This window comes from Triticum urartu, chromosome 1A, assembly GCF_056163025.1.
Source record: "Triticum urartu cultivar PI428250 chromosome 1A, HENAU_Tu73, whole genome shotgun sequence".
In the NCBI taxonomy this organism is placed as follows: Eukaryota; Viridiplantae; Streptophyta; class Magnoliopsida; order Poales; family Poaceae; genus Triticum; species Triticum urartu.
Window position 1 is genome coordinate 571,255,830 of NC_141873.1, and position 238,665 is coordinate 571,494,494.

The 238,665-nt window shown below is 46.5% G+C and overlaps 9 protein-coding genes, 1 long non-coding RNA gene and 2 pseudogenes across 14 annotated transcripts; 7 read left to right on the forward strand and 5 right to left on the reverse strand.

The window, feature by feature from the left end:
- The first annotated feature begins 1,212 nt into the window (after nucleotides 1-1,212).
- On the forward strand, nucleotides 1,213-7,134 carry LOC125530635 (uncharacterized). Its single transcript, XR_015609801.1, has 3 exons — nucleotides 1,213-1,651; nucleotides 1,745-1,831; nucleotides 6,881-7,134. It is a non-coding gene; the product is annotated as an uncharacterized LOC125530635 (long non-coding RNA).
- Nucleotides 7,135-11,343: 4,209 nt separating this feature from the next.
- On the reverse strand, nucleotides 11,344-13,194 carry LOC147992875 (putative F-box/FBD/LRR-repeat protein At2g05300). The gene is made up of 4 exons (XM_087539165.1): nucleotides 13,015-13,194; nucleotides 12,091-12,855; nucleotides 11,838-11,972; nucleotides 11,344-11,742 (listed from the first exon to the last, which is right to left on the reverse strand). Exons 1-4 carry the CDS (start codon nucleotides 13,192-13,194, stop codon nucleotides 11,344-11,346), a joined length of 1,479 nt encoding a protein of 492 aa, XP_087395291.1.
- Nucleotides 13,195-30,104: 16,910 nt separating this feature from the next.
- On the forward strand, nucleotides 30,105-35,818 carry LOC125530652 (disease resistance protein RPP13-like; annotated as a pseudogene). Its single transcript, XR_015609808.1, has 4 exons — nucleotides 30,105-30,669; nucleotides 31,866-33,092; nucleotides 34,765-35,289; nucleotides 35,467-35,818. The product of XR_015609808.1 is annotated as a disease resistance protein RPP13-like (transcript).
- Nucleotides 35,819-35,841: 23 nt separating this feature from the next.
- Nucleotides 35,842-52,686, forward strand: LOC147992876 (uncharacterized). The gene is made up of 3 exons (XM_087532310.1): nucleotides 35,842-36,355; nucleotides 43,724-44,368; nucleotides 50,378-52,686. Exons 1-3 carry the CDS (start codon nucleotides 35,984-35,986, stop codon nucleotides 52,502-52,504), a joined length of 3,144 nt encoding a protein of 1,047 aa, XP_087388436.1. The 5' UTR covers nucleotides 35,842-35,983; the 3' UTR covers nucleotides 52,505-52,686.
- LOC147992877 (uncharacterized) lies at nucleotides 40,885-43,684 on the reverse strand (annotated as a pseudogene).
- A 1,578-nt stretch (nucleotides 52,687-54,264) lies between the features above and the next one.
- LOC125533164 (F-box/LRR-repeat protein At3g26922-like) lies at nucleotides 54,265-56,157 on the reverse strand (the record flags this gene model as incomplete). Its single annotated transcript, XM_087539166.1, has 3 exons — nucleotides 54,265-54,805; nucleotides 54,903-55,037; nucleotides 55,252-56,157. Coding segments are annotated over 3 exons (1,422 nt in total), but the record flags the coding sequence as incomplete, so codon positions are not given.
- Nucleotides 56,158-58,194: 2,037 nt separating this feature from the next.
- LOC147992878 (uncharacterized) lies at nucleotides 58,195-135,619 on the forward strand. Its single transcript, XM_087539167.1, has 8 exons — nucleotides 58,195-58,300; nucleotides 58,987-59,216; nucleotides 80,504-80,549; nucleotides 82,444-82,492; nucleotides 132,995-133,007; nucleotides 133,145-133,189; nucleotides 133,269-133,337; nucleotides 133,515-135,619. The coding sequence occupies exons 1-8, from the start codon at nucleotides 58,195-58,197 to the stop codon at nucleotides 133,632-133,634; spliced, it is 678 nt and encodes a 225-aa protein (XP_087395293.1). The 3' UTR covers nucleotides 133,635-135,619.
- LOC147992879 (uncharacterized) lies at nucleotides 83,853-94,231 on the forward strand. 3 transcript variants are annotated; one of them, XM_087532305.1, is made up of 7 exons: nucleotides 83,853-84,015; nucleotides 84,664-84,832; nucleotides 85,179-86,306; nucleotides 88,742-89,272; nucleotides 89,419-90,087; nucleotides 90,490-91,137; nucleotides 91,950-94,231. In XM_087532305.1, exons 3-7 carry the CDS (start codon nucleotides 85,218-85,220, stop codon nucleotides 93,903-93,905), a joined length of 4,893 nt encoding a protein of 1,630 aa, XP_087388431.1. In that variant the 5' UTR covers nucleotides 83,853-84,015; nucleotides 84,664-84,832; nucleotides 85,179-85,217; the 3' UTR covers nucleotides 93,906-94,231. The 3 variants fall into 3 exon arrangements, with proteins under 3 accessions (XP_087388431.1, XP_087388424.1, XP_087388427.1); XM_087532298.1 differs by having other exon boundaries at nucleotides 84,681-84,832; XM_087532301.1 differs by lacking the exon at nucleotides 84,664-84,832.
- On the forward strand, nucleotides 98,749-117,209 carry LOC125530642 (uncharacterized). The gene is given in 7 exon segments (XM_087532329.1): nucleotides 98,749-101,048; nucleotides 101,051-101,163; nucleotides 102,836-103,360; nucleotides 103,538-104,206; nucleotides 107,064-107,352; nucleotides 108,625-108,980; nucleotides 114,965-117,209. Coding segments are annotated over 7 exon segments (5,010 nt in total). The 5' UTR covers nucleotides 98,749-100,117; the 3' UTR covers nucleotides 117,092-117,209.
- On the reverse strand, nucleotides 118,857-120,691 carry LOC147992880 (F-box/FBD/LRR-repeat protein At2g04230-like). Its single transcript, XM_087532333.1, has 3 exons — nucleotides 119,738-120,691; nucleotides 119,500-119,634; nucleotides 118,857-119,402 (listed from the first exon to the last, which is right to left on the reverse strand). The coding sequence occupies exons 1-3, from the start codon at nucleotides 120,686-120,688 to the stop codon at nucleotides 119,022-119,024; spliced, it is 1,467 nt and encodes a 488-aa protein (XP_087388459.1). The 5' UTR covers nucleotides 120,689-120,691; the 3' UTR covers nucleotides 118,857-119,021.
- Nucleotides 135,620-135,753: 134 nt separating the features above from the next.
- Nucleotides 135,754-137,521, reverse strand: LOC125533165 (putative F-box/FBD/LRR-repeat protein At5g44950). Its single transcript, XM_087532322.1, has 3 exons — nucleotides 136,544-137,521; nucleotides 136,319-136,453; nucleotides 135,754-136,221 (listed from the first exon to the last, which is right to left on the reverse strand). The coding sequence occupies exon 1, from the start codon at nucleotides 137,462-137,464 to the stop codon at nucleotides 136,772-136,774; it is 693 nt and encodes a 230-aa protein (XP_087388448.1). The 5' UTR covers nucleotides 137,465-137,521; the 3' UTR covers nucleotides 135,754-136,221; nucleotides 136,319-136,453; nucleotides 136,544-136,771.
- Nucleotides 137,522-137,579: 58 nt separating this feature from the next.
- LOC125530659 (uncharacterized) lies at nucleotides 137,580-139,963 on the forward strand. Of its 2 annotated transcripts, none has more exons than XM_048695060.2 (7): nucleotides 137,580-137,735; nucleotides 138,339-138,580; nucleotides 138,666-138,711; nucleotides 138,946-139,007; nucleotides 139,133-139,177; nucleotides 139,258-139,326; nucleotides 139,452-139,963. In XM_048695060.2, exons 1-7 carry the CDS (start codon nucleotides 137,687-137,689, stop codon nucleotides 139,665-139,667), a joined length of 729 nt encoding a protein of 242 aa, XP_048551017.2. In that variant the 5' UTR covers nucleotides 137,580-137,686; the 3' UTR covers nucleotides 139,668-139,963. The 2 variants fall into 2 exon arrangements, with proteins under 2 accessions (XP_048551017.2, XP_048551022.2); XM_048695065.2 differs by having other exon boundaries at nucleotides 137,605-137,735; nucleotides 138,348-138,580.
- Nucleotides 139,964-238,665: the final 98,702 nt, after the last annotated feature.

Consider the following 238,665-nt stretch of genomic DNA (forward strand, 5'->3'; position numbering starts at 1 on the left):
TTGCACGCTTCATGGGCTGGACGCTCGCGGCATTGCGGTCGGCTGGTGTCCGTTTGGCAATGCGGATGTTGCGCGGCTTCCTGTTTTGTGGCAACGATGGCGGCTTCGGGCGGAGTCAGGTTTGCTGATGGTTCTTGGTAGTCGATCTCTTCCGGCGTGTTCTAGGAGTAGCCGCTCTGGCGCTGGCTCGGCCCAAGCCCAACGCTTTTCTCCTGTAATGCTCGTCGACAGAGTCGGAGCTGCCTGGTCGCCGGCGCGTGTGGCTGACTGTTTGGCATCGGCGCCGGCGCAAACCTCGACGCTTGTTTGCGGTGAGGGCTTCTTCGGTGGTCGTCGATGGTGGAGTCGGAGTCACCCTCGCGGAGGCATGATGACGATGACGCCGGGCAGCAGCCTCGACGATGCTTTTCTCCTCGGCAGCGTGTGTCCGTTCTTGTGTGGGTTGCCAGATCGCCCTGTGTGCCTTGTTTCTGCGGACCAGTTATGACGATTTTCGCCCAATTTTTCGTTTATTAATCGGGCAATTCTCTTCGAGCTTATTTAATGAATGGGGCCCGTTTCGAAAAAAAATGCTTTGAAGCTAGGATCGCCCGGCACGGGATAGCGCTGTGGAGGGCCCGCCATATAAAAATTTTGATCTTGGCTGGGCATTCTAGACAGCAAATCAAGTTCCACTTCTCATCCAGCACTGAAGATCCCGTATTTGTATGAATCATATGACCAAACTGAAAATTCCATTCAACTTGGTAAGCTGAGCGTACTGAAAAAAAATCAACTGTTCCTAATGGTTAATCACTGTCGTCATTAGGGTCCATCGACCGATAGGGCGCTTTGCTTTATGCTCAAATCAACTACGTATGTTTTACGCAAATCATGCCACTAGCAAGGTGTATTACTTTCTTGATTGAAGATGATACCACTACTAGAAAAAACCTTATACACAGAAGTTTATCAGTAGCGCGGTTTAAAAATGGGCGCTACTGCTAATTAGTAGTGGCGGGGGTATAAAAACCGCGCTAATACTAAGTTGATAGTAGTAGCGAGGGTTATAAACCCGTGCTGCTACTAAATGGTCTCCAACAATACCCCCGGGATAGGCCATAGTAGTAGCGAGGGGTATAAACCGGCGCTACTAGTAAAAAGTAGTAGTAGCGCAGGTAAGACCCCCACGCTACTACTAAGCGTGTCCACCCCGGCCCGGTCCACACTCCCACCCCACCAACCGTCCCACACCACCAACCCCCCGTCTGTCTCAGAAAAAAAAAACACGCAGCCCGAATCCCCAACCTTCTCTCCTCTCCCAACTCACTCGCCAGCTCCTCCTCCACCGCGGCCCCGATCCAGATCCCCTCCACCGCGGCCTCCTTCCACCTCCTCTCCTCTCCAAACGGCATGGCCGGCTTCCCGGGGGCCGGTGGCTACGACGCCATGGCCGGATCCGGCGATGACGAGGACGAGGAGGCCATGAAGAGCCTCTACGCTGGCGCGGCCCCCGCCCCCGCGGAGGAGTAGGAGGAGGTCGACGAGTGGTACGCCGTCGCGGTGATGATGGCAGGGGAGGAGAGGGGGATCGGGAAGGAGGGGCTGCGGAAGAGGCTGGTCAGGGAGGGGGAGGGGCCGCAGCTCCCCCGCGCCGGCGACGAGGTCGAAGGTAACACGCCCTCCTCGCTCGCTACTTATCCGGCGTGGATGGGTTCGATTGGGTTGACTTGGGCGTTGACTTGGTTCTTCGTTTGTCCCGCAGTGCACTACACGGGGATGCTGGCGGACGGCACCAAGTTCGACTCCAGCCGGGATCGCGACGCCCCATTCAGGTTCACCCTCGGCCAAGGTACCGCCGTGCTCTGAGTCTGACTGACAGTCAACTCCTCCTCCTCTGCTTCTTCTCAACTGAATCTTTTGCAGCTAGTTAGGATCGGAACTTTGTAGATTAGGGGTACACGTTTACGACTAGCAACCAGGCAGATTGGCAGCAAATCTGGCATTTACAACGCTCACGCTTACAAGGGCTCATTAGGATCCAGTTTAGTGTGATTCAAGGTTTCAAATAGCGGCTGCTACCCCCGCTATTGCGGCCGCTATTGCGGTAGCACTCCCCTAGCGCTATCTCTTTTGTGTTGCGTTATGATATAGCGGCTTTGGCATGATTCATCCGCTATTGCGTGTGTCAGAGCGATATTGCGGGCGCTATAGCGTTTTTGTGTTGCGGGAATAGCGCTCTGGCTACATAAACTTTGTTAGACACCAGTCGCCGGTGCTAGCATGTGTCTTGTCCAACCTTCAATCGTCAGCGCCTGCATGCGTCTGATGCTACTGCCCAAGCTCCAGTTCATGACTACTATTGGTTCTGCTGCATGTCAAGTTGTCAAGGAACCAAAATGCTGCTAACCCTCTACACACTGGAAAGTGGATGGCCTCTCTCGAACCAAACAAAACTGCTGCTACACGTGCTCATGTCTTTCCAAGTTGGTTAATTTGAGATGGTGCTACCGGCCAGATAGGTTATTTAATTCAAAATATTTGAGCGTAACTGTGTAAGCCTTGATGCATGAGGACCATATATTTTCTTGTAACGCCCCGGATCCGTTGCGCCAGGTGCCCGCCAGTTATTCGTCGTTGTTGCCTTGTCTTGTGCTTGCGTGTTGCATTTTGCCATGTCATCATCTGCATTTCATATCATGTCATCTTGTGCATTTCATTTTGCATACGTGTTCGTCTCATGCATCCGAGTATTTTCCCCGTTGTCCGTTTTGCAATCCGGCACTCCTATGTCCTCCGGCGCCCCTTTTACCTTGATTCGTGAGTGGCCGAAAAATGTTCTCGAAATAGGTTGAAACTTGGCATGCGGTCTTATTATAGTGTAGACAGAGCGCTTGTCAAGTTTCGCCGCATTCGGAGTTCGTTTGACTTCCCAACCATTAAACATATAGCGGCATTGTGGCCGGTTTAATTGTCGGACGTTTTCGGTCTTCGAAAAACGTTGTCGGGCCGCACACCTTCCCTCTCCTCTCAGCCCAACCTCTCTTCACAACCCACCTGCAGCCCTCCTAAACTTTCCCCTCCGTTCCGGACCGTCAGATCGCGATCGGAGGCTCCGAAACGCTCCCAAAACCCCCCCTAAACCCTAACCTAGCCCCTCCTACCTATAAATGGACACCCCCACGTCCATTTTCGGGCTAAACCTACCTCTAGCCTTCTCCTCCTTGATTTCCGCGCCAGCCCAACCATCCAGCCACCGCCCCCCTCCTTGGATCCGCCGCCGCCACTTGGCAAACCACAAGTGGCTACGCCGCCACCAGCCGCCCCTGCAATCCACTCCCGCTTCGCCACGTGCCTCCCCAGTGCCCCACCTCACCGCGGCCCGCCAGGCCCGCAACAGGCCCGCCCGAGCCCATCGGGGCCCAGGGCAGCCCGCGCGAGCCGCCGCCGGCCTCCTCCGCTCACTCGTGCCCGAGCTCCCTTGCGTGCTCGCCCGCGCCCCGATCCTCGCCGCCGGAAACCTAGCGCCGCCCCGCGCGCGCGCCGGATCCCGTCTCGCCGACCCCGCCACCGGTAAGCCTCGCCGCTGCCCCGCCAGGTCGCGCCGCCCCCGTCCGGCTGCATCCTCTCTCTCCCTGACCCCGTCTCTCTCCCTCTCTCTCTCTCTCGCACAGGGTAGCCGTTCCCATCGCCGGAGTTAGTCGTCGCCGGCCTCCTCGCCCTTGGTCTTCGCCGGGAACGGAATCCCCGGGTCCGGATCCGGCCAGATCCGGCCATCCCCGGCCTCCTCCGCCCCTCCCCGCGCCTCGCCGGACTTCCCCGAACCACCGGAGCTCCATTGCCGCCGTGTTGACTTTTTCCCCGAAGGTCGTTTTCCCCGCGTGTAATATGTCAAATTGTTCGTCTCGACGAGTACTTCATTTCATTCCATTGCATCATGTTCATTTGAGCTCATCTAGATGCCCTAATCATCGTTGCAAGAGTGCTATATGATGTTAATCTGCTGAAACTGTTATAACTTGATGATTTGTCATTTTTGTTGCATTTGATGTGTGCATCTTATGAGCATGAGCTCTACATGTGTTTTGAAGTATGTCGTGCCATCTTTGATGTGGTGCAATCCATTCTTCATGAAATGTCATGTATTGTTTGTTCCAAGCTTGCAAAGTAGCCTCCGTGATGTTTCTGATTCCAGGGACTTAGAATTTCACTAAGTCTTTGTCTGCTGTTATTTTTTATGCCATGTATTCATGTTGCTACAGTGAGATCGATGCATTTTTTGAGTATGTTCAGTAAGGATGTTTTGGACATATGGTTATGCTCTATCCATCCATGCCTCTTTTTGCATTTATGGAGCAACCTAGCTTGACTCAATCGAGCTCTACTTTTGCTATAAAATGTTCCTGGCAGATTGTTTACATGTTATGCAATTTTGCCAAGGTTGTTGTAGTTGATCCTTGCATGCTATGTTGTTGTTCTTGCCATGCCTAGCTTCTATGCCATGTCTAGTTGTTGGGTGTATGCTTAGTTTGTCATGCAATGCCTCGTAGTGAGTGCATCGAGCTCGGAAACATGCCTACTTGTTACCTGTTTATGCCATGCTCCAGTTTTTCACCAAGTCTGAATCTGTTTATGTTTTTGCTATGTTCACATGCTTGCAATTGTATTTTTTGATCCCTTTTGGCTTATGGTCAGTAAGGGACTTTTGTTCTATGTAATTGGTAGATCCATGCCATGCCTTTGTTTGCCATGATAAGTTCCTGTAGCATGTTGTTTCATAGCTCTAAACATGTTAACCTGATGTTATTTCTGCCATGTCCTAAAATTCTGCTAAGTCTGTGAACCTGTTATTAATTGCAATCTTGCCATGTCCTTTTGAGTATGTTCTAGTGATTTCTGGAGATAGCTCAGTGTTCATGTTTTGACATGCCTTACCTGTACATCATGTCCATGCCTTTTGTTTTCATGTTATGGTGCTGTAGCTTGTTGTTTTGGTGCTTGCAATATGCCTAGTTGCTGTTTTGGACAACGTGTCCTTTAAACTTGTATAGAGTGTATGTGTTGAACCGTTGCTCCGTTTTGAGTGTGCCCTATATGAAACTTGCTTGGTTTTGCATGTAGTTTCATATTATCATGTTGCATCCCTGTTTTGAGGTGTTTGCTTGATGTTTGGATGCATTTTGCATCAATGCCATGTTTAACTGTTTTGCTCATATCTTCTAGGCCGTAGCTCCGAATCTAATGAACTTTATATGTAACTTGACTAGAATTTCGTGTAGATTCTCTTGGTGCATCTTAACTTGCTGTTTAACAACTTGAACATAAGGTTTGTTCAGATCTGGACAAACTTTGAAACTTGCATATGAGGACTTACCGGAGTTGTTCTATGTTGTTTCCGGCCTCATTTAAACTTGCTTTGATGTGTTGCTCTTGTTTGCATCGTCTCTTGCCATGAGTAGCTTCATGTAGCTTTGTCATGCATCATACTTGGTTGAGAATCATGCCTTGTTCATGTGTGGCGTGTTTACCATGTTGTGTGTTTCTTCTCGTTAGTTCCCGTTTCGTTGCGATCGTGAGGATTCGTTCGTCTACGCTTGGTTCGACTTCGTGGCTTCATCGTCTTCATGGACTCGTTCTTCTTCCTTGCGGGATTTCGGGCAAGATGACCGTCACCTTGGATCTCATTACTATCATTGCTATGCTAGTTTCTTTGTTCTATCGCTTTGCTGCGTTACCTACCATTTGCTGCTCAAGCCTCCCAAATTGCCATGAACCTCTAACCTTTGTCACCCTTCCTAGCAAACCGTTGTTTGGCTATGTTACCGCTTTTGCTCAGCCCCTCTTATAGCGTTGCTAGTTGCAGGTGAAGATGAAGATTGCTCCATGTTGGATTATGTTTATGTTGGGATATCACAATATCTCTTATATTATTAATGCATCTATATACTTGGTAAAGGGTGGAAGGCTCGGCCTTATGCCTGGTGTTTTGTTCCACTCTTGCCGCCCTAGTTTCCGTCATATCGGTATTATGTTCCCGGATTTTGCGTCCCTAACGCGGTTGGGTGATTTATGGGACCCCCTTGACAGTTCGCTTTGAATAAGACTCCTCTAGCAAGGCCCAACCTTGGTTTTACCATTTGCCTCACCACCACCTACTTTTCCCTTGGGAGTCGCTCTCTCGAGGGTCATCTTTATTTTAGCCCCCCCGGGCCAATGCTTGTCTAAGTGTTGGCCCAAACCGAGCGATGTTCGGCGCCCCCTGGGCAATCAGGGTCTATGCCAACCCGACGTCTTGCTCATCCGGTGTGCCCTGAGAACGAGATATGTGCAGCTCCTATCAGGATTTGTCGGCACAGCGGGCGGTCTTGCTGGTCTCGTTTTATTACTGTCGAAATGTCTTGTAGCCGGGATTCCGAGATTGATCGGGTCTTCCCAGGGAGAAGGAATATCCTTCGTTGATCGCGAGAGCTTATCATGGGCTAAGTTGGGACACCCCTGCAGGGTTTGAACTTTCGAAAGCCGTGCCCGCGGTTATGTGGCAGATGGGAATTTGTTAATATCCGGTTGTAGTAAACTTGAAGTAAACTCTTCTAAAATACACCAACCGTGTGTGTAACCGTGAGTGTCTCTTTTCGGGGTTGATCGAGAGGAGAACACGGTTTCTGGGTTATGTCTGACGTAAGTAGGAGTTCAGGATCACTTCTTGATCATTACTAGTTGACGACCGTTCCTTTGTTTCTCTTCTCGCTCTCATTTGCGTATGTTAGCCACCATACATGCTTAGTCGCTGCTGCAACCTCACCACTTTACCCCTTCCTTTCCCATTAAGCTTTGCTAGTCTTGATACCCATGGTAATGGGATTGCTGAGTCCTCGTGGCTCACAGATTACTACACCACCAGTTGCAGGTACAGGTTATGCGATGATCATGGTGCGAGAGCGATGCTTGCTTGCGTTGAGTTTTTCTTCCGCTTCTCCTTCGATCAGGGGATAGGTTCCAGGTCGGCATCCTGGGCTAGCAGGGTGGATATTGTTTGAGTTTCTGTTTATGATTCATCCGTAGTCGGATGTGGATCTTGTATGTTGTATTGTTGTATTCATGTGATATTGTATGTATTGGATGTATCCCCACTATTATGTAATGTTGATGTAATGATATCCACCTTGCAAAAGCGTCTCCAAGATGCGCTTCTATCCTTGATGGGACCCCCGAGTTCCTTTAGGATAGGATCGCATCTTGGGTGTGACATTTCTTTAGTGTTTAGACTATACCAACGAACTTTTGACCATTAAGATAACTTGTGTGCATTTAACTTAGTGACAAAGAGCCTAACGAATCGATCGGTGCCTTTTTCTTTTATATTTGCATTGTTGTTTGTAGCTAACAGTTAATCTTGTGCATTGGTCACTCAAGTGAGGATGAGAAGTTGTTGCTCATGCATGACTCATTCAAGTGACAAAGCTAAACTCAACCCTTGGCTTGTTACGTGAGCTCAAACTAGTGACTAGTGAGTGTTTCATGTACTGAACTTGGATTTACAGCCAGAGTCACCCCACGAACAGGCCCAATGTATGTACTGTAGATCTGAAAGTCCGCTTCTCCAATTCTTCTTATTTAAATGAGGCCAACTTTGTTCAAAGCAGAGTTGAGTTGAATGAATCATTAGGTTCGCTGGGATTCCACCTATTTGTGGTGTCCTTCCTCTAGCTGCTGACTATTATTGGGAATTATTACTAGTTCATGAACTATTATTGAATGAATCATTAAGTAGTATGTGTGTATGACAGGCCTGTTGTTGTGTTCATGTGAATATCATCATACTGTCGTGTGGTAATTTCGTAGCGGATCAATGTGTTGGATGATGGATCAATCTCTATATATCTGCTGTTGAATGGTTGCCCCGTGAATGGTTCTACGCTCTGCGATGAACAGATCATTGCGCGGCATGGCTTGTCGGCCTGTTCATGTAATGTGTTTATTTTAACTCAGTTCAGTCCATTTTATTTTTTGCAGATAACGGATTGTAAACAATTTTGAGTTGCCCACAAGAGAAATAGAGGTTTGGAGTGACAATTGAAGCCGGCACAAACTGAAACTACCACGGGTTGCATGTGAAAATCCACCTTATGCATATATTCATTTATTTTTTAAGTTACTATTAAGAAAAACTCGAATATGAAAAAATCCACCTTCATTTTAATATTCTGCACGATATTGGATCATAGTTCACTTTTCATTTTATAGTTGTTTGCTTTGTGCTATTTAAATTACATATTGTAGTAAACTGAAAGATGCTCTTGTCTGGTCCTTGAATAAAATTCCACTAGGCCTATGCACCGTTGGACGGGGGTCATCCTCCTGTTCTAAAAAAATGCGCAGTTGGACTAGGTTTCCTTTTGTTCAGTTAGAATCTTGATGTTTTGTTTCCCCTATAAGTTAGCTAACTTCCCTTTTCTTGATGAAATTGTCAGGAGTGATGCTTTCTTCATATGTAATTCTATCAGAGATATGTTCGATGTTCATGCAGAGCCATGGACCATTCTATTCTCTATGACCCCGGCGACGGAGGCTGCCAGGACGGAGCCGATGGCTCCGGCCAGGGAAGGGAAGGCAGATGGCGAGTGGGTCAATGTATTTGGGTGAGAAAACCATGATGTTCTTCTTTACTTGTTTTTTGAGGAAGCTGTAGCCTCCCGCATGCGCATGGTAGATTCAGTTGTGCAAGTGGGTAGTATCTTGATTTCCACTGGACATGTTGCCATGGAGCTGAAAACAATTGATGCTTTGCATAGGTTCATGGCCCTGCCATGTGCTTGCTCATGTCTATGTCCATGAGCAACAGCAAAAACAATCATTTAGTAGCATATCGTCTTAGACCTTAGTACTTGCCCTAGCAACTGGATATACCGGACTCTATAGTGCTAGTGCACTTTCATTTTTTGTTAAATTTGTAAACCTGCCTGAGAAAACAGTAGCCGTCACTTAGCTTTTTGTTGGGTGCCTTATATAGGATGCACTTCCTCTATTACCGGACGACATCCACTAGGTTGATGATCCTAAACAGCCTGGGAGAGTGAATGCTTCAATGCTCATCACATACGTGTATGTAGAGTCTGGACTAGTTCATAATCTGTTTTCAACATTTGTACTACTAGATAAGTAGTAATTCTGAACAACTTTGTGGCTTGCAAAAACCAGATTGCAAGTAATTCTTAACATCTTTGTAGCTTGCAAGAACATACTTGAAATCAGTTGACACATGACCCCCGCGACAGAAGGCACTGATTAATGCTAATGATTTAGTAACTACAAATTTTTGTATTTTTCTTTGCCTTGTCCCGCCCAGCAATGTATTGTATTTGTCTTCCAAGACTGAACTTGGTGCCAAACATTGCGGCGCGAAGTAAACACACCACCCTGCCTGATGTGGTACTATATATAGTGAATAACCTAACAAGAAATCTGCTAAGACACAAAGTAATTTAGTTCACATATGCATTTCTGTGTTTCTTTTGGACTTTATGTTTTTCTATGCATTTGCCAAATCTATATATTTAGTTTGAATAAGAACTGAGGAATTAAGCATATATATTCGGCATGAGCCCCTTTAAATTGCTAGATGATAAGGAATCTTAACTTAATGGGTCTTGTGAATTGTAATATACTATTTAGTTTAACTGATGCAATTTGCGTACTAACAAGTTTTCACTTTCCCGACGTGGGCGCAGGGGTGATCGACGCTGACTAGCATGGCCCGATGGGCGTTGCTGTGAAGCACGGTGGCCACGTCGAACAGATGAACGTCCAGGTTTTTGACACCGGAGGTCTTCGAGGTGGAGGTCCTCGACGCCATCATCCGGGGGAAGGAGGATTCGGGTACATTGGCGTCTGAACTCGAAGCCTTGGTAGATACATCTAGAGAAGTGATTTGTTTAGGTTGGTGGTGGACCACTACGGGAGGTACTTCGATGATGGTTGTGTGTCTGATCTTAAATGGAATCCTGAGATGGTTCTGTGACGTTGGTTTGCTTTGCAATGGACGTATTACCATTCATGAATACCACATCTAACTTTTTTTTTTAATTCCTAAATTGTTAGTAGTAGCGTGGGTTAAAAGTGAGCGCTACTAGTAGTTAGGTTAGTAGTAGCGTGGGTGTTAGCTTAGTAGTAGCGCGGGTGCACCCGCGCTACTACTAATCTTTTAATAGTAGCGCGGGTTTAGCCCACGCTACTAGTAACAATTAGCTGTAGCGCCTTATTGGTAGCGCGGCTGTCCGCGCTGCTGATAGCCTAAAAACCCGCGCTGCTGCTAGCCTTTTCCCTAGTAGTGTACGGCCGGGCTGGAGCTATGCTTACTCGGGGAGTTTAGCCAGGTTTAGCTTCTTGAAGTTTTTGCTTCACCAACGTCACTCAAATACTCAAGGCTGCCTGGTTGTTTGCGTCGTATGGTATAGTATATACAGAGAGAGAGAGCAATCTAGTGTCAGGTTCGAGGAGCCCTCACTAACGTCACTCAAATACTCGAGGCTGCCTACTTGTTTGCGTCGTATGGTATATAAAATGTTGATTTTCATGGGGGCTCGACCACTGAACTAGGACAAACTGACAAACAAATTATACAGCCTTCCATTACCTTCCGAGACGAAGCCCTCGGCTGAAGTGGTAGATCCACACTGCAAGTAGTTGGTGTAAACCGGAGAAACCACAATAATATCTTGACCTGGGGAGGTGTTTGATGCACCAGGTGAAGTGATACCGATACTCACTTCCTGTAGCATAACTAGCATCAGCACAAGGAACAGGTCAGGAGGCTGCCCTGCGTTGGCAGCTCTCAACAACTTCGGCCGGCGTGCCTCTCTACACGCTGGTATCATCACTCTGCTGCTGACGAAATATACATTTACCTTCCAAAAAACAATGTCAGCAGATTGACGGCACATCGGCCAACACCAGGCTTGATCAGAGCAGTTCAACACCAGGCCGGAAAGAAAAAAGAACTCCTTGCTTGCTTCCAAGACGAGGCCACATATTTTTGTTTCGGCTGAAGTGATAGATCGGCATTACAAATAGTCGATGTGAACTGAAGAGATCACATATGTTCCACACAACCTTGCCTCTAAGTAAGGAGGGAAACATATGAGTGATACCTTAATGAGAAAGAGACCAAGTTGCATGGCTTTACAAAAAGATTTAACAGACAAACATCACATTGATGTTCAGAGGACACACAGATTTGTACTTTCTCATCACCAAATAGGCGCACAAGTTGGTTTTTCATCAGAATTGACATCATGAATAACATGTTTAACTGCCATCAGGTTCCAAAATAATACAAACTTGAACAAACTACAAACGTGAGAACTACTAGCCGCCAGCACAAAGCACAAAATTGGTATTTTCTTTAGAAGGGCACGTCCTTTCAAAGGGATCAGCTGGGTCCAAATCGTGGACACTGGACTCCATAATGTGGTTATAAGACCAATCTGATGTAAAACGGAATCGAGCGCCTCTCGAGGCCCTGTTATCCACCTGAAGCATCTTACGGTGTTGTGCAAAGAACTCCTCATTGTAATCTTCAGAATTAACCTCAAAAGTCATCAATTCCAGCACTCCAGCGTTTAGTACAAAGAATGTGGCGAAGTCAACATGTGACTTGATGCCCCGATAATGTCGCCAAACAATTGTCTTGAGACGGATGTCAAGAGATCTTATAAGATCCCGGTGTTTACGGCGCCAGCAGTTGCTTTTCCCGGGTCCAGTTGACTAAAATTGAACATAGACAAATAAAAAACCAATCATTTCAGGACAGTAAGATAGACCAAATAAGCATGGAACCATCATCACAGAAGAATTGTCACCTGAATGTATAGCTTTTCCAAGGAAGGAAAGCATCTCATCAAGTCAAGAACAACATCGAGACTAAGAGCATGCATATCAACAGCTAAAATCTTGATAGTGCGCACCGCTGTCGTCATGCTATCAACATGCAACCCCTTCATCAAGCATGAAAGATAACATTAAGACATCCAATTAGTCGGAAGTGGAGATAGTATGTTCTTCATCAGCACATGGAAATGCAGGTAAGAATGCTAGTAGGAAGGCCACAACTACCTGAATAACTGCCGAGTCAAACGCGAGTACGCTACTACAAGTAGAAGAAAGGAAGCCTAAGGCCTCCAGTTTAGGCGCATAGATCAACGATACATGTAGGCGATCACTTAAGATCAAGCTACCAAGAAAAGGGGCATTCTCAATAATGAGTTCCCCAAATTTGAGCCCTCTCCCATAACTATAAGCTTTGACACATATGCCTCTAAGGTTAATAGAGTTGATTCGGAGGCGACCAAAGCCAAAGCTGCGGTAAATAAGCAAGCATTGCAGAGCTGGGCAACCCGCAATCATGGTGTGCAGCGAGGATTCGGAGATGCCGACCCGTTTAAGCGCGAGCTTCTGAAGCTTAGGGAAGTGAAGCGGTTGGATGGTGCTGTCGGTAAGGTGGCAATCTCCGATGGTGGCAACACAAAGGGTGTCCGAGAAGCGGAAGGCGGCTGCCGGCGGCGGCTGCGGTGTTTGCGGTGGAGACGGCAACATAAATCGGTAGCAGCAAAGCTCGAGCTCATGGAGGTTGTCGAGGGCGGGGGATCTGAGCCAGGCGTCGGCTCGGTCGACGGGGAGGTGGTAGACGGGCGCGCAGAAGCGGCGGCCGGGGCCCCGGTGGGCGGCGAGAACGCGCAATATGGTGGCATTGAGGCCCTCCTGGACGAACAGGAACGGACGGTAGTCAAGGTTGAGAGGGGCGGAGCGCCAGAGGTGGCGCCACCGGGAGGCAAGGACCTGGGTGCGGGCGCCTTCCCGGGTGGGGAGGAGCGAGATGATGTGCCCGAGCATGCCGTCGGGGAGGCCGCTGAGGCGGTCCTCGTCGGGAAGCGGCGGTTGCTGGTCCTCCGCCGTAGAATCCAAGCCGTGCCAATCTGCAGTGGCCGAAACCGCCGCCTCCGTTTCCATCCCCATCGCCGACGGCCTGAGAGAGACGATGTCCACGAGTACGGCGCCGGGGAGGTCGGTGGTGCGGTCGCCGCCGGCGCCGTCGCCTCCTCCGTCCTCATCCATTCCGGGAAGGGGCGCTCCCGGGCCCTCCACTTCTATATCCGCGGGCACCAGCGCTTTCCTCTTCCTGGAGCTAGGACCAGGAGGAGCGCCTGCCTCCGTCCCCATGGCTAGCGGACTGTGCGGCGGGGATGGGAAGAGCACGCCGAGGAGGAGGGAGGCGGGGTTGGGGTTGGGTTGACGGCCCGTCGCCGGAGCCGACAGGAGCAGAGGAGATGGGCGGGAGCTCCTACTGGACGCTCTTTGCGTCAAATTGTTGACGCAACGCACAGGGAGGCAGCCCGACTGGGCCGGCCCATCGAGCTGTACCGCATGAGAAAAAAGGGAAGCAAAAAAATGAGCTAGGCGCGATCCCAGGAATCGTACTGGCGACCAAACGATTGCGAGTTGCGACCGCATGCTCCTTGCCAGTCCACCTGACTAGCGCTTTATGTATTTTGACATTGCGTAACTAAACCAACTTAGGACGCCGTACAACAAGCCAAATCTACTTCGAACACAATTTTTTTTTCAAAAACAAAACGTGAATGTTATATCAAACGCGAACATTATTAGTTCTATTTACAAATTTTGAGAAAACTCAAACATTTTTCAACACACAAACGGATTTTCGAGATGCGAACATATTATTTAGAACAGAAACATTTTTTAAACTACCCAAAAAACTGAACAGGAAAAAGTTTCAAATTTCAAACACAAAATTTGGAAACACGAACAACATTTGCACGTGAACATTTGATGAAAGTCCAGAACAAAATTTGAAAAAAACGAACATTTCTTAAAATTAGCAAAAAAAAATGGAAATGGAACATTTTCCGAAACTCCGAACAAAACTTGTAAATATGAACATTTTTTGAAATTTCCGAACAAATTTTGGAACGGGAACATTTTTTCAAACTCCCAAACAAATTTATGGAATTTACGATTTTTTTTTTGCAATTTGTGATCAAAATTTGAAAACATGAACATTTTATAAATTTGTGAACAAATTTGGAAAGCTGGAACACTTTTTGAAATTCCTAAACATTTTTCAAATGCAATTTTTTTTGAAAACGTGGACAATTTTTAAATAGGAACATTTAGTGAAACTCAGAAACAAAAATTGGAAAAACTAACATTTTTCTTAAATTTGCGAACAAATTTTACGAAGTTGTGAAATTTAGAAAAAACAAAAAGAAAAGAAACAGAGAACAAACTTTGAAGCGTGAACAAATTTTTAATGCATGAACATTTTTTGAATCTTGAGAACAAATTTTGAAACGGAGAGCAATTTTTGAAGAATCCTAACAAAGTTGCAGGTGTCAACTTTTTTAATAAGTGAACAAAAAATTAAAATCCAGTACATTTTCTGAATTTCGAAAGTTTTGAATTTATATGTGTAATGAGAACATTTTTTCGAAAGCTGAACTTTTTTTGGGAACATAAACAAAACTTGAATATTTTGAAAAAAGTTTGGAAATAAGAGAAGAAAAGAAAAATAAATAAAATAGAAAAAAAAGAAAATTTGTTGAAAAGGGAAAATTAACTTGAAAAGGAAAACTGAAAGAAGAAACATAAAACAAAAAAAAAGGAAAAAGAAAAAAAGAAAAGGGAAAAAAGAAATAGAAACAGAAAAACAAAAAAGAACCAATAAAAAACGAAAAAACCGGTTCAGGGAGAAGGTTCCCAAAACCGGTGGTAACCGCGACTGGGCCGGCCCAAATCTTCCTGGGGGTGTGCGGAGCCTCGTCAATTCGCCGCAAAATGCGGCGAATAGGGTTTTCCGAGATGGGCGGCGGCGGTTTTGGGGGAAAAGGCGCCTGGCGGATCACACAACGACGACGTAGCAGAATGAATCAAAGCCCACTCATGGCGTAGCCCGGTCGGCCCAGTCTGCTTGCTGAAGCCTTCTTTTTTTGCTCAAAAAAATATGCTGATGTTTTTTTTTTAACTCGAGGCATGCTCCTCTCCTGCTGATGTTAATCACTTCCATTAGCGTCCATCGATCGACACAGTGCTCTGGCAAAATATACTTTCGTATATTTAATACTACCTCCGTCTTGGTGAATAAGTCATTCGCGTAGTTCTAGGTTGACGATTTAACTATCTAAATATGTATTATATGTGACAAAAAATACGTATTTAGAAACTACATCATTATAGAAATCTAGTGATATGCTTTTCATGACATATAACACATATTTAATTTCTTAAATCAATGACCTAGAACCACGCAAATGACTTATTCACCTAGACGGAGGTAGTACTATTTATAGTATTTTCTTGTTGTAAAAAATACTATTTTCTTTTTAATGACCATGCCAATGTCAAAAAATGGGATTTATTTTTTCCTTTAGAAAATGATACGGCGCTCTGCCTACTGAGGGAGTTTAGCTTCTTGGTGTGAGTTTCTGCTTCGCTAGTGTCAATGAAACACACCAGGCTGCTTGCTTGCTTGTTTGCAATCAAGTGTCGCGGGTTCGTTCTGAATTTGTGACACCAGGGCATTGGCCTAGGTACGGTAGCTGATACACCATGTACTGTTCCTTTGTCTATTCACACACACAAAAAAAGTATTGTTCCTTTGTTTCTGTCAAGGTATGGAACAGTATACAGTTGGCACAGTCTGTACTCTTTTATTTATGTCTGTCTGTCTGTCTCCATCTTTTTTGTGAATAGGTAACTCTGTGCTCAACAAAGTCTGTTTGAAAAATAATAAATAATCATGCATGGCACCTGGGGATCAGTTTCCCAAACTTGGTTGGTTGCTTGGAGGCGCCATAGAAACGTACACAACACCGTGATGATCCCATGCATTGCACAGAAGCCAGAAACCACAGAGCCTCCGCTGCCTGTGGCTTCACAGCAAGCGTACGTCGTCAATGTTGATCTTCGTTCAGGGGAACATCGCTTGGGGGCGACCACTGAACCAGGACAAATGCCGGGAAGATCGACTCACTATGTTGTTTGTTGACACGACCAGTTCACCAGCGTTCGATGTTGGTGTTCCCGACAGACCAGATGCTCCACAGCAAATTGATTCACTAACAAGGGCATCATGCTTGCGATAATTGAATCCAGTAACAAGTTTACAGTGTTCCATCTTTAGAATATTTATGTCGGCACCCAGCAAATTGACAAAAAAATTATAAAGTCAAGGGGTTCTGACAGCGAATGAAATAGGAAAGAAACCTGCTTGGCCAGCAGTTCGGTGGCGCAACAAATTATATAGTCAGGACTCCTGACCCTGAAACTGTGACACATATGGAGGTTGGCTATCTTAAGTCTTACTTATTTTTTCCTACCGCGCACCTGCAATAACATCACCAACTAAGTTCAGTCTGAAAACATGTTGATACTGAACCAGAAGTTGGCTCTGAACTCTCATGTTGGACTTAACACATGAAAATGTTACAGAGGGGAGAGCGGCCAGATGATATCCAGGTAACAAGAGGACTCTGTAACCATATTGTTTTGCGATATAGGGTATCATGATGAGCCTCCAAACGCTGATCAACCACCGTATGGCACCCCAAGCCCAAGGTTTACACTCGAAACTCCTACCTAACAAAAACAAATCACAGTATTATTTGCCTCTTTTTAGAATGTGTGCATGGTAACCACTGGCACCATCTGATGATGAATAGACTTTTTGAGTAGCTCCTCAGGCTTGCTTGAGAAGTGGGAACTATGGTTGTCTCACATTCATGTTACCCTTTTTTTTGACCCCCTGACCGTAGAGTTCTACGGTATATTTTCGTTAAAAGAATTATGTACAATGAAACATTCTAAAAGGCCTTAGCCAATGCCAGCGGGTTCTAACATCATAATAAATCACAAATTATTATCTAACCAGTGCTGAATCTTGTTTACCTTGGAGGCCTTAGCTCTCGGCATGAGCACCTTGAGTCCTTCTCGCATGCAATATTTCCAGCACATAGGGTGAGCCACTGCCTGTTTGAAAATCTTGTCATTTCTCACGGACCAAATGCTCCAGCAGCCAGCAATGATGATATCAACGCCAAACTCTTTTGGGAGGACTGACAGGGCCAGACATAATTCATCAAAATTGGAAATGCCTCTTCTCTTAGCAGGCATAATTATGTTCCAACAGTGGGTGGAAAAAGAGCAGTCCCAGAACAAGTGAAGTGAGGTTTCTTCTGTCTTATCATTACACAATGCATAGTCACATGAGCTCAGAACCATTGATTTTCTTTTCAAAAGGTTCCTGGTGTTGACCCTGTCATGTAGAAGTAACCAGAAGAAGATTTTGTGCCTGAGTAAGTTTGATGCTTTCCAGAGGATTTTGAAGAGGAAGTGAGCATTGCTTTGTCCCATCAAACATTTGTACATCTTGATAGATGAGTATTCTGGTGTTGTCCATTTGTACGTCCAGCTATCCTTGTGTTCAACAGAAGGGTGGTTGTGCAGCAGATCTTGCATCTCCATGAACGGTTGGTGGGCAGCAACGGATAATGGTCTGTGAAAGAGATCTTCTCTGTTGTCTAATTGAAGCACCTGTTGCAACGTTATATCCACCTGAATGGCAAAGGAGTAAAGCTCTGGGTATTTCAGATGAAGTTGCATCTCCTGCCAAGGGTCCTTCCATAGCCTAATTTGTATCTCCAATGCCTGCCTTGCAGTTAGAGAACTGTTGAAATGTTGGGAGCAGTTTCATGATATCTTTCCACCCAAAGGAACCAATTTGCTGGACCACTATCATTGGAATGGCAAGAATGCTCATATAGAAGATAGGCATACTTGCAAAAACCCGATTTGATGAGTACCGGCTTATCACCATATGGGAGCAGTGTAGAACAGCCTTACAATCTTGTCTCAATTCTCTTGATTAGAGGAAAAAAATCCACCACCCTTGGCTTCTGGATGCTCAGAGGCATCCCTAGATATGGAAGTGGAAATGAGCCAATCTGACAACCCATTAAAACTGACAAAGCCTGCATTTTGTCCTCTGGAGTGTTGATTCCAATCATGGTTAATTTGGCATGATTCACTTTCAGACCCGTGTATGTTGCAAAGTGAAGCAACATGTTCTTAATGTGCATTAGCTGGCTAGGGATAGCAGGGAGTACCAGAACAATGTCATCTGCATATTGAATGATTGGAAAGTCTGGGCAGGTGGCATGCTTGATGGGGACTCAATGAGAGCATTGTTCATAGCTTCATTCATCATGGACTGCAGAAGGTCAACAGCTATCACAAATATTAATGGAGATAGTGGGTCACCTTGCCTCACTCCACTCTTGCAAAGGAATTGTTTGCCAGGAACTCCGTTGAGTCAAACAGAGGAGAAACCAGTGCTATATATTTGCTTGATCCAGTTGATCCATTTCTGTCCAAAACCTTTTGCTTCCATAATCTCAATGATGGTGTCATGATTAAGTAGGTCAAAAGCTTTCTCAAAATCCAGTTTGAGTAGAATTATCTCCTTCTTTGATTGATGAGATTGATGTAAATACTCATAAGCCCAAGCCAGGCAATCCTGAATACTTCTGTTGTTGAGGAAGCCATATTGATTCTTATGTATCAATCTCAAGATAAATTTTTGTAATCTGTTGGCCAACAGTTTAATGATAATCTTTAGGGTACAGTTGAGCAGTGAGATGGGTCTGAATTCACCTGGGGTGGCAGTAGAGCTATTTTTGGGAATCAAAGTGATGTAATAATAGTTGATGCTCTGAATATGTGTTTTACCCTCATGAAAATCTTGGATGAGGGAGTAGAAGTCAGGTGCCACAATATCCCAGCAAGCTTTGAGACCAGTCAGGTGCCACAATATCCCAGCAAGCTTTGAGACCAGTCAGGTGCTACAATACTCCCTCATTTTAATCTGTTGGTCAGCATTAAAACCATCTGGTCCTGGAGCTTTGTCATTGGGCATTTCTTTGATGATGTTATCAATTTCCTCATGTGTGAAAGGAGCTTCCAGGTCTTGTAGCAACTGATCTTGTTGGAGCAAAGTATGCAACAGAAGAGGATTGCTGGTTTGTTTATTTGTTCCCAATCTTTCCTTGAAAGCACTGTACAGAATAGCAGCTTTGGATTGATGGTCCTTGTGTTCAACAACATTGGAGTCCTTGAGCATAGCAATACTGTTATTCCTCATCTTAATAGTTGCTTTGGCTTGAAAGTATTTAGTATTTGCTTCACCCACCTTGATGGCTCTAAATAGTAGCTCTCTGTTTTCAATAAATTTTCTGGAATTTAAGCACTCTAGTAGGGTGATCTTTAAGGCAGTTTCTGCCTTCAGATTCTTCTCTTGATAATGGTCATGGGAGAAACAAGGCCAAGAAAATTCCGGCTGGGATCGGAAAGCTCACCCAAATGAATCCACATCAGGAGTTTAATTGATGGCACCCGCCACACCATGGGATCAAACGACAGCTCTGACCACGGTGATCTGATGCTGACGGCAGAGCCGGCTACGGGCTCCAAAGCTCAAGTGGACGATGATGCCGCCTCGCCGGAGCAGCAAGCCCAAAAACGCATTCACGATGGTGGCGGCGTGATCAAACATGACTTAATTACAAGTAGCTAGCACTCCACGTCTCCACAACTCTTCCAAAAATTTTAACCCAAAAATTCAAGCTTCGAGATTGACTGGCATATTTTACTATGCCCTAATACATACATCTCCTTATGTATGTTGAATAAAATCGAGAGTGGATTTTTTGCTCTCGGGCTCCATGGATCCTGAAATTTTCAAAAAATCAAAAATCAACCTTTTGGATTTCATAAAAAACTGAAAATAAATACAAAAATACTTGCAGATGGGTGTGAAGTTTCACCATAAAAAAACATTTTGACGTGACCCGCACAAAAAACAGAAATCATGTACAACGCATGGGCACCACCTTCAATTGACCTCTGGAATCCTTATTTAATTAGCCCCACCTTATATCGTTTCGTGTTCATCCGTTTGATTGGCGCACCTAGGTGTGGCTCCTGTGCAAATCTTAGGCCCTGTTTGGTTCATAAGTTTTAGAACTTTTTTTAGTCCTAACTTATAAGTCCCAAGTCTCCAAAAAGTCCCTACCTGTTTGGTTCCTGGGACTTATAAGTCCCTATAAGACCATATTACAACTATAAGTCATATAAAGCTCTCCTTGAGAGTCTTATTTCATAAGTTCCAAATGCGCACTTTAAGTTCCTATAAGTCCCTCCTGTTTGGTTTAGATGGAACTTATAGGGACTTTTTTAAGTCCCTAAACCAATAAGTCCCTGGAAACAAACACCCTTTAATTCTCTTTCCTTCCATATTTCTCCGTTACGTCACACTTCTTTTGAAATCTAGCCCGTGCATCACTTATTTAATTAGCGGTCTCTCTTCTAGTTTAGTCTTCACTTATTGATCCTGAGACAGTTATTTGTATCTAGAAACTCAAATCTATAATACCTAAATAATTCATCCCCACTAACATATTTCTCTTGACATGCAGCCTATCCACATCAGCAGCTCAGCCACATCAGATTTTTTTACCAGCTTACATGTGGGACCCGCCATAGTCCAGACCAGCCACGTTTGCTTTCGGTTACCAGTAGCTGGACCCACGATAGGCTGACCCATCACCCCCTTTTCCCCTGCATCGCGTCGGGCACAGCGGCGCTGTAGCCAGCTTCCCCCTCTGAACAATCCGATGCACAGCTTCGTCATAAGCTGGCCTGTAGCCTGTTGACTCTTCCTTTCTCAAGCCATGGAATCGGAAGCGAACCGTCGTTGCAATCAATTCGTGCGTCTGAACCTCCTCATAAGCTGGCCTCCCCGTCTCACATTCCTCATCTCTATCTTTCCCCAAACGTACAGGCTAATGGCATAGAAGATCTAGACTCCTCTAGGGTTGCGGCGGCCACCAACGGGGGGTATAACCAGCGGCGAGCGAGCGGCGCCATGGCTCCCGTTCCTCTCCATGCCGAACCTCTTCGCGTCGTTCGGTTTCTATTCCATCTACGGCCTGGGCGGCGCCGAGGCTGGAGCGCGCGCTATGACAGCACGGAGACAACATGGCCCGATGCGTTGGTTGCGGGGTGGTGTCCAGTGAGGTTGTTCTCTCGAGGCCGTCCGCCTCGGCGTGCATCAACCAGCTCACGGATGGCTACAACCCCGGCCTTGCTTGGCGACTGTACAAAGGCGCTGCCCGGGCGCTCCCTCTTTGTCGATCCATAGACTTTAACTCTTTTTTTTTTTAGAATTAGGCCCTCTATGTTTTTTATGCTCAGTCTGATCTTGCCTGCTCTTTCCAGGGCACTGTTCAAATGTTCCTTCCAGAACCTTCTGAGTTCCAGGTGTGTGATAGATCACACATTTGGGCATACACACGTATTCTTTGTTCTTCTTTATGTTTAGAGATGTGGTGACAACTCCCGCTCCCACTCTTTGGTAAGAGAACATTAGCTGCTTAACATCAATTTCTATTTTTTAGGGTATGGCAACCTGCAACTTTGTAAACATAGTAGACCAGAGTGGAAACCTGATCATCTTTTTGTGCCTGGGCCGCTTTTGCTTAATGGCGTCACTATTGGAAACGTAGCTGCTCTTACTAGATTTGCTTCTTCTTTTTTGATGTGATCGGAGGATCTATGCACTCTGCATAGTCTCATCTCCTTCCTCATCTATGTCAGATCCTGCTTTTGTTTGTTTGATCGTGCATGCTTGATTTCTGGATTTCTTAAGGATGCTGATGCGTGTAAATCGTTGGGCATTGGCTACATGGTTTCACCTGCCACATCTGAGGCCTTCTATTAGATTCATAGATCAGCCGACAACATATACTGAGAAAAAGAGCCTGAGACATTTGTAAGTGGGTTGAAATTCAATAATGATTCTCTCTGTTTTCACAAGGAAATATGATTGAAAATACACAGTATGATTTCTTATTGAATACAGATTAATCCTTTCTTCTAATGTCTGTACTTTTCCCCCATGAAGTGTTCATTTCAGGTCATGTTCCCTTCAACACTACTTGGAACTGATGAAAACTAGACAATGATGAAGACCATAAGTGTTACTGAATATGTAAATGATGAAGCAGGTAACTTACATATTTTTTGTTTGAACCTAACACTTGATTGTAACGAGTCATCTTTTTTGTTTGGATGCCGAAATTTGGTTGTATGTAGTTAAGCAGTTCAGTATACTATAAAAATATCCCTTTGAATGCCCCCGGATGAATTACTTATAGCCGTTCGTTAACATTTGAAGTAGGAGCTTCACTTCCTTTCAGATTTTATACTCATTATACAATTCAGAGTCTACATCCAAATCTTCTTGCATGTGTTTGTATTTCAGATAATTTTCATTTTTTTAATTCAGGTTATACACTGCTACAGTACTATTCTTTTACCTTTTTAAAGGAATATGGCAATTCATTTGCATCGTGCAATTGGATAGTTTTTGCACAATTTTTTTCAATGATTGGTGCAGCAATAGGGTTCATACAAATGCACATCTATAATACCTAAATAGTTCATCCCCACTAACATATTTCTCTTGACATGCAGCCTATCCACATCAGCAAAAATTTTTTAAATATTTTCCAGTAAAGAAAATATATTGCGCTTTAACACCTCTTTTAAGTTTGCGCATTTGAGAATTAATTTTGAGCTTATGTTCTATTATGTTTTTCCGTCAAGTGTTGTGATTGCCTTCAAAGCAGAATCTTCTTATTTGCAAACCTTGAAGGCGTGCACTGTTGACTGAAATGTTATTTATATTACTCCCATCCTTCCTTTGTTACACACCAATACAAGAAATGTATTGAGGACATTTTGATTCTCTTCTTTTTGGTCCCATTTATAATTATATTTCCTTATTTGTTCCCATTGCAATGTACTGATGATGGAATGGCCAACTCGAATTTTTTAGTTTTGTTTGATGTTGCATTGAAGCGAATAGTATGTTACTTGGGGCTCTTTTTCTGTGGATTCATGTACTAATGTGAATCAAAACCCATGACCAAAATTGACACTTCGAATGAAATATAATATCCCACAGCAACATGTAGGGCACCATGAGCCCTTCATATCACCAATTGTGCCACTTCGTAAACTATTTTGTAGCACATGCACACCTCAAAAGTGTTCCATCTTCAATGGTCCAGCATACATTCATACTCTTTATGCACCCACAATTACTGCTGAAAAAATTAGCTTTTGATTTAGGTCATTTCATTCATAGAAAATTTATTCAAAATTAATCTTTATAATCCCGCAGCAACGCGTGGGGAAATCACCTAGTAGTATGTATATAAATTGGCACAAATGAATGTAATGGAATAAGATGAGATTATTTAATAAGATGAATCAATCTTTTCTCCAACACACAATAACATCTACTTTTATTGAAACTTTCTATTTTGCATTTGAAAATTCTGATTTTCTCGGTTGCGATTATCAAGTTTCAGAGATGAAACTTTAAGCGATTCTTTTTGTCGGTCGTTTATCAGTCGCGTGGACCAAGTTTCAAGAGTTGAAACTTAATACTCCCTCCATTCCCTTATACAAGGCCACAATGAGAAATACAATATGCATCTATATAAGGCCACTAACTATAATCGAGGCAAAAATTAATAATGTTTTCTCGTACTACCAATTGTTCTAATATTTGCATGCATGTAGTCATAATGACACGGTGCTACTTCCTTCTAATTCCTTCCTTGCATGTATGTGGGCGTATTAATGATCCCAGTTAACGAAAAGAAAAGTGAACTTGCACAGCAGTCATTGAATTTTGCCTTGGTACTTGTAGTTTGAGTTTGTGGCCTTGTATAAGGGAATGGAGGGAGTATATTTTTTCCAAATTCATCAAAACATAATGGATCTTATTTGAAACCCTTGTCATGAGAAACACGAATATGAAAACAAAACTTAATTTGGAATTTTTTTTCAAAAGATATGAAAGTTTGAAAATCAAAAGAAAAAGAAAAAAAAACACTCGTGAGGGATTCGGTGCCCCCGCACTTGCGTGCCCGAAATGCTCTCGTAGATAAGTAGTATATATCTATATGTAATTTATTTTTTTAGATTTTTTTGAAAACGTAAAAATTTGATTTTTATTTTATTTTTCAAATTAAGGGATCTATGGAGCTCAAGGTCCATTAGCAATTTCTGGTATAAAATCCATCTCAATAAGATAGTTTTAGACTGATTAGTTGTATGTGTCTTGACAAACATTTCTATGAACGCTCGCACCGGAACACAAATACGGAGTAGCTAGTACTAACTCGGCGCTTTGATATTTTACAAATACTAGATGACCCATTGTGCCAATTGGCACAGAAACCAATTAACATGTTCTCTTCATATATGATGTCACATTGAATCAAATATGTGTTCATAATGCATGATTACCGATTTTTGCACTTTTCTTTATTGTGAGCCTTGCACATTTGTGGTTTTAATTAATTTTTATTTATTTTCTTGTGTCTACAGATCTTTTGGAGCATGCTAGGACGAAGCATGATGAAAGTGCCAAAAATGGATTATACGAAGGACTTCCACTATCAGGCGTTTTGGATAGGGAAAAGGTGATTTTTCTAAAGTGCTCCAAATCGAGATCTAATACCACTAGCGTCACTCTCGCGAATCCAACAAGTCCAAGAACATCAAAATCGAAGTCTGTATGAAGAAATGGCAACCAAAATATCGTAAGAGTTCAAAGCGTTCGATGGCATCTGGTACGACCGCGGACAGTCGTACCAGCTCCACACAGGCCCAAAAGTTGACCTTCCAAATATGGTTCTTCACCGATTTTGTCCTATTTGTTCCTACGCGATCCTTTGTCAATATGGAAGGGTTTGGGAGAGGATTTAGCTCACCTTAAGCCATTGGATCAAAGGAGACAACGTACATCTACGGAAGAGGCTTGGGGAGAGATCTTTATATACCTCGCCAAACCCTAGCTGCCATCGTCACCACGTCATTCATCAAAGATCAATCTCCATTGCTAGCGTCAAGAGCAAGGGTAGGGTTCCCTGACCAGGGTCGGTGTTGGCCGAGGCAGCCCCTCCCCACACGACGCAGGAGGTAGCGGAGCAGGGTTGTCACACTCCGTCGCTGGAAGGACCACTCCGATGAAGACAATGACACGGATGACAACGAAGGTGTCGCCGGCCAGGCATGTGAGGTCATTGTTTGCTACAAATTAGTTTAGACTTCTTAGGTTTAAATTGAACGGACAAAATGTCATCTGGTTTATGTAAATTATATCGACTTATGTCTGTTTCCATGAATTCCGTCGTGTTTGCATGGATTACGTCTGAATGTGTTTGTACCGCGACTAGAAATTTACGACAAGTATTGGATGATCGACTCTCGTATCACTGTCTGCAGACGCATCCGAATGCGTTCATGAGCAAAATATTTCTGTCTTGGGGGTTGGTTTTGAGGATGCATGCCCTTAGTTATTGAGTCAATTGGTTCAAAACATGTACACTACTATGAACTAATTTAAACAATAACCTATAGGCCTTTAGCTTTTCTTCTCTTATCCTTTGGTGGTTAGAGCAAACTCTTCCCTCCAGGCTTTGTCGGTGAGTCTGTGGATTCGCCTCCCCTCTGCCTACCGCTCCAGCGGTCGGTGGCGGGGAGGGGAATCCCGGTGCCTCCGCTTCGGTTAATAGTATACATTAGTGTTTTTTAGTCGTCACAGGTGCAACACTTCTTCAAGTTTTTCTTCCGAGCTAAGATCCTCCCCAAGTTCATCCATCTGGACGTAGTTACCGCATCTCCCTTGTAGATTCATGTCGTCTCCATGGGGCGGTGAGGTTAGGGTCTCTCGTCGTGTGACGAGATTTGATGTCAGGTGCTTCAGATGTATTTAAGGGTTTAACGACGAAAATCACAGCTCCAGGGAGCTGGTCCTTCGGGATACATTCACGAAAACTTCCCGACTGTTATCGACAAGGTCAAACCGGCTCTGGTAGAGGAGCGGCGGTAGCGGCGTGTCGGCGGCTCGTTCTGGTAGTGGCAGTGATTGTTCGGTGGTCTCTTAATCTCGATGTAATTTATTATTTTTGAGATACTTTACACTCACGGTGAGCTTTAGTTGTCGCTCAAATGGATGTATTTAGTGTTGAAATAGGTTCAGATACACCTATTTCAACGATAACTACTAGTATGAATCGGAAGGAGTAATAGATTTGAATCATTTTCACAGAAACAAAAACAATAACCTTTTAGATGGGTCAAGGGGACAATGTGTGAAACTGAGCCTAGCACGCTGCAAGCACGTGTACAGTTGTTCAGTGATGATTGTAGGAAAAGTTAAGGACTTGGTATAGAGTTGACCACACGCATTTCGGGATGAGATCGTGAGTGAGCCGACTGGAGCGGACTGCCTGGTGCATGTTTCCTTTTTCTTTTCTCATGCCGCATGTCTGCTGAGCTACCGACCAGACGAGCGGGGAGCGGCCGCATCTGAGGCGCATCGGATCCATTTTAATCACCGGATCACCTATGTGATTACCTGAAATATTTCAGTATATTGGATTTTTTTGGCACTGCTACGCGTCTGTCGGGTGATAAATCGATTAGATCAACCACCTCGACATCCGTCGGATGTCACCTGAAACAGCCGTTCGATCCACCGTCCTAGCTAACTGAGGACCTTTGCAACAACTAGCTTGTTGCAATCAGGGCCTGCAAAGGTCCACCGAGACAGCACCGCCACCCCGCCATGGCCTGAGCGCCTCGGCCATGGAGCACCGCTGGCTGCCGGAGTTGCCGCGCCTCCTCCGACCTAGCACCCCGAGCAGCTGCCCCTACTCCAGCACGACGACAACGAGCTCTCACACTGGGCACTCCTCTGGCGATTTCTGCAACTAGAGCTATGTTTCTAAAACATGCATCGTGTTGCAATGCTTCACCCCGTATGCTCAAATACCAGGCCCTCCTTCGACGCTTTCTACAACTGGGGATATGGTTTTGAAACAAGAGCCCAGTTGCAGAAGAAAAAATCTTCACCATAGAACCGGTTTTTTCTTTCTGAAACAAGACATCTGTTGCAAAAACTTTCTGAAATTAGATCCTGTTATTGATAAAAACTTCACCATCATCTTTTTTTTTTTCTAAAACAAGACCTCTGTTGCAGAAATCTTTTGAAATAATATGCTTGTTGCAAAAAAAAATAGCTACATGGGATTGGTAGTCAGCATGAGCGCTCGATCAAAGTCGATCTAACGGCTACGCGGGCGACAGACATTGCGCACGCATCATCCGGCTGAAGAATAGCGTTTTCCTTTTTTTTAAACTGTATATTGGATTTACTTATAGTAATTCATTTTCCAACTTTTGTTGGGATTTTTTGCGGGAAAGATGTTTCACCTAAGTGTTTTTTTTATATATAGTGGCATCTCCGACGCCCTTGTATGGGACGGAGGGATTACATATACAAAGAAGACCTTCTTTTCGAGCTCCTTCCCCGCTCCCTCGCGTCGCCCTCTCTAGGGCGACTCGGGGGCGACCAACCTCCCCGTCTGCCTCCCCCCTCCCTCTCAATCCCTTCCCTCGCCGCCGCCGGAGACGGGCGCCGGGTCCCCCGCGCGGCCGCCGATGAGGGTGGCGGCAAGGCCCTCGGTCGCGACTCTGCTCGGGCTCGTGCCTAGGGTTTGAGGCGACGGCCTCTGCTGGTGAAGGCGGCATCGTCCTGGCGGCGGGTGGCGCTCGCCGGTGTTGTTGGCCGCCTCTTCTCGGCCGCGTGGGCGGCGAGTCGAGTCGGCGGTGGATGCGGTCGCCGCGTGGAGGGATCCCCTACTGCTCTCCTTCGCCAGGTCTGAAGATGGCGCCCCCATGCCGCTGCTTCCTCCTTGTCAGTCCGGCCGGATCCGGTGGTTGACTGCGCGGATGTGGGGTTGGGAGCTCTGGATCGGAGTAATTTCTTGGCCGGCTGCAGCGGCCACAACGTCGGTGCGGCGCTCCAGGCGTTGTTTCCTTCTTGAAGGCGGCTTCGAGATCCAGCTTCCTCCCCCTCGTCCTCCCCCTGCACCCAGGTGAAAACCCACAACTTTGGTTGGGCGGCAGTGGTGCCCGGCTCCGTCACCTTCTTGAAGGCGCCGCTTTGGGTCCGCGGGGAGGTGGGACAACTGCAGTGTGTTCTTGGCGTTCTTGATGGCGGCGGTTCTCTCTTCAGTGGTGTCGCTTCGCCATGGTCGGTCGGCCTCCTCTTCAAGACATCGTGCCCTCCTCGCCGCATTGTCCGGTTTGTCTGGTGGGTCGACGCCCTCGGCCTGGGGCGAGAGGGGATAGTGGTCCCCTCTACGGCGACTTGGACGCGTCGGCGGCTGAGGGATGGTGTCCTTGGCAAGGTCCGGCTCTCGTGGTGACTGCGGTGCTCAACTCTTCACCGTGTCTTCCTGGGGCGCTCCCGTTCAGAGGCTAGTGTCTTCGGCGTGCTTCTTGCTGTAGGCTGCGGCTTGTGTTTCCGGTAGCTTGCTTGGACTGGTGGTCGCGCTCGGTGCCTCTTTCTTCTTGCTTGCTCTAGAGGGAGCAAGCCCCGTTTGCTGTGGCGCGACCCCATCAAGCCCTCTGTTAGGCCCCCAAGTTGTAGCCTTTCTTCTTTGGCCGTAGCATTTTAGCCTTCCTTCTGCGACATGTATCTGCTGCTTTGTTTATGTTTGTTGTACCTTGTTGTAATCCTAGCCGATTGATGGCTTCGTTAATTCAAAGCCGGGCAAGGTTCAAGCCTTTTCTCAGGCTCGGCCATTACCTTTCCTCTAAAAAAACATATACAAAGAAAAAAGAACTAGGGAACTAATATATTGAAACTCGACTAAAATAGAAGAGAAATCGACGTCGATAATCATGAAGTTATCCGGGAGACAAATGCAAACAATCACATCAGCACAAGGCAAAACTACGGAAACACAAATAGCTAGACCAACGGTACGTACTCCCTCCGTCTCGGATGCATCTAATACTAAAACGTGATTTGATACATCCGTATTTAGACAAATTTAAGACAAGAATTTTGGAACGGAGGGAGTACTTAATTATGTGTACCGACTCTTTCCAACACGTTAACCCAAAAATCAAATAGATGAGAAAAATGTGCTCCTCCAATCTTCCAACGTCGTTCAAAGTCAATGGAATGCCTTGTGAAACCGAGCCTGACAGCTCACTTAAACTACTCCATTGTAGATGCGTTTTAGACAAATTCAAGTCAAAACGGGACGGCCATGTGAACTTGAGCCTAGAGCCGCGTGTACAGTTGTGTGCATGATACTCTACTTGGCTACTTGCTATGATACTACGACTTGGATACTACGAGGATCTCTAACCTTCTTCTCAAATTTCCCGGCTCTCAAAAAACTGGAAATATAGAGTTAGGGATACCCTTCTCAAAATACTTAACTCCTTCTACCTTGAGGAGACGGCCCCAAAAACTTGTCTCTTTACATGAACATCTGGCTTAAAGGCATGTGAGATTTAGGAATCTGCAAAAAACACTATAAGAACATCTCTAGCAAATAACAAAAAACTCCCTCTTTAAGTGGTTATTGGGGCTTTCCCTAGATTTTTTAAAATATTGTGTGGATTGCTTTTGTAGTTTCCCAATATACATCATACATGTGAAGTTTACGTGTCGTTGGGTCATCTTTTATTTCTTTTCATTTTTCCTCCCACATCTCCCTCCCCCCTCATCTCTCTTCGATTGGGGCAGAGCAGTGGCGGTGGGGTTCGAGGCGGGTGGTAGGAGGTTGAGGCCAACCGGCGACACCCGACCTCAGTTGGGGGAGGAGCTTTGGGGACGGTGCGCAACATCTTAAGATTTTATGAAGTCAACATAGATACCTTGCAGTCGGCTGGAACGTCTCCATCCACTAAACGAACATCGCCGAAAGTCCGAAATAAATACAGTAATAATGCATGCACAAATGCAAGTTTAGAAGTTGAACTCTGGTAGGCTTAAGATACCACAATCGTTCTAACAATCCAGCCACAAGTTGGTTTGATCGGAGTTGTTTTTTCTAATAATATCATAAAAGAAAGTTATTGGAAAAATAATCGCTGGACCCTACAAAAACACATGTCTCTACAAACAAACCAACGCGGAGCAGCATACCAAAAAGTCCACAAATCACTCGCGCGAGCACGTCTATCTCAATTCTCAACGCGTCCCCATCCCCCTTTTCCCTCCGGTACAGCCTCCAAAATCGCCGCCTCCGACCGCCGAAATTTGGCCGCTCCGCCGCCAATTAACGCCGGGAACCAACCTTCCCGTCCACCGCCTGCGCGTGTGTCGGGTCGGCGGAGCTGCAAGTGGCTTGACGGTCGTGTGGTCCACGCTATCCGGTGACGGTGCCGCCCTGCCGTGATGGTTCTCGCGTGTGGCCGCCGGTGCCGCCAAGGATCGTCGGGCGAGATCCATTAGGACACGGCGTTCAGCGTGCCGACCACTCCTCTTCTCCGGCGAGGAGACTGGCCTGGGCGCCTGGTTGCCGCGCAAGTCGTGGTCACCGCCTCCTTCCTGGATCTAGTGGCTGCAATTAGCGGTACTGTCCACGGCCATCGCGGTCGCGGCACCCAGCGACCAAGCACCGAAGCACGCTTGGCAACACCCGCGTATCTTCGTCGCCGTCGAGCGGCATCCAGGTACGGCGACGTCCTGCTTGTCTGCTTTTGCCGATGTTCATTTTTTGTTACAGTGTGCGTGGTGACATCGTGAGCTGGAGGCGTTGACGTGCAAGCTAGTCCTCTGCTTCTCTGTTCCCTTTGGTATTGATGAAGCGGATTTAATTCTATTTTGACTTGCTTGCAAAAATACACAGGAGCTATATGCCTATATGGTTGTTTCTCCATTTCAGAAACCCCATTCTGTTTTGTGGAGTATGGACCTATGTGTGAGCCAATTATTAAGCGGTTCCTCTCCCAAAGTCAGCATACCCAGCCGAAAGTATTCTTGAGCCTTAACTACGAATATAATATTTTAATTACAAATGATAAGGAGATCTCAGATCTGTCTCAACCGATCGCTGCTGATAATTGGTTTGGTGCTACTGCACAAGATGTCTAGTTCAGCGCAGTAGAAGACAATTGGTATTTTGTTGCATAGTGGAACACATGCAAGTGCTAACCCATAGAGATTCAAAGCTTTTTTTGATTTTGTTTTTATTTTTTTGCAGTGGTCAGATTCAGAGTTGTTGTCTGTGTTATATACTCCCTGATGGGATTTGCGATTCAACTACTGATGGATTGATGATTCAAAGTCATTATTCTTTTACATTGTACAACTGCTTTTACATGCTGCTGGACTAGTTTTAAGAGAGTAGTAGTTGGTCCAGATTGTTTGTTTGGAGCCACACTAAATGAGGTGCTACTAGTACCTCTCTGTACAAATGTTATGCTTTGCAAATGGATAAAAACTTGCTTCAAATATACTTTTATCACAAGTTGCCATAATATTTACCATAGGAGTTTGTAGTTTTTTCGGTAACTGGCATCCAATAATAACCTATGTAATTAGCCTTGCTGGTAGAATGGAGCCGCCATTAGTCAACCTTGGTCCTTTTCCAGTGACTTGTGTAATTACAGGATTTATCTATTGACTCTTATATTACTTGGTGTCCACAAACTTATACAATTAGCCTTACGTAGGAAGTGGAAAATTAACCTGAGCATCTTTGATTCTGCAAAGTTGTAGACTATTTTGAAGTGCAAAATATTGTCAGCTTGCCTGCTTACAGGCTTTCCATTCTCTTCTACATTTTTTGTTTTTGTATTTGCTAAAGGTAGGTAAACTTTTATATTGTGTCAACCGAGTAGAGCTAACCCACTTCTGTTTCATGCAGGATCTGCGGAACTCCCAGGAGACAGAGAGCCAGAAGAGGACAGAAAGATAGAAGAGAAAGAAATCTCTGCCGGTCCCACTCCTGACCGGTTGCTTTTCTACTCTCCTTTTCTCCTGTCTCCCGGTGCTCACACTAGTATACAAGAAGAAAACAAACTCTAGAGACCTTCAGAGAACATACAATGTCCAACTTTGCGCTTGGGTTGACCAAGACGGCAGTGGAGGGGACATTGAGCAGGGTCCAGTTAGCGATCGATGAAGAGAACAAGCTGAGGGAGACGGCAAAGCAAGACCTGCGGTATATCACAGCTGAATTTCAGATGATGCAATCCTTTCTAAAGGTTGCTAACAAGGAGCGTGCTAGTAATGAAGTGGTGAAGACCTGGGTGAAGCAGCTCCGAGACCTTGCTTTTGATGTCGAAGACTGCGTTGAGTTTGTTGTTCATCTGGACAACAACGAGTCGTCCTTGACCTGGTTGTGGCGCCTGCTGCCGTCCTGCATGGCACCGCCTCAGACTCGGGACCTGGACAAGGCAGTCGCTGAGTTAAAGGTGCTCAAGGCAAGGGTCGAGGATGCAAGCCAGAGGAACACACGCTACAACCTCATCAGTGATGCCGGCTCCCAAGCCGATACCACCACGCCGACCGAGCAGGCCTCTCTGTCCACCATCAACCCATCCGCATTCCACATGCTAACTGAGGTCTGGGAGGCTGCTGGGAAGCGACGCGGCATGAGCAACCTACAGGACTTGATCATGGGTGAAGGCAGTGACCTTCAAATGATCTCCATATGGGGAAGTACGGCAGCTGATTTTGGGACAGCGTCCATTTTCAGCATGTTGTATGGCGACCCAGAAATCTGCCGAGCATTCAGAAGACGTGCATGGGTAAAGTTGATGCATCCTTTCAAACCTGACGAGTTCCTCAAGAGTTTGCTGACTCAGTTCTACGTGAGATCTCACCAAGAAAACATAGATGTAGATCATCTCACGAAGGCTGAGCTCATGCAACAAGTGAAGGTGCACAGGTATCTCATCATTCTAGAAGTATCTGATGTGGTTGACTGGGATGCCGTCCGAGAGTACCTGCCGGACAATGAGAATGGCAGCCGAATCTGTCCACAAAGCAATTAAGGAATGCACTCTTGTGCACAGGGGGCGGGGAGTACCAAGTTTCAGAGCTCAGGAGATTCTCTGATGATCAATCTCTTTGTGCCTTCTCCAAGAAGGTAATTAACCCAGAACAACATCTTCTACTTCCAAACTATACTCCATTCCAAGTACTTGAAGATTTTGACTTTTCAAGGACTCCACTGTGTATTTTGACCTTTAGTTTCTATACAAATATGTAACAAATTAATACAAAAAGTGATAAATCTGATGGCACTGTTTTCATCTAATCAATCACAGCAATTACATACTTTCTAAAACATAAATCATAATTATATAAAATAGTTGGCAAAGATAAAGAAAATTTATACCATACTTTGTGAAGTGCTAAATATCTTAGAACAGATGGGGTACTAGGCTAATCATAGGTTTGTGGTCTATTTCTTACTCGGTATCTCCATCAACGACGCTGTAAAGTTAGGTTCTCATCTTCTCAAAAGGAATACCAAACAATGGATGTAACTTAATTGACCATTGTTAGTTGGCTGTAGACATAATAGCTAGTACTCCTATATTGTTTGCAGCATTTATACAAATCATGTTGTTTTAGGTTTTGGCACATTGTTCCATGCACAGATATTCTATGTACCTTAATATAAGACGTTTTTTTGAACTGCAAAAACGTCTTATATTAAGGTACAGAAGGTAGTATATATAATTGTGATACTATGAATCTACTTTTGATGGCAAATATATGGTACCATTTCCATTGAATCAACCTAAATATCTTGTTATGTATATGAATGGTCAGACTAGAGAAGTTCACCCGCTCATTGTAGGAAATCTTCTTTCCAAAGGGATGGATTATTAATATCTATGGTTTATTCTTTGTCCATCCGTTTCCAAAGCATCCAGAGTTCTAAATATCTGGATGTCGAAATGGTTAAAATACATATGTAACAAATACATGTGGTTTATTATTTAAAAATGATGCATTCTAATTGGCTTGGACTTCGTACTCACAACGAACTAACAGCACATCGTATTTGGATTTAAGTGGTTGATTTCCATTATATTAAATGTACTATACTGAATCCAAAAGAAATATAGGCTATATTGGTAGATTATTGCAAATTTGATTTACTTATAATTATCTATATGTATCTTATGTTTATCTGGCTGTCGTTTTTATCATCTGATGGTGTTGTGTGAAATGTGGGACATCTTAAAAAAAATTCTAGAAAACAATCAAAACACTTGCACTAGTGGGAAATAGGATTTCTTACCACCATTCAGTTTTTAAAATAAAATCCAATGTAATTTTCCTAAAGAATCAAGAAGTAGACTAGGTTTAAATAATGACCTCGATATATAATCAAATTGAATTTGGTCACGTACTAATTCCTAGTCAAACCCAGGTGCACCCTGACACAGGTACTGAATAGTAGTAAAACAGAATGCATGAAGACTAACTGCTGCAATACGGGGTATCTAGTTTCAGAATTTGGTAGGATAAGTTAATCCTAGTAATAATAGGTAGAATATGTTAACTACATTATTATCAAAACTGTAATAATCCTGTAAGAACCCCCACCCCCCACCCCCCCTCACCCACCAACCCACACACCAAGAAAGTCCCAACCCTGAACCAAGAAAAGCGTGTACTTTGTGCAAGGGGGAAAAAGAGCACTTCAAGTAGAAGCTTATAATTGAATGCGCAGTTGGATTAATGGGAATTTGAAGCTTAAAGTCCTGCCCTTCTAGTTTAACAGTTATGGCCCTTACTTGCAGGCAGGGCGTCACAGTGGTATGCACGATCTTATTTGGCAAATAAGGTGTCGTGGTGTGATTTCACTATGGGGGATTAGCTATGCCAAATCATCACTCATCAATAAAATTTACACCAGCATAGTGTATAAGAGTAAACAATTCGATGGAGTTGAATTTCAACGACACAGCTGGGTGGACGTGCCCGCTCCTTTCAATTTTGGGGTCTTCTCTCGGCGCTTACTTGTAAGTTTCCGCTCAGAAGATCTTCAAGCCGAAGAAATTGCAAGGGTTGGTATGATGGAAGAGCCAGGCCTAACTCAAGAGCGTTGCAAGTTTCTGCATGAAGACGATTGCCTCGTTGTTGATCTGCAGTCCACACATGACTGGGACTTGATAAAAACTGCTTTCTTGTCCGAGCCTATTAAAGGATGTATTCTTATCATTACAAATGAATCAAGTGTTGCCACACATTGCGTAGAGGAGGAAGATGGGGTTCTCAACATCGAAGATTTGAAAGCCCACACTATGCTTCACCCCTTGATAAAGGTATGCATGCTTCCAAATCTCAACCTAAATTGAGCCCAATTCTCTTTGTCATTGACCATCTCATTGATGGGCAAAAATCATATTGATGGAGGTCGATCGGACCACCGGAGGGTCTTCCCAGCAGCATGTCGAACTCTTGCACCTATCGTTTTAATTATTATGTATCTTTACTTGTAGGATTGCCAAAACTATGGAATTAGAGGGAAGGAGGCTACTCACAGGGGTCGCCTTTTCTCCATCAGATTGGGGGAGACGCGTGAATGGTTCACAAAATTTGGACACATGTATCGGGAAGAAGTGAGGGACCTTTGGTTTCTTTTAGACAATCCTGGTGTGAGCTCGTTGTGGGGACCTGCTGGTGCTGGGTTATCAACTCTTGTTAGAATCTTGTACTACAAGGTAATGCTTAGGTCTGATGCTTCTTGGATCCGGCTTGCCTGCTCCCTTTTCATGCTCCCATCCGTGCTCCCACCTCATCCAACGGTTGTATTTTTTCCTTTTTTCTTTCTAATCTAATCATCTCCCCCCCTGATTTTAAGGGGGTGGGGCCGGGCTTTATTTTGTTCCAATCAAATCAAGCCACGTATGCGGGAGCACGGATGGGCACACGGGAGGGGAGCAGGCAAGTCTCGTCCATGCTTCTTGGGAGTGGGAATATCAAGAGAGGCCAGTTAACTGGGAAGAGAAAATTACAATGTTTAGCTGGGTTGATGTGCCCCATCCTTTCAATTTAAAAGACTTCTGTTGGCGCTTGTTACTGGATTTTCGTTCAGATGATCTTCGAGCCAAGAAAATTGCTGCAGTTGGTATAATGGAAGGCCAAGACCCAATTCAACAGTGTTCTAAGATTCTGCGTGAAGACGAATGTGTCGTCGTTATTGATGGTCTACGGTCCACCGATAATTGGGATTTGATAAAATCTGCCATATTACCTGACCCAATTACCAGCCATATTATTGTCATTGCAAATGCTGCAAGTGTTGCCACACATTGCGTAGATAAGGAAGATCGAGTGATCAAGATAAATTGTCTAGAAGCTGATATGGCCATTGGTCCCCCGATAAAGGTGTGTTAATTTCCTATAAATAGAGCTAATTCTCTACTGTGCCAATAATCTATGGATTAATTTCCTTCACATATCTATATATTTAGAAGAACTTCCATTTTATGGTGCAAATGGAGTCTGGGACTTTACTCTCCAAATTTAGTGCCTAAACTTTCTAAACCTACTCATTTAGATCGTATATATGCTTGATGATCACTTATTCAAACTAGAAATCAGAACAATGGATTATTTTTCCCGTAATGTTTGCCTAAAATTCCTACAGATCGGGGGCAACGTCGCTACTCACACTCCAGGAAAGAATAAAACAGAACACCCGCCGCCACTCCAAGCGAGCCCCTGCGCCGCCCATCCCTCACTCCCCGTCGCCGGAGGAAGGCTAAGGGCAAAGCCCGACGGCTGACGGCAGCGGCGAGGACACGCACGGCCCATGCCCACGCCTCTCCTCGATCCCTTTCATTCCTCCCCAGCCAGATCTAGATCCACTCCCGCCGCGGCCCTGAGCGCCGTGCCTCTCCCGCTCATCACCAACCTCCGGTCGGCTCCCGAGTGCGTCCCATGACCCTTCCTCGCCTCGCTGGGCTCGCTCCCTTCCCTGGCCGCACGGGACGGCTCAAGCTTGCTCCCTCCTCGTCGCAACATCCAGCTCCTCGAGAAATTGGATCTTTTGCCCCACTTTACTTCTCCATTTGATCATTTGCCCCCCCCCCCCCCCCGAGAGGCTGCCGGGTGGGGTGCTAGAAGACCCAGAGCTCAGCAATGTCCACGGGCAGAGCATTGACAGCGAGCAGGTCCAAGGGCGGAGGAGCTGGGTGGGGGGGGGGGGGGGAGGGGTAAGGAGCTGGACATTGCCGAGCTCTGGGTCTGCTACCACCCCACCCACTCCCCTCAGATCCAATTTCTCAAGTGCCCCACTACCTTTGCTCCTGATCTGTCGGCTGCGCATTCATCGTTTTGCTCCTACTGCTTCGCTGTCTGCTGATCGGTGGGAGTGGGGTCATTCGGTAGGTGTGGAGGCCGGAGAAATCCTTGCCGGTGGTCGCCAGCCGACAACGTTGATGTCTGCGGGCGCCGCATCCACCTTGGTGGCGTTGTCTTGCCTCCATCACACATATGTTTGGCCTGGAGACTGAATCCCTGCCGGCTCCTCTGCTCTGCCTCCCATCGTCCTGCCTCCTGCTCCCTTCGTGTTGATGTGTCCTTCTCGGCAAGCCCGCAATCTCCACTTCTCACCGTGAGAGCTTCCTGCAATACTATGTCCGGCCATTGCTTGGATCCTTTGTTCTCATCAACTGGTGGTCGTGTGTGTGTCCTCCATCTACCCTCCGCCATGCACCATCTGCCTTGGTTGAGATATTTTCTTTTGAGGCCTCTCTGTGAGCTTCGTTGAGATATCCCTTCCGGTGGTGAATTTAACGCTCTCTCGGTGCATGCTCGCTGAGCCGGCATCTCCTCCTCCATCCTCACCTCTCTGGGCACCCCCACCTTAATGTTGGGTGTGCGATGGCTAGGGGTTGGCAATGGTGCTGCTCCCTGGTGGTGGAACCCTGCGTTATCTTAGGTCTGTGGTTTTGATGTTGCTGTTGCGCCTTGTTGTCTTGCTAGTGCTACCTCGTAAATGGTTCGTGTAATGTAATATGATCGGGCTGCTAAAGTGCACACCTCGATTGATCTCATTGATTGGTATATATACAGGGTTACAAAACTTGTATCGCAAGTTCATCAAGTCGGTTTTAACCTTATATGGTAACCAACTATACAGGATCAATTACAACACGTGGTCGATCCGGTTGGGGATACGTAGAATCATCTAACACGCCCCCGCAGTCTGAACGTGGAGACATGCCGTCGCCGATGTGAAGACTGGATCGAAACTCGAGGAACAATGGTGTCGGCATTCCTTTAGTAAATATGTCCGCAAACTGTGATGACGATGGAACATGTAGTACACGCAGGGCTCCAATAGCAACTTTCTCGCGAACAAAATGTATATCCAGCTCAATGTGTTTAGTACGGCGATGTTGCACTGGGTTTGCGGACATGTATACTGCAGATATGTTGTCACAGTAGACGACGGTGGCACTGTCAAGCGGGCAATTTAGTTCAAGTAACAAATGACGCAGCCAACAAGTCTCGGCTACGGCTGTAGCAACTGCTCGATATTCAGCTTTGGCACTGCTGCGAGAAACCGTCGGCTGTCGGCGAGAAGACCATGAGACTAGATTGTCTCCCAAAAATACACAGAAACCGGACGTAGAGCGGCAAGTATCCGGGCATCCAGCCCAATCAGCATCCGAATAGGCAACAAGAGTGTGTGAAGAGGAGGAATGAAGAATGAGACCAAGATCAAGTGTTCCTTTAAGATAACGAAGAATACGTCTGATTAGAAGAAGATGTGGTTCTCGAGGATCATGCATGTGAAGACATACTTGATGGACGGCATATGAAATTTCTGGTCGGGTAAGAGTGATATACTGGAGTGCCCCAGCAAGACTATGATACTGAGAAGGATCAGAGACCGGTGCACCGGCAGAAGCAGAAAGTTTGGATTTGGTGTCTATAGGTGTTGGAGAAGGATTACAGTCAATCATGCCACGACGGAGAACATCAATGATGTACTGACGTTGAGATAAATGAATAGTGGAGGGAGTGCGGGTGACGGAGATGCCAAGAAAATGATGAAGAGGACCAAGATCTTTCATGGAGAATTCACGGCTAAGTTGAACAATTATTTGATGAAGAGTGGTTTGAGAAGAAGCAGTAAGAATAATATCATCTACATAAAGGAGAAGATAGGCAGTGGCCGTGCCATGATGTAAGACAAAAAGAGATGCATCGGACTTAGATTCAATAAATCCAATGGAACGAGCATAGGTGGCAAAGCGTTGGAACCATGCGCGGGGAGCCTGTTTGAGACCATAGAGAGACTTTTGAAGACGACAGACATGTGTAGGAAAGCGAGCATCGATAAATCCAGATGGTTGCTGACTATAGACTTCTTCATTGAGATTTCCATGCAAGAAAGCATTTTTTACATCTAGTTGATGAATTGGCCAAGATTTAGAAAGCGCGAGAGAAAGAACAACACGTATGGTGGCAGGTTTGACAACAGGGCTGAAGGTTTCGTCGTAGTCAATGCTGGGTTGTTGTGTAAATCCGCGCACTACCCAACGAGCCTTATGACGAGCAAGAGATCCATCGGAGTTATATTTGTGGCGAAATATCCATTTGCCACTAACAATGTTAGCACCCAAAGGGGGAGGAACAAGAGTCCAAGTGCCATTTGTCATGAGAGCATCATATTCATCTTGCATGGCTTGACGCCATGAAGGATCACGAAGAGCAACAAGATAATTATGTGGAAGAGGGGAGCCAACCGTGACGGAAAGATTAAGATGATCGATGGGACCGGGTAGCTTACCGGTTGTGCGACGAGTGCGATGTATAGGAGGTGGTGGTGGCGGGGTAGGGATAGGAGAAGGGGTTGGTGAGTTGTTGGGAGTGTGTAATACGGAGGCGGTAGGAGAAATAGGAGAGGATGGTTCGGGTGGGGGCGCTGCCGCGGCAGGAATAGTGGAGGTGTTCTTTGCCACGGCAGATGGGTCGGCTGCTGCTGTAGGGAATGGAGGAGTTTTGGTTGTCGTGGTATGAATTGGGTCAATGATTAGAGGATCGAATATGTCATGGTGAGGTGGGTTGGGAGGGCTAGGTGTTGGAGCATATGGGAAGGTGTTCTCATCAAATGTAACGTGACGGGAGATGATGATTCGCCGGCTTTCAAGATCAAGACATCGGTAACCGCGATGCCGAGAAGGATAGCCGAGAAATAAGCAACGAGTGGCACGAGGAGCTAATTTATGTGGTGTGGTGGATGAGGTGTTGGGATAACAAAGGCATCCAAACACACGGAGATCATGATACCGAGGATGATGACCGTGGAGGAGAAAGAAGGGTGTACTAAGGTTAGATGAATTGGTTGGTCTAATGTTAATGAGATAGGTGGCAGTGTGTAGAGCTTCAGCCCAAAAAGAAGAAGGAAGAGAGGCTTGAAATAGTAAGGTACAAACAACATCATTGGTTGTACGAATAGCTGGCTCGGCCTTGCCGTTTTGTTGAGATGTGTAGGGGCAGGAAAAACGGAATAGAATGCCATGGCTACCGCAGAAAACATCTAATTTAGTATTGTCAAATTCTCTGCCATTATCACATTGGATGGATTGAATAGTGAGATTAAATTGTGTAGAGGCATAAGCATGAAAGGCGACAAATGTGTTATAAACATCGGATTTTTTTCGAAGAGGAAAGCTCCAAAAATATTGAGTGAAATCATCGACAATTATTAAGTAATAGCAATAGCCAGATGAGCTGGGTACAGGGGATGTCCAAAGATCACAATGTAGACGCTCAAACGGACGAATAGTATAGGACTGTGATGGAAAAAACGGTGACCTAACATGTTTTCCTAATTGACAAGCATGACATAAAGTAGAGCCGGCTTTATTGTAGGGGATGTGCTGAAGTTGATGAAGACGCGACATGGTGTGGGAGCCGGGGTGACCTAGGCGACGATGCCAAATATCCGAAGGAGATGTGGTGACATGGGCTTCATGGCTGGCTTGGCAGACTGGATAGAGGGGACCGGAGCTATTGCATCGAAGAATCACGATCCCGGTGAGAAGATCCTTCACAGAGAAACCATAAGGGTCAAATTCGACGGAACAAGAGTTGTCAGTGGTGAATTGACGAACAGAGACAAGATTTTTGATAATTTGTGGAACGATGAGAATTTTGCGTAAATAAAGAGGAATAGATGTGCTAGTTAGAGAGTAGGAACCAATATGTGTAATGGGTAGAGTAGCACCGTTACCAACAGTGACAGATTGAGAAGCAGATGGTATTAGAGAGTCGAAGTTACCATGATCGGATGCCATGTGGGAGGATGCACCAGAGTCCATATACCACTCATGTGTGCCGGGAATCTGCATGTTGTTGAGAGCCGCTAGAAGCGCAGGGTCGACCGCCGAGCTTGATGAAGGTGACTGCAGCATGTTGGAGTTGTTGTTGGCATGGCCGTACGCAGTGTAAGCTTGAGGAGCAGTGTTGGGGCGAGGACCAAGTAGACCTGGAGCAGGAGCCTGCCACGGACGTGACTGCCAGGAAGAGAAGGGCTGCTGCCATGGAGCCTGTGTGTGTTGTTGCTGAAGATATGCCCTCGTCGGAGCACCCGTCCATGGGTTGAACTGCCACGGATTGTCGCGGCCGCGGCCACGTCCACTGCGTCCGCCACGTCCACGGCCACTGCCGCGGTTGAAGGTGGAGCCCGTTCCGCGCCCTCCAGAGCCGACGCCCCCGGAGCTGATAGGGAGAGGAGCACGTTCACTGCCAGCGCTCAGGATGATGCTGTTCCCGCTAGCCCAAAGGGCAGTGGATGCCGCGTTCTTGGCATCAGTTTTCTTCTGGCTCTCTTCAAGGATCAACGCCGAGCGGGTCTGCAGGAACGAGGGGAAGGGCACCTGGAACGGAAGAAACGAGCGGAGGTGGGCGAAACTGTCGTTGAGGCCACGCAGGAGGGTGAGGACGAGTGTTTCGTCACTGATCGTCTGGCCAACATCCACGAGAGAATCAGCAAGGGACTTGAGCTTTGTGCAGTAGTCACCGACGGTCATATCGCCTTGCGGGGTGTTCCTGAACTCCGCTTCCAGCTGGATTGCCCGGTGCTTTTTATTGTCGTGGAAGAGATTCTCGATGGCGTCGCAGATCGTGCGCGCGGTGGAGCCGGGGCGCATGACGATGCCGAAGAGGTCGATGGAGATAGAGCCATAGATCCAAGAGAGAACCGTGTAGTCGTCGCGGCCCCAATCCGAGGCCGGCGAAGTGTCGGAGGGAGTAGCGCCGGCATCGCCGATGACATGAGCTGTAAGGCCATAGCGGCCAAGGGCGACGAGGAACAGCTCGCGCCAGTTGGTGTAGTTGGAGGCGGTCAGGTCGAGGGTGATGGGTACATGAAGTTTGATGGATGTGGCATAGGTGGAAGGGCTGGGCGTGGAGGCTGCTGGGGAGGTTGCGGGAGCTTTGCCCGTCTTGGCGGCGCGACGATCAAGTTCTTCCTGGCGAGTCTGCAGGAGAGACTCGCGTTCCTTCAACTCGGCCTACAGTTCGGCATAATCTGAGCTGCTTCTCCCAACCACCTATCTCTTCTGGTAGCTAGTTGGTCTTTGTGTTGTGTTGTATCTATGTATGGGGTGTTTTGTGTTTATCTGTTCTTTTGCCCCTCTGGCTGTATGTTTTTTTGGGTCCGGTTTTCCTTATAAACTAGATCAATGTTTTTGATCCGGTCTTTCTCATAAACCGGGTCACGGTTTTCGACTTGGTTTTCCTTATAAACCGGTTCATTTTCTTTGAATAGAGATCATATTCAGGTAAGGATCCCCCCCCCCCTGGTGACATGTTAAAAAAAAATCCTATATAGATGATGATTTCCAAATATTTCAGCCTATTTTGGCTGTTGTAGCGAATAAATCTTTTTTAGTTTGAAATACAGCAATTTGAATTTCAGACGAAATTTCTTGAGTTATTTTTCCAATCAATCATACACTCTTTAATTGACCTGGATTAGATAGATGACAAGGTCTCGAATTCAGGTTACAGTTAATGTTCTCGTTTGTAAAGGACTCACCATACCCGTTAGTTTAAAATAAAGTATTATTTTTCCATAAATTTTTTGTATGAAACACACAAACTGTTTTGTTGTGCTAGTGTTATTTTCACTTCTCTTGTATGTCCATTTAAGCAAATACTTTGTACCACCTGTTCATGAGTTCGTTTTGATTCCCTGTCATTTTAACTTAAATTTATGCGCATGGCACATCTATTATGGAGAATTATTACATACTGGGGGTTTTCAAGGACTTCCGGATGGGCAAAATTCCTTATCTTATTCAGATATAATAGAGAGAAAACTTTTGTGTGACTCCAGCCAAGCGATCTTATGTTCGTATGAAAAAAGTGGAAAATAGCTAAAAGTATTTGTCAGTTGACCCAAGAAGAAAAGTAAATTTTGTATGCATCTATGTGGTCTATGCGTAGCTTGAACGGCTACAAATAAAATGTCTATCTATTTGTTCTGATTGAAGATGTACTACCTCCATTCCCTTATACAAGACCACTATGAAAAATATATTTTGCATCTAAACAAGGCCACTACAGTAATCGAGATAGAATTTAATGATGTTTTCTCATACTTGCAACTTGTTTAATACTTGCATGCATGTAGTCGTAATGACACTGTGCTACTTCCTTCCCATTCCTTCCTAAACCACAACCGGCGGGCATGGCTTGTGCTAATTTAACAGTTCTGCATGTAACTTGCAGGGTTGTGCTTCTCGTGTATTCTCCAACAGGAGAGCAGAGGCACGTGCCTTGGTCAACACATTTACACTTCTTGGGCATCAGAATCGATCAGCTGCTGACCTTCGCTGCAGTTTAGATTCCTCAGGTCCTAGTGTGTCCTCGTTGTGGGGAATTGCTGGTGTGGGGAAGTCAGCCGTGGTCAGAAGTCTGTACAGCCACCTGTTGCTTGGACTGGATCAATATTTCAAGTTTGGCAGCGGACACAACCTCACTGATCCCCGAACGGAATTTACAATGTGCAGTTGGGCAGACATGCGTCACCCATTTAATTTGACCGACTTGGCTTGGCATTTGCTCCTGGATTTTCATTCAGATGATCTTCAAGCTAAGAAAAAGGCGGCAATTGGTATCATGGAAGGGCAAGATCCGGTTCAAGAATGTCGTAGAATTCTGTGCGAGTACAGATGTCTCATTGTTATCGATGGCTTACGGTCTAGAGAGGATTGGGACTTGATAAAAGCCGCCTTCGTACCCGATTCTACGAATGCATGTATCATTGTAATTACAAATGAAGCAAGCGTCGCTACACATTGTGTAGATAAGGAAGATCGAGCGATCAATGTCAAAGGTCTTGAAGCTGACATGGCGCTCTTTCTCTTCAAACAGGTGTGTGTGCTCTCAACCATTTATTTATTAATCTTCATTGAATCAAGGTATACAAAGTTTAAAATCCCATACCGGGATAGGCATAGCGCAATGCGAATAAGTGGGCAGCATCATTGAAAAAGCGCCCATGCTTTTGAGATTATTGTGTATATTTAAAACATCAACAACGAAAATGATTTGATTTAACATGGTCCCTCCCTCATACCTACTCTTTTTACATGAGAGAAAAGAGTACATAATAGATCTGAACCGTTGATCTTATTAATTAGTGATCGATTAAGTTTTATCTTTTTATCTCACATGTAAAAAGAGGAGATAAGAGGGAGCATGCTAAAATTTGCCATGAAAAGAAGAAAATCTTGTTGACCTAGCGAAGGAATGATGTTGTAGTGGACCTGTAGAGGCAGAGCAGCTCGTGGCGGACCAGTATAGTGGCCACACTGCAGTCGACAGAGCACAACAGTGGGAAAGTAACTGGTATACTCCGCTGGTAGCGACAGCGTGAGTAGGACTTTTGCTTCTTGTTCACACTCTAGTACTAGTTCGTAATGCACATACTATGCAGTCCATAGTCGGTTCATTTGTCATATAAAAGGATCTGTAATCTCTCCTTTATAATCAAGCCATTCCTCGAGAGAAAACTTTCAGCTTCAAATCTTAGTACTACTTGTGCAAGTGTACCTGTGTGTGAGTGAATATACTCAGCTTTGGGCACCCCTATCACTCGTAGAATTTGACCCCTACCACAAATAGGGCACCCCTACCACTCATAGTGTAGGACCCCTAGCACTCACAAAACAGGCCCTAACACTCCAAATCAGGACTCCTACCACTCGTAAGGTAGAACCCCTAGCACCTATAGTACACACCTTCCATAGTAGTTTGGGCTAACAATTGGCATAAGAGATTCGTTCAAGTGGCCATGTCAGGTGACACAAAGAAGCCCTCCGCCTCGGTTGGTTCCAAGACGCTGCTAGAGACGCAACTGCGGACCGCGAGCGGGCGGCTCCAAGTCACCGCCTCCACAAGGGGAGCGCCATCGCTCGGTGAGTTGAGGCTGCAGTCTGGTACGGCGTGGCAACCGCAGTGACATCGTGGTAAGGGAGATTGTGCGCGAGATCATTGGAGGTTGTAGCGGCACGAATATCTCCTTCCCGATGCTCACTCGCTCGAACTACAACGAGTGGGCGCTGATCATGGAGTGCAAACTATAGGCGGCAAACTTATGGTTCCCCATGGAGGACGACACCGCCTCCAGGAGGGAGGACATGCAAATGGTGGCTGCGCTGATCAGCTCTACCCCAGAGGAGATAAATGGCATGCTCGCGACGAAGACGAGCGCCAAGGAGGCATGGACGTCCATCAGGACCCAGCGCCTCAGCAATTACCGCATGCACGAGGCGAGCGTGCAGAGGCTGCGGGTGTACTCCGAGAACATCATCTTCAAGGATGGAGAGCGTGTCGATGACTTCTTTATGTGGATCGACAACCTCGTGACACAGCTCCGCTTGCTCGGTGACACTGTCGATGATGAGAGAATTGTGTAGAAGTTCCTGCAAATTGTCCCCTCTCGCTTTGCTTAGGTAGCAACTGCTATCGATACTCTGCTTGACCTATGCACGCTCTCCATCGAGGAGCTCACGGTCTGGTTGAGAGTGGCCGAGGACCGCCTCAATGGTTGTCGCGAGAATTCTGGTGACAGACGACTCCTTCACACATAAAGGGAATGGGAGGTGAAGAAGCGGCAGGGTGGCGGCGGTGGCGCCTCAGGAAGCCAGGGTAACCCCGGTAGAGGCGGAGGCCGGGCTCAACGTGCCGGTGAAAGCCAGGGTAGCCCCAACAACAGAGTAGGCTAGCACGCGGTCCTGGCAACAATGACCACCAGGACAAGTCCCGGTACTGCGGCATAAAGGGCCACTGGGTCCGCGATTGCTGCAAGAGGATAACTGACGAGGCTATCGCGGCCGCGGCGAACCTCGTCCAATTTGATGTAGACGGTGGGCCAAAAAGGATGCTGGCTTGCGCCCAAACCGTGCAGGAGGGCACAACGCCTCCCACGAGCACGGTCTCAGCAATTGTCGAGTCCGTGCATGCGACACGGAGCCCATCAGCAGACTCCATCCCTATAGTGTTGGGAACTTACCCGACACCATCATTCTCGGGGCCTATTGACTGGGAGGCGATGAAGGCACATGCGTGGGAAAGCCACGCCCCAACAACCAATTCCCCAGCGACGCTGGTTCTTGTCTCGGCAACCACGGCCCATACAACGTCGGGTCCTGCAAAGTCCGTGCAAGAGTGCACGATGACTCAGGTCACGGCTCGACCATGATGTTGACTACCATCAAGTCTGTGCAGGAGTGCACGATGACTCGGGTCGGCCATACCTTGACAACCAAGTGTCGGGTTCCACCACGTTGGTAGGAGATGGCACCCCAAAAACTGAGGTGTGTGTGGCTACATCGTCCTCGACGAGGAGAGAGCTGTGACCACACCCGTGCTTGTTGGAGACAAGCGCTACGAGGTTTGGTTCCTCGATACCGACGCCATGAACCACATGACTGTTACGGTCGACGTGTTCGCGGAGCTGGACCGCTCGATCACTAGGAAGGTGCGGTTCACGGACGGCTCGATGGACGACATCCACAGGCATGGGACCATCATCTTCGCCAACAAATGGGGTGACCATAGGGCGTCCATGGATGCCTTCTTCATCAAGGCACTCAAGAGTAGCGTCGTGAGCATCGGCCAGCTCGACGAGAGGTGGTACGACATCACCATCCACCGCAGAGTGCTCTCCGTGCAAGATGAGCGCAGGCGGTTGCTCATCGAGGAAACCAAGGATCAAATCTCCTATACAAGTTTTTCATTCGCCCCGTGCATCTTGTGTGCCTCACAGCGGGCCATGTTTCCGACGCTAGGCGTTGGCATGCTTAGCTCGGACACCAGCACTTTGACAGACTGCAAGATGGCTCGTGGCGGCTTTGTGCATGGGCTATCGCACATCATGCACATCAACGAGATGTGTGATGCATGTCTTGTCGGGAAGCGCCGGCGTCTGCCTTTCCCAAGAAGGCAAGGTACCGGGCAAAGAAGCCCCTAGAATTGGTCCACGGGGAGCTTTGTGGCCTGATCACCCAGCAAAGCCAGGTGGGTGTCGCTACATCATGTTGCTCATTGATGACTACAACAGGTGCATGTGGACGATACTTCCTCGCCTCCAAGGACGAGGCGGAGCAAGCCATCGTAAAGCACCAAGCTGCTGCAGAGCTGGAGTACAACCACAAGCAGCGAGTGTTGCGTACGGTTCGTGGCGGCGAGTTCACATCGGCCAGCTTCTACAAACACTGCGATGACAAAGGGGTACAACAACATCTCACGGCCCTGTACTTCCGCAGCAGAACGACATCGTCGAGCGAAGGAAGCAGACGATGCTCAGGATGGCACGCCGTAGGTTCAAGGTAAAGTAGGTGCCAAGCACGTACTAGGAGGAGACCATGCTCACGTTTGTCTTCATCCTCAACCGCTCCTTCAGGAGGCTTGGTACGGGAGGGAGCCGGACGTCTGCGTCCTCTACACTTTCGGATGCGTTGGGCACTTGACGCCCACAACTGAAGAAGCTTGATGACAGGAGCACTTCAATGGTGTTCATAGGCTAGGAGACAAGGTCCAATTAAGGCGTGCAATATGCATGACCCAGTCGTGAAGCATGTACACGTCTTCCGGGATGTTGTCTTTGCTAGGACACATATTGGTGCTGGGAGGCACCGGGGGAGACTGCAGCAAGCAACTCCTTCACCATTGAGTTGAGTACCCGGTGTACTTCGGCTCCTGGGGAAGGAGTGTCCCGGGAAGGGCAATGTCAGGCAGAGTGATCCTGGGAACTGCAACCCCGGGAGTTGGGAGCCCGGGAAGTGTTTTATTGGGAACGCAGACCCCGAGAACATTGTTCCTGGGTACAACAACTCAAGGTGGATCCGGGGAAATTTGTGTCCCCAACGACAAGGTCGGACATGTTCGACGCCAACGACAACGTCGCCGCTCCAGATAGGTAGTGCCTTATTGGGGATCTTCTCGAGGAGACTGCGGGACAACAGTACCTTTCTGAGAACGAGGATGATGACGACGATGATGGCGTTCTGCATCTGATGGCCAACGAGGTGCCAACCTCGTTCGTGGAGTTCAAGCAAGAAGATTGTTGGCGCCGAGCAATGTTGGACGAGCTATTGTCAATCAACAACTCCACTTGGACATTCACCATGCTGCCTGCAGGGCATCGAGCTATCGGGCTCAACTGGGTGTTCAAGGTGAAGAAGGACGAGCACGGCGCCATTGTCAAGCATAAGGCACACCTCGTCGCAAAAGGTAACACACATCGCGTAGGAGTGAACTTCGAGTAAGTCTTCGCACCTGTGGCAAGGCTCGAGTCTGTTCGGCTGATCCTTGCCATGTCGGCACATCGAGGCTGGGCCGTACCCCACTTGGACGTCAAGTTGGCATTCCTTAACGGTGATCTCGAGGAGGACGCCTACATCTCCCAGCCACCGGGCTTCATCGCTGAAGGACACGAGCAGGGCGTGTAAATGCTACACAAGACCTTGTGCAGTCTCCGACAAGCCCCGAGGGCGTGGAATGCCAAGTTGGATGTGAGACTCGCATCACTTGGGTTCTCCCACAGCGCTTCTGAGCATGGCATGTACCCGCGTGGCACCGTGAACATGCTGCTCATTGTCGGCATCTACGTCGATGACATGGTCATCGCCAGGGCAGAGCCCGACGAGGTCCAATGCTTCAAGGGAGAGATGCAACGTCTCTTCAGCATGAGCGACCTCGGGTTGCTCCAATACTTCCTCGGGTTGGAGGTAAACTAGGAGCGTGGTTGCATGATGATCACGCAGGTGACCTACGCCGCCAAGATGCTGGAGCGAGCCAGCATGTCTGATGCCACACCATGCAAGCTCTGATGGAGGCACGACTCAAGCTTAGCAAGGAGAGCCCCGAAAAGCCGGTGGACGCAACGTTCTACCGCAGCATTATCAGGAGCCTCAGGTATCCCGTGCATACCCGATCGGACATTTCGTTCGCTATCAATTTCCTGAGCAGGTTCATGGAAGCCCCGAGAAGCTATCATCTCGCTACCGTCAAATACTTGCTATGGTACATCTCAGGCACGATCATGCACGAATGCGTGTATCAATGTGGTGATGGCGAGAACCAGGTCGGCTACAGCAACTCCGACCATGTTGGTGACCTGGACTCTAGGAAGAGCACCTCTGGCATACTTTTCTTCCTCGAAAGCAGTCCGATCAGCAGGCAATCAATGAGGCAGAAGGTTGTCGCAACTTCTTCATGCGAGGCAGAGTAATCGCGACAGCTACAAGGCATGTTAGGGAATCTGGTTGGCTCGCCTTCGCAGCGAGATGCTAAATCCAGACACTGCCCATGCACTCATCTTCGTCGACAACAAGGAGCGCACTATCAAATCAATCCTTAGGAATTTTTCATAAGGATTCCATTCGTGTGAATCAAATGCCCTATGTAGGAAAAATCCAAATCCTCCAAATATTCTATCAATTCCATTGAATCAAACCACTCGTGAATCTAGAACCCTGACAAGCTGATCTCCAACAATTCCAGTTGTCTTTAACACTACTAGCTAATATGCCAATAGACTCAAGTCCCAGCCGGCATATAACACCACTTGAAACCATAGTGCACAACATTAGTGTTGCCTATTTTCCTGCAAAAAAAGGTTTAGTGTTGCTATTTGATAGTGAATCTGGATTTTTATTTTTTGATATTGAGGAAAATTAGGTTCGGTCATGTAAGGCATAGAAAATAAATGCAATATTTGATTTTATTTTTCAATTTTTAATTTAAAAAATATTACTTATTTGATAGGAAAATCTGTATTTTTTTATGTTGGTACTGAATAACTTATGGTAACTACTATTTGCAAAATAGAGATTTTACACTATTTTTAGAAGCTAATGTATTTCTGGATTATAGATCACAAAGGATGGGATAGAATTGACTCCTGACGAGATGGAGCTCTCCAAAGTTACCGTAGGCAAATGTGGTGGGATTCCTAAAGTTATTGCTACTATAGGCCAACTCTTCACCAAAGAGAATGCCGCTAGAAGGCACTGGTCTGTATCGGCCACAGATTTGTTGAAGGAGATAAATGATGACTTTATGCACAAGTTGGTGACCGATCAAGAATTTCACAGTTTAAGGGATCTATTCTCTTGGATGCGGTCCTACTTTGATGGTTGCTCAGATTCCCTCAAGCCATGTATTTTCTATCTGTCAATCTTCCCTCCAGAGCAGAAGCTAAGGCAGAGGCATTTGTTGAGGCGGTGGATTGCTGAGGGTTATTGCAGGGACACGTATAATGCTACTGCAGAGGAGAATGGGAAGAGATTGTTCATGGAACTCGTTAGTTTGAGCATAATCCAACGATGTCAGAAGACGATGAAGTGCCTATACCAAGTCAATGGTTTCTTTCATGAATACATCATTTCACGGCGAATGGAAGACAACCTTGTCTTTGCACTAAAGGGGAATTGCAGCCCGAACTCGCAACATGCAGGTCAACACCTCACCATAAGGGAGGACTGGGACAGGGACATCACAGTGTTTAAGACCATGGATTTCTCACGTCTACGGTCCTTGACTGTGTTTGGGAAGTGGATCTCATTCTTCCTCTCCTCTGACATGAGTCTACTTCAGGTGTTAGATATGGCGGACACATCAGGTATACTAGATGCTGACCTTGAGCAGATAGTGAAGGTGCTACCTCGTCTTAAGTTTCTCTCTCTGCGAGGATGCAAAGAGATAAGCCATCTACCAGAATCATTTGGTGGCCTGAGGCAGCTGGAAACTTTGGATGTCAGAGACACCTCAATTGCCATGCTACCATCGTGTGTCATCAAGCTACAGAAGTTGCAATACATTCGTGGTGGCACCATCATATCATCAGATGAAGGTGATGAATCTGTTGCAAGTGTACCAACAACAAACTTAGAACAAACATCATTGCCACCGGAGGGCAGTGATGACATGGTCACAACACTACCGGAAACAACAGATGAGGTTCAGATATCAACACCACCTGAAGGTAGTGATGACGTGGTCACAACTCTGCCGGAAACTACGGAGGAGATTCAGACATCAACACTACCAGAAACGAGAACAGAGGTTCAGACATCAACATCACCTGAGGGCAATGATGACATGGTCACAGCACTACCGGAAACAACAGATTTTCAGACATCAACATGGTTGTCATGGAGCTACCGGCCATGTAGTTTGGTGTCTAGCTGGTTATCCAAGTTGCGCAGACGCCGACTTGATAATGATGGTGTTGACGTTCCTGCAGGGATTGGGAGCATGACAGCCTTGCATACTATTGGTGTTGTGAATGTCAATATTCCTAATGGAAAGGCAATCCTAAAGGAGCTTCAGAACCTTACACAACTGCGCAAGCTCCGCGTTTCTGGCATAAACAGGCAGAACATACAAGAATTGTGTAATTTCATCTCCGGCCACAAGCATCTGGAGTCCTTGTCAGTGCGACTCGATAAGGATAAGGATAAGGAGGGGTCATTTGCTTGTTTTGGTGACATGATTTCCCAGCCACCCAAGACCCTAAAGAGCGTTAAGCTGTACGGACATGTAAACAAACTGCCAATTTGGATCAAACAGCTTCATGATCTCAAGAAGTTTTATCTTGAGTTGACTATACTAGTGCCGGAGGACATGCACTTCTTTGGCGAATTGCCAGATATATATTGCTTACATCGCCTTTGTGTCAAGCCGATTCAAGATGGTGAACTCCATTTTAGCACCCTGGGAGATGTTATCTTTTGGAGATTACGGGTCCTAGAGATCAATTGCACCTCCAAGTTACTGGTAACTTTTGTAGAGCCGGTGATTTGGGAAACTGTGGTGCTGAAGATTCACTGCTCTGGTGGGGCGTCCTTGCAGATTTCTGGAGTAGAGCATCTACTTAGTCTCAAAGAACTGTGGCTGAAGGGTTCCTACAGCGACGAACTGAAACGAGAGTTACAAGAACAAGTTTCCAAGCATGAAAATAATCCTGTCTTGAAGCTAGTGCAACGACACTCGTCCTGATAGGCTCTCTCTATTCGTGTGTTGTTATTTCTGTACTTGTAAGCTGTAACAAATCCTGTAGGAAGGAGTATGTTCTGCATTGGTATCGACTTTGCACTCATATATATGAACTTCTGACAAAAAAAATGTTCTTATGTTGTCTGTATTTGTTTGTGCTCTGGCACTTATGCCGATTCTAGAATTGGACCCTTACATTTGCTATATGTGATTATTTCATTGTCATTCCGTAACATATGTAGTGGAGTTTTTGAAATCTATATATGGTTTGTGAGCGGAAGACCAGAAAACTCAAAGCGGAGATAGATTTAGTTGGGTATCCATGCATTGTGTGGAGACGATCAGACTTGAAGAAACAAATGTCTGGTCAGATTGCCAGTTTATCTTGTGACTCACTTCTTACTTAGAGTGTTTTGCTCTAGTGAAATTGCTTGCTTGTGTTTATGTGATGGTAGGGGAGATCCTGAAGCGAGATTGACTCGATTTTATCATGGGACCGTGGCCTTCCTAGGTTGCTCATAGATTATCCTGATTGACTTATCATATGTTTTGGCCTTATGATTATTGCTCATGCTAATTCTCGGGCATGATCATCCGATGAACACGTCAAACAAAAGATAGAATTATTATTTGCAGATAGATACCCTGTGCTATTGATTCACAATTGATTCAGTAACCAAGTTCCATCTTCAGCATTTACATCAGAATGCAGCAAATACAACTTCAGCACGCCTCCATGAACGCCACACTGATATCATTATCTGATGAAATGACATATTTGAACCTCCAATAACAAAGTAAGCAGATCGGCGACATGACAGCCAAGACCAGGCTTGATCAAAGCAGTTCAACATCAGGAGCATTGGACCATTTATGCTGCAAATAGAACTTGATCAAAGTAAACAGATTGCCAGTTTATCTGGCTGGTACTCCACTTCCTGTTTGGAATGTTCTGCTTCAGTGAACTTGCTTGCGTGTGTTTATGTTATGGTAGGGAGATCCTGGAGAGAGATTAGTTAACCTGTTTTTGTTAATGGCACCATTGCATTGGCCTTTCTAGGTTGCTGGTAGATTAACCTGATTGATTTACCACATGTTTGTGGTCTACAGTACTGCTTACGGTAATTCACGACAGTCGAGCAATGACCATAGCAAACAAAAACTAGAAATATTGCGTGTAGATAGATACTCTGTACTACTGATCCACTGACAAGTGCAATACATATGCACGATTGATGCAATAACAGGTTCCATGTTCAGAAGTCACACCAGAATCCAACAAATTGCCAGACAGATTATGCGGTACACGGAACTCTAGCAATGGATACAAAGGGGGCAAAGAAACAGCGACTCGACTCGGTCTTCCTGGCAAAGCATCAAGCGAAGAGTCAAAAGCAGTTCAACATCAGAACCATTGGACCATTCATGTTGGAAACAGAAATAGTTCCCTGCCTTCACAGTGAAACCCCATTCTTCTCTTCGTTCTGACTAACAAGCGGTAGATGTGCACACCAAACAGGCAAACAGCTGATGAAAACCGGAGACACCACATGATATTCTGAATGTAAAGCCAACTACAGCCCACACAAATCATGCTATTGTGCAAGGGGAAAAAACAAATTACCGATAGGACTTTTAGCACCACAGTTTTACCTTGATCTGAGGAAGTGCTTGGCACACCAGATGGAGCAATACCGATACTCAGACCCATCAATTCGCGTGGCTTCCTAAAATCGGCTTAACAGGTAACATCACACTTGACGTTCAGAAGCCACACAGGTCTGTATTTTCTCATAAAATAAGTGTACATCGTCACAAGCTGGTTTCAACAGAACTAACAGCTTAAATAGCATATTTAAGTGTCACTAGATTCCAGGATAATACAAACTTAAAAAAAGTTACAAACATGAGAACTAAACTTTTTTAGGACAAAGCATGAAATTGGTACGGATAACTCCTTTCAAAGGGATCAGCTAGATCCAAATCACGGACAGAGAAATCCGTAAAACTGCCATGAAAATGATCCGTTGTAAAATGAAGCCGAGCACCTCCTGAGGCCTTCTTATCCAGTTGAAGCTTCTCACGTTGCCGTGTAAAAAACTCCTCTTTGAAATTACTATGATAAACCTGAAGAATCATTAACTCTAGCACTCTCGCGTTTAGTAAAAAGAATGTGGCAAAGTCAACATCTGACTTGGTGCCCACATAATATCGCCAGTCAATTGTCTTCAGACGGATGTCAAGAGATCTTATTAGATTCTGGTGTTTACGGCGCCACAAATTCTTTTTCCCTGGCTTAATTGACTAACAAAACATAACCAAATGAAAAACGCCCAGTTCAGAACAATAAGCAAATCACAGGAGAAATGAACACTATGAACCATTAAGGAAGAATTGTTACCTCAATGTACAGCCTTTCCAAGCAAGGAAAGCATCTCATCAAGTCAATAACAACATCCAAACTAAGAGCAATCATACGAACAGATAAAATCTTGACAGTGCGCACCGTCTCCGTCAAGCTATGAACACGCAATCCCTTCATGAAGCATGGAAGATGACATTATAAACCATCTATAAGTGCAGAAATTACATAATTCATCACCATAAGTGCAGAAATTGATCGAGAAGGAAAGTGGTACCTGAATAACTGTCGACTATAGCGTGAGTGTGGTACTAAAATCATGTTGACTAAAATCAGATAAATGGGAAGATAGGCAGCCTAGGGTCTCCAATTTAGGTGCGGAGATTACCGATATATGCCGGGATTCAGCTGAGCCAAATAGGAGCAACTTTTCAAGACAAGGGGCATTCTCGATGATGACTTCCTCTAATCTGAGGTCTTCCCAATAAGCTTCCACACCTATGCCTCTAAGGCTGATGGAGTTGATTCGGACACAACGGAAGCCAGAGCCGCGGCGAATCAGCAAGCACTCTAGAGCGGGGCAACCATCAATCATGGTTTGTAGTGAGGATTCGGATATGGTGACATTTTCAAGCCCGAGCTTGTTAAGCTTAGGGAAGAAAAGCGCTTGGGCCATGCTGTCAGGGATGTGGCACTCTCCGATGGTGGCAACGCCGAGGGTGTCAGAGAAGCAGAAGGCAGCTGCAGGCAGCGGCGCCGGCTGCGGTATTCCCCGTGGATATGGTAAGCTGTACTTGTACTTGAAGCTGCAGAGCTCAAGCTCGTGGAGGTTGTCGAGGGCGGGGGATCTGAGCCAGGCATCGGCTCGGTCGACGGGCGCGCAGAAGCGGCGGCCGGGGCCCCGGTGGGCGGCAAGAAGGCGCGATATGGTGGCATCAAGGCCCTCCTGGCCGAACAGGAAGGGATGGTAGTCAAGGTTGAGCGGGGCGGAGCGCCAGAGGTGGCGCCATCGAGGGGCGAGGATCTGCGTCCGCGCGCCTTCCCTGGTGGGGAGGATCCAGACGATGTCCCCGAGGACGCCGTCGGGGAGGCCGCTGATGCGGTCGCCGGCCCCGCCACCTTTCGCTGCGTCCAGCGGCGGGCCCGCCGTAGCTTCCGGGCCGCGCCCTTCTTCGAGCACGGGCCGCCCGCCTCCACCTCCATCGCTGGCGTGGTAGGGTAGGGTTCGCCTCTGAGCGGAGGTACGTGGTGCGGCCGTTTGGAGAGGGAAAAAAGAAAGGGGAAGCGCCGGGCATCAGACTAGAGATGATCTCTTGGCATCAGACTAGCTAGTCCTAGACCGTCCGATCCAACTTATACCCAACGCTCCATCTGTTAGCAAACCCCGTGCATCATTTGCTGGATTGAAGCCTCAATTGGCTGGTTCTACAGTGAAACTTGCTTCCATCGGTGGATATTATACAAATATTTTGCTTCCACGGTGAAACTTGCTTCCATCTACAGTGAATTCGCCTCCATGGCAAACAAACATGTTGTTATTTTACAGATTTTACTAAAAGAAATTTGTACTTATGTGATGGTATGCTTACTTTAAAAACATTAAAATGTCCCTTCCATCGACTAGATAATTCTCTTTAACCAAATAAGACATTCCTTTAGGAATGAACCATAATCATGAGTATACATGCTTCAAAATACATGAATGTGTTTCCTGTTTGCTTAAAAATGCATAAAATTATTCATCCATAATTCCATGAACGTACTACATGCTCAAACAATCTGGTAACTCCTGCTAGCTTGCTACTTGCTACTTGCTACAGTGAATTCGGCTCCATGGCAAACAAACTTATTGTGATTTTACAGATTTTACTAAAAGAAATTTGTACTTATGTGATGGTATGCTTACTTTTACGGAACACTAACGCCCACACGTGTGGGCGTTTGCATCTCGCCCACACGCGTGGATCTGCATCCGTTTGTGGGTGCATAAATCTTGGCATGTTTGTGGTGCCACGTAGGACTAGGCTGGTGTGTGGGCATTCATCGGGTCGCCCACACGTCCGTTTCACCACACGGAGGGGCCGGTGTGGGCGTTTACCAGTTAGCCCACACGTCAGTTTTCACTCACGGACAGGGGCTGATGTGTGGGCGTTTATCAGTTCGTCCACACGCCCGTCTCCTATCCTTCACCCAAAGCTGTCACTTGCCATGTGTTTTGCAGGGTACATGACAACTGCCCTAGTGTGCTTGTAAGCAGATGACAGCTCTCTCTTTTACCCGAACATGTCAGTTTGCTATGTGTTCTATAGGGTACATGGCAAGTGCCCTAGTGTGGTTGTAAGCAGATGTCAACTCTCTCTTTACCCGAACATGTTATTTTCCCATGTCTTTTTGTAGCGCTACATGGCAACTGCCTAGTATTAGTAGGTGGCAACTCCTAAAGTTTTCAAATCATGGCAATTATAGTAAATCAGACCATACATGGCAACTGTCTACTGTTAGTAGGTGGCAACTCCTAAAGTTTTCAAATCATGGCAACTGTAGTAACCAGACCATACATGGCAACAACTGCATTTGTCCAAAAAATGGCATCTGACACTTGACCTGAGATGGCAATTGTAGTTGAGCAACCATGGCAAATGTAGTTGTCAGACATTGCAATTGTAGTACAACAACATGGCAACTGCAGTACAACAACATGGCAACTACAATTAAACGGACATTAAAGAGGGTCCGGACCATGGCAACTGCGGGGATGCGTGGTGACTGTCACGCGGGGCGTGCGGGACCGTGAGGTAGGTGGCTGAGAGAGGTCGTGTGGACGTTATCTATTTTGCCCACACGTAGGCGTGTGAGAGGGACCGCGAGGAAAAAAAGAGACATGTGGGCATTACTTATTTTGCCCACACGTAGGCGTGTGGGCTGATCCTCTTAGACACCACACAAAACGTGTGGGCAGACCCCTTAACACCCACACGTGTGGCAGTTATCGTCGTTCTACTTTTATAAACATTAAAATGTCACTTCCATCGACTAGATAATTCTCTTTAACCAAATAAGACATTCCTTTAGGAATGAACCATAATCATGAGTATACATGCTTCAAAGACATGAATGTGTTTCCTGTTTGCTTAAAGATGCACAAAATTATTCATCCATAATGCTGGTGCCTCTGCCAGCAGCCGGTGTCGACAGACCTCCCCCCAACGTCGCCACCTCGCCGCCACCGCCCATTTGTCGGTGCCTCTGCTAGCAGCCGGTGCCAACAGACCTCCCCCCAACGTCGTCACCTTGCCGTCGGGGCATCGAAACTTCTCACCCCCACCTCCTGATGCCGCCACGAGCAGGAAGCCATCTCGCCGCCCCGGCCAGCTCCTTCGTCCTGACGTCGGCACGCTCGTCAGCCACGGGCATGCCAGCCACCTGGTCCAAGGGAGGCACGCGTCTCTTCGCCGGCCAACTCCTTCATCGACGCCCGCAAGCTGTTTGATAGTTTGCCAAGGTACAAACTGGACTCCGCTGATGAGTTCTTTTTCCACAGTTTCCTTTGCGACTCCGACGATTCCTCGTTCGATGATGATGAGGAGATCTTGGCTGCCGTGTTGGTCCATCACCACCTTAGTAGCCAGCGGCCGTTGTTCCGTGGCTCGATCCCGGGGCACCTTCCGGCCGTTGGCTACCAATTTGTCCAGTGATCCTCCGAGATTTCGTTGCTGAGTAGAGTTACCCTGGATAGTGAGTGTTAGGTTCACCTGATTGATCTTTGGTCACAGAGGAGGGCACCAGGGCAATAGGCTGTCTCTCGTCGTCTGCTGCTTTGGTTGCCGATACTTTCACGGTTTCACCTGATTAGCCTAATTTTTTTGAACTATGAGTATTGCTTGGAGTATCTAAGACATCCTGTTAGAACCATTAGTTTCAACTGTCGCGCAGTGGACTGCATGATAATAGACTAATTTAAGTTAACACTCATGTGCATTAATAATATCCTCATAATATACTGAATGACCGTCGCACGCTGGGCTGCCCCATTATCCGATATAATTTTGCCTCTGACGGTGTTTCTTGATGCTCGGCGAAAAAATCAGACTGAGCATTGAACTTAATTTCACCTTCACTTTAGGTTGCTCAGAAGCTACTAATGGTGCTCCACAAGGTGCAAAGGAGCAGGAAGACATAAGAGGGGAAGCGACTGTCCCGACCTCTGAACCTGCGAGGGAGGAGCTGGTTCAGAGCGCCGTTACTTTTCTGAGACACCCGAAAGTTGTGGCCTCTTCTGATGTCCAGAGGCGTTCCTTCCTGGAAAATAAAGGGCTCACCATGGACGAAATCAAACAAATTCGACGTTTACTCGTTGAGTTCCGCTTCGGTACAACCCCGCTACACAAGACGTATAAGGGTAGTATCGTCTTTCGAGAGGAACGTATACCCACCTCCGTATGGTCTCCTACCGGACATACACAAACTTTTTTTTGAGAATTGTACACATACTCGTTTACAACAGCTGATCGCCTTCCCCTCTGGTGTGGGCCGGCCCATTTTACACTTTTTTGTGCACACTTTTTTTTTGCTAGGCCCAACATGTTGCATGGACGCGAAAGTCTTCTACCCTCTAGGTTAGGGTTTATCGCCTCTGGCGGCGTCCGCACCGCCGCCTAGAGCTTTTTCTCCGGCAAATCGCCGGGCGCCTCTCTTCGCATCTTGGATCGCGAGTGGGAAGCATGGCGACAGGAGCAGGATCGTCCTCGGAGGGTTGGTCAGGGAAGAACTTGGAGGAGATGCTGCAACACTTGGACCTCAAAGACGGCGAACTAGACGACGTGATCGTGGGGGTGGAGGAATCTAAGAACTATGCAGCAGATGCGAGATGGTTGGCGATCGCGAAGGTAAACATGACCCGGATCTTCAGCGCATCCGCTATGTTTGAGACCATGAAATCGATCTAGAGTCTAGCACATGTGCCGCAGTACAGGGAGGCAGGGGAAAACCTATTTATTTTTCAGATGTTTTGCTTGGGAGATTGGAAGAAAGTTGTCCATGGAGGTCCGTGGCTGTTCAGGGGGATGGGGATGCTGATTGAAGATTATGATGGTAAGCAAGATCCGGAATCCGTCAATTTCGATGGCCTGTTTGTCTGGGCACAAATACACAATATACCGGAGCTCTACCGGAAACTTGAAGTTGTTGATCAGCTAGCTAGACGTATTGGACAGGTGAAGGAAACACAACTATCTCCAAGGCTTTTCTATGAAGGTAACTACGTCGGAATCCGGGCTAGGGTTCTGGTGGATAAACCGCTCACGAGGGTTATTCCGTTGAACGTGGTGGGTGAGGGCAGGAAACTCCTCCCTGTCAAGTACGAGAAGATACCGTACTTCTGTCAAATTTGTGGACTCATGGGTCATAATCATGAGGAGTGTGGAGATGGAGTTTGGGAGGCAAGGACAAGCAATGGGGAAGCTGGATGCTGGCACAGAGACGGGAGACAGTACAGGAGCAGCAAGGAGGAGGCCGAGTGTAACACCCCCAATGTCATGCTACAGCAACCCTCCGTGATTAAGCTAATCATTTTTCCAAACAGTGCTTAATCACCTTTGTTCTATATCCCATTTGAAATTCCAGTCAATTCAAATTCAAGTGAAGTTTGAAGTTGATCAAAAATTGCTGGCAAAATGTTCATCATTTGTCAAAAATTCCATAACAATTTTTTTAAGGAACACAACATCACTTTTGTGGAGAGATGAGATTTAGCAATAATAACAGCACCAATTCAGCATTTTTAATGCTATCCTATTTATGAAAAATGAAAATGAATTCTTCTGGTCTCCAAAATATTTATGGCACCGTCTAAGATCACCAGGGAATAAAAAGGGCACTTCCCATATTTTTCCTAAGTAGATAGCATGCCCAATATTTTTACCCATCTTTGTTTATTAAATAAAAAAACAGAAGCAAAAAAGAGAGAAGGCTGAGGGGCACTGTGCACTTAGGCATGTCAGCCCAGTGCACCGGCCCAGCCCGACCTCACCTCCCTCCCTTCCGCCTGCTCATCCATGGCGCGCTGGCTGCACACACACCGGCCGTGGCCGCGGATGGCCACGCGCCGGCCATCCGGCGGCTCCCCGACGACCTACAAGGATGCCCGCGCCCTCCCTTAACCCTAGACACCCACAGTTCCCCCTCTCGCCCCCTCTGGCCCCAGATCCCCTTTCCCCGCGCACCTCTGACGCCACTACCGCCATGGCCGCCGTCGCCCTCGCGACCACCGTCGTCCCCATGTCCGTCCGACGTGCCCGTTAGCTTTGTCATGGACCTCCACTTCGCCTACAACCGCCACCTCGAGCTCAGAGCAGCCACATCGCCGGATCCCCGTCTTTTTCTTCCTTCGATAGCCGCTGCTTCTCTGTCGATTCCGGCTACCTCGCGCCCTCCTCGAGCCCGCTGCCCTCCCCTACAGGCGCCCAGTGAGCTCCGCCTCCCTCTCCCTCTCTCCCCGTGCTCTTCCCCGCGCCGTAGCTAGCTCGCCCGCAAGCCGAGCTTCGCCGTCCGCCATTGCCGTCGTAGGGCTCGCCACCGAGCTCCTCCGCTCGAGCTAGTAGCTCCGATGAGCTCCTAGAGCGCCATAGACCTCGCCTAGCCCTTTACTTCGCTCGCACGCGCTCTGTAGCGCCGATCCCGAACTCCGTCTGAACGCGCCGCCCGCCGCCGTCGATGTAGCGCTCCACTCCGACCGAGTTAGCCCACGGGACCGCCGTAGATCGATGCGGCGTCGAACGCCCGATCGAATGCACTCGGCCACACCCCCTCTCGCGCCCTGCGCGCGAATTCCGGCCAACTCCGGCGCGGATCCGCCGCGGATGGCCTCGCCGGCGTTGCTCCGGCGTCGGCGCTGACCTGGCACCAGCGGGGCCCGCCTCCGGGTCACTGCCCGTGGCCCCCCTGGCCCCAGTTGACCATGTTGACCGTGGTCAACTGTGCTGACTGTGCACACAGTGTCACTGACACACGGGCCCCAACGCATATTATGTTAAATAAACGTTTTTCTAAATAAAACTGATTAGTTAAGTTAATTAGTCACTGACATGTGGGGCCCAGCTGTTAATTAACCTCTTTTTAGTAAGTTTAATGCTCTGTTAATCCACTGCCTATGACAGGTGGGACCCACTGATCAGTTTGACCAGTCAGCGGGTCTGTTGACCTGCTGATGTCATGCTGACACTCTGCTGACATCATAATTCCTTTTCTGTTAATATTAATAATTCCAAAAAATGCTTTAATCTTTGAATTCATAGAAAATAAACCATGCCTCGGATGAAAATGTTTTCTATATGAAAGTTGCTCAGGAAAATCCAACGAATCCGAATACGTGGTCCGTTCATCTGTCACATGCCCCTAGCATGCTGAACTTGGAACTTCCCCCCTCTTTTCCTTTGTCCGGAATCCGCCTAATGCCGGGAATTCATCCTCGGATGTTTCCCCCTTTCGTCTGCAATGTGTAGTACCGCGTTAGAGCACGCCTAGCGCTACGTATCGTCATGTCATGCTTAGTGATACCTCTGTTTGCTATGTATTTACTGTTTCTTCCCCCTCTTCTCTCCGGTAGACCCCGAGGCCGATGATGCCCCGGTGATCGACTACGCCGACGACGACCCCTCCTTGCCAGAGCAACCAGGCAAGCCCCCCCTTTGATCATCCCGATATTGCCCATTCCATTCTCTCATGCTTGCATTAGATTTTGCTACTGTTATTGTTTGCTCCTATTCTGCTGCATAGCCTGTTTATTGTAACCTGCTATTGTTACCTACCTGCTTATCCTAAAATGCTTAGTATAGGTTGGTTAGAGACCCATCAGTGACCCCCCACCTTGTCCTTGTTGCCCCCGCTTCATCATCGAAGACCCGATCAACGGGATCGAAGACCAGGCCCCGGCACCGCACATCACTTCCCCTTAGTTGCTCGAAACTACTGGGTTACTATCGAGTACCGAGGGTGAACCTCTTCAGCACTTCTAATGTTAACCCTGTAGTGTAGTCATTTGGTCGTGGTCATCGAGGGTGATTTCCTCCTTAACCACTTCCGATACGACTCTGTCATGCAACCCCTCAAGTGTGAACCTCGAGGGTGATTCCTCTTACGTTCACCTTGATGATTACATCTAGTGGAATTCATCGGGGGTGATTCCTCGGGTTTTCCCCTTGATGTTTGGACACATAGATACTTGGACTTTACCACTGTTACTTGGAAAGATGGGTCAACCCTGAGGGGTACCCGCGCGAACTTAATTGCGAGTGATGTGGAGTCGGGCGGACCTGGAAGGTGCCCGCGAGATAATTACGAGGCGTGGCCGGGCATTCCTAGCCCTTGCCGCAAGTCCTCAAGACGGGGCAACGGGGTCACATCTTTCGTGAGTCTTTGCTTGTTACCGCGCGTTCCTAATCCACTACGATTTGGATATTTGATCCGAGGGGCCTCTGGCCTGATAGCACTAACCATCACGTGGGCATAGTATGGGCGTTCTGCGTCGTGTACATCAGCCGAAATTTAATAGACGTCAGTGACTGAGCGGCGCACGCCGGGTTGGACTGCGTAAGCGCCTGCCTTGTTGAAGGAGGTAGCTAGGTCTGCTCACCGGCCGCGTTCGCAACGTGCAGGAGTTCCCGGGGAGATGGCCCATGACCCCTGGGGGCATAGGTTTAGTCCGGCGTGTTGGCCTCTCTATTAAGCCTAGGTCGGGTTGCGGTGTATTGTTTGGCCGAGGCTGGGCATGACCCAGGAAAGTGTGTCCGGCCGGAGTTAATCGAGCATGGTGGGTAAGTTGGTGCACCCCTGCAGGGAAGAAAACATCTATCGATAGCTTGTCCTACGGTAACGGACACTTGGAGTTGTATCCCGATCGATACAACTAGAACTGGATACTTGTGATGAGAACTGGATGGTGATGAGAATTGGATTTTGATGATAACTGGATAGTATGGCTCTGGGATGCCTTTCTCGTAGGGAGTCGAGAAAGGATCTCCGGCCGAGGTTGATAACACTACTACTACTTTACTTTATGCTACTCTACTCCCCCTGTTGCTGCAAGATGGTGGTTTCCAGAAGATACTAGTCTTCGATAGGACTAGGCCTTCTCTCTATTCTGGCATTTCTGCAGCCCAGTCCACATATATAGCCTTCCTTTGATAATGTTGCATATGTAGTGTAGATCCTTGCTTGCGAGTACTTTGGATGAGTACTCACGGTTGCTTTGCTCCCCCTTTTCCCCCCCTTTCTTCTTCTTTCCGGTTGATGCAACCAGATGTTGGAGCCCAGAAGTCAGATGCCACCGCCGATGTCTACTACTACGTGGAGACCATCGACGACCAGGAGTAGTTAGGAGGTCCCAGGCAGGAGGCCTTGCCTTTTCGATCGTTGTTGCTTTTGTGCTAGCCTTCTTAAGGCAAACTTTTCTAACTTATGTCTGTACTCAGATATTGTTGCTTCCGCTGACTCTTGTGTATTCGAGCTTATGTATTCGAGCCCTCGAGGCCCCTGGCTTGTAACATAAAGCTTGTATTATTTTAATTTGTGTCTAGAGTTGTGTTGTGATATCTTCCTGTGAGTCCTTGATCTTGATCGTACACATTTGCGTGTATGATTAGTGTACGATTGAATCGAGGGCGTCACACTGAGCCTCGCGGGGTGGTCGCTTTGGAGGCCGTGGAAGAGGAAGATCAGGAAGGGGTGCACCACTGCCTCGGCAAACTTCACCTTCTCGTAAACGCTCGTCTCAGGAGGCTGGGCTGGATTCGGGAGCAGAAGATGGAGAGGAAGATGATGTGACTAGTCCGCTGAAATCGTCTGCTACAAAGGGGAAGGATCATGAAGGAGGACAGGGGGCTCACAGAAATCTGAGTTTTGCTTCGGTTGGAAACAATCCGGATGAACACCAGCAGAAATAGGGCGCGACTAGGAGCTCTGACACTGGCCATGGGGTAGTTCCGGGCCTAGACCTGGCACTTACGGCAGTACCACCACCACCTCTAGCATATGTGTCCCCCCGAGATGCCAAGAAAGCGAAGAAATCAGCATCACCATTGAAGCAAAACTCAGACAAGATGGCGTTATTGGAGGGCTCCGACTCGGGGCGCCGCCAGGCCCAATGAAAATTTTAAGCTGGAACTGTCGTGGGATAGGCGATCCCGCGAGAGTTCGTGAGTTACGTGATCTCGTGGAGATCAGTTCGCCATCTATCTTGTGTTTAGTTGAAACCCAATTACAGAAGAGTCATGTTGAAGGTTTGCGTACGTCGTTAGGGTATGATTTCAGCTTTGGTGTCGGTAGTAGTGGTCATAGTGGTGGTCTTTGTATTATTTGGAAAAACTCTTTGGATGTTTCAATAAAGAATTTTTCGGAGTATCACGTGGATGCCTGGGTCACTGAACCGGGCAAGGAGCAATGGAGATTGACATGTTTCTATGGTGAAGCTACCAAGAGCCTTCGGTATAAAACGTGGGACACCATGAAGCGTTTGAGGCGAGAGAGCACACTCCCATGGATGTGTATTGGGGACTGTAATGAGATATTGGGGCCCAAAGAGCAGCATGGACCAAATGAGCGCGACAGCTCGCAGATTGATGCATTCAGAGAAGCCATCTATATTTGCGGCTTAGCTGACCTGGGGTATCGGGGCTTGGACTGGACGTGGGAGAAGAAGGTTGCTGGAGGGAGCTACTACCGCGTTCGCTTGGATAGAGCTCTGGCTTCACCGTGTTGGTCTGCCTTGTTTCCCTTCGCCTATGTTGAGCACCTTACAGCTGCAAAATTGGATCATAGTCCAATTCTTCTAGAGACTGAGTTGATTAACACAAGTATTCGGGCAAAACAAAAACAGTTCCGCTATGAATGCATGTGGGAAAGAGACCCAAGCTTTGGAGAAGTGTTACTCGATGCCTGGACTAATGCGGGGCGGGCTCAAAGTGTTTCTGCGCTCTCTCATAAGCTAACTGCGGTGGCCGGGAAACTACAGAGTTGGGGCCGGGCGTCTTTTGGCGCAGTGCGATCCGAACTGCATCACCTCCGCACACAACTGGAGGAGTTGCGCTCGCTACCCAGCCGCGTGGGACCATCGGCTGAGGAAGATCGGGTCGAAGCCCGTATGGTCGAGCTTTGTCTACGGGAGGAAATCATGTGGCGTCAGAGGGCACGTATTCAGTGGCTAGTGGAAGGAGACAGTAACACGAAATTTTTTCATCGTAAAGCTAGCGCCCGGAAGGCAAAGAACCGGATAGTGGAGTTGCAGTGACCTGATGGAACCATGTGTAAGGAGGAGCAGGAGATGGCTAGTATGGCTACTTCTTTTTACAGTAATCTCTACGCCTCTGAATGTACGGTGGGCATTGAGGAGGTCCTATCCCATATACCGACCAGGGTAGATGCACCCATGAACATATCTCTGGACGCACAATACAGTAAGACCGAGGTGAAAGCGGCCTTGTTCCAGATGTTTCCGACAAAGGCTCCAGGGCCAGACGGTTTCCCGGCACATTTCTTTCAGAGGCACTGGGAGCTCTGTGGTGATGAGGTTACTGAGATGGTGCTTCGAGTTCTTAATGGAGAAGATTCTCCGGAGGAGATAAACAAGACGTTCATTGTTTTAATTCCCAAGATTGCTAGCCCAAAAAATTTAGCAAAGTTTCGACCGATAAGCCTCTGCAATGTGATCTTTAAGATTGCATCAAAGGTGTTGGCTAATCGGCTCAAGCTTATTCTCCCCGATATCATCTCCGAGGAACAGTCAGCATTTGTTCCAGGGCGTCTCATTACTGACAATTTCATATCTGCCTATGAGTGTCTGCACTATATGAAATCTAGGAAGCTCAAGAGTAACAGGTTCTGTGCTTTGAAGCTTATTATGATGAAACCTGCAATCGGCTCGAGTGGAATTATCTGGAGAAGGTTATGCTCAAGTTGGGGATCAGCCCACAGTTTACACAAACAGTAATGAGGTGTGTATCATCGGTTTCCTTCTCTGTTATCTTTAATGGTGGTAAGCAAGAGGAGTTCAGGCCCTCTCGTGGACTCAGGCAGGGTGATCCCATATCGCCATATCTCTTCCCATTGGCCGCCGAAGGCCTCTCTTGCTTACTAAAATCCACAACGCCAGGTGAGAGCATCAATGGTATAAAAGTGGCACCGGGAGCCCCTCAGGTAAACCACCTCCTTTTTGCAGATGATAGCCCGCTATTCTTTGATGCCACATCTGATATGGCCAACAGAGTTGAGAGTCTCTTGCAAAGGTATTGCCTAGCTTCCGGACAGCGCATCAATAAGGAGAAGTCCTCGATATTCTTTAGTAAAGGTTGTTCGGAAGGAGTGAGGCAGGAAATCAAACAAATCCTCTCAGTCCAGAATGAGAAATTGTCTGAAAAATACCTTGGCCTCCGGGCGGATGTTGGCAGATCAAAGGAAGGGTCCTTTAAGTATCTTAAAGATAGGATATGGAAGAAAGTGCAGGGCTGGATGGAGAAGGCACTTTCTGTGGGAGGGAAAGAGGTGCTTATCAAGTCAGTTGCCCAAGCAATCCCGACGTACTCAATGGCGTGTTTCAAGTTACCACGAGGCCTGTGTTAACACATCAATGGCCTCTTGAGGAAATCCTGGTGGGGATCCAAAAAGCGCGAGAGGAAGACCGCGTGGGTTTCTTTGGATGTGATGACACAGCTGAAGTTTATGGGAGGTATGGGGTTTCGTGATATCGAGCTTTTTAACCTTGCTTTGCTAGCCAGACAAGCCTGGCGGCTACTCCAGGAACCAAACTCTCTCAGTGCACGCATCCTCAAGGCTGTGTACTACCCTTCGGCTTCGATCCTTGAAGCTGAGCTGGGGAAGAATCCGTCACAGGTCTGGCGCTCTTTGGAGGAAGGCAGAGACAGGCTCAAGCTCGGGCTGATTAAGCGGATTGGATCCGGTGAGGACACTAATATTTGGGCTGATAACTGTGTTGGAAATATGCCCGAGAGGCAATAATAAAATGGTTATTATTATATTTCTTTGTTCATGATAATTGTCTATTATTCATGCTATAATTGTGTTATCCGGAAATCGTAATACACGTGTGAATACATAGACCACAACAAGTCCCTAGTGAGCCTCTAGTAGACTAGCTCGTTGTTCAACAGATAGTCATGGTTTCCGGACTATGGGCATTGGATGTCATTGATAACGGGATCACATCATTAGGAGAATGATGTGATGGACAATACCCAATTCTAAGCATAGCTCAAAGATCGTGTAGTTCGTTTAGCTAGAGCTTTTCCTATTGTCGAGTATCATTTCCTTAGACCATGAGATTGTGCAACTCCCGGATACCGTAGGAGTGCTTTGGGTGTGCCAAACGTCACAACGTAACTGGGTGACTATAAAGGTTCACTACGGGTATCTCCGAAAGTGTCTGTTGGGTTGGCACGAATCGAGACTGAGATTTGTCACTCCGTATGACGGAGAGGTATCTCTGGGCCCACTCGGTAATGCATCATCATAATGAGCTCAATGTGACCAAGTGTCTGGTCACGGGATCATGCATTACGGTACGAGTAAAGTGACTTGCCGGTAACGAGACTAAACGAGGTATTGGGATACCGACGATCGAGTCTCGGGCAAGTAACGTACCGATTGACAAAGGGAATTGAATACGGGGTTAATTGAATCCTCGACATCGTGGTTCATCCGATGAGATCATCGAGGAGTATGTGGGAGCCAACATGGGTATCCAGATCCCGCTGTTGGTTATTGACCGGAGAGGCGTCTCGGTCATGTCTGCATATTTCCCGAACCCGTAGGGTCTACACACTTAAGGTTCGGTGACGCTAGGGTTGTAGAGATATTAGTATGCAGCAAACTGAAAGTTGTTCGGAGTCCCGGATGAGATCCCGGACGTCACGAGGAGTTCCGGAATGGTTCGGATGTGAAGAATTATATATAGGAAGTGATGTTTCGGCCATCGGGAGAATTTCGGGGGTCACCGGTATTGTACCGGGACCACCGGAAGGGTCCCGGGGGTCCACCGGGTGGGGCCACCTATCCCGGAGGGCCCCGTGGGCTGAAGTGGGGAGGGGACCAGCCCCTGGTGGGCTGGTGCGCCCCCTTGGCCCCCCTGCGCCTAGGGTTAGGAACCCTAGGGGAGGGGGCGCCTCCACTTGCCTTGGGGGGCAAGGCTCCCCCCTTGGCCGCCCCCCCTAGGAGATCCCATATCCTAGGGCTAGCGCCCCCCCTGAGGACCCTATATAAAGAGGGGGAGGGAGGGCAGCCGCACCCTTGCCCCTGGCGCCTCCCTTCCCCCTTGCTACACCTCCTCCCGCAGACGCTTGGCGAAGCCCTGCCGGATCCCTGCTGCATCCACCACCACGCCGTCGTGCTGCTGGATCTTCATCAACCTCTCCTTCCCCCTTGCTGGATCAAGAAGGAGGAGACGTCACGCTGACCGTACGTGTGTTGAACGCGGAGGTGCCGTCCGTTCGGCGGTAGGATCTCCGGTGATTTGGATCACGACGTGTACGACTCCCTCAACCCCGTTCTCTTGAACGCTTCCGCTCGCGATCTACAAGGGTATGTAGATGCACTCCTCTCTCTCATTGCTGGATGAACTCATAGATTGATCTTGGTGAACGTAGGAAATTTTTTATTTTATGCAACGTTCCCCAACAGTGGCATCATGAGCTAGGTCTATGCGTAGTTCTCTTTGCACGAGTAGAACACAATTTGTTGTGGGCGTAGATGTTGTCAACTTTCTTGCCACTACTAGTCTTATTTTGCTTCAGCGGTATTGTGGGATGAAGCGGCCCGGACCGACCTTACACGTACACTTACGTGAGACAGGTTCCATCGACTGACATGCACTAGTTGCATAAGGTGGCTAGCGGGTGTCTGTCTCTCCCACTTTAGTTGGAGCGGATTCGATGAAAAGGGTCCTTATGAAGGGTAAATAGAAGTTGGCGAATCACGTTGTGGCTTTAACGTAGGTAAGAAAACATTCTTGCTAGATCACCTATGGAAGCCACGTAAAAATTTGCAACAACAATTAGAGGACGTCTAACTTGTTTTTGCAGCAAGTGTCTTGTGATGTGATATGGCCAAAGTTGTGATGAATGATGAATGATATATATGTGATGTATGAGATCATGTTCTTGTAATAGGAATCACGACTTGCATGTCGTTGAGTATGACAACCGGCAGGAGCCATAGGAGTTGTCTTTATTTTTGTATAACCTGTGTGTCATTGAAGAACGCCATGTAAATTACTTTACTTTATTGCTAAACGCGTTAGGTCGTTGGCGTGACAACTTCATGAAGACACGATGATGGAGATCATGGTGTCATGCTGGTGATGAAGATGATCATGGAGCCCCGAAGATGGAGATCAAAGGAGCTATATGATATTGGCCATATCATGTCACTATTATGATTGCATGTGATGTTTATCATGTTTTTCATCTTGTTTACTTAGAACGACAGTAGTAAGTAAGATGATCCCTCATAATAATTTCAAGAAAAGTGTTCCCCCTAACTGTGCACCGTTGCGAAGGTTCGTTGTTTCGAAGCACCACGTGATGATCGGGTGTGATAGATCCTAATGTTCGAATACAACGGGTGTAAGCCAGATTTACACACGCAATACACTTAGGTTAACTTGATGAGCCTAGCATGTACAGACATGGCCTCGGAACACGGAAGACCGAAAGGTCGAGCATGAGTCGTATAGAAGATACGATCAACATGAAGATGTTCACCGATGTTAACTAGTCCGTCTCACGTGATGATCGGACACGGCCTAGTTGAACTCGGATCATGTTTCACTTAGATGACTAGAGGGATGTCTGTCTAAGTGGGGAGTTCATTAAATAATTTGATTAAGATGAACTTAATTATCATGAACTTAGTCTAAAATCTTTACAATATGTCTTGTAGATCAAATGGCCAATGCTCATGTCCACCTGAACTTCAACGCGTTCCTAGAGAAAACCAAGCTGAAAGACGATGGCAGCAACTATACGGACTGGGTCCGGAACCTGAGGATCATCCTCATAGCAGCCAAGAAAGATTATGTCCTAGAAGTGACGCTAGGTGAAGCACCAATCCCAGAGAACCAAGACGTTATGAACGCTTGGCAGTCTCGTGCTGATGATTACTCCCTCGTTCAGTGCGGCATGCTTTACAGCTTAGAACCGGGGCTCCAAAAGCGTTTTGAGCAACACGGAGCATATGAGATGTTCGAGGAGCTGAAAATGGTTTTCCAAGCTCATGCCCGGGTCGAGAGATATGAAGTCTCCGACAAGTTCTTCAGCTGTAAGATGGAGGAAAACAGTTCTGTTAGTGAGCAGATACTCAAGATGTCTGGGTTGCACAACCGCTTAACTCAGCTGGGAGTTAATCTCCCGGATGACGCGGTCATTGACAGAATCCTCCAGTCGCTCCCACCAAGCTACAAGAGCTTTGTGATGAACTTCAATATGCAGGGGATGGAAAAGACCATTCCTGAGGTATATTCAATGCTGAAATCAGCAGAGGTAGAGATCAAAAAGGAACATCAAGTGTTGATGGTGAATAAAACCACTAAGTTCAAGAAAAGCAAGGGAAAGAAGAACTTCAAGAAGGACGGCAAGGAAGTTGCCGCGCCTGGTAAGCCAGTTGCCAGGAAGAAGTCAAGCAATGGACCCAAGCCTGAGACTGAGTGCTTTTATTGCAAGGGAAGTGGTCACTGGAAGCGGAACTGCTCCAAGTACTTAGCGGACAAGAAGGCCGGCAAAACCAAAGGTATATGTGATATACACGTAATTGATGTGTACCTTACCAGTGCTCGTAGTAGCTCCTGGGTATTTGATACCGGTGCGGTTGCTCATATTTGTAACTCAAAGCAGGAGCTGCAGAATAAGCGGGGACTGGCGAAGGACGAGGTGACGATGCACGTCGGGAATGGTTCCAAGGTCGATGTGATCGCCGTCGGCACGCTACCTCTACATTTACCTACGGGATTAGTTTTGAACCTCAATAATTGTTATTTAGTACCAGCTTTGAGCATGAACATTGTATCAGGATCTCGTTTAATTCGAGATGGCTACTCATTTAAATCCGAGAATAATGGTTGTTCTATTTATATGAGTGATATGTTTTATGGTCATGCCCCGCTGGTGAATGGTTTATTATTAATGAATCTCGAGCGTAATGTTACATATTCATAGTGTGAATACCAAAAGATGTAAAGTTGATAACGATAGTCCCACATACTTGTGGCACTGCCGCCTTGGTCACATTGGTGTCAAGCGCATGAAGAAGCTCCATGCTGATGGACTTTTAGAGTCTCTAGATTATGAATCGTTTGACACATGCGAACCATGCCTCATGGGCAAGATGACCAAGACTCCGTTCTCTAGAACAATGGAGCGAGCAACCAACTTATTGGAAATCATACATACTGATGTGTGTGGTCCAATGAGCGTTGAGGCTCGCGGAGGATATCGTTATGTTCTCACTCTCACTGATGACTTGAGTAGATATGGGTATGTCTACTTGATGAAACACAAGTCTGAGACCTTTGAAAAGTTCAAGGAATTTCAGAATGAGGTAGAGAATCAACGTGACCGAAAGATAAAGTTCCTACGATCAGATCGTGGGGGAGAATATTTAAGTCACGAATTTGGTACGCACTTAAGAAAATGTGGAATCGTTTCAGAACTCACGCCGCCTGGAACACCTCAGCGAAATGGTGTGTCCGAACGTCGTAATCGCACTCTATTGGATATGGTGCGATCTATGATGTCACTTACTGATTTACCGCTATCATTTTGGGGATACGCTCTAGAGACAGCAACATTCACTTTAAATAGGGCACCGTCTAAATCCGTTGAGACGACACCGTATGAATTATGGTTTGGGAAGAAACCTAAGCTGTCGTTTCTAAAAGTTTGGGGATGCGATGCTTATGTCAAGAAACTTCAACCTGAGAAGCTCGAACCCAAGTCAGAAAAATGCGTATTCATAGGATACCCTAAGGAAACCATAGGGTATACTTTCTACTTAAGATCCGAAGGCAAGATCTTTGTTGCCAAGAATGGGTCCTTTCTGGAGAAAGAGTTTCTCTCAAAAGAATTAAGTGGGAGGAAAGTAGAGCTTGATGAAGTACTACCTCTTGAAACGGTGAGTAGCGCAACTCAGGAAAATGTTCTTGTGGTGCCAGCACCACAGAGAGAGGAAGTTAATGATGATGATCAAGATACTTCGGATCAAGCTCCTACTGAACTTCAAAGGTCCACAAGGACACGTTCCGCACCAGAGTGGTACGGCAATCCTGTCTTGGAAATCATGTTGTTGGACAATGGTGAACCTTCGAACTATGAAGAAGCGATGTCGGGCCCAGATTCCAACAAATGGCTTGAAGCCATGCAATCCGAGATAGGATCCATGTATGAAAACAAAGTGTGGAGTTTGACAGACTTGCCCGATGATCGGCGAGCGATAGAAAACAAATGGATCTTTAAGAAGAAGACGGACGCGGATGGTAATGTTACCATATATAAAGCTCGACTTGTCGCTAAGGGTTATCGACAAGTTCAAGGCATTGACTACGATGAGACGTTCTCTCCCGTAGCGAAGCTGAAGTCCGTCCGAATCATGTTAGCAATTGCCGCATACTATGATTATGAGATATGGCAAATGGACGTCAAAACGGCATTCCTTAACGGTCACCTTAAGGAAGAACTGTATATGATGCAGCCGGAAGGTTTTGTCAACCCTGAGAATGCTAACAAGGTATGCAAGCTCCAGCGATCCATTTATGGGCTGGTGCAAGCATCTCGGAGTTGGAACATTCGTTTTAATGAGATGATTAAAGCGTTTGGGTTTATGCAGACTTATGGAGAAGCCTGCGTTTATAAGAAAGTGAGTGGGAGCTCTGTAGCATTTCTCATATTATATGTGGATGACATACTTTTGATGGGAAATGATATAGAACTTTTGGACAACATAAAGGCCTACTTGAATAAGTGTTTTTCAATGAAGGACCTTGGAGAAGCTGCCTACATATTAGGCATCAAAATCTATAGAGATAGATCAAGACGCCTCATAGGTCTTTCACAAAGCACATACCTTGATAAGATATTGAAGAAGTTCAATATGGATCAGTCCAAGAAAGGGTTCTTGCCTGTATTGCAAGGTGTGAGATTGAGCTCGGCTCAATGCCCAACCACGACAGAAGATAAAGAAGAGATGAGTGTCATCCCCTATGCCTCAGCCATAGGGTCTATCATGTATGCCATGACCTGTACCAGACCTGATATAAACCTTGCCATAAGTTTGGTAGGAAGGTACCAAGTAATCCCGGCAAGGAACACTGGACAGCGGTCAAGAACATCCTTAAGTACCTGAAAAGGACTAAGGACATGTTTCTCGTATATGGAGGTGACGAAGAGCTCGTCGTAAAGGGTTACGTCGACGCTAGCTTCGACACAGATCTGGATGACTCTAAGTCACAAACCGGATACGTGTATATTTTGATTGGTGGGGCAGTAAGCTGGTGCAGTTGCAAGCAGAGCGTCGTGGCGGGATCTACATGTGAAGCGGAGTACATGGCAGCCTCGGAGGCAGCGCATGAAGCTATCTGGGTGAAGGAGTTCATCACCGACCTAGGAGTCATACCCAATGTGTCGGGGCCAATCGCACTCTTCTGTGACAACACTGGAGCTATTGCACTTGCCAAGGAGCCCAGGTTTCACAAGAAGACCAGGCACATCAAGCGTCGCTTCAACTCCATACGTGAAAATGTTCAAGATGGAGACATAGATATTTGTAAAGTACATACGGACCTGAATGTAGCAGATCCGTTGACTAAACCTCTCCCTAGGGAAAATCATGATCAACACCAGAATGCAATGGGTGTTCGATTCATCACAATGTAACTAGAATATTGACTCTAGTGCAAGTGGGAGACTGTTGGAAATATGCCCTAGAGGCAATAATAAAATGGTTATTATTATATTTCTTTGTTCATGATAATTGTCTATTATTCATGCTATAACTGTGTTATCCAGAAATCGTAATACACGTGTGAATACATAGACCACAACAAGTCCCTAGTGAGCCTCTAGTAGACTAGCTCGTTGATCAACAGATAGTCATGGTTTCCTGACTATGGGCATTGGATGTCATTGATAACGGGATCACATCATTAGGAGAATGATGTGATGGACAAGACCCAATTCTAAGCATAGCTCAAAGATCATGTAGTTCGTTTAGCTAGAGCTTTTCCAATTGTCGAGTATCATTTCCTTAGACCATGAGATTGTGCAACTCCCGGATACCGTAGGAGTGCTTTGGGTGTGCCAAACGTCACAACGTAACTGGGTGACTATAAAGGTTCACTACGGGTATCTCCGAAAGTGTCTGTTGGGTTGGCACGAATCGAGACTGAGATTTGTCACTCCGTATGACGGAGAGGTATCACTGGGCCCACTCGGTAATGCATCATCATAATGAGCTCAATGTGACCAAGTGTCTGGTCACGGGATCATGCATTACGGTACGAGTAAAGTGACTTGCCGGTAACGAGACTAAACGAGGTATTGGGATACCGACGATCGAGTCTCGGGCAAGTAACGTACCGATTGACAAAGGGAATTGAATACGGGGTTAATTGAATCCTCGACATCGTGGTTCATCCGATGAGATCATCGAGGAGTATGTGGGAGCCAACATGGGTATCCAGATCCCGCTGTTGGTTATTGACCGGAGAGGCGTCTCGGTCATGTCTGCATATCTCCCAAACCCGTAGGGTCTACACACTTAAGGTTCGGTGACACTAGGGTTGTAGAGATATTAGTATGCAGCAAACTGAAAGTTGTTCGGAGTCTCGGATGAGAACCCGGACGTCACGAGGAGTTCCAGAATGGTCCGGAGGTGAAGAATTATATATAGGAAGTGCTGTTTCGGCCATCGGGAGAATTTTGGGGGTCACCGGTATTGTACCGGGACCACCGGAAGGGTCCCGGGGGTCCACCGGGTGGGGCCACCTATCCCGGAGGGCCCCGCGGGCTGAAGTGGGGAGGGGACCAGCCCCTGGTGGGCTGGTGCGCCCCCCTTGGGCCCACCCTGCGCCTAGGGTTGGGAACCCTAGGGGAGGGGGCGCCTCCACTTGCCTTGGGGGGCAAGGCTCCCCCCTTGGCCGGCGCCCCCCCTAGGAGATCCCATCTCCTATGGCCGGCGCCCCCCTGAGGACCCTATATAAAGAGGGGGGAGGGAGGGCAGCCGCACCCTTGCCCCTGGCGCCTCCCTTCCCCCTTGCTACACCTCCTCCTCCCGCAGACGCTTGGCGAAGCCCTGCTGGATCCCTGCTGCATCCACCACCACGCCGTCGTGCTGCTGGATCTTCATCAACCTCCTTCCCCCTTGTTGGATAAAGAAGGAGGAGACGTCACGCTGACCGTACGTGTGTTGAACGCGGAGGTGCCGTCCGTTCGGCGCTAGGATCTCCGGTGATTTGGATCACGACGTGTACGACTCCCTCAACCCCGTTCTCTTGAACGTTTCCGCTCGCGATCTACAAGGGTATGTAGATGCACTCCTCTCTCTCATTGCTGGATGAACTCATAGATTGATCTTGGTGAACGTAGGAATTTTTTTTATTTTATGTAATGTTCCCCAACAAACTGGATACCACGTGATTTTAAGCTGCGCCCGGTGTGCCCAAAAACTTTGAATCCCCCGCAGCTTGTCTTGGATCTCATTAACCCTGTCACTTTTGCATGGGATATGGAGGCTCTGGATGAACATTTGTACCCAATGGACAAGGAGGCAATTCTTAATATCCCGCTTAGTTCTCGAGTTCGCCATGATTTCTGGTCATGGCACTATGAACGAAGGGGTGTCTTCACAGTGCGTTCGGCTTACAAGCTTCTGTCCGCCACCAAGCAGCAACGCACGGACTGGCTCGAGCACAATGATGGACACTCGCGGATTGAAGCAGATCGAGGATCCTGGGCGAAACTCTGGGGAGCGGCGGTCCCTTCGAAAGTTCGCGTCTTTGCTTGGAGATTGGCCAAATGCTCCATTCCCATAGGAGAAGTTCGAAAGCATAGAAGTATGGCTGATTCGACGGAGTGCTCGCTTTGTCACGCGGTGGTGGATACGTGGCGCCATTCTCTCTTTGACTGCCGCATGGCACATTGTGTTTGGGCTCTTGCTGATGAGGACCTCACAGATACAGTCATCTCCAACAGAACGGAAGATCCGAAGCTCTGGATGCTATGGCTGGTAGATACCTTAAACACCGATGATCTGGCTCGTGTCCTTGTTACTATGTGGGCCATCTGGTGGGCACGGCGCCGAGCCATACATGATGACCAGTTTCAGAGCCCTTTATCCACCCATATCTTCGTAAACAAGTTCTTGGCAGAGCTGGAGATGTTACCAAAAAAGAGTGCACGCCAAAAGGAGCGGAATGCAAATCCTAGGGACCTGCATGTGAATGTCAGGGACGTGCATGTAAATACAAGAGTGCGGGCGGAGCCGGCGGCACGGATCGGGTGGCTCCCGCCCGAGAGCCATGATTTCAAAATCAATGTCGACGGGGGCTTCTCCAAGATAGGAGACCGGACTGCCTCAGCTGTTGTCTGCAGGGACAAGGGGGGCAATTACATTGGAGCCTCGGCGATCATCTACGACGGCCGTCTCGATCCGACAATCCTTGAAGCCGAAGCATGCAATGAAGCTCTCTCACTTGCTGTCGATCTTCAGCTCCGGTCTGTTTGTGCAGCAACTGATTGCCTCGAGGTTGTAACGAATTTATTGAAGGAAGTTCCATGCAGATACTATCCTATCTTACAGGACATAAAACATCAGAGTAGACTTTTTAGCAACCTTAGTTTTATTCATGAAAATAGAAAGTACAATGGAGAGGCCCATGCCTTGGCAAAGGCAGCTGCTTCTCTTAGTCCTGGACGCCATGTGTGGCTTAGTATTATGCCCGATATCATCTGTATCCCATTCTGTTTGAACGTTCAATAAAGGGTGCGGATTGCTAAAAAAAAACTTTTTTTGCTATAGTTCAAAAAATATGTACACACATGGTATTCGAACACACAACTCAAGGTTGACACCGACTCGTGCTAACCAACTGGGAGTCGTACGTTTCGAGATAACATGCACTTATCTATTTTCTTAATTCTTGTCCGCTGGTCGGTTTTTTATTTTACTTTGTTCGTTTTTCGGTTTTAGTTTCTTTTTTTATTTTTTCTGTTTTAGTCAAATTCGTGAATGCACAAATCCGTGCACTATTTTCATTTTTCTTTTCAAATCTCTGCGAACTTTTTTATTACAAATTTAGTAATTTTTTTAAAATCTCATTTTTTTTAAATTCACGAGCTTTTTCAAATTCGATGACCATTATTTCACAATCGATGAACCTTTTTTCAAACTCAATGAACTTTTTTCAAATTTGTGAACTTCTTTTTTTAAAAATTGATGAACTGTTCCAAATTTTATGAACTCGTTTTCAGTATCGATGAACTTTTTTCCAAATCAATGACCTTTTCTTCGTTTTTGGTGAACTTTTTTGATTTCTTGCGACCTTACCTTATTTCCTGATTTTTTTTCAACAGCACTAAAAAACCAGAGGGTTTTCCCTACCAGACCAACAGAAACTCGTGCGTGCTGTTTTTGACAAGTTTTCTAATTTTTTGGAGTTTTCTTGAGAAAAGGTCGATAAATGACCGAACGCGTCGCAACGTGCAAACGGACTCCAAATTCGATTGAACCAGGCATAGATGCCTTCCATGGGCATGCACCCTTGGCGAAAAAGGTTGGGGTCATTCCTCACATGTCCAAAAAAAAGCATGTTAGACAGAGGGTGTTCGGGTAGGCCAAAAGGATCTGTTTGTGAACACCTAGTTTTTGACATCCGTCAAATGGTCCTAATTTTTTCCATCACCCGGTATCACCAATTCATGCCGTCATGCCAAGTTGTTTTTGTTTTTCACAAGTTTTGTATTTTTTGGAGTTGTCTTGGTGAAAAAAGGTTGATAAATGGCCGGACGTGTCGCAACATGCAAACGTGTCCAAATTCATTCAAACCAGGCACGAACGAATACCATGGGCACACACGCTTGATGGAAAAATTTGGGGTCACTCCAACAAAATCCCATGTTAGACAGAGGGTGTTCGGGAGGCCAAGGGTCCGTTTGTGAACACCTGGTCTTTTACATCCGTCAAATGGCCCCAATTTTTTCCCATCACCTTGTATCATCAATTCATGCTACCATGCAAAGTCATTTTTGTTTTGACAAGTTTTGTATTTTCTGGAGTTTTCTCGGTGAAAAAAAGGCCGGTAAATGGCCAGATGTGTCGCAACGTGCAAACGGTGTCCATGGTATGGACGCCTACTATGGGCACGCACCCTTGGTGACAAAATTTACGATCATTTCTCACATGTGCAACAAAAATCCATGTTAGACAGAGGGTATTCGGGTAGGCCAGAAGGGTCCGTTTGTGAACACCTGGTATTTTACATCCATCAAATGGCCTTAATTTATTTGCATCACCAATTCATGCCATCATGCCAGTTTGTTTTTGTTTTCGACAAATTTAGTATTTTCTGAAAAAAATTCGGTGAAAAAAGGTCAATAAATGGCTGGACGTGTTGCAACATGCAAACGTTGCCCAAATTCATTCAAACTAGACATGGGTACCTACCATGCACACACACCCTTGGTGGCAAAAGTTGAGATCATTCCTCACATGTACAAAAAAACATGTTAGACACAGGGTGTTCGGGTCTATTTGAAAACACTTTCTTTTTCGACGTCTTCAAATGCATTATTTTTTTTCGTCACCTTGTATCGCCATTTCAAGCCACCATGCCAACTGGTACTCTCATAGGACAAGTTTTTGATATTTTTGAATTATTTCGGTCAATAACAGCCTATATAATGCCCACACGTGCGTGTAAGTCGTTCGAATCAGCCATGGATGCCAATTGTCCATGCCAGGCTCAAAAAAATTGTCCATGCTAGGCTACTGTAAAAAGTTAGGGTCATTTATCCATAGTGCAAAAAAACACCAGTTAAGAGTAGGGTGCCGGAGTAGCCCCGACGGCTGCATCCGTAAACACGTAGTTTTCTTAAATTCGATGCTTCTGTTATTTCAAATATGAAATTTTCATAATTACGAATTAACATGATCATATTTTGATGTTATAAAAATTTATTTTAAATTTATCAACAATTTTGGAATTTCAAATTATTTATGAAAAATTTAAAATATTAACAATTTTATAAAAATTGCTAATAAATTCACAACAGTTGCTGGAAATTGTGAACGAAAAAATAACTAAACTCAAGAAAGAAAAAAACAGATAAAAAATGCGGCAGCCATGGCCCGACACACCGTCAGGTGCCTGTTGGGCCGGCCCAACCATGCCACACCGTTGTGTAGAAGAGGAAGAAAAACGGAATTTAGACACGAGAGGTAAGCTGTCCCGCTTGGTTACTACTGTGACTGTTTAGGGGGGTTGTACCGAAGCGGAAGTGTTACTTGTAACTTCTTTTTTTCTTTCACCATCTACTTGTCCCTGGTTACTCTCAACTTGCTCTTTACATAAACGTCACTTTTGTAATTTGCAGATCCCACCTTCAAACTCAACAGGTTCAAAAACATGTGAATCTCAAGGTATACAGTAACAGTCAGTTTCCTAGTGATTCTAAGGCCTCCGAGTTTAGTTATAATTTGATGTCTCCGTGGATCCTGTCAAGGTTATTGATTGTTTTTTCGGTTTGTTCTTCTGTATAAGTAAATGGTGATGCCATATCAACTTCCGTTTTCAGTTGTATCTTCGGTTCAGCGCTCCTCTAAATGGCTTCATCAACACATTCCTTTTTTCTTTTGACATTCCTACTTTGTACATCTGCTGCCAAGTAAATGGGCAGTTCTTCCATTTCCAATGCATGCAGTCGATGCTTCCAAGCATCCCAGGAAATCTTCTTGCTGCATTCTGTGCTAGGATCCGAGCAGTGTCTTCCGCATTGGGTGTTCGCAAGTATTGCGGTCCAAACACTGCCACCACTGCCCGACAAAACTTGTAGAAACACTCAATGGTGGTGGACTCGGCCATGCGCCCATAGTCGTCGAGTGAATCACCGGGAGCTCTGTATGCAAGCATCCTCATCGCTGTCGTGCACTTCTGGATCGAGGTGAATCCAAGTTTGCCGGTGCAATCCATCTTGCACTTGAAGTAACTGTCGAACTCCCGGATGGAATTCACATTCCTGAGGAAGAGCTTTCGGCTCATCCGATAACAGCGGCGAAATGTTTTGTCGCCGTGCAGTGGAGCGTCGGCGAAGTAGTCGGAGTAGAGCATGCAGTAGCCTTCGAGACGATAGCGGTTCTTTGCTTTGATCCGCCCCGGCGCCGAGCCACCTCGCCGCGGCTTTTCGTTGCTCGCCAGCAGGCCGGCGAGGGCGGCGAGGACCATGAGATGTTCCTCTTCCTGGACGTCGGCCTCGGCTTCCTCCTCCAGCAGCGCGGCGAGCGCCTCCTCGTCGTTCGAGTCCATTGCCGAGGCAGGCAAATCGCCGAACACCTTGCGGGCGCGGTGGGCGCGTACCCGCCACTAAACTGCCTCTCCGCGGCCGGAAACGGCGGGAAAAGCGCCCAGCTGCTGGTGGAGGGGCTGCCTCGGCGAAACCTCTGCTCTTTTTCCGGCGGGGATGGACAATCTAGCGGTGGCGGGCGGTTGGCGGCGGCGGGATCAGCCGGTTGGTGGCCGAGCGCGCGGGGGGTGGGAGGCGAATCTGGAAGAAAGACTTGACTTTTCGCCTGACGGTGTGGGCCAGACGCGCTTTTCCCTCGCGCCGGAGCCCCCGAGCGCCCCCCAGTGCGCCGGGTTCGTCCTGCATCGCCGGGCCCAAAAACGGGCCGAACTGGCGGATTTCGGTGTCCTGGGGGCGTGACTGGGGCATTTTTTCGGCGCCGGCGCCGAAAAAGTCACCTGGGGGGGCCTGTTGGGTGCGCGGCTAGAGATGCTCTAACTAGACAGTCTTAGGTCCACCGGCGCCAGGTTAGGTCATTGCTGATGCATTGAGCTGATTAATGTAATTCCTTTGAACATCGCACCGTTCCCACCATTTGAAATCATCTCTGTCAAGATTGTTGATGACTTTTCTGTTTTTTGTTCTCTATAAGTAAATGGCGATTCCAGATCAACTTTCCCCTTTTCAATTGTATGTTCAGTTGAGCGCTGCTGTAAATGGCTTCATCAAGACATGTCTAATTGCATTGCCTTCTGTTTTACTGCATTTATCAGGGGTACCTGACCATTCTTGCAGAGTTACCCAGGCTAAAACTCATAAATACTCACTTCTTAGAAGTTCCGAGTGAAGTCTTGGTCTGGCATGCTGGTGTTTATGTTTACTGTTTAAACTAGCTATTTTCCTTCACTGCAGCAGAAGCTAAAATCAGCACAGAATGTGTGGCTGGTTCAGGATTTCCTTTGCAGCTCTTCTGAGATTACATTATTTCTGTTTTTCTTCGGGGTTTTTTCTGACATTCCTTCTTACTTTCATAGGGAGTCCTGACCCTGAAACTGTGACTCCTGTGGTGCCCCGAACCAAAAATCATATACAGAGAAGTTGGCTATTTCTGTCACGCACTAACGCTAGCATGAGAACTTAGTTCGGTCTGAATATTTTGTAATTTGTTAATCTAGTGGGCTAAGCATGTAGTTCCTTTCTCTTTCTGTCACAGGCTCATGCTAGCACGTGCAACTTAGTTCACTCTGAACATGTTGATACTGAACCAGAAGTTATCTCTAAACTGTCATATTGGACTTAACTCTTGACAGGTCATGGAAATGACACTAAGGGGGGAGCGGCGAGTTGTTATCCAGGTATTCTCAATTTCTATTTGTCTCCTAGTATTATTGCTGCAACAAGAGGACTATGTAACCCTATTGTTTTGTGATATAGGATATTAATGATGAGCCTCCAAACTCTGATCAGCCGATCTCGGAGCCCTGTATCGCACCCCAAGCCCAAGGTTTGCACTTGAAACTACTGCCTAACCAAATGTTTCACAGTATGCATTTGCCTTTTTTTTTCTAGTCTCACCGTCTTGGGGAGAAGAACATGTGTATGTGCAATGGTAACCACACACACCATCTGATGATGAATATAGACCTTTTCGAGTATCTTCATGATACCCATTTGTGTTGCTGTTGAACAGCCATTGGAGAAACAAGGCTGTCCAAACAATTTCGGCTGGGATCTGAGAACTCATCCAAGCAAATCAACGTCGGGAGTTCAAACCGGTAGCTTAAACTTGTGTGTACGCCACAACTATTTGCGTTGTGAAGTTTGGCAATCCTACTGTGAACTTTGGCTGGGAATGCTTTGTCTATTTATGCTTGTCTGTGACTCCATAAAAAACCACTTAGTGACCCCAGCTGCAACAACCACTCTTGGTGACCGATTGATTGATGAAAAAGTAATCATTCCACGTCAGCGTTCACAGCAAAATTGCCTGCTATTATTAGGGAGCTTAATTAATTAGGCACGGGAATTAGTGCCTCTTGTTGCATTCTTTCGGTCTCTTTTGTTGCCAAGAGTTGTTAGCAGCCCAAAGTTGACATTTATGTATATATATATTTCAAGTTGGCCATCCACTTGCGACTTTATGTGGAAAGTTATAATTTTCTAGTACATGTGGTTGCATGCATTCTACAGAGGCAGGTGTATCTTTGACAATAACTTGAGCATCACTATCTGCCTGCCAGCCTTGTTTTCTTTGTTCCACTTACGACTTTTTGTGGAAAATTATACTTCGATAGATGCATGCATGAATCTGGCCAAATATCCATTCGTACCCTCCCAACTACTCCATTCCTAATTAAACAATTGCTATTAATTGTTGAATCACACAACTACTACTACTATTAGCTAGCAGCATCACCTGTAGGACTAGCTGGCTTGCAAAGACATAGTTTAAAATTTTAAGAAGGGTCTCTCCAAACAACTTCCAATGTATGCCCATTTCATCTATATAAACGAAGCTCCGTTCCTGGCGCTTCCACAAGCTGCACTACTGGCTAGAGCAAGGTCTTCCGGAGCAAAATGCACACCAGCCATCCGTCTGGTTGAAGGTAAGTTTGCGCTCCCTCCCTTTATTTATTTTGCAGTTCATCGTTTACTCTATGCTTTCCATCTGGTTTTTGTATGGCTTTCCATCTATATTTTTCGATATTGCGTGTATCATTCCTTCAGCAACTTTGTGAGAATTAAAGCATGCATGCCTCCCATCTAGGTTTGCTAGCAGATTTCCTAAACTGTTGTTCCTGCTTGCGACGTAACTGTAGCCCGAACAAACACCAATGGCTTTGTTCCAAAAAAGATTATATATTTTGTATTCTTTGTTTTTGGTATGGATTGGAGTCTTTGTTTTTCTTTCTTGTTGCTAGTTATTCAATGGTCATTGTGCTAATTAATTATGCATACAACAACAACAACAACAACAACAACAACAACTTAGTCCGAACAAGTTGGGGTAGGCTAGAGGTGAAACCCATAAGATCTCACGACCAACTCATGGTTCTGGCACGTGGATAGCAAGCTTCCACGCACCCCTATCCATGGCTAGTTCTTTGGTGATACTTCAATCCTTGAGATCTCTCTTTACGGACTCCTCCCATGTCAAGTTCGGTCTACCCCGACCTCTCTTGACATTATCATCACGCTTTAGCTGTCCACTATGCACCAAGTGGAAAATGTTGTGGACCTTAATACATCATCAGTTCTATTTATTTTGCAGGAATACATCATCAGTTATAATTGCACACGAGCACCTAAGGGCTCTTGTGGGCCTTGATGGTACCACATGGCCAATCAGCAATCCAGTGCTGAAAAACTTAAATAGACATGTATAACCTCATGAGAAAAAGGCACGCGGACAAGGATTAAAAGGTAGAAGCTATGCTTCCTTAAATAATGAGTTTCTATTAAACTCAAAGAAAAATCTAGCTATCGCAGAACGTCACAAATTTTGTCAATAATGTTTTGCATAAAAAATTACCTCACAATTTTGAATTATAAAAAGAGCAATTAAAAAGTAAGAACAAAAATGATATTGAAAATATAAATATAGTGTAATACCACCCTGCTAGTTTTCTCTTATGAAAGAAGGATAGTTACATCCATCACGGAAGTTGATGGATGCTATCCAAGATGTTCGGCTTGCTCAAATAGATGCTTTCTCCTGATATGATTTTCTTCCATTTTCTCCACCTCTTTAATTATAAACCATCTGCAGATTAGCGGATCACCTGCTGCCTTCTACCCACACTAGTACATGCAAAGGAAACAAACTATAGAGACCTTCAGAGAGCAAACAATGGCGGACTTCGCGCTTGGATTGACCAAGACGGTTGTGGAGGGGACGCTGAGCAGGGTCCAGTTGGCAATCGATGAAGACAACAAGCTGAGGGTGACGGCGAAGCAAGACCTGCGGTACATCACAGCCGAGTTCCAGATTATGCAGTCCTTCCTGAAGGTCGTTAACAAGGAGCGTGCCAATAATGAAGTGGTAAAGACCTGGGTAAAGCAGCTCCGAGACCTTGCCTTTGATGTCGAAGACTGTGTTGAGTTTGTTGTCCACCTGGACAACAACTCGCCCTTCACCTGGTTGTGGCGCCTGCTGCCGTCCTGCATGGCACCACCTCGATCTCGGGACCTGGACAAGGCGGTCGCTGAGTTAAAGGAGCTGAAGGCGAGGGTCGAGGATGTAAGCCAGAGGAACACACGCTATAACCTCATCAATGACTCGGGCTCCCAAGCCAAGACCACCATGCCGACCGACCAGTCCTCCATGGCCACCACCAACCCATCAACATTCCACATGCTAACTGAGGTCTGGGAGGCCGCTGGGAAGCGAGACAGCCTGAGCGACCTACAGAAGTTGATCATGGGTGAAGGCAGTGACCTTCAAACTATCTCTGTATGGGGAAGTACGACAGCTGATCTTGGGACAATGTCCATTTTCAGCATGATGTATGCTGACCCAGAAATCTGCGGAGCATTCAAAAGACGTGCATGGGTAAAGTTAATGCATCCTTTCAAACCTGATGAGTTCCTCAAGAGCTTGCTTACTCAGTTCTACGTGAGCTCTCACCAAGAAAACATAGATGTGGACCATCTCATGAAGGCCGAGCTCATGCAGCAAGTGAAGGCGCACAAGTATCTCATCATTCTAGAAGAAGTATACAGTGTGGTGGACTGGGATGCCATCCGAGTGTGCCTGCCGGACAATGAGAACGGCAGCCGAATCATCGTGTCGACAAAGCAATTAAGAACTGCACTCTTGTGCACAGGAGGGGCATACCAAGTTTCAGAGCTCAGGAGATTCTCTGATGATCAATCTCTTTGTGCCTTTTCCAAGAAGGTAATAATACCAGAACGACGTCTCTTCTACTTCCAAACTATACTCAATTCCAAAATACATGAAACTTTTAACTTTTCGTGGACTTTAACTTGTAATTTGACCATTAATTTCTATTCGACTATGTAACGGATTATTATACCTTTTTTTGGATAAATCTGATGGCACTATTCTCTATTCTAACCAATCACAATAATTACATACTTTGTGAAAGGGAAATACCATTAAAAACTAGCTGTTGAAGATAGAGAAATTTGATACCATGCTTTCTGAAGTGTCAAGTATTTTAGAACGGATGGGGTACTAGGCTAATCATAGGCTTGTGGTGTATTTTCTTTTTTTTTCTAAAAGGAGGATTACCCCTGGCCTCTGCATCAAGCGATGCACACAACCCTTGTGTGGTGTATTTCTACTCAATATCTCCACTAATGCTGTTGTAAAGTTATGTTCTCAAAAGGAATAGCAAATACTGGAATTAATTTGTGTCATACTTAGTTTGGTTGACCATTGGTAATTTTCTGTAGACCTAATAGCTAGTACTCCTACATTGCTTGCTGCATTTTACGATACATGTTGTTTAGGTTTGGGCACATTTTTTAATGCACGAATTTGATTCTATATTTTTATATGAATACATTATTGAACAATTTATAAGATTGCAAATCTACTTTTGATAACAAATCTAATGGTACCATTTTCATTGAATCAACCTAACGTCTTATATGAATAGTCAAAACTTGAGAAGTTCAACTGCACACATTGTAGGACACATCTTCTTTAGAAAGGGAATATTAATATCTATGGTTTATTCTTTAGAATTTTGTATCTGACCTCATACTTTGTTCTTTAGTTTCCAAACCATCCAGTGTTCTAAATATCTGGATGGCCAAACGGTCAAATACATATGTGTTACAAATGCATGTAGTTTGTTCTTTGAAATGATGCATTCTAGTTGGCTCTGGAATTTTATTTTTATGTGTGGGCTTCGCGAAAATTGGCAATGTAAACTTACTCACGACAAACTAACAACACGTTGTTTTCAGATTTAAGTAGTTGGTTTCTATTCCCTACTTTCCAAAATATAAGGCGTGTTTGACTTTGCACGGTCTTTAATGAACAACTTTGACCACTAATATATATATATATATATATATATATATATATATATATATATATATATATATGGATCTAGCATGTATAAATGATAGCATTGTATTTGTCTTGGAAAATAGTTTTATCTCATATATCTTTATACTAATTCTATGCACATACTATAAGTGAAAATCATAGTTAAAATTGTATGTTGAAGACTCGAAAAAGTCTACCTGCCTTATATTTTCGGAAGGAGGGAATACTATATTGAATTCACTATATTGGATCCTAAATAAATATGGACTACATAGGAAGATTATTGTAAATTTGAGTTACTTGTAACTGTTAAGCTTAATGCACTAGCCAACGTAACCAAAAGTCCAATCAGATGGAAAGGACTAGGCAATCCACATTTACACTTCAACACCCCTTCGCACGTGTGAGGCGAGAAGTCAACACGTGAATAGACTCAGAGGTATGGCTCAAGAGGCCTATACGTGGACATAGAGGGGGACAACATCAATTTTTGGATAAACTGCGAAAGACAGGACTCAAGGCCTTAGGCCATGATACCAAGTTAAGCTTCATGCACTAGCCAACGCAACCAAAAGTACGAAATGATGAAAAGGGCTAGGCAATTCACATTTACACTTCAACGGTAACTATGTATATGTATCTTATGTTGGTCCGACTGTCTTTTTATCATTGTTTTTAAGGCGTCCTGCCTTGGACGCTTAGGCGATAAGGTGCCCTGGCAGCGCCTTACAAATATGCCCACCTTAGGTGCTTAGGCGTCACCTAGGTGCTAGAGCGAGTGGTGCTCGCCTTAGGTCGCCTTACCGCCTTATAAACAATGCTTTTTATCATCTGATGGTGTTGTGTGAAAATGTGGGACAATTTGGAGAACTTCCTAGAAAACAATCAAAACACTTGCACTAAAAGGAAATAGCCTTTCTTATCACCATGCAAGTATTCTTGATAAAATGTACTTTGTGTGGGAAAAACAAGAAGACATATTGGATTTAAATAATGGGATAGCTATATAATCAAATTGTTTTTTTTTCACATATTTCCTAGTCAGCCCAACGTGCACCCTAACAGAGGTACTAAATAGTAAAAGAGAATGCGGGAAGGCTAATTGCTGCAATATGGGGTATGAGTACTTTAGCTATACTAATTTAAGCACAATAACCCCGAAGAACCTGCACCCCCCGCGCCCCCAACACCCCTGTTGTGATTTCAAGAAAAGAATATAGTTTGTGAAAGATGAGAAAAATTGGGTCAATGGGCATTTGAAGCTTAAACTCGTGTCCCTCTAGTTTAACAATTATGTCACTTACTTGCAGGTAGGGCGTCAGAGTGGCATGCGAGACCTTATTTGGCAAATAAGGTGTCGTGGTGTGATTTCAGTATGGGGGCTTAGCGATGACAAATCAACAATCATCAATGAAGTGTACACCAGCATAGTGTATAAGCGTAAACAATTCGACGGAGTTGAGTTTCGACGACACAGCTGGGTAGACATACCAGTTCCTTTCAATTTGGAGGTCTTCTGTCGGCGCTTACTTGTAAGTTTTCGTTCAGAAGATCTCCAAGCTGAAGAAATCGCGGTGGTTGGTATGATGGCAGAGCCGGGATTAACCCAAGAGTGTTGCAAATTTCTGTGTGAAAATGATTGCTTCGTCGTTATTAATGATCTGCAGTCCACACATGATTGGGACTTGATAAAATCTGCCTTCTTGTCCAAGCCTATTAAAGGATGTATTCTTGTAATTACAAATGAATCAAGTGTTGCCACACATTGTGTAGAGGAGGAAAATGGAGTTCTCAACATCGAAGATTTGAAAACCGACATTATGCTTCGCCCCTTGGTAAAGGTATGCATGCTTACACAGTTCAACCTAAATTGAACCCAATCTCTCTGTCATCTCATTGATGGGCACAATCATATTGATGTTGATCGGACCATCGGAGGGTCTTTATAGCAGCCGGTTAACTGTTATGTATATGTCTTTACTTGTAGGGTTGCCAGAAATATGGAATTGGAGGGAAGGAGGCTACTAACAGGGGTCGCCTTTTCTCTATCAGATTGGGAGAGACACGTGAATGGTTCACAAAATTTGGACACATGTATCAGGAAGAAGTGCATGACCTTTTGTTACGCTTACACAGTCCTGCTGTGAGCTGGTTGTGGGGACCTGCTGGTGCCGGGAAATCAACTCTCGCTAGAATCGTGTACTATCATGCGATGCTTAGATCTGGTGCTTCTTGGGAGTGGAATTATCAAGAGAGTCCAGTTTACCGAAAAGAGGGAATTGCAATGTTTAGCTGGGTTGATGTGCCCCACCCTTTCAATTTGAAAGATTTCTCTTGGCGCTTGTTACTGGATTTTCATTCAGATGATCTTCGAGCCAAGAAAATTGTGGCAGTTGGTATGATGGAAGACCAAGACCCAATTCAGGAGTGTTCTAAGTTTCTACGTGAAGACAAATGTGTCATCGTTATTGATGGTCTACAGTCCACTGATGATTGGGATTTGATAAAAGCTGCCTTACTTTCTGATCAAGTTAGAAGCCATATTATTGTCATTACAAATCTGGCAAGTGTCGCCACGCGTTGTGCAGATGTGGGAGATCGAGTGATCAAGATCAATTGTCTAGAAGCTGACATGGCCCATGGTCCCCCGATAAAGGTCTGTTAATTTCCTATATATGATGAGCTAATCCTCTACTTTTCCATTAATCTATGGATTAATTTCCTTGATGCACATATGTATTTAGAAAAGATTCCATTTAATGATACAAGTAGAGTCCGGAACTTTAATCTCCAAATTCAGTGCCTACACATTCTAAACCCGCCATTTTAGATCGTATATATGCTTAATGATCACCTATTGAAACAAGAAACCTCAAAAATGGACTAAATTCGCATGCATCAATTTGGTCTATGTGTAACCTAAACATCTATGGATCCAATGTCTATGTTTATGAATTTGTTCTGGTTAGAGCTATATTATAAGTTTATATAGATATACTTGACCAGAGCTGATGGGCGTGGCTTGTGCTAATTTAACAATTATGCGTCTGACTTGCAGGGTTGTGCTTCTCGCGTATTCTCCAACAGGAGTGCAGAGGCACGTGACTTGATCAACACATTTAGACTTGTTGGGCGTCAGAATGGATCAGCATCTGACCTTCAAGACAGTTTAGATTCCTCAGGTCCTAGTGTGTCCTCATTGTGGGGAATTGCTGGTGTTGGGAAATCAGCTGTGGTCAGAAGTCTGTACTGCCACCTGATGCTTGGACTGACCCAATATTTCAAGTTTGGCAGCGGACACAGCTTCACTAATCACCGAACGGAATTTACAATGTGCAGCTGGGCCGACGTGTGTCATCCCTTTAATTTGACAGGCTTGTCCTGGAAATTGCTTCTGGATTTTCATTCCGATGATCTTCAAGCCAAGGAAAAGGCAGCAATTGGTATAATGGAAGGGCATGATCCAGTTAAAGAGTGTCGTAGAATTATGTGTGAGCACAGAAGTCTCGTTGTTATCGATGGATTACGGTCCAGTGAGGATTGGGACTTGATAAAAGCCGCCTTCTTACCTGATTCTACTAATGCATGTATAATTGTAATTACAAATGAAGCAAGCGTCGCTACACATTGTGTAGATAATAAGGAAAATCAAGTGATCAATGTCAAAGGTCTTGAAGATGACGCGGGGCTTAGTCTCTTCAAAAAGGTATGTGTGTGCTCTCAACCATTGCATTACTATACTTAATTGAATCAAGGTAAATTGCCTTTCTTTTATTCATGTACAAGGTTTTAAATAGCGGATTGCGGATAGTGGGCAGCAGAATTGAAAAGGGACTCATGATTTTGAGATTATTATGTATATTTTTGGAACATTGACAAAGAAAATTATGTTCAATTTGAGCAGTCATCATTTATATATGTTCACCATAATGTGTTGGTCAATACACGTATGTAATAGAGTAGTAAAGCATGCTCCCAACAAAAATATACGAGCGAGTTTGATGTCAGTGTGTGTTAATTCCATAAAATTAAAAATTCTTAGTACTTAGTGATCCTAAAAACTTAGTGGATGTAAGAGGTGGTATTTCTACATCGCTACAAAATGTCAAAGTAAAATTCGGTGGGAAATAGAAGATATGAAAAGAGTAAAATCTTGTGGGTCTGGAATTGCTTATCCATCAACAGGTCAACACTTGTCCAAAGAAAAGAGAGAAAAATCATATAGAAAAGAACCTTGAATTGGATACAACTCAATGTGTTGATTTTGAGTTTCAAAAAGAATCAAACTAAGGAAAAACTAGGTTAGGCGATGCCATGCAATGAAAACAAATTCCATATTTAAATCTATTTGTTACAATTTAATTTCAGATTCATTTCTTATTTGATAGACGAATCTGATATTTTATTTTTGGTGTTGAGATATATTTTTTAGAAAGAGATTGAATTACTTATGGTAATTACTGTTTGCAAAATTGAGATTTTATACATTTTAGAACCTAATTTAGTTCTGAATTTTAGATAATATGGGATGGAAAGGAACTGACTCCTGAGGAGTTGGAGCTCTCCAAAGTTACCATACACAGATGTGGCGGGATTCCTATAGTTATCGCCACTATAGGCCAACTCTTCGCCAAAAAAATAGCCAATGGAGGTTTCTACTGGGGGATGTCTATTTCAGCCACAAATTTAATGAAGGGTATAAATGATGACTTTATGGGCAAGTTGGAGACCGACCAAGGGTTTCACAATTTAAGGGATCTATTTTCTTGGATGGAGTCCTACTTTGATGGTTGCTCAGATTCCCTCAAGCCGTGTATCTTCTATCTGACAATCTTCCCTCCGGACCACAACATAAGGTATCCGCATTTGTTGAGACGGTGGATTGCTGAGAGTTATTGCAGGGACACATATAGTGGTACCGCAGAGGAGAATGGGAAGAGGTTGTTCTTGGAACTCGTCAACTTGAGCATAATCCAACAATGTCAAAAGACAATGAAGTACCTATACAAAGTCAATGGTTTCTTTCATGAATACATCATTTCACGGCAAATGGAAGATAACCTTGTCTTCATACTGGATGGACATTGCAGCTTGAACCCGCAACATGCAGGACAACATCTCACCATAAGGAGGGGCTGGGACAGGGACATCACAGTGTTTAGGGGCATGGATTTCTCGCGCCTACGGTCCTTGACTGTGTTTGGGAAGTGGATGCCATTCTTCCTCTCTTCCAACATGAGTCTACTTCGGGTGTTAGATGTGGCGGACACAAATATTCTAGATGTTGACCTTGAGCAGATTGGCAAGGTTCTACCTCGTCTTAAGTTCCTCTCTCTCCGAGGGTGCAAAGAGATAAGTCATCTACCAGAATCATTCGGTGTCCTGAGGCAGCTGCAAACTTTGGATGTCAGACACACCTCAATAGTCATGCTACCATTGTGTATCATCAAGTTACAGAAGTTGCAATACATTCGTGCCGGCGCCATCATATCATCGGAGGAAGACAATGACTCCGTTGCAAGTACACCAACAACAAATGTAGACCGGACATCGACGCAGCTGGAGAGCAGCAATGACATGATCACAACACTACTGGAAACAACAGAGGAGGTTCAGACATCAACGCCATTGTCACGGAGCTGTCAGCCATGCTGTTCGGTGTCTAGCTGGTTATCCAAGTCGCGCAGCCGCCGACTTGATAATGATGGTGTTGAGGTTCCTGTAGGGATTGGGAGCTTGGTGGCCTTGCATACCATTGGTGTTGTCAATGCCAATATTCGTAATGGAAATGCAATCCTAAAGGAGATTAAGAACCTTACACAACTGCGCAAGCTCGGCGTGTCTGGCATAAACAGACGAAACATACAAGAATTGTGTAATTTCATCTCGGGCCACGGCCATCTGGAGTCCTTGTCAGTGCGACTCGATAAGGATAAGCAGGGATTATTTGCTTGTTTCGATGACATGATTTCCCAGGCACCCAAGACTCTAAAGAGCCTTAAGTTGTACGGACATGTAAACAAACTGCCGATTTGGATCAAACAGCTTCATAATCTCAAGAAGTTAGATCTTGAGCTCACTATACTACTGCAAGAAGACATGCAGTTCCTTGGTGAATTGCCATATATATACTTCTTACGTCGACTTTGTGTCAAGCCGATTCAAGATGGTGAACTCCATTTTAGCACCCTGGGCGATGCTAACTTTCGGAGATTACAGGTCCTAGAGATCGATTGCACCTCCAAGTTACAGATAACTTTTGCAAGTAATATTTGTATGAGAGTTGAGGTGCTGAAGATTCACTGCTCTGGTAGGGCGTCTTTGCGGATTTCTGGACTAGAGTATCTAAGTGGTCTCGGTGAAGTGTGGTTGAAGGGTTCCTATGGCGACGAACTCAAGCAAGAGTTGCAACAGCAACTTTCCGAGCATGAACAAAAACCTGTCCTGAAGCTAGCGCAGCGACGCTCGTCCTGATAGGCTCTCCGGCCGTTCATGTGTTATTTCTGTACTTGTAAGTCGTAACAAGTCCTGTGGGATTATGTTTCTGCATTGCGAATCGACTTTGCACTCATGTATATATGAACTTCTGACAGAGAAATATTTCTCTTATGATGTCTGTCTTTGTTTGTGTTCTGGCCACTTATGTCGATTCTGTTATCTCATTATCCTTTGTAACGTTAACGTATACAGTGGAGTTTCATTATGTACATATGGTTGAAGAAATTGGTTCTCGTGCGGAAGACCAGGAAACTCGAAGTGAAAATAGACAGACCCGAAGTTTGTGTACCCCAGAACAATTGCCTCTGAAGAAGAACCAAAATTTTAGTGAGCTAGCCAGTTTATCTGGCGACTCTCTTCTTGCTAGGAATGTTTTGCTTCAGTGAACTTCCTTGCTTGTGTTTATGTGATGGTAGAGAGATCCTGGAGCGAGATATATTAACCTGATTTTGTCAATGGCGCCATGGCATTGGCCTTCGTAGTGGCTGGTAGATTAACCTGATTGATTCATCACATATTTGGGGCTTATGAGTATTGCTTACACTAGTTCGAGCACAATCATCCAATGACCACAGCAACAACTACAACTTGAATGAGCACTACTAGAAGGCATAGTTAGATAGGGTCAGGGGGGGCCCTGTGTTGGCAGCTCCCAACAACTTCAGCGTGCCTGATATCGATATCTGACAAAATGCGGCATGGAGCCGCGGAGGTTGTGCGGCGGTGGATTCAGGCGGTGCTGCTTCCGAATAGGGAGGCGGAGGAGCGGCTTCAAGGCGGTCATATTTGGCCGATTTGGGGTCGTGCAGCGGAGGGGAAGTGGCGGTTCCGGTGGTGGCAGGGATGGGATGGATGGATCCGGCGGCTGCAGGCGGGTTTCGGCAGGAAGTTTTTTTTTTCTTTTGCAGGATAATACTTGTATTACTCAAAGCTATCCAGGGTTACAATCACCAGCGGCAATGTTGAGGAGTTCATCAGGACCGATCCAAGCCACACAACAGTTTGGCATTGTGATCGTCCAAAATTTGCCAAAAAGTTGGTTAACTGAACACATCAGCAAATTAGTGAAGCCGTTGCACCGCCAGTTGAATTGTCGATGTTGTGTTCTGTGTTAACCGCAGGGAGCACGTTTGGATTTCCTTGATTTTGCTGTTATTTGCACACATGTCTTAAAATGTCATTGTCCCCTGGTCATATTTGGTGACAGAGAATTCACGGCGGTGTTGACAGATCAGCCTAGCTGTAGCTTTTCTTTAGCGACTCGGTTCGGTTTGAACAAATTCCTATTTTTGCGGGCCTATGTGGGACGCCGCCCTGTATCCCTATGTGTTGAAACTGAACCATATTTTACTGTGCTGTGACAGCCAGTCACACCCCAGTATGATATCATGATTGGGCAAGTAAAGCACTCGAAGTTGGCGCACAGATTGATATTTAGCAATGTGGAAGGTGCACTCAGGATGGAAAAATCTGATAGGAGGGAGCCACCTCCTGCCACTGTAATAGCTCCGCGCACATCTTTGCACACAATAAGTACAGTTGGCTTCCTGAATAAGCTGGGCTAGTATTTTCCCTAGTTTCCTCTGTTTTCACACTTTCAGTTTCTTCAGTCATTTCTAGCATCTATGCCTTTTCTTGCTCTGGTAGGTGGCGGAATACTAAACTCATTTTTGATTTGACCAAATGACCAATAGTGCAGGCAGTCAAGCTCATATGAGCTTGAGTGAACAGTAAAATCCAAAAAAATTGTGACAACGTTTGACAAATGTTTTAAATGGTAGCAAAATTCCATCATTAAATGACATTCCTGGAAGTCATGGCAAAAAGAAAAATCAACACTCCAAAAAACAAGGAGCATTGATTTTGTTTTTTTGCCACAACTTCCGGTTATTTTTGGAGCATTGATTTTTTTTTTGCCACGACTGAATGCCATTTCATGATGAATCACAAAAAAAAAATCAGAATTGTTTGAAGAAAAAAAAATCAGATTTTACTGCTCACCGGAGCTCAAGCTGAAAAGGGTCAGTTGCTCGAATAACTGACACAGGGTTCGACCTCCCCCCAGCTCCCCCGACCCCCGCGCCGCCTCCCCCGCGGGCGGCTCGGGTGGCGCCGCCGTCCCCCGCCTCTAACCTCCTTTCCCTCGCTCCTCCCCCCGCCGCCGCCGGCCGAATCCGCCAGGGCAAAGCCCCTGCGGTGGCTGGCGGCGGGGGCTTCTTCCTCCTTCGCTCGGATCTGGGCGACACGGGGTGGCCCGCCCGTCGGAGGCGTCAGGCGCGCGTGGGGCCTGGCGGCGCTGTGGCGGTGGCTCCGGTCGGCGGCGTGCCGTGGCTCGGCGGCGTCCTGGTGGCTGCAGCCCGCAACACGGCGGTTGCGTGCCCGTGGCCGCGTCCTGGGTCAGATCTGGGCGTCGGTGGGCTGCGGGCGGCTTGGGAGGACCTCCGTCGGTCTTCTCTAGCTCTGGTTGGTTCTCTGGGGGCGGATGGTGGCGGCGGAGCAGAGGCTTCGGGTGGTCGCGTGCCTGGCCTGGTCTCATGGCTGGATTCCGGCGGGCGGCGCAGGGTGGGGTAGTGGCCCGTCTTGGTTGCTGCTCCGGCCGTGGGCAACCGCGGTGTTGTATGGTCCTGTGTCGCGGCGGTTACACGGTGGTTTGGCGAATCTGCCCGCAGCGACGGCCGGCTATCTCCGGCGTCGGTTCGTTTGCGGTCGGACCGCTTCGACCGTAGCTCCATCTACTCGTCGCCCGGGCGTTACTTCGGTCCTGGGGCTGGCCCTCTCCCAGCTGCGGTCCTTCGCTCGTCTCGCGCCCGGAGCTGCAGGACGGAGCTCGTCTCGCGCCCGGCAGCAGGACGGAGCTCGTCTCGCGCCAGGCAGCAGGACATAGCTCGTCTCGCGCCCGGCAGCTGGACGGAGCTCGTCTCGCGCCCGGCATCAGGACTGTGCTCGTCTCGCGCTTGGGGCTGCAGGACGGGCGATGGAGGCCAGTTATGGCCAGCCTATTGGGTCTCGGCGCTGGGGGTCGTCCAGGGGTGCGAAAGGCGGGCCCTTTCCACTCGTCTCTTCGGTTGGGGTAGCGGCGGGTCACGGGTGAGGTGGTGTCGAGGTCTTGGATGCTGGGGCGGTGGCCCTGGTGGTGGTGGTTGCGGTGCTCTTAGACAAAGCCCGTGCCTTGGTGCTGCCCGGTCATCATGGTCGTGTGGGCGGCGTGGTTGCCGGGGTGTGGCGTTCGGTGGCGGTGATTGTGGGCCGAGGTGAAAACCTGCTCTATCTTCGGACGGACCGGCGGCGGCGAAGATCGTTCCCTTCTTGAAGGCGTCGTCGAGGCTCTCATTGCCCGTCATGCGACTCCGGGGGAAACTCTGATCCTTGGATCGGGCGGTGGCGGTGCTCCGGCGTCGTATCCTTCCTGAAGGCGCCGCTTTGGAGCCCATGGTTCGTCATATGTAGCTTCATTTCTTCGGGGCGGTAGTGCTAGGAGTGGTGTTGCTGCGCTCCTCGCCTATGTAGTTCGTCATATGTAGCTTCATTTCTTCGGGGCGGTAGTGCTAGGAGTGGTGTTGCTGCGCTCAGCGCCTATGTATCATGTCTTGGGTGTGTGTGTGTGTTGTGGTGGTGTGGCGTGTGGTTGTACTGGATGCTTGTGGTTTGGTGCTTTATATATAATATAAAGCGGGGCGAAAGCCTTTTTCGGTAAAGGGCACTTTTGAAGCAGCAGACCTCAGTTCCTTTTGTTTCTTTTGAAGAAAAAAAGCATAGCATCGTAAATGGGAGGATGGGCTATGCCCCTTAAATTCATTTTCAGGCCCGCTAACTTGGTTGGACCAGATAGATGGCCTCCGTCAGGCCTGGCCCAGCAAAATAGACCGCGGCAGCGGCGGCCGGGCCGGCCAGGACGGCGACACCGACAAACGCCATCCTCGGTCGCCGTCATGGGTGGCCGCGGACTCCGCTATGGGCGGCGCGGTGGCTAACAGCGGAGATGCTGCGCCGCGGGAGCCTCAGGCGGGGACCGCCGACGCCTTCGCCCGCGCGCTCCGGCATCTCGCCACCCAGGTCCGCGCTCCGGGAGCTCGACGACGCTACCTCGCCAGCCAGGTCCGCACTTCTTTAGCGTCCACGGCCTTCGATCTTCCCCACATCGGTTCCATCAGTCCTCACTCTACACTCATTGCCAAGGTTGTGAATCTGTGCCAGTGAATCGCTGCTGATTGTTGCAATTCGATTGTTGTTAGGCATGAACTCAACCAAAATGCGAAAATTTAGCTGCAGAATTATCAATCAATATTTAGTCCAGAAACTGATGATTTTAAATCTTGCATTAGAAAAAAATAGGAATGGCATATGTATGATGAGTAATCCGGTCGGTTAGGCATGAAAGAGGTTCGGCAAAATTCGAAAGATTAAACACAAATTTCATTATCAGAATGAATATGTTTTGATCCGTATAGGTTGATGCACTACAGATCTACAAGTGCAAAGGCATTGAGTTTCTGAAATATAGATGCATAAGCTCATGTCTGAACTGTCCATAGTACATGTGGAATTGCTTTATTGGACCATTCTTCTTTCTTCTGTATATCACATTTAGCAAATCCAGTGAGCAATGGTTATCCTTTTTGAATATCAAACTTTTGTTACTCTTTTTCTACGCTGTCTTATTTATCTCAGGTCTGACTCCTGAGCACCGATCTGTTTTATGCATCCTCTATTGTCACTTTTAGCTCATAATATTTGCCTTTATTTTTTTGAAAGATCATAAGCTTACTCATTCATGATACATAGCCCCATTATCATTTTTTTCCCTCCAATACATGTTAACTGTGCTGTCTATTGTCTTGTAGTTTTGTTACTTGTGCTGATGCTTTCCACTCAAACCAATATACTGTTGTTTCATGACACAGAAACGGTATTGAAACAGATCGACATAAAATGTATCATGAAGATACGAGTATAGAAACCTTTCGTGTTTACCGGCAGCCTGGGCGGTTGCGGCGAGCGCAGGACTCCCCGATCGTTACAAGCATGGAATGGGGCATCTCCCTCTTTAGATTGTGGACCTGACGGAAAATGCCTTTATTCCGTCCGAGAGGAGCTATTGAACACGAAAGATGGAACAGAATCAAGGATGGTGACAAGATTTATCATCCACCTCTCACCCTTAGTCTTTAATTAGTGATGCAGCTGAGATGAAGACTTTCCATGAAAGCAACCACCTCTGTCTTTAGTCTTTATTCCTTAATTAGTGGAGGGAAAGAGCATCTATGATGGAAGAGGATAACTAGCATGGAACCGGGTACCTCTGTCTTTAATTTGTGGACCTGATGGAAAATGCATGGTTCCATCGGTGAAAGAAGGCTAGCCACCACGGAAGAAGTTCCCTCAGGTGGATGCAGCTTTGTTTCCTGTTGTGTTGAACACGAAAGATGGAAAAGAATCATGAATGAGGACTAGCCGCTTAGCAACCGCCTCCCCCTTTATTCTTTGCTTAGTGATGCAGCTGAAAATGTTCTGGACCTTAATACATCATCAGTTTTAATGACACACTGGACAAACCTCTCAGAGCTCTTGTGCGCCTTGATGGTACCACATGGCCATTAGCAACTCAGGATTGAAGAATAGAATTGTATAACCTCATGAGAACAAGAGACATGGACAAGGATCAAAAGGTAGAAGAGCTATACTTCCTTCAGTAGCGAGTTTCTATTAAACTCAAAGAAAAAAAAGTAGCTATAGCAAAAAGAGCATCTTGTATAAGTTTGTACCACATAATTTTGAATATCTATAAAGAGCAATTGAAAAACGAATATGAACAAAATTAAGTATTGAAAATATAAATATTGTGTAATACATCTAGCCGTGAAAGTGCGTGAGCCACCCCACTAGTTTCTTTCTCTTGTGATGGTTGCTCCTCCGCCACGAAAGTTGATGGTTGCAGATCTGTACCATAGAGGTAAGGCATCAAGCAAAGGTGATCTAATGCAGATGGTTATCAGCTTTGCAGCGCACCGGATACTATCCAAAATATCCGGCTTGCTCAACGAATAGATGCTTTCTCTGGATATGGTTTTCTTCCGTCTTCTCTCCCTCTTTATAAACCATCTGCATATTAGCAGGTCACCTGCGCTGCCTTGTACCCATACTAGTACACAAGAAGGGAACAAACTCCAGAGACCTTGAGAGAACAAACAATGGCGGACTTCGCGCTTGGGTTGACCAAGACGGCGGTGGAGGGGACGCTGAGCAGAGTCCAGTTGGCGATCGATGAAGAGAACAAGCTGAGGGTGACGGCAAAGCAAGACCTACGGTACATCACAGGCGAGTTCCAGATGATGCAGTCCTTCCTTAAGGTCGCCAACAAGGAGCGCGCCAATAATGAAGTGGTGAAGACCTGGGTGAGGCAGCTCCGAGACCTTGCCTTTGATGTCGAAGACTCTGTTGAGTTTGTTGTCCACCTGGACAACAACTCGGCCTTGATCTGGTTGTGGCGCCTGGTCCCGTCCTGCATGGCACCGTCTCGGACTCGGGACCTCGACAGGGTGGTTGCTGAGTTAAAGCAACTGAAGGCGAGGGTTGAGGAGGTAAGCCAGAGGAACACACGCTACAACCTCATCAGTGACTCTGGCTCCCATGCCAAGACCGCCACACCGACCAAGCAGCTGGCTGCCCTTACCACCACCAACCCATCAGCATTCCACATGCTAACTGAGGTCTGGGAGGCTGCTGGGAGGCGACGCGGCATGAGCGACCTACAGAAGTTGATCCTAGGTGAAGGCAGTGACCTTCAAATGATCTCCGTATGGGAAAGTACGGCAGCTGATCTTGGGACAACATCCATTTTCAGCATGCTGTATAGTGTCCCAGATATTTGCCGAGCATTCAGAAGACGTGCATGGGTGAAGTTGATGCATCCTTTTAAACCTGACGAGTTCCTCAAGAGTTTGCTGACTCAGTTCTACGTGAGATCTCACCAAGAAAACATAGATGTAGATCATCTCACGAAGGCTGAGCTCATGCAACAAGTGAAGGTGCACAGGTATCTCATCATTCTAGAAGTATCTGATGTGGTTGACTGGGATGCCGTCCGAGAGTACCTGCCGGACAATGAGAATGGCAGCCGAATCTGTCCACAAAGCAATTAAGGAATGCACTCTTGTGCACAGGGGGCGGGGAGTACCAAGTTTCAGAGCTCAGGAGATTCTCTGATGATCAATCTCTTTGTGCCTTCTCCAAGAAGGTAATTAACCCAGAACAACATCTTCTACTTCCAAACTATACTCCATTCCAAGTACTTGAAGATTTTGACTTTTCAAGGACTCCACTGTGTATTTTGACCTTTAGTTTCTATACAAATATGTAACAAATTAATACAAAAAGTGATAAATCTGATGGCACTGTTTTCATCTAATCAATCACAGCAATTACATACTTTCTAAAACATAAATCATAATTATATAAAATAGTTGGCAAAGATAAAGAAAATTTATACCATACTTTGTGAAGTGCTAAATATCTTAGAACAGATGGGGTACTAGGCTAATCATAGGTTTGTGGTCTATTTCTTACTCGGTATCTCCATCAACGACGCTGTAAAGTTAGGTTCTCATCTTCTCAAAAGGAATACCAAACAATGGATGTAACTTAATTGACCATTGTTAGTTGGCTGTAGACATAATAGCTAGTACTCCTATATTGTTTGCAGCATTTATACAAATCATGTTGTTTTAGGTTTTGGCACATTGTTCCATGCACAGATATTCTATGTACCTTAATATAAGACGTTTTTTTGAACTGCAAAAACGTCTTATATTAAGGTACAGAAGGTAGTATATATAATTGTGATACTATGAATCTACTTTTGATGGCAAATATATGGTACCATTTCCATTGAATCAACCTAAATATCTTGTTATGTATATGAATGGTCAGACTAGAGAAGTTCACCCGCTCATTGTAGGAAATCTTCTTTCCAAAGGGATGGATTATTAATATCTATGGTTTATTCTTTGTCCATCCGTTTCCAAAGCATCCAGAGTTCTAAATATCTGGATGTCGAAATGGTTAAAATACATATGTAACAAATACATGTGGTTTATTATTTAAAAATGATGCATTCTAATTGGCTTGGACTTCGTACTCACAACGAACTAACAGCACATCGTATTTGGATTTAAGTGGTTGATTTCCATTATATTAAATGTACTATACTGAATCCAAAAGAAATATAGGCTATATTGGTAGATTATTGCAAATTTGATTTACTTATAATTATCTATATGTATCTTATGTTTATCTGGCTGTCGTTTTTATCATCTGATGGTGTTGTGTGAAATGTGGGACATCTTAAAAAAAATTCTAGAAAACAATCAAAACACTTGCACTAGTGGGAAATAGGATTTCTTACCACCATTCAGTTTTTAAAATAAAATCCAATGTAATTTTCCTAAAGAATCAAGAAGTAGACTAGGTTTAAATAATGACCTCGATATATAATCAAATTGAATTTGGTCACGTACTAATTCCTAGTCAAACCCAGGTGCACCCTGACACAGGTACTGAATAGTAGTAAAACAGAATGCATGAAGACTAACTGCTGCAATACGGGGTATCTAGTTTCAGAATTTGGTAGGATAAGTTAATCCTAGTAATAATAGGTAGAATATGTTAACTACATTATTATCAAAACTGTAATAATCCTGTAAGAACCCCCACCCCCCACCCCCCCTCACCCACCAACCCACACACCAAGAAAGTCCCAACCCTGAACCAAGAAAAGCGTGTACTTTGTGCAAGGGGGAAAAAGAGCACTTCAAGTAGAAGCTTATAATTGAATGCGCAGTTGGATTAATGGGAATTTGAAGCTTAAAGTCCTGCCCTTCTAGTTTAACAGTTATGGCCCTTACTTGCAGGCAGGGCGTCACAGTGGTATGCACGATCTTATTTGGCAAATAAGGTGTCGTGGTGTGATTTCACTATGGGGGATTAGCTATGCCAAATCATCACTCATCAATAAAATTTACACCAGCATAGTGTATAAGAGTAAACAATTCGATGGAGTTGAATTTCAACGACACAGCTGGGTGGACGTGCCCGCTCCTTTCAATTTTGGGGTCTTCTCTCGGCGCTTACTTGTAAGTTTCCGCTCAGAAGATCTTCAAGCCGAAGAAATTGCAAGGGTTGGTATGATGGAAGAGCCAGGCCTAACTCAAGAGTGTTGCAAGTTTCTGCATGAAGATGATTGCCTCGTTGTTGATCTGCAGTCCACACATGACTGGGACTTGATAAAAACTGCTTTCTTGTCCGAGCCTATTAAAGGATGTATTCTTATCATTACAAATGAATCAAGTGTTGCCACACATTGCGTAGAGGAGGAAGATGGGGTTCTCAACATCGAAGATTTGAAAGCCCACACTATGCTTCACCCCTTGATAAAGGTACGCATGCTTCCAAATCTCAACCTAAATTGAGCCCAATTCTCTTTGTCATTGACCATCTCATTGATGGGCAAAAATCATATTGATGGAGGTCGATCGGACCACCGGAGGGTCTTCCCAGCAGCATGTCGAACTCTTGCACCTATCGTTTTAATTATTATGTATCTTTACTTGTAGGATTGCCAAAACTATGGAATTAGAGGGAAGGAGGCTACTCACAGGGGTCGCCTTTTCTCCATCAGATTGGGGGAGACGCGTGAATGGTTCACAAAATTTGGACACATGTATCGGGAAGAAGTGAGGGACCTTTGGTTTCTTTTAGACAATCCTGGTGTGAGCTCGTTGTGGGGACCTGCTGGTGCTGGGTTATCAACTCTTGTTAGAATCTTGTACTGCAAGGTAATGCTTAGGTCTGATGCTTCTTGGGAGTGGGAATATCAAGAGAGGCCAGTTAACTGGGAAGAGAAAATTACAATGTTTAGCTGGGTTGATGTGCCCCATCCTTTCAATTTAAAAGACTTCTGTTGGCGCTTGTTACTGGATTTTCGTTCAGATGATCTTCGAGCCAAGAAAATTGCTGCAGTTGGTATAATGGAAGGCCAAGACCCAATTCAACAGTGTTCTAAGATTCTGCGTGAAGACGAATGTGTCGTCGTTATTGATGGTCTACGGTCCACCGATGATTGGGATTTGATAAAATCTGCCATATTACCTGACTCAATTACCAGCCATATTATTGTCATTGCAAATGCTGCAAGTGTTGCCACACATTGCGTAGATAAGGAAGATCGAGTGATCAAGATAAATTGTCTAGAAGCTGATATGGCCATTGGTCCCCCGATAAAGGTGTGTTAATTTCCTATAAATAGAGCTAATTCTCTACTGTGCCAATAATCTATGGATTAATTTCCTTCACATATCTATATATTTAGAAGAACTTCCATTTTATGGTGCAAATGGAGTCTGGGACTTTACTCTCCAAATTTAGTGCCTAAACTTTCTAAACCTACTCATTTAGATCGTATATATGCTTGATGATCACTTATTCAAACTAGAAATCAGAACAATGGATTATTTTTCCCGTAATGTTTGCCTAAAATTCCTACAGATCGGGGGCAACGTCGCTACTCACACTCCAGGAAAGAATAAAACAGAACACCCGCCGCCACTCCAAGCGAGCCCCTACGCCGCCCATCCCTCACTCGCCGTCGCCAGAGGAAGGCTAAGGGCAAAGCCCGACGGCAGCGGCGAGGACACGCGCGGCCCATGCCCACGCCTCTCCTCGATCCCTTTCATTCCTCCCCAGCCAGATCTAGATCCACTCGCGCCGCGGCCCTGAGCGCCTCTCCCGCTCATCACCAACCTCCGGTCGGCTCCCGAGTGCGTCCCATGACCCTTCCTCCCCTCGCTGGGCTCGCTCCCTTCCCTGGCCACACGGGACGGCTCAAGCTTGCTCCCTCCTCGTCGCAACATCCAGCTCCTCGAGAAATTGGATCTTTTGCCCCACTTTACTTCTCCATTTGATCATTTGCCCCCCTCCCCCCCCGAGAGGCTGCCGGGTGGGGTGCTAGAAGACCCAGAGCTCAGCAATGTCCACGGGCGGAGCATTGACAGCGAGCAGGTCCAAGGGCGGAGGAGCTGGGTGGGGGGGGGGGGGGGGGTAAGGAGCTGGACATTGCCGAGCTCTGGGTCTGCTACCACCCCACCCACTCCCCTCAGATCCAATTTCTCAAGTGCCCCACTACCTTTGCTCCTGATCTGTCGGCTGCGCATTCGTCGTTTTGCTCCTGCTGCTTCGCTGTCTGCTGGTCGGTGGGAGTGGGGTCATTCGGTAGGTGTGGAGGCCGGAGAAATCCTTGCCGGTGGTCGCCAGCCGACAACGTTGATGTCTGCGGGCGCCGCATCCACCTTGGTGGCGTTGTCTTGCCTCCATCACACATACGTTTGGCCTGGAGACTGAATCCCTGCCGGCTCCTCTGCTCTGCCTCCCATCGTCCTGCCTCCTGCTCCCTTCGTGTTGATGTGTCCTTCTCGGCAAGCCCGCAATCTCCACTTCTCACCGTGAGAGCTTCCTGCAACACTATGTCCGGCCATTGCTTGGATCCTTTGTTCTCATCAACTGGTGGTCATGTGTGTGTCCTCCATCTACCCTCCGCCATGCACCATCTGCCTTGGTTGAGATATTTTCTTTTGAGGCCTCTCTGTGAGCTTCGTTGAGATATCCCTTCCGGTGGTGAATTTAATGCGGTGCATGCTCGCTGAGCCGGCATCTCCCCCTCCATCCTCACCTCTCTGGGCACCCACCTTAATGTTGGGTGTGCGATGGCTAGGGGTTGGCAATGGTGCTGCTCCCTGGTGGTGGAACCCTGCGTTATCTTAGGTCTGTGGTTTTGATGTTGCTGTTGCTCATGTGCTCTTGCGGCGACCTCCGAGCTTGCCGCCTTGTTGTCTTGCTAGTGCTACCTCGTAAATGGTTCGGCATAATCTGAGCTGCTTCTCCCAACCACCTATCTCTTCTGGTAGCTAGTTGGCCTTTGTGTTGTGTTGTATCTATGTATGGGGTGTTTTGTGTTTATCTGTTCTTTTGCCCCTCTGGCTGTATGTTTTTTGGGTCCGGTTTTCCTTATAAACTAGATCAATGTTTTTGATCCGGTCTTTCTCATAAACCGGGTCACGGTTTTCGACTTGGTTTCCCTTATAAACCGGTTCATTTTCTTTGAATAGAGATCATATTCAGGTAAGGATCCCCCCCCCCCCCCCCCCCCCCGCGGTGGCATGTTCAAAAAAAAATCCTATATAGATGATGATTTCCAAATATTTCAGCCTATTTTGGCTGTTGTAGCGAATAAATCTTTTTTAGTTTGAAATACAGCAATTTGAATTTCAGACGAAATTTCTTGAGTTATTTTTCCAATCAATCATACACTCTCTAATTGACCTGGATTAGATAGATGACAAGGTCTCGAATTCAGGTTACAGTTAATGTTCTTGTTTGTAAAGGACTCACCATACCCGTTAGTTTAAAATAAAGTATTATTTTTCCATAAATTTTTTGTATGAAACACACAAACTGTTTTGTTGTGCTAGTGTTATTTTCACTTCTCTTGTATGTCCATTTAAGCAAATACTTTGTACCACCTGTTCATGAGTTCGTTTTGATTCCCTGTCATTTTTAACTTAAATTTATGCGCATGGCACATCTATTATGGAGAATTATTACATACTGGGGGTTTTCAAGGACTTCCGGATGGGCAAAATTCCTTATCTTATTCAGATATAATAGAGAGAAAACTTTTGTGTGACTCCAGCCAAGCGATCTTATGTTCGTACGAAAAAAGTGGAAAATAGCTAAAAGTATTTGTCAGTTGACCCAAGAAGAAAAGTAAATTTTGTATGCATCTATGTGGTCTATGCGTAGCTTGAACGGCTACAAATAAAATGTCTATCTATTTGTTCTGATTGAAGATGCACTACCTCCATTCCCTTATACAAGACCACTATGAAAAATACATTTTGCATCTAAACAAGGCCACTACAGTAATCGAGATAGAATTTAATGATGTTTTCTCATACTTGCAACTTGTTTAATACTTGCATGCATGTAGTCGTAATGACACTGTGCTACTTCCTTCCCATTCCTTCCTAAACCACAACCGGCGGGCATGGCTTGTGCTAATTTAACAGTTCTGCATGTAACTTGCAGGGTTGTGCTTCTCGTGTATTCTCCAACAGGAGAGCAGAGGCACGTGCCTTGGTCAACACATTTACACTTCTTGGGCATCAGAATCGATCAGCTGCTGACCTTCGCTGCAGTTTAGATTCCTCAGGTCCTAGTGTGTCCTCGTTGTGGGGAATTGCTGGTGTGGGGAAGTCAGCCGTGGTCAGAAGTCTGTACAGCCACCTGTTGCTTGGACTGGATCAATATTTCAAGTTTGGCAGCGGACACAACCTCACTGATCCCCGAACGGAATTTACAATGTGCAGTTGGGCGAGTGAATTGCAGAAAACCACCACATTTGGGGTTAGCTTTGCGGAAAATTACCTAGTCCCTAATTATTTGCAAAACTCACCGCGGATTCGGTAAACTTGTTGCAAATAGCACTGATGAGGTGATCTGGCCCGTTTGATCACTTTCTGACAAGTGGGGTCAGATTGTAAGTTGACTTGGCAAAGTTTTGACATACAGACCCCTGGATCTAAAAAGAAAAAGCAATCAGAGCCCCCCCTGCTTCGACCCCGTCTGGATCGGGAGAGCCAGAGCCCCCAAGCTACCCACCCCCCGCGCCACTCCAACGACCTCGTCGCTGGCGACCACCGCTGCCCTGTCTACCATCTCCTTCCTCTTCCCTTTTCTTTTCTTCTCCACCGCAGCCTCGTCTACCATCGGCGACGGCCGGAAAGGCGAGAGGTGAGGCCGCGTTGGCCGGGATTGACGACGCGGGTCGCCATGGCTGTGGATCTCGCTGTCGCGCGCACGGACCTGGCATCAACGACGCCCTCGCGCCCGGCTGGCCAGGCACCGTCGTTCACCAAGTCGGCCCCCGACGCCCTCCTGTAGCCGTCGCGGTCACTGTCGTTCTCCAGGCAGGCGCGAGGCAGAGCTACCGTTGGCCTCTTCCTCCTCACGGCCAGGCGCGGGCGGAACTCCTCCTCGAGGCATGCCATAGCGACCTGCAGCGCGGGCCGGCCTTGCAGAGGGCGCCGCCTCGGACTTGGGCATGTGGGCCGGCGCTGGCCAGGCGCGGACCGCAAGGACGTGGAGGGAGCGGGCGAGGCCGGTGAGGAGCGGTGCAGGCACGAGCAGCAGCAGTGGCAGCGGATGCAGTGGCCGGCGGCAGAGCACAGTCGAGCGAGGTGCGCAGCACGCCACGGTGTTAGACAGTCCAGCCGCCCGCCGCCAGACGACCTCCCTCAGCCGAGCACCCGGCGAACCTCCCTCCTCCCACGCGTGACAGCTCCGGCCAGGGCGCGGCATCCCGGCGGGTTTGGTCGATTCGGTCCTTGCAGTTTGTGCACAGGGATCTGATTGAGTTTGTTTTTTAGATTCAGGGGTGTGTATGCAATTGTTTTGCCAAGTCAGCACCTTACAGCCCAGCCCCACTTGTCAAGAAGTGATCAAACGCAGCAAATCACCTGATTAGTGCTATTTGCAACAAGTTTATCGAATCCGCGGTGAGTTTTGTAAATAATTAGGGACTAGGTAGTTTTCCGCAAAGCTAACCCCAAATGTGGTGGTTTTCTGCAATTCACTCGCAGTTGGGCAGACATGCGTCACCCATTTAATTTGACCGACTTGGCTTGGCATTTGCTCCTGGATTTTCATTCAGATGATCTTCAAGCTAAGGAAAAGGCGGCAATTGGTATCATGGAAGGGCAAGATCCGGTTCAAGAATGTCGTAGAATTCTGTGCGAGTACAGATGTCTCATTGTTATCGATGGCTTACGGTCTAGAGAGGATTGGGACTTGATAAAAGCCGCCTTCGTACCCGATTCTACGAATGCATGTATCATTGTAATTACAAATGAAGCAAGCGTCGCTACACATTGTGTAGATAAGGAAGATCGAGCGATCAATGTCAAAGGTCTTGAAGCTGACATGGCGCTCGTTCTCTTCAAACAGGTGTGTGTGCTCTCAACCATTTATTTATTAATCTTCATTGAATCAAGGTATACAAAGTTTAAAATCCCATACCGGGATAGGCATAGCGCAATGCGAATAAGTGGGCAGCATCATTGAAAAAGCACCCATGCTTTTGAGATTATTGTGTATATTTAAAACATCAACAACGAAAATGATTTGATTTAACATGGTCCCTCCCTCATACCTACTCTTTTTACATGAGAGAAAAGAGTACATAATAGATCTGAACCGTTGATCTTATTAATTAGTGATCGATTAAGTTTTATCTTTTTATCTCACATGTAAAAAGAGGAGATAAGAGGGAGCATGCTAAAATTTGCCATGAAAAGAAGAAAATCTTGTTGACCTAGCGAAGGAATGATGTTGTAGTGGACCTGTAGAGGCAGAGCAGCTCGTGGCGGACCAGTATAGTGGCCACACTGCAGTCCACAGAGAGCACAACAGTGGGAAAGTAACTGGTATACTCCGCTGGTAGCGACAGCGTGAGTAGGACTTTTGCTTCTTGTTCACACTCTAGTACTAGTTCGTAATGCACATACTATGCAGTCCATAGTCGGTTCATTTGTCATATAAAAGGATTTGTAATCTCTCCTTTATAATCAAGCCATTCCTCGAGAGAAAACTTTCAGCTTCAAATCTTAGTACTACTTGTGCAAGTGTACCTGTGTGTGAGTGAATATACTCAACTTTGGGCACCCCTATCACTCATAGAATTTGACCCCTACCACTCATAGTGTAGGACCCCTAGCACTCACAAAACAGGCCCTAACACTCCAAATCAGGACTCCTACCACTCGTAAGGTAGAACCCCTAGCACCTATAGTACACACCTTCTATAGTAGTTTGGGCTAACAATTGGCATAAGAGATTCGTTCAAGTGGCCATGTCAGGTGACACAAAGAAGCCCTCCGCCTCGGGTGGTTCCAAGACGCTGCTAGAGACGCAACTGCGGACCGCGAGCGGGCGGCTCCAAGTCACCGCCTCCACAAGGGGAGCGCCATCGCTCGGTGAGTTGAGGCTGCAGTCTGGTACGGCGTGGCAACCACAGTGACATCGTGGTAAGGGAGATTGTGCGCGAGATCATTGGAGGTTGTAGCGGCACGAATATCTCCTTCCCGATGCTCACTCGCTCGAACTACAACGAGTGGGTGCTGACCATGGAGTGCAAACTATAGGCGGCAAACATATGGTACCCCATGGAGGACGACACCGTCTCCAGGAGGGAGGACATGCAAATGGTGGTTGCGCTGATCAGCTCTACCCCGGAGGAGATAAATGGCATGCTCGCGGCGAAGGTGAGCGTCAAGGAGGCATGGGAGTCCATCAGGACCCAGCGCCTCAGCAATTACCGCGTGCACGAGGCGAGCGTGCAGAGGCTGCGGGTGTACTTCGAGAACATCGTCTTCAAGGATGGAGAGCGTGTCGATGACTTCTTTATGTGGATTGACAACCTCGCGACACAGCTCCGCTTGCTCGGTGACACTGCCGACGATGAGAGAATTGTGTAGAAGTTCCTGCAAATTATCCCCTCTCGCTTTGCTTAGGTAGCAACTGCTATCGATACTCTGCTTGACCTATGCACGCTCTCCATCGAGGAGCTCACGGTCTGGTTGAGAGTGGTTGAGGACCACCTCGATGGTTGTCGCGAGAATTCTAGTGACAGGTGACTCCTTCACACATAAAGGGAGTGGGAGGTGAAGAAGCGACAGGGTGGCGGCGGTGGCGCCTCAGGAAGCCAGGGCAACCCCGGTAGAGGCGGAAGCCGGGCTCAACGTGCTGGCGAAAGCCAGGGTAGCCCCAACAACAGGGTAGGCTAGCACGCGGTCCTGGCAACAATGACCACCAGTACAAGTGCCGGTATTGCGGCATAAAGGGCCACTGGGTCCGCGATTGCCGCAAGAGGATAACTGACAAGGCTATCGCGGCCACGGCGAATCTCGTCCAATTTGATGTAGACGGTGGGCCAAAAAAGATGTTGGCTTGCGCCCAAACCGTGCAGGAGGGCACAACGCCTCCCACGAGCACGGTCTCAGCAATTGTCGATTCCGTGCATGCGACACGGAGCCCGTCAGCAGACTCCATCCCTATAGTGTTGGGAACTTACCTGACACCATCATTCTCGGGGCCTATTGACTGGGAGGCGATGAAGGCACATGTGTGGGAAAGCCACGCCCCGACAACCAAGTCCCCAGTGACGCTGGTTCTTGTCTCGGCAACCATGGCCCATACAACATCGGGTCCTGCAAAGTCCGTGCAAGAGTGCATGACGACTCAGGTCACGCCTCGACCATGATGTTGACGACCATCAAGTCTGTGCAGGAGTGCACGATGACTCGGGTCGGCGTACCTTGACAACCAAGTGTCGGGGTCCACCACGTTGGTAGGAGATGGCACCCCAAAAACGGAGGTGTGTGTGGCTACATCGTCCTCAACGAGGAGAGAGCTGTGACCACACCCGTGCTTGTTGGAGACAAGCGCTGCGAGGGTTGGTTCCTTGATACCAGCGTCATGAACCACGTGACTGTTACGGTCAACGTGTTCGCGGAGCTGGCCGCTCGATCACTAGGAAGGTGCGGTTCACGGACGGCTCGGTGGATGACATCCACAGGCATGGGACCATCATCTTCGCCAACAAATGGGGTGACCATAGGGCGTCCATGGATGTCTTCTTCATCAAGGCACTCAAGAGTAGCGTCGTGAGCATCGGCCAGCTCGACGAGAGGGGGTACGACATCACCATCCACCGCAAAGTGCTCTCCGTGCAAGACAAGCGCAGGCGGTTGCTCATCGAGGAAACCAAGGATTGAATCTCCTATACAAGTTCTTCATTCGCCCCGTGCATCTTATGTGCCTCGCCGTGGGCCATGTTTCCAACGCTAGGCGTTGGCATGCTTAGCTCGGACACCAGCACTTTGATAGACTGCAAAAGATGGCTCGTGGCGGCCTTGTGTGTGGGCTGCCGCACATCATGCACCTCGACGAGTTGTGTGATGCATGTCTTGTCGGGAAGCACCGGCGTTTGCCTTTCCCAAGAAGGCAAGGTATCGGGCAAAGAAGCCCCTAGATTTGGGCCATGGGGACCTTTGTGGCCCGATCACCCAGCAAAGCCAGGCGGGTGTCGCTACATCCTGTAGCTCATCGATGACTACAACAGGTTCATGTGAACGATACTTCCTCGCCTCCAAGGACGAGGCGGAGCAAGCCATCGTAAAGCACCAAGCTGCTGCAGAGCTGGAGTACGGCCACAAGCTGTGAGTGTTGCGTATGGTTCGTGGCGGCGAGTTCACATCGGCCAGCTTTGACAAATACTGGGATGACAAAGGGGTACAACGACATCTCACGGCATGTACTCCCGCATCAGAACGACATTGTCGAGCGAAGGAATCAGACGGTGCTCGGGATGGCACGTTGCATGTTCAAGGTAAAGCAGGTGCCCAGCACGTACTAGGAGGAGGCCATGCTCACATCCGTCTTCATCCTCAACCGCTCCTTCAGGAGGCTTGCTACGGGAGGAAGCCGGATGTCTGCTTCCTCTGCACTTTCGGATGCGTTGGGCACGTCAAGAAAAGACGCCCACAACTGAAGAAGCTTGATGACATGAGCACTTCAATAGTGTTCATGGGCTAGGAGACAAGGTCCAATTAAGGCGTGCAATATGCATGACCCCATCGTGAAGCGTGTACATGTCTTCCGGGATGTTGTCTTTGACTAGGACACACACTGGTGCTGGGAGGCACCGGGGGAGACTGCAGCAAGCAGCTCCTTCACCGTTGAGTTCAGTACCCGGTGTACTTCGACTGCCCGGGAAGGAGTGTCCCGGGAAGTGCAATGTCAGGCAGAGTGACACCGTTGGGAGCCGAGAAGTGTTTTATTGGGAACGGAGACCCCGAGAACGTTGTTCCCGGGTACAACAACTCAAGGTGGATCTCGGAAAATCTGTGTCCCCTTGAACGACAAGGTCAGACATGTTCGACGCCAACGACAACGTTGCCGCTCCACATAGGTACTGCCTTATCGGGGATCTTCTCGAGGAGACTGCGGGACAACCATACCTTTTCGAGAACGAGGATGATGGCGACGATGATGGAGTTCTGCATCTGATGGCCAACGAGGTGCCGACCTTATTTGTGGAGGTCAAGCAAGAAGATTGTTGGCGCCGAACGATGTTGGACGAGCTGTTGTCAATCAACAACAACTCCACTTGGACATTCACCATGCTGCCTGCAGGGCATCGAGCTATCGGGCTCAACTGGGTGTTCAAGGTGAAGAAGGACGAGCACGACGCCATTGTCAAGCATAAGGCACACCTCATCGCAAAGGTTACGCGCATCGCGTAGGAGTGAACTTCAAGGAAGTCTTCACACATGTGGCCAGGCTCAAGTCTGTCCAACTGATCCTTGCCATGTCGGCACATCGAGGCTGGGCCGTATCCCACTTGGACATCAAGTCGGCATTCCTCAACGGTGATCTCGAGGAGGACGTCTCCGTCTCCCAGCCACCGGGCTTCATCGCCAAAGGACACGAGCAGGGCGTGTAAATGCTACACAAGGCCTTGTGCGGTCTCCGCAAGCCCCGAGGGCGTGGAACGCCAAGCTGGATGTGAGACTTGCATCGCTTGGGTTCTCCCACAGCGCTTCTGAGCATGGCATGTACCCGCGTCGCACCGTGAACATGCTGCTCATCGCCGGCATCTACGTCGATGACATGGTCATCGCCAGGGCAGAGCCCGACGAGGTCCAATGCTTCAAGGGAGAGATGCAACGTCTCTTCAGCATGAGTGACCTTGGGTTGCTCCAATACTTCCTCGGGTTGGAGGTAAACTAGGAGCGTGGTTGCATGATGATCACGCAGGTGACCTACGCCGCCAATATGCTGGAGCGAGCCAGCATGTCTGAATGCCACGCCATGCAAGCTCTGATGGAGGCACGACTCAAGCTTAGCAAGGAGAGCCCCGAAAAGCCGGTGGATGCAACGTTCTACTGCAGCATTATCGGGAGCCTCAGGTATCTCGTGCATACCCGATCGGACATTTCGTTCACTGTCAGTTTCCTGAGCAGGTTCATGGAAGCCCCGAGAAGCTATCATCTCGCTACCGTCAAACACCTGCTATGGTACATCTCAGGCACGATCATGCACGAATGCGTGTATCAACATGGCGATGGTGAGAACCTGGTCGGCTACAGCAACTCCGACCATGTTGGTGACCTGGACTCTAGGAAGAGCACCTCTGGCATACTTTTCTTCCTTGGAAGCAGTCCAGTCAGCTGGCAATCAATGAGGCAGAAGGTTGTCGCAACTTCTTCGTGCGAGGCAGAGTAATCGCGACAGCTACAAGGCATGTTAGGGAATCAGGTTGGCTCGCCTTCTCAGCGAGATGCTAAATCCAGACACTTCCATGCGCTCATCTTCGTCGACAACAAGGAGTGCACTATCAAATCAATCCTTAGGAATTTTTCATAAGGATTCCATTCCTGTGAATCAAATGACCTATGTAGGAAAAATCCAAATCCTCCAAATATTCTATCAATTCCATTGAATCAAACCACTCATGAATCTAGAACCCTGACCAGCTGATGCTCCAACAATTCCAGTTGTCTTTAACACTACTAGCTTATATGACAATAGATTCAAGTCCCAGCCGGCATATAACACCACTTCAAACCATGGTGCACAACATTAGTGTTGCCTATTTTCCCGCAAAAAAAGGTTTAGTGTTGCTACTTGATAGTGAATCTGGATTTTTATTTTTTGATATTGAGGAAAATTAGGTTCGGTCATGTCAGGCATAGAAAATAAATGCAATATTTGATTTTATTTTTCAATGTTTAGTTTAAAAACTATTACTTATTTGATAGGAAAATCTGTATTTTTTTATGTTGGTACTGAATAACTTATGGTAACTACTATTTGCAAAATAGAGATTTTACACTATTTTTAGAAGCTAATGTATTTCTGGATTATAGATCACAAAGGATGGGATAGAATTGACTCCTGACGAGATGGAGCTCTCCAAAGTTACCGTAGGCAGATGTGGTGGGATTCCTAAAGTTATTGCTACTATAGGCCAACTCTTCACCAAAGAGAATGCCGCTAGAAGGCACTGGTCTGTATCGGCCACAGATTTGTTGAAGGAGATAAATGATGACTTTATGCACAAGTTGGAGACCGATCAAGAATTTCACAGTTTAAGGGATCTATTCACTTGGATGCAGTCCTACTTTGATGGTTGCTCAGATTCCCTCAAGCCATGTATCTTCTATCTGTCAATCTTCCCTCGAGAGCACAAGTTTAGGCAGAGACATTTGTTGAGACGATGGATTGCTGAGGGTTATTGCAGGGACACACATAGTGCTACTGCAGAGGAGAATGGGAAGATGTTGTTCATGGAACTCGTCAGATTGAGCATAATCCAACAATGTCAGAAGGCAGGGAAGTACCTATACCAAGTCAATGGTTTCTTTCATGAATACATCATTTCACGGCGAATGGAAGACAACCTCGTCTTTGCACTAGAGGGGAATTGCAGCCCGAACTCGCAACATGCAGGTCAACACCTCACCATAAGGGAGGACTGGGACAGGGACATCACAGTATTTAAGACCATGGACTTCTCACGTCTGCGGTCCTTGATTGTGTTTGGGAAGTGGATGTCATTCTTCCTCTCCTCTGACATGAGTCTACTTTGGGTGTTAGATATGGCGGACACATCAGGTATACTAGATGCTGACCTTGAGCAGATCGTGAAGGTGCTACCTCGTCTTAAGTTTCTCTCTCTGCGAGGATGCAAAGAGATAAGCCATCTACCGGAATCATTCGGTGGCCTGAGGCAGCTGCAAACTTTGGATGTCAGAGACACCTCAATTTCCATGCTACCATCGTGTGTCATCAAGCTACAGAAGTTGCAATACATTCGTGCTGGCACCATCATATCATCAGATGAAGGTGATGAATCTGTTGCAAGTGTACCAACAACAAACGTAGAACAAACATCATTGCCACCGGAGGGCAGTGATGACATGGTCACAACACTATCGGAAACAACAGATGAGGTTCAGATATCAACACCACCTGAAGGTAGTGATGACGTGGTCACAACTCTGCCGGAAACTATAGAGGAGATTCAGACATCAACACTACCAGAAACGAGAACAGAGGTTCAGACATCAACATCACCTGAGGGCAATGATGACATGGTCACAGCACTACCGGAAACAACAGATTTTCAGACATCAACACGGTTATCATGGAGCTGTCGGCCATGTAGTTTGGTGTCTAGCTGGTTATCCAAGTTGCGCAGACGCCGACTTGATAATGATGGTGTTGAGGTTCCTGCAGGGATTGGGAGCATGACGGCCTTGCATACTATTGGTGTTGTCAATGTCAATATTCCTAATGGAAAGGCAATCCTAAAGGAGCTTCAGAACCTTACACAACTGCGCAAGCTCAGCGTTTCTGGCATAAACAGGCAAAACATACAAGAATTGTGTAATTTCATCTCCGGCCACAAGCATCTGGAGTCCTTGTCAGTGCGACTCGATAAGGATAAGGATAAGGAGGGGTCATTTGCTTGTTTCGGTGACATGATTTCCCAGCCACCCAAGACCCTAAAGAGGGTTAAGCTGTACGGACATGTAAACAAACTGCCAATTTGGATCAAACAGCTTCATGATCTCAAGAAGTTTTATCTTGAGTTGACTATACTAGTGCCGGAGGACATGCATTTCTTTGGTGAATTGCCAGATAAAAATTGCTTACATCGCCTTTGTGTCAAGCCGATTCAAGATGGTGAACTCCATTTTAGCACCCTGGGAGATGTTATCTTTTGGATATTACGGGTCCTACAGATCAATTGCACCTCCAAGTTACTGGTAACTTTTGTAGAGCGGGTGATTTGGGAAACTGAGGTGCTGAAGATTCACTGCTCTGGTGGGGCGTCCTTGCAGATTTCTGGACTAGAGCATCTACTTAGTCTCAAAGAAGTGTGGCTGAACGGTTCCTATGGCGACGAACTGAAGCAAGAGTTACAAGAACAAGTTTCCAAGCATAAAAATAAACCTGTCCTGAAGCTAGTGCAGCGACGCTCGTCCTGATAGGCTCTCTCTATTCATGTGTTATTATTTCTGTACTTGTAAGCTGTAACAAATCCTCTAGGAAGGAGTATGTTCTGCATTGGGCATCGACTTTGCACCCAGATATATGAACTTCTGACGAAAGAAATGTGTTCTTATGTTGTCTGTATTTGTTTGTGCTCTGGCACTTATGCCGATTCTAGAATTGGACCCTTAAATTTGCTATATGTGGTTATTTCATTGTCATTTTGTAACATATGTAGTGGAGTTTTTTTAATCTATATATGGGTTTTGAGCGGAAGACCAGAAAACTCGAAGCGGAGATATAAGATTTAGTCGGGCATCCATGCAATGTGTGGAGACGACCAGACTCGAAGAAGCAAAAGTTAGTCCGATTGCCAGTTTATCTGGTGACTCACTTCTTGCCTCGAGTGTTTGCTCTAGTGAAATTGTTTGTTCGTGTTTATGTGATGGTAGGGGAGATCCTGAAGCGACATTGACTCGATTTTATCATGGGACCGTGGCATTGGCCTTCCTAGGTTGCTCATAGATTATCCTGATTGACTTATCATATGTTTTGGCCTTATGATTATTGCTCATGCTAATTCTCGGGCATGATCATCCGATGAACACGTCAAACAAAAGATATAAATATTATTTGCAGATAGATACCCTGTGCTGTTGATTCACAACTGATTCAGTAACCAAGTTCCATCTTCAGCATTTACATCAAAATGCAGCAAATACAGCTTCAGCATGCCTCCATGAACGCCACGCTGATATCATTATCTGATGAAATGACATAGTTCAACCTCCAATAACAAAGTAAGCAGATCGGCGGCACGACAGCCAAGACCAGGCTTGATCAAAGCAGTTCAACATCAGGAGCATTGGACCATTTATGCTGCAAACAGAACTTGATCAAAGTAAACAGATTGCCAGTTTATCTGGCTGGTGATCCTCTTCCTGCTTGGAATGTTTAGCTTCAGTTAACTTGCTTGTGTGTGTTTATGTGATGGTAGGGAGATCCTGGAGAGAGATTAGTTAACCTGATTTTGTCAATGGCACCGCCGCATTGGCCTTCCTAGGTTGCTGGTAGATTAACCTGATTGATTTACCACATGTTTTGGGTCTACCAGTATTGCTTACAGTAATTCGGGACGGTCGTGCAATGACCACAGCAAACAAAAACTAGAAATATTGTGTGCAATGACCCTCTACTACTGATCCACTGACAAGTGCAATAATACATATGCAAAATTGACACAATAACAGGTTCCATCTTCAGCAGTTACACCAGAATACAACAAATTGCCAGATAGATTATGCGGTACAAGGAACTCTAGCAATGGATACAAAGGGGGCAAAGAAAACGGCGACTCAACTCGGTCTTCCTGGCAAAGCATCAAGCAAAGAGTCAAAAGCAGTTCAACATCAGAACCATTGGACCATTCATGATGGAAACAGAAATAGTTCCCTGCCTTCACAGTGAAACCCCTTTCTTCTCTTCGTTCTGACTAACAAGCGGTAGATCCGCACACCAAACAGGCAAACAGCTGATGAAAACCGGAGACACCACATGATATTCTGAATGTAAAGCCAACTACAGCCCACACAAATCATGCCATTGTGCAAGGGGAAAAAACAAATTACCGATAGGACTTTTAGCACCACAGTTTTACCTTGATCTGAGGAAGTGCTTGGCACACCAGATGGAGCAATACCGATACTCAGACCCATCAATTTGCATGGCTTCCTAAAATCGGATTAACAGATAACATCACACTTGACGTTCAGAAGCCACACAGGTCTGTATTTTCTCATAAAATAAGTGTACATCGTCACAAGCTGGTTTCAACAGAACTAACAGCTTAAATAGCATATTTAAGTGTCACTAGGTTCCAGGATAATACAAACTTAAACAAATTACAAACATGAGAACTAAACTTTTTTAGGATAAAGCATGAAATTGGTACGGATAACTCCTTTCAAAGGGATCAGCTAGATCCAAATCACGGACACAGAAATCTGTAAAACTGCCATGAAAATTATCCGTTGTAAAATGAAGCCGAGCACCTCCTGAGGCCTTCTTATCCAGTTGAAGCTTCTCACGTTGCCGTGTAAAAAACTCCTCTTCGAAATTACTATGATAAACCTGAAGAGTCATTAACTCTAGCACTCTCGCGTTTAGTAAAAAGAATGTGGCAAAGTCAACATCTGACTTGGTGCCCACATAATATCGCCAGTCAATTGTCTTCAGACGGATGTCAAGAGATCTTATTAGATTCTGGTGTTTACGGCGCCACAAATTCCTTTTCCCTGGCTGAATTGACTGACAAAACATAACCAAATGAAAAACGCCCAGTTGAGAACAATAAGCAGATCATATGAGAAATGAATACTATGAACCATTAAGGAAGATTTGTTACCTCAATGTACAGCCTTTCCAAGCAAGGAAAGCATCTCATCAAGTCAATAACAACATCCAAACTAAGAGCAATCATACGAACAGATAAAATCTTGACAGTGCGCACCGTCTCCGTCAAGCTATGAACACGCAATCCCTTGATGAAGCATGGAAGATGACATTATAAACCATATATAAGTGCAGAAATTACATAATTCATCACCATAAGTGCAGAAATTGATCGAGAAGGCAAGTGGTACCTGAATAACTGTCGAGTATAGCGTGAGTGTGGTACTAAAATCATGTTGACTAAAATCAGATAAATGGGAAGATAGGCAGCGTAGGGTCTCCAATTTAGGTGCGAAGATTACCGATATATGCCGGGATTCAGCTGAGCCAAATAGGAGCAACTTTTCAAGACAAGGGGCATTCTCGATGATGACTTCCTCTAATCTGAGGTCTTCCCAATAAGCTTCCACACCTATGCCTCTAAGGCTGATGGAGTTGATTCGGACACAACGGAAGCCAGAGCCGCGGCGAATCAGCAAGCACTCTAGAGCGGGGCAACCATCAATCATGGTTTGTAGTGAGGATTCGGATATGGTGACATTTTCAAGCCCGAGCTTGTTAAGCTTAGGGAAGAAAAGCGCTTGGGCCATGCTGTCAGGGATGTGGCACTCTCCGATGGTGGCAACGCCGAGGGTGTCAGAGAAGTGGAAGGCAGCTGCAGGCAGCGGCGCCGGCTGTGGTATTCCCCATGGATACGGTAAGCTGTACTTGTAGCTGAAGCTGCAGAGCTCAAGCTCGTGGAGGTTGTCGAGGGCGGGGGATCTGAGCCAGGCGTCGGCTCGGTCGACGGGGAGGTGGTAGACGGGCGCGCAGAAGCGGCGGCCGGGGCCCCGGTGGGCGGCGAGAAGGCGCGATATGGTGGCATCAAGACCCTCCTGGCCGAACAGGAAGGGATGGTAGTCAAGGTTGAGCGGAGCGGAGCGCCAGAGGTGGCGCCACCGGGAGGCGAGGATCTGCGTGCGCGCGCCTTCCCTGGTGGGGAGGAGCGAGACGATGTCCCCGAGGACGCCGTCGGGGAGGCCGCTGATGCGGTCGCCCCCTTCCGCTGCATCCAGCGGCGGATCCGCCGTAGCTTCCGGGCCGCGCCCTTCTGCCGCCGACTTCCTCTTCTTCGAGCACGGGCCGCCCGCCTCCACCTCCATCGCCGGCGGGGTAGGGTTCGCCTCCGAGCGGAGGTGGTGCGGCCGTCACCCTGCTACGTCGTCGTTCCTTTTTTTACGGGATGGGCCCGATGGTACTTCTTTCAAACAAATTGTTTGCTTCCTAATATATAGGCTCCGTACAATTAGTTTGCTTCCAAGATTGATACATCATTCCATTTCATCTAAAAAGAGGATTGATGCATCATTTTGTCCACCTGATTTATTTCTTTATTTTAGATATTCTTTTTTGAGCCAACCATATTTGCTTCCATCATCGACTTAATAATATCCTGTTTATTTTGCTTCCAACCGAGCACCAATTTATTTCTACCGACTCATCGATTTGTTTCCACTGCAACTCATTTTTTCTTCTATCAGGATAAATATATTTGCTTCCACTCAAAAATAAATTGGTTTCCACTGTAGCTATACATTGTTTCCACAAAAAACGAAAATTTGCTTCCAAACGAAAAGGGAATCTGCTTCCATGAAACCAAAGTATAAATACAATCACAACACATTACAACAAAATATGATACAATATTCAGGCCTAATATATCTGTCGGGAATCCCTGGATATTGTCTTGGGCTGCACCATGAAACTTGCTTCGATCTACATTTTGTGGATGTTAGGGCATGTACAATGGTTGATAAGACAGTCTTATCTTAAATTTTGCATGTAATTTAGAGATGACAAAAATCAATGTCTACAATGGTTCGTCTCTTAGCCTTATCTTCAATAACTAGTCATTCCTAAAAATAAGGTGAGACAAATTATGCTAAGAGATTATCTCTTGTCTTCTCTTAAATAAGAGAAGGCAATCCTTTTCTTATGAGTTCTCTCTCCTCCACCTTATCATTCATCCTAGGTGGCACTCCTAAAATAGCACCATTGTACATGCCCTTATAGAAACTTGCTTCCATCTCGGAAGTGTGGATATCATACAAATATTTTGCTTCCACGGTGAAACTTGCTTCCATCTACAGTGAATTCGCCTCCATGGCAAACAAACTTATTGTGATTTTACAGATTTTACTAAAAGAAATTTGTACTTATGTGATGGTATGCTTACTTTAGAAACATTAAACTGTCGCTTCCATCGACTAGATAATTCTCTTTAACCAAATAAGACATTCCTTTAGGAATGAACCATAATCATGAGTATACATGCTTCAAAAGACATGAATGTGTTTCCTGTTTGCTTAAAAATGCACAAAATTATTCATCCATAATTCCATGGACGTACTACATGCTCAAACAATCTGGTAACTCCTGCTAGCTTGCTACCTGCTACTTGCTACAGTGAATTCGGCTCCATGGCAAACAAACTTATTGTGATTTTACAGATTTTACTAAAAGAATTTGTACTTATGTGATGGTATGCTTACTTTTATGGAACACTAACGCCCACACGTGTGGGCGTTTGCATCTCACCCACACGCGTGGATCTGGGTTCGTTTGTGGGTGCACGAATCTTGGCGTGTTTGTGGTGCCACATAGGACTAGGCTGGTGTGTGGGCATTCATCGGGTCGCCCACACGTCCGTTTCACCACACGGAGGGGCCGGTGTGGGCGTTTAGCAGTTAGCCCACACGTCAGTTTTCACTCACGCACAGGGGCTGATGTGTGGGTGTTTATCAGTTCGTCCACAAGCCCGTCTCCTATCCTTCACCCAAAGCTGTCACTTGCCATGTGTTTTGCAGGGTACATGACAACTGCCCTAGTGTGCTTGTAAGCAGATGACAGCTCTCTCTTTTACCCGAACATGTCAGTTTGCTATGTGTTCTGTAGGGTACATGGCAAGTGCCCTAGTGTTGTTGTAAGCAGATGGCAACTCTCTCTTTACCCGAACATGTTATTTTCCCATGTCTTTTTGTAGCGCTACATGGCAACTGCCTAGTATTAGTAGGTGGCAACTCCTAAAGTTTTCAAATCATGGCAACTATAGTAAATCAGACCATACATGGCAACTGTCTAGTGTTAGTAGGTGGCAACTCCTAAAGTTTTCAAATCATGGCAACAGTAGTAACCAGACCATACATGGCAACAGCTGCATTTGTCCTAAAAATGGCATCTGACACTTGACCTGAGATGGCAATTGCAGTTGAGCAACCATGGCAAATGTAGTTGTCAGACATTGCAATTGTAGTACAACAACATGGCAACTGCAGTACAACAACATGGCAACTACAATTAAACGGACATTAAAGAGGGTCCGGACCATGGCAACTGCGGGGATGCGTGGTGACTGTCACGCGAGGTGTGCGGGGCCGTGAGGTAGGTGGCTGAGAGAGGTCGTGTGGACGTTATCTATTTTGCCCACACGTAGGCGTGTGAGAGGGAACACGAGGAAAAAAAGAGACATGTGGGCATTACTTATTTTGCCCACATGTAGGCGTGTGGGCTGATCCTCTTAGACACCACACAAAACGTGTGGGCAGACCCCTTAACGCCCACACGTGTGGCAGTTATCGTCGTCCTACTTTTAAAAACATTAAAATGTCGCTTCCATCGACTAGATAATTCTCTTTAACCAAATAAGACATTCCTTTAGGAATGAACCATAATCATGAGTATACATGCTTCAAAGACATGAATGTGTTTCCTGTTTGCTTAAAAATGCACAAAATTATTCATCCATAATGCTGGTGCCTCTGCCAGCAGCCGGTGTCGACAGACCTCCCCCCAACGTCGCCACCTCGCCGCCACCGCCCATTTGCCGGTGCCTCTGCTAGCAGCCGGTGCCGACAGACCTCCCCCCAACGTCGTCACCTTGCCGTCGGGGCATCAAAACTTCTCACTCCCACCTCCCGATGCCGCCACGAGCAGGAAGCCACCTCACCGCCCCGGCCAGCTCCTTCGTCCTGACGTCGGCATGCTCGTCGGCCACCGGCACGCCAGCCACCTGGTCCAAGGGAGGCACACGTCTCTTCGCCGGCCAACTCCTTCGTCGACGCCCGCAAGCTGTTTGACAGTTTGCCAAGGTACAAACTGGACTCCGCTGATGAGTTCTTTTTCCATAGTTTCCTTTGCGACTCCGACGATTCCTCGTCCAATGATGAGGAGGAGATCTTGGCTGCTGTGTTGGTCCATCACCACCTTAGTAGCCAGCGGCCGTTGTTCCGTGGCTCGATCCCGGGGCACCTTCCGGCCGTTGGTTACCAATTTGTCCAGTGATCTTCCAAGATTTCATTGCTGAGTAGAGTTACCCTGGATAGTGAGTGTTAGGTTCACCTGATTGATCTTTGGTCACAGAGGAGGGCACCAGGGCAATAGGCTGTCTCTCGTCGTCTGCTGCTCTGGTTGCCGATACTTTCACGGTTTCACCTGATTAGCCTAATTTTTTTGAACTATGAGTATTGCTTGGAGTATCTAAGACATCCTGTTAGAACCATTTGTTTCAACTGTCGCGTAGTGGACTGCATGATAATAGACTAATTTAAGTTAACACTCCTGTGCATTAATAATATCCTCGTAATATACTGAATGACCGTCGCACGCTGGGCTGCCCCATTATCCGATATAATTTTTCCTCTGACGGTGTTTCTTGATGCTCGGCGAAAAAATCAGACTGAGCATTGAACTTAATTTCACCTTCACTTTAGGTTGCTCAGAAGCTACTAATGGTGCTCCACAAGGTGCAAAGGAGCAGGAAGACATAAGAGGGGAAGCGACTGCCCCGACCTCTGAACCTGCAAGGGAGGAGCTGGTTCAGAGCGCCGTTACTTTTCTGAGACACCCGAAAGTTGTGGCCTCTTCTGATGTCCAGAGGCGTTCCTTCCTGGAAAATAAAGGGCTCACCATGGACGAAATCAAACAAATTCGATGTTTACTCGTTGAGTTCCGCTTCGGTACAACCCCGCTACACAAGACGTATAAGGGTAGTATCGTCTTCCGAGAGGAACGTATACCCACCTCCGTATGGTCTCCTACCGGACATACACATACTTTATTTTGAGAATTGTACACATACTCGTTTACAACAGCTGATCGCCTTCCCCTCTGGTGTGGGCCGGCCCATTTTACACTTTTTTGTGCATACTTTTTTTTGCTAGGCCCAACATGTTGCATGGACGCGAAAGTCTTCTACCCTCTAGGTTAGGGTTTATCGCCTCTGGCGGCGTTACCGCCGCCTAGAGCTTTTTCTCCGGCAGATCGCCGGGCGCCTCTCTTCGCATCTTGGATCGCGAGTGGGAAGCATGGCGACAGGAGCAGGATCGTCCTCGGAGGGTTGGTCAGGGAAGAACTTGGAGGAGATGCTGCAACACTTGGACATCAAAGACGGCGAACTAGACGACGTGATCGTGGGGGTGGAGGAATCTAAGAAGTATGCAGCAGATGCGAGATGGTTGGCGATCGCGAAGGTAAACACGACCCGGATCTTCAGCGCATCTGCTATGTTTGAGACCATGAAATCGATCTGGAGTCTAGCACATGTGCCGCAGTACAGGGAGGCAGGGGAAAACCTATTTATTTTTCAGATGTTTTGCCTGGGAGATTGGAAGAAAGTTGTCCATGGAGGTCAGTGGCTGTTCAGGGGGATGGGGATGCTGATTGAAGATTATGATGGTAAGCAAGATCCGGAATCTGTCAATTTTGATGGCCTGTTTGTCTGGGCACAAATACACAATATACCGGAGCTCTACCGAAACTTGAAGTTGTTGATCAGCTAGCTAGACGTATTGGACGGGTGAAGGAAACACAACTATCTCCAAGGCTTTTCTATGAAGGTAACTACGTCCGAATCCGGGCTAGGGTTCTGGTGGATAAACCACTCACGAGGGTTATTCCGTTGAACGTGGTGGGTGAGGGCAGGAAACTCCTCCCTGTCAAGTACGAGAAGATACCGTACTTCTATCAAATTTGTGGACTCATGGGTCATAATCATGAGGAGTGTGGAGATGGAGTTTGGGAGGCCAAGGACAAGCAATGGGGAAGCTGGATGCTGGCACAGAGACGGGAGACAGTACAGGAGCAGCAAGGAGGAGGCCGAGCCTCGCGGGGTGGTCGCTTTGGAGGCCGTGGAAGAGGAAGATCAGGAAGGGGTGCACCACGGCCTCGGCAAACTTCACCTGCTCGTAAACGCTCGTCTCAGGAGGCTGGGCTGGATTCGGGAGCAGAAGATGGAGAGGAAGATGATGTAACTAGTCCGCTGAAATCGTCTGCTACAAAGGGGAAGGATCATGAAGGAGGACAGGGGGCTCGCAGAAATCTGAGTTTCGCATCGGTTGGAAACAATCCGGATGAACACCAGCAGAAACAGGGCGTGACTGGGAGCTCTGACACCGGCCATGGGGTAGTTCCGGGCCTAGACCTGGCACTTACGGCAGTACCCCCACCACCTCCAGCATATGTGTCCCCCCGAGATGCCAAGAAAGCAAAGAAATCAGCATCACCATTGAAGCAAAACTCAGACAAGATGGCGTTATTGGCGGGCTCCGACTCGGGGCGCCACCAGGCCCAATGAAAATTTTAAGCTGGAACTGTCATGGGATAGGCGATCCCGCGACAGTTCATGAGTTATGTGATCTCGTGGAGATCAGTTCGCCATCTATCTTGTGTTTAGTTGAAACCCAATTACAGAAGAGTCGTGTTGAAGGTTTGCGTACGTCGTTAGGGTATGATTTCAGCTTTGGTGTCGGTAGTAGTGGTCGTAGTGGTGGTCTTTGTATTTTTGGAAAAACTCTTTGGATGTTTCAATAAAGAATTTTTCGGAGTATCACGTGGATGCCTGGGTCACTGAACCGGGCAAGGAGCAATGGAGATTGACATGTTTCTATGGTGAAGCTACCAGGAGCCTTCGGTATAAAACGGGGGACACCATGAAGCGTTTGAGGGGAGAGAGCGCACTCCCATGGATGTGTATTGGGGACTTTAATGAGATATTGAGGCCCGAAGAGCAGCATGGACCAAATGAGCGCGACAGCTCGCAGATTGATGCGTTCAGAAAAGCCATCAATATTTGCGGCTTAGCTGACCTGGGGTATCGGGGCTTGGACTGGACGTGGGAGAAGAAGGTTGCTGGAGGGAGCTACTGCCGCGTTCGCTTGGATAGAGCTCTGGCTTCATCGTGTTGGTCTGCCTTGTTTCCCTTCGCCTATGTTGAGCACCTTACAGCTGCAAAATCGGATCATAGTCCAATTCTTCTGGAGACTGAGTTGATTGACACAAGTATTCGGGCAAAACAAAAACAGTTCCGCTATGAATGCATGTGGGAAAGAGACCCAAGCTTTGGAGAAGTGTTACTCGATGCCTGGACTAATGCGGGGCGGGCTCAAAGTGTTTCTGCGCTCTCTCATAAGCTGACTGCGGTGGCCGGGAAACTACAGAGTTGGGGCCGGGCATCTTTTGGCGCGGTGCGATCCGAACTGCGTCACCTCCGCACACAACTGGAGGAGCTGCGCTCGCTACTCAGCCGCGTGGGGCCATCGGCTGAGGAAGATCGGGTCGAAGCCCGTATGGTCGAGCTTTGTCTACGGGAGGAAATCATGTGGTGTCAGAGGGCGCATATTCAGTGGCTAGCGGAAGGAGACAGTAACACGAAATTTTTTCATCGTAAAGCTAGCGCCCGGAAGGCAAAGAACCGGATAGTGGAGTTGCAGCGACCTGATGGAACCATGTGTAAGGAGGAGCAGGAGATGGCTGGTATGGCTACTTCTTTTTACAGTAATCTCTACGCCTCTGAATGTACGGTGGGCATTGAGGAGGTCCTCTCCCATATACCGACCAGGGTAGATGCACCCATGAACATATCTCTGTACGCACAGTACAGTAAGACCGAGGTGAAAGCGGCCTTGTTCCAGATGTTTCCGACAAAGGTCCCAGGGCCAGACGGTTTCCCGGCACATTTCTTTCAGAGGCACTGGGAGCTCTGTGGTGATGAGGTTACTGAGATGATGCTTCGAGTTCTTAATGGAGAAGATTCTCCACAGGAGATAAACAAGACGTTCATTGTTTTAATTCCCAAGATTGCTAGCCCAAAAAATTTAGCACAGTTTCGACCGATAAGCCTCTGCAATGTGATCTTTAAGATTGCATCAAAGGTGTTGGCTAATCAGCTCAAGCTTATTCTCCCCGATATCATCTCCGAGGAACAGTCAGCATTTGTTCCAGGGCGTCTCATTACTGACAATTTCATATCTGCCTATGAGTGTCTGCACTATATGAAATCTAGGAAGCTCAAGAGTAACAGTTTCTGTGCTTTGAAGCTTGATATGATGAAAGCCTACGATCGGCTCGAGTGGAATTATCTAGAGAAGGTTATGCTCAAGTTGGGGATCAGCCCACAGTTTACACAAACAGTAATGAGGTGTGTATCATCGGTTTCCTTCTCTGTTATCTTTAATGGTGGTAAGCAAGAGGAGTTCAGGCCCTCTCGTGGACTCAGGTAGGGTGATCCCATATCGCCATATCTCTTCCTATTGGCCGTCGAAGGCCTCTCTTGCTTACTGAAATCCACAACGCCAGGTGAGAGCATCAATGGTATAAAAGTGGCACCGGGAGCCCCTCAGGTAAACCACCTCCTTTTTGCAGATGATAGCCCGCTATTCTTTGATGCCACATCTGATATGGCCAACAGAGTTGAGAGTCTTTTGCAAAGGTATTGCCTAGCTTCCGGACAGCGCATCAATAAGGAGAAGTCCTCGATATTCTTTAGTAAAGGTTGTTCGGAAGGAGTGAGGCAGGAAATCAAACAAATCCTCTCAGTCCAGAATGAGAAATTGTCTGAAAAATACCTTGGCCTCCCGGCGGATGTTGGCAGATCAAAGGAAGGGTCCTTTAAGTATCTTAAAGATAGGATATGGAAGCAAGTGCAGGGCTGGATGGAGAAGGCACTTTTGTGGGAGGGAAAGAGGTGCTTATCAAGTCAGTTGCCCAAGCAATCCCGACGTACTCAATGGCATGTTTCAAGTTACCATGAGGCCTGTGTCAACACATCAATGGCCTCTCGAGGAAATTCTGGTGGGGATCCAAAAAGGGCGAGAGGAAGACCGTGTGGGTTTCTTGGGATGTGATGACACAGCCAAAGTTTATGGGAGGTATGGGGTTTCGTGATATCGAGCTTTTTAACCTTGCTTTGCTAGCCAGACAAGCCTGGCGGCTACTCCAGGAACCAAACTCTCTCAGTGCACGCATCCTCAAGGCTGTGTACTACCCTTCGGCTTCGATCCTTGAAGCTGAGCTGGGGAAGAATCCGTCACAGGTCTGGCGCTCTTTGGTCGAAGGCAGAGACACGCTCAAGCTCGGGCTGATTAAGCGGATTGGATCCGGCGAGGACACTAATATTTGGGCTGATAACTGGATACCACGTGATTTTAAGCTGCGCCCGGTGTGCCCAAAAACTAATCCCCCGCAGCTTGTCTCGGGTCTCATTAACCCTGTCACTTTTGCATGGGATATGGAGGCTCTGGATGAATATTTGTACCCAATGGACAAGGAGGCAATTCTTAATATCCCGCTTAGTTCTCGAGTTCGCCATGATTTCTGGTCATGGCACTATGAACGAAGGGGTGTCTTCACAGTGCGTTCGGCTTACAAGCTTCTGTCCGCCACCAAGCAGCAACGCACGGACTGGCTCGAGCACAATGATGGACACTCGCGGATTGAAGCAGATCGAGGATCCTGGGCGAAACTCTGGGGAGCGGCGGTCCCTTCGAAAGTTCGCGTCTTTGCTTGGAGATTGGCCAAATGCTCCATTCCCATAGGAGAAGTTCGAAAGCATAGAAGTATGGCCGATTCGGTGGAGTGCTCGCTTTGTCACGCAGCGGTGGATACGTGGCGCCATTCTCTCTTTGACTGCTGCATGGCACGTTGTGTTTGGGCTCTTGCTGATGAGGACCTCACAGATACAGTCATCTCCAACAGAACGGAAGATCCGAAGCTCTGGATGCTATGACTGGTAGATACCTTAAACACCGATGATCTGGCTCGTGTCCTTGTTACTATGTGGGCCATCTGGTGGGCACGGCGTCGAGCCATACATGATGACCAGTTTCAGAGCCCTTTATCCACCCATATCTTCGTAAACAAGTTCTTGACAGAGCTGGAGATGTTACCAAAAAAGAGTGCACGCCAAAAGGAGCGGAATGCAAATCCTAGGGACCTGCATGTGAATGTCAGGGACGTGCATGTAAATACAAGAGTGCGGGCGGAGCCGGCGGCACGGATCGGGTGGCTCCCGCCCGAGAGCCATGATTTCAAAATCAATGTCGACGGGGGCTTCTCCAAGATAGGAGACCGGACTGCCTCAGCTGTTGTCTGCAGGGACAAGGGGGGCAATTACATTGGAGCCTCGGCGATCATCTACGACGGCCGTCTCGATCCGACAATCCTTGAAGCCGAAGCATGCAATGAAGCTCTCTCACTTGCTGTCGATCTTCAGCTCCGGTCTGTTTGTGTAGCAACTGATTGCCTCGAGGTTGTAACGAATTTATTGGAGGAAGTTCCATGCAGATACTATCCTATCTTACAGGACATAAAACATTAGAGTAGACTTTTTAGCAACCTTAGTTTTATTCATGAAAATAGAAAGTACAATGGAGAGGCCCATGCCTTGGCAAAGGCAGCTGCTTCTCTTAGTCCTGGGCGCCATGTGTGGCTTAGTATTATGCGCGATATCATCTGTATCCCATTCTGTTTGAACGTGGGTGCGGATTGCTCAAAAAAAAGTTTTGCTATAGTTCAAAAAATGTACACGCATGGTATTCGAACACACAACCTCAAGGTTGACAACCACTCGTGCTAACCAACTGGGAGGCGTACGTTTCAGTATAACATGCACTTATCTCCTTTCTTACTTCTTGTCCGCTGGTCGGTTTTTTATTTTACTTTGTTTGTTTTTCGGTTTTAGTTTCTTTTTTCCTTTTTTCTGTTTTAGTCAAATTCGTGAATTCACAAATCAGTGCACTATTTTCATTTTCATTTTTCTTTTCAAATCTCTGCGAACTTTTTTATTACAAATTTAGTAAAGTTTTTCAAAATCTCTTTTTTTTAAATTCACGAGCTTTTTCAAATTCGATGACCATTATTTCACAATCGATGAACCTTTTTTCAAACTCAATGAACTTTTTTCAAATTTGTGATTTTTTTTCAAATTGGTGAACTTCTTTTTTAAAAAATTGATGAACTTTTCCGACTTTTATGAATTCGTTTTCAGTATCGATGAACTTTTTTCCAAATCTATGACCTTTTCTTCGTTTTTAGTGAACTTTTTTGATTTCTTGCGACCTTACCTTATTTCCTGATTTTTTTTTTCAACAGTACTAAAAAACCAGAGGGTTTTCCCTACCAGACCAACAGAAACTCGTGCGGGCCGTTTTTGACAAGTTTTCTAATTTTTTGGAGTTTTCTTGAGAAAAGGTCGATAAATGACCGAACGCGTCGCAACGTGCAAATGGATTCCAAATTCGATTGAACCAGGCATAGATGCCTTCCATGGGCATGCACCCTTGGCAAAAAAGGTTGGGGTCATTCCTCACATGTCCAAAAAAAAGCATGTTAGACAGAGGGTGTTCGGGTAGGCCAAAAGGATCTGTTTGTGAACACCTAGTTTTTGACATCCATCAAATGGTCCTAATTTTTTCCATCACCCGGTATCACCAATTCATGCCGTCATGCCAAGTTGTTTTCGTTTTGCACAAGTTTTGTATTTTTTGGAGTTGTCTCGGTGAAAAAAGGTTGATAAATGGCCGGACATGTCGCAACATGCAAACGTGTCCGAATTCATTCAAACCAGGCATGAACGAATACCATGGGCACACACGCTTGATGGAAAAATTTGGGGTCACTCCAACAAAATCCCATGTTAGACAGAGGGTGTTCGGGAGGCCAAGGGTCCGTTTGTGAACACCTGGTCTTTTACATCCGTCAAATGGCCCCAATTTTTTCCCATCACCTTGTATCATCAATTCATGCTACCATGCAAAGTCATTTTTATTTTGACAAGTTTTGTATTTTTCTGGAGTTTTCTCGGTGAAAAAAAGGCCAGTAAATGGCCAGATGTGTCGCAACATGCAAACGGTGTCCAAATTCATTCAAACCAGGCATGGACGCCTACTATGGGCACGCACCCTTGGTGACAAAATTTACGATCATTTCTCACATGTACAACAAAAATCCATGTTAGACAGAGGGTATTCGGGTAGGCCAGAAGGGTCCGTTTGTGAACACCTGGTATTTTACATCCGTCAAATGGCCTTAATTTATTTGCATCACCAATTCATGTCATCATGCCAGTTTGTTTTTGTTTTCGACAAATTTAGTATTTTCTGAAAAAAATTCGGTGAAAAAAGGTCAATAAATGGCTGGACGTTTTGCAACGTGCAAACGTTGCCCGAATTCATTCAAACTAGACATGGGTACCTACCATGCACACACACCCTTGGTGGCAAAAGTTGGGATCATTCCTCACATGTACAAAAAAACATGTTAGACACAGAGTGTTCGGGTCTATTTGAAAACACTTTCTTTTTCGACGTCTTCAAATGCACTATTTTTTTCCGTCACCTTGTATCGCCATTTCAAGCCACCATGCCAACTGGTACTCTCATAGGACAAGTTTTTGATATTTTTGAATTATTTCAGTCAATAAGAGCCTATATAATGCCCACAGGTGCGCGTAAGTCGTTCGAATCAGCCATGGATGCCTATTGTCCATGCCAGGCTCAAAAAAATTGTCCATGCTAGGCTACTGTAAAAAATTAGGGTCATTTGTCCATAGTGCAAAAAAAAAAACACCAGTTAAGAGTAGGGTGCCGGAGTAGCCCAGACGGCTGCATCCGTAAACACGTAGTTTTCTTAAATTTGATGCTTCTGTTATTTCAAATATGAAATTTCCATAATTACGAATTAACATGATCATATTTTGATGTTATAAAAATTTATTTTAAATTTATCAACAATTTTGGAATTTCAAATTATTTATGAAAAAATTAAAATATTAACAATTTTATAAAAATTGCTAATAAATTCACAACAGTTGCTGGAAATTGTGAACGAAAAAATAACTAAACTCAAGAAAGAAAAAAACAGATAAAAAATGCGGCAGCCATGGCCCGACACACCGTCAGGTGCCTTTTGGGCCGACCCAACCATGCCACACCGATGTGTAGAAGAAGAAGAAAAATGGAATTTAGACACGAGAGGTAAGCTGTCCCGCTTTGTTACTACTGTGACTGTTAAAGTTGGAAGGAAATGTATGGTATTTCTACGTAACACGTGGATAAGTAGCCGAAGCTCATTTAAAAAATGACCATCATGCCCTTTATTATGAAAGGGTATGGATCAAACTGTCATAATAAATTCACAACATATATGGAGGTTCTCTATCTTGAGCATCCTTTTTTTTTCTGTCACGAACTCATGCTAGGATATTAGCAATTTAGTTCAGTCTGAATATTTTGATATTGAACCAGAAGTTGTCTCTAAACTGTCATATTGGACTTAACACTTGACAGGTCATGGAAATGATACAGAGGGGAGAGCGGCCAGATGATATCCAGGTATTCTAAATTTCTATTTGTCTCTTAGTATTATTGCTGCAACAAGAGGACTCTGTAACGCTATTGTTTTGTGATATAGGATATTAATGATGAGCCACCAAACCCTGATCAGCCAATCTCGAAACCCAGTATGGCACCCAAGCCCAAGGTTTGCACTTGAAACTACTGGCTAATAAATGTTTCACAATATGCATTTGCCTTTTCTTTAGTCTCGCCGTCTTGGAGACAACGATGATGAATATAGAGTTTTACTTAGTATGTTCATGATGCCATCAGGCTTGCTCGAGAACTATGGTTGGCTCACATTTCTGTTGCTGTTGAAGAGCCATGGGACAAGCAAGTCAAACAAAGTTCCGGGCGGGATCTGAAAGCTCACCCAAGCAACTCCAGCGAATCGACGTCGGGGGTTCGAATTGATAGCGCCAGCCAGGCCACGGGATGCTGACGACAGAGCCTGCTATGGGCTCTGAAGCTCCTGTGGATGATGATGCCACCTCGACGAAGCAGTAACTGCAGAAACACATGCACGATGGCTGGATCAGGACAAGATGTGAAGTGGAGGAGAAGATTCGGATCTCAAGACCAAAGGCCTTTTTTCTAGAATGAGAGTTGCATTCTTTGCAGCATAAAGGTTTATGTAGGAAATGCAAGGTAAAACTACTGCTCCAACATTACCACAGGTTCATTTCATTTTCCAAACAGGCACTCTTCTTGCTTGGAATCATTGATCGGTGAATATATGCTCTGTAGTAGTTTGTATCATCGGTTCACCAACAAGTATAATGTTCCATCTCCAGCATTTATATCAGCAGAAAGCAAATTGCCAAGCAAATTATACTCTCACAACAGATGGAAGAGAGCAAGAAAGCGGCGACTTTATAAGCAGATTATACTCGATCTTCACTTCCTGACAGAGAATCAAACTCTTTCATCAGCAGGCCAAATAGAAGTTTGATCTTGAGTTGACAATATACTATTGCAAGAGGACATGCACTCCCTTCGCGAATGGCCAAATAGAAGGTGCTTACATCGCCTTTGTGTGAAGCCGATTCAAGATGGTGAACCCCATTTTAGCACCCTGGGAGATGCTAACTTTTGGAGATTACAGGTCCTAGAGATCGATCGCGCCTCCAAGTTACAGGTAACTTCTGCAAGTAATGTTTGTATGAGAGTTGAGGTGCTGAAGATTCACTGCTCTGGTGGGGCGCCTTTGTGAATTTCTGGACTAGAGTATCTAGATGGTCTCGACGAAGTCTGGCTGAAGGGTTCCTACAGCGACGAACTCAGGCAAGAGTAGCAACAGCAACTTTCCGAGCATAAACAAAAACCTGTCCTGAAGCTAGCATAGCGCCGCTTGTCCTGATAGGCTCTCTGTTCATGTGTTATTCTGTACTTGTAAATTGTAACAAGTCCTATAGGAGTGTGAACTTCTGACAAAGAAACTGCCCTTATGGTGTCTGTGTGTGTTCTGGCCACTTATATTTGCTATTTGTGGTTATTTCATTATCCTTTTTGACATAGTGGAGTTTTGTCATCTATATATGGTTGGAGAAATTGATTTAGCTGGGCATCCATGCGATGTGCGGGGACGAACAAAGTGCAAGTATGTGTACCCCAGTGCAATTGCCTCTGAAGAAAACAATTTTTTGGACAGCTTGCCAGTTTATCTGGCTGGTGATCCTCTTCTTGCTTGGAACAGTGAACTTGCTTGCGTGTGTTTATGTGATGGTAGGGAGATCCTGGAGAGAGATTAGTTAACCTGATTTTGTCAATGGCACCACTGCATTGGCCTTCCTAGGTTGCTGGTAGATTAACCTGATTGATTTACCACATGTTTGGGGTCTACCAGTATTGCTTACGGTAATTCGGGGCGGTCGTGCAATGACCACAGCAAACAAAAACTAGAAATATTGTGTGTAGATAGATACTCTGTACTACTGATCCACTGACAAGTGCAATAATACATATGCACAATTGATACAATAACAGGTTCCATCTTCAGCAGTTACACCAGAATCCAACAAATTGCCAGACAGATTATGCGGTACAAGGAACTCTAGCAATGAATACAAAGGGGACAAAGAAAACGGTGACTCAACTCGGTCTTCCTGGCAAAGCATCAAGCCAGAGTCAAAAGCAGTTCAACATCAGGACCATTCATGTTGGAAACAGAAATAGTTCCCTGCCTTCACAGTGAAACCCCTTTCTTCTCTTCGTTCTGACTAACAAGCGGTAGATCCGTCGGACACCAAACAGGTAAACAGCTGATGTAAACTGGAGACAACACACAATATTCTGAATGCGCAGCTAACTACAGCCCACACAAATCATGCCATTGGGCACGGGAAAAAACAAATTACCGATAGGACTTTTAGCACCACGGGAAATCTGAGGAAGTGCTTGGCACACCAGATGGAGCAATACCGATACTCAGACCCATCAATTCGCGTGGCTTCCTAAAATCGGCTTAACAGATAACATCACACTTCACGTTCAGAAGCCACACAGGCCTGTATTTTCTCATAAAATAAGTGCACATTGGCACAAGTTGATTTCAACAGAACTAACAAGTTAAATAGTATATTTAATTGTCACTAGATTCCAGGATAATACAAACTTAAACAAACTACAAACATGAGAAATAAACTTTTTTAGGAGAAAGCATGAAATTGGTACGGATAATTCCTTTCAAAGGGATCAGCTAGATCCAAATCACGGACACAGAAATCCGTAAAACTGCAACGAAAATCATCCGTTGTGAAATGAAGTTGAGCATCTCCTGAGGCCTTCTTATCCAGTTGAAGCTTCTCGCGTTGCTATGTAAAGAACTTCTCTTTCAAATCACTCGGATAAACCCGAAGAGTCATTAACTCTAGCACTCTCGCGTTTAATAAAAAGAATGTGGCAAAGTCAACACCTGACTTGGTGCCCACATAATATTCCAAGTCAATTGTCTTCAGACGGATATCAAGAGATCTTATTAGATTCCGGTGTTTACGGCGCCACAAATTCTTTTTCCCTGGCTTAATTGACTAACAAAACATAACCAAATGAAAAACGCCCAGTTCAGAACAATAAGCAGATCACATGAGAAATGAACACTATGAACCATTAAGGAAGAATTGTTACCTCAATGTACAACCTTTCCAAACAAGGAAAGCATCTCATCAAGTCAATAACAACATCCAGACTAAGAGCACCCATACAAACAGATAAAACCTTGACAGTGCACACCGTCTTCGTCAGGCTATCAACACGCAATCCCTTCATGAAGGATGGAAGATGACATTATAGACCATCTATAAGTGCAGAAATTACATAGTGCAGAAAATTGATCGAGAAGGCAAATGGTACCTGAATAACTGTCGAGTAAAGCGTGAATGTGTTACTAGAATAGGAAGATAGGCAGCCTAGGGTCTCCAATTTAGGCGCGGAGATTACCGATATATGCCGGGATTCAACTGAGCCAAATAGGAGCAACCTTTCAAGATAAGGGGCATTCTCGATGATGACTTCCTCTAATATGATGAGCTCTCCCCAATAAGCTTCCACACCTATGCCTCTAAGGCTGATGGAGTTGATTCAGACACAACGGAAGCCAGAGCAGCGGTAAATCAGCAAGCATTCCAGAGCGGGGCAGCCATCAATCATGGCGTGCAGTGTGGATTCAGATATGGTGATCTTTTCAAGCCCGAGCTTCTTAAGCTTAGGGAAGAAAAGCGCTTGGGCCATGCTGTCAGGGATGTGGCACTCTCCTATGGTGGCGACGCCGAGGGTGTCGGAGAAGCGGAAGGCCGCTGCAGGCGGCGGAGCCGGCTGCGGTACTACCGGTTGATACGGGAAGGTGTGTTTGGAGCTGCAGAGCTCAAGCTCGTGGAGGTTGTCGAGGGCAGGGGATCGAAGCCAGGCGTCGGCTCGGTCGCGGTGGTGGTAGATGGTGGCGCAGAAGCGGCGGCCGGGGCCGGGGTGGGTGGTGAGGATGCGCGACACGACGAAATCGAGCTGGTATTTCTTGTCGCAGAGCTCGTGATGGTCGAGGTTGAGCGGGGCGGAGCGCCAGAGGTGGCGCCACCGGGAGGAGAGGATCTGCATGCGCGCGCCTTCCCTGGTGGGGAGGAGCGAGACGATGTCCCCGAGGACGCCGTCAGGGAGGCCGCTGATGCAGTCGCCCCCTTCCGCTGCGTCCAGCGGCGGATCCGCCGTAGCTTCCAGGCCGCGCCCTTCTGCCGCCGACTTCCTCTTCTTCGAGCACGGGCCGCCCGCCTCCACCTCCATCGCCGGCGGCAGGCGGGGGATAGGGTTCGTCTCCGAGCGTCGCCGGAGGGGCCGTTTGGAGGGTGAGGGAGGGAAAACGGAATGGGTATGGCAGCCCAGTAGAGCCCGGCCCATCCAAGAGTACAAGCGGGACCCGCACGTCAGTCACACGCACAAGTCCTCCCGAGTCCACCACCTCCTTCCCCTTCCCCCGATCTTATCCTCGGCGAAGCTGCTGCTCTAATGGCGGATCCGCCGTCGTCGTCCCCGGCCGACGAGGCGCGGGATCCAGGTCCGGCTCGCACACCACTCCCCCCCCCCCCCCCTCCCCCCCTCCCTCTCCATCTCTGTCTCGCTTGGTTCCGCCGCCGGTTGCTGCTGAGTGCTGGCATGCCGCCGCAGCTAGAATTCGCACTGGCTGCTTGGTCAGCTCAGAAGCTGCTCATGGTAGTACTAATTCGTCCATTGATCCTCCGAGTTCTCGTTGCTGCGGCGAGCCGGCGACAGACCAGTGACGGGGCTACTATGGTAGTGTTAGGTTGGTACGATCGATCTGTGGCGACAGAGCAGGGGGCGCCATGGCTCTGGCTCTCGGCTTCTGCTGGTCTCGTTGCCCATGCGTTCGCCTGATGATTAGTCTAATCCTTTTGAACTATTATGTATTGTTCAGAACAATTCATGATTTCGTTCAGACATCCCTGTTCAAACTGGCGCGCAGACTAACTTAGGTTAGCATTCATTCTTGTGCGTAGATACCCTCGTAATATACCGAGTGACCGTCGTACACTGTGTGTGCTGCCACATTACCGTATACATTTTTGCCTCTGCCGGTGTTTCATCATGATCGGCGGAGAAATCAAGCTGAGTATTGAAACTAAGTTTGCCCTCACTTTAGGTAGCTCAGAAGCTGCTGCTCATGGGAGTACTACTTCGCAAGACACGAAAGAGCAGGAGGAGATGAAAGGAGAAGCGGCTGTTGTGACCTCTGAACCGGTGAGGGAGGAACTGGTCCAGAGTGCCATTAGTTTTCTGAGTCACCCCAAAGTCGTGGCATCTTCCGATGTCCAGAGGCGTTCCTTCCTGGAAAATAAAGGGCTCACCGTGGACGAAATTGAAGAAGCATTTCGTCGTTTACTTGTAAGTTTTTTTTCTTTCACCATCTACTTGTCCCTGGTTATTCTCAACTTGCTGTTTTCATTAACGTCACTTTTGTAATTTGCAGAGCCCACCTTCAAACTCTACAAACTCAAATATGTGTGAATCTCAAGGTATGTGAGAACAGTCAGTTTACTAGTGATTCTAAGGCCTCCGGGTTTAGTTCTAATTTGATGTCACCGTGGATCCTGTCAAGATTATTGATAGCTTTTCGGTTTGTTTTTCTGTATAAGTAAATGGGGGTTCCATATCAACTTCCCCTTTCAGTTGTATCTTCAGTTCAGCACTGCTCTAAATGGCTTCATCAAAACATTCTTTTTTCTGACATTCCTACTTTAATTTTGTAGGAAGTCCTGATCCTGAAACTGTAACCCCTGTGGTGCCCCGGCACCCAAAATCATATATGGAGGTTCGCTATCTTGAGCGTCAATTTTTTTCTTACAAACTCATGCTAGCATATGAGCAACTTAGTTCAGTCTGAATATGAACCGGAAGTTGTCTCTAAACTGTCATATTGGACTTAACACTTGACAGGTCATGGAAATGATACAGAGGGGAGAGCGGCCAGATGATATCCAGGTATTCTAAATTTCTATTTGTCTCCCTAGTATTATTGCTTCAGCAAGAGGACTCTGTAACCCTATTGTTTTGTGATATAGGATATTAATGATGAGCCACCAAACCCTGATCAGCCAATCTCGAAACCCAGTATGGCACCCAAGCCCAAGGTTTGCACTTGAAATTATAGGCTAATCAATTTGATGATGAGTATAACTTTTAGAGTGTCTTCATGATGCCCTCTGACTTGCTTCAGAACTATGGTTGGCTCACATTTCTGTTGCTTGTTGAACAGCCATGGGAGAAGCAAGGCCAACAAAGTTCCGGTTGGGACCTGAAAGTGCTCTCAAGCGACCCAAGCGAATTGTCGTCAGGAGTTCGAACCGATAGCACCAGCCAGGCCACGGGATTAAACAATAGCTCCGGTTACGGGGACTTGATGCTGACGGCAGAGCCGGCTACAGGCTCCAAAGGCCCCGTGGATGACGTTGCCGCCTCGCCGAAGCAGTAACTCTGGAAACGCATAGACGAACGGCGGTGGGATCAGGGCATGATGTGAATCAGCGTCAGCCTGATGCTGCTTCAGATTCCAGCACCACATTGTTGCATCTCCCACTATTGTCAGAAACTAGTTTAGTTTAGGGGGTCAGCGGCATTTTTGGGAAGCTGGGATTGGATTCTTGCTGGAAATGAGCACCTACTATGTACTTATCATTGGCATTCTTCACTTGTTGACACATCCCTACTGCTGGGGTGTGCCTTACCTATAATGTTAATCCAAGAAAGCACAACCGGTTAGTGTGGTCATGAGATGGTGGGCAAAATGGTCATTTCTGCATGAAAAGATTTATACTAGAAAACAATGGAAAGCAGAAGTTAGAAAACGGATGAGGTGAAATACTAATCCCTTCATTTCTAAGTAGATGGTTCTCTTAAAGCATCTCGCCCTTGCCTTTTCCTTAATCCCCTAAATTTTCCCCAATTCTTCAACTCCTAAGATTTGAGAGACTAAACTTTTGTGCGCCTCATCCTTCCCCTAAAACTTAATCCCCTAAAAAAATCTTTTGTTATTTCTTCCAACCACATTTTAACACAATTTTTGACAAAATGATCATACTTCATCCAATCTAAGAAACAACCAAAACATAAACATACTAGTACGCTTGTACATGCACAGTGCGTGCAAAGTTCAATTCATAAGCTTTGAAGAGAAAAACCCAACAGTGGTCGCTTTAAAAGTCTAACGAATCAAATGTCTTGTTTTGTTTGTATGTAAAGCTCCTGTGATAGTTATCGTAATTTTATTAATCAATACTACAATGGGTTCTGATGCGCATTGTTTAGCAACGCGTAAAGAAAGCGTGTAGCTACCTTTGTTCCTAGAAGAGAACGCCTATATAGTTATTTTAAATATAAAAAGGTTGGACCCCGGCCTTTGTATCATTGTGACCCACAAAAAATTGTACTCATAGGAGATTTTTTTTTTCTTTTGCAAAGACTACATAGGAGAAAACATACACACCAAAAAATACATTTGAAGCTAATGTTACACTCTAATCACAAAGGGACTTAACATCATCGCGGTCCCAGTCTCAAAACTACTTGACCGTGGAGGTGCTCCCCTTAATCAGCTTTGTCCTCAACATCACCACGCTCTCTCCCTTAATTTGCCAATCTAATCGACTACTAAAATAGACAGAGATAGATGGGGAGGAAAGGAAGGTATGGCGCAGCGGCCGTCGCACGTCCGTGGCCGGACAATGTTGCCCTACGCAAGAACTTGCATGTACGGAATGCCTCGGGAAGGTCGGGAATTTTCCTGAATGAAGTGAGATGACACACTCGTACTATAGACGCGAACCCCTTCGACCTGAACCGTAGGATTGACCCTCATCAATGGCTCAAATTGCTTCTCAGGCTTAGGATTCAAAATTTCAAACCTGGTACACTATGTAGTAAGTATAATATAATATAATATGTTAATATAGATAAGTATAAAGTATATAAATATAGATTTGAGCCAAACGAGCCAAAAGACACCGAATGCAACAAGTTCAGTCAAAAAAATAATCACATAGCACATGATGGATGAAAAGCAATCATCAACCGAAAATGAATCATGCACTCGCACCATCACCATTGGCACCACCACTACCAATAATGTCACCACCATCACCACCTCTGCCACCACCAAATGACTTTGCCAAGATATCACCACGAGTGAGTTCCCAGTATTTTCTCTCCCTCTCGTGCATTTTGCTTGGGATCCATGAACATGATAGCACGCTCATGGGTCGCCTTCTTGTTCCCTTGTTCCTCAACCTCCAATTCAAGGCAGTGCTCCTCAACCTTCCTCTTGCTCATTTTCTCATCGGCCTTCATTGCAAGTCTTTGCTCCTTAATTGCTGTTGGAAATATGAGCAATTTACCAAATGATTTTATTAACAGAAATACTAGATAAAGCATGACTAGTATAGCAGTGATAAAACAAGCCATGCGATTTGACAAAGAGAAGGTAAATAATATCTGCATATATGAGCTAGAACCGATCATCTCTAGAGCAGACAGTAGAACAAGATGCATATCTGAAGTAGAGCCTAACACGTCTAGGGCAAACACTAGAACAAGGAACTGTTGCAGGACTTCTAACAGGAAAGATACTAACACGTACGGGACAGCAGCAGGAGCAGAGGCACTGGACTTGGGGTCGGTGTCCTCCATGTCGTCGAGGAGGTTGTCGACGTCGGGGAAGTAGTCGTTGGAGTCCGGGGCGTCCGTGACAAAGAAGTTAGTAGTCGCGCAGAGCGCTCTCCAAAAACCTTATCACCCTTCTCCCGTACAGGACTCAAAAAGTGCGGTTTCGGAGGCCTACTGTACCGACCTGCGGTGCACGCCGCAAGCCGGGATGGGGAAGATCGTAGCAGCAGCGCAGTGCTCAGGAACCGGTGGCGAGAGGAAGAAGAAGTTCTGGTGCGTTTCTCTGAGAGGAGCGACCTCCCTTTTATAGACGCAAGAGAAGGAGGCGAGAGGGCAGGGCTGCACCGTTCGCATTCAAACTCCACTATCGCAAAAATTTAGACATCGGCTCGTTCCCGCAACCCGCGGCGCGGCGCGGCGGGCGGCGGAGGAGGAGCGCGCGTGGATATCCCTCTTGTTCTCATGCTCATACAAGTGGGGAAGGAGCCTCCCTTATAAAGAGGTCCAACTCCCTCTAAACTAGCAATGTGAGACTAAACTTTAGTTCCACCTCTTGCCTTGCACGATTGGGCTGCATGGGCCTCTAGGATTTATTAGGAATTTCTGAAACTGCTATTGGGCTAGGCCCAAATAGACAAAAATTCCAGCAATTGCAAGCCTTCTTTCTTTTGCTTGCACATTTCTTTCATTGGCCGCCGCCTTTGCCTTCCACCTCTTCTCCTCCATCATCTTGAGCTCGTAGAACTGAGTCATGTTCCCTTCCTCCCGTTTAGCCGCCAATGCCATCTTCATCTCCACCATTCCAACGAACTCTTCTTTGTATGCTCCAACACTTCCATCCATCTTTCTCTCCTTTGCATTTGCTCCATCCGGAGCATTTGAGGACTAGAGGATTTCTCTAACAAGTCATGGTTGACTGGCGATATGCCAATTCTTGCCCTCATCAGTGTTGTTTCATAGTTCCTTTTTCCCACTTCTCATTTCCCACAAGAGCCTTGTAACAATGATGTAAGTTGAATCCCTTGTTGCCACCCCTATTGTTCCTTTGCTTGTAAATCTTAGATGATGGGCTCATAATCGTTCATGGGCACTCCACTCGGTGGTGCTAGGTTCACTTGATCAATGCAACCGGACCACCGGTTGAATTGATCTTGGATGACACTCCAACAGTAAGTGGGAGAACTGGTTGTGCCGGTGGAGGTAATGGACACATGCATGGCTCACATAGTACTCCTCAATGCTTTTCCAAAATGTTTCCTTTATTTGATCAGGTTCGACTATGGCATCAAGAGAGATGTTCATCCAAGCATCGCACAAAGCAAGATCTTCAGTCTTGTAGGTGCACGACCTCAAAGCATTCATCTTCATTGTTTGGGCGTCCACCTCCTCGACCTCGGTAGTTGATGATGTGAAACATCGGGAGTGGTCGTTCGAAGGGGAGGCTGGCAGTAGGCCTGCCAGGGGGGCTTGGAAGGCCCACCAAAGAGCTGGCAATATGAAGGAGCCCGAAGGATTGGATAAATATCTAGATACCATCTTGAACCCCAAATCTGCATGACTGGGACCAGGTTAGATATGCCTCCATGTAAAACCGTAAGGGGCTCTCATGCCCATTATTACTTCCGTAGAACTAGACTCTCCGTAGCAAACAGATCTCCCCCATTGTAATCTCTTGCACAAGGTATACTGATACGTCTCCAACGTATCTATAATTTATGAAGCATTCATGCTATTTTATTATCTGTTTTGAATGTTTATGGGCTTTATTATACACTTTTATATTACTTTTGGGACTAACCTACTAACCGGAGGCCTAGCCCATATTGTTGTTTTCTTGCCTATTTCAGTATTTCGAAGAAAAGGAATATCAAACGGAATCCAAACGGAATGAAACCTTCGGGAGCATGATTTTTGGAACGGATATGATCCAGGAGACTTGGAGTTGAAGTAAAGGAAGCTTCGAGGTGGCCACAAGGGTGGGGGGTGTGCCCCCCTGTCTCGTAGGCCCCTCGAGGCTCCCCCGACCGACTTCTTTCGTCTATATATTCCCATTTACCCTAAAAACATCGGAGGAAAAATAGATCGGGAGTTCCGCCGCCGCAAGCCTCTGTAGTGCTACGTCTTGAGCTTGCGTTGGTTTTCCTCGAAGAGGAGAGGGTGATGCAGCAAGTGTAGCGTAAGTATTTCCCTCAGTTTTGAGAACCAAGGTATCAATCCAGTAGGAGGCTCCTCAAAAGTCCCACGCACCTACACAAACAAACTGAGAACTCGCAACCAACGCAATAAAGGGGTTGTCAATCCCTTCACGGCCACTCGCGAAAGTGAGATCTAATAAAGATAGTATTGTTGGAAATATGCCCTAGAGGCAATAATAAATTGGTTATTATTATATTTCCTTGTTCATGATAATCGTTTATTATCCATGCTATAATTGTATTGATAGGAAACTCAGATACATGTGTGGATACATAGACAACACCATGTCCCTAGTGAGCCTCTAGTTGACTAGCTCGTTGATCAATAGATGGTTATGTTTCCTGACCATGGACATTGGATGTCGTTGATAACGGGATCACATCATTAGGAGAATGATGTGATGGACAAGACCTAATCCTAAGCCTAGCACAAAGATCGTATAGTTCGTATGCTAAAGCTTTTCTAATGTCAAGTATCATTTCCTTAGACCATGAGATTGTGCAACTCCCGGATACCGTAGGAGTGCTTTGGGTGTATCAAACGTCACAACGTAACTGGGTGGCTATAAAGGTGCATTACAGGTATCTCTGAAAGTGTCTATTGGGTTGGCACGAATCGAGACTGGGATTTGTCACTCCGTGTAAGCGGAGAGGTATCTCTGGGCCCACTCGGTAGGACATCATCATATGCGCAATGTGACCAAGGAGTTGATCACGGGATGATGTGTTATGGAACGAGTAAAGAGACTTGCCGGTAAGGAGATTGAACAAGGTATCGGTATACCGACGATCGAATCTCGGGCAAGTAACATACCGATAGACAAAGGGAATTGTATACGGGATTGATTAAGTCCTTGACATCGTGGTTCATCCGATGAGATCATCGTGGAACATGTGGGAGCCATCATGGGTATCCAGATCCCGCTGTTGGTTATTGACCGGAGAACGTCTCGGTCATGTCTGCATGTCTCCCGAACCCGTAGGGTCTACACACTTAAGGTTCGGTGACGCTAGGGTTATGAAGATATGTGTATGCAGTAACCCGAATGTTGTTCGGAGTCCCGGATGAGATCCCGGACGTCACGAGGAGTTCCGGAATGGTCCGGAGGTAAAGAATTATATATAGGAAGTGCTGTTTCGTCCATCGGGACAAGTTTCGGGGTTATCGGTATTGTACCGGGACCACCGGAGGGGTCCCGGGGGCCCACCGGGTGGGGCCACCTGTCCCGGGGGGCCACATGGGCTGTAGGGGGTGCGCCTTGGCCTACATGGGCCAAGGGCACCAGCCCTACTAGGCCCATGCGCCTAGGGTTTCCATGGGGGAGGAGTCCCACTAGTGGAAGGCACCCCTAGGTGCCTTGGGGGGGAGGGAAACCTCCCTTGGGCAGCCGCACCTAGGAGATTGGATCTCCTAGGCTGGCGCACCACCCCCCTTGGCCCTCCTATATATAGTGGGGGAGAGGAGGAACTTCATACACCAGCCCCTGGCGCCTCCCTCTCTCCCCGTTACGTCTCTCTCTCGTAGTATAGGCGAAGCCCTGCTACTGTGACGCCCTGCATCCACCACCACGCCGTCGTGTTGCTGGATCTTCATCAACCTCTCCCTCTCCCCTTGCTGGATCAAGGCATGGGAGACGTCTCCGGGCTGTACGTGTGTTGAACGCGGAGGTGCCGTGCGTTCGGCACTTGATCATCGGTGATTTGAATCACGACGAGTACGACTCCATCAACCCCGTTCACTTGAACGCTTCCGCTTAGCGATCTACAAGGGTATGTAGAAGCACTATCCTTCCCCTCGTTGCTGGTTTCTCCATAGATAGATCTTGGTGATACGTAGTAAAATTTTGAATTTATGCTACGTTCCCCAACAGTGGCATCATGAGCTAGGTTTATTGCGTAGATTCTATGCACGAGTAGAACACAAAGTAGTTGTGGGCATTGATTTTGTTCAATATGCTTGCCGTTACTAGTCTTATCTTGATTCGGCGGCATCGTGGGATGAAGCGGCCCGGACCAACCTTACACGTACTCTTACGTGAGACCGGTTCCACCGACAAACATGCACTAGTTGCATAAGGTGGCTAGCGGGTGTCTGTCTCTCCTACTTTAGTCGGATCGGATTCGATGAAAAGGGTCCTTATGAAGGGTAAATAGCAATTGGCATATCACGTTGTGGTTTTGCGTAGGTAAGAAACGTTCTTGCTAGAAACCCATAGCAGCCACGTAAAACATGCAAACAACAATTAGAGGACATCTAACTTGTTTTTGCAGGGTATGCTATGTGATGTGATATGGCCAAAAGGATGTGATGAATGATATATGTAACGTATGAGATTGATCATGTTCTTGTAATAGATGATCATGGAGCCCCAAGATGGAGATCAAAGGAGCTACATGATATTGGCCATATCATGTCACTATTTGATTGCATATCATGTTTATCATGTTATGCATCTTATTTGCTTAGAACGACGGTAGTAAATAAGATGATCCCTCATTAAAATTTCAAGAAGTGTTCTCCCCTAACTGTGCACCGTTGCTACAGTTCGTCATTTCGAAGCATCACGTGTTAATCGGGTGTGATAGATTCTTTCGTTCACATACAACGGGTGTAAGAAGTTTTACACATGCAAAAACACTTAGGGTTAACTTGACGAGCCTAGCATGTGAAGACATGGCCTCGGAACACAGAGACCGAAAGGTCGAGCATGAGTCGTATAGAAGATACGATCAACATGAAGATGTTCACCGACGTTGACTAGTCCGTCTCACGTGTTGATCGGACACGGCCTAGTTCACTCGGATCATGTAATCACTTAGATGACTAGAGGGATGTCTATCTGAGTGGGAGTTCATAAGATGAACTTAATTATTCTGAACATAGTCAAAAGGATTTTTGAAAATTATGTCGTAGCTCACGCTATAGTTCTACTGTTTGGATATGTTCCTAGAGAAAAATTAGTTGAAAGTTGATAGTAGCAATTATGCGGACTAGGTCCGTAAACTGAGGATTGTCCTCATTGCTTCTTAGAAGGCTTATGTCCTTAATGCACCGCTTGGTGTGTTGAACCTCGAACGTTGTCTGTGGATGTTGCGAACATCTGACATACACATTTTGATAACTACGTGATAGTTCAGTTAAACGGTTTAGAGTTGAGGCACCAAAGACGTTTTTTGAAATGTCGCGAAACATGTGAGATGTTTCGAGGGCTGAAATTAGGATTTCAAGCTCGTGCCCACGTCAAAAGGTATAAGACCTCCGACGATTTTCTTAGCCTGCAAACTAAGGGAGAAAAGCTCAATTGTTGAACTTGTGCTCAGATTGTCTGAGTACAACAATCGCTTGAATCGAGTGGGAGTTGATCTTCCAGATGAGATAGTGATGTTTCTCCGAAGTCATTACCACCAAGCTGCTAGAGCTTCGTAATGAACTATAATATATCAAGGACATATATGATGATCCTTGAGATATTCGCAATGTTTGACACCGCGAAAGTAGAAATCAAGAAGGAGCATCAATTGTTGATGGTTGGTGAAACCACTAGTTTCAAGAAGGGCAAGGGCACGAAGGGATACTTCATAAAACGGCAATTCAGCTGCTGCTCTAGTGAAGAAACCCAAAGTTGAACCCAAACCCGAGACTGAGTGCTTCTGTAATAAGGGGAACAGCCACTGGAGCAGAATTACCCTAGATACTTGGTAGATTAGAAGGCTGGCAAGGTCGATAGAAGTATATTGGATATACATTATGTTAATGTGTACTTTACTAGTACTCCTAGTAGCACCAGGGTATTAGATACCGGTTCGGTTGCTAAGTGTTAGTAACTCGAAATAAAAGCTATGGAATAAACGGAGACTAGCTAAAGGTGAGCTGACGATATGTGTTGGAAGTGTTTCCAGGGTTGATATGATTAAGCATCGCACGCTCCCTCTACCATCGAGATTGGTATTAAAACCTAAATAATTGTTATTTGGTGTTTGCATTGAGCATGGACATGATTGGATTATGTCTATCGCAATACGGTTATTCATTTAAAGAGAATAATGGTTACTCTGTTTATTTGAATAATACCTTCAATGGTCTTACACCTAAAATGAATGGTTTATTGAATCTCGATCTTAGTGATATACATGTTCATGCCAAAAGATAGTAATGATAGTACCACCTACTTGTGGCACAGCCACGTAAGTCATATCGGTATAAAACGCATGAAGAAGCTCCATGTTGATGGATCTTTGGGCTCACTCGTTTTTGAAAAGTTTGGGACATGCGAACCATGTCTATTGGTATATATGCATGAAGAAACTCCATGTAAATGGACCGTTTTGTACTCGCTTGATTTTGAATCACTTGAGACATGCAAATCATACCACATGGGCAAGATGACTGAAAGCCTCGTTTTCAGTAAAATGGAACAAGAAAGCAAATTGTTGGAAGTAATACATTTTGATGTGTGCAGTCCAATGAGTGCTGAGGCATGTAGTGGATATCGTTATGTTCTTACTTCACAGATGATTTGAGTAGATGTTGAGTATATTTACTTGATGAATCACAAGTCTGAATTATTGAAAGGTTCAAGTAATTTCAGGGTGAAGTTGAAAGATCGTCGTGATAAGAGGATAAAAATATCTATGATATGATCATAGAGATGAATATCTGAGTTACGAGTTTGGCATAGAATTAAGACATTGTGGAAATTGTTTCACAACTGATACAGCCTGGAACACCATAGTGTGATGGTGTGTCCGAACATCATAACAGCACCCTATTAGATATGATGCATACCATGATGTCTCTTATCGAATTACCACAATAGTTTATGGGTTATGCATTAGAGACAACCACATTCACTTTAAATAGGTCACCACGTAATTCCGATGAGATGACACCGTATGAACTATGGTTTAGAGAAACCTAAGCTGTCATTTCTTGGAAGTTTGGGGCTGTGACGCTTATGTGAAAAAATTTCAGGCTGATAAGCTCGAACCCAAAGCGGATGAATGCATCTTCATAGGACACCCAAAACAGTTGGGTATACCTCCTGTCTCAGATTCGAAAGCAATAAGGGATTGTTTCTAGAATCGGGTCCTTTCTCGAGGAAAAGTTTCTCTCGAAAGAATTGAGTGGGAGGATGGTGGAGGCTTGATGAGGTTTTTGAACCATCTCTTCAACTAGTGTGTGGAAGGACACAGGAAGTTGTTCCTGTGGCACCTACACCAATTGAAGTGGAAGCTTATGATATTGATCATGAGACTTCGGATCAAGTCACTCCCAAACCTCGTGGGATGACAAGGATGCGTGCTACTTCAGAGTGGTACGTAATCCTGTGTTGGAAGTCATGTTGCTAGACAACAATGAACCTACAAGCTATGGAGAAGCGATGGTGGGCCTGGATTCTGATAAATGGCTCGAGGCCATATAATCCGAGAGAGGATCCATGTATGAAAACAAAGTGTAGACTTTGGCAGAACGGCTCGATGGTCGTAAGGCTGTTGAGTGCAGATGGATTTTAAAAGGAAGACGGACAATGATGGTGAATGTCACCATTAAGAAAGCTCGACTTGTCGTTAAAATGTTTTCCGACAAGTTCAAGGAGTTGACTACGATGAGACTTTCTCGCTCGTAGCAATGCTAAGAGTCTGTTGGAATTATATTAGCGATTACTGCATTATTTATGAAATCTTGCAGATAGGATGTCAAAATATTGTTTCCTCGACGTTTTTCTTGAGGAAAGGTTGTATGTGATACAACCGGATGATTTTGTCAATCCTGAAAGATGCTAATAAGTATGCAAAGCTCCAGCAATCCTTCTAAGGACTGGAGTAAGCATCTCGGAGTTGGAATGTATGCTTTGATGATGATCAAAGATTTTGGGTTTATATAAAGTTTATGAGAAACTTGTATTTCCAAAGAAGTGAGTGGGAGCACTATAGAATTTCTGATGAATATATGTTGTTGACATGTTGTTAATCAGAAATGACGTAGAATTTCTGGAAAGCATATAGGGTTATTTGGAAAGTGTTTTCAATGGAAAGCCTGGATTAAGCTACTTGAACATTGAGCATCAAAATCTATAAGGATAGATCAAAACGCTTAATGGTACTTTCAAATGAGCACATACCTTGACATGATCTTGAAGGTGTTCAAGATGGATCAGTCAAAGAAGGAGTTCTTGCCTGAGTTATAAGGTATGAAGTTAAGACTTAAAGCTCGACCACGGCAGAATAGAGAGAAAAGACGAAGGTCGTCCCCTATGCTTAAGACGTAGGCTCTATAGTATGCTATGCTGTGTACCGCACCTGAAGTGTGCCTTGCCATGAGTCAGTCAAGGGGTACAAGAGTGATCCATGAAATGGATCACAGGACAGCGGTCAAAGTTATCCTTAGTAACTAGTGGACTAAGGAAGTTTCTCGGTTATGGAGGTGGTAAAAAGGAGTTCGTCGTAAAGGGTTACGTCGATGCAAGCTTAACACCTATCCGGATAGCTCTGAGTAGAGATACCGGATGCATATAATGGAGCAACAATTTGGAATAGCTCCTAGTAGAACAGTTATTTGGAATAGCTCCAAATAGAGCGTGGTAGCTACATCTAGGAGATGACATAGAGATTTGTAAAGCACACACGGATCTGAAAGGTTCGGACCCGTTGACTAAAACCTCTCTCACAAGCAACATGATCAAACCTAAAACTCACTGAGTGTTAATCACATAGTGATGTGAACTAGACTACTGACTCTAGTAAACTCTTGGGTGTTAGTCACATGGCAATGTGACCTGTGAGTGTTAATCACATGGCGATGTGAACTAGATTATTGACTCTAGTGCAAGTGGGAGACTGTTGGAAATATGCCCTAGAGGCAATAATAAATTGGTTATTATTATATTTCCTTGTTCATGATAATCATTTATTATCCATGCTATAATTGTATTGATAGGAAACTCAGATACATGTGTGGATACATAGACAACACCATGTCCCTAGTGAGCCTCTAGTTGACTAGCTCGTTGATCAATAGATGGTTATGTTTCCTGACCATGGACATTGGATGTCGTTGATAACGGGATCACATCATTAGGAGAATGATGTGATGGACAAGACCTAATCCTAAGCCTAGCACAAAGATCGTATAGTTCGTATGCTAAAGCTTTTCTAATGTCAAGTATCATTTCCTTAGACCATGAGATTGTGCAACTCCCGGATACCGTAGGAGTGCTTTGGGTGTATCAAACATCACAACGTAACTGGGTGGCTATAAAGGTGCATTACAGGTATCTCTGAAAGTGTCTGTTGGGTTGGCACGAATCGAGACTGGGATTTGTCACTCCGTGTAAGCGGAGAGGTATCTCTGGGCCCACTCGGTAGGACATCATCATATGCGCAATGTGACCAAGGAGTTGATCACGGGATGATGTGTTATGGAACGAGTAAAGAGACTTGCCGGTAACGAGATTGAACAAGGTATCGGTATACCGACGATCGAATCTCGGGCAAGTAACATACCGATAGACAAAGGGAATTGTATACGGGATTGATTAAGTCCTTGACATCGTGGTTCATCCGATGAGATCATCATGGAACATGTGGGAGCCATCATGGGTATCCAGATCCCGCTGTTGGTTATTGACCGGAGAACGTCTCGGTCATGTCTGCATGTCTCCCGAACCCGTAGGGTCTACACACTTAAGGTTCGGTGACGCTAGGGTTATGAAGATATGTGTATGCAGTAACCCGAATGTTGTTCGGAGTCCCGGATGAGATCCCGGACGTCACGAGGAGTTCCGGAATGGTCCGGAGGTAAAGAATTATATATAGGAAGTGCTGTTTCGTCCATCGGGACAAGTTTCGGGGTTATCGGTATTGTACCGGGACCACCGGAGGGGTCCCGGGGGCCCACCGGGTGGGGCCACCTGTCCCGGGGGGCCACATGGGCTGTAGGGGGTGCGCCTTGGCCTACATGGGCCAAGGGCACCAGCCCTACTAGGCCCATGCGCCTAGGGTTTCCATGGGGGAGGAGTCCCACTAGTGGAAGGCACCCCTAGGTGCCTTGGGGGGGAGGGAAACCTCCCTTGGGCAGCCGCACCTAGGAGATTGGATCTCCTAGGCTGGCGCACCACCCCCCTTGGCCCTCCTATATATAGTGGGGGAGAGGAGGAACTTCATACACCAGCCCCTGGCGCCTCCCTCTCTCCCCGTTACGTCTCTCTCTCGTAGTATAGGCGAAGCCCTGCTACTGTGACGCCCTGCATCCACCACCACGCCATCGTGTTGCTGGATCTTCATCAACCTCTCCCTCTCCCCTTGCTGGATCAAGGCATGGGAGACGTCTCTGGGCTGTACGTGTGTTGAACGCGGAGGTGCCGTGCGTTCGGCACTTGATCATCGGTGATTTGAATCACGACGAGTACGACTCCATCAACCCCGTTCACTTGAACGCTTCCGCTTAGCGATCTACAAGGGTATGTAGAAGCACTATCCTTCCCCTCGTTGCTGATTTCTCCATAGATAGATCTTGGTGATACGTAGGAAAATTTTGAATTTATGCTACGTTCCCCAACAAGTATGATAAGATAAATATATTTTTGGTATTTTTATAATATAGATGCAAAAGGTAAAGATGCAAATAAAAGTAGATTGAAAGCAAATATGATAAGAGATAGACCCGGGGGCCATAGGTTTCACTAGAGGCTTCTCACAAGATAGCATAAGTATTACGGTGGGTGAACAAATTACTGTCGAGCAATTGATAGAAAAGCGCATAGTTATGAGATTATCTAGGCATGATCATGTATATAGGCATCACGTCCATAACAAGTAGACCAACTCCTACCTGCATCTACTACTATTACTCCACACATCGACCGACTCCTGCCTGCATCTAGAGTATTAAGTTCATAAGAACAGAGTAACGCATTAAGCAAGATGACATGATGTAGAGGGATAAACTCAAGGACAGTATCTCCCATGGCAACAATACAATATGTGCCTTGCAACCCTTTCTGTCACTGGGTAAGGACACCGCAAGATTGAACCCAAAGCTAAGCACTTCTCCCATGGCAAGAAAGATCAATCTAGTAGGCCAAACCAAACTGATAATTCGAAGAGACTTGCAAAGATAACTCGATCATACATAAAAGAATTCAGAGAAGATTCAAATATTATTCATAGATAAACTTGATCATAAACCCACAATTCATCGGATCTCGACAAACACACCGCAAAAAGAGTTTACATCGAATAGATCTCCACAAGAGAGGGGGAGAACATTGTATTGAGATCCAAAAAGAGAGAAGAAGCCATCTAGCTAATAACTATGGACCTATAGGTCTGTGGTAAACTACTCACAACTCATTGGAGGGGCAAGGATGTTGATGTAGAGGCCCTTCGTGGTCGATTCCCCCTCCGGCAGAGTGCCGGCGAAGGCCCCAAGATGAGATCTCGCGGATACAGAAGGTTACGGCGGTGGAAATTGTGTTTCGTGGTGCTCCTGGATGTTTTCGGGGTACGTAGGTATATATAGGAGGAAGAAGTACGTCGGTGGCCGCCCGAGGGGCCCACGAGACAGGGGGTGCGGCCTCCTATCTCGTGGGGGCCTCGGGTGCTTCTTGACTTGCACTCCAAGCTCTCCGGATCACGTTCGTTCCAAAAATCACGCTCCCGAAGGTTTCATTCCGTTTGGACTCCGTTTGATATTCTTTTTCTTTGAAATACTGAAATAGGCAAAAAAAAACAGCAATATGGGCTGGGCCTCCGGTTAGTAGGTTAGTCCCAAAAATGATATAAATGTGTAAAATAAATCCCATAAACATCCAAAAGGGGTAATATAATAGCATGGAACAATCAAAAATTATAGATACGTTGGAGACGTATCAGTAGCCACCAAAAACCTCTCGGGAGCCCGTTCCGGCATCCTGCCGGAGGGGGAACCCATCACCGGTGGCCATCTTCATCATCCCGGTGCTCTCCATGACGAGGAGGGAGTAGTTCACCCTCGGGGCTGAGGGTATGTACCAGTAGCTATGTGTTTGATCTCTCTCTCTCTCTCGTGTTCTCTCTATGGCACGATCTTGATGTATCGCGAGCTTTGCTATTATAGTTGGATCTTATGATGTTTCTCCCCCTCTACTCTATTGTGATTAATTGAGTTTTCCTCTTGAAGTTATCTTATCGGATTGAGTCTTTAAGGATTTGAGAACACTTGATGTATGTCTTGCCGTGCTTATCTGTGGTGACAATGGGATATCACGTGATCCACTTGATGTATGTTTTGGTGATCAACTTGTGGGTTCCGCCCATGAACCTATGCATAGGGGTTGGCACACGTTTTCGTCTTGACTCTCCGGTAGAAACTTTGGGGCACTCTTTGAAGTACTTTGTGTTGGTTGAATAGATGATTCTGAGATTGTGTGATGCATATCGTATAATCATGCCCACGGATACTTGAGGTGACAATGGAGTATCTAGGTGACATTAGGGTTTTGGTTGATTTGTGTCTTAAGGTGTTATTCTAGTATGAACTCTATGATAGATTGAACGGAAAGAATAGCTTCGTGTTATTTTACTACGGACTCTTGAATAGATCGGGCAGAAAGGATAACTTTGAGGTGGTTTCGTACCCTACCATAATCTCTTCGTTTGTTCTCCGCTATTAGTGGCTTTGGAGTGACTCTTTTTTGCATGTTGAGGGATAGTTATATGGTTCAAGTATGTTATTACTGTTGAGAGAACTTGCACTAGTGAAAGTATGAACCTTAGGCCTTGTTTCCTACTATTGCAATACCGTTTACGCTCACTTTTATCATTAGTTACCTTGCTGTTTTTATATTTTCAGATTACAAATACCTATATCTACCATCCATATTGCACTTGTATCACCATCTCTTCGCCGAACTAGTGCACCTATATAATTTACCATTGTATTGGGTGTGTTGGGGACACAAGCGACTCTTTGTTATTTGGTGGCAGGGTTGTTTGAGAGAGACCATCTTCATCCTACGCCTCCGACGGATTGATAAATCTTAGGTCATCCACTTGAGGGAAATTTGCTACTGTCCTACAAACCTCTGCACTTGGAGGCCCAACAACGTCTACAAGAATAAGGCTGTGTAGTAGACATCAAGCTCTTTTCTGGCGCCGTTGCCGGGGAGGTGAGTGCTTGAAGGTATATCTTTAGATCTTGCAATCGAATCTTTTTGTTTCTTGTTTTATCACTAGTTTAGTCTATAAAAGAAAATTACAAAAAATGGAATTGAGTTTGCCTCATATGCTTCATCTTTTTAATATCTTTCGTGAGAATGATGGAAAGGAAAATTATGCTCAATTGCTAGAAGAAGAATGCATTAAAATATTTGGTACTAGATCTTTGTATGATGAGCATGATTGCAATTTTGTTAGTATGAATTCCTTGAATATCCATGATGCTAATGATATGCAAAGCCACAAGCTTGGGGAAGCTATGTTTGATGAAGATGATATTTTTTTGTCCCCCAAGTTTTGATGAGCAAATTTATTATGATGATAGCATGCCTCCTATTTATGATGATTATATTGATGAAAGTGGGTTTGGAAGAGTGTCAACTTTAGGAAGTAATGATCCCACTATTTTGGAGGATGTTGAATTTTATTGTAATGAATATGAAATTGGATTTGGAAGAGTGTCAACTTTATTTAGTGATGATTCCACTATCTTGGAAGAGGTTTCAATCGATTATGATGAGAACAAAGTTGCTACTTATGATGATTATTGTGATGAAACTTATGCTATAAATAGCAGTGATGATTATATTTATAAAACTTGTCATGTTTATGATTACCCTTTTTCTGAACATTACTCTTTTAATGTGGAAACAATTTTTAGTATTCAAGTCTTTTATGATACTCCCACTTTTCCGAATGATTGTGCTTATGTGGAGAGTAGTAAATTTTCCTTGCAAGTAGATCATGAAAAGAATGCTTTAGGTGCTAGTTATATTGTTGAATTCATTCATGTTGCTACTGAAAATTATTATGAGAGAGGAACATATGCTTGTAGGAATTGCAATAGTATCAAGTTTCCTCTCTATGTGCTTAAAATCTTGAAGTTATGCTTGTTTGTCGTCCTATGCTAGTTGATTATTGTTCCCATAAGTTGTTTGCTCACAAAATCCCTATGCATAGGAAGTGGGTTAGACCTAAATGTGCTAGTCATGTGCTTCATGATGCTCCCGTTATGTTTCAATCCTTATCTTTTATATGAGCATCATTGTCATCATCATGCCTAGCTAGAAAGGCATTAAAGAAAAGCGCTTGTTGGGAGACAACCCGATATTTACCCTTACTGTTTTTGTTTTAACATGATTATGCTACTATAGTAATCATGTTTTATAGCTTTTGTTTCAATAAAGTGCCAAGTAAGACCTTTAGGATAGCTTACGGTGATAGTTGTGTTGATCCTGCTGAAAATCAGAAACTTTTGCACCCAGTAAATTAGTTTTGATAATTCATAGAAACGTGCTTATGATCTGATTCTTTTTGCTATGGATTGTTACACAAATTTCTTAAGACTTCCTAATTTTTTAGGATTTTCCGAGTTCCGGAAGTATACGTTTGATACAGATTACTACAGACTGTTCTGTTTTTGATAGATTCTGTTTTCTATGTGTTGTTTGCTTATTTTGATGAATCTATGAGTAGTATCAGAGGGTATGAACCATAGATAAGTTGGAGTACAGTAGATATTACACAATATGAATTTAGAATGAGTTCACAACAGTACCTAAGTGGTGGCTTTATTTTCTTATACTAACGGAGCTTACGAGTTTTCTGTTGAGTTTTGTGTTGTGAAGTTTTCATGTTTTGGGTAAAGATTCGATGGACTATGGAATAAGGAGTGGCAAGAGCCTAAGCTTGGGGATGCCCAAGGAACCCCAAGATAGTATTCAAGGACAACCAAGAGCCTAAGCTTGGGGATGCCCCAGATGGCATTCCCACTTTCGTCTTCATTCATCGGTAACTTTACTTGGAGCTATATTTTTATTCACCACATGATATGTGTTTTGCTTGGAGCGTCATTTTCTTTTGTTAGTATTTGCTTGCTGTTATTTAGATTAATGTTTTGCATCTTTATTTTCAATAAAAATGTCAAGGATAGCCTTTACCATGCTTATTTTGCTAGTATGCATGTTGCTGTTTGAAAACAGAAAGTTTACCACTGTTGCAAAAATTCCCTAGAAAAGTCAAAGAATGGTATAATGTTGAAACTTTTTTCATATTGAGATCTGATAAATCTTCTACAGCGTAGTATTTTTCCCATAACTTTTGGAGTTAGGGAAGTATAGATACTCTTGCATTCTTTACAGACTGTACTGTTTTGGCAGATTGCTGTTATGTTTGCATTGTTTGCATATGTTTGCTTGTTTAATGATTCTATTTGAGGATACGAGTATTAAATATGCAGAGACATTTAGTATGCAATGTGGAATAATAATTTTAGTGATTTGTTTCAGTAGAAAATGATAAGGTTTTGCATTGGTTTATACTAACCTATCTCACGAGTTCTTGTTGAGTTTGGTGTGGATGAAGCTTTTGATAAAGAGAGAAACCATGATATGAGAGGAATTAAGGAGACACAAAATTTCAAGCTTGGGGATGCCCAAGGCACCCCAAGATAATATTTCAAGAAGTCTCAAGCATCTAAGCTTGGGGATGCCCCGGTAGACATCCCACCTTTCTTCTTCAACAACTATCGGTTAGTATCGGTTGAGGCTAAGTTTTTGCTTCTTCACATGAGTTGTGCTATCCTTGCAATGTCATTTTATTTTGCTTTGCTTTCTGTTTGAATAAGATACCAAGTTCTGAAATTTTTAAATGAGAGAGAGTCTTCACATGAGCTACATAATTATTTAGCTACTCATTGATCTTCACTTATATCTTTTTGGAGTAGTTTGTCATTTACTCGTGCGCTTCACTTATATCCTATGAGTAAATGGTTGAATGAGTTGAATGTCATAAATCTGAAATTATATATGTCTCATTTGCTTATCCCTTGGGGAGTAATGACTTCACATCTAAGAAGTAGAGGTTGTAAATTTATTGAAAGTTAGCAAGCATTGTATTGGTCATTTGAACAATTCCTGAAAGAATATTTAAGGAAGAGAGATTTCACATATAAATATACTATCTTAGACATCTTTTATAATTGTGAGCACTCATTATGTATGACATGCTAAAGAGTTAATGTTGGACAAGGAAGACAACGTAATGGGTTATGTTTTCTCACATCTCAGTTAAGGTATATTGTCATGGATCATTCAAACATGTTGAGCTTGCCTTTCCCCCTCATGCTAGCCAAATTCCTTGCACCAAGTAGAGATACTACTTGTGCTTCCAAATATCCTTAAACCCAGTTTTGCCATGAGAGTCCACCATACCTACCTATGGATTGACTAAGATCCTTCAAGTAAGTTGTCATCGGTGCAAGCAATAAAAATTGCTCTCTAAATATGTATGATCTATTAGTGTGAAGAAAATAAGCTTTATACGATCTTGTTATGGAAGCAATAAAAGCGACGGACTGCATAATAAAGGTCCATATACAAGTGGCAATATAAAGTGACGTTCTTTTGCATTAAGATTTTGTACATCCAACCATAAAAGTGCATGACAACCTCTGCTTCCCTCTACAAAGGGCCTATCTTTTACTTTATGCAAGAGTCAAGGTGATCTTCACCTTTCCCTTTTTCATTTTATCCTTTGGCAAGCACCTCGTGTTGGAAAGATCCTGATATATATATCCAATTGGATGTAAGTTGGCATGAAATATTATTGTTGACATCACCCAAAGGTGAATACATTGGGAGGCAACACTATAAGCCCCTATCTTTCTCAGTGTCCGATTAAAACTCCATAACCGTAAGTATTGCGTGAGTGTTAGCAATTGTAGAAGACTATATGATAGTTGAGTATGTGAAGTTTGCTAAATCAAAGCTCTGACATAGACCCTTCCTGAAAATAAGATGGTGATACAAGTGCAATATGGATGGTAGATATAGGTATTTGTAATCTGAAAATATAAAAACAGCAAGGTAACTAATGATAAAAGTGAGCGTAAACGGTATTGCAATAGTTGGAAACAAGGCCTAAGGTTCATACTTTCACTAGTGCAAGTTCTCTCAACAATAATAACATACTTGGATCATATAACTACCCTCAACATGCAACAAAGAGTCACTCCAAAGCCACTAATAGCGGAGAACAAACGAAGAGATTATGGTAGGGTACGAAACCACCTCAAAGTTATCCTTTCTGCTCGATCTATTCAAGAGTCCATACTAAAATAACATGAAGCTATTCTTTCTGTTCAATCTATCATAGAGTTCATACTAGAATAACACCTTAAGACACAAATCAACCAAAACCCTAATGTCACCTAGATACTCCATTGTCACCTCAAGTATCAGTGGGCATGATTATACGATATGCATCACACAATCTCATATTCATCTATTCAACCAACACAAAGTACTTCAAAGAGTGCCCCAAAGTTTCTACCGGAGAGTCAAGACGAAAACGTGTGCCAGCCCCTATGCATAGGTTCATGGGCGGAACCCGCAAGTTGATCACCAAAACATACATCAAGTGGATCACGTGATATCCCATTGTCACCATAGGTAAACACGGCAACACATACATCAAGTGTTCTCAAATCCTTAAAGACTCAATCCGATAAGATAACTTCAAGAGGAAAACTCAATTAATCACAAGAGAGTAGAGGGGGAGAAACATCATAAGATCCAACTATAATAGCAAAGCTCGCGATACATCAAGATCGTGCCATAGAGAGAACACGAGAGAGAGAGAGATCAAACACATAGCTAATGGTACATACCCTCAACCCCGAGGGTGAACTACTCCCTCCTCGTCATGGAGAGTGATACGTCTCCAATGTATCTACTTTTCCAAACACTTTTGCCCTTGTTTTGGACTCTAACTTGCATGATTTGAATGAAACTAACCCGGACTGACACTGTTTTCAGCAGAACTGCCATGATGTTGTTTATTGTGCAAAAAACAAAAGTTCTCGGAATGACCTGAAAATCCACGGAGATAAGTTTTGGAAAATATAAAAAATACTGGCAAAAGAATCAAGACCAGGGGCCCACACCCTGTCCACGAGGGTGGGGGCGCGCCCCCTGTCTCGTGGGCCCCTGACGCTCCACCGACCTCAACTCCAACTCCATATATTCCGTTTCGCGGAGAAAAAAAATCAGGGAGAAAGTTTCATCGCGTTTTACGATGCGGAGCCGCCGCCAAGCCCTAATCTCTCTCGGGAGGGCTGATCTGGAGTCCGTTCGGGGCTCCGGAGAGGGGGATTCATAGCCGTCGTCATCATCAACCATCCTCCATCACCAATTTCATGATGCTCACCGCCGTGCGTGAGTAATTCCATCGTAAGCTTGCTGGACGGTGATGGGTTGGATGAGATTTACCATGTAATCAAGTTAGTTTTGTTATGGTTTGATCCCTAGTATCCACTATGTTCTGAGATTGATGTTGCTATGACTTTGCTATGCTTAATGCTTGTCACTAGGGCCCGAGTGCCATGATTTCAGATCTGAACCTATTATGTTTTCATGAATATATGTGTGTTCTCGATCCTATCTTGCAAGTCTATAGTCTCCTATTATGTGTTATGATCCGACAACCCCGAAGTGGCAATAATCAGGATACTTCTCGGTGATGACCGTAGTTTGCGGAGTTCATGTATTGACTATGTGCTAATGCTTTGTTCCGGTTCTCTATTAAAAGGAGGCCTTAATATCCCTTAGTTTCCGCTAGGACCCCACTGCCACGGGAGGGTAGGACAAAAGATGTCATGCAAGTTCTTTTCCATAAGCGCGTATGACTATATTCGGAATACATGCCTACATTACATTGATGAACTGGAGCTAGTTCTGTGTCACCCTATGTTATTACATGAGGAATCACATCCGACATAATTATCCATCACTGATCCAATGCCTACAAGCTTTTCAGATATTGTGCTTCGCTTATTAACTTTTCCGTTGCTATTGTTACAATTCCTACAAAACTATTATCTTTACTTTTGCCACTGTTACCATTACTATCATACTACTTTGCTACTAAATACTTTGCTGCAGATACTAAGTTATCCAGGTGTGGTTGAATTGACAACTCAACTGCTAATACTTAAGAATATTCTTTGGCTCCCCTAGTGTCGAATCAATAAATTTGGGTTGAATACTCTACCCTCGAAAGCTGTTGCGATCCCCTACACTTGTGGGTTATCAAGACTAATTTCTGGCGCCGTTGCCGGGGAGCATAGCTCTATTCTTTGAGTCACTTGGGATTTATATCTGTTGATCACTATGAGGAACTTGAAACTACTTCTGCTATTCATGATACTTATGATGCCACTACTTCTGTGTGTGATACTACCTTGCCATTAGGTGAATTTCTTGATGAACAACTTGCTAGGGTTAGAGAGAATGAAATTATTGAAGATGCTATTATTGATGATAGTGATGATGAAAGTTCTCCCCCTGATTATGAATTGCCTGTTGTTCCTGAGGGTTATGTTATGAATGAGGAAGCTGCTAGAGCTATCTTTGCTTGCAAAGATAGATATGATCTTAAAAAGTTATTAGCTAAATGGAAGCAGCAATATCTTAATGCTAGAATGAAATTAACCTGACCCCGCTTTTGCTACTTCACCTATCTGTGTTACTGATAAGGATTATGAATTCTCTGTTGATCCTGAAATAATTACTTTGGTTGAATCTGATCCTTTTTATGGCCTTGAATCTGAAACTGTTGTGGCACATCTTACCAAGTTAAATGATATAGCCACCCTGTTTACTAATGATGAGAAGTCTCGCTATTATTATATCCTTAAGATATTTTCGTTCTCATTAAAGGGTGATACTAAGGATCTCTTGATCCTGGTTGTGTGCGTAGTCCCCAGGATATGATTTATTACTTCTCTGCTAAATATTTTCCTGCTCATAAGAAACAAGCTGCCTTGCGGGAAATATATAATTTTGTGCAAATCAAAGAAGAGAGTCTCCCACAAGCTTGGGGGAGGCTTCTCCGATTACTTAATGCTTTGCCTGATCATCCTCTTAAGAAAAATGAAATACTTGATATCTTTTATAATGGACTAACCGATGCTTCCAAGGACTACTTGGATAGTTGTGCTGGTTGTGTTTTCAGGGAAAGAACAGTCAACGAAGCTGAATTACTATTGAATAATATGTTGGCTAATGAAAATAATTGGACTCTCCCTAAGCCAATTCCTGAGGCAATTCCTGAACCAATTGAGCCAACTCCTGAGCCTATTCCTAAACCCACTCCTAAGAAGAGAGGTGTTCTATTTCTCAGTCCTGAAGATATGCAAGAGGCAAAGAAATCAATGAAAGAAAAATGTATTAAAGCTGAAGATGTTAAGAATTTACCTCCTATTGAAGAAATACATGGTCTTAATATACCGCCTGTCAAAGAAACACATTGTATTGATAACCCGACACGGGTAGTAAAGGTAAATACTCTCTCTAGATATGATAAAGTTGAAATTCCCTCTACTAAATTTGATAGCCCATGCTTAGATGAGTTTGATGACTTTATGGCTAGACAAGAAAGTTTTAATGCTTATGTTGGTAGAGAATTAAAGAATAATGCTTTTGAGATAGGACGCTTGAGTGATTATATGGCTAGAGTTAAAGGTGAACTTAAACTCATTAGCAAATATGCTTCTATGGTTACCACTCAAGATGAGCAAGTACTTAAAGCTCAAAATGATCTGCTTGATAAATTAAATAATAAATATGACTTTGCTGTTAGAGTGGCTACTAGAACTGGTAGAATGACTCAGGATCCTTTGTATCCTGAAGGCCACCCTAAGAGAATCGAGCAAGATTCTCAGAGAAATAATTTAGAGGCACCTAGTTCTTCCAAAAAGAAGAAAAAGAAAAATGATAGGACTTTGCATGCTTTTAGTGAACCTGTTGTAGACACACCTGAGAATCCCAATGATATTTCTATTTCTGATGCTGAAACACAATCAGGTGATGAACATGAACCTAGTGATAACGTTAACGATAATGTTCATGTTGATGCTCAACCTAGCAATAACAGTGACGTAGAGATTGAACCTGATGTTGATCTTGATAACCCACAATCAAAGAATCAACGTTATGATAAGAGAGATTTTGTTGCTAGGAAGGACGGTACAGAAAGAGAACCATGGGTTCAGAAACCCATGCCTTTTCCTCCTAAACCATCCAAGACAAAGGATGATGAGGATTTTGAGCGCTTTGCTGAAATGATTAGACCTATCTTCCTACGTATGCGCTTAACTGATATGCTTAAAGTAAATCCTTATGCTAAGTATATGAAGGATATCATTACAAATAAAAGAAAGATACCGGAAGCTGAAATTTCCACCATGCTTGCTCAGTACACTTTTACGGGTGGAATACCAAAGAAACTTGGAGACCCTGGGGTACCAACTATACCATGCTCCATTAAAAGAAACTATGTTAAAACTGCTTTCTGTGATCTTGGAGCCGGTGTTAGTGTTATGCCTCTCTCTTTATATCATAGACTTGAATTGAATAAGCTGACACCTACTGAAATATCTTTGCAAATGGCTGATAAATCAACTGCTATACCTGTCGGCATTTGTGAGGATGTGCATGTTGTGGTTGCAAATGCCACTATCTTAACGGACTTTGTTATTCTTGATATTCCCGAGGACGATAGTATGTCGATTATCCTTGGTAGACCCTTTTTGAACACTGCAGGGACTGTTATTGATTGCAACAAAGGCAATGTCACTTTTCATGTTAATGGTAATGAGCATACGGTACACTTTCTGAGGAAACAATCTCAAGTTCATAGCATCAATTCTATTGGAAAAAGTCCAACTATCATTATTGGGGGTTTTGAATTTCCTCTTCCTACTATCAAGAAAAAGTATGATATTCTTATTGTTGGGGATGTTCATATCCTCGTTGAGGTAACCTAGTGTTATTCGAAATTTCTCCGGTTCCGTGTTATTCGGAATGAGTTTGTTAACAAGACTTGATCAACCTTGTTAGTGGATTCATTTTGATGATCATGAGATGGATGAAACTAGAAGGCACAACCTTCTGTACCCTCTGTTTACTTTACGTTATTTCGAATAAATAAAGCAAAAATAGTATTATCTGTCTGTTTTCTGAATTATCCGTGCAATAAAAAAATATCCCGAAAATAGAAGTGCTCCAAATGCCCTGCAATTTTAGTATGATTTTTTATGGAATATTTGAGGATTTTAGGCACTGAAAACACTGCAGGAGGGGCAAGCACCTGGCCACGAGGGTGGAGGGCGCGCCCACACCCCCTGGGCGCGCCCCCCTGTCTCGTGGGCCCATGGTGGGCCCCCTCCACTTATTCCTGCACCCACACACTCCATCTTCTTCCCCAAAAAATCCCCATCCAGCTCAAGCACGAGTTCTAGCTCATTTTGCTGCGATTTTCGATCTCCTTGCTCAAAGCTCCATTCACAAAACTGCTTTGGGAGATTGTTGCTTGGTATGTGACTCCTCCATTGGTCCAATTAGTTTTGATTCTAGTACTTTATTCATTGCAAATTTTTGCTGCATAGGTGACCCTATTCTTGAGCTTGCATGTCAAATTTATGAGGTCCCAAGTAATTCTAATGCATGATATAGGCTCTAGGCACTTGTAGGAGTAGTTGCTACCAATCTTGTTTAGTTATATTCACTTTTATTTTGAAGTTACTAAAATTTCAGAAATTTTCAGAAAATGTTAAGGAGATTTTTGAGGGGCTCTTCTAGCTAAGGCTCCAAAGATAAACAAGCTAAGGAGAAGGAAAAGGCCAAGTATAATCTTCCTCGCGTAGCGGAAGAACGGCCGTGTGAATGGCCTTGTGATAATTTCTTGAGAGAAGCCGGGATTTATGAAGACTTTTATTCTCTGGCTGAAAATGCGGGCCTCACCGACTTCCTCCACGACCGGATCGATCAATATCTCTTACTCACCAATACTTTCGTGCAAAACTTTTATTATTATCCTAAGAAGTCACCGCCTTCAGTATCTTTTCATTTATATGATGAATTCAGGGAAATGTCTTTACGTGATTTTTGTGCGGTATGTAGGATACCCTTTGAGGGAAAATTAGATGAAACACATCGTAAAGATGTGGATGGCTTTGTCAACACTATCACTGTAGGGGATCCAAAGAAGGGTTCTGATGCGAGAATCTCTAGCATACACTTTCCTGTTTTACGCTACTTTGCCATATTTGCTAGTAGATGCTTAATTGGTCGTGGAAATAGTGGAAACTTCAGTGTGCCTGATATTATTATTCTATTCCATGCCATGTTTGGTGATAACAGTTTTAGTATGGGTGTCGTTATTGCTAAACAGCTGAGCCTGAATCGTACAAAAGGCCCCATTTTTGGAGGTATCTATGCTGCACGTCTTGCTAGACATTTTGAGATACCTATTGCTACGTCCTGAGCTTGCGTTGGTTTTCCCCGAAGAGGAGAGGATGATGCAGCACAGTAGCGTAAGTATTTCCCTCAGTTTTTGAGAACCAAGGCATCAATCCAGTAGGAGGCCACGCGCAAGTCCCTCGTACCTGCACAAAACGATAGCTACTCGCAACCAACGCGATTAGGGGTTGTCAATCCCTTCACGGTCACTTACGAGAGTGAGATCTGATAGAGATAATATTTTTGGTATAAAGATGCAAAGTAAAAAAGTAAAAGAAAAGTAAAAACAAAGCAAGTATAAAAGTGATGGAGATTGATATGATGAGAATAGACCCGGGGGCCATAGGTTTCACTAGTGGCTTCTCTCAAGAGCATAAGTATTCTACGGTGGGTGAACAAATTACTGTTGAGCAATTGACAGAATTGAGCATAGTTATGAGGTTATCTAGGTATGATCATGTATATAGGCATCACGTCCGAGACAAGTAGATTGAAACGATTCTGCATCTACTACTATTACACCACTCATCGACCGCTATCCAGCATGCATCTAGAGTATTAAGTTAAAAACAGAGTAACGCCTTAAGCAAGATGACATGATGTAGAGGAATAAATTCATGCAATATGATAAATACCCCATCTTGTTATCCTCGATGGCAACAATACAATACGTGCCTTGCAACCCTTTCTGTCACTGGGTAAGGTCACCGCAAGATTGAACCCAAAGCCATGCACTTCTCCCATTGCAAGAACTACCAATCTAGTTGGCCAAACCAAACGGATAATTTGAAGAGACTTGCAAAGATAACTCAATCATACATAAAAGAATTCAGAGAAGATTCAAATATTATTCGTAGATAAGCTGGATCATAAACCCACAATTCATTGATCTCAACAAACACACCGCAAAAAGAAGATTACATCGAATAGATCTCCACGAGAGAGGGGGAGAACATTCTATTGAGATCCAAAAAGAGAGAAGAAGCCATCTAGTTACTAGCTATGGACCCGAAGGTCAGAAGTAAACTACTCACACTTCATCGGAGGGGCTATGGTGTTGATGTAGAAGCCCTCTGTCGGTGTCAAAACCGGCGGATCTCGGGTAGGGGGTCCCGAACTGTGCGTCTAGGCGGATGGTAACAGGAGACAAGGGACACGATGTTTTTAACCAGGTTCAGGCCCTCTCGATGGAGGTAAAACCCTACTCCTGCTTGATTAATATTGATGATATGGGTAGTACAAGAGTAGATCTACCACGAGATCAGAGAGGCTAAACCCTAGAAGCTAGCCTATGGTATGATTGTTGTTCCTCCTACGGACTAAAACCCTCCGGTTTACACAGAGTCGGTTACAATGGTAGGAGATCTACATATCCGTATCGCTAAGCTTGCCTTCCACGCCAAGGAAAGTCCCATCCGGACACAGGACGAAGTCTTCGATCTTGTATCTTCATAGTCCAGGAGTCCGGCCAAAGGTGATAGTTCTGTTGGAAATATGCCCTAGAGGCAATAATAAATTGATTATTATTATATTTCCTTGTTTCGTGATAATCGTTTATTATCCATGCTAGAATTGTATTGATAGGAAACTCAGATACATGTGTGGATACATAGACAACACCATGTCCCTAGTAAGCCTCTAGTTGACTAGCTCGTTGATCAATAGATGGTTACGGTTTCCTGACCATGGACATTGGATGTCGTTGATAACGGGATCACATCATTAGGAGAATGATGCGACGGACAAAGACCCAATCCTAAGCCTAGCACAAGATCATGTAGTTCGTATGCTAAAGCTTTTCTAATGTCAAGTATCATTTCCTTAGACCATGAGATTGTGCAACTCCCGGATACCGTAGGAGTGCTTTGGGTGTGCCAAACATCACAACGTAACTGGGTGGCTATAAAGGTACACTACAGGTATCTCCGAAAGTGTCTGTTGGCTTGGCACGAATCGAGACTGGGATTTGTCACTCCGTGTAAACGGAGAGGTATCTCTGGGCCCACTCGGTAGGACATCATCATAATGTGCACAATGTGATCAAGGAGTTGATCACGGGATGATGTGTTACGAAACGAGTAAAGAGACTTGCCGGTAACGAGATTGAACAAGGTATCAGTATACCGATGATCGAATCTCGGGCAAGTAACATACCGATAGACAAAGGGAATTGTATACGGGATTGATTAAGTCCTTGACATCGTGGTTCATCCGATGAGATCATCGTGGAACATGTGGGAGCCATCATGGGTATCCAGATCCCGCTGTTGGTTATTGACCGGAGAACGTCTCGGTCATGTCTGCATGTCTCCCGAACCCGTAGGGTCTACACACTTAAGGTTCGGTGACGCTAGGGTTATGAAGATATGTGTATGCAGTAACCCGAATGTTGTTCGGAGTCCCGGATGAGATCCCGGACGTCACGAGGAGTTCCGGAATGGTCCGGAGGTAAAGAATTATATATAGGAAGTGCTGTTTCGTCCATCGGGACAAGTTTCGGGGTTATCGGTATTGTACCGGGACCACCGGAGGGGTCCCGGGGGCCCACCGGGTGGGGCCACCTGTCCCGGGGGGCCACATGGGCTGTAGGGGGTGCGCCTTGGCCTACATGGGCCAAGGGCACCAGCCCTACTAGGCCCATGCGCCTAGGGTTTCCATGGGGGAGGAGTCCCACTAGTGGAAGGCACCCCTAGGTGCCTTGGGGGGGAGACTGTTGGAAATATGCCCTAGAGGCAATAATAAATTGGTTATTATTATATTTCCTTGTTCATGATAATCATTTATTATCCATGCTATAATTGTATTGATAGGAAACTCAGATACATGTGTGGATACATAGACAACACCATGTCCCTAGTGAGCCTCTAGTTGACTAGCTCGTTGATCAATAGATGGTTATGTTTCCTGACCATGGACATTGGATGTCGTTGATAACGGGATCACATCATTAGGAGAATGATGTGATGGACAAGACCTAATCCTAAGCCTAGCACAAAGATCGTATAGTTCGTATGCTAAAGCTTTTCTAATGTCAAGTATCATTTCCTTAGACCATGAGATTGTGCAACTCCCGGATACCGTAGGAGTGCTTTGGGTGTATCAAACATCACAACGTAACTGGGTGGCTATAAAGGTGCATTACAGGTATCTCTGAAAGTGTCTGTTGGGTTGGCACGAATCGAGACTGGGATTTGTCACTCCGTGTAAGCGGAGAGGTATCTCTGGGCCCACTCGGTAGGACATCATCATATGCGCAATGTGACCAAGGAGTTGATCACGGGATGATGTGTTATGGAACGAGTAAAGAGACTTGCCGGTAACGAGATTGAACAAGGTATCGGTATACCGACGATCGAATCTCGGGCAAGTAACATACCGATAGACAAAGGGAATTGTATACGGGATTGATTAAGTCCTTGACATCGTGGTTCATCCGATGAGATCATCATGGAACATGTGGGAGCCATCATGGGTATCCAGATCCCGCTGTTGGTTATTGACCGGAGAACGTCTCGGTCATGTCTGCATGTCTCCCGAACCCGTAGGGTCTACACACTTAAGGTTCGGTGACGCTAGGGTTATAGAGATATTAGTATGCGGTAACCCGAAAGTTGTTCGGTGTCCCGGATGAGATCCCGGACGTCACGAGGAGTTCCGGAATGGTCCGGAGGTAAAGAATTATATATAGGAAGTGCTATTTCGGCCATCGGGACAAGTTTCGGGGTCACCGGTATTGTACCAGGACCACCGGAATGGTCCCGGGGGTCCACCGGGTGGGGCCACCTGCCCCAGGGGGCACATGGGCTGTAGGGGGTGCGCCTTGGCCTATATGGGCCAAGGGCACCAGCCCCAAGAGGCCCATGCGCCAAGAATCAAGGGAGAGGAAGAGTCCTAAAGGGGGAAGGCACCTCCGAGGTGCCTTGGGGAGGAGGGACTCCTCCCTGGCCGCACCCTTCCTTGGAGGAAGGGCCAAGGCTGCGCCTCCCCCCTCTCCCTTGGCCCTATATATAGTGGGGGAAAGGGAGGGCAACCATACCTAAGTCCTGGCGCCTCCCTCTCCCTCCCATGACACATCTCCCTCCTCCCGCAGCGCTTGGCGAAGCCCTGTTGGAATCCCGCTACTTCCACCACCACGCCGTCGTGCTGCTGGATCTCCATCAACCTCTCCTCCCCCCTTGCTGGATCAAGAAGGAGGAGACGTCGCTGCTCCGTACGTGTGTTGAACGCGGAGGTGCCGTCCGTTCGGCGCTAGGATCATCGGTGATTTGGATCACGACGAGTACGACTCCATCAACCCCGTTCTCTTGAATGCTTCCGCGCGCGATCTACAAGGGTATGTAGATCCACTCCTCCCTCGTTGCTAGATGACTCCATAGATTGATCTTGGTGACACGTAGGAAAAATTTTGAATTATTGCTACGTTCCCCAACAGTGGCATCATGAGCTAGGTCTATGCGTAGTTTCTATGCACGAGTAGAACACAAAGTAGTTGTGGGCGTTGATTTTGTTCAATATGCTTACCGTTACTAGTCCAATCTTGATTCGGTGGCATTGTGGGATGAAGCGGCCCGGACCGACCTTACACGTACTCTTACATGAGACTGGTTCCACCGACTGACATGCACTAGTTGCATAAGGTCGCTAGCGGGTGTCTGTCTCTCCCACTTTAGTCAGATCGGATTTGATGAAAAGGGTCCTTATGAAGGGTAAATAGCAATTGGCATATCACGTTGTGGTTTTTGCGTAGGTAAGAAACGTTCTTGCTAGAAACCCATAGCAGCCACGTAAAACATGCAAACAACAATTAGAGGACGTCTAACTTGTTTTTGCAGGGTATGCTATGTGATGTGATATGGCCAAAGGATGTGATGAATGATATATGTGATGTATGAGATGATAATGTTCTTGTAATAGGAATCACGACTTGCATGTCGATGAGTATGACAACCGGCAAGAGCCATAGGAGTTGTCTTAATTTATTTATGACCTGCGTGTCAACATAAACGTCATGTAATTACTTTACTTTATTGCTAACCGTTAGCTGTAGTAGTAGAAGTAATAGTTGGCGAGGCAACTTCATGGAGACACGATGATGGAGATCATGATGATGGAGATCATGGTGTCATGCCGGTGATGATGATGATCATGGAGCCCCGAAGATGATGATCAAAAGGAGCAATATGATATTGGCCATATCATGTCACTATTTGATTGCATGTGATGTTTATCATGTTTTTCCATCTTGTTGTGACGCCCCGGCTTGACCGTACACTAATCATACACGCAAACGTGTACGATCAAGATCAGGGACTCACGGGAAGATATCACAACACAACTCTACAAATAAAATAAGTCATACAAGCATCATATTACAAGCCAGGGGCCTCGAGGGCTCGAATACAAGAGCTCGATCACAGACGGGTCAGCGGAAGCAACAATATCTGAGTACAGACATAAGTTAAACAAGTTGCCATAAGATGGCTAGCACAAACTGGGATACAGATCGAAAGAGGCGCAGGCCTCCTGCCTGGGAATCCTCCTAAGCTACTCCTGGTCGTCGTCAGCGGGCAACACGTAGTAGTAGGCACCTCCGGTGTAGCAGGAGTCGTCGTCGACGGTGGCATCTGGCTCCTCGGCTCCGACATCTGGTTGCGACAACCAGGTAGAAGGGATAGAGGGAAAAGAAGGAGAAAGCAACCGTGAGTACTCATCCAAAGTACTCGCAAGCAAGGAGCTACACTACATATGTATGCAATGGTATCAACTGGGATAAGGCTATTATAAGTGGACTGAATTGCAGAAAGCCGGAATAAGAGGGGGATAGCTAATCCTGTCGAAGACTACGCTTCTGGGAGCCTTCGTCTTGCAGCATGTAGAAGAGAGTAGACTGAAGTCCTCCAAGTAGCATCATATAGCATAATCCTAACCGATGATCCTCCCCTCGTCGCCCTGTGAGAGAGCGATCACCGGTTGTATCTGGCACTTGGAAGGGTGTGTTTTATTAAGTATCCGGTTCTAGTTGTCATAAGGTCAAGGTACAACTCCGGGTCGTCCTTTTACCGAGGGACACGGCTATTCGAATAGATAAACTTCCCTGCAGGGGTGCACCACATACCCCAACACGCTCGATCCCATTTGGCCGGACACACTTTCCTGGGTCATGCCCGGCCTCGGAAGATCAACACGTCGCAGCCCTACCTAGGCACAACAGAGAGGTCAGCACGCCGGTCTAAATCCTATGGCGCAGGGGTCTGGGCCCATCGCCCTTTGCACACCTGCACGTTGCGTACGCGGCCGGAAGCAGACCTAGCCTAGTGGCTTTCCAGTCCAATCCGGCGCGCGCCACTCAGTCGCTGACGTCACGAAAGCTTCGGCTGATACCACGACGTCGGGATACCCATAACTACTCCCGCGTAGATGGTTAGTGCGTATAGACCAAATGGCCAGACTCAGATCAAATACCCAGATCTCGTTAAGCGTGTTAAGTGTCCGCGAACGCCGAACAGGGCCAAGCCCACCTCTCTCCTAGGTGGTCGGAACCTGCCCTGTCGCTCCGCCACAAAGATCCACACAGAGGGCCGTCGGGACAAAGGTCCTTTCAGCCCCCAATCCGTGAATCACTCGCGGGTACTCCTCGAGCCAACCCGACTTTGGTCACCACATGTATCATGTTTAAAGTATATAGTATATACCCGTGATCACCTCCCGAGTGATCACGGCCCAATAGTATAGCATGGCAGACGGACAAGAATGTAGGGCCACTGATGATAAACTAGCATCCTATACTAAGCATTAGGTTTGCAGGTAAAGGTAACAACAGTAGTAGCAAGGACAGGCTATGCATCAGTATAGGATTAACGAGAAGCAGTAACATGCTACACTACTCTAATGCAAGCAGTATAGAGAAGAGTAGGCGGTATCTGGTGATCAAAGGGGGGCTTGCCTGGTTGCTCTGGCAAGAGAGAGGGATCGTCAACTCCGTAGTCGTACTGGGTAGTAGCGGCGTCGGTCTCGGTGTCTATCGAGAGAAGAGGGGGGGAAAACAATAAATATATAAGCAAGCATATGCATAGTGATGCATGACATGACAAGTAACGACGTTAGAGGTGCCCTAACGCGGTAACAGGTGATACCGGTGAAGGGGGATAAAATCCGGGAAAGTATCCCCGGTGTTTCGCGTTTTCGGGCACAGGAGCCGGAGGGGGGGAAAGTTGCGAGTTCGATAGGTTAGGGAGGTGTGGTGGACGAACGGGCTGCGTATCCGGCTTCGTCTCGTCGTTCTGAGCAACTTTCATGTTGAAATTATTTTAATCCGAGTTACGGATTAAAAGATATGATTTTCTAAAGATTTTATTAATTTCTGGAATTTAATTAATTAACTAAATTAATTCGAAAATAAATTAATGACATCAGCATTGATGTCATGCTGACGTCAGCAGTCAACAGAGTTGACTGGGTCAAACTGACATGTGGGTCCAGTGGGACCCACCTGTCATACACTGTTTAGGTTAATTAGGTTTTAGCTAAACTAATCACAGTTCAATTAGACTAATTAGTTAATTTGATTAATCTAATTATGATTAATTAACTTAATTAATTCCTTAATTAATTAATTAATTAATTAATTATTTTTATTACTATTAATTTTAATTCCTTTTTTTTTAATAAAGCGTTCTGGGGCGTGGGCCCCCTCTGTCAGTGGCCCCAGGGGGCCTTAACGGGTGCGGGCGCATGGGCGCGCGGGTGCAGGAGCCACGGGGCGCCCGTTAGCGGGCCGAGCCCCTGACCCAACGCAGCAGGGCACCGGCCAGGGGAGTCGTCGGCCGCGGCGGCCGGAGCGGCCGGAGCCGGGGCGTCGACGGAGAGGGGTTGGCCGCGGCGCGGGCCAGCAGCGTGGTTGGGGGGGCGGCGGAGCCGCGGCAGCACGACAAGAGGAGGGTCGGGCGCGACGAGCGGGACGGCGAGGCGTGCACGGGGCGCACGCGCACGGTGGCCACGGCGACGAGCGCCGGGCGCGCGCGGTGGCGCGTCGAGCAGGGGGGAGGAGGAGGAGCAGCGCGGAGCAAGGTCGTGGTGGAGCCGAGCGGGGGAAGCAGAGCGGGCGAGTCCACGCGCGGGGCGCGGGCGATGCGGCGCGTGCGCAGGGGGGGGAGGTAGAGCAGCGGCAGGGGAGCCGCACAGGAAGCGGTGAGGGGCCGGGGGCGAGATGGCCCGGCGCGGCGACGGTGGCGCCGGAGCGCATCGTGCGGCGACGCCCGAGGCGACCTAGGGGGAGAGGAGGGCGAAGGGGGAAGCTCACGGGGAGGAGGGGGAGTAGGGCAACGGGGCAGCGGGCTCGGGGGCGGTCGGGGAAGACCGGCGAGGAGGAGGACGAGGAGGCGATCGGCGGGGCCGGCAACGACGGCGTCGGGGTGGCCGTCTCCTCCCGATCCAATCGGGAGAGATGGGGGGGGAGGGAGATATTTTCGGAGTGGGGGGGGGGAAGTGGGGGTCGGGCTAGGGTTCCGGGGGGGTTATGTGGGAACGGGGTGGGCCGGTCGGCTGGCCTGGTGGCCTGCTGGGCCGGAGCCCAGTGGGTTGCCCCTCTTTTTTTTTGTTAGGTTTTGTCTTTTTCTTTTATTTATTTTCTCTTTTGTTTTTAATTCATTCTAAAATACTTAGGCAGTTCTTAAAATGTGTTGACTACACTATAATTACCAGTGCAATATTCTGCAACCCCCGAACATTTTTGTTTTAATTTTTGAAAACTTTTATTGTTAATTGTAATTTGAATTTGAATTTGAACGGTTTCGGATCGTTGCGAGGTTAGCAACAGTAATCGGGATGACGTGCCATGATTAGCGTGGGATTACTGTAGCAAGATTATCCGGGCGTTACAAATCTCCTCCACTACAAGAAATCTCGTCCCGAGATTTAGGAGGTAGAAGGAAACAGTGCGGGGTATTCATCACGCAGGCGATCCTCGCGTTCCCAGGTAGCTTCGTCCTCAGAGTGATTCGACCACTGGACCTTGAGGAACTTGATCGCCTTCTGGCGTGTGCGGCGTTCAGCTTGGTCGAGAATGCGGACCGGATGCTCCTTATAGGAGAGGTCCTGTTGCAATTCGAGCACTTCATGATCCACTGCTCGGATTGGGTCCTTGAAACAGCGTCGGAGTTGTGACACGTGGAACACATCGTGAACCTGAGAAAGGTTCGGCGGAAGCTCCAGTTGATATGCCACTTTTCCACGCCTTTCCAGAATAGTGAATGGGCCAATATAGCGGGGAGCTAGCTTGCCCTTGATCCCGAAGCGGTGAGCACCCTTCATTGGTGTAACTCGAAGATAAGCCTTTTCGCCAGGTTGATAGACCATGTCTTGGTGATGACGGTCATACTGACTTTTCTGACGTGACTGAGCAGTCTTGAGATGCTCGCGAATAATGCGAACTTGTTCTTCGGCCTGTTGGATAATATCCGGACCGAAGAGTGGGCGTTCCCCAGTTTCTGACCAGTTCAGAGGGGTTCGACACTTCCGTCCATAAAGCACTTCGAAGGGGGACATCTTCAGACTAGCTTGATAGCTATTATTATAAGAGAACTCGGCATATGGAAGAGATTCCTCCCATTTCTTGCCGAATGAGATTACACAAGCTCGAAGCATGTCTTCGAGAACTTGGTTGACACGTTCAACTTGCCCTTGTGACTGAGGATGGAACGCAGTACTGAACGACAGATGAGTCCCCATAGCTTCTTGGAAACTTGCCCAAAACCTTGAAGTGAATAAGCTGCCACGGTCTGAACTGATAACCAGTGGGATACCGTGAAGTGAAACAATTCTGGCCATGTAGAGAGTAGCAAGCTGACTAGCCGTGATTGTCTCTTTGACCGCCAGAAAATGGGCAACTTTGGAAAGCCGGTCAATGACGACAAGAATAGCATCATTACCTTTCTGCGATTTGGGAAAACCAGTGACGAAGTCCATCTCAACATGGTCCCATTTCCATTCAGGAATAGAGATAGGTTGCAGAGTTCCAGCAGGCCTTTGATGCTCTGCTTTGATTCGGCGACAAACGTCACATTCAGCAACATAACGAGCAATGTCCTGCTTCATATTAGACCACCAGAATCTTTGACGAATATCCTGGTACATCTTTGTACTACCAGGATGGATGGACAGAGGCGTATCATGGGCTTCTTGCATAACCCTTATAGTCTTATCCAGGTTTTTCTTCGAACATGGTACCACTAAGCGGCCTTTGAAATACAAGGCGCCATCGTCGGCGATCGTGAAGAATGAGAGCTTTCCCCTTTTGAGGTCGCGCTTAATCTTGAGGACTTCATCGTCACACTTCTGTATCCATTTGATGGTGTCCACAAGATCTGGTTTCGCAACCAGGGTATTGAGAGAACCCTTGGAAACAACATGGAGGTTCTGTTTGGGGAAACCTTCGGGAGGGGGAGCGAGTGATCCCGGAGGAACAATATGGAGGTTCAGCCTTCTAAATTCTTCAACAAGCGATGGGTGAACTTTGTGAGCCTGGAGGTGGTTACAGTAATACTTGCGGCTCAAGGCGTCAGCCATTACATTAGCCTTGCCGGGGGTATAGGATATACCCACGTCAAAGTCTGCAACAGTCTCAATCCATCTTTGCTGACGTAGATTTAAATCTGGCTGAGTAAACAGATACTTCAGACTTTGATGGTCGGTGAAGATCTCGCAACGATTACCGAGAAGGTAATGTCGCCACTGCTTCAGTGCATGAATGACAGCAGCAAGCTCGAGGTCGTGAACTGGGTAGTTTGCTTCATGAGGGCGCAGTTGACGAGAGGCATAAGCAATCACTCTGCGCTCTTGCATTAGGACACAGCCTAATCCTTGACGGGAAGCGTCGCAGTAAATGACGAAGTCCTTCTTAGTATCAGGTGGTGCAAGCACGGGGGCAGAAGTCAATTTGTCTTTGAGCGCCTGGAAACTTTCCTGACACTTGTTTGTCCAGTCGAACTTGACACCCTTATGCAATAAACTAGTCAGAGGCCTGGCAATCTTGGAGAAGTTCTCGACGAATCGACGGCAATAGCTGGCGAGACCGAGAAAACTTCGGACTTGCTTCACATTCTTAGGAGGAGTCCAATCGAGAATAGCCTGAACTCGTTCAGGGTTGACGGCAATACCATCCTTGGAGATGACATGCCCAAGATAGGTTACTTCGGGGAGCCAGAATTCACACTTGGAATACTTAGCATACAGCTGATGTTCTCGAAGTTTTTCCAGCACAAGACGAAGATGTTCAGCATGCTCCTCCTTGTTCTTGGAAAATACAAGGATATCGTCCAAATAAACCACGACGAACTTGTCGAGGTAATCCATGAATATATAATTCATCAGACGAGAGAAGGTGGCTGGAGCATTCGTTAAGCCGAATGACATGACGGTGTACTCGTATGATCCATACCGAGTAACGAAGGCGGTTTTTAGAATGTCCTCTTCACGAACACGGATCTGGTGGTAACCTAACCTCAAGTCGAGTTTGGAGAACACTGATGAGCCAGCCAGCTGATCATAAAGATCATTGATCCGAGGAAGTGGGTATTTATTCTGAATGGTAGCTTGGTTTATAGGACGGTAGTCTTGGACTAATCGGTTTGTCCCATCCTTCTTCTTAACAAAGAGAGAAGGTGCTCCCCAGATCCAACAAAGGGGTGTAACATCGTCAAAGCACGGTAGAGGTGCTGACGAGTGGTGTACAACTCGTGGCGAAGAGCTCGGTTAGCTCGATCCAGACCATCAGCATACAGAACAAAGTTCTGATGGTGGAAGGGCTCGCGGGTGACAGTGGAGTAGGCAGCAGTGTAGTAGCCCTCCGCACCAATATCAGATGCGATAGCAATGTGCCTAAAGGGGGAGGTGTCCAACTCCCGGTACTCCCTACGAAGGCGTGTCAGAGCAGCATAGGCAGCATCGTGAACTGCCATATCGATGGTCACTCCAACACCATAAGCGGTGTGCAGCACAGTAGTGGAGTCATAATCCCGGGAGTAGAGGTGGACGGTGGCACGGTACTGCTCCTGGTTAAAGCCCTGGTACTCCTCATAGACGGTGTACTCAGGGTGCCAGCGATAACCCAGATAGGTCATCATCTCAACCAACACAGCAGGTGATCCTGAGGCACCAATGGCCGTCGTGTGGCGCACGACCTGCCTCGTGGGTTCCATCTGAAAACAAAGATGTTTTCACAGGAGTCAAATGACAAGGTGGACAATGTTCAAATACTACTCTAAAGAATAACTAGGGCTTATCCAACTTTGGGGTGAATGTCGTAACGGGATCCTAGTGTCAGAGTTAATAAATTCGTTTAACCCGAGTAGAAGAGAGATCAGAGTCCCAGAGTAAGGATCGAGGAGTAAAAGATCCTAATATCACCCGATGGCGACGTGGGCCCGTAAGGCACACAGCCTAGTTAGTAAAAGTTTTTGCAATGTCTAGACTCGACTTCGGCCAAGGAGTGTGGAAGGGGGGATTCCTACAGGCAGTCGGCTCTGATACCAACTTGTGACGCCCCGGCTTGACCGTACACTAATCATACACGCAAACGTGTACGATCAAGATCAGGGACTCACGGGAAGATATCACAACACAACTCTACAAATAAAATAAGTCATACAAGCATCATATTACAAGCCAGGGGCCTCGAGGGCTCGAATACAAGAGCTCGATCACAGACGGGTCAGCGGAAGCAACAATATCTGAGTACAGACATAAGTTAAACAAGTTGCCATAAGATGGCTAGCACAAACTGGGATACAGATCGAAAGAGGCGCAGGCCTCCTGCCTGGGAATCCTCCTAAGCTACTCCTGGTCGTCGTCAGCGGGCAACACGTAGTAGTAGGCACCTCCGGTGTAGCAGGAGTCGTCGTCGACGGTGGCATCTGGCTCCTCGGCTCCGACATCTGGTTGCGACAACCAGGTAGAAGGGATAGAGGGAAAAGAAGGAGAAAGCAACCGTGAGTACTCATCCAAAGTACTCGCAAGCAAGGAGCTACACTACATATGTATGCAATGGTATCAACTGGGATAAGGCTATTATAAGTGGACTGAATTGCAGAAAGCCGGAATAAGAGGGGGATAGCTAATCCTGTCGAAGACTACGCTTCTGGGAGCCTTCGTCTTGCAGCATGTAGAAGAGAGTAGACTGAAGTCCTCCAAGTAGCATCATATAGCATAATCCTAACCGATGATCCTCCCCTCGTCGCCCTGTGAGAGAGCGATCACCGGTTGTATCTGGCACTTGGAAGGGTGTGTTTTATTAAGTATCCGGTTCTAGTTGTCATAAGGTCAAGGTACAACTCCGGGTCGTCCTTTTACCGAGGGACACGGCTATTCGAATAGATAAACTTCCCTGCAGGGGTGCACCACATACCCCAACACGCTCGATCCCATTTGGCCGGACACACTTTCCTGGGTCATGCCCGGCCTCGGAAGATCAACACGTCGCAGCCCTACCTAGGCACAACAGAGAGGTCAGCACGCCGGTCTAAATCCTATGGCGCAGGGGTCTGGGCCCATCGCCCTTTGCACACCTGCACGTTGCGTACGCGGCCGGAAGCAGACCTAGCCTAGTGGCTTTCCAGTCCAATCCGGCGCGCGCCACTCAGTCGCTGACGTCACGAAAGCTTCGGCTGATACCACGACGTCGGGATACCCATAACTACTCCCGCGTAGATGGTTAGTGCGTATAGACCAAATGGCCAGACTCAGATCAAATACCCAGATCTCGTTAAGCGTGTTAAGTGTCCGCGAACGCCGAACAGGGCCAAGCCCACCTCTCTCCTAGGTGGTCGGAACCTGCCCTGTCGCTCCGCCACAAAGATCCACACAGAGGGCCGTCGGGACAAAGGTCCTTTCAGCCCCCAATCCGTGAATCACTCGCGGGTACTCCTCGAGCCAACCCGACTTTGGTCACCACATGTATCATGTTTAAAGTATATAGTATATACCCGTGATCACCTCCCGAGTGATCACGGCCCAATAGTATAGCATGGCAGACGGACAAGAATGTAGGGCCACTGATGATAAACTAGCATCCTATACTAAGCATTAGGTTTGCAGGTAAAGGTAACAACAGTAGTAGCAAGGACAGGCTATGCATCAGTATAGGATTAACGAGAAGCAGTAACATGCTACACTACTCTAATGCAAGCAGTATAGAGAAGAGTAGGCGGTATCTGGTGATCAAAGGGGGGCTTGCCTGGTTGCTCTGGCAAGAGAGAGGGATCGTCAACTCCGTAGTCGTACTGGGTAGTAGCGGCGTCGGTCTCGGTGTCTATCGAGAGAAGAGGGGGGGAAAACAATAAATATATAAGCAAGCATATGCATAGTGATGCATGACATGACAAGTAACGACGTTAGAGGTGCCCTAACGCGGTAACAGGTGATACCGGTGAAGGGGGATAAAATCCGGGAAAGTATCCCCGGTGTTTCGCGTTTTCGGGCACAGGAGCCGGAGGGGGGGAAAGTTGCGAGTTCGATAGGTTAGGGAGGTGTGGTGGACGAACGGGCTGCGTATCCGGCTTCGTCTCGTCGTTCTGAGCAACTTTCATGTTGAAATTATTTTAATCCGAGTTACGGATTAAAAGATATGATTTTCTAAAGATTTCATTAATTTCTGGAATTTAATTAATTAACTAAATTAATTCGAAAATAAATTAATGACATCAGCATTGATGTCATGCTGACGTCAGCAGTCAACAGAGTTGACTGGGTCAAACTGACATGTGGGTCCAGTGGGACCCACCTGTCATACACTGTTTAGGTTAATTAGGTTTTAGCTAAACTAATCACAGTTCAATTAGACTAATTAGTTAATTTGATTAATCTAATTATGATTAATTAACTTAATTAATTCCTTAATTAATTAATTAATTAATTAATTATTTTTATTACTATTAATTTTAATTCCTTTTTTTTTAATAAAGCGTTCTGGGGCGTGGGCCCCCTCTGTCAGTGGCCCCAGGGGGCCTTAACGGGTGCGGGCGCATGGGCGCGCGGGTGCAGGAGCCACGGGGCGCCCGTTAGCGGGCCGAGCCCCTGACCCAACGCAGCAGGGCACCGGCCAGGGGAGTCGTCGGCCGCGGCGGCCGGAGCGGCCGGAGCCGGGGCGTCGACGGAGAGGGGTTGGCCGCGGCGCGGGCCAGCAGCGTGGTTGGGGGGGCGGCGGAGCCGCGGCAGCACGACAAGAGGAGGGTCGGGCGCGACGAGCGGGACGGCGAGGCGTGCACGGGGCGCACGCGCACGGTGGCCACGGCGACGAGCGCCGGGCGCGCGCGGTGGCGCGTCGAGCAGGGGGGGAGGAGGAGGAGCAGCGCGGAGCAAGGTCGTGGTGGAGCCGAGCGGGGGAAGCAGAGCGGGCGAGTCCACGCGCGGGGCGCGGGCGATGCGGCGCGTGCGCAGGGGGGGGGGAGGTAGAGCAGCGGCAGGGGAGCCGCACAGGAAGCGGTGAGGGGCCGGGGGCGAGATGGCCCGGCGCGGCGACGGTGGCGCCGGAGCGCATCGTGCGGCGACGCCCGAGGCGACCTAGGGGGAGAGGAGGGCGAAGGGGGAAGCTCACGGGGAGGAGGGGGAGTAGGGCAACGGGGCAGCGGGCTCGGGGGCGGTCGGGGAAGACCGGCGAGGAGGAGGACGAGGAGGCGATCGGCGGGGCCGGCAACGACGGCGTCGGGGTGGCCGTCTCCTCCCGATCCAATCGGGAGAGATGGGGGGGGAGGGAGATATTTTCGGAGTGGGGGGGGGGAAGTGGGGGTCGGGCTAGGGTTCCGGGGGGGTTATGTGGGAACGGGGTGGGCCGGTCGGCTGGCCTGGTGGCCTGCTGGGCCGGAGCCCAGTGGGTTGCCCCTCTTTTTTTTTGTTAGGTTTTGTCTTTTTCTTTTATTTATTTTCTCTTTTGTTTTTAATTCATTCTAAAATACTTAGGCAGTTCTTAAAATGTGTTGACTACACTATAATTACCAGTGCAATATTCTGCAACCCCCGAACATTTTTGTTTTAATTTTTGAAAACTTTTATTGTTAATTGTAATTTGAATTTGAATTTGAACGGTTTCGGATCGTTGCGAGGTTAGCAACAGTAATCGGGATGACGTGCCATGATTAGCGTGGGATTACTGTAGCAAGATTATCCGGGCGTTACACTTGTTTACTTAGAACGACGGTAGTAAATAAGATGATCCCTCATAATAATTTCAAGAAAGTGTTCCCCCTAACTGTGCACCGTTGCGACAGTTCGTTGTTTCGAAGCACCACGTGATGATCGGGTGTGATAGATTCTAACGTTCACATACAACGGGTGTAAGACAGATTTACACACGCGAAACACTTAGGTTGACTTGACGAGCCTAGCATGTGTACAGACATGGCCTCGGAACACAAGAGACCGAAAGGTCGAGCATGAGTCGTATGGTAGATACGATCAACATGAAGATGTTCACCGATGTTGACTAGTCCGTCTCACGTGATGATCGGACACGGCCTAGTTGACTCGGATCATGTAATCACTTAGATGACTAGAGGGATGTCTATCTGAGTGGGAGTTCATAAGATGAACTTAATTATCCTGAACATAGTCAAAAGGTCTTCGCAAATTATGTCGTAGCTCGCGCTTCAGTTCTACTATTTAGATATGTTCCTAGAGAAAATTTAGTTGAAAGTTGATAGTAGTAATTTTGCGGACTAGGTTCGTAAACTGAGGATTGTCCTCATTGCTTCATAGAAGGCTTATGTCCTTAATGCACCGATCAGTGTGCTGAACCTCGAACGTTGTCTATGGATGTTGCGAACATCTGACATACACATTTTGATAACTATGTGATAGTTCAGTTAAACGGTTTAGAATTGAGGCACCGAAGACGGTTTTGAAACGTCGCGAAACATATGAGATGTTTCGAGGGCTGAAATTGGGATTTCAGGCTCATGCCCACGTCAAGAGGTATAAGACCTCCGACGATTTTCTTAGCCTACAAACTAAGGAGAAAAGCTCAATTGGTGAGCTTGTGCTCAGATTGTCTGAGTACAACAATCATTTGAATCGAGTGGGAGTTGATCTTCCAGATGAGATAGTGATGTTTCTCCGAAGTCATTACCACCAAGCTGCTAGAGCTTCGTGATGAACTATAATGTATCTGGGACATATATGATGATCCTTGAGATATTCGCGATGTTTGACACCACAAAAGTAGAAATCAAGAAGGAGCATCAATTGTTGATGGTTGGTGAAACCACTAGTTTCAAGAAGGGCAAGGGCAAGAAGGGATACTTCATGAAACGGCAATTCAGCTGCTGCTCTAGTGAAGAAACCCAAAGTTGAACCCAAACTCGAGACTAAGTGCTTCTGTAATAAGGGGAACAGCCACTGGAGCAGAATTACCCTAGATACTTGGTAGATGAGAAGGCTGGCAAAGTCGATAGAAGTATATTGGATATACATTGTGTTAATGTTTACTTTACTAGTACTCCTAGTAGCACCAGGTTATTAGATACCGGTTCGGTTGCTAAGTGTTAGTAACTCGAAATAAAAGCTACGGAATAAACGGAGACTAGCTAAAGGTGAGCTGACGATATGTGTTGGAAGTGTTTCCAAGGTTGATATGATCAAGCATCGCACGCTCCCTCTACCATCGAGATTGGTACTAAAACCTAAATAATTATTATTTGGTGTTTGCGTTGAGCATAGACATGATTGGATTATGTCTATCGCAATACGGTTATTCATTTAAGGAGAATAACGGTTACTCTGTTTATTTGAATAATACCTTCAATGGTCTTATGCCTAAAATGAATCTCGATCGTAGTGATACACATGTTCATGCCAAAAGATATAAGATAGTAATGATAGTACCACCTACTTGTGGCACTGCCACTTAAGTCATATCGGTATAAAACGCATGAAGAGGCTCCATGTTGATGGATCTTTGGACTCACTCATTTTTGAAAAGTTTGAGACATGCGAACCATGTCTATTGGTGTATATGCATGAAGAAACTCCATGCAAATGGACCGTTTGGACTCACTTGATTTTGAATCACTTGAGACATGCAAATCATACCACATGGGCAAGATGACTGAAAGCCTCGTTTTCAGTAAAATGGAACTAGAAAGCAACTTGTTGGAAGTAATACATTTTGATGTGTGCAATCCAATGAGTGCTGAGGCATGTAGTGGATATCGTTATGTTCTTACTTCACAGATGATTTGAGTAGATGTTGAGTATATTTACTTGATGAATCACGAGTCTGAATTATTGAAAGGTTCAAGTAATTTCAGGGTGAAGTTGAAAGATCATCGTGACAAGAGGATAAAATATCTATGATATGATCATAGAGATGAATATCTGAATTACGAGTTTGGCACAGAATTAAGACATTGTGGAAATTGTTTCACAACTAATACAGCCTGGAACACCATAGTGTGATGGTGTGTCCGAACATTGTAACTGCACCTTATTGGATATGATGCATACCATGATGTCTCTTATCGAATTACCACGATAGTTTATGGGTTAGGCATTAGAGACAACCGCATTCACTTTAAATAGGGCACCACGTAATTCCAATGAGATGACACCGTATGAACTATGGTTTAGAGAAACCTAAGCTGTCATTTATTAAAAGTTTGGGGCTGCGACGCTTATGTGAAAAAGTTTTAGGCTGATAAGCTCGAACCCAAAGCGGATAAATGCATCTTCATAGGACACCCAAAACAGTTGGGTATACCTCCTGTCTCAGATTCGAAAGCAATAAGGGATTGTTTCTAGAATTGGGTCCTTTCTCGAGGAAAAGTTTCTCTCGAAAGAATTGAGTGGGAGGATGGTGGAGACTTGATGAGGTTAGTGAACCATCTCTTCAACTAGTGTGTGGCAGGGCACAGGAAGTTGTTCCTGTGGCACCTACACCAATTGAAGTGGAAGCTTATGATAGTGATCATGAAACTTCAGATCAAGTCACTACCAAACCTCGTGGGATGACAAGGATGCGTACTACTTCAGAGTGGTACGGAATCCTGTCTTGGAAGTCATGTTGCTAGACAACAATGAACCTACGAGCTATGGAGAAGCGATGGTGGGACCGGATTCCGATAAATGGCTCGAGGCCATAAAATCCAAGAGAGGATCCATGTATGAAAACAAAGTGTAGACTTTGGCAGAACGGCTCGATGGTCGTAAGGCTATTGAGTACATATGGATTTTAAAAGGAAGACGGACAATGATGGTAAATGTCACCATTAAAAAGCTCGACTTGTCGTTAAGATGTTTTTCGACAAGTTCAAGGAGTTGACTACGATGAGACTTTCTCACTCGTAGCGATGCTAAGAGTCTGTTGGAATTATATTAGCGATTACTGCATTATTTATGAAATCTTGCAGATAGGATGTCAAAACATTGTTTCCTCGACGTTTTTTTGAGGAAAGGTTGTATGTGATACAAACCGGAAGGTTTTTTCATTCCTGAAAGATGCTAATAAGTATGCAAAGCTCCAGCAATCCTTCTAGGGACTGGAGTAAGCATCTCGGAGTTGGAATGTATGCTTTGATAAGATGATCAGAGTTTTGGGTGTATACAAAGTTTATGAGAAACTTGTATTTCCAAAGAAGTGAGTGGGAGCACTATAGAATTTCTGATGAATATATGTTGTTGACATGTTGTTAATCAGAAATGACGTAGAATTTCTGGAAAGCATATAGGGTTATTTGGAAAGTGTTTTCAATGGAAAGCCTGGATTAAGCTACTTGAACATTGAGCATCAAAATCTATAAGGATAGATCAAAACGCTTAATGGTACTTTCAAATGAGCACATACCTTGACATGATCTTGAAGGTGTTCAAGATGGATCAGTCAAAGAAGGAGTTCTTGCCTGAGTTGTAAGGTATGAAGTTAAGACTTAAAGCTCGACCACGGCAGAATAGAGAGAAAGGACGAAGGTCGTCCCCTATGCTTAAGACATAGGCTCTACAGTATGCTATGCTGTGTACCGCACCTGAAATGTGCCTTCCCATGAGTCAGTCAAGGGGTACAAGAGTGATCTAAGAATGGATCACAGGACAGCGGTCAAAGTTATCCTTAGTAACTAGTGGACTAAGGAATTTTCTCGATTATGGAGGTGGTAAAAGAGTTCGTCGTAAAGGGTTACGCCGATGCAAACTTTGACACTAATCCAGATTATTCTGAGTAGTAAAATGGATTCGTATAGTAGAACATTTATTTGGAATAGCTCCAAATGTAGCGTAGTAGTTGCATCTACAAGATGACATAAGAAATTTGCGAAGTACATACGGATCTGAAAGATTCAGACCCGTTGACTATAACATCTCTCACAAGCATAACATGTTCAAACCCAGAACTCATCGAGTGTTAATCACATGGTAATGTGAACTAGATTATTGACTCTAGTAAACTCTTTGGGTGTTAGTCACATGGGGATGTGACCTTGAGTGTTAATCATATAGCGATGTGAACTGGATTATTGACTCTAGTGCAAATGGGAGACTGTTGGAAATATGCCTTAGAGGCAATAATAAATTGATTATTATTATATTTCCTTGTTCGTGATAATCGTTTATTATCCATGCTAGAATTGTATTGATAGGAAACTCAGATACATGTGTGGATACATAGACAACACCATGTCCCTAGTAAGCCTCTAGTTGACTAGCTCGTTGATCAATAGATGGTTATGGTTTCCTGACCATGGACATTGGATGTCATTGATAACGGGATCACATCATTAGGAGAATGATGTGATGGACAAAGACCCAATCCTAAGCCTAGCACAAGATCATGTAGTTCGTATGCTAAAGCTTTTCTAATGTCAAGTATCATTTCCTTAGACCATGAGATTGTGCAACTCCCGGATACCGTAGGAGTGCTTTGGGTGTGCCAAACGTCACAACGTAACTGGGTGGCTATAAAGGTACACTACAGGTATCTCCGAAAGTGTCTGTTGGGTTGGCACGAATCGAGACTGGGATTTGTCACTCCGTGTAAACGGAGAGGTATCTCTAGGCCCACTCGGTAGGACATCATCATAATGTGCACAATGTGATCAAGGAGTTGATCACGGGATGATGTGTTATGAAACGAGTAAAGAGACTTGCCGGTAACGAGATTGAACAAGGTATCGGGATACCGACGATCGAATCTCGGGCAAGTATTGTACCGATAGACAAAGGGAATTGTATACGGGATTGATTAAGTCCTTGACATCGTGGTTCATCCGATGAGATCATAGTGGAACATGTCGGAGCCAACATGGGTATCCAGATCCCGCTATTGGTTATTGACCGGAGAGTCATCTCGGTCATGTCTGCATGTCTCCCGAACCCGTAGGGTCTACACACTTAAGGTTCGGTGACGCTAGGGTTATAGAGATATTAGTATGCGGTAACCCGAAAGTTGTTCGGTGTCCCGGATGAGATCCCGGACGTCACGAGGAGTTCCGGAATGGTCCGGAGGTAAAGAATTATATATAGGAAGTGCTATTTCGGCCATCGGGACAAGTTTCGGGGTCACCGGTATTGTACCGGGACCACCGGAAGGGTCCCGGGGGTCCACCGGGTGGGGCCACCTGCCCCGAGGGGCCACATGGGCTGTAGGGGGTGCGCCTTGGCCTATATGGGCCAAGGGCACCAGCCCCAAGGGGCCCATGCGCCAAGAATCAAGGGAGAGGAAGAGTCCTATAGGGGGAAGGCACCTCCGAGGTGCCTTGGGGAGGAGGGACTCCTCCCTGGCCGCACCCTTCCTTGGAGGAAGGGCCAAGTCTGCGCCTCCCCCCTCTCCCTTGGCCCTATATATAGTGGGGGGAAGGGAGGGCAACCATACCTAAGTCCTGGCGCCTCCCTCTCCCTCCCATGACACATCTCCCTCCTCCCGCAGCGCTTGGCGAAGCCCTGTTGGAATCCCGCTACTTCCACCACCACGCCGTCGTGCTGCTGGATCTCCATCAACCTCTCCTCCCCCCTTGCTGGATCAAGAAGGAGGAGATGTCGCTGCTCCGTACGTGTGTTGAACGCGGAGGTGCCGTCCGTTCGGCGCTAGGATCATCGGTGATTTGGATCACGACGAGTATGACTCCATCAACCCCGTTCTCTTGAATGCTTCCGCGCGCGATCTACAAGGGTCTGTAGATCCACTCCTCCCTCATTGCTAGATGACTCCATAGATTGATCTTGGTGACACGTAGGAAATTTTTTGAATTATTGCTACGTTCCCCAACAAGTTCGGCTATCCGAACACCCCCTAATCCAGGACTCCCTCAGTAGCCCCCGAACCAGGCTTCAATGACGACGAGTCCTGCGCGTTGATTGTCTTCGGCATTGCAAGGCGGGTTCTTCTCCAAATCCTGTGCACCTGTTGAATAATGTCCGGCTTCTCGTAAATATCGCGCTCCTCGGCTTCCATGCCCAATAATTGTTGGGGAACGTAGTAATTGCAAAAAATTTCCTACGCACACGCAACATCATGGTGATGCATAGCAACGAGAAGGGGAGTGTATCTTCATACCCTTGAAGATCGCTAAGCGGAAGCGTTAGCACAACGCGGTTGATGTAGTCATACGTCTTCACGGCCCGACCGATCAAGCGCCAAAACTACGGCACCTCCGAGTTCTAGCACACGTTCAGCTCGATGACGTCCCTCGAACTCCGATCCAGCCGAGTGTCGAGGGAGAGTTCCGTCAGCACAATGGCGTGGTGATGATCTTGATGTTCTACCGTCGTAGGGCACCGCACACGGCTAAGAGATCCAAGGGATCAATTGTTGTGTCTTTGGTGCTAGCCCTGCCCCTCTATTTATATGTTGAGCCCCGGGGTCAAAACTTGGAGCAGAAGCCTCCTCAAAGTCGGTTTTGCCCGAAAGGCAAGAGTCCCACTCGGACTCCAGGACCAAACGCCACAATCCTTGGCGTCTGGCCCAAACGCCATGGGCCTCGGCGTCTGGCCCAGGGCCAGATGCCAGGGTCTCCGGCGTTTGGCCCCCTGGCCTCCGCAAAACTCCTTTTGCACCGACCTAAAGCCTCATGGGCTTGACCCCTTGGCCTAACCATATCATCCAATATATGAATCTTTACGTCTCGACCATTTTGAGACTCCTCGTCATGTCCCCGATCTCATCCGGGACTCCGAACTCCTTCGGTACATCAAAACATGTAGACTCATAATATAACTGTCATCGAAATCTTAAGTGTGCGGACCCTACGGGTTCGAGAACAATGTAGACATGACCGAAACACGTTTCCGGTCAATAACCAATAGCGGGACCTGGATGCCCATATTGGCTCCCACATATTCTACGAAGATCTTTATCGGTCAAACCGCATAACAACATACGTTGTTCCCTTTGTCATCGGTATGTTACTTACCCGAGATTTGATCGTCGGTATCCAATACCTAGTTCAATCTCGTTACCGGCAAGTCTCTTTACTCGTTACGTAATGCATCATTCCGTAACTAACTCATTAGCTACATTGCTCGCAAGGCTTATAGTGATGTGCATTACCGAGAGGGCCCAGAGATACCTCTCCGACAATCGGAGTGACAAAACCTAATCTCGAAATACGCCAACCCAACATGTACCTTTGGAGACACCTGTAGAGCTCCTTTATAATCACCCAGTTACGTTGTGACGTTTGGTAGCACACAAAGTGTTCCTCCGGTAAACGGGAGTTGCGTAATCTCATAGTTACAGGAACATGTATAAGTCATGAAGAAAGCAATAGCAACATACTAAACGATCAAGTGCTAGGCTAACGGAATAGGTCATGTCAATCACATCATTCTCCTAATGATGTGATCCCGTTAATAAAATGACAACACATGTCTATGGTTAGGAAACATAACCATCTTTGATTAATGAGCTAGTCAAGTAGAGGCATACTAGTGACGCTCTGTTTGTCTATGTATTCACACATGTATTATGTTTCCAGTTAATACAATTCTAGCATGAATAATAAACATTTATCATGATATAAGGAAATAAATAATAACTTTATTATTGCCTCTAGGGCATATTTCCTTCAATAATGGCCATCTTCCACGTGTTGAATGAATGCGAAAAGCCAGGGTATTTTTACATTTACCCCCCTAGCTGCGCAAATGAGCCGTTTATAAAAGAGACGAGGATGCAGATCCGAATCACACCATCCTCCCTCCGCGAGCATTCATCGGTACGCCTCTGACGAAAATCCATTCCATCATGGACAGTCAACGCGGCTCCTCCTCACGCGCTCCCAGCCCTCAGCCCGGAGATTGGGAGAGATGCTCAGTCCCGCATAGCGAGCTAGTGACGCTCCAAACCAAGGGATTTCTTCCCCCAGCCTTCATGGTTCCGGTTCGAGCCGGACTCGCCACCTATAAGGGCGGAAAGCAAGCGGAGAGCCTCCCCGATCCCTCCAAAGGGGAGCGGGTATGCTTCATCTCTTATCTGATAAGAGGGCTCGGATTTCCAATTCATCCGTTTCTCCAGGGGCTCCTGGAGTTCTACGGCCTCCAGTTGCACAACCTCACGCCTGCTTCCATTTTGCATATTGCGGGCTTCGTGGCCCTTTGCGAGCTGTTTCTGGGCATCGAGGCTCATTTTGCGCAGTGGAAGAGATTGTTCTGCCTTGTACCCCGCTCTCACGAGGGGTCAATATATCAAGTGGGCGGAGCCGAGCTATGGCGCATCGCCGGGACCAGATATCTATCCGGAACCCCAAAGAAGGCGTCCGAAGACTGGCCCTCGGGATGGTTTTATATAGAAGACGTCCCGCTGCCGGATCCTATTCGGAACGGCCTCCCGGAGTTCAGTAATGCTCCCTTGAAGAAACGCCTAAGTTGGCGTCCGCAGAGCCCCCAGAGGGAAAATGACAGGGATGTCCTTTACCTGATGAGCCGAATAAGGTTGTTGGCTCATTCCGGACTGACCATGATCGGGGTCATGGCCACATGCATTATGCGGGGGGTGCAGCCGCTCTAGTATAGGGGCCACCCCATGTGGGATTTCAACGGGGAGGATGATGCCACCCGTCATGGCCGTAAGGGGCCGGGATCGGTCGCCGATCTGGTGAAGATCTTGTCCGCGCTGTACAAGGGAGAAGAGGAGGATTTTCTCCGTGTCAGTCCATTGAACGGACTTTCTATGAACAATCCTCGAAGCTGGGTAAGCGGACATTTCTTTTTGCCCATCCGATCCATATTCCCATGGTTAAGTATCTTATTTTGTGATTTCGACGCAGGAACTGCGCCGGGCCGTAAAAGATATAAACAGCCCGCCTCCACAACCCGAGGATTCGGAGCGGTCCCTCGATCTGGCTTCCCAAGAGGATCCGGACATAAAGGTGGAGCTGATCGACGGGGTATTTCACCAACTTAGCATCGACAATGCCTTGGTCGCCATTACGGCCGATTACCCCGGAATATTTCCAGCCTCACAGGTAACTGCGACCGAAGTCCCAATACCATGACCCATCCATGCTTATTTCTGATCACCGTATACCAATGGTGTTTCGCAGGGGGTGCCTTTGAGGCGGGAAGCCGAGCCCGCGGTGGCTGGCCAACAAGGGGCAGCACGGCCCAGCAGGCTAAAAAGAAGTGCGGTCCGGATTGAAATGCCGCCGCAACGGTATGGCGTGCCACCGTGCTCCAAGGTTTGATTCCTGGAAGGCATACTAACGCTTGTGATCTTTTCAGGAAAAAGAGCGCTCGCCGTACTGTGTCCGGAGAGGTTGCCAATCGAGCCTCCGCCAGCCAGGCTCCAAAGCCAGGTCCGGAAGCGGAGGCGAACACAAGGCGCGCGTCGGATGCTCCTCCAACGGAGGATGCCGACAGATTGTCCGCCACCAACTCTGAGGTGGAGAGTTCAATGAATCATAGGCGCCGCCGGACAGTTCTTCGTGACGCATGTTTCTCCCAAGAGGCATTGAATGCCTTCAGTTCGGGAGATGCGCACCTTCGTGCCGCTCAAAATGGTCTAGCCAGAGCCACAGAGCAGTATGTAAAAGACATACGGGTGCGGAATTTTGACAGTTATATATGCCAGTAGCCCCCGAGACTTAAAATAGTTAGAATAACTGATTTAAGGATCATTTGTTATGCAGGATCTTACAGAAAAGAATAACCGAGTGTCCCAGGAGATTTAAGAGTGCACGGCCCAACTTGAGGCCGCACTAGCCGCGACAGGGGAAGCCGCAAAGACCCCCTCTGGTAATATATGCTTCAAAAGATAAGTAGTTTGTGAAGTGCGGCGTGTGTATAAGTCTGACAATAATATTGCAGATGGCGCCGGGATAGATCCGGACAAGCAACAGCTCCTGCGCCGGTTAAAGGCTGGCGAGAATGTGCTTACAAGGGTGAGGCAAGAGAAAAATAGTCTCCAAGATGCCAACACCCAGCTGGGTGAGGAACTAAAGGATGTTCGTGCCCAGCTGTCTGACTCCGTTAAGGAGAATCGGCGGCTTCGTCGCGGCATTTTTAGTAAGTTCTTGAACGAACTTTGAAAAAGAGTTTGGCGAGGAAGTCGACTAACAGACATATGTCTGTAGGTATGCTCACAGGTCGTCCTGCAGAGGAAATGCCCGGTTCTACGGGTGACCTTCTTCCCGAGCTGCTACAACTGCACGAATGAGTTCGGCAGGTGATGAAAGGCATCGCCCAGGCCTTATGGCCATCTATCTCCCTGCCCGAAGGCCTTGGAGAGCTTGCAGAGAGGCTTCAGGGAGCACAGCAGTGCTTCCGATTATGGAAGATATCGGCCTGCCGTCAGGGCGCCAGGGAGGCCTGGGCCATGGTGAAGAGGGGGTACACGAAGGCTGACCCAAACCACATGGCCGAGGTCGGACCTGTGGGGCCCGATGGGAAGGAGATCCCTGTGAGCTTAGTGTACGGCCAAGTAGAATCGGCCGCAAAGTATTCCCAGCAGGACTGTAAACTAGACAGCCTATTAGATGGCATTGAGGAGGAATACAATCAGTCAAGTTGACTATGTAATTTAAGATGACATGTAAAATGCCTTCTAGCCGGATTTTAGATCATTTGTCATAGCGGACCTTTTCGCTTCGACCTCGGGACCCAATAGTCCAGAGTGTGTCCGAATACCCTCGTGGTTATATAAAAACCGAGGCATGCGTGGAGACCAGGCGTAGGGGTCATTAGTGCTTTATCAGACAAGTGCCCAACTAGTTATGTTATATTACATGGTTAGTAAGAAACATCTTCCAGGGAGAATAGTTCCATTAGGGGTTCCTTTCCCTCGGAGGCATGCCCTAAAGTGCATGTCCGGACTGCGAAAAAAGCAGAAAAGCATGTGGGGGCAGATAAATAAATATGTAAGAAATCTTCTTTTATTTCACCGACCGAATATTCCCTTAAGAACACTAGCTTTCGGCTTCACCCAGTCTAAGGTACACGTCCGGCTGACCCGGCGGTAACAATCGCAGAGGTGCTCCCTTTACCACCTAGCCGAACAATCAGGAACGTAGGGGTAAGCATAGGAGCCAGGCAACCCAGCTTGGCCAAAACTTAAGTCATATCGATGCATATAATGGCGAATAAAAGGTACATGCGGAAGTGTGACGCATGTGTTGGGCATGAAGCCCGTATAAATAAGCTTCTGTTAAAGAAGCCCCAGGTATAATGAGCGCGGATAGCGCGTCAAGTGTGTGCGAACAATGCGCAAACGAGCCTTCAGAGGCTTGCAAGAAAAAGGAGGGAGAAGGAGAAAAATAAAAGACAGCTAAAGTATAAAATATAGACAGAGGAAGGAGACAAACTCAGAATCCGGCGCTAGGCGTAGAATCTTCGGAGACGGGCTGCGTTCCATGGGTTCGACTCGAGTCGGTTATCCGACGCGTTTCGCAGACGGTACGCTCCGCCGGTCAGGACTTGGTCGATACAGACGGTACAGACGCGTTTCCCATTTGGGCTTGAGTTTGTCCTTTTTCTTGTCCGGCAGGCGTAGAACTAATTCGCCAACATTGTAAGCTTTGGCCCGTACTTCTCTGCTTTGATATCTTCAAGCCTGCTGTTGATAGAATGCGGAACGAGCTTTTGCCATGTCGCGCTCCTCCTCCAAGGCGTCCAAACTGTCCTGTCGATCGAGCTCGGCTTCTCTTTCTTCGTACATGCGCACGCGAGGTGAGTCATGAATTATGTCGCAGGGCAAAACTGCCTCTGCGCCGTATACCATAAAAAATGGTGTGAATCCGGTAGTGCGATTCGGCGTGGTCCGCAGCCCCCAGAGTACGGAGTCGAGCTCCTCTACCCAGTGTGTATTAGATTCCTTGAGGGACCGCACTAGTCTGGGTTTAATGCCGCTCATGATTAGACCATTTGCTCGCTCGACTTGACCATTAGTTTGAGGGTGATAGACTGAAGCGTAGTCGAGCTTGATGCCCATGTTTTTGCACCAGAGTTTGACCTCGTCGGCCGTGAAGTTCGTGCCGTTATCAGTGATGATGCTGGGGACGCCGTAATGGTGTACTACCCCTGATATGAAGTCTATCACCGGTCCGGATTCGGCCGTCTTAACGAGCTTGGCCTCTATCCATTTGGTGAATTTATCCACCATGACCACACTACTAGGAAAAGGGCTATAGATAGGATTGATACTAATGGCGCACCGAGGAAGCAGTGCGCCACTACTATATACTAATGGCGCACCAGTTGGTGATGCGCCATTAGTGTGGAAGACACTAATGGCGCACCAGAGACATGGTGCGCCACTAGTATTAATTTTTTTTTCATTTTTCCATACATACTAATGGCGCATCAGGTCGAAGTGCGCCATTACTAGTTCTAATTAGTAATAGCGCACGAGGCAGATCGTGCACCATTACTGTATTTTTTTAATTCTTTTTTTTGCAAAACTACTAATGGCGCACTCTGGCCAGGTGCGCCATTACTAGTTTAGACTAGTAATGGCGCACTATGACCTGGTGCGCCATTAGTATATATATATATATATATATATATTAATTTTCTGCAACACTACTAATGGCGCACCACCTGCAGGTGTGCCATTAATAACCAGGGTTACTAATGGCGCATTTGCTGCTGGTGCGCCATTAGTAACCTGGGACCCCAACAAGATATTTTGGACAGCCCCACACCTACCCACTCACTTTCCCCACTTCATTCCCTCCACCTCCTTCTCCAAGCTTTCGGCTGCCTCCTCCTCCTCACCTCATTTCCACCATAGATTCATCAAAATTAAGTGGTGAAATTACCTTTTTTTGATAGGTAAGTAAGGGGAAAGCTATCTTCATGATGTAGATCTACTTTTTTTCTCCCTAGCTCACTCCAACAACGTGCACATGCACTTTTTGTGGCCTAGCTAGATCTATGTATGTTTGTGGTGTTGCTTGTGTTTGTGGTGTTGCATATATGTTTGTGTTTGCAGGTACCGGTATTTGGAATGCGATAGTTGCCAATATTTTGCCGGAATGTTGATTCATTTCCGTTTCGGCGAGAATTTTGGCACTATGTATTCTTTTTGGTCCTATTTTTAGGGAAGGTCATGCCAAAAAATTTCTTAGTTCTAAAATATCATTTTGCTCTACCCCGCAGGCGACCATGGTCCGCACGATGACCGAAGGCATCGTGAATAGGTTTTTGAGCTCCGCGAAGGCCGAGATGCTTCAAAAGAACGAGATGGAGATAAGATGTCCGTGTCGAAGATGCAAGCTGAAGAGCCTTATTGCGGATCCGGATTCCGGGCAGGTGCGGGACCACCTGCTCTTGCGTGGTTTCATGGATGGCTATCGGTGGCAAGGTGATGAAGATGACTATGAAGTCGTCCATGGGGGCCGGGCAAGAAATGAGGAAGGGCAACAAGACAAGTATCACCGCGGCGAGGGCGGGCGAGAAGACGAAGAATCTCTAGGACATGATCACAGCGGTGATGCTGTACACAGTCATCATGTAGAAGATGTCGTACATGATGATGAGGAAGATCAAGACGAAGGGCATGATCATGAAGATGAAGATGCCGGAGCAGACGACGATGGAGGCTGGGTACAGGACCCTCATATTCAAGAGCTGCTTCTCAAGCAGACGGATAACGCAAGAGCTGCCGCCCAAGAGAAAGCCAAGCTGGATCAACTGGAGATAGACGCGGTTACTCCATTGTATGAAGGATGCAGGCCCGAGGATACCCGCCTGAAAGTAACGCTCATGGCTCTGGAGATGAAGGTAAAACACAAAATGACCGACGCATGCTTCGACGAGAACATGTCATTCTGGCACGAACGTCTTCCCAAGGGGAACAAGTGCCCGACCAGTTTCGAGGAGGCGAAGAAAATCGTGTGTCCTCTGGATTTACCGCATGTGAAATACCATGTGTGCATGAACAATTGCATCATTTATCGGGACGAGCACGCGGAGTCTACCATATGTCGGGTGTGCGGCGTCACTCGATACAAGAAGAGGAAGAAAGCTCCTCAAAAATCGGTGTGGTACTTTCCGATCACTCCTCGTCTGCAGCGGTATTTCGCGGACCCTAAGGTAGCAAAGCTCCTGCGTTGGCACATGGATAGGGAGGAGAATAAGCGGGAAGATGACGGAAATGATCCGGAGATAAATAAAAAAGACAAGATGCTGAGTCACCCTAAGGATGCGAGCCAGTGGCAAGCGTTGAACTTCGAATACCCAGAATTTGGGAAGGATCCAAGGAACATCTTGCTGGGCGCGAGCACCGATGGACTCAATCCGTTTGGCAGCCAGAGAAGCACACATAGCACCTGGCCTGTGTTTGTGTGGATGTACAACCTTCCCCCCTGGTTGTGCATGAAGAGGAAGTACATTCACATGAGTATGCTAATTGAAGGGCCGAAACAACCAGGGAACGACATCAATCTGTATCTGGGGCTGCTGAAGGAGGAGCTAGACACGCTGTGGAAAACGCCAGCCAATACGTGGGACGCCATAGAGAAAGAATATTTCCCTATGAGAGCCGCACTGCTCACGACGGTGCACGACTATCTCGGTTACGGATATCTCGCGGGGCAGGTAGTCCACGGATTTTCTGGATGCGTAAGGTGCATGGATGACACAATGTATCGCCAGCTAGATAGAGATCCCGGGTCTTCGAAAACCGTGTTCATGGGACATCGAAGGTGGCTTCGCGACGATGACCCGTGGAGGAAACGCAAGGATCTGTTCGATGGTGAAACCGAACCCCGAAAACGCCCGTGTACGAGGAGCGGCGAGGAAATAGACGAGCTGTTGAAAAATTGGAAAGACTGCCCACTGCCGGGAAAGAAGCAAAAGGCGCCAGAGCCAGGAAAAAAGCGAAAGGCGCCAGAGCCGCTGCTGAAGGTATGGAAAACGAGGTCTGTTTTCTGGGACTTGCCGTACTGGAAGATCCACCGTGTGCCTCACAGCCTTGATGTCATGCATATCACGAAGAACGTGTGCGAGAGTCTGCTTGGTACCCTGCTCAACATGCCAGAGAGGACCAAAGATGGGCCGAAAGCAAGGGCAGACTTGAAATCAATGGGCATCAGGCAGGAGCTTCACGCTAATGATGATGATGATGATGATGATGATGATGATGATGATGATGAGGCGAAGCAGGACACAGAAAGTCGTCGCAAAGGCAAAAAGGCCAAGAAGACCGGAAATGACTACCCTCCTGCGTGCTTCACTCTAAGTCAGGAGGAGATCGAGTAGTTTTTCACCTGCCTCCTAGGAGTAAAACTTCCTTACGGTTACGCGGGGAAGATAAGCAGATACCTAGACCCAGCGAAGCAGAAGTTCAGCGGAATGAAGTCTCACGACTGTCACGTGCTGATGACGCAGATACTTCCAGTTGCAATCCGTGGGATCATGGACGCGCACGTCCGTGAAACACTATTTGGCCTATGCAACTTTTTCGACGTCATCTCTCGGAAGTCGATTGGCGTGAGGCAACTCAGATGGCTACAGGAAGAGATCGTGGTGATACTATGCGAGCTTGAGATGTACTTCCCGCCCGCATTCTTCGACGTTTGGTGCATCTGCTGGTCCATATCGTGGAGGATATCATCCAACTCGGGCCGACGTTCCTGCACAGCATGATGCCGTTCGAAAGGATGAATGGTGTCATCAAAGGATACGTTCGCAACATGTCACGTCCAGAGGGAAGTATAGCCAGGGGCTTTCTGACCGAAGAGTGCATCTCCTACTGCATGAATTATCTAGGCATCAAGAACCCCGTTGGTCTACCCGTCAACAGGCACCTAGGCAGGCTCGCTGGATGGGGTCACCGTGAGGGTCGCCGCGAAATGCATGTCGACTTCGAGGGTCGACTCGCCGACTTTGAAAGAGAAAACCTAGTCGCGCTACAACACATAGACGTGGTCGATCCTTGGGTGGTAGAGCACAAAACCTTTATTGAGAAGACGTACAATGACCGAGGCCAACAGAGGATGGACGGAGATATAATCAAAGAGCACAACTCATGTTTCACGCGTTGGTTCAAGCAGAAGCTTCTGTCATACCCTTTACATGAGGATTCTTCCGCGGAAGAACAACTCATATTCGCCTTGTCACAGGGCGTCGAGCACAACCTGATGACCTATGAGGCGTACGATATCAACGGCTACACATTCTACACCGAGGACAAGGACATGAAGAGCGATGGTTATCAGAACTCTGGGGTAACGATGGAATCCTACACCGGCAACGACAAGGACAGATACTACGGAAGGATCGAGGAGATCTGGGAGCTGAGCTACGCTGGAGAGAAGGTCCCGATGTTCCGTGTCAGATGGGCCAAGAGCGTCCTAAAAGAAGACCGGTATTTCACCACCATGGTTATACCCGAAGCCAAATCCAAGACCGCGGGCGCAAACGTCACCGCGAAAAATGAGCCATGGGTACTGGCTTCCCAAGTGGACCAATGCTTCTTCATTACCGACCCGTCAAAGCCCAGTCGTGTTGTCGTGAGGAGAGGCAAAAGGAAGATCATCGAAATGGATGGAGTAGCCAATGAGCAAGACTTCGACAAGTACGGCGACCCGAAGATCGAACATGACGACGACGATGAAGTAGCAGCACACACCACAAGAAGAAGCAGGACAACCCTACCTAAAGGACGTCCGTTCCACAGAAGAACTCCATTTGCGAAAAAGAAGGGCAAGAAGATTATGAACAGATAGCTAGCTAAGATCGATTGTATTTAAATCGTAGTCTTCATTTCTCGATTGTATTTCATGGGCACTTTTTGATATCATGAATATTTTTAAATTTCATGGACACTTTTTGTTCTCGATCTCGATCCCACCCGCACCCTCCCCCGCTAGCTCCACCGCCATCGACGACCCACCGCAACCCTCCCCCGCTAGCTCCACCGCCGCCGACGACCCACCGCAACCCTCCCCCGCTCCACCGCCGCCGATGAGCACCCCCCGCACCCTCCCCCGCTCCACCACCGCCGATGAGCACCCCCCGCACCCTCCCCCGCTCCACCGCCGCCGACGAGCACCCCCCGTTTCATATTCATATTCATTTTTAAAAAAATAATAATAATAAAGTGTAGACTACAATTGTTGTTAAACAACAATTATTACTGTTTTATAAAAAAAGATTACTAATGGCGCACCTCTTCCTGGTGTGCCATTGCTATGTAAAAAAATTACTAATGGCGCACCGACCGCGGGTGCGCCATTAGTAAGATTCCCCCTAGCTAATTCCCTCCCTCTCGCCAGATCCCCTTCGTCCCTCTCCCTCGCTAGATCCACTTCCCCCCACTGCCCCGACCCACGTCGCCGCCGCCCCGCGCCTCCGTCTCCGTCGCCGCCCCCAGTCAGCCCCTGCCCTGCCCCCCATCGCCGTCCGCTCCCAATCCACCCCCTCCCTCGCCTTCACCGCACCCACCCACCCCCTCCCTTGCCTTCCTAGCCCTCGAAACCCTAGAAACCTGCGGCACCTCTCCGCTCGAGCTCCACCGTGCGAGGCGACAGGCAAGGCGGCGGGCGGAATCTGCTTCAACACCGGGCCAGCGAGCCACGGAAGCAGGGCGCGACAGCGCTCGACCCCTCCACCCCCCTCCACCTCTTCTTCCTCGGGGAAGCAGAGCCGAAGCGGAAGCAGAGCCGAACTCGCCGCTGTAAACGTGCTCGCCGTTGTAGACGTGCTCGTCGGGGCCTCTCCTCCGACGTCACCGGTGAGCCACGCGCCCTGCCCTCTCCCTCTCTGCTCCTCCCTCCTTGCCCTCTCCCTCTCTGCTCGATCCCCTCTCTTCTCTGTCTCCACCTTCTGTTCTTGCCTGTGAGGTGTTTGATTAAATGTCAATTCAAACGATTGATGCAGCCGCGTCCACCGGAGCACCACGACTGCGTCTGCGACCTCGTCTCTGCTCCACCGCCATCTACGACCTCGTCTGCGACCGCGTCCGTCGAGGTGAGTTCACCAAAATTCAGTAGTGTGTGCACCAAAATTCAGTGTTGTCTGCATTTTGGTTGTAATCTAGGTTAACTATGATTTTTCCCTTTTTTGGCTTTGCTATTATGAACATAAACAGTTGGTAGCAATTTCAAGTGATATATATGTGGTACATTGCCATTAATGAAATAAATGGAATCATTCATCTCATTCCATGCATGGTGTGTGTATGATGCTGTCAAGATTTAGTGTTTTCCTTGCTGCAACTAATATTGCAGCAAGATTCTAGTTAGAAGTTCCTTTGCAATACTACATTCTTCCAACTAATGCAAGCAAAATCAGAGAAGCCACTCCTTCTAACTACACTAGAGATTGTAGTTAAGTTCTAAATAATCACCCACTAATTGCACCCTTCTAATTAACTGCACAGGAGATCCACCCCTGTAACCACTCCAATGCATCAACAGAGAAGTTTGCTACATGATTGCCATTATACTCCTTGCTGCTAGTTGCATTATTTCTCAATGCTACAAATGTGTTTAACTTGTAGCTTCTAGCTTAAGTGAGTAGCCAGTACTTTAGTGAGTAGCTTAACTTGTTTAAGTACTGCCAGTTAGTAGTACTGATATTAAATGATGCCTGAAATGATTTATTATGTTTCTTTAGCATGATCTGTTTCACATAATAAATGATGCCTGAAATGAATTCTTGTGTAAGTGAAGGCTTGCTATGTTATTGCAGCCAGCTGTTTTCTGTTTCCTCATTTGGATTACTCAGTTATTTAGTTTATTATTACTTGGGAACAGTACTGTGAGAAAAAAATGATTATATGCATTGCATTGTTAAATGTTGTACTAGGAAGTGACATGGAGCAGTGTAGTGGCATGGCCATTGACCTATGGCTGGCATCTAGACAGCACACACATATATACAGAGGCACATTGTGGTGCTGCTTTGTTTCTGTGATCACATTGTGGTGCCTGGCACATTTGCCCCATCATTTCGTTACCCCTTTCTCCTGAAATGTTGATTAATTTCCGTTTCGGTTGAGAATGGGGCACTCCTAGGTCAAGAAAATTAGCAAAGGTCATACCCAATTTTCTTGACCTAGAAGATGCCCGATTCTCAACCAAAACAAAAATTAATCAGCATGTATCTTGACATCAACCAACTTTCTGGACACATCCCTCGACAACTAGGTTATCTTGAGAACTTAGAGGAGTTGTGGCTTTGCTACAACACACTAACAGGTTCCATCCCAAACTGCCTAGGACTTGGACCTTAGCAACAACACACTAACAGGTTCCATCCCAAAACACCTAGGTAATATCACAAACATCTCTCAATTGTTCCTTGACAATAGCCCCAGTTGTGTATTCCCAGAGTACTGTAGTCAGTAGCTTAACTTGTTTAAGTACTGCTAATTAGTTGTACTGATATTAAATGATGCCTGAAATGATGTATCATGTGTCTTTAGCATGATCTGTTTCAGATAATAAATGATGCTTGAAATGAATTCTTGTGTAAGTGAAGGCTTGCTATGTTGTTGCAGCCAGCTATTTTATGTTTCCTCATTTGGATTACTCAGTTATTTAGTTTATTATTACTTGGGAAAAGTACTGTGAGAAAAAAATGATTATCTGCATTGCATTGTTAAATGTTGTACTTGGGCACAATACCTTTTCATCCATCATTTACACTGTGAATCCAATACCAGTTGCCCATGCTGATTATTTCACTTCAAACAGGCCACCTAGTGGCACAAAGCTCCATCAAAAACAGAATCAAAGCAGTGTAGTGGCATGGCCATTGACCTGTGGCTGGCATCTAGACACCACACACATACATACAGAGGCACATTGACTATTACTATGGCAAGTACTGTGTCAAGTACTCCATGTGTTTTTGTTGGCAGTTTATCATGAAATTGCAGGTACCCCGAGAGGCCCTTGAGTTTGCCGGAATGTCGATTAACTTCCGTTCCGGCAAATTCGGGTACTCCATATGTCCTATTTTCAGCAAAGGTCATGCTGAAATTTTCCGTGAATTTTAGCATGACTTTGCTAAAAAATAGGACATATGGGGTACTTGCGACTAATGCATGGGCCGGGGTATCTTAGTACTTAGTTAAGTAGGATCATCTGCCCCGCCATTCTTGCTGCATTAAACCATAGGTGGCAATAGAGCCAAGTGATTAGGCCCAACTTAGAATTCTCCTTAGCATCGATAAACCCTAGATGATAAACCCAACATAGGTGGCAATAGAGCCAAGTGATTAGTGCCAAGTGATTAGGCCCAACCTAGGGTGCCTCGGCTTAGGCTTTTAGGGTGCCTCGGCGTCGACAAACCCTAAATGATGAAAGCTTAGGCTTTTAGGGTGCCTCAGCGTCGACAAACCCTAAATGATGAGACCATGATCTTGTTCCTTGACAATAACCAACTTTTTGACCAAACTTTTTTCCTATTTAGAGCGAAACATGGCCCACAACGATGAGACCGCTGGTTCGGGCAGCAAGCAATTCTGGGAGCTGTCCCAGGAGATGGAGGAACAACCTCACCGCTATGAGGACGCCGCGGAAGACACCGATCCTGACTACACAACCCCTAGTGGCGTCGGGGATGACACCACTGATGGTGCCGCCGAGGATGCCACCACTGATGATGGCGGCGCACACACAGATGGCAGCCAACCGAAGAAGCAAAGGAAGGACCGGCGCCCGAATGCGCTCCGCACCCTCAAGGAGGAATTCACTCAAGTGGACTCCGACGGGAATCCAACGAAGCCCAAACATATAGTCAAGGGGTACTCGCTTCAGCTCGGGTACATTCTCCGGAGCACCGTCTCGATCAACACCGATAACCTTAGGAATAAGGACCACGGGAATTTGCGCAACCTCCTCTTCACGAAGCTGCATGAACGATACAAGTTCCCCGCCGAATTTGAAAACACACGCCTCTCAGGGAATAAAGTGAACAGTGCCGCCCTCACGAAGATGAGCACGGCCCTATCTACTTGGAGAAGCGCGGTGAAGAGAATGATTGATAAAGGTGATAGTTATGAGAAGATCAAGGCGAAATATCCTTTGATGAGCGAAGATGAGTACAAGGAGTTCAAGATCAAGTGCGAGAGCAGCGCAACCTCCGAATCAAGTCAGTGGGGGAAAGAAATGCGGGAGTTGAACTTAGGGGAACACAAACTCGGTCCCGGCGGTTACAGAGTGGCGGAGCCTATATGGGACAAGGAGGACGCGGAGCGTGCCGAGCAAGGCCTACCGCCCCGCTTCGAGAAATACAGCGGTAACAAGCAGACCAGGAACTATGTCAGGGCCCGGTACAAGGAGGACCCGATAACAAAGGAGCTTACCACGGATCCGAAGACCAGGGCGCTTGAGCTTGTTCTGGTAAGGAATACATCCCCGCGTAATTAGCTCCATATGGTTGCACTCTAATTAATCCCCAATATTTCTAAATGGTTCACGTTCCTTTCGCAGGACACTGAAAGCAGTAGCGCGGGGTCGTCTTAGAGCTCCCCTTTCGACACCCCTTTAAATAGGGCGTTGAACATAATGAAAAGCAAGGATAAGCTCACTAAGCCGACGTCAGCTGGTCGTGTGGCTGGCAAAGGCTTGTCCACAAAATGGGGGTCATACTATACTGCTGGTGTGCGGAAGGAGAAAAAGGCCAGCTCGGAAAGCCAGACGCGCGAGGTTGAAGCACTCAAGGCACAAGTGGCGCGGATTCCGGAGCTTGTCCAAGAGCAAGTGGAACAACAACTGGGAACGAAGCTCAACGCCATGGTGCCTACGTTGATTCATGGGCTTCAGACGTGGATTGCGGGCGTCCAACAGGGGCCTCCCCCGGTTCCCAGCTTCACGGCCAGCAACTCGCACAGCGCGCAGGCGGCGCCATTGGTGTCTCCGGCGGCGCCATTGGTGTCTCCGGCGGCGGCGCCATTGGTGTCTCCGGCGGAGGCGGTATTCATGTCTCCGGCACCAGCACGGGCATTGGAGCTTAATGCACCCGGGTGTACGCCGGCCGGCACCTCGCCAGCAAGCGCCCCCTCCGTCAGTTGCACGCCCGCCGTTGGCGGTGCCTTGACATTAGCCGAGCTCGACGACATCACGGTAACTAAGCCTCTCGGCCGATGACTTCATCTCCTTGCCTTTGACTGGGCATCCCTGACACCCTGTACATGTTTTCGCAGGGCACCGCCGACGTTCCTTGCACTCTTCTGCACTTCGTGGGCGCCGAGTTGGTCGATGTCGCCAAGGGCAGAATCGTTCAACCGGGCAACCCCATGTTCCACGGTAATCCGATGCCACCCACAATGTATAGGGTTGAAGTGGTTCGGGTGCTGCCAGGCTGCGACGAGCTGTTACCTCCGGTTCGACCCGCTGGGGCCGACGAAGAAGATGAGATGACCCTCAGCGCCTGCGTAAACTGGCCCCTGCTTTGGCCGAAGAGCCAGATTCGTTTGGGGGCGGGGGACACCACCTCACAGACAAGACCGCCAGTCGTGCCAGCGCCAAGCCATGGCAAGAACGCCGCAACGCTACTGGACCTGCCGGACATCCCTATGTCGGACATCCCTATGGCACAGGATCCGGACAGCCCTATGGCACAGGATCCGGAGGACGACGACAACGACGACGGTACATTTACCAAAGTCAATAAGTACTTTGCCGAACATGGGTACGCTGACGAGTTCTGTGGGCCTCTTTCTCAAGAACCCAACCAAGACGACCGCAATCTAGCTGGTACGGCAGAGAAATCCAATTGCAACAGGCGTCGTCTGGTGTTCAGTTCTCAGGAGACGCCTCCAGCTCCCGCCTTCACTGAGCCTCAGATAGTTGAGGTGCGAAATATTATCAGCCCCAACACGCTCAAGAAGGCGGTCTGTGAGCAGAACTCGGTCCCATTACAGGAGATCAAGAAGAAGGGACAGAAACGAAAGACTAACAAGGGCGCCGGTGCGAGCCAGCCGGCACCGAGTTCAATCCGTGCTCAGGACGGGCCACCTTCACCTAAGGATATCTCGAGGAGGGTGCATGTGGCGGGTAGGGCGATGCTACCGCCAAATATGTTGAATGCTGCAACCGGTGCTATACGGAGTCTACACGACAGTGTTCTTTCTTTAGAGAAGCGGTGTCTCAGAGAGAAGGATGTGGCATACCCGGTTTTCGTGGTCAAGGTGCCAGAGGGCAAGGGCTTTGTGGATGGCGACATCGGGGGTACGATCGTCCTGCGGTTTGATGACATCTTTGCTATGTTTAACCTTCATCCGCTGCACTACACCTTCGTTCGGCTGTTTTCGCTGAGTATGGAGATGCGGATCATTAGAGACAAGACCCCAGACATCGTGATAGTCGACCCCTTCTACATGCATGCCAAGCACTTGAGCAGCGCTGGGGACCGCCAAGTTGCGAGTTCACACCTCGAAGGCGTCATTCTGGCAAACCCAGATAAGGATAACTTCCTTGTGGCTTACTTTCCCGAGTAAGTCATCCCTTAACCGCCCCGTAACATATGATTTCTTAGATTTCGATCGTTCTTTTTTTTCTAACATTCCGTGTTCTGTGCAGTGACACACATTGCACACTCATCCTCTTAAGCCCGAAATATTCCATGGCCACGTATTTCGACCCGAACCGTAACTCCAAGATAGACTACACAAATGTCAAGAAAGTTCTTGATGATGTTCTCCCCGGCTACGCCAAATCTGGAGGCACCTTCACCAGGACTGTTCGTAAGTACGGCAAGCACATGTTCTCACACAATACGAAGTTCTGCTGCGTCAAGCAGCCTCCTAGCGGTCAAAAGGATGCCTACTACGCCCTCCATCACATGCGGGCGATCGTAAGGGACCATCATCAACTTCTGCTACCAGATAATCTCAAAGATTGGGCCGCGAACTTGTCGACAATCCAGGACGCGGACCTCAGACAAGAATTCTTTCGCATCCAGTCGGACTTTGCGGACATCATCCATCAAGATGTCCTTCATACGTCGGGGCAGTTCTTCCTCAGATATCAACCGTCCAACAGTGAGATAGATGGAATGCTACAAATGCAGGGTGACAACGACCGCGATTTCATGACCATCACGACAGACGTCGGCTTCATCCACGCTCATATCCGATGAGTCGAGTCGAAAGTAGTGATGTGTAGTTCTGAAACATTGATTGGCTCATGTTGTAATTAAACTTTAATGAATTCGTATGTCTCTTTGGTTTGGACAGTCGTTCAACTTAGATGTAATCGATGCTATTTATTAGTAGGACCATGAATCCTGCTATTAATGTCTTGCTTTTCTCTTCCGATCCTTTTGTTGCATACTTACATATTGCTTATGTATTGTCTGTTGTTTGGCTTGTGCATAGAGATGCCGTCGTATGTCGTGTACAAGGGTAAGGTTCCCGGAGTCTACGACGACTGGGAAGAGTGTCGGAGACAGGTTCATCGTTTCAGCGGTAACAGTTACAAAGGGTACACCACTAGGGCGGAGGCCGAATCTAGATACGCCCGCTATCTAGCGGGAGAGAGGAGGGAGCGTTGGAGGAACCGGATGAAGACCAGTTTGATCGCGATGATGCTCATCGTGATGACCACAACTCTCTTCTATGTGATGGTAGTTTAGATGATCGATATCGACTTGTAATGTGAAGACAAACTCGATACTCGCGGTCTTGAGACTTGTAATGTTTTATCTTTGTTTGGTCTTTTGAATTCAGAGACTAATATGATGAATTGTATTCAGAGACTAATCTTCTATTGTATTCGATGAATCTGATGTTGCTGTGTGCTGCTGTCTATATTCTGTCCAATAATATATTTTGTAACCAGTGCAAAAATCAGAAAAGTAAAAAAAAACCAAATATTCATACTAATGGCGCATCACCACCAGGTGTGCCATTAGTATGCCAAAGGATACTAATGGCGCATCAACATAGCATGCGCCATTAGTATGACAAAGCACATGCTTAGGTATGGCCCCCCGGGAGGCACACTAATGGCGCATTGTGTTACATACTAATGGCCCACTGCTTGGTGCGCCATTAGTATACCAGATACTAATGGCGCACCAGTGGCGCGCCATTAGTAGGCCTTTTCCTAGTAGTGCCAATAGGTATTTTTGCTTGTGGGTTCCTCCTTTAAGGGGTCCAACCATGTCAAGCCCCCAGACCGCGAACGGCCAGCTGATGGGTATGGTTTTGAGGGAGGTGGGTGGCATGTGTCTTTGATTAGCAAAGAGCTGGCAACCGACGCATCGTTGGACTAAGTCCTGAGCATCTGCCTGGGCCGTCGGCCAATAGAACCCTGTACGGAAGGCCTTGCCTACAAGGGCCCGGGCTGCGGCGTGGTGCCCACCGAGTCCGGCATGAATTTCAGCCAGAAGATTTCGCCCTTCCTCTTCGGAGATACACCTTTGAAGGACTCCGATTGTGCTTTTCTTATAAAGCTCTCCCTCATGGACCTTATAGGCTTTTGATCACCGTACTATGCAGCGGGCCTCGTTTTGGTCCTCGGGAAGTTCCTGCCTAGTTAGGTAGGCTAGGAATGGTTCTGTCCACGGGGCAATGACTGCCATTATTACATGGGCTGAAGATGTTACTTCGTTGGCAGAACCACCGATTGTGTCAGAATGTTCGGTGTCGGGCAGTGCGGTTGGGTCCGGGTTGTTATTTCCGGATTCCCCCTCCCATAGTACGGATGGATTGAACAGCCTCTCTAGGAAGATGTTGGGAGGGACGGCATCGCGCTTTACGCCGATGCGTGCCAATACGTCTGCTGCCTGGTTATTATCTCGGGCTATATGGTGAAATTCGAGCCCTTCGAACCGAGCTGACATTTTTAGGACGGCGTTGCGATAAGCTGCCATTTTCGGATCCTTGGCATCGAAGTCTCCATTTATTTGGGATATTGCGAGGTTCGAATCCCCGCGCACCTCTAGGCGTTGAATGCCCATGGAGACTGCCATCCGGAGACCATGTAGAAGGGCCTCGTATTCGGCTGCATTGTTGGAGTCCGTATACATTATCTGGAGTACGTATTGAACTATATCTCTGGTTGGGGACGTCAGAACAACGCCATCCCCCAGGCCAACCAACATCTTCGAGCCGTCAAAGTGCATAATCCAGTTGGAATACGCGTCGTACTCTTTAGGGAGTTCAGCTTCAGTCCATTCGGCGACGAAGTCGGCCAGAACCTGCGACTTAATAGCTCGCCGTAGCTTATAGGTTATGTTGAATGGGAGGAGCTCAATGGCCCATTTGGCTATCCGGCCCGTCGCGTCGCGGTTGTTTATAATGTCATTAAGAGGTTCTTCGGAGGCTACTGTTATCAAACACTCTTGGAAGTAGTGTCGCAGCTTCCAGGATGCCATGAACACCGCGTACGCTATCTTTTGATAATGCGGATACCGTGACTTGCACGGAGTTAGGACAGTGGACACGTAGTAAACTGGTTTTTGAAGGGGGAACTTGTGTCCGTCCGTTTCACGTTCGACAACGAGTACCGCGCTTACAACTTGATGGGTTGCCGCGATATATAATAGCATTGGTTCACCCATGTTGGGCGCGGCCAGGACCGGATTTGTTGCCAATATGGCTTTTATTTTTTCGAGTCTGGCCATGGCGGCATCCGTCCACTCGAAGTGTTCGGTGCGCCGGAGTAGGCGATAAAGGGGTAATGCCTTTTCTCCCAAACGGGAGATAAAGCGGCTTAGAGCCGCCACGCATCCAGTCAATTTTTGTATTTGTTTGAGGTCTTTTGGGATATCCAATTGTGACAGGGCTCGGATCTTGGCTGGGTTTGCTTCAATTCCTCTACCGGATACAATGAAGCCCAAGAGCTTTCTGGCTGGTACGCCGAAAACGCATTTTTCTGGGCTGAGCTTCATGTCATATGCTCGGAGATTATCGAATGTGAGCCTCAAGTCGTCTACTAGAGTTTCGACATGCTTGGATTTGACGACCACATCGTCTACGTATGCCTCCACTGTTTTGCCGATCTAGTTTGGCAGACATGTCTGAATCATGTGCTGATATGTTGCGCCAGCGTTTTTGAGCGCGAAGGGCATTGTGTTGAAGCAGAATGGGCCGTATGGAGTGATGAATGCCGTTGCGGCTTGGTCTGGCTCTGCCATCTTAATTTGGTGGTAGCCGGAGTATGCGTCGAAGAAGCACAATGAATCGTGCCCTGCGGTAGCATCGATAATTTGATCGATGCGGGGGAGGGGGAAGGGATCCTTTGGGCAGGCCTTGTTAAGGTCCTTGAAATCGACACATAGGCGCCAGGATTTGTCCTTCTTTGGTACCATCACCAGGTTTGCTAGCCAGTCCGGATGTTTTATATCTCTGATGAATCTGGCCTTTAGTAATTTGGCTAGCTCCTCTCCCATGGCCTGTCTCTTGGGTTCGGAAAAACGCCGAAGAGCCTGTTTGACTGGCTTGAATCCTTTTAGGATATTTAGGCTATGCTCGGCCAGCCGGCGTGGGATTCCTGGCATGTCTGAAGGGTGCCAGGCAAAAATGTCCCAATTTTCGCGTAGGAATTCTCGTAGTGCGGCGTCTACATCAGGGTTTAATTGTGCCCCGATGGAGGCCGTTTTTGTAGGGTCCGTTGGATGGACTTGGAACTTGACTATTTCGTCCGCCGGTTTAAAAGAGGTGGACTTGGATCTCTTATCGAGTATCACATCGTCCCTGTTCACCGTGGAGCGCAGCGCAGTGAGTTCCTCGGCCGCTAGGGCTTCGGATAGTGCCTCAAGGGCCAGCGCGGCTGTCTTGTTTTCAGCATGGAGTGCTATGTCCGGGTCACTGTCAAGAGTGATGATTCCGTTGGGCCCGGGCATTTTGAGCTTCATGTACCCGTAATGGGGTATAGCTTGAAAAATTGTAAATGCCTCTCGCCCTAATAAAGCGTGATATCCACTGCTGAACGGGGCCACCTGGAACGTGACCTCCTCGGACCTGTAATTATCCGGTGTGCCGAATACCACATCTAGTGTGATTTTTCCTGTACAGCATGCTTCCCGACTGGGGATTATTCCTCTAAAGGTTGTGCTGCTTTGCTCAATGCGGCTCCAGTCTATTTCCATTTTTCGGAGGGTTTCCTCGTAAATGAGGTTCAATCCGCTGCCGCCGTCCATGAGTACCTTGGTAAGGCAAAAGCCGTCCACTATTGGACTGAGGACCAATGCGGCTGGTGCTCAGGCTGTTCGGAATTTAGGTTTGTCACTGGCATTAAAGGTAATAGCCGTGTCACTCCATGGGTTTATTGTTGCTACCTGGTAGACTTCGGCAAGGCTGCGAAGTGTTCGTTTCCACATATTATTTGATGCGAAAGTCTCGAAGACTGTTAATACCGTACTGGTATTGCTGGGCTGGTGCTCTGGAGCTAGAAGCTCTTCGCCACTTTTGGCCACCTGCCGTAGTATCCAACATGCTCTAAGGCTATGAGTTGGAGTGGCGCCCTCTGTACTATGAATTTTGCAGGGTCCATTGAGCCATCCCTCTAGTACGGTTCCATGCCCTTTAGAGGGTTTTTGCTTTTTGGTATTTAAACCAGGTGATGATGCACTCTTTTATTCCGGACTAGGGTTGTATTCAGGGCCGGATTATCCCAAAATATGATTTCGGTTTTCCAGGCGCTCTCCATCGCACAGTACTTTCGTACTATGGACGCCAGGTCAGCAAAGCGTGTAATTTCACGACGATTATGGCGTTTAGGATTCCCTTGTCCGTGCAATTATTGCAGAAGAATGAAATTGCGTCCTCTTCGCGGCAATCCTTTATCCTGTCCATAACCAGGAGGAATCTGGCCCAGTAATGGTGTACTGTTTCAGCGGGCTCTTGCTGGATTTGGGATAGATCGCTTATGTTTGGGTGGGCGGGTGGAATTGAATTCGGAACCCCGTCCAATCTAAGACTCAGGGGCCAAGAAGTTTCCGAGCTTGGAAGCTTGGTTTCTTGGATGTTGTCCAACGAATCTAGCCCGCTGCCTGACTTTAGGTTCAGGGCTTGAGTGACATCCCTCCCTCCGCGGGGATCCGGCATGGAGGGATCGGGAATCCGAACATAGCTAGTCCTTGAGATAGAAGAAGGGTCGCCGTATTGTTCCTCTACCACAACAACGTGGTGGGTAACCTGGGGAGAGTTGATCTCTCTCAGATCGGTTTTAGGCCCAATCTGATCGTAGTCTGTGGCGACTCCCAGGGCGGCGATGCGATCCAAGAGCTTATTTAAGGAGGTGAGCTCCATCGGATCTAGCTGCTCGGCGAGTTCCGAGTTAACGTGAAGATTGCTTTCGATGACCCGAGAAGTCATCGTCGGCGCGGCGGCCGAACAGGCGGTCATAAGAAAACCGCCTAGCCGGAGAGTTTGGCTGGTGTCCAAAGCTCCTTTAGCAATGGTGCCGTCTTTAAAGATGGGATGAGGCATCCTTCCTGACGGCGACAGCACAGAGGAACTCTCAATGAAAGCACCAATGTCGGTGTCAAAACTGGCGGATCTCGGGTAGGGGGTCCCGAACTGTGCGTCTAGGCGGATGGTAACAGGAGACAAGGGACACGATGTTTTTACCCAGGTTCGGGCCCTCTCAATGGAGGTAAAACCCTACTCCTGCTTGATTAATATTGATGATATGGGTAGTACAAGAGTAGATCTACCACGAGATCAGAGAGGCTAAACCCTAGAAGCTAGCCTATGGTATGATTGTTGTTCGTACTACGGACTAAAACCCTCCGGTTTATATAGACACCGAAGAGGGTTAGGGTTACATAGAGTCGGTTACAATGGTAGGAGATCTACATATCCGTATCGCCAAGCTTGCCTTCCACGCCAAGGAAAGTCCCATCCGAACACGGGACGAAGTCTTCAATCTTGTATCTTCATAGTCCAGGAGTCCGGCCAAAGGTGATAGTTCGGCTATCCGGACACCCCCTAATCCGAGACTCCGTCACCCTCCGTGGTGGATGCCCCCTCCGGCGGAGCTCCGGAATAGGCCCCAAGATGGGATCTCGTGGATACAGGAAGGTACGGTGGTGGAATTAGGTTTTTGGCTCCTGTTCTGATCGTTTGGGGGTACGTAGGTATATATAGGAGGAAGGAGTACGTCGGTGGATCTTCGAGGGGCCCACGAGGCAGGGGGCGTGCCCAGGGGGGCGCGCCCTCCACCCTCGTGACCGCCTCGTGGCTTTCTTGACGGAGGGTCCAAGTCTCCTGGGTCTTATCTGATGAGAAAATCACGTTCCCGAAGGTTTCATTCCGTTTGGACTCCGTTTGATATTCTATTTCTTTGAAACACTGAAAAAGGCAAAAAACAGCAATTCTGGGCTGGGCCTCCGGTTAATAGGTTAGTCCCAAAAATAATATAAAAGTGAAAAATAAAGCCCATTATAGTCCAAAACAATAGATAAAGTAGCATGGAGCAATCAAAAATTATAGATACGTTGGAGACGTATCAGGCATCCCCAAGCTTAATTCCTGCTCGTCCTCGAGTAGGTAAATGATAAAAAGAGAATTTTTGATGCGGAGTGATACTTTGGCATAATTTCAATGTAAATCTTCTTAATCATGGTATGAATATTCAGATCCGAAAGATTCAAGACAAAAGTTCATATTGACATAAAAATAATAATACTTCAAGCATACTAATCAAAGTAATAATGTCTTCTCAAAATAACATGGCAAAAGAAAGTTCATCCCTACAAAATCATATAGTTAGGCTATGCTTCATCTTCGTCACACAAAGATGTTCCCAACTTCTATACCCCCGATGACAAGCCAAGCAATTGTTTCATACTTAAATAATCTCAAACTTTTTCAACCTTCACGCAATACATGAGCGTGAGCCATGGATATAGCACTATGGGTGGAATAGAATATGATGATGGGGATTGTGTGGAGAAGACAAAAAAGGAGAAGGTCTCACATTGACGAGGATAATCAACGGGCTATGGAGATGCCCATCAATTGATGTCAACATGAGGAGTAGGGATTTCCATGCAACGGATGCACTAGAGCTATGAATGCTCAACAGAAGAAAACTAGTGGGTGTGCATCCAACTTGCTTGCTCATGAAGACCTAGGGCATTTTGAGGAAGCTCATCGTAGGAATATACAAGCCAATTCTATAACGAAAAATTCCCACTAGTACAAAAAGACAACTTATGAGACTCACTATATGAAAAAGCATGGTGCTACTTTGAAGCACAATATATGAGACTCACTACATGAAGAACAAGGTGCTACTTTGAAGCACAAGTGTGGAAAAAGAGATAGTAGCATTGCCCTTTTTATTTATATTTTTTTGTTTGGGCAATGCTCTAATAATGATGATCATCACACTTCTATTGATTACAACATAAGGATTACAAATCGAAACTAGAACAAGGTATGACTCTATATGAATGCCTCCGGCGGAGTACCGGGATGGTGCAATGAATCAAGAGTGACATGTATGAAAAATAATGCATGGTGGCTTTGCCACAAATACGATGTCAACTACATGATCATGCAATGGCAATATGACAAAAGTAATGTATGTCATGATGATGATGAACGGAACGGTGGAAAGTTGCATGGCAATATATCTCGGAATGGCTATGGAAATGCCATAATAGGTAGGTATGGTGGCTGTTTTGAGGAAGATATAAGGAGGTTTATGTGTGATAGAGCGTATCATATCACGGGGTTTGGATGCACCGGCGAAGTTTGCACCAACTCTCAAGGTGAGAAAGGGCAATTGAGGGAGTTCCGGATTAGGGGATGTCCGGATAGCCGAACTATCACCTTTGGCCGGACTCCTGGACTATGAAGATACAAGATTGAAGACTTCGTCCCGTGTCCGGATGGGACTTTCCTTGGCGTGGAAGGCAAGCTTGGCGATACGGATATGTAGATCTCCTACCATTGTAACCGACTCTGTGTAACCCTAACCCTCTTCGGTGTCTATATAAACCGGAGGGTTTTAGTCCGTAGGACGAACAACAATCATACCATAGGCTAGCTTCTAGGGTTTAGCCTCTCTGATCTCGTGGTAGATCTACTCTTGTACTACCCATATCATCAATATTAATCAAGCAGGAGTAGGGTTTTACCTCCATCGAGAGGGCCCGAACCTGGGTAAAAACATCGTGCCCCTTGTCTCCTGTTACCATCCGCCTAGACGCACAGTTCGGGACCCCCTACCCGAGATCCGCCGGTTTTGACACCGACATTGGTGCTTTCATTGAGAGTTCCTCTGTGATGTCGCCGTCAGGAAGGATGCCTCATCCCGTCTTTAAAGACGGCACCATTGCTAAAGGAGCTTTGGCCACCGGCCAAACTCTCCGGCTAGGCGGTTTTCTTATGACCGCCTGTTCGGCCGCCGCGCCGACGATGACTTCTCGGGTCATCGAAAGCAATCTTCACGTTAACTCGGAACTCGCCGAGCAGCTAGATCCGATGGAGCTCACCTCCTTAAATAAGCTCTTGGATCGCATCGCCGCCCTGGGAGTCGCCACAGACTACGATCAGATTAGGCCTAAAACCGATCTGAGAGAGATCAACTCTCCACAGGTTACCCACCACGTTGCTGTGGTAGAGGAACAATACGGCGACCCTTCGTCTATCTCAAGGACTAGCTATGTCCGGATTCCCGATCCCTCCATGCCGGATCCTCGCGGAGGGACGGATGTCACTCAAGCCCTAAACCTAAAGTCAGGCAGCGGGCTAGATTCGTTGGACAACATCCAAGAAACCAAGCTTCCAAGCTCGGAAACTTCTTGGCCCCTGAGTCTTAGATTGGACGGGGTTCCGAATTCAATTCCACCCGCCCACCCAAACATAAGCGATCTATCCCAAATCCGGCAAGAGCCCGGTGAAACAGTACACCATTACTGGGCCAGATTCCTCCTGGTTATGGACAAGATAAAGGATTACCGCGAAGAGGACGCAATTTCATTCTTCTGCAATAATTGCACGGACAAGGGAATCCTAAACGCCATAAGTCGTCGTGAAATTACACGCTTTGCTGACCTGGCATCCATAGTATGAAAGTACTGTGCGATGGAGAGCGCCTGGAAAACCGAAATCAAATTTTGGGATAATCCGGCCCTGAATACAACCCTAGTCCGGAATAAAAGAGTGCATCATCACCTGGGTTAAATACCAAAAAGCAAAAACCCTCTAAAGGGCATGGAACCGTACTGGAGGGATGGCTCAATGGACCCTGCAAAATTCATAGTACAGAGGGCGCCACTCCAACTCATAGCCTTAGAGCATGTTGGATACTACGGCAGGTGGCCAAAAGTGGCGAAGAGCTTCTAGCTCCAGAGCACCAGCCCAGCAATACCAGTACGGTATTAACAGTCTTCGAGACTTTCGCATCAAATAATATGCGGAAACGAACACTCCGCAGCCTTGCCGAAGTCTACCAGGTAGCAACAATAAACCCATGGAGTGACACGGCTATTACCTTTAATGCCAGTGACGAACCTAAATTCCGAACAGCCCGAACACCAGCCGCATTGGTCCTCAGTCCAATAGTGGACGGCTTTCGCCTTACCAAGGTACTCATGGACGGCGGCAGCGGATTGAACCTCATTTACGAGGAAACCCTCTGAAAAATGGAAATAGACTGGAGCCGCATTGAGCGAAGCAGCACAACCTTTAGAGGAATAATCCCCAGTCGGGAAGCATGCTGTATAGGAAAAATCACACTGGATGTGGTATTCGGCACGCCGGATAATTACAGGTCCGAGGAGGTCACGTTCCAGGTGGCCCCGTTCAGCAGCGGATATCACGCTTTATTAGGGCGAGAGGCATTTACAATTTTTCAAGCTATAGCCCATTACGGGTAAATGAAGCTCAAAATGCCCGGGCCCAATGGAATCATCACTCTTACCAGTGACCCGGACATAGCACTCCGCACCGAAAACAAGACAGCCGCACTGGCCCTTGAGGCACTATCCGAAGCCCTAGCGGCCGAGGAACTCACTGCACTGCGCTCCACGGTGAACAGGGACGATGTGATACTCGATAAGAGATCCAAGTCCACCTCTTTTAAACCGGCGGACGAAATAGTCAAATTCCAAGTCCATCCAACGGACCCTACAAAAACGGCCTCCATCGGGGCACAATTAAACCCTGATGTAGACGCCGCACTACGAGAATTCCTACGCGAAAATTGGGACATTTTTGCCTGGCACCCTTCAGACATGCCAGGAATCCCACGCCGGCTGGCCGAGCACAGCCTAAATATCCTAAAAGGATTCAAGCCAGTCAAACAGGCTCTTCGGCGTTTTTCCGAACCCAAGAGACAGGCCATGGGAGAGGAGCTAGCCAAATTACTAGAGGCTGGATTCATCAGAGATATAAAACATCCGGACTGGCTAGCAAACCTGGTGATGGTACCAAAGAAGGACAAATCCTGGCGCCTATGTGTCGATTTCAAGGACCTTAACAAGGCCTGCCCAAAGGATCCCTTCCCCCTCCCCCGCATCGATCAAATTATCGACGCTACCGCAGGGCACGATTCATTGTGCTTCCTCGATGCATACTCCGGCTACCACCAAATTAAGATGGCAGAACCAGACCAAGCCGCAACGGCATTCATCACTCCATACGGCCCATTCTGCTTCAACACAATGCCCTTCGGGCTCAAAAACACCGGCGCAACATATCAGCGCATGATTCAGACATGTCTGGCAAAACCAGATCGGCAAAACAGTGGAGGCATACGTAGACGATGTGGTCGTCAAATCCAAGCATGTCGAAACTCTAGTAGACGACTTGAGGCTCACATTCGATAATCTCCGAGCATATGACATTAAGCTCAACCCAGAAAAATGCGTTTTCAGCGTACCAGCCGGAAAGCTCTTGGGCTTCATTGTACCCGGTAGAGGAATTGAAGCAAACCCAGCCAAGATCCGAGCCCTGTCACAATTGGATATCCCAAAAGACCTCAAACAAATACAAAAATTGACTGGATGCGTGGCGGCTCTAAGCCGCTTTATCTCCCGTTTGGGAGAAAAGGCATTACCCCTTCATCGCCTACTCCGGAGCACCGAACACTTCGAGTGGACGGATGCCGCCACGGCCGGACTCGAAGAAATAAAAGCCATATTGGCAACAAATCCGGTCCTGGCCGCGCCCAACATGGGTGAACCAATACTATTATATATCGCGGCAACCCATCAAGTTGTAAGCGCGGTACTCGTTGTCGAACGAGAAACGGACGGACACAAGTTCCCCCTTCAAAAACCAGTTTACTACGTGTCCATTGTCCTAACTCCATGCAAGTCACGGTATCCGCATTATCAAAAGATAGTGTACGCGGTGTTCATGGCATCCCGGAAGCTGTGACACTACTTCCAAGAGTGTTCGATAACAGTAGCCTCCGAAGTACCTCTGAATGACATTATAAACAACCGCGACGTGACGGGCCGGATTGCCAAATGGGCCATTGAGCTCCTCCCGTTCGACATAACCTATAAGCCATGGCGAGCTATTAAGTCGCAGGTTCTGGCCGACTTCGTCGCCGAATGGACTGAAGCCGAACTCCCTAAAGAGTACGGCGCGTATTCCAACTGGATTATGCACTTCGACGGCTCGAAGATGTTGGCTGGCCTGGGGGCTGGCGTCATTCTGATGTCCCCAACCGGAGATACAGTTCAATACGTACTCCATATAATGTATACGGACTCCAACAACGCAGCCGAATACGAGGCCCTTCTACATGGTCTCCGGATGGCAGTCTCCATGGGCATTCAACGCCTAGAAGTGCGCGGGGATTCGAACCTCGCAATATCCCAAATAAATGGAGACTTCGATGCCAAGGATCCGAAAATGGCAGCTTATCGCAACGCCGTCCTAAAAATGTCAGCTCGGTTCGAAGGGCTCGAATTTCACCATATAGCCCGGGATAATAACCAGGCAGCAAACATATTGGCACGCATCGGCGCAAAGCGCGATGCCATCCCTCCCAACATCTTCCTAGAGAGGCTGTTCAAGCCATCCGTACTATGGGAGGGGGAATCCGGAAATAACAACCCGGACCCAACCGCACTGCCCGACAGCGGACATTCTGACACAATCGGTGGTTCTGCCAACGAAGTAACATCTTCAGCCCACGTAATAATGGCAGTCATTGCCCCGTGGACAGAACCATTCCTAGCCTACCTAACTAGGCAGGAACTTCCCGAGGACCAAAACGAGGCTCGCTGCATAGTACGGCGATCTAAAGCCTATAAGGTCCATGAGGGAGAGCTTTATAAGAAAAGCACAACCGGAGTCCTTCAAAGGTGTATCTCTGAAGAGGAAGGGCGAAATCTTCTGGCTGAAATTCATGCCGGACTCGGTGGGCACCATGCCGCAGCCCGGGCCCTTGTAGGCAAGGCCTTCCGTACAGGGTTCTATTGGCCGACGGCCCGGGCAGATGCTCAGGACTTAGTCCAACGATGCGTCAGTTGCCAGCTCTTTGCTAATCAAAGCCGCATGCCACCCACCGCCCTCAAAACCATACCCATCACCTGGTCGTTCACGGTCTAGGGGCTTGACATGGTTGGACCCCTTAAAGGAGGAACCCACAAGCAAAAATACCTATTGGTCATGGTGGATAAATTCACCAAATGGATAGAGGCCAAGCCTGTTAAGACGGCCGAATCCGGACCGGTGATAGACTTCATATCAGGGGTAGTACACCGTTACGGCGTCCCCCATAGCATCATCACTGATAACGGCACGAACTTCACGGCCGACGAGGTCAAACTCTGGTGCAAAAACATGGGCATCAAGCTCGACTACGCTTCAGTCTGTCACCCTCAAACTAACGGTCAAGTCGAGCGAGCAAATGGTCTAATCATGAGCGGCATTAAACCCAGACTAGTGCGGTCCCTCAAGGAATCTAATACGCACTGGGTAGAGGAGCTCGACTCCGTACTCTGGGGGCTGCGGACCACGCCGAATCGCACTACCAGATTCACACCATTTTTTATGGTATACGGCGCAGAGGCAGTTTTGCCCTGCGACATAATTCATGACTCACCTCGCATGCGCATGTACGAAGAAAGAGAAGCCGAGCTCGATCGGCAGGACAGTTTGGACGCCTTGGAGGAGGAGCGCGACGTGGCAAAAGCTCGTTCCGCATTCTATCAACAGCAGGCTCGAAGATATCAAAGCAGAGAAGTACGGGCCAAAGCTTACAATGTTGGCGAATTAGTTCTACGCCTGCCGGACAAGAAAAAGGACAAACTCAAGCCCAAATGGGAAGGTCCCTTCATCATCGACCAAGTCCTGACCGGCGGAGCGTACCGTCTGCGAAACACGTCGGATAACCGACTCGAGCCGAACCCATGGAACGCAGCCCGTCTCCGAAGATTCTACGCCTAGCGCCGGATTCTGAGTTCGTCTCCTTCCTCCGTCTATATTTTATACTTTAGCTGTCTTTTATTTTTCTCCTTCTCCCTCCTTTTTCTTGCAAGCCTCTGAAGGCTCGTTTGCGCATTGTTCGCACACACTTGACGCGCTATCCGCGCTCATTATACCTGGGGGCTTCTTTAACAGAAGCTTATTTATACGGGCTTCATGCCCAACACATGCGTCACACTTCCGCATGTACCTTTTATTCGCCATTATATGCATCGATATGACTTAAGTTTTGGCCAAGTTGGGTTGCCTGGCTCCTGTGCTTACCCCTACGTTCCCGATTGTTCGGCTAGGTGGTAAAGGGAGCACCTCTGCGATTGTTACCGCCGGGTCAGCCGGACATGTACCTCAGACTGGGTGAAGCCGAAAGCTAGCGTTCTTAAGGGAATATTCGGTCGGTGAAATAAAAGACGATTTCTTACATATTTATTTATCTGCCCCCAGATGCTTTTCTACTTTTTTCACAGTCCGGACATGCACTTTAGGGCATGCCTCCCAGGGAAAGGAACCCCTAATGGAACTATTCTCCCTAGAAGATGTTTCTTACTAACCATGTAATATAACATAACTAGTTGGGCACTTGTCTGGTAAAGCACTAATGACCCCTACGCCTGGTCTCCACGCATGCCCCAGTTTTTATATAACCGCGAGGGTATTCGGACACACTCCAGACTATTGGGTCCCGAGGTCGAAGCAAAAAGGTCCGCTATGACAAATGATCTACAATCCGGCTAGAAGGCATTTTACATGTCATCTTAAATTACATAGTCAACTTGACTGATTGTATTCCTCCTCAATGCCATCTAATAGGCTGTCTAGTTTACAGTCCTGCTGGGAATACTTTGCGGCCAATTCTACTTGGCCGTACACTAAGCTCACAGGGATCTCCTTCCCATCGGGCCCCACAGGTCCGACCTCGGCCATGTGGTTTGGGTCAGCCTTTGTGTACCCCCTCTTCACCATGGCCCAGGCCTCCCTGGCGCCCTGACGGCAGGCCGATATCTTCCATAATCGGAAGCACCGCCGTGCTCCCTGAAGCCTCTCTGCAAGCTCTCCAAGGCCTTCAGGCAGGGATATAGATGGCCATAAGGCCTGGGCGACGCCTTTCATCACCTGCCGAACTCATTCGTGCAATTGTAGCAGCTCGGGAAGAAGGTCACCCGTAGAACCGGGCATTTCCTCTGCAGGACGACCTATGAGCATACCTACAGACATATCTCTGTTAGTCGACTTCCTCGCTGAACTCTTTTTCAAAGTTCGTTCAAGCACTTACTAAAAATGCCGCGACGAAGCCGCCGATTCTCCTTAACGGAGTCAGACAGCTGGGCACGAACATCATTTAGTTCCTCACCCAGCTGGGTGTTGGCATCTTGGAGACTATTTTTCTCTTACCTCACCCTTGTAAGCACATTCTCGCCGGCCTTTAACCGGCGCAGGAGCTGTTGCTTGTTCGGATCTATCCCGGCGCCATCTGCAATATTATTGTCAGACTTATACAAACGCCACACTTCACAAACTACTTATCTTTTGAAGCATATGTTACCAGAGGGGGTCTCTGCGGCTTCCCCTGTCGCGGCTAGTGCGGCCTCAAGTTGGGCCTTGCACTCTTGAAGCTCCTGGGACAGTCGGGTATTCTTTTCTGTAAGATCCTGCATAACAAATGATCCTTAAATCAGTTATTCTAACTATTTTAAGTCTCGGGGGCTACTGGCATATATAACTGTCAAAATTCCTCACCCGTATGTCTTTTACATACTGCTCCGTGGCTCTGGCTAGACCATTTTGAGCGGCACGGAGGTGCGCATCTCCCGAACTGAAGGCATTCAATGCCTCTTGGGAGAAACATGCGTCACGAAGAACTGTCCAGCGGCGCCTATGATTCATGGAACTCTCCACCTCAGAGTTGGTGGCGGTCAATCTGTCGGCATCCTCCGTTGGAGGAGCATCCGACGCGCGCCTCATGTTCGCCTCCGCTTCCGGACCTGGCTTTGGAGCCTGGCTGGCGGAGACTCGATTGGCAACCTCTCCGGACACAGTCCGGCGAGCGCTCTTTTTCCTGAAAAGATCACAAGCGTTAGTATGCCTTCCAGGAATCAAACCTTGGAGCACGGTGGCACGCCATACCGTTGCGGCGGCGTTTCAATCTGGATTGCACTTCTTTTTAGCCTGTTGGGCCGTGCTGCCCCTTGTTGGCCAGCCGCCGCGGGCTCGGCTTCCCGCCTCAAAGGCACCCCCTGCGAAACACCATTGGTATACGGTGATCAGAAATAAGCATGGATGGGTCATGGTATTGGGACTTCGGTCGCAGTTACCTGTGAGGCTGGAAATATTCTGGGGTAATCGGCCGTAATGGCGACCAAGGCATTGTCGATGCTAAGTTGGTGAAATACCCCGTCGATCAGCTCCACCTTTATGTCCGGATCCTCTTGGGAAGCCGGATCGAGGGACCGCTCCGGATCCTTAGGTTGTGGAGGCGGGTTGTTTATATCTTTTACGGCCCGGCGCAGTTCCTGCGTCGAAATCACAAAATAAGATACTTAACCATGGGAATATGGATCGGATGGGCAAAAAGAAATGTCCGCTTACCCAACTTCGAGGATTGTTCATAGAAAATCCGTTCAATGGACTGACGCGGAGAAAATCCTCCTCTTCTCCCTTGTACAGCGCGGACAAGATCTTCACCAGATCGGCGACCGATCCCGGCCCCTTACGGCCATGACAGGTGGCATCATCCTCCCCGTTGAAATCCCACATGGGGTGGCCCCTATACTGGAGCGGCTGCACCCCCCGCATAATGCATGTGGCCATGACCCCGATCATGGTCAGTCCAGAATGAGCCAACAACCTTATTCGGCTCATCAGGTAAAGGACGTCCCTGTCATTTTCCCTCTGGGGGCTCCGCGGACGCCAACTTAGGCGTTTATTCAAGGGAGCATTACTGAACTCCAGGAGGCCGTTCCGAACAGGATCCGGCAGCGGGACGTCTTCTATATAAAACCATCCCGAGGGCCAGTCTTCGGACGCCTTCTTTGGGGTTCCGGATAGATATCCGGTCCCGGCGATGCGCCATAGCTCGGCTCCGCCCACTTGATATATTGACCCCTCGTGAGAGCGGGGTACAAGGCAGAACAATCTCTTCCACAGCGTGAAATGAGCCTCGATGCCCAAAAACAGCTCGCAAAGGGCCACGAAGCCCGCAATATGCAAAATGGAAGCAGGTGTGAGGTTGTGCAATTGGAGGCCGCAGAACTCCAGGAGCCCCCGGAGAAACGGATGAATTGGAAATCCAAGCCCTCTTATCAGATAAGAGACGAAGCATACCCGCTCCCCTTTGGAGGGATCGGGGACGCTCTCCGCTTGCTTTCCGCCCTTATAGGTGGCGAGTCCGGCTCGAACCGGAACCATGAAGGCTGGGGGAAGAAATCCCTTGGTTTGGAGCGTCACTAGCTCGCTATGCGGGACTGTGCATCTCTCCCAATCTCCGGGCTGAGGGCTTGGAGCGCGAGAGGAGGAGCCGCGTCGACTGTCCATGATGGAATGGATTTTCGTCAGAGGCATACCGATGAATGCTCGCGGAGGGAGGATGGTGTGATTCGGATCTGGATCCTCGTCTCTTTTATAGACGGCTCATTTGCGCAGCTAGGGGGGTAAATGTAAAAATACCCTGGCTTTTCGCATATGTTTCTAGCTTATTGCTCCCACTTGCAATATGTATCTAGATCGAGACTTAGAGTCATCCAGATCTGTGTCAAAACTTGCATTGACGTAACTTTTTACGACGAACCTTTTTGTCACCTCCATAATTGAGAAATATTTCCTTATTCCACTAAGGATAATTTTGACCGTTGTCCAGTGATCTACTCCTAGATCACTATTGTACTCCCTTGCCAAATCAGTGCAAGGTATACAATAGATCTGGTACACAGCATGACATACTTTATAGAACCTATGGCCAAGGCATAGGGAATGACTTTCATTATCTTTCTATCTTCTGCCGTGGTCGGGCTTTGAGTCTTACTCAACTTCACACCTTGTAATACAGGCAAGAACTCTTTCTTTGACTGCTCCATTTTGAACTACTTCAAAATCTTGTCAAGGTATGAACTCATTGAAAAAACTTATCAAGCGTCTTGATCTATCTCTATAGATCTTGAAGCTCAATATGTAAGCAGCTTTACCGAAGTCTTTCTTTGAAAAACTCCTTTCAAACACTCCTTTATGCTTTGCAGAATAATTCTACATTATTTCCGATCAACAATATGTCATACACATATACTTATCAGAAATGATGTAGTGCTCCCACTCACTTTCTTGTAAATACAGGCTTCACCGCAAGTCTGTATAAAACTATATGCCTTGATCAACTTATCAAAGCGTATATTCCAACTCCGAGATTCTTGCACCAGTCCATAGATGGATCGCTGGAGCTTGCATATTTAGTTAACACCTTTAGGATCGACAAAACCTTCTAGTTGCATCGTATACAACTCTTCTTTAGTAAATCCATTAAGGAATGCAGTTTTGTTTATCCATTTGCCAGATTTCATAAAATGCGGCAATTGCTAACATGATTCGGACAGACTTAAGCATAGATACGAGTGAGAAAATCTCATCGTAGTCAACACCTTGAACTTGTCGAAAACCTTTTTGCGACAATTCTATCTTTGTAGATAGTAACACTACTATCAGTGTCCGTCTTCCTCTTGAAGATCCATTTATTTTCTATGGCTTGCCGATCATCGGGCAAGTCAACCAAAGTCTATACTTTGTTCTCATACAAGGATCCCATCTCAGATTTCATGGCCTCAAGCCATTTTGCGAAATCTGGGCTCATCATTGCTTCCTCATAGTTCGCAAGTTCGTCATGGTCTAGTAACATGACTTCCAGAACAGGATTACTGTACCACACTGGTGCGGATCTTACTCTGGTTTACCTACGAGATTTGGTAGTAACTTGATCTGAAGTTACATGATCATCATCATTAGCTTCCTCACTAATTGGTGTAGTAGTCACAGGAACAGATTTCTGTGATGAACTACTTTCCAATAAGGGAGAAGGTACAATTACCTTATCAAGTTTTTTTACTTTCCTCCCACTCACTTCTTTCGAGAGAAACTCCTTCTCTAGAAAGTTTCCGAATTTAGCAACAAAAGTCTTGCCTTCGGATCTATGATGGAAGGTGTATCCAATAGTTTCCTTTGGATATCCTATGAAGATTTACTTCTCCGATTTGGGTTTGAGCTTATCATGTTGAAACTTTTTCACATAAGCATCGCAGTCCCAAACTTTAAGAAACGACAACTTTGGTTTCTTGCCAAACCACAGTTCAGATTGTGTCGTCTCAACGGACTTAGATGGTGCCCTATTTAACGTGAATGCAGCTGTCTCTAATGCATAACCCCAAAACGATAGTGGTAGATCGGTAAGAGACATCATAGATTGCACTATATCCAATAAAGTACGGTTATGACGTTCGGACACACCATTATGCTGTGGTGTTCCATGTGGCATGAGTTTGTGAAACTATTCCACATTGTTTTAATTGAAGACCAAACTCGTAACTCAAATATTTGTCTCCGCGATCAGATCGTAGAAACTTTATTTTCTTGTCACGATGATTTTCCACTTCACTCTGAAATTCTTTGAACTTTTCAAATGTTTCAGACTTATGTTTCATCAAGTAGATATACCCATATCTGCTCAAATCATCTGTGAAGTTCAGAAAATAACGATACTTGCCGTGAGCCTTAACACTCATCGGACCGCATACATCAGTATGTATTATTTCCAATAAGTCAGTTGCTCGCTCCGGAGAACGGAGTCTTAGTCATCTTGCCCATGAGGCATGGTTCGCAAGCATCAAGTGATTCATAATCAAGTGATTCCAAAATCCCATCAACATGGAGTTTTTTCATGCGCTTTACACCAATATGACCTAAACGGCAGTGCCACAAATAAGTTGCACTATCATTATTAACTTCGCATCTTTTGGTTTCAATATTATGAATATGTGTATCATTAAGATTGAGATCCAATGAACTATTTTCATTGGGTGTGTAACCATATAAGGTTTTATTCATGTAAACTGAACAACAATTTATTCTTTTACTTAAATGAATAACCGTATTACAATAAACATGATCAAATCATATTCATGCTCAACGCAAACACCAAATAACACTTATTTAGGTTCAACACTAATCCCGAAATTATAGGGAGTGTGCGATGATGATCATATCAATCTTGGAACCACTTCCAACACACATCGTCACTTCACCCTTAACTAGTCTCTGTTCATTCTGCAACTCCCGTTTCGAGTTACTACTCTTAGCAACTGATCCAGTATCAAATACTGAGGGGTTGCTATAAACACTAGTAAAGTACACATCAATAACATGTATATCAAATATACTTATGTTTACTTTGCCATCCTTCTTATCCGCCAATCACTTGGGGTAGTTCCGCTTCCAGTGACCAGTCCCTTTGCAGTAGAAACACTTAGTCTCAGGCTTAGGACCAGACTTGGGCTTCTTCACTTGAGCAGCAACTTGCTTGCCGTTCTTCTTGAAGTTCCCCTTCTTCCCTTTGCCCTTTTCTTGAAACTAGTGGTCTTGTCAACCATCAACACTTGATGTTTTTCTTGATTTCTACCTTCGTTGATTTCAGCATCACGAAGAGCTTGGGAGTTGTTTCCGTTATCCCTTGCATATTATAGTTCATCACGAAGTTCTACTAACTTGGTGATGGTGACTAGAGAATTCTGTCAATCACTATCTTATCTGGAAGATTAACTCCCACTTGATTCAAGCGATTGTAGTACCCAGACAATCTGAGCACATGCTCACTAGTTGGGCGATTCTCCTCCATCTTTTAGCTATAGAACTTGTTGAGGACTTCATATCTCTCAACTCAGGTATTTGCTTGAAATATTAACTTCAATTCCTGGAACATCTCATATGGTCCATGACGTTCAAATCGTCTTTGAAGTCCCGATTCTAAGCCATTAAGCATGGTGCACTAAACTATCAAGTAGTCATCATATTGAGCTAGCCAAACGTTCATAACGTCTGCATCTGCTCCTGCAATAGGTCTGTCACCTAGCGGTGCATCAAGGACATAATTCTTCTGTGCAGCAATGAGGATAAACCTCAGATCACGAATCCAATCCGCATCATTGCTACTAACATCTTTCAACACAATTTTCTCTAGGAACATATCAAAATAAACATATGAAAGCAACAACGCGAGCTATTGATCTACAACATAATTTGCAAAATACTACCAGGACTAAGTTCATGATAAATTTAAGTTCAATTAATCAAATTACTTAAAGAACTCCCACTTAGATAGACATCCATCTAATCCTCTAAGTGATCACGTGATCCAAATCAACTAAACCATAACCGATCATCACGTGAAATGGAGTAGTTTTCAATGGTGAACATCGTTATGTTGATCATATCTACTATATGATTCACGCTCGACCTTTCGGTCTCCGTGTTCCGAGGCCATATCTGCATATGCTAGGCTCGTCAAGTTTAACCCGAGTATTCTGCGTGTGCAAAACTGGCTTGCACCCGTTGTAGATGGACGTAGAGCTTATCACACCCCGATCATCACGTGGTGTCTGGGCACGACGAACTTTGGCAACGGTGCATACTCAGGGAGAACACTTCTTGATAATTAGTGAGAGATCATCTTATAATGCTACCGTCAATCAAAGCAAAAATAAGATGTATAAAAGATAAACATCATATGTAATCAAAATATGTGACATGATATGGCCATCATCATCTTGCTTCTTTGATCTCCATCTCCAAAGTACTGTCATGATCTATATCGTCACCGGCATGACACCATGATCTCCATCATCTTGATCTATATCAATGTGTCGTCACGTGGTCGTCTCGCCAACAATTGCTCTTGCAACTATTGCTATCACATAGTGATAAAGAAAAGCAACTATTTGGCGCTTGCATCTTATGCAATAAAGAGACAACCATAAGGCTTTTGCCAGTTGCCGATAACTTTAACAAAACATGATCATCTCATACAACAACTTATATCTCATCACGTTTTGACCATATCACATCACAACATGCCCTGCAAAAACAAGTTAGACGTCCTCTACTTTGTTGTTGCAAGTTTTACGTGGCTACTACGGGCTTAAGCAAGAACCAATCTTACCTACACATCAAAACCACAACGATAGTTTGTCAAGTTGGTGCTGTTTTAACCTTCGCAAGGACCGGGCGTAGCCACACTCGGTTCAACTAAAGTTGGAGAAACTGTCACCCGCAAGCCACCTATGTGCAAAGCACGTCGGGAGAACCGGTCTCGCGTAAGCGTACGCGTAATGTCGGTCCGGGCCGCTTCATCCAACAATACCGCCGAACCAAAGTGTGACATGCTGGTAAGCAGTATGACTTATATCGCCCACAAGTCACTTGTGTTCTACTCGTGCATATAACACCAACACATAAAACCTAGGCTCGGATACCACTGTTGGGGAACATAGTAATTTCAAAATTTTCCTACGCACACGCAAGATCATGGTGATGCACACCAACGAGAGGGGAAGAGTGTGATCTATGTACCCTTGTAGATCGACAACGGAAGCGTTAACTTGGTTGATGTAGTCGTACGTCTCCATGACCCGACCGATCCAAGCACCGTTACTCCGGCACCTCCGAGTTCTTAGCACACGTACAGCTCGATGACGATCCCCGGGCTCCGATCCAGCAAAGCGTCGGGGAGGAGTTCCGTCAGCACGATGGCGTGGTGACGATCTTGATGTTCTACCGTCGCAGGGCTTCGCCTAAGCACTGCTACAATATGATCGAGGTGGAATATGGTGGCAGGGGGCACCGTACACGGCTAAGGAACGATCTCAAGGATCAACTTGTGTGTCTAGAGGTGCCCCCCTGCCTCCGTATATAAAGGATCCAAGGGGAGGGGCTGGCCGGCCAAGGAGGGCGCGCCAGGAGAGTCCTACTCCCTCTGGGAGTAGGATTCCCCCCCCCCCAATCCTAGTTGGAATAGGACTCCTTGAGGGGGGGAAAGAGAGAGAGGGGGGCCGGCCACCTCTCCTAGTCCTAATAGGACTAGGGGAAGGGGGAGGCGCGCGGCCACCTTGGGCTGCCCCTTTCTCCTTTCCACTAAAGCCCACTAAGGCCCATATAGCTCCCGGGGGGTTCCGGTAACCTCCCGGTACTCCGGTAAAATACCGATTTCACCTGGAACACTTCCGATATCCAAACATAGGCTTCCAATATATCAATATTTATGTCTTGACCATTTCGAGACTCCTCGTCATGTCCGTGATCACATCCGGGACTCCGAACTAACTTCGGTACATCAAAATGCATAAACTCATAATAACTGTCAACGTAACGTTAAGCGTGCGGACCCTACGGTTCGAGAATAATGCAGACATGACTGAGACACATCTCCGGTCAATAACCAATAGCGGGACCTGGATGCCCATATTGGCTCCTACATATTCCACGAAGATCTTTATCGGTCAGACCGCATAACAACATACGTCGTTCCCTTTGTCATCGGTATGTTACTTGCCCGAGATTCGATCGTCGGTATCCAATACCTAGTTCAATCTCGTTACCGGCGAGTCTCTTTACTCGTTCCGTAATACATCATCTCACAACTAACTCATTAGTTGCAATGCTTGCAAGGCTTATGTGATGTGCATTACCGAGAGGGCCTAGAGATACCTCTCCGACAATCGGAGTGACAAATCCTAATCTCGAAATACGCTAACCCAACATGTACCTTTGGAGACACCTGTAGAGCTCCTTTATAATCACCCAGTTACGTTGTGACGTTTGGTAGCACACAAAGTGTTCCTCCGGCAAACGGGAGTTGCATAATCTCATAGTCATAGGAACATGTATAAGTCATGAAGAAAGCAATAGCAACATACTAAACGATCGGGTGCTAAGCTAATGGAATGGGTCATGTCAATCAGATCATTCATCTAATGATGTGATCCCGTTAATCAAATAACAACTCTTTGTCTATGGTTAGGAAACATAACCATCTTTGATTAACGAGCTAGTCAAGTAGAGGCATACTAGTGACACTCTGTTTGTCTATGTATTCACACATGTATTATGTTTCCGGTTAATACAATTCTAGCATGAATAATAAACATTTATCATGATATAAGGAAATAAATAATAACTTTATTATTGCCTCTAGGGCATATTTCCTTCAGCATCCCCTAGAGTGATTTCCATAAAAGTGCCTCCCGCGGCCGAATCTAAAAGATTTCTAGAAGCAAAATTCAATCCAGCATAAAATTTTTGTATAATCATCCATAAGTTGAAACCATGAGTAGGACAATTACATATCATTAATTTCATTCTCTCCCAAGCTTGTGCAACATGTTCATGATCAAGTTGCTTAAAATTCATAATATCGTTTCTAACAGAGATAATCTTAGCGGGAGGAAAATACTTAGAGATAAAAGCATCTTTGCACTTGTTCCAAGAATCAATACTATTTTTAGGCAAAGATGAAAACCACGCTTTAGCACGATCTCTAAGCGAAAAAGGAAATAGCTTCAATTTAACGACATCATTATCGACATCTTTTTTCTTTTGCATATCACATAAATCAACGAAGCTATTCAGATGAGTAGCGGCATCTTCACTAGGAAGGCCGGCGAATTGATCTTTCATAACAAGGTTCAACAAAGCAGTATTGATTTCACAAGATTCAGTATTGGCAAGAGGAGCAATCGGAGTGCTAAGGAAATCATTATTATTGGTATTGGTGAAGTCACACAATTTGGTAGCATCTTGAGCCATCGCGACAAACAAGCAATCCAACACACGAGCAAACAAAAGGCAAAGGGAAAAAGAGGAGGAGATTGGGAAAGAGAGGGCGAATAAAACGGCAAGGGTGAAGTGGGGGAGAGGAAAACGAGAGGCAAATGGTGAATAATGTAATGCGAGAGATAGGGATTGTGATGGGTACTTGGTATGTTGACTTTTGCGTAGACTCCCCGGCAACGGCGCCAGAAATCCTTCTTGCCACGTCTTGAGCTTGTTTTGGTTTTCCCCGAAGAGGAGAGGATGATGCAACACAGTAGCGTAAGTATTTCCCTCAGTTTTTGAGAACCAAGGTATCAATCCAGTAGGAGGCCACGCGCAAGTCCCTCGTACCTGCACAAAACGATAGCTACTCGCAACCAACACGATTAGGGGTTGTCAATCCCTTCACGTTCACTTACGAGAGTGAGATCTGATAGAGATAATATTTTTGGTATTTTTGGTATAAAGATGCAAAGTAAAAAGTAAAAGCAAAGTAAAAACAAAGCAAGTATAAAAGTGATGGACATTGATATGATGAGAATAGACCCGGGGGCCATAGGTTTCACTAGTGGCTTCTCTCAAGAGCATAAGTATTCTACGGTGGGTGAACAAATTACTGTTGAGCAATTGACAGAATTGAGCATAGTTATGAGGTTATCTAGGTATGATCATGTATATAGGCATCACGTCCGAGACAAGTAGATCGAAACGATTCCGCATCTACTACTATTACTCCACTCATCGACCGCTATCCAGCATGCATCTAGAGTATTAAGTTAAAAACAGAGTAACGCCTTAAGCAAGATGACATGATGTAGAGGAATAAATTCATGCAATATGATAAATACCCCATCTTGTTATCCTCGATGGCAACAATACAATACGTGCCTTGCAACCCTTTCTGTCACTGGGTAAGGTCACCACAAGATTGAACCCAAAGCCATGCACTTCTCGCATTGCAAGAACTACCAATCTAGTTGGCCAAACCAAACGGATAATTTGAAGAGACTTGCAAAGATAACTCAATCATACATAAAAGAATTCAGAGAAGATTCAAATATTATTCATAGATAAGCTGGACCATAAACCCACAATTCATCGATCTCAACAAACACACCGCAAAAAGAAGATTACATCGAATAGATCTCCATGAGAGAGGGGAGAACATTGTATTGAGATCCAAAAAGAGAGAAGAAGCCATCTAGCTACTAGCTATGGACCCGAAGGTCTGAAGTAAACTACTCACACTTCATCGGAGGGGCTATGGTGTTGATGTAGAAGCCCTCCGTGGTGGATGCCCCCTCTGGCGGAGCTCCGGAATAGGCCCCAAGATGGGATCTCGTGGATACAGGAAGGTACGGTGGTGGAATTAGGTTTTTGGCTCCTGTTCTGATCGTTTGGGGGTACGTAGGTATATATAGGAGGAAGGAGTACGTCGGTGGAGCTTCGAGGGACCCACAAGGCAGGGGGCGCGCCCTCCACCCTCGTGACCGCCTCGTGGCTTTCTTGATGGAGGGTCCAAGTCTCCTGGGTCTTATCTGATGAGAAAATCACATTCCCGAAGGTTTCATTCCGTTTGGACTTCGTTTGATATTATGTTTCTTCGAAACACTGAAAAAGGGAAAAAACAGCAATTCTGGGCTGGGCCTCCGGTTAATAGGTTAGTCCCAAAAATAATATAAAAGTGGAAAATAAAGCCCATTATAGTCCAAAACAATAGATAAAGTAGCATGGAGCAATCAAAAATTATAGATACGTTGGAGATGTATCACCTATTAGGCACCATGAAAAAGAGGAGACAATATTGCCTCCTTACATTTTAGATTATAGGAGCATGGTAGCGCATGAGTTTATTGTTGACAACAAAGATAAGATGCTTCTGTATAACCTGAGATTTAATAAGAAACACAATGAGACTATTATTTTGCCTGCGCCTCTGTTGTTTGATTTGACTGCAGTTAATTATCTTGTCACGCCAGAGTCGGTGTACACTCATCAAGGCCAAGCATCCACTCCGGAGCCTGAGCCTGAGCCGGAACCTCCACTGGACCCTTATCGTGCATCATCTTACCAGTGGGATCCGGAGAAGATGGCCAGCCAATGGTATCCTGATTACACTCCTCAGTACACCGGGGAGAGTAGCCGCGGTCCTTGGTAGTAGACCAACTTAGGCCAAAAGCCTAAGCTTGGGGGGGTACGTATTTCTCATCGACTTTACATTCATGTTCGCACACTATTCTAGTCGTCGGTGCTCATACTCTTTCATTGTATTATCCATGCTAGTTTAATTTTCTTTTTTTAGCTTTCTTCTTGTGTGTTTGATAAACCTTAAGAAAAACCAAAAAAAATTTAGTTTAATTTCCATGCTTGTAGTAGAAATTAAAATGAAAACCCAAAAATATTTCTCGTTCTTCTTCTTGCTTGTTGGGAGCTTTCCCGTGTAAATAGTTTTATTTTATTTTCTTTCCTTTGGGGGTCGAGAGTAGAAGACCATATTGAAAATGTTTAGTGGCTCTCATATGCATGGTTGTTGATTTAACTTGGAGCCCATATTACTTTGTCTTCTCTCTTGAGTTGAATGCTTGCAGATTCCAGCTTAGTCCAATGCACGTGCACTATTATTATTATACACATCGTTCAGTCGTGCAAGTGAAAGGCAATAATGCCGATATATGATGGACTGATTGAGATGAGAAAAGCTGGTATGAACTCGACCTCTCTTGTTTTTGTAAATATGATGAGTTCATCGTTCTTGATTCAACTTATTAAAAAGTAAACATATTTGCAATGATATTTAGAGATTATAGTTGCTTGTGCCATGCTTAATTAGCTATGAGTTATAATGGTTTACCTTGTGTGCCAACATGCTATTAAAATGATTGTGATGTGGTATGATGGGATGGTATCCTCCTTTGAATGAATTGAGTGACTCGACTTGGCACATGTTCACGCATGTAGTTGAAACAAATGAACATAGCCTTCATGATATTTATGTTCATGGTGGATTATATCCTACTCATGCTTGTACTTGGTGTGAATTAATTTTAATGCATGTTCATGACTGTTGTCGCTCTCTCAGTTGGTCGCTTCCCAGTCTTTTGCTAGTCTTCACCTGTACTAAGTGGGAATACTGCTTGTGCATCCAAACTCCTTAAACCCCAAAGTTGTTCCATATGAGTCCACCATACCTTCCTATATGCGGTATCTACCTGTCGTTCCAAGTAAATTTGTATGTGCCAAACTCCAAACCTTCAAATGAAATTATGTTTTGTATGCTCGAGCAGCTCATGTTTCAACTAGGGCTGCCTATATCTTCCATGCTAGGTGGGTTATTCTCAAGAGGAGTGGACTCCGCTCCTCATTCACAAGAAAGGGCCGGTAACCGGGATGCCCAGTCCCATGATCCAAAAATATCAAAGCAAATCAAAATAATTAAACAAAACTCCCCCAGGGCTGTTGTTAGTTGGAGGCACTCGTTGTTTCGAGCAAGCCATGGATTGATGCTTGTTGGTGGTGGGGGAGTATAAACTTTTACCATTCTGTTTGGGAACTGCCTATAATGCATGTAGTATGGAAGATACATCCATCTCATAGTTGTTGCGTTGACAGTGAAAGTATGCCGCTTAAAATGTTATTCATCTCTATGTTAAAATCGAGCTCTGGCACCTGTACAAATCCCTGCTTCCCTCTGCGAAGGGCCTATCTATTTACTTTTATGTTGAGTCATCACCTTCTTATTAAAAAGCACCCGCTGGAGAGCACACTGTCTTTTGCATTCATTACTATTGGTTTATATTGGGTATGACTTGACTGGATGTCTTTTACCATGAATTACAATGTCTAGTCAGTCCTTGATCTTTAAAAGTGCTCTGCATTTATGTTTTGTGGTCTCAGAAAGGGCTAGCGAGATACCATTTTGTTATATCATATTATGATTGTTTTGAGAAAGTGTTGTCATTCGAGTTTTATTATTATGGCTCGCTAGCTGATTATGCCATTGATATGAGTAATTGTGAGACCTAAGTGCTATTGTGAGTATGGTTAGTTCATAATACTTGCTGAAAACTTGAATGATGTCTTTAATGTTTACAACAACAAGAGCAAATAGAGTTTGTAAAAGTTTTTCTTTATCACTTTCAGTCTATCAACTGAATTGCTTAAGGACAAGCAAAGGTTTAAGCTTGGGGGAGTTGATACTTCTCCAACGTATCTACTTTTCCAAACACTTTTGCCCTTGTTTTGGACTCTAACTTGCATGATTTGAATGAAACTAACCCGGACTGACACTGTTTTCAGCAGAACTGCCATGATGTTGTTTATTGTGCAGAAAACAAAAGTCCTTGGAATGACCTCAAAATCCATGGAGATAAGTTTTGGAAAATATAAAAAATACTAGCGAAAGAATCAAGACCAGGGGGCCCACACCCTGTCCACGAGGGTGGGGGGCGCGCCCTCCCCCTGGGCGCGCCCCCTATCTCGTAGGCCCCCTGACGCTCCATCGACCACAACTCCAACTCCATATATTCCGTTTCACGGAGAAAAAAATCAGGGAGAAAGTTTCATCGCGTTTTACGATACGGAGCCGCCGCCAAGCCCTAATCTCTCTCGGGAGGGCTGATCTGGAGTCCGTTCGGGGCTCCGGAGAGGGGGATTCATCGCCGTCGTCATCATCAACCATCCTCCATCACCAATTTCATGATGCTCACCGCCGTGCGTGAGTAATTCCATCGTAGGCTTGCTGGACGGTGATGGGTTGGATGAGATTTACCATGTAATCAAGTTAGTTTTGTTAGGGTTTGATCCCTAGTATCCACTATGTTCTGAGATTGATGTTTCTATGACTTTGCTGTGCTTAATGCTTGTCACTAGGGCCCGAGTGCCATGATTTCAGATCTGGACCTATTATGTTTTCATGAATATATGTGTGTTCTTGATCCTATCTTGCAAGTCTATAGTCACCTATTATGTGTTATGATCCGACAACCCCGAAGTGACAATAATCGGGATACTTCTCGGTGATGACCGTAGTTTTAGGAGTTCATGTATTCACTATGTGCTAATGCTTTGTTCCGGTTCTCTATTAAAAGGAGGCCTTAATATCCCTTAGTTTCCGCTAGGACCCCGCTGCCACGGGAGGGTAGGACAAAAGATGCCATGCAAGTTCTTTTCCATAAGCGCGTATGACTATATTCGGAATACATGCCTACATTACATTGATGAACTGGAGCTAGTTCTGTGTCACCCTATGTTATAGCTATTACATGAGGAATCACATCCGACATAATTATCCATCACTGATCCAATGCCTACGAGCTTTTCACATATTGTGCTTCGCTTATTTACTTTTCCGTTGCTATTGTTACAATTCCTACAAAACTATTATCTTTACTTTTGCCACTGTTACCATTACTATCATACTACTTTGCTACTAAATACTTTGCTGCAGATACTAAGTTATCTAGGTGTGGTTGAATTGACAACTCAACTACTAATACTTAAGAATATTCTTTGGCTCCCCTTGTGTCGAATCAATAAATTTGGGTTGAATACTCTACCCTCGAAAGTTGTTGCGATCCCCTACACTGGTGGGTTATCAGAGAGCGCCGGGATGATGAAGATGGCCAGCGGTGATGGGTTCCCCCTCCGGCAGGATGTCGGAACGGGCTCCCGAGAGGTTTTTGGTGGCTACAGAGGCTTGCGGCGGCGGAACTCCCGATCTATTTTTCCTCCGATGTTTTTAGGGTATATGGGAATATATAGGCAAAAGAAGTCGGTCGGGGGAGCCTCGAGGGACCTACGAGACAGGGGGCGCGCCCAGGGGGGTGGGCGCGCCCCCCACCCTCGTGGCCACCTCGAAGCTTCCTTTACTTCAACTCTAAGTCTCCTGGATCACATCCGTTCCAAAAATCACGCTCCCGAAGGTTTCATTCCATTTGGACTCCGTTTGATATTCCTTTTCTTTGAAATACTGAAATAGGCAAGAAAACAACAATATGGGCTGGGCCTCCGGTTAGTAGGTTAGTCCCGAAAGTAATATAAAAGTGTATAATAAAGCCCATAAACATTCAAAACAGATAATAAAATAGCATGAATGCTTCATAAATTATAGATACATTGGAGACTTATCATATACCATCATGAATACAAACACAAAGCAGGACGTGTGGTATGACTCCTTCCCGGAGGCCCGAACCTGGTAAACTCTCTGTGGTACTTCTAGCCACACTCACTACCCTACCAAGGGTATCGATGGATTTACGCATCGTTAGCACTCATTCTCATTTCTTGGTTATACGCTCTGGACATGGTAACGCCGTGGAGGTCGAGGGTGTGGCTTTGGTCCAATTGCACGATGATCTCGGAAATCTCATCTCACCTACTTATCTCACTACAATAGCATCTCAGCAGTCATCATTCAATTGAGTCACTACGAAATAAAATAGGAAAAAATATCTCTCAGGCATTTCTTCGAGTGCCTCACCTCGCTCAAAGCATCATCGAAACCCGCATCGGTCCCAACATTGGAGGATGATGAGGGATGCGACGGGGCCGCGGGAGGTGGCAGCATGACTGTCGGTGTCCCAGGGAGGCTGAGTGGAAGGCATCGATGCCTTATTCTTCACTAAGGGCATGGGTGTGTCCAACACCTTCGCAGACGGCCAGCGCTCCTGTTTGTCGATCGTCGGGGCTAGCGGCGGCCACGTGGTCCCAGCAGAGCAAGCGTCTATAGCCACTAGTGCCGTGGATGCACCGATGATGAGCTTCCCTTGCCGGGTGACACTTCGGTGCGGTCGACACAACTGGAGAGTGCAGACACAGGTGCGCAGGTGTGGTCGCGGGTTCCATTTTCCCGGTCATTGGGGTAGTTGTTGGTCGGCAGTGCAGATTACGACAACAATGTTGGGGGTGGGTTAGAGTCGAGCTGGAGTGGAGGGGTCAGGCGAGATTTCACTGTTTTTATTGAGAAGTATCTTTCTCAAAGCAAATTTGGGCTAGTGGGTGAATGTTTGGGGGAGGGGGTTATTTTTTAGGGCGCTAAAGGTGTTAGGGGAAGGGAGTAGGTGGGCATTAATCCCTGAAACCATAGTGCTTTTTAGTAGAAGGGCTAGAGGTTCTCTTAGCCTCTCGCGTTTTTTTCATATTTGTTTTGTGATCCTACACCTCCAATTCAATTCCTATTAATTGTGTATGTGATGTGCACTTAATCAGTGTTGTAGCCTCTCGAAGGAATGTTGGAGTTGTGACGCATGACTCCATCCGCTATATTCATGCCATGGTGACCATTTGGTTCGGCGAAAGTGGTGTGGTTTCCGATCTCCACGCTTTTCTAAACCATAGATTACGTTTGGTTCACGTACTACGTTTTGGGCAGCAGCGGTTTCTGATACGCCGCTTCGCAAAGCTGAAACCAGCCCAATGGAAGGTGATTAGGAAACCGGACGCCAACCAAACAAAGTCAGTATTCCATATAAAAAAATCGGAAGCAGCACTTCCCCATACCGTAGCCCATTACGTTACCGTAGTAGGAACCAAACACATCGTTAGTGAGCTTTCGTCCTATTCTTGGTCATTCTAGTGTGTGATTTTGATATGTGCCCCCTGTATTCACCAAAAAAGGACCTAAACCTCTGTTGTGCTTGTTCCTTGCTTTAGGGAATGGACTACTTAGTGACAGAGAAGTAGACCAACAATACACAAATCTCATCGATGTTGTTTTCTTCGCAACTATTTCATGAACACCTAATTGTTTTTTGCGTATATGCTGATTCTCTTGTGTATATATATGCAATCTGATCAACTTCTAGGGCTTGTTTGGTTTTTAGAGAACTTGCCGTGATGTTTAATTCGTTGGTACTAAGGGGCAAGTACTATCGTTGTTGGATAGTACTTGTCATCATCTATCCAACAAGCTTGAGTTTGCTGATTTCCGAGTTCATGTGCAAAAGATATGACAATTTCGGTCTTACTTGTTTCTTCTATTTTGCTTGGGCGCTTTTGCAACACCCTAGCGGTAGTACCACTTCATGCAGTACCTCTGTTGTGGTCTACCACGACTACTTCTGCTTGAGAAAGTGCTTCTGTAACTCGTCACGAATTTCACGGTAGTAGAGCGGCAGTACCACTCCAAGCGATAGTACTACTCTGACTGAACTACCGTCCTTGTTTTTTCTGTCTTGTTGGGTTGCTTTGACCGTGCTAAGCGGTAGTACCGTTTAAGCACGACCAGTGGGCATAACGGCTAGATTCGGGGGGGGGGGGGACTTATTTAAGGGGGTCTTCTTCTCCAATGGTTCTTATCCGTTGAGCTCGTGTCCCCCCCCCCACCCCCCATTGTTGACCTTCTTTGAGCTTGCTATCTCTCAATCCCTTCAATAATTCTTGCTAGTTCTTGAGGAAAGAGAGAGAGGAGATCTAGACCTACATTTCCACCAATCACTTTCTCCTCTATGCGAGGGGAACCCCTTGGATCTAGATCTTGGAGTTTTTGTGTGTTCTTCCTCTAATTTTTCTCCATAG

What these genes read in the sequence shown, in the direction of transcription:
- LOC147992875 (XM_087539165.1), bottom strand. Translation starts at nt 13,194, where the DNA reads ATGGGGACGGAGGCAGGCGCTCCTCCTGGTCCTAGCTCCAGGAAGAGG. An exon ending in CCGGCGCCGTACTCGTGGAC is followed by an intron (nt 12,856 to 13,014) that starts ATCGTCTCTCTC and finishes ATGCTCGGGCAC; the next exon opens with ATCATCTCGCTCCTCCCCAC. An exon ending in TTGACTCGGCAGTTATTCAG is followed by an intron (nt 11,973 to 12,090) that starts GTAGTTGTGGCC and finishes TGCTTGATGAAG; the next exon opens with GGGTTGCATGTTGATAGCAT.
- LOC147992876 (XM_087532310.1), top strand. Translation starts at nt 35,984, where the DNA reads ATGTTTAGCTGGGTTGATGTGCCCCATCCTTTCAATTTAAAAGACTTC. An exon ending in CCATTGGTCCCCCGATAAAG is followed by an intron (nt 36,356 to 43,723) that starts GTGTGTTAATTT and finishes TGTAACTTGCAG; the next exon opens with GGTTGTGCTTCTCGTGTATT. An exon ending in CGCTCTTTCTCTTCAAACAG is followed by an intron (nt 44,369 to 50,377) that starts GTGTGTGTGCTC and finishes TCTGGATTATAG; the next exon opens with ATCACAAAGGATGGGATAGA.
- LOC147992878 (XM_087539167.1), top strand. Translation starts at nt 58,195, where the DNA reads ATGCCGCCACGAGCAGGAAGCCATCTCGCCGCCCCGGCCAGCTCCTTC. An exon ending in AACAAATTCGACGTTTACTC is followed by an intron (nt 59,217 to 80,503) that starts GTTGAGTTCCGC and finishes TGTAATTTGCAG; the next exon opens with ATCCCACCTTCAAACTCAAC. An exon ending in AAAAACATGTGAATCTCAAG is followed by an intron (nt 80,550 to 82,443) that starts GTATACAGTAAC and finishes TTACTTTCATAG; the next exon opens with GGAGTCCTGACCCTGAAACT.
- LOC147992879 (XM_087532305.1), top strand. Translation starts at nt 85,218, where the DNA reads ATGCAAAGGAAACAAACTATAGAGACCTTCAGAGAGCAAACAATGGCG. An exon ending in TGCTTCGCCCCTTGGTAAAG is followed by an intron (nt 89,273 to 89,418) that starts GTATGCATGCTT and finishes CTTTACTTGTAG; the next exon opens with GGTTGCCAGAAATATGGAAT. An exon ending in CCCATGGTCCCCCGATAAAG is followed by an intron (nt 90,088 to 90,489) that starts GTCTGTTAATTT and finishes TCTGACTTGCAG; the next exon opens with GGTTGTGCTTCTCGCGTATT.
- LOC147992880 (XM_087532333.1), bottom strand. Translation starts at nt 120,688, where the DNA reads ATGGAGGTGGAGGCGGGCGGCCCGTGCTCGAAGAAGAGGAAGTCGGCG. An exon ending in TATACTCGACAGTTATTCAG is followed by an intron (nt 119,635 to 119,737) that starts GTACCACTTGCC and finishes TGCTTCATCAAG; the next exon opens with GGATTGCGTGTTCATAGCTT. An exon ending in TGGAAAGGCTGTACATTGAG is followed by an intron (nt 119,403 to 119,499) that starts GTAACAAATCTT and finishes ATGTTTTGTCAG; the next exon opens with TCAATTCAGCCAGGGAAAAG.
- LOC125533165 (XM_087532322.1), bottom strand. Translation starts at nt 137,464, where the DNA reads ATGGAGGTGGAGGCGGGCGGCCCGTGCTCGAAGAAGAGGAAGTCGGCG.
- LOC125530659 (XM_048695060.2), top strand. Translation starts at nt 137,687, where the DNA reads ATGGCGGATCCGCCGTCGTCGTCCCCGGCCGACGAGGCGCGGGATCCA. An exon ending in CGACGAGGCGCGGGATCCAG is followed by an intron (nt 137,736 to 138,338) that starts GTCCGGCTCGCA and finishes CCCTCACTTTAG; the next exon opens with GTAGCTCAGAAGCTGCTGCT. An exon ending in AAATATGTGTGAATCTCAAG is followed by an intron (nt 138,712 to 138,945) that starts GTATGTGAGAAC and finishes TTAATTTTGTAG; the next exon opens with GAAGTCCTGATCCTGAAACT.